The 288,358-nt window shown below is 39.6% G+C and overlaps 1 long non-coding RNA gene and 1 other non-coding gene across 2 annotated transcripts; both read right to left on the bottom strand.

Annotated features, from left to right (window-relative positions):
* Nucleotides 1-96,861: 96,861 nt before the first annotated feature.
* LOC130845827 (uncharacterized) lies at nt 96,862-252,881 on the bottom strand. Its single transcript, XR_009051467.1, has 6 exons — nt 252,716-252,881; nt 129,693-129,887; nt 123,061-123,729; nt 103,154-103,466; nt 98,242-98,313; nt 96,862-96,959 (listed from the first exon to the last, which is right to left on the bottom strand). It is a non-coding gene; the product is annotated as an uncharacterized LOC130845827 (long non-coding RNA).
* TRNAK-UUU (transfer RNA lysine (anticodon UUU)) lies at nt 168,982-169,054 on the bottom strand. The gene has a single exon. It is a non-coding gene; the product is annotated as a tRNA-Lys (tRNA).
* Nucleotides 252,882-288,358: the final 35,477 nt, after the last annotated feature.

Raw genomic sequence — 288,358 nt, 5'->3', positions numbered from 1 at the left:
ATACAGAGTAAAGTAAGGCAGAAAGAGAAAAACAAATACTGTATGCTAACTCATATATACAGAATCTAAAAAAAAAAAAAAAATGGTACTGACGAACCCAGTGACAGGGCAACAATAAGGATGCAGATGCAGAGAATGGACTGGAGGACATGGGGTTGCAGGGCCGAGGGCAAAGGGGAAGCTGGGCCGAAGTGAGAGAGTAGCATAGACATATATACACTACCAACTGTAAAATAGATAGCTAGTGGGAAGTTGCTGAATAACAAAGGGAGTTTAACTCTATGATGGGTGATGCTTTAGAGGGCCAGGACAGGGAGAGTGGGAGAGAATCGCGGGAGGGAGGGGATATGGGGATATATGTATAAATACAGCTGATTCACTTTGGTGTACCTCAAAAGCTGGTACAAGAGTGTAAAGCAATTATAGTCCAATAAAGAGCTTAAAAAAATTCCAGAAAGTTCTGAAAAGCAAAACTTGAATTTGCTGCATGCCAGCAACTATTTACATAGTATTTACATTGTATTTACAACTATTTACATATCATTTACATTGAATTAGCTATTATAAGTAATCTAGAGATTGTTTAAAGGAGGCAGGAGTTTGTGTGTAGGTTATATGCAGGTATTATGCCATTTTATATAATGTTCTTGAGCATCCTCAGATTTTGGTATCTGTGGAAGTCCTGGAACCAATCCCCTGCAAAAACTGAGGGACAATATACAGTTGTCCCTTGAATAACTGGGATTTGAATGGCATAGTTCCACTTACACGCATATTTTTTTCTCTGAATGTGTACCTCAGGACTGCACCATCTGCGGTTGGTTGAATCTGTGGATGTGGAACCACAGATATGGAGGGCTGACTGTAAAGTTATTTATGGACTTTTGCATGGAGGGTGGGTGTCCCTCACCACTACATGGTTCAAGGGTCAGCTGTATAAGGAATCCAGCGTTAGAGGTAAGAGTTTCTCACTAAACTAACTTAGTGTGTCTATAAGTAAATTGCTTTCTGATTAAAAGCACACCCAATTCACACTTCCTGTATTCCTCCCAATCATTCTGTTTCAAAATTTTACAGTAAATTTTGACCCCTCCTTTACTGAGGCAAGGGCTATCTAGTTCTCTCTGAAATGTCTTTACAGCCACCTCTTCTTTTCCAGTTTATTTCAGTGGAAAAAGGGAGACATTGGGATAACACACTTCTTGGTTCAAACTTCAGTTCTAATCTTTTCTGGATTGATTGAACAAGCTATGTAACCTCCATGAGCCTCTGTTGATTCATCTGTAAAATGGGCTAATAGGGTTGTTGTAAGGAATAAATAAAATAATGTATACAATTCACATAGCATAGGGCTAGATGCATAACAGTTACTCAATAAATCTTGGTTCTCTTTCTTCTCCCTTCCCTTCTCTAAGGGTTTCTCTGATTACATTAGTTAGAATGCTAATATCTTTCATCTGGCAATCAATTGCAGATTGTTCTGAAGTATTCCATAGAAGCATTCTACTATTTTTAGCTTCTGATGATTTTATAACTCTTCTCTCCAACTAAACTTTAAGTCCTATTCATTCCATCATTTACTTAATACCCACTTATTTAAAAGTGACTAAGTACCAATCACTGACTGACACTTTATTTTTTTTTTTATTGGAATAAAATTGCTTTACACTGTTGTGCTGGTTTTTGAGGTACACCAAAGTGAAACAGCTGTATTTATACATATGTCCCCATATCCCCTCCCTCTCATGACTCCCTCCCACCCTCCCTATCCCAGCCCTCTAAGTCATCACCCATTATCGAGTTGATCTCCCTATGTTATGCGGGAACTTCCCACTAGCTATTTTACATCTGGTAGTGTATATATGTCAATGCTACTCTCTCACTTCGTCCCAGCTTCCCCTTTGCCCCCCACCCCACCGTGTCCTCAAGTCCGTTCTGTACATCTGCATCTTTATTCTTATCCTGTCACTGGGTTCATCAGTACCACTTTTTTTTTTTTTTTTTAGATTCTGTATATATGAATTAGCATACAGTATTTGTTTTTCTCTTTCTGGCTTACTTCGCTCTGTATGACAGTCTCTAGGTCCATCCACCTCACTAGAAATAACTCAATTTCATTCCTTTTTATGGCTGAGTAATATTCCATTGTATATATGTGCCACATCTTCTTTATCCACTCATCTGTTGATGGGCATTGAGGTTGCTTCCATGTCCTGGCTATTGTAAATAGTACTGGAATGAACATTGTGGTACATGTTTCTTTTTGGATTATGGTTTTCTCTGGGTATATGTCCAGTAGTGGGATTTCTGTGTCATATGGTAGTTCTATTTTTAGTTTTTTAAGGAACCTCCAAACTGTTTTCCTCCTGCCAACAGTGCAGGAGGGTTCCCTTTTCTCCACACCCTCTCCAACATTTATTGTTTATAGATTTTTTGATGATGGCCATTCTGACTGGTGTGAGGTGATACCACATTGTGGCTTTGACTTGCATTTCTCTAATGATTAGTGATGTTGAGGATCTTTTCATGTGTTTGACTGACACTTTAAACGGATATGGGAATTCTATTCTTAAGGATGTTCTTCCTGGTATCTGGCACTGGTGCTTATACATATCAAATGACTGAATGAATACGTCAAGCATCACAACTTAATCCTATGGTTCAAAGTAAAATGGATAGAAAGAGAGAAAGACTGTAAAGAAATGAGATCAATTAGATGATTATCACCATAGGCCGTGTGAGATGAAACCGATATCTGAGATAGGGAAGTGACAATAGAAAGGAAAAACCGGGGAGACAATTTAGGTAGGCATAAAGATTTTGGATAGGAGAGTGATTCTGCAGGTAAACTCATCAGAAATGATTTAGTCACTGGCTATCAAAGGGTTAGAGGGGAAATAAAATCAATATTTTGAGTGTTACTTGCCTTAAGGTCTGTAGGTACCATTAATTGGCATCAGGGATTATAAAGTGGAGGATGTCCAGAAGGAAAGATGAGTGAAGTCCTAAATGTGTCTGGTTTGAGGTGTTTGTGGGATATTCAAGGAGCAATATAGAAGTATTAGAAATTTGGTACAAGATCCCAAGAGGTAGGAACATAGGCAAATATTTTCCTAGAAAGACAATGCAGATAATAGAATTTTAGGTAGAGGTAGCAAGTGTGCAAAAGCCTAGAGGTTAAAAGAGGCAGCACCCTTAAGCCTATTACTATGGTAAGAGAAATGTGGGGTGTATAGGAGGACAGGAGCTGAGACTGGATCTGTAAGGCAGGGTCAGGTTGTAAAGGACCATGTATGAAAGATAAAGGATTCTAGACTATGTCTTGTAGGTGACGGGAAGTCATTCAACATGCACATGGCTGGATTATTAGATCAGGAAATACAGGATGGAAGAAACTGACACGTTGTACTTAAAGTAGATGACACAGTCCCCAAGACTTGAGTTGAAATGGTCTTTCCCCAATGAGCTTGTCTGGATTCTAATCCTTGAAATTCTACCACCAAGACAAGTTCTTCCCTGTTCTTAGGCTCTCTTAAGCTTTCTGCTCTGGATAAAAAGTAGCTTTTCTTCTTCTTCCTCTCCTACTCTTCCTTCATCTGCTAAGAGCGGAAGAGAAAGAAGATGACTTTTCTTACTCTACAACCTCAGCAAACTCCTACTCTGGATTCTGAAGGAGGGGAATCATTTTTGAAAGTCATGTAGGGGAGAGTCTACGGATCGTGTTGCCAGCAGAGTCAGCCCCCGCCACTGTTTTTGAGTATCCCTGGGGAATGTAGTACAGGGTTTCTGCAGGAAGAGACAGTCATGGAGTTCTCTTCAGACAAGAATTCTCTGGCACAAATTCTGGAGTTCCCATTTCCTAAGGCCACCCCCTCCTTGATTGTGGTCACACCTGATCTAATGATTCTGTAATGAGAAGCAGCATGGCATTGCCATCTTACATCTCTGACCCGCATGTGAATGTGTTACCAACAGAAAGGAAACTCAGGAAATCAAAACAGCAAGGATTCTATTATCAGGCTAACGTGCCCACTGTTGCAGGGCTATGAACGCCTTATTGGCATTCCTATTCACGTCCAACCCCAGAGTAATTAATCACTGGTGCATTTGCTATCCCAGGCTACAAAGATATGTCTTGAAGCCTTTTCAAGTTTCTTCCAAGCTTCTTGCCTTGGCATTTTCCCAAGCTGCTTCTTGAAGAACAGCAAGCTGGTATTTGGAGCATATGGCCGTGGTCTGTTTGTGTGTTCATTAAATCAAGATACCAATGAAAAGAAAGCAGAAAGCTTTCTGTCCTTTAGATGAAATTGTCAACCCAGATATCTGCTGCCTTTCCCAAACCCTGGCCTGAAATGCCTGGCAAGTGGGGCTGTGTTATAATGACAAATTAATTCATATCGGACTTTGATCGTGGCCTGAAAACTTTTTTGACATCAGTTTTTAGGAGATGCATTTAGAAAATCAGAATTCACTTTCATGTCTCCAAATCTTAACAGCAGCAGGGACATCTTGCCATATCTGGAGTGTCAACCTCAGAGATGAGGATGGGAGGGGACATTTCAGGGCTGTCACAGCTGTGTGTAACAGGAAGGCAATGGTGGGGGCTCTTCAGCTGCATGGTCAAAACCCACCGGAAGGGGGCTGTCTCGCTGACTCTAGGCCTGTGCACAAACAGTGCTGTAGCTGCCTCTCTCTCCCTCATTTTCCCTTGCTCTCTCCTCCTGCCATGTAACGTGTCAAAAGCAAATGAAAATTGAGAGGATTCGGCTGAAAATAGAATTGAATTCTATTAGTCAGCCTAATAGTGAAGGTGCATTTGGAAATACAGTGCAGTATAGCTAATGTTTACCACTTGACTACTCATGCCCCAGGCTCCAAATGCATAATGATGCAAATTAAAACCCAGCAAATGGAGGAGCTGGAATCTCAAAGATAACCATACCTAACGTGGGGTATGACAGAACATCTGCTCTTTAATTAATCTTACGTAAAGACGGAAGCACTGCATTAAGATGCACAGTGTTTATGACAAGTGTTTTTTTGTGGTTAACATGCTCCTGGACTCCCTCATGTAACTGTTGCTGCTTTGTAACTCACACAAAGCCCAGCTGAACAGCCCCCGTCAGCCAGAAAGGGAAATACGGGCAGGAAGGGGACTGAGAAGAAAATATGATGATTTCAGAATATAAATCAGGCCAGGCACCAGTCACAACTTTCATTCCTTACTTGTGAGGTTGGCCTGGGTGGTAGAAGCTTAACCAGAATATTTCCTTTTTTAATATGAGAAATCAACTGTGTGTGTGTGTGTGTACACACACACATATATACCTAACATATTAATGTGTGTCATTTTATATTTTCTAAAGAGCTTTTACATATAGTACAATGGTTAAAATTACATGCTGTTTGCATTGGTTCACTATGTCCTAATCTGTACTGTCTGTGCCTCAGTTTCCTCATCCGTGTGAAAGGCCTAATATCAATTCCATTTTTAGAAGGTTCTGAGAATTATATTATTATCATTCTAATCACCATTTATAATGCATTATCCATGTACTAGGCATAAATGTATTACTTCATTTACATGAATTAACTCATTTAATCTTCCCAATAACACTATCTCATAGTTAATAAGCTGGTATGTGTAAGACTCTTAAGACACTGACTGATACATTTTAAAGCATGAGATAAATGTTAGCTGTGATAATTACCACGGCTTTTTATGTCATCTACAATATATGCTATTATTTAATCCTCACCACTACCCTGTGAGAATGCGTCTGTTGGTTTCCCCACTTTATAGATGCCAATTGAAGCTCAGAAAGATTCATTCAGGTACCCAAAGCTAGACATTTGGAGAGTGACAGAACAAGGATTCTAGCCCCAAATCATCTGACTTAATTTTGTGCTTTAAGCCCCTTCTTATTCTAAAACGGGGGTGATGGGAGATTGTAAAAAATTAAAGGGGTTAAAAAAGAGGTGAGCATTTTGAAATGCATTGTAATAACGTGTTTGTTCAAATCTGTCCTACCAAATCAAGCATGCTCAGCTCTGAAGGAAAATGGAGGTTATCTCAGATGTCAAAACACTTCCCTGTGAATATTACTATTTTGGACACTGGCCATTTTATAAATTTCAATATTCATTTTTGCTCCACCACTGTGTGGTATTCCTGTGGTATTTATTCACCAAGCATGAGGGTAATATTATGGAAACGAGGAGGCATCAAGATCTTAATTTCGCTCTGACATGGAATCTATTCCTATTTCATACACAGGTTGGCTGTTATTTTCTAGCAGATGCTGTAAGGTTGATCCATATAAAATTCACACACTGTTGAGAATTAGGCAGGGGGTGGGGGGGCGGGGGTAAGGGGAACAACAAGAGAAAAGGACCAAGAGAGAAGTGAGACGCTTATGCTTTTTTGACACCGAAATGGAATCTTTAAGTGTACGTATTTCAGAGCCCTGGCAATGAAGTCTCCTGTTTGCTAGGTGAGCTTCATTTAATGGTGTTATTTTCCCATGGATATTAAGAGTCTTCCTGAGATGAGCACGAGACGCTAATCACAGACACACAAAGAGAAGACGGCAATGCTTATTTCACCTTGTTCCTTCCACTGGAGGGGGCTCTCCCAAGCCCTTCTCTTAGGATGTGAAAACAGACCAGACGGGTGTGCTATCTCCATCTTTTGGCCTTTAGCAGAGTCTCTGGAACAAAGCAGGGCAGCAGGGCTTCTTGAAGACTTGCTTGGAGAGAGAGAGAGAGGGAGAGGCTGGATGGAATCTTGAATAAAAATGATAGGTTATGCTTGAAGCTGAATAAAAAGAAGCTATCTGAAGAATATATAGAAGTGGCGTGCAGGCTGCCTCTGGAAAGATTCATCTTTATTTGTCTATCTATGGATAAAGGAGGAAGATAGATAAATTGAAAGGAAAGTGCCATTTCTATAACGTTCGCCCTGGCAAAGGGTTTGAAACAATATAAAAATAGCGGCTCTTCCAAAACGACGGCTTCACTTGAAGTTCATGCACCTCTCTCCCCATTCCTCACCACCCCCTGAGCCCCCACCACAAAACAATATTCAAAGCTAGCCTAGTCACTGTGGGGAAAAGACAGCGATCTTTTGTACGTTGTTATAATTAACCAGACCCGTTTCATCATCAGATTATGGAATGGGATGCAGTGTTAAAAAAAGAACTAAAGGAAGAAACCAGGAGAAGTGACCATTTTAATTGCATGTTTATTCTCTCTTCGCTTTCCCAAATTGGTTGCGTTTCCTCTGAGTGGGGTAAGTGCCAGGGTATTCATAGGAGCAGGGGGCCAGGGTGGATTCCACCATTTACCAGCGTTTGAATTACCTCCGGACGGTTTGGCGGCCTCTAAATTTATACCCTTGAAGGCACAGCCACAAGCCTTCATCGCCTATGGAAGAGACTTGAAAGCATGCCAGAACAGGACCTCCGTCCTGCCTTCTTAGAGTCCCGGCACGTAGAATCACACAAGAAAACAAAAGGCATTTGTGAGGAGCCGTCCAGGAAGAAAGATTAACAATATAAACGGAGGGGGGAAAGAGAAAGAAAAGAAAAAGCCCTTTAAGATGGTTTTGTGCTTATTTTAATAGAACTTGCACAGTCCCTGAATATCCTCTAATCAAAACCAAATGCTTGTTGCTGTACCGCACTCTTCCTTTGTTCACTGGTAATGCCCACTCTGCTCCAATGGGGGTGGGGCCAGGGCTGCTGGCTTATCTCTGCCCCGGGAATAAACATCATTCTCAAGGTTAGGGCATGTGGTCCGACTTGAAAAACCCCAGGAAAAACACCCATTGGCGGCCGGACCTTGTGGTCCTGTTACCCCCAACGCCTGATGAAAAACTTGAAGTTTTTTGTTTTTTTTTTTTTTTGTGCCTTTTGATCCTGAAATATGTAAGGAAACAGGAATAGGAAAAGGAACTTCTCTTTTTCTCCCTCCATTTCTGTCTCTCATTCACTCTGTCAGTCCATCTGTTCACTCGATGGGGGAGCTTTTCTCCTCCGTTCTTTGCTCTTCCCCCCTCATCCTTCCTCCATCCACCTCTGTCCCTCTGTCAGTCTCTGACTCACTTGCGAAAAAAAAAAAATCGGTCAGCTTTCAACTTGATTGGCTCATATTGTCTGACCTTGACTTTATGTGGGCTGGAAGGATTTCAGTCTTGGTTTTATCAGAATTAGCTTTTATCTGCACAGAAGTACCCGAGGAAGCCACTCATCTCCTCGTCTTTCACCTTAGGCTGGCTGCTTGCTCCTCTAATTTCTATAACAACATGAAGAAAAGAAACAGGATGAGTGTGATGGCTCTGGAGATATGACGTTTCCTACATGGCAGAGGGGATGAAGCCCTAATCGAGTCCTGGGCTTCAATGTCTTTGGGTGACGCTGGGTGAGGTTGTTAAGGGAGTCAGGCAGCCTTTTTTGTCTTACTGCCAGACACTTCTTTTCAAATGCTTATGGGGTGTCCTGCATGAGGGGAATGGGAAGGGAGAAGAGGACCCTAGAAACCCAGACACACAGGATCTGCACCGTTTCATGTCGCCCCAGCACCGTGCAGCACAAATTGACTTTGTAAGATTGGCTCTGAAAATGAATACCCAGGACATCGCTCTGTGTTACTTTCCTGTGAAATTACTTTTCTGAATGAAAATATTGAATTCCTTTGAAAGCAAGTAGTATAATATCTCTGGAAATGAAAATCCTGTGGAAATCACAAAGGAAAGAAGACTGAAGGATATGAAAGCTTTATATCTCTAAATGTTAGTCAGGCCCTGGATTTTTTTTTCCTTGACAACCATCATAACTGCTCTTTCTGATGTTGATACACTGGGCGCTGGAATCTCCTAGATGCTTCTATTACAGATTTAGGTTTTATCTACAATAAACAGCTAATATCATTATCTTAATTTACGACAGCATTTGTATGCACTCGGCGCTTTTTGTAGTCTACTTGCCTAGCGAGTCTGACCTGCGGAATTTTCCATGTCTCAAGGGGAACATATTGACGTACTGCCAGGCTTCTGGCCGTCACAGACAGAGCTTCTGCTGAACTGACAGATGAACAGGGCCGATCCCTCGGAGGAGGTAGAGGCGTGGACGACAGGCCTTCTCACACTGCATCAGCTACCTGGTTGCTCACCATTATTCCCCAAATCATCTTGAGAAGGAAGGCCTCCACCCTTCTTGTTCTATTGACAGGCTCAGCAGCTGTAGAGGGAATTTCTTGCACATAAAACACTCCTTCTAGAAACATGTTCCCCTTTCCATCTTCTCACTCACATCCATTCTTTTAGGCTCGATTAGTTGAAGCACCTTTGTTTTTTAGGTACATTATGTCTGGTGTCATGTATTCTTTTCTTTGTTTGTTTTTAAAGACCAAGGTATCAGTTGTCAACAATAAATTATAAAATGCCTCTCTTAACTTCTCCCCGGATCAGTAGTCAAAAAAGGCAGGAAAGAGGAACAAACATTAAGGGGAGGATCTGGAAGCCCAATCAAGATAAAGTGATTCCAAAGGAGTGTTACCTTTCTGTAAAGGAGATGGAGCCCTCTGTCCAGATGCAATTGCAGGCCTGCCTGATGCTGAGCTGGGCAGAGCTACACAGATGAGGCTGCTGAGATGCTGTCAGCCACGTTTGCAGTATGCGGGGAGCCAAGAGGAACTAGGTGACCAAGCCAACATCTTGATTTCTAAAAGCTTTAGAAAACTTCAAGATGATTCTGATTTTTAAATAGATTAAGTGAAAAATTTTGAGCAATTAGAAAAGGTATAGCAATCCCTGGGACTAAGCAATAATCCCTAAGAATAAATTATGCCCTTGCATCTTCATTTCATTTTGTGGATCAAATCTTGTCCTTTTATAAAATCCTGTAGTCACAAGAGTAGGATATTTGAGCTCGGTGCTTTGTAAAACCTGAAAGTGAAGATGAAATCGGAGCTTGATTGTTTTCAATTTGGTGGATATCTGATTGGTAGAGTGCTGCAGTGGCTGTCAGAAGGGAGATCCCTGGAGAAACAGTGAACCCTCAGGTCCCTGATCTGGCCCGGGCCAACAGCTTTTTATTGATATAGATGAAGACTTATTTGTTAATGTGGCAGATGATATGGAGTTGGAAGGACTCATAAAGAACATGTCATATCAAAAGTAGGTATCAAAAAAATCAACAAACTAGAGGGATGACATTTAACATAGATAATGGAAAGTTCCATACTTCAAGAGAAGTGTGGCTTCATGTGAAAATTAAAACTTTGCAAAAAAGACAGATGATGATTTGGGTAAATACAATTCATGTGAAAGGCTCCTGATTGGCCCCACCCAAAAGTTTCCTGCAAGATGTTGTTCAGCCCAAGTCAATCTCTTCAAAGAGGTGGTCAAGCATTCCTTTGGATCTCCCATCCTTTCTAACTTACACTAAAAGAACTCATAATTATATCCTGTATTTGTATATACTACTGTATGACTTTATACATGCACGTGTTCCAGCATATAACGGGTGCTCAAAAAATATTCATGGGAACTTCCCTGGTGGCGCAGTGGTTAAGAATCTGCCTGCCAATGCAGGGGAGACAGGTTCGAGCCCTGGGCTGGGAAGATCCCACATGCTTCAGAGCAAATAAGCCAGTGTGCCGCAACTACTGAGCCTGTGCTCTAGAGCCTGCAAGCCACAACTACTGAGCCCACGTGCCATAACTATTGAAGTCTGCGCACCTATAGCCTGAGCCTGTGCTCTGCAACAAAAGAAGCCGCCGCACTGAGAAGCCCAAGCACCACAACAAAGAGTAGCCCCTGCTCTCCGCAACTAGAGAAAGCCCGCGTGCAGCAACGAAGACCCAACACAGCCAATTAAATAAGTTAATTAATTAATTAATTAAAAAAATCATGGATTGACATTCTGAATCATTTAAATTCTGTTGCTCCCTTGAGTAGTCCATGCTGCCTTCATCACATGCACTTCTGCCATGGGACATTCCTTGTTTGTATCTCCTTTTGCAGAAATCTTTCAATGTCTTAGTAAAATACTAGTGAGAATTCATATCCTAATTCAAACTTCTGATATTAATTTTTTCACACCAAAATTCTTACAGTCATTTGGCAAGGTAAGGCTCATCACAGATAAATGTTTCTCAAACACACAAATATAATTCCAATGTGCCGTGTATTGGAGATCAAAAACTCAGGTGTACAGACACCTCTTGACGTGACCAGTGGCAGAATTCCTCACAAAGGATGCCAGCCAGAACCAATATGCCCAAAGCAATTTTCAGGTAGAGTAATGGCACAGAAGAGATATAGGATATTTCAGCCACTCTAGGGGGATATCACTCTCTCTATTTAATCTGTAGTTACTTAAGCTGGATTCATTTAATAAGTATGCAGGATGAGAGGTAGTGTGAACAGAAAAGGAGTCGAAGATGATAAATCAGCTTCCTGCCACAGGGTTGATGGTGATGGGTCATACGTGTCTTAGGATTTTTCTTTCTATGATTAAATAAATTAAAAATTAGCACTAGTGAAGCATGTGCCGTGTTGCTCTGTGTAGCTGTGGGATCACAAGCAGTTAATATGAGAAAGAAAACTGCAATGCAGAAAAACACAAACACAGCACAAACGCATCTCACTTGACAGGCAATGGAGAAATGAAGGGGGTGAAGGATAGGTATTAGAACGTTGTCATTCACCGACAATTAGAACCTCAGGTACTGTGGAGCCCACCTACCATGGTATTTGCCACACATTACTTTACATCACTGTATTATTTCGCTCAAAGGCCTAAGTAAAATTATGTATATATCAAATATGTAAAACACAAATGTACCTAGACTAAGAAGTGCCTGTGTAAGCTTTTGTAACAATAGTTGTAGATCCATGAAATGTTTGTTTTCATTTGTCCAGGTTTGAGATGTAGCATGTGCAGAGTAAATGAGCATCATAGATTTTTAGTCTCAAATTAGAACATTCTTTTCTGGTGTCGTCACAAACCAGCAGTGTGCATGGAATCCTAGTATTGACACCCAAGCTATTTCTCTTCAAATTACTCTTAACCAAGTAGCAGCAAAGACATTCTTTGCCAGATCATGTGTCTTGAGTTAGGTTGGAAGACATGTGCATCGAACATTTCCTTCCTTCCTCCCATCTTTGATGCCTTCCTTCTTTCTTCCCCACTGTGATAGATGCTGTAAACCTGGAGGGAAAGAAGAGACGTGTAGAACAGCTATCACAACACAGTACAGTCTTTGCCATCATCTGAAAGGTATGTGTGGAATTTCGAGGGTGCACAGACTTGGGGAGTGGGTTTGCTCACAGAGAGTTTCCTGAGACAGTTAGCAATTAGGTTGAGTCTTGAAACTAGTTTGTTATTTTCAGGATTCAAATGAAACATCAAGCTCTAGAATGAGTTTTCCAAATTTTCTAGTCTTTAAGGTACAAGCAAAGAGCTAAAATTTGTGGCTAAGTTGGCTCATTCTGTCTTGCTCTCTGTCAATTCTGCTTTTCATTAGAAATGAATTTGAAAACTCCAAAAGTGTGTTAATCTGGTTGCTAAGTTCAAATATTGAGAAAGAACAAGTCAAGATCTCTTTGTAAGGAATATTGAGCAAATAAATGAGAACGAAACTTCTTAATAGTGTGGCGGCGGCAAATGTCTCTGGGTAGAGGGAATTCCTTCTTTTTTTTTGTCCCGTGGAGAAGTAAGCAGGGGTGGAAGAGGTCATAATTGAGTATTTGGAAGGCCTTGCCTACAGCTGTACATCTAAGTCACCACTGACAGTGTGAAGGAGTTTTGAGGAGGTAGATTGCACTCAGATGGGGGAGGAATAGCAGATGAGTCATTAATATCATCTGTGTGTTACAATAAGACAGCTCAGGATCTGGATTTGATGCACTCAATATGTGTCACCCCCACCTTACTTTGGTACAGGAATGGAAAAGCCTGGTAGAGCTGAGTAGAGAAATGTGATAGGAAAATAAAAGGACATTAGTCCAATTCTTGATTCATCAGTTATTAATAACATGACCTTTCAATGCATATTAAACCTTTAGGACTCATACCTCTCATCAGTGCAATGTTGGGGGGGGCGCAGTGAAGGATGGGTTTATAATAAATTATCTCTAATAGAGAATGTTATTTAAAATTTTTCACCAAATCTCCAGAGAGTTTAATTTAACACAATTTAATTCCTATCTGTTCATTGCATGTACTTTTCTCCTATGAAATCTTCATATATAGATGTAAACATATATATGGAAATGGTGTAGAAGGCATATTATACTCCAGAGCTAATAAGCATTCACTAATTCTCTTACATCTATGTACCTCAAACATATAATTTCAAACATCTTGTCCAAACGCATTTCCAATTACTCACCTTCAAGCACTTCCCATCTTCATTTCTCACAATTGTCTGAAAATATCAGGTGTGTTTTTACCTCCATCTCTTGACTTGTTTTCTTAGAAAATTCTGTAGCTCAGTGATCTCTGCATTCAAATTCAACCCATCCTTCAAGGTCCATCAGATCGGAACTATTTCCATGAGACAAACCTGCTTGCCTCCTCCCTGAAGCTGAGAGGGATCTCAGCTCTCTCTACAGGCCACCCATCACTCTTAAAAGCACTTACCTGTTTTCTACCTTGTTTTAGATTCATTTATCTAAATATCTGTTTTCTTATTAAAGAAGGACTGGATCTTATTAATGTTTTTTGTTCTAAGAGCTTATCAGAGCGCTTGGAACATGGTAGACAGTTTATTCTGGTGGAATGTGATCAGGGAAAGATTGTATTTTTAAGTGGACACTCATTCCGAGTGAAAGTGTGAGCCCTCTCATGAGCACAGGGCTGCCTGGGACCTTTCCCACTTTCTGCATCAACCATACTGGCTGCCTTGCTTTCTGCTGCTGAGGTTGTTCCAAGCCTTTTCCTGCCTCAGTTGCTTCCCCTGCCTCCAAGCTATTCCCCAGATAACAGCAAATGCCTCTTCTCGCTTCCATCAGCTGTCTGCTCGGCGAGGCCTTCTTTGACCACCCTATATAAAATGTCAGTTCACAGAACTCTCCATTCCTGATCTCTTTCATTTGTTTCCATAGCACTCATGACTATCTGACGTAATATGTATTTATTTGTTTGCTAGCCATTTGTTTCATCAGAATGAAAGGTCAGGAGGGCAGGACTTGTGTTCACTGCATTCCCCCCCGTGCCCAGAACTATGCCTGGTGCATAGTCAACCCTGTGGGTCTTTCCTCCAGAATCTGCTTATTCTCATCAGCGTGTCTGAGGTTTCTCTAGACTCACGCCAGCTTGAAATCAATGCTGATTTCTTGCTTCTGGACCCTTACCTCTACTTCCACAGTCTCTCTTCTTCTTCTTCTTCTTCTTTTTTATAATTTTATTATTTATTTTTATTTATTGGCTGCATTGGGTCTTCATTGCTGCACACGGGCTTCCTATAGTTGTGGAGAGCAGGGACTACTCTTCATTGTGGTGTGCAGGCTTCTTATTGCGATGGCTTCTCTTGTTGAGGAGCACAGGGTCTAGGCATGCAGGCTTCAGTAGTTGCGACACATGGGCTCAGTAGCTGTGGCTCTCCGGCTCTAGAGCACAGGCTCAATAGTTGTGGCACACAGGCTTAGTTGCTCCACAGCATGTGGGATCTTCCCAGACCAGGGCTCAAACATGTGTCCCCTGCAGGCAGATTCTTAATCACTGTGCCACCAGGGAAACCCCTGCAGTCTCTCTTCTATACCATAGACCTCAGGTTAAGAACCTCTGATCTAGTGGAGCAGGAAGGTATGATCTACAGCAGTAGCCATAGGATTTATGATCGATATGAAAAGAATGGGGAGAGATAAATAACTGAAGGGAAGAAGAAAAAGGAAAAGTATTTGGTTTCTATAGAGAAACTCATGATTAGAAACAGAGTATAATGAAGCCTATTTGTTATTGATAATACATTTTAGTTTAAAAGAGGGCTAATGGCTAATGTTTAGTTTGGGTACATGACTCAAGTGAGATTCAAGGATACATGGAAGTTTTAGTAAGTAAATTCCACGTTCAAAGCATGTTAGAGACTTAAAAGGGGCTTTATGGGGAAGTTGTATAACAAAGGGAGTCCAACTCGAGGATGGAAGATGCCTCAGAGGACTGGGATGGGTAGGGTTTGGGGGACTCGAGGGAGGGTGGGGGGGAGGGAGGGAATATGGGGAAATGTGTATAAAAACAGATGATTGAACTTGGTGTACCCCCAAAAAAATAATAAATAAAAATAAAAAAAAATAAAAAAAAAGTCTATGTTAATAATATGGTGCATTCTTATTCTTTGGTAAGAAATCCTTTTCAATGATCCATTAAACTTGATCTTGATCTTATAGAGTAACTTAATATGTAAGGTTAAAATTGTTCATAGATTCAATGACAATTATACCAGGTCTACTTCTTTTAGAATGACGCTCAGACCCATAATTATTTGGAACCACTGGATTCTTAGTTTCTATTTCTGGCTGATTTTATGTGTTTTTGTTTTTTTGTTTTTTTTCCATAAAAATCTTAAACAGGCTGTGCCCTGATCAGGTGGGTCATATTTGGCTGTTGGGTACTTATATTGTAAAACACGAGTGATAAGGGCTTTGAGGAGATAAGATGCCTGGGTGAAGGAGAGGGAAAAGGAGGAGACTTTTAAATCTATCTATCTATTTATTTATTTATTGGCTATGTTAGGTCTTCGTTGCTGCACACGGGTTTTGTCTAGTTGCGGCAAGCAGGGGCTACTCTTTGTTGTGGTGCTTGGGCTCCTCGTTGCCGTGGCTTCTCGTGTTGCGGAGCACAGGCTCTAGGTGCATGGGCTTCAGAAGTTGTGGCATGTGGGCTCAATAGTTGTGGCTCATGGGCTGTAAAGTGCAGGCTCAGTAGTTGTGATGCACAGGCTTAGTTGCTCTGCGGCGTGTGGAATCTTCTGGGAGCAGGGACTGAACCCATGTCCTCTGCATTGGCAGGCGGCTTCTTAACCACTGTGCCACCCAGGAAGTCCCTAAATCCATTTATTGAACAGATATTTATTGAGCATCTTCTGTGTACCAGCACTGCCTGGGTACTAAGCATATAAAGATAATTATGGCATATTTCCTGTCCTTGAGGGAATCAGTGTCTAGATTTTGAGCCTATATCATGGGAGTTGTTGGCAGAAACAAAGAAAGCAAAGGACACTAGGCAGAGAAAAGATCTGAGGTTAAGACTTGAGCTTGTTGAATCTGAGGTGAAAGCAATACATCCAAATGGTCTTTAGCATGCTTTTGAAATGAATTGAAAGTCTAAGTTCTGTGGGGAAAATGCAGTGAATAAAATGATAGACCAGCATGACATGGATGTGAAAAGTCTGTTTTCTATTGGGAAGTATACATTTGATACTTCATGGATGGGAGAAGGTTTTTTTTTTTTTTCTTTTTCCTAATTTAAGTTAGAACTTCTTGCCAAGTTTCTGCTTAGGAATTCTGAACTGAACTTCAAATGTTTAGGGGCTTCTGTTTTAAACACATTTGGAGTTGTGGCTTCTTGTTCAAGGAAGAAAACCCCTTCAAGTACATCAAAGAGCTGTGAAAAAAGATACAGTGTGTTGACAATTTGTGTAAGGGCATCAAAACCAGAAAAATTTCTCTTCTGTACACACATATTTCAAAGTTAGGGGGGAAGGTTTCTGGTGGGAGTCTTCTGTTGCTGTATTAAACCTCAGATACTTGGGAAATAAACACATTCATTGTACCTAAAGTATGACTTGGCTCACCTAGCAATTTTAAGCCAAGGTCTAGAAGATGTTTTCTCTGGTGGGTAACATTTAAATAAATTGTGAGGCTTCTCATTGCTGGGCCCAACTCAGAAGGGTCAGGAAATAGAATCAGGGGGATGAATCTTCCCCAAACATCAGAAGCCATTTGTCCCAAGGCCTTGGGAAAACTGCTTACAGATTCAATTTAAATCATAGTGGCCAGGAGCTTGTGAGGGATGATGGAAGAAGATTGCCTGTGTTGATTCAAGACCCATTTCACTCCTTCATCCTGAGGACCTGGTAAAAGCGGGTACAGAATAACATCCACACCTGTAAGGGATGAACCCACTATTAAATTCTTGGTTTAAATTGAATTTAGGAGCCTGGCCGTCACGTTCACACAGATGGGGTCTGGAGCCCCACATGCATCACTTGCTATCTGAGTGAATTCGGGCAGGTTTCCCTGACCTCCTGAAGCTTCTGTTTTATTTGGAAAATGGAAGCAATAATGCCAGCCTCACCAGGTTGTTGCTTGAATGAATGAATGTTGGATATAAAGTGCCTAGCACATTACTTGATGCTTAGAAAGAGCTCAATAAATGCCACCCCACCCCTACCCCTCTTTGTTCTTTCCCTTGGAGGAATAAAATCATCTTAGGCCTAGTTTAGGTTAAAATGAGGATGTCAAATTAAGAAATCAAGGAGGCAATGATTTGTATGCCTGTTCCAGCTCTGCCGCTACTAGCGATGTGACCTAAGGCAAGTCACTTAACCTCTCTCATTTCCGTTTTCTCACCTACAAATTGAAGTTAACAAATGCTTGTAAATTGAGATAAAAGATCAAGTTAAACTCCTAGGCAAGAAGAAGCAGATTAGCAAATGGTCAAGAAGTTTGGCTCTAGAGTTAGGCTCCCTAAATTCCCACTTGGACTCCAAAACGTGCTTGCTGTATGACTTTGGGCTAGTTACCAAAGATCATTGTGTCTCAGTTTCCTTATCTGCTATATAGGGATGATAATAATAGCTTATGCCACATAGATATGAAGAGTAAATCAGAAAATGCATGTAAAACACTTAGCATATGCCTGGCACATAGTAAGTGCTCAATACATATCTTTATGATCTCAGGAACTCTGTTGAAAAGCTTATGGCTTGTGACCAAAGAATAAAGATTTGAATTAGTAGAGAAAGCTTGATGTGTGATTTCGAATGACTCTGACCTAGAGACCCTGAATACACCTTTCAGATTTCTGTTCTCTAGTGGAACATAGACTACTAGGTTGTGCAAGTGTTTGGGAACCATTTGAGGAACAGCAATGACATACTGTTAACAGAACACCTCATTCCTCTCAGCCTCTCTCTATGGAGCTGACCTTCCTTGAGATAGATGGGCTTCCAATCAGGAACCCTGGGAAGAGTGTTGGGATTGCTCTAGTTTGGGGTAGTTTATCTGTAGCTTCAGAAACCTGCCCTACAATAATCATCAAGACTTTCAAGCCCTGACAGTATAGAGGATCTCAATTTAATACTGCTGTTGAGTAACCAGAATCTGAAATACTCTGGTTCTAGTTCTGTTGCCCAAATAAACTTACATTGGGTTCAAACCTGAATTAAGTAGTAAGAGTTGCTAGTCCCCTTGTGTAGCCTTACTAAGGGCAGAGGTGATGTCCTCCACATTGCTGTGAGTGATGAATCCAGTTCACTGCAGTGCCCCTGCTTGCTGCTGGCTAGAAATGCTCTCCATAAAGGAATTCCAAGGGAGGAAATGGCTATGGCCACCTGCAGTGCAACCAGGGAAAAGAGGGCATAATCAGGGCCAGACTGAGTCCTTTAGAAGACTTATGTGCTAAAAATGTGTGTCCTACCTCCACCCCCACCACTATTCCCCACATTATATGCAATGGAAAACAAAGGCAAATTATAAAGTAAGTATATCCAAATCCAACAAAGTTCTGATTTTTCCATGATGATTTTGAAATATGTCCACACATACTTTAAAAAAAAAATCCCTGCTTTTTTGGAGCTCAGAGCACGTGTTCGTCTGCCATTCATCGTCAAGCTCTAGCTGATTATCCTGGTGATCCTGACCTTGGGATCACCATCCAGAGAGTGTGCGAGTTATCTGGGAAGTGATTGTCTCTGTGATAAAACACTATAATTAACTAAGTGGGTACATCATTTGTTAAGTGTTTGCTTTTCCCAAAGGAAGGGCAGAGATGGTATGAAATCGGGGTGATATCTCCCTGTATGTACAAGTCCTCAGCAGAAATGGCACACACAGGACTTTGGAGCGAGCACATGTTAGTTCAGAACTCTGGACTTAACCTCTCAACTGGTTTCCTTTACTCTAGTCTGCCTTATTTTCAATAGACTATATTGCTGCCGGAGTGATCTCTTTAAAAAAAGTGTGAACACGATAGGCCCCTATTTAAAACACTGTATGTGAAGCCTCACCATTGCCCACAGGGTAAAAGTAAACTCCTTTGTACCTTAAAGTTCTTTACAACCCACTTCTTCCTACCTATGGCGTTCCATCTCTCCCTATGGCCCCAACTGACTCTGTACTCTAGCCAATCACAGACTCTCTTCCTAATCTCTACATTGTTTCCACTGCTTGCTCCTCTGTTCCACTTTCATCTGCCCGGTACACTCCCGGCCATCTTTCAGAATGCAGCCCCCACGCCCCTTCCTGTGGCCTGGGTTCCCCGATTCTCTGTGGTCACACATCTGCTGCTACGACCTTTCAAACATGGCAGTTTACATGTCTGCATTCTCTTTGCAACTGTGAGCTCCTTGAGGGCTGGGACCAGGCTTTCTTCACTTGGGTATCTTCATTAACTTTATAGTACCCAGCCCACAGTAGAAGCAAAATACTGTTTGCTGAATAAATACAATAACCAATCATAAACTGCTGCTAATACAATAATACCTACCTCCATGAAGGCAGAAACCATGTGGCTGGTCCTCAGTTAAATGAATGAATGAGGGAATGAAAAGCTCATAGAGCTGTTGTGAAAATCAAAATGAAAACTGTAAAAGCTTTGTGAACCACAAATGGCTGGGCCTGGGTGAAGGGCTATTGCTGTGATTGCAGTGAGCACAGTCCTCTGGCTTTCATTGCAGCATGGCCATGTGCAAAGGGCCATAGGAGCCAGCTTTCAGCTGTCTGACTGTCACCCCAGGTAAGGAAAAGGCAGCGTTCCATTGACTGGATGTGTAATGGGGTGAAAGTGAACCTGCTGCTATTTCTTTCACAGCTTGTGGAGGCTGTAATGAAAAGATCCGAGAGACTCTTTCACCCTGGTCCTGCAAGAAGAGTGTCATAAATGTCCAATTTGCCACTGATTGCCACATTGGCCCAGGGACTCCACAGCAACAAGTCACGGAAACATAGCTAACCAGGAGCACACATTTTGCAAAAGCAGCTTAGCCTCTCTTATTTCTCTGATTGAGCAGCACATTAGAATGACAAAAACCACCATTAATGAAACAACTTCTCCATCACACACAGAGCAAGAATCTCATTTGACCTCCACCCAAATATAAAAGTGGGTGTATTGTCACCATTTTAGGGAAAATAGGGCTTGGTCAGGTTAAGAGCTTTTCCCAAAATCACTTTGTGTATCAGTCAGCTTTCACTATATTATACTGAGGTAACAAGCACCCCCAATGTCTCAATGTCTTAGAACAACAAACCTTTAATTCTCAGTCATATTACATTCTGAGCGCAGTGTCTGAGGGCAGCTTTGGCTCTGCCCTATGTGTCTTCTTTATTCCAGAACCCAGGCTGAAAAACAGCCCTGATTTGGGGTATGTTATTCTCATGGCAGAGTAAAAAGAGCAATGGCCCACCTCCCAAAGGCTCTTAACGCTCCTCTGGCTTGTGGCATACATTACTTCAACTCACATTCCCTTGGCCAAAGCAAGTCGTACGGCCAAGCTTGAAGTCAAGGGGATAGGGCTGAGGGCTTCTCCCGTAGAGAGATACCCAAGTCCCATGGCAATGGACAGGAAGGACTAATTGGGAAGGAATAATTAGGGTCAATAAGAAAATCACTTAGTGACTGAGCTGGGTTTAAAACTAAAGTTCTCTCTAATCCAGGTTCCAAGTTCTTTCCACCATACCAAGTGATCTCTAATGGGAACCTCACTGCAGATTTATTGACTTTGATGACAGGAGCCCTGAGCACAACTCTAAGACTTGATTCCTGAAACTGCAGGAGAAGGAAGAACTAAGGACCCCATCTTGTCACTTAACAGAACAGGATTGCAAGTGTGTGTCAGGAAAGTCTTGCACTGTTGTCTGTCAGTGTAATTGGCATGAAAAACCTACTCTCTCTCTGCAGCCCTTATTGCTCCAGTAAATCTCCCACTGTACCTCCCATTACCCCTCGCTTAAAGCACCGATTATTCCTTTATTAGAGCTCAGCCACAAGTAGGCCATGAATTTTTATGGCTTTTCCGGATCTCATAAGGCAATGCGACTCATCCATTTAAACGCAGTCACTAAACTCTACCGCAGGTTTATGACCTGATATAGCATTTCACCGCCGTTTAAAAGAAGCCACACCCACTCATCCCTCCTTGGAACATTTTGTTTCCACCTTGAAAGAAAGAAAATTTCAAATTCTCACTTTCAACCCCGCTAGTGGTTCCCTTGAGATGTGGCCAGGGTGAAACGCCACCATCGGCTAAAATCTGAATGCACCCACTTTGGGAATCACTTCTACCTAGGGGGCAAAAATCCCCCAAACTTCTCCCAGCCTCCCCCAGTTCCATTGGAATGTTATTCTGTTTAATTGACATGTGCCTCCCTTCGTCAGCGTATTCACCAAGCATGAATTGCATCACGACTGTATGTCAGACACTGGGGCAGGCATGACTCAGCTTCTGATCGTATTGCTGTGGGCTGCCCCTCTGTGAGGAAACCAGGCAAGAGAGAAGACCGCTGTTTCTGGAGGGTCTTCAAAGCCATTTCATGCACGTTGTCTCGTTTGACTATGTCAGTGACCTTCACCGTTGTCCAGAGTCATCTCACCTTGGACTTGGCACGGCCGAAATGTCCTTGAGTTTTGTTCAGAGCCTCAAGAATATGGTTGAGCCCTGTTGGTCTGTGTGCCTCTGCAGCCAGAGCTTGGTCCATGGAGAAAGAAACATGATCCTCAAAGCAGTTCAATTTCTGAAAATAACCGCTGTATTTGCTATTAGCAAACTTCTTCTAAGAACATCCTGCCATCAAGTAACTACTCTTAGCTTCCACATAATGAGATTCTTTTCCCCTGAGTTTTTTCCTCCATAAATTAGAGACATTCATATCCATAGTTACTGGAATTTTCCTTCTGGATTTTCACAGGTACTTTTCAACTCAACATGTCTCAAAGCACATGCACTACCGCCCACACCTACTTACTCAAATTTGCTCTTCTTTTCTTTCTCTCTTGGTCAATGTGCAAATCATTTACTCATTCACCTGAATTTGTAACCTGGGAGACAGCCTTGATTCCTTATTCTCCTTTATCTGCCCCAACCAATCAGTTACTGAGTCCTGCTTTTCTTGTCGTCTTAGCATCTTTCAAATAAGTAATATCCACTCCATCACTGCTGCCTGTTTCTCCTTACCAGGATTCCTCCGACACCCCCTCCAGCTGTGGTCCTCCTGCCTCCGGTCTCACTCTGCTCCTGCCCATCTCAATCAGTATTTCCGGGGTGACCTTTCTACACCCAAATCTAATCATGTCACTCTCCTTTATAAAGCCTCCATTGGTCCTTCAGTGTGTTCAACAGGAAGGCCCTACTTTTCAGCACAAAACAAGAACAGCCTAATTAGAGGCACCCTACCTCCCACTTCTGTAATTCCTGTATCTCAAAATGCACCTTATGAACCAGTCAAGTCAACTGACGTACCTATTTCCAGAAATAAGCATCCATTTCTTTTTCCCCACATATGAGATGCTGCCTTCCTTTGTCCTCCTAGAAGACTTCTACCCAACCCTAAAGATTCAGTCTGAATCTTCTTTGTGAAGGAAAGTGCCTTACAATCTCTACACCAGCCAAATCCCTTCCACCTTTGAGCTTTCATAGCAACTTGAATTTCACTTAATTTTCCAATTTTTCATCTCCTCTCCTAAGCTGCCAGCTCAGTGGAACATATAACATGTCTTACAATACACCCCTTGTTTTTACTGCTTACTTAGACCTTTCCAGTCCTTTGTGTGATTGATCCTTCAGTGCTGTAAGATGAGCCCCTGTTATCCCATTTTACAGATGACGATCAGGTTTAGCTAATGTTTCAAGGTTGTGCAGTTTAGTAAATGGAAGGCCCAGAGGTCCAAGCCAAGGTCCCCACTGCCACACACTGTTTGCTAATATACTTTCTTACTGTAGCTTTTCCCTTGTAGACAGAAGAGGCTTAGGAGAGGGCACCTGGTTGGAAAGGAAGCCTGATTGACTTGCCTTCAAGCTGCATTTGCTAGGCAAGAGCAGAGGTTGTGTTTGGATTGTGGTCTACATCATTGTAAATATTGTAATGTTTTCTTTTTCTTTTTTAATTAATTAATTAATTAATTTTTATTTATTGGCTGTGTCGGGTCATCTTTGCTGCATACAGGCTTTCTCTAGTTGTGGCAAGCGGGGGCTACTCTTCGCTGTGGTGCGGCAGGCTTCTTATTGCAGTGGCTTCTCTTGTTGCGGAGCACCAGCTCTAGGCACATGGGTCTTCAGTAGTTGCAGGGCATGTGCTCATTAGCTGTGGCTCGCAGGCTCTAGAGCGTAGGCTCAGTAGTTGTGGCACATGGGCTCAGTTTCTCCATGGCATGTGGGATCTTCCCGGACTAGGGATTGAACTCGTGTCCCCTGCATTTGCAGGCAGATTCTTAACCACTGTGCCACCAGGAAAGTCCTGTAATGTTTTCTGAAGCTATTTTTATCTCATACATCATATATGATTGAGAAAATCTGAGTTGCCTATATTGAAAAATTCTATCATCATTGTACTCATTTTCTTGGGGGGGGGGGGTGGGGAAGGAAGGTTTCAGCCACCAGATAAGAATGTGGGGAAGGGCTTTGGCCTCTTTGGTGAGGCTGCTCTTAGCCTCATTGGGTTGCCAGGCATAGATTAGAAGCCCAGCCTGAATCTCATCATTGTAGCCAGGGCTGAAATGCTTTCACCAGGAAAATGCCTAGGGTTCTGGCCTCAGGTTGATGGCAGGTGGGTGTAAGATGTGTCCGCATGAACATTTCTGCATCTGAGGAATAAAATTACTGCTAGTTTTACTTATTCTGTTGATCAGTGACCCCTGGATAAAGACACACATGTGGCAGATTCCTTCTGGTGTTTAGAACGACGAAATTTTTTCTCCTAAAGGCTTGGTAACCTTCCTTGTATCACAATAAGAGTTATGGAAACCAATAGGTCCCAAACCTGAACTATGAATCAGAATTACCTGGGAACAGAATAAATACACCGATTCCTGGATCCCATCCCTGGAAATTCTGATTGAGAGACCTGGAGAGGGGCTGAGGAATCCGTTCGCTGTAGATCAGCATGATTCTTGAGCTCTCTCTACTGATTAAACCACTATTCCCAGCAGTAGCCTCTCACTTTTTTTTTAAGTCTTTGCATAGCATTTTATCTTTTTGAATCTTTTCTCTTTTTTTTAAATTGTATTTTACAGTGGAATTTAGTTGATTAACAATGTTGTGTTAGTTTTAGGTGTAGAGCATAGTGATTCAAGTTATACATATACACATATCTATTCTTTTTCAAATTCTTTTCCCATTTAGGTTATTACAGAGTATTGAGCAGAGGGAGGGATAGATTGGGAGTTTGGGATTGACATGTACACACTGTCATATTTAAAATAGATAACCAACAAGGACCTACTGTATAGCACAGGGACTCTACTCTAGCCTCTCACATTTAACCTCAAGTGTGGCTGCTTCCACGGGTGAGCTGTCAGTGCTGGGCTTAGGGTGCTCCCTCCTGATTTCTGACTGTGAAGGAGCTCAGCTCGGTGCAAAAGACAATATACACCTCTAAGCCTTGGCATCTTTCTCCCTCTGGTCTGAGGATGCTCAGTCCTAATGAAAGGTGAGCCCCAATGCTGAAGGAACTCAGGCCCCCTAACCCTCCACCCGCTTGCATCTGTGTCTGCGAGCTTGGAGAGGTGGGCTCTAGATCCACAGAGAGGAGCAACATCTCAGCTTCCAGGCAGGCGTTTATGGGGCAGCAGAGCATTGAATGTGAACTTGAAGTTCTCAGAAGTGGATTTGCCCGAGGTCACTAAGAGTTAGTGGCAGAGCCCAGATAGGAATCCTGTGGCTGCCTTGGGCTCTGGAAGGCTGTCCCTGCCCCAGCCTGTAGGAAGGGACACAAAACATGGGATTAGAGTGACTGCTGCATATTCAAAAATCAGCCCTTTGTCTGTCTTTGAACAGATCCACTGCTCATACTCCCATTATTAGAACGGAACTTCCCAGGAGACAGACAGGAGGAAAATGAGAAGGGTTAAAGGAAGCTCTACATTGGGGACAATTGCTTTTTTTTTCTTTTTAAATTTCAAGTTAATATGAAACTGCTTATTTCTCCTCTGCATCCTTAGTGACTACCAAACCCAACTGATTTATGTCATTTTCTCGAACTGCCATTCTAATGGGTCCACAAGAGGAAGATAAAATATTTAATAAAATAAAATGTGACAAATGAACTCTTTGAGTGAAACAAGCCATATTAGTGAGAGCTGCAGATACAGCAGAAGGAGGAAGGAGGTTCCGAGAGCTGGAAAGAGGCCCAGGTGAAAATTGTGATGGGTTTTGGAATTTTTAAAAAATTTTTAAATTGGAAGGATTTGACCATATTATACAGAATCTGATGTATACATGTATACATTTCATCTTCACTCACCATTCTTCTGTCGCTTCTCATTTGCTGCAGTCGGAGCAGGGTTCCCTATTATGTAAATAAGGGAATGAGACAGATGGTGCCACAAAGCAATGAATTCATTTGGGGGGAGGGCTTTAATTATGGATGGGGGGACCTGGCTGTGTTTTGGGTTCAGCAAACGTCCCAAACGTTCTGGGATTGGCAAAACCCCAGATGCAGTTTTCCAGGCACATTTTAAAATCCTGTCATATTTGCAGGGGAATTGAAGTTGGGATTTGTTTCTTGTTCTTTATTAAATTCCTCAAGTTGCTGGCCCTGATTTTTAGCCTCTGAAACGATGGAGGAATTTGAGCAGTGTGTTAAGGAGCTGGTCTACCATTCTTTTAAGACCAAGGTACTTCATAGGTACTGCTGGGCTGTCGAATAGTCTTTTTTATGGGTTGTAAAAAAAAAAAAATTGAAGATCCAGGGTACCATAAATGGAAAATTAAAATTATTCACATACTCACATATGATTGCTATTTGTTGGTATATTGAAATTTAGTATTTTTAGTACACTTTTTTTATACCATTGAAATCTCACTGTAATTGTCAGTTTGTATCTTGTTTTGTCACTTAGCACTACATCATAATCATTTCCCTATATCACTATTTATTCATAATTTTCATGAATATGTAACAGTTCATTGAATTTGTGACTCACTTGAAAAAATTCAAAATGTATAGTTTACTGGGCACTTGTTTCACTCAGAATAATATAACCTAGAGCCTTAGACAATCTAGGGTTTTTTTATATCCTCGGTTAGATAAAATCTGTTTGGTAGAAACAGATGAACAGAATAATCAGAAATGGCTATGGGGAATTTTGGGGTGCTATTTAAGGTCAGTGTCAATGATAAATTGACTAAAGTCATGTGACAAGTTCACAGTCAAAGGCAGAAGCTCAAAGAGAGACCCAGAACAGGCTGAGTATACACAAAGGACTTAGGGCTTTGGATATTATTACATAAAAAGCAACATACAAGTTAGGTGAAAACTTACGGGAACAGAGGAGACCATCAGCATTTGTGAATTTGGTATCCATGAATTCAGCTATTCACAAGGGACCTCACAAGGCCAGGATATGGGGTGATTTATCATTTTGCTGCAATAGCACTTTAAATCACATGGGTTTGCAAAGCTCACGTTTCGACCACGCCACTCTGTCTCCAAACCTAGCCAACCCTCCAGCTTTTGTGTTTTAATCAGTTTTGTGGTTTAGCACTCCTTGACGAGAATTTAGCAATTCTCATAATATGATAAATTGTATTTCTTTGTGAAAAAAAACTAAACAAGAGAAGTACATCAATTGCGAGAGCTGGTGCTGAAAGGGAATAGAAAATAAGAAGTCTAAGAAAGTGATAGCCCCTTGCCAGAAAGCTGAACCCTTGGATTCATTAAGGAATGGAATGTCACATTTGGCAGTGCTCGGGTTCCATGACAGAAACGAGTCCCCCATACACTCTGTACAGCATCGAGAAAAAGATATTTCTGATTCCACTTCAGGCAGTACTCTACCCCAGGCAAATACTGCTCATTAAGTAAATCATCAAAGCACAACTTAAATGTTTCAGTGTTTCATTATTTCTTTTTCTGGGAGGAATTATATTAGAGTGATATTTGTGAATGTGTTGATTCATTAAGATCTTGGATGTATCAAGGATTTATCTGAACAAAATCTCTTTCAGTGAGACGTTGCAGTGAATCAATTTCAACTCTGACAAATTCTGAGTTGCCTGTAAATTCCAGAGAAGTGAGGTGGGATGAGAATAACCTGTTGAGGACAGAGCAATGATTTTACTAAGCAAAATGTAACTGGCGTGGACAAGTGATTCACATCTTAGATGAGCCAAAGGAAAGCTGACTGCATTTGAGTGCTGAATGTACCTGTGACTGATGGGGTGACCAGAAGGAGATCACTGTAAGCCAACCATGCAAACCTGCTTTGATCCCAGATTAGAGATTCCACAAAGAGGCTGGACCTAAAGAAAATCATGTCCAGGTCGATTTTTTAAAGTGATAAAAATGGAAACTGTTGCCCACAGAATGATTATACATAGCCCTGACTGGTCACAGGCTAACCCCGGAGGAGACAAAGTTGGCTTCTAAAGTCTCCCCACAGGATACGGTCCAGTAGGCCAGAGTTGAAATCCTGTCTGTTGATTACAACGTAAGCTACCTTGTTCATTTCCCTTCTCTGTGCCTCAGTATCCTCATCTGCAAATTAGGACCAGTACAGTTGACTCTGCAAGATATGTAATAAGCCAGTGCTTCACATTTTCTATCCATGTACCCTCCTGTATCAAGGTATCTGTTCCTCTGGAAGGACCAGAAAAATTAACTACAAAGAAACGCAAAGCAAGTGTTCACCTTCATTGTCTTCTACACCTACCATGCTCACAAGCTTATTCCCTGTCTGGCCCCAGCAGTATCTCCCGCCTGGTCCACCACCCTCCCCCTTACCCTATAAGCTTCAGCCTCACTGGCCTTCTTTCCATTTCTTCAGTGTATCCTAGTCCCTGTACATTTCAAGGCCATCTGTACCCACCTCTCTGGTACCACCACTCCCTGCCTTTCACTATCTTTGCTCTTCTCATTATCCTTCACTTGCCTCTGTTCTTGGATTTTTAAGAACTGTGATGCCTTCCTGTGTGCTCTGCTTAGAATCCCTTGTTTTTTAAAAGTCTTCAGAGGTAATGCTCCAGGCAAACTTGCAATTCAAGTCCAAGTCTGACCATTCTAGAACAAATAATAATAAAAGTAGAATTTTGCGGTGAAAGAGTTGGAAACTCTTATGAACAAGAAAGGTAAAACCCCTTAGCCCAGCTTTTGTGAGTAACTCATCTGCCTCCTTTACTAGGTTTTAAATTTCCTGAGATCAGGGGCCATTTTGCTTTCTGCCCCTTATCGGGGTACCAACACTTACCATGACACTCAGCAAACACTTGTTGAATAAATCAATGAATCTTAAAAGTTCACACTAATTTTTTTATGCTCTACTACAATATACCTATTTTCATTTGTTTAAGATAAAACATACTGTCCTAAAATAATAATCATTGAGTCAAGTGGTCCCTCCTGGAAGTTGTGTCATGCTTAGTCTTCCCTGGCACTGATTCATGGCTGCAGTCACCAGAGTGCAGTGTCCTTTCCCAATCTGATAACAGAGAAAGACACTGAAATCATCTTGGCTAAAATTATCTTTATTATTCTCTTGCTTTTTTCTTCCCCAGGATCAGCTAGTTATTAGCAAACCCCTAAAACTAATATGACAAAGAAAAGGTTTTTCGAGAGAGTTCTCTTATCCCCCCAGTAAAGCCAGTATCATATCTAAATTGCAGGCCTTCCTCAGTCTGTTTCACAGAAAGAGGCTGGATCTTCAGAGACGATTCACTCAACGATAGGCACACACAGATGGTTCCCATGGAGAAGTTCTTCAAGTAGAGTTGACAAACCAGCCACTTCCTCTTACCTTTCAATTTCATACCTTATGGTTTGGATGGCATATGAGTCATGTTTGTAAAGGACTGGCCTCATTGACTTATGCCTTTTTCTTTCTGCATATAAAAATCAGAAGCTTAAATACCTGGAAAATTAGACATATAATTTTTCCAGGGTGAACCTTGTTCCATTTTATGCCCTCCATCTGCCCTAGAAAGAAAAGGGGACAATTTTCACTATCATGGAAGGCAATCTTTGCCTCCCACCAAGTTTCTTAAGATGAGGAATTCACCTGATAAAGACGAGTGCTCAGACTGGGAAGTGAACAAAATAATAGACAAATGTCCACTGAAGCTCTTCTACTTTCTCAATTACTTTTCACACTCATTTTATGACAGCCATTCTTTCAGAGATAAAGTTTTTCAAGCCATTAAAATTCATATGCTTTGTTTTAAAATACAGTATAGGATTGTATAGTCTCTGAATCAGTTCATATCTGGTTCAAATCTGATGTGCTACCTGGTTTTATTCAGCCTTTTAATGCCTCCATTTTATCATCTGTAAAATGGGGGTTATAATAGTATCGACCTTATTGGATTGTGTAAAATTACAGATTTGGACTAAACAAATGGTGTTCTGCTTAGATCCCTTGTTTCTTAAAAGAGTCTTTAGAGGTAATGATCCAGGCAAACTTTAGATTCAAGTCCAAGTCTGACCATTCTAGGACAAATAATAATAAAAGCAGAATTTTGTGGTGCAAGAGTTGGAAAATCCTAGGAGCAAGAAAGGTAAAACCCATTTCTTACCTATTTATCTAACTTTATTCAGTCATTTATACCTTAGTCAGTCCCTTCCTAAGAATTACAGCTGAGAAAGGATGGTGATAATCTTGTTTTTATATAATGCTGTAGGAATTATCTGATGATTGACATTTTTCTTCTTTATACAAATATTTTTTTCCTAATTTATTAAAGGAAAATATTATCTTGTTTTAATGTTTTGAAAAATTTGATATTATCTTGGCTGGATAATATGCATTTGCTAAAATGATCATTATGAAGACATAGCAAAATGAAATTTATATCTCAATGATTCATTCAAAAATCATTTGTTGAGTTCCCATTGTGTGTCAGGTCCTGGGCTAGATTCTGTGTCTATAGACATGAAATGTAGCCCCTGTTGAAAGAAGTTTACATACAGTGGAGGAGACAGGCAATTAGACAGTCAAATAATACTATAAATGCTGTCATAGAAATAAGGGTGGGGGTGAGACTCAGGGAAAATGTTCCTGGGGACAGTGATGGTTGAGACTTTTTGTGGGCAAGATATGGTTTGCCAAGCCAATGGACAGAAGAAAGTTTGCAAGAAGGCATGGGGCATGGATAACGGTATTGTGTTTGAGAAACCCTAAGTGGTTGGGCAACAGGGAGAAAGATGAGGATGGAGAACTGAGCAAAGTCTTAAAGGGAAGGATGTCATGGTAAGGAGTTAGAGTTTTCCAGTGAGGGCCATAAGAAGCCACTGAAGGGTTTTCATTAAGGAAACAATACAGACTGACTTGGAATTTTGATTTGGAGGGAGAAGAGGAAAGGACTGAGAGTGGAGTTCTGGAATCCATAACTGCTGCAATCTTGGTAATTGATGCCATCTTGCCAAGAAGGAGCAAAGGCCTCAGATATCATACACAATACAGTGTTTTCTTCTCTTTCCTAATGCAAAAGAAGTAGCCCATTTTTGATAAATTTATTCTTCCGCTACATTATGGCTCTTCTATCCACTTTGCAAAGGAAAGAGGGGAGGAAATTATTTAAAGAGTATTTCTTAGATATTAATCACCACACCAATTGCTTTCACATATTGAGAGGTTATGCTTTCACATAACATTGAGAGGTAGGCATTATTTCTAACTATTTCCAGGTGAAAAATCTCTGAATTACACTTGTGAATATACTGCTTCCTTCTGTGTAAAGATTTTCTGGAAGTGGAAACTGCACTGACTTCAGAACTCTAAACTGTAATTAGAACAGCAATAATTCTGTCCAATACTATTCTTATTTCCTACCCTCCATCCCTTAAACTATAGATTTGTGCTATTCATCATACGTATGTGTTCTCCCCGGTTTGGGGCACTTGGTGGAATTGCACTTCCTAGCTCCTTTGGCTTTGGTGGGACCATATAGTTAGTTCCAGAATTTCACTTCTTGACTCCTGTGGGTTGGGTGGGACCACGTGACTGGTCCTGGCCAATGAGTTTGAGCAGTAGTGATGCATAGCATTTTCCGAGCTGGATGGTATAATTGCCACTGTGAGACACGCCAAAGCTCTCTCCTCTCTCATGTTATTCTGTTAGCCTGAATCCTGGACTGAGGATGACAATGGTCCCAGAGCAAAGTTCTAAGTTTATCCATGGTAGACATATTGTAGGAGTGAGCAGTGACCCTTTGTTATTTTAATCTGGAATTTCTCTGTCTCGGTGCTAGTGACATTGTGGCTGAGTAATTCTTTCTTGGGGATGAAGAGGAGAGCTCTCAGGTGCATTAAAGGATATTGAGCAGTATCCCTGACCTCCACTTACCAGCTATCAGTAACATCCCTCCCCCAGTTGTAACAACCAGAACTGTGGCCAGACATCATCAGATGTCCTCTATGGAGAAAATTGCTCCTGGTTGAGAACCGCTGTCTTAAGCCACTGAGATTTTTATTCATTACTGCTTTATAAGCTAGCTAGGACTTGTATACCCCAGTCTCTTGTTTTCTTCTGATAATTCCTCTCCTTGTAAGGTTAATTCTTCAGATATACTTTTGATCTGTGAAACATTGTGTTTCATATCCTAACAATTTTTGACCTTTTTTATGTATTTAAAGCCATCATCCAATTCATATGCTATTAAAACTTGTCCTTTCATGGTCCTCTTTCAACCTGGTCAGAGTGATTTCTAATAATATGTGTGTCCCTTGGCAACAGTTGTCATTAAAACAAGTAGGATAGTTTTTTTTTATTGTATTCCAGTTTAGTTTATTTATAATTCCCAGGTTGCTACCATAAACTGGTTCATTTGGTTTAACTGAGGACATTATATAATGTAGGCAAAACACTGAGAAGGAAGGCTCTTGTTCTCAGAGTTTGCATACCAGCTGAGCAAGTAATATGTATTCATAAGAAAATATAAATCATAATACTCTGTGCATTTTTTAACCATGAGTATAAAGTGCGTATAATTGGCACATAGTAAGTACTCAATAAATGTTAGCCATTATTATTATAAACATCATTATATTTATGCCATTTAAAAGATTACCCTACGCCCTGTAGTAGACAGTAAACTCTTCAAAAGCAAGAACCATCTCTTACTCAACTTCGAATTCCCAATGCTTGGCACTTTGGTACAAGGAAAACACTCAAAGCACAATGAATGAATGAACATGAGTTAAAGTCAAAGAGGAAGTGTACAAGGGACTTCCCTGGCAGTCCAGTGGTTAAGACTTCCTCTTCCAATGCAGGGGGACAGGTTCCCACATGCCTTGGGGCCAAAAACCCCAAAATATAAAACAGAAGCAATATTGTAACAAATTCAATAAAGACTAAAAATGGTCCACATCAAAAAAAAAATCTTAAAAAAAAAGGAGGAAGTGTGCAACACATGGGTTTTAGAAGAGAGAGATCTTTAGACCAAAGTATTCCAGGGATATTTCATGGCATTACCTTTTTAAAGCTGAGAGGAAAGAATTTAGCGGAAAACTCTTTGTACTTAGTAATAATTTGCATGGTGAGCTTTGAAATCTGTTTCTTTTGGGGAATGAGTAATACAAGTAACACAGTGTGAGGTAAATAAAGTGAGACTGTGGGTCTGAACACCTGCCTTAAAATCTTAGCCCCGCCACACACAATCTATGCAGGCAAACCATCTTCCAGACCCTTGGTTCCTACATCTGTAGAATGATAATTATTAATAATATCTCTTCTGCATACATCATGAAAATGTTGTAAGGATCTTCATAATATATATAAAATATTTAATAAAAGCTCATTCACATGATGCGTGTTATTGCTACCAGTTTACAAACACTAATGAGAATCCCTTGGAGACTAGGCCAATGTCTTGCTGAACATCTGGAATAGGTCTGCAGAGACTTATGGAAATGACTGATATTTTATTCATTGAATGAGTGATTAAGCAACTAAGAGTGAGATCAAAAAATAAGAGAATACATGTACCAGCTTAAACATAACAGGAAACCATAGTCTACTTACAAGTAGCCATGAGTTTGAAGTACCTGGAGTTAAGCAACAGAATTGTGGCTCACTGCAGAATCTAACCATAGCCTTCCCGTCACCAAGAGGTCTGGAAGTTGAGGGAGTCTACTGTCCTGTTATAATTTTCTTCCTGCCTGAGGCCATCCTGACACTTTGTATGTTCCTGTGTTCCGTGCCATTTTGTCATCCTATTTGAGGAAAGGGTAAAATGGTTTTGGAATCTCTCAAATGGCTTATTAGAAAGGAAGGAAGAAATTATACAGTGAGAAAATGAGGAAGGAGAAGGAATTGGAGATGAATACCAGAAGGTTGACAAAAAGACACTTGAGCCTGAGAGGGGAGAAAATGAGATGGAATCATAATCCCTGTAGCTATTCAATATGTAAGAGGTTTCTTCCCACATAAAGCATGTCTTTTACCAAAGTGCTACTTAATACTCTATAGAAAATGAGAGGGGTTCATAAGCATGACTAAGATCAAGAGAATTTCAAGAGAAGGGGCAGATTTGGGGGGTTTAGTGACATCCTGTGGCTTCTTTGGATCTGATGTACCCAATCAAGGCATAGGCTGTGGTTAGAGAAGGTTTGCCAAACCCTGCCTGAGGTGCTCCTCGAACCCGCTGACCACCCTGCCCTCAAAGGTCCCTTGTGTGATGACAAATGACAGGCTCAAATGATGAAAGGCTCGATCTCTTTCTCTAAATATTTGACAGCCTCACATTGAAGATGGAAGAGGCTGGTTTTGCTGGCTCTAGAGGAGAGAATGTGGGCCAAGGAGAGGTATATTTAATGCAACATAAAGAGCTTTCTAAAAATGAAGGCGCCCTGAAAATCAGATGGCGAGAAAGGCTTGAGCAGAAGCAGATAAATATCCACTTGCTGTGGTAAACTGGAATATAAACCCTTTCCAATTCCACATTCCTATCGCTTTAGTCCTGTCTTCCACCCAACACAGGCATTTCCTCTATAGCATCCTTGGAAAGTGGAGTCTTCTAGCCAATTTTTTTCAAGCACTTACTTGTGAAGTGTGCAAGCTACTAGCTTCAGTTTGATCTTAGAGAGGCGGCCATTCATTGACTGATAGAACACATTTCCTGGAAAGGGTAGAGGGAATGATTTCATGAATGCAGATGGAAGGACCACATTTAACCAAAACATTAATAGGAAGAAAGAGTATGAGAACTCTCTTCAGTATGAGAACTTACTGGGAAAACTTCAAGTTCTAGCACTTCGTGTTTCTTCTTTGTCTTTAATCAAAGATACACAAATTAGCTCTTCTCTACTGAAGATGTTGATCAGCATTCTTGCAGCACTTTAAAATTTGAAGTCTTTTCACATCTAAAAAATTTCATTTAGACTTCAGAAAAACTGCATTATTATCCCATTTCACAGGGGAGGACACTTAGAAGATAATAAATACTGAAGCTTGAACTTGTGTCTGTGTGCTGGGACTGTGCCAAAGCCTTTGCGTGAATTACTGCTGTCACGTAATACCTGTACAAGTGGTTATCCTTCCCATTTTATCTCCAGGGATCAGAGGCTGAGGGTAGTAACATAGCCCAAAAGCTGAAGCAAGAAGTCTTAATAAATTGGGCCACCACCAGCAGAACAAGGGTCAAATATTCAGATCAAAGAGTACAAGAAATGAGAGTTCAGGGTTTGTTCAACTCCCAGGAAACGCTGAGTCTGACACTGTCCCTGGTCTCAAGGAGCCCATGGTCTAGGAGGATCTGGGCCACATGTCTTCTGGGCTGGGAGCCTCAGCTACAGGCCTGGAACTTCATCTAATGTTTTCTAATAAAATTGCCACAGTAACCTCAGCCGAAAGGTATGGAGATATTCAAGACTTGCCAAAACCACACATATACTATGTAGCAAAGCTTGAGTTTGCAGCAATTCTTGTGGAATTCAAAGCTTCATATTCTTCCGAAGTCTCCAAACTTAGTCGAAACTGCAGCTCAATAAATTTTATTCATCTCATTCTTAATTGACTCTCTCTGCCTACAAAGACTTTTTCCACCTGATGTCCCTTGCCACTCAAAACCCCACATTTTCAACAGATAAACTAACCGCCACTTAAAAAATATTTCTGGCCCTTGTCCACATTCCAGATCAGAATTTCTGGACTCCTCTCTCTTTCCCTTCCTTGCAGAGGAAGAAGCCATGTGCGTCTACATCCCAAGGAACTTTCCCACTGGGATCACTGCAGATTAGTATGATGGAGAGAACTCCAGAACTAGGACAAGTAATTTGTCGTCCAGGCCTAACTATTGACTTCTGGGTGATACTGGATATCTCTCCCATGCAGGGCATGCTTCATTTTGTTTTCTACTTTTTTCCTTTTTTAGGAGACTTCACTGTATTGAATTTAACCATAATAACAACCCCTGGGATCGATACTATTATAATGTTCATCAAACAAATAATGAAACTAAAACTTGGTGAGAAATCAAGAAATATAGCCAGTGGCACATGGAAAATAAGTGATGAAGTCAAGATTTAACCCCAAATCTGTCAGAATCTAGAGACCATACTCTGAAGTGTGGTTCCCATTGCTTCCTTGGTTGCAATCCCTTTTCTGTAAAATGGAGCTGAATCCATCAGCTTTGCTTCATTTCTAGCAGTATCTCCTTTCAACAAAGTGATATGAAGAACGCAAATATATAATAAGAGAAAAAGCAATGTTTAGTGTAATTTTTTGTTTCAGTATGTATTCACTTATGTCTATTTACATATACACATATATTTCTTTAATGCATGCTTATGATTTATTGTAAAGGCAACTGAAATATTTCAGAATTATGTTATTAAACATAATTTTGAAATTGGGAGTTATGGATAATAACTGGTATCAGAATCCTGTTATTCCAGTGATTTGTTTTGGTTTTATGGGACAAAAATTCTGATTCACATAGAGAAGTTTTTTGCAGAAGTTAATAGGTTTTCAATGGATAAGCTTATTTTTCCATTAACCATTAGAGAAGATTGAAAGAGAAGCCATAGAATATTTTTATTTCAAGACTGAATCACTAACATCATCACTTAGGTTACTTGGTAAGTGTTTTGTTTGGGGAGTGTTAGTAAACTCGTTCCTTTCTAGCTGGTTGAAATGTCTTTGGCAAGAAATACTTTTCAGATATATCTGATTACAATATAAGATTTCTCAGTGATTTCATTTAAAAAAATCTCACGTGTCTTAGCACACCTCTGTCATTTTCTAGGCTATAAAAGATCCACTTTGTTTTCTGTTCAGTAGAAATTTGAAGTTTCAGTTCCCTTGCTGACACCTCATTTGCAATTATAAGCATGAAAATACTGGAATTCTGAAAAGCTGTTTTTTTTTTTTTGTTAGCTACTTAATAAATGGGACTCCTTTACTGACAAGCACAATTTTTTTCCTCCCTTAAAATCTTTGAAATATTTGTACTAGCATCTTGCCTTCAGTTCATAATATACGTATCCTGTAAAGAAAAGGCAGTTCTGTAACATACTGCCAATATAATTACCAATAATTCTGAAAGACTGCAGTTTTAACACTGTATCTTAATGTAATTGATTATTTATATGGTTTGATCCAACAATATTTAGAAAGATGCTTACATGTTTGTAAGAAGTTAACACCTAATGTTTGACTCTACAGTTCTGTTAGAGTCTTTAGACTGTTTGAACACATTGTGCTGAGCTTTAAGAGAGTCATTACTTCTGTGTTTTTCTTAGATATTACTCTCACATCATCTGTATAGGTGTTACTACACGTTGGCCAGTTTAAGGTAAAATATCTTTTTTTTGTTTTCATCTGCATGAACCCAACATAGAAAACTAAGAAATATGCTGAGATTCACAGTATTATTAGTAAAATTCATGACAGAGTTAGTAAAACTGACCACCTTCACTAATCCATCATGTATTTTGGGTGTTAAAGATTTCATTCCTTTATTCATAAAGATGTGGTACAAATACACAATGGAATATTACTCAGCCATAAACAAGAATGAAATAATACCATTTGCAGCAACATGGATGGACTTAGAGATTGTCATACTGAGTGAAGTGAGTCAGACAGAAAAAGACAAATATATGATATCACTTATATGTGGAATCTAAAAAAATACTATATAGTATATATATGGTATATATACTATATAGTATATAAATACCATATATAAAATAGATAACTAATAAGGACCTACTGAACAGCACAGGGAACTCTACTCAATACTCTGTAATGACATATATGGGAATAGAATCTAAAAAAGAGTGGATATATGTATATGTATAACTGATTTACTTTGCTGTACAGCAGAAACTCACACAACATTGTAAGTCAACTATACTCCAATAAAAATTAATTTTTAAAAATTTCACCCCTCTCTAGACATATCATCATAAAATGGAAACAGGTATATGTCTATGTTTGTAATAGTCTCATTCTCTTACACTTGAGTAGGATTGTTTAAAAGTACTGGGTTTTAAAACTTTCCATCCATAGAATCTGATTCTCTGCCATGGGAGAAGGTGCATGTTCACTAACAGGCAATTTGCATCAAATTTGATAGCATTCAGACTGGTCAATTGATATTGAAAAAAGCAAGTAGAAAGACTTGTTCTTTCTCTTCATTGTCTTCTATTTAGATATGACTAACCTGTCAGGGACCATAATACTATTTTGAAGTAGTTGGTTGCCTAAAACCTGCTGCAGATGTGGACGACTTTATGCTCATAAACCTGCATTCCTCCAGTTTTTCCTTTCATCACTGTAGTTTCTTGATTTTGCGTGAATTTTAAATGCATTTATGTGAGGGTTGTCAGCACGTGCCTTCGTTCCTTCCATTATTCTCAATGGGTTAACGTTAGTGGATACATCCATAGATGCTAACATGCCATGTCTAACTTACCCTTTTAATTCTCTCTCTCTCACCAGATAACTCTTTCTTGCTTCAAGAGTATTTTTTACATCTCCTGAAAAAGAGAGAATGTTTATAAATACAAAAATGAAATAAGAATAACTCAACATTTGCAAAAACTTTATCAATAAAAAGTCAAACCAGAAGCCTCTAAGATTTAAAATTAGCTCTAAAGCTATCTCTATAACATATTATTTTGACTGTATGTATTGACATTTCCTTCTGTTGCGCTGTTGACTGTTCATTGAAGGTGGGAGCATGTGCCAAGCAGATGTAGCAGAGACCTGCCTTGCATGGGTATTGTATACATGAGCTAAGGTAGCATGTTTGCTTTTGTTCAAAGTTATGAGTGTTGACATATTCTGTCCTGAATTGTTAAAAAAAAAAAACTTGCATATAGAGCTATAACCTTCTTACCCAATGACACACTTACCATAAATTTGTCCCCCCTTTCTCTCTCTGTCTCAGACATTCACACACACATGCACACAGATGTGTGCACACACACACCAGAAAATTTTTGAGGTCTGCCCCAAAACTAGTTGAAATGGTGAAACGAGTTAAAATTCCAATGGCCCCACGATGTGTTGAAATTTGAGTCTGTGCATTTTTACTTACGACCCTTAAAATACATTTGAAACATTTATTATATCTTAAGATATATAGATTTGTGCATCTGTACAGAATTCCTGGACTTTACAAAATAGAATTTAAAAGCTGTGGGATCAGATCATCTCCAAGTTTCCTTTCAGTACTAGCTTTCTATGTTTATGGCTATTTTTCTGTAACCATGTTACTTTCTCCATCTTCTCTTCAGTTTCTAGTTATGTCTTTATTCTCTTTTACCTTCAGTCTCTTCTCCACTGTCTCCTTTCTATCAGAGAACATACACATTTGAAATGCGGCTGGTGCAAGTGAGGAATTAAATATTTAACAGTGCATGGTACATACTAAACAGTATTATTTGTAGTAGTATATTACTGCATATTTGTATGTACTTACCTGACTATGCACGTAAATGTAGAGAGAAATGTCCAGAAGAATACATACCAAATTGTTAATATTTCCCTCACCACAGAAAGTTCTACTAGGTAGCACTGTTCTAGATCTTAATCTTTGGTTTTATACTTTGCATATACTTTTCCAAGACTGTTACTTGCCTTTTATGACTATGTTGTTACATAAATATTTAATATTTTATATAACATAACCTGTTAATTTTTTCCTTATTTGTGCTTTACTTAGAAAAGCTGTCTTACTCCATGATCATAAAAATATTATTTTTAGTTTATCTCTTTAAGCCATCTGAAATTTAGCTTTGTGAAAGGTGTAAAGTAGGGATCTCCCAGTATAATTTCTTGTAAATATATATATCTACTTTTCTATAAAAGAGAATTTTTCTTTAGAAACTTGAGGTGAGGTTACACTGGGAGTTTAATTCTTGCACGTTAGCATTTGGCTGTAGCTCAGAGGCAAATGCCCCACTTGATGGGGACCCATGCCCACTAGTTCCTATGGTTCCTTTTGCTCCCTGTCACCTTCAGTGTGCCAGATGGTGATTGAACCTTGAGTGCCCATTTGGTTTTCTTATAGGAGAGAACTGCTTCTTAGTCCAGTGTTTCTACTAAAAGTGAGAATATCAAAATGGACCGAAAAATATGCATGCCTGGTCCTTCTTAAACCAAGGCTACCCTTCTCATTTACATGGCTGCATGGCTCTTGAAAGCCTCTGTTTGTGATCTGTTGATCTGTGTATCTGTGATCTGTGTTCATGTGCCCATATTACACCCTTAAATTAACACAATGATATAGGATATTTTCTATGCTCTGGAATAGCTGATACAACTGCTCTATACACATGATCTATTTAAAATTTTTTTCTCAACCCTCTTAAAATTCATATGCTTGAAGTTCCATTTAAAGAATAACAGTCATGTTCATTGATAGCTTAACCCTCACAATAATCTAGTGAGTAGCTGTAAATTAAGCTGAATCACAGAGAGGTGGAATAATTTGGTACAGCTAGTATGTGGAGTCAGGATTTGAATCTAGTACCGATACCCCAGAGCACAGCCCAAACTCTGGAGTGACTATTTCAGTTTTAAGAAGGGAAAATAGGAAAAGAAAGTAATTTGAGTAAGGATAAATGATTTTCCTAGGTTTAATAATGACCGTTTTCCTAGATTTTCATCAGTTTTCTACATTTTCTGATTTTTTTGGTTGAAAATGTTACGTATATTCCTTTAAGATGTTTCTGAGCTCCTCAGCCTCTATAGTTCTGTCTCCTACATTGTTTATAACATGGTTCATAGGAATCTATTCTTTATTCCCTGTAATCCTACTGGCCCCAGATCTTTCTACTTTATCAATCTTTACAAAGAACACATTTAAAATTCTTATTAATATGATTTACTTTAAAAATATTTTTATTTCATCATTTTAAAAATCTTTAATAATTCCTAATCACATTTTTGTGTTATTTTGCTGTTTTAAGGTTCTTTTTTTTTAAGTTGAAGTATAATTGACATAGTTTCAGGAGTACAACATAATGATTCAATATTGGTATATATTGTGAAATGATCACCACAGTAGTCTAGTTAATAGTTAATATTGGTCCCCACAGATAATCATAATTTTTTTTTCTTTTGATGAGTACTTTAAAGATCTGTTCCTTTAGCAACCTTTCAAATATGCAATACGGTATTGTTAACCATAGTCACCACACTGTACATTGCATCCTCATGACTTGTGTATTTTATAATTGGAAACTTGTGCCTTTTGACCACCTTCACCCATTTTTGCCCACCCCCACCCCCTACCTTTGGCAACCCCCAAGCTGTTCTTTGTATCTATGAGCTTAGGTTTTTTTTTGTTTGTTTTAGATTTGACATATAAATGAGATCATATGATATTTGTCTTTCTCTGTCTGACTTATTTCACTTAATATGCCCTCAAGTTGCATCTGTGTTGTCGTAAATGGCAAGGTTTCATTTTTTATGACTGAATAATATTCCATTGTATGTGTACACTATATCTCCATTCATTCATTCATTAGTCCATTGATGGACACATAGGTTGTTTCCGTATCTTGGCTGTTGTAAATAATGCTGCAGTGAACACAGGGATGCATATATCTTTTCAAAGTGGTGTTTTTGCTTTCTTCAGGTAAATACCCAGGAGTGAAATCACCAGGCGTGAAATCACTGGATGATGTAGTAGTTCTGTTTTTAATTTCTTGAGGAACCCCCATACTGTTTTCCATAGTGGCTGCACTAATTTACATTTCCACCAATGATGCACAAGGGTTCCGTTTTTTTCCACATCCTCACCAACACATGTTATTTCTTGTTTTTAATATACTTGAGTGAAACCCTGGGTCATTTATTTTCAGTCTACCTTTCCTCTTCTAAGGAGCTTTGCATTTCCTTATGAACACCACTTCAGCTTATATGTTTTATAATGAAAGTTTCTCTTTTTATTCACTTCTGAATCCTTTGTACATTTAATTCTGGTTACTTCTTTAGAATAGCATTATATCAAGAGGTGTTCTGAGATTCCAAATGGATAGATTCTTTTTTATTCTTCTTTGGTTTTGGTGTCTGTGGTAGAAAAAATGCCACGGATTCACCCAGGCCTATTTCAGCTCTCCTCTTTCCTGAGCAGGTGGGAGCCTGTGCTCCCCAGGACCACATGACTAATTCTGACCAATGAAGTGTGAGCAGAAGTGACATGTGACACATCCAGGCTGAGGCAATGAGAAGCCCTATTTCATTGCATAGTTCTCTAGTCTTCTTGTCCTCTTGAGTGGTAAAGGTGGAAGCCTTTGATGAGATGGCAGAATCACATGATGAAAAAATCTTTGTAGGTGAGAAAGAGAAACAACTTGAATTTTGTGTGAGTAAGAAATAAACTTTTGTTGTTTAGGGCCACTAAGATTCTAGCGTTTCTACCTCAGCATAGACCTGGCCTAGCCTGATGAATACAAATTATTATTATTGCGTCTGTGAACAGCCTCACAATCATTAGTATTTCCTCCTAATAATTAACTTGCATATGGTAGCAACACAGTCAGACAAAATATTCAGTATTGGGGAAACCCAACAGGAACTTCTCAGGATCATCCATGTGCAAATATGGTGTCCCCCATTCATTCATTCAGTCACATCTCCCAGGCCTCCTATTGGTACAACATTTTATGCTGAGGTCTCTCAATACCCTCCATGAATAAGAATGTACAGTGGAAGAAAATGACAAGTGTTCCTGAAAGTTTTAAATAAGAACCAACAAGGATGGCTCCAAGCAGATGCTCTTTCCAATATCTACGGCCTTTGGTTCCCAAAATTGCTTCATCACTCATCTCCATCCCTTCCCCCATGACCATGGCTCATTATTGAATTTTCCTTATTTTGATTATTTCCCTAATTAGCTCGTGTTTTGTGGGTTTCGTCTTTAGATAACAGCCTGACTGCTGCTTCTGATTTGTGCAGTTTTTGCACATGCTATTGTTTGTAGACACATTTTGGCCAGGACCTCATCTGATGAGCCATTTGTTAGTTCTGATTGAGTAGGTCACTTGTGGGCTCAATTAACCACTTGCCCTTCATCTGATGGTGCAAGTGGCCAATTGCACCTGCAATTAGCTAATTAAGGGTTCGGTCATTTCCATAGGCAATTTTGCCTTTATCTAATTGTGGGGCTGCACCAAATTCCTTTCATCATTTGAGCATAGACCAGCCAGTGTAGGCAGAAGACAATGACTCTTAATGAAGGTAAAGTAGCAAAAAGGAAATTAAAAAATTTTTTGTTTTCTTTTTAATTTTGTCCTATGGTTCTTTTTTTTTAATTTTATTATGGTAAAATGCATATAACATGAAATTTATCATCTGAGCTATTTTTAAGTGTACGCTTCGGTTGTAATAAATATGTTCATAATGTTGTGTAACCATCACTACCGTCTAGCTCCATAAATCTTCATCTTTTAAAACTGAAATTTTCTCCCATTAAACAATAGCTCAATAGTTTCCCATCCACCTTCCCCACCCCCAGCCCCTGGCAACCACCATTATACTTTCTGTCCATATCATTTTAACCCCTCTAAGTATCTCAGGTAAGTGGAATCATACAGTATTTATCTTTTTTTTGACTGGCATAGGCAGTTTTGAAATTTTATGCTTTATGTGATTGTCCAAGGCAGGCAAAATCCACAGATTAAAAACTTAGAATTTTTTTGTTCAGATTAGAAAGATCTTTATGTGAATGTTTTTAGAATATTTTGCTTAATGGGTATTTATCTGTCTGAATCAATGTGTTTAACAACACAAGCTTCACAAATTCCTGGATTGAATGTATGTGCACAGGCACACGGTGAAGGTTTATGTACATGAACTCATTCCCAGAATTTGCAGTCCTGATCTGAAAAAGTGGAAGGTACAATGGAACTTCGATCAGGCTCTCTCCAGAGAAATTGTAGGGGAAAAGAGGGCTCTGAACTCAAGAGGAGAAGGGGGAATTTATCACTTCTATCTTTTTGATAAATGCTTTACAAATGACTTTTAGTGGGTTCAATCGTTCATGCAAGAACCAGGAAGCAGAACTGGGAGGTACTTTTTTTTTCTTTTTTACGTAATAGCAGGACAAAAGAACTGAAAGCATCTCAGAACCCCTCCTCTCTCTGTAATACAAATTGAAAACAGTTGAGTTCTTCCCTTCTAGAAAATGACCAGGACACAGGCAACAATCAGAGAAAGCACTTATTGTCCAGATTTCTCATCATATATAATGTGTTGGACCCATAGCCACCCAGTCAATTTCTATGGCCCATCTGTCAGGACATTGAAACTGCTTTATTATACAGAACGCACTCACAGATTCTGTGGATTCAGTGAGGAATATTTACCGAGTGTCATCTGAGATCTCAGAGGTTCCATAAAACACTTAATTAACATACAAAATCCACTTCAGCTAAGCCTATACCTACTTTCTGAATATCAGTTACTGATTTGATTACTCCTGGGGTTCAGGTTGGCAAGGGGAGGAATTGCAGAAGCTACTAGAGAGCAGGCGAGAGTCAAAGCAAGGTGGGCTGCCTCTGGCAGCTGCTGTTTTCTCCCCGGGGCACGAGAGCTGGTGACAGGTTCCACCAAAGAATCACAGAGAAAAGGTCTGTAGAACTTCTTTTGTTTGTTTCTTCATCTTTTTGTTTTGTTAGTAATAAGCAGGAACACTGCCTTCCCTTGATGAACAGTGGTTCATGTCATCGTATCTGACTTGCCTTGTGTGTCGCGACCGCTTAAAAGCTGTGTTACCTTCGGCAAGTTACTTAACCTCTCTGGGCCCTTCCTTTAAAAAGATGATAAAGTCTTCCTCATGGAGTTACTGTGGTCACTAAATGAGACCACGTATGACTGGATGGAATTTCTTCCAGCATTGTTAGCCCATGGAGGGCTAGAGACTCACTCCTTAAGATCAAGGGTTATTGCTCAGCATGTAACAAAGTTATTGGCACAGAGTAGGTGCTGGAAACATATTTGTTGATTGACTTATATTAATGGGGTTACATCAGCCATAGTAGGGATGGTTCTATAGCTTTGGGCCTTTTTTTGTGCACGTGACCTCATCTCCACGTGATCACTTTTCAAGAGTTTATGGCAATTTCCACACCTATCTCCTCCTGGTGCCATATTTGCTGCCCTGTCTCCAGCAGGGCGTTTGCTCAGTGCCACTGAGCAAAGCCAACAACTCCGAACACTGAATAGGGCCTGGAGCCTGTGAGATATCCTTGGGAAGGGTAGGGAAGAAGGCCCCTCTCCCTGCTCTCTGTCACATTCCATTCCAGGGGTCCCCGTGCAGGGCTGCGTGAGACTTGATGCTTCACAGACTTTTATGAAGGCAATTCATTAGGTGTTTCCTTCAGCCTCTTTGTTCCGTGGGACTCAGATATGAGGAATCCTGTGGGGGCTGTGCTTGGAAATGACCCCAAGAGCCACCGCACTAGCCTCAGAATCATGATGTACATTGGGCGGCTCCTCCTTCCCTGGGTTCTCTCCCTCAGACCCTGCTGGAGAAAGGCATCTTTTTGCCCCATACTCATCAGACATATCTGGACACATCTGAATCCACATTTAGACTCAGGCTGAGGCCCTGTCATCTATCTACGTATCTATCTATCTGCCTGTTTATCTGTCTGTCTAAAGCTCCTGTAGTGTTTGGTACACAGTAGAAACATAAAATGTAGATCTCTCTCCTTGTCCTGGAAACCACATCATATGCTGAGATCATGGGTTGTTTTTCAGATATTCAGATTATTTTTCTTTCTCTCTGTTATAGGGGAATCCTCAAACTAAAGTGTTTTGAAATGTGATGAAGGAGTCAGATTTTCATGCTCAATTACTCTAATTACTAGTTCTGTGAAGGCCTAGAACAGGCTTGAACTTAGAGTGTACTGTTTAAAAACATTTCTTCCTGAAGACACAATTGGTCCTTAATAGTTTCCCTCATGTCATTTTCTGTCTCAAACAAGATGGCTTTGAGAAGCCTCACAGTTTCACCCAGTTTGGGCTAAGTTTGGCTGAAGTAGTACTTGACACTGTGGTGGCTGATAACAGGAAAGGTTTCCTTCTCACTGGCTTGGCATGTCCATCGCGGGTGGGCTGTGACCCCGAGGCCCCGTCATACCAGGATGCACGATGATGGAGCAGCCCCTCTCTGGGGCCCACCGTGTATACAGATCCATCCTGTCATTGATCAAAAGCCATCGAGTTTTTTTAAGGTGGAGAATAACATTGTGAAGTCTGAGCTTGAGGTGATCCCTCTGATGCCAGGATGGAAAGAACGTGAATGGAAGAGGAAGAAACAGCTTACAGTGGAACCAATTACAAGGCATGTGCCAAGGGTTATGGACAGGATACGTAATAATAACATCTACTGAAAGTTGTTTCCAGCATGATGGAGCCACTAGGTTCAGAGAGGAGAGAACTTGCACCCTTACTTCCAGACAGTCTATTAAAGAGGGAGAAAAGGCCGGCCAGATCAGTGACCAGTTGCCTTAGTGACGGGCTGGCTCCTGGAATGCACAGTGAATGCAGGGCACAACACAAAACCCCAACAAAGCCTTCTGGCTTATGGAAAATGACCCGCCACCCCAGAAATACCTTCGGGTTCTTGGAGAGAGAGCATTGTTGCAGCCTGGGGCCTGTAGCAGGGCTTCAGAATCTTAGCGAATTAATTTTTGTCTCCTTGCACCTGTCCGTGGCCCAATAATGTCCTGCTAATCTCCCAGTCTCGTTTGTCCCAGGGCTTGCTCTTCATTGGATGAACAACTGGCAGTTATGGTGCAGAGGCACCCTCTTGGAAATGTGTACAAGCGCTTTATTTTCAGGAAGCTGCTGGGGTCATCTCCTGAGGGGATATTTTTGGCTTTGCCAGCCATCTCCCTGAGGTCACTGTTTGCAGATACATCCATTGAAAATCTAAGAGCAAGGCCATGACTTAGGAGGAGGGAGCTGAGGGGACTTAGGTATTTAAATGGGCTCTTTGTAACCTCTCTCTCTCTCTTTCTCTCTCTCTCTCTGTGGTTCCCTGAGCAAACAAGCCTTGTCGCACTGCCTTGATCGCTCTCCTCACAGCCCCGTGGAGAAGAATGAGTGCGCTGTGAGAGATTCATCTCCAGGCTGGACTCTCCTCCAGCTGTGAGTGACACAGTCAAAGAAAGGCTGTCAGTGCAGCCCCCGATCTGGGGCTGGGGCCGGGAAGATGTACCCTCCATCAGACAGTGCTGGAGGGGAGAGATGTTTCTTGGTTGCCAAAACGTCTCCCCACAAAGGAAAAAGAAGATAGCCTGGAATAGAAGGGGACCTTGGGAGGGGCAGAGCAGAGAGAGAGAGCATCATCTAAATAATTTTCTGTGGTTCTCCCCATTCCGGGAGCCCTGCTGCAGCCACATCTGTGAGCCTTCAGCTCAGCTCAATGTGTCTCTGGTGAGAAGACTTCTCAGATTTCAGGAGCCCTGCAAGGCTTTGGAATGCTTGCCAGTGAGGAATTTGAACATCAAAAGGTTCAAAGGTGGTTGGAAAATCCAATCCTGAAATTGTCGGAAGCAAAACATGTCTTCTCTCTCCTATTTTTACGACTTTAATAGTGACGACCTGTGGTTCTAAGAATCCAGGGAAGTCTCAACATTTACCTAGCAAGTCCTTTCTTCTAAGGAAGCCAGTCCTCTGCAGCATTATATTAATTTTTACGAGCTGGGAAAGGAGGGCAAGTGGTTATTTTATTTGGAGACACAGAGCAGTTTTAAATGATATTCATAATGGAACATTGTAAATCTGGGGAGTCAAGGTTCAAATACGTCTCTCTTTGCATTTGGCATATTTGTATTTTGGGTCCAGATGAAGTATATTTTTAATAGGCAGGACAAGACTTCCTGCCTTCAATCAGAGAGAATACCAGAGATAGCAAGTTACATTTCAACTTTCAGATAAATATGCCGGCAGTAAAATTTCACCCGTTCTGGCTTTAAAACATGTTATGTCCAAGGTCAATTAATTTTCCTTGCAACTTAAAGCCAATCAGGAGGATGAGCTAACATTAAGGTTTTTTCAAAATGAAAATTTATCCTCAATCAGTGTTTTTTTCTATGCTGTTTCTCAAAAAAAATAGTACATGCATTATTCAAAAATTAGAAAGAAAAGAAAGAATGGATTATCTGGGGGATATTTAAAATAAGTTATTCCTAAACGGGTATGTACCAACTGAAGAAGCTTTCCACAGCATCTGTGACCTTGAAATTTCATCTGAGATTCTGCTTCTGAGAAAAATGGCTGAAGGAGCAGTTCTTAGACGAATGCATTTAACTCAATACAGTTATTTTCTGAGGCCCCTTTGGGAAGGTATATAAGAAAAATAAGATACAGATCCTGGCCTCAAGGAGATTATAGCCCAGGGGATCTTTGAGCCCAAAGTGAATGAGTGTGTATAGTTCTCTAAGCTTTCCCAGAGCCTCAGTTTGATTATTTATAAAAATGAAAATGAAAATGTCTTTCTTGTCTTCCTCACTGCCTACTTTGAAAACTGGGGGGGGGGGGGGGGGGGGGGCGGTGGTTGGGAAGAATCTTGAATAATTGTAAATAATCAAAAGTCTCTCTATGGTCACTGGTAGTTGTATCCTACATTTAAAAGGAGTCTTTCTGTGAAGTAGCCAGTGTAGCACCCTTGTGAGAAATGCCCTTATATTATTCTTTTTCTGGGATTGCTTAGAAATGATAATAATCTTATTCTCCTGGCCCTCACTGCTTTCTCTTCTCCTCTGTCTACTGAGGGTCTGATTCAGAACTGCTGTATCTGATGATGTGTCTGTGGTCTGCGCACGTGGCACTTTGGGTGTGACACACTCCCTTGCAGACTTTGAGCTGGATATTATCATATTCAGCATCTTATTTAGTTCTTGCAGATACCCTATGAGGTTCACTGCTCTTCTTTCATGCACAAGGAAACAGTGTCAGAGAAATTAAGGAATGGTCTTGAGATCGCAAAGCTAGTAAAAAGCAGAACTGGGTTTCAAATGGTCTGCTTTGGCTTTGATTTTCTTGGGGGTACGTAGATGTGAAAGCATGTTCCAATCCTCTCGGTTCTTCTGGTGACTCTCTGAGCTTCTCACCCGTTCTTATCCCTTGACTATTTTAGCAAGCTATGTCGGGTGCCCAGACTCTGACCAGGCTCTGTTCACAAATCTGGGATACCTTGGGATGACGCGAAGGCAGGTGGCCTGAGTTTGAGTGACCCTCCATTGCTTACTGAGCTGGGATCCAATTTCCTCTTTTGCAAAATGGTGACAATAAAAGATATCTCTTGTGAGAATTCAGTAAGATAATGTATGTTAGAATGCAGTCAGGACACCTGACACATGGGAGTAGGGGCCCAGAAATCTGAATTTGAATCTGAATTCTGATTCCAGGCTCTTTTGGTATCTGCCCAGAACCACTGTGTCCTGTGAACTGAAGATACTCTAGGGGTGTTTTGTGATATATTTGGCAGCATGGAACCCCAGTTTCCTCAGGGCTTCTGATGTCAACAAGCTCCCAGAAGATAACATAGCTTCAAACCAAAGCCTTCACTGAAAAATACCTTAGAGTCCATCTAGTTCAGTGGGTTTCTAAGTTGTTTTTATTAGTGGATGCCTATTTTTAGAACAAATTTGAGAAAGAACCATGTTATGCAAAGCTGACAAAAGAAAGCCTTTCTGCATGAGGAGATGCTGGGGGCCCAAAGCAGGCCAGCTCAGACTTTGGTCCCAAACCTTTTCCTCCAAAACCCTGAGGTTTTTCAGAGCAGGGTTTGAAAACCACTGATACTTCTAACAATCTTATTTTGTAAATGAAGAAACTGAGGTCCAGGAAGAGTTAGTTACTAGAAAGAATCCACCCATTTTAACATATAAAAGCATCCCTTGCAACAGCTCGGCTTGGTCTTTCTTATATTCAACTGTATAGCAAGAGAAAAATGGGTGTGTTCTATTTCTCTTTAAAAGGGATTAAAAAACTTTTTTCTCTCTTTCTCTGTCTTTCTTGGAGATTATATAATAGTGACTGTTCACCTTGGCTACAGAGGAGGAAAGAGTGGAGTATCTGGAAAAACTTCTGTAATTCTATTTCAAGAAAAAAAACCCAGTTATTCAGTACGTATCATGAACTTGAAAATTTTTCATGCCCTTTGACTTAGAAACTTCTCTTCTGGAAGTTTATATAAACTAATTTTAAATACAAAAAAAACGTGTTCACAAATGTTTATCACCATATTAGTTGTATTAGAATAAACACTGTAAACAACCTATTGAGTAAACAATAGGTAGAATAGCTGAGCTCAGTGGAGTATCACATGGCGATTAAAATGGATTTTATACATGGAATACTTAAGGATAAAATCAACAAAATATGTTCAAGATCTATATACTGAGACCTACCAAACATTTCTGAGATAAATAAGACTTAGATAAAGGAGAGAGAGACTCTCTCAGTATCAGAAGATTCAATATAATTATTGTGTAAGTTCCTCCAAGTTGGTCAGTAAATTCAATGAAATCCCATTCAAAATCCTGGTGGACTTTTTAAAACGTAGATTAGTAAGATGATTTTAAATTTACATGGACATGCAGAAAACAGATTAACCACAGCAATTCTGAACCTTGATCCTTACATTATATCATATGCAAAATTAACTGAAAATGGATCCAAAATCTGTACCTTAAAGTGAAAATTATATAATTTCCAGAAGAAAACATGAGAAAAATCTTTACAGTCTTGAAACAAAGATGCCATAGGACACAAAATGCACTAACATTTTAGACAAAAATGATAAATTGGACTTTATCAAAATGGAAAAGTTCTGCTCTTTGAAACTCACTATAAAGATTATGAAAAGATTATAGTATCAGTGAAAACATTCACAATGTATATATGTGACAATGAACTTGAGATACACGCAGAGCTCCTACAAATCAATAATAGGAAGATAAGCCAATTTAAAAAACAATAAAATATTTGATCACACACACAAAAGACATATAAATGTCCACAAAGCATGTAAAAATATGCTTAACATCACTGGTCATCAAGGAATGTAAGTAAAACCACAATGGCATATCACTACACATCTCCCAGAAAGACTAAAATTAAAGGACTGACAACACCAAATGCCAGCTGGAATATGAAGCAATTTAGCTGTCATACGTTGCTGAAGGGAATGCAAAGTATTCAGTACTATCACTTTAGAAAACAATTTGAGAGTTTCGAAAAAGTTAAACATTCACTTATCTTACCACTCAGCAATTCCACTCCTAGTTATTTACCCAAGAAAAATGAAACATAAGTTCACTAAATAACTTGTACAAGAAGGTTCATAACAGCTTTATTAATGATAGCTACAGACTGGATACAACCCAAATGTTTATCAATAGGTGAATGAATACATAAATGGTTGAATAGTTATACAGTGGAATACTACCTACCGATAAGGAGTAGCAAACTTCTGATACGATGCCAACCATAAATCTTAAAACTCATATACTGAGTGAGAGAGGCCAGACACCAAAGTCAGACGTGTGCATAGTGTATGATTTGATTCCATTCGTGTCAAATTCTAGAAAAGGCAAAAATATATGCTTATAGAAATCATACGGATGGTTATTTGAGGCTGGGAACAGAAAAGATTGCCTATGAAAGGGCAGAGGGTAATTTTGAGGATCAATGAAGTGGTGACTATCTTGACTTGACTGTATACATATTGATGAGTCACTGAGTGTAAGTTATATTAAATAAACACTTGAAAGTAAAATATTTTCTTATTTTAATGTGAGTTTAATCACTCTGAGCAATAGAATCAAGGTATAAAAACTGTGGGCACATTCTGATTATAGCTTTTTAAAATATGCATAGAATAATGAAAATACAGTAAAAATCTATTAAGGGCAGTGACTATATGACCTTTTTTATAGCCAAATATTTTTTCACTGAGCTTTCATTTGAAATTTTAACCATTTCACTGATGTCACACAAAGAAAAAAAAGTATCTGCTGATAACACATCAAAGACATGAATCTGCAAATATTCAGAACCATTTTTGGTGAAAAGGATACCACAACAGTAGCTGCAAAATTGAAGGAAGGAGGAAATAGATTTTTATTCAGCAAAATTGGATTTTGAAAGGCATTTTTAAAAAAAGTATTGCCAAGGAAAATGTCTTAGAGCCCTGTATATAAACCAGATGCTAATGAACCGTCATTACAAATGTGTGCTCTCAATTCAGTTTGAGAGCTTATGGATTCCAGTCTTGTCTTTGGAAACCCAAATAGCCTAGGGACATCCAAATATTAAGGAAAAAGAGCTACCAGTTGTAAAATAAGTCACAGGGATGTCATGTACAGCACAGGGAATATAATCAGTAATACTCTAATAACGTTGAATGGTACATAATCTATGAAAATATCAAATCACTATGCTGTACAGCCCAAACTATTATAATATTGTAAGTCAATATACTTAATTAAAAAAAAAAAGATCCCTCTGTATTGCAAAGATAGGATTAAATGAGGAAATCTGTTTCCCCATGAACTTTATATTTCATATTATATCTCATCTCAGGGCAATTTATTCACATCTTCCCAATTCAAGGACTGTTGCTTAATGTCTCCTAGAAACAAGCACTTCAAAGTTTTAGAAAAGAGCAATATGAAAACATTATCAAGGGATATATATATATATATATATATATTCTTTACCTGGAAGTACATATATTTCCAGTAAGGAATGTAACTTTAAGTAGCCTGTTTTAAGTTTTAAAGTTTTTGCTATGTAAAAATCTCAGCAGCATAGCAAAGGGTATTCTTTGAACTATGTAACTTCATTCAATTCACTCTATCTATATAACTACCTAGGGTTAACATCAAGCATATTTTTTGAAAATGTCTTCTAATTCCAGGTTTGCAATTCAGCTGAAAAAAAAAAATCAAAGAACATTTCATGACTTAAAAATTTTTCTTTTCTTGAAATAAAAACTACTGCTGGAGATCTCTCCTCCCCTATCTTATCAGCTCAACTACCTAGTGTGATTTGTATCACCCAAACCTCAGTTTTTTAAAAAAGAGGGGGAGAGAGAGAGAGAGAGAGAGAAAAGAAAAACCTTTGGTAAAGTAAGTTCCTTTGATCCTTTTCTGCTACTTACGAAAACTCACACTGTATGTTTAACACATTCTCAACAAGGTGGGATAATGAAGCACATGGGACATCAAGACTTAATTCCATGTCTGTTTCTTTCATTAAAAAAAAGAAAAAAAAACACGTGCACTTCGGGCCGAGGGAAGAATAGAGTAAACCAGCTAGGAGCGAGCAGTAAGAAGCAGTTGTGATTGCCGAGTTGGGAAATATCATTAAAAAGCAAACTGGGGAGCGCCAGTTTAGGATCTGAGGAGATTATTGATTCAAATCCGTTAAGGCATTCTTCAAAGGACTTCTTAAAAAGTTGTATTGTCTGAGGAGTTTGGGGTGAGGGTGAGTGTGTGTGTGTGTGTGTGTGTGTGTTGCACAAGGAGGGAGATGAGCGATGGGGAGGGCTGTGTCTATGTGAGGTGTACAAGGTGATGAGTTCTGTGTGTGGACTGTGATTGCCTTGAGAGTCAGTCTGAGTAAATACAGGTAATTGCATCACAGGTTTTCTGGGTACTAATTTAGATAATTCAGCCTCATGGCTGTAACCAAGGCCCTCCATGAGCTGGCCCTTCCTCTCCTTCTCTACGCCTGTGGCTGCAGGGGTGAGCATTTGTCTGGGTTCAATTACAATACATGCTACCTTCTAGCCAAGCGACACTGGGTACTGTTCCACTTGGTGATCTGTCTCACATTCAGCCCAGTTTAAATGTCTTTTCCGTTGAACTCGTCTACACAGCTATTCACAATTCCTTAGATACAATCTGTTATGACAAGTAGTATACTATATCCATCCCCTCTAATACACACACACACACAATATGTGTGTGTGTGTATATCTCCATATATACATATATATGAGAGAGAGAGAGAGAGAGGTGAGTTTTTAATGGTCCCTGTCCCAAGTCAGAATGGAAGCTCCATGGGAACAAAGGGCTATTTTGATCACCACCGCATCCCCAGAGCCTAGAATGGTGCTGCGACATGGTAAGTGCTAACTCTTATTCTTATCAGCTCAAAGGTCTGAAAATTCCCTCCTAATACCAGCTCTTAAGAGCAGGGGATATTGTCTGCTTTCCCTTGCTACTCTCCATAACTTGCTCAATAAATTTGCTGAACAAAATAATGAAGGATTTCACAGGCTGACGTTCAATTTTTTGAAATTGTGCAGACTGTAATTGGAGAAGTAAACATGCTTGTTTTGCTCCAGAAGGAGGAACATACATATATCCTTTTGATTATGAAGACATAATTAAAGAGAAGAAAGGCTTCTAAGTAAAAACTGAACAGAGTTTGGGACCAATTGCTAACAGTGTATTTCTCTCTTTGAGATTTTCTTTTAGCACACAAACTTGGTTTGATGGTTTTGACTGACTTGACCATGGCTGGAGGCAAAGAAATGTGATAACTATGTACCTAGGGGTGGATTAAGACAAAATAAAGGGCCATCACAGAGCTCTATCCAATTCTGACTCTCCGCAACTCCCTCTGGGTAAATCCTATAGCTTACACCTGTCCAAGGCAGCAGAAACCTAGACCGTCACATCTGTCAATGGCTGCCCAAATAATTAAAGCCATCTGTGCCTGGAGTCCCAACACTTCTCTGATTCAGTACACAGCTCCACAATTTTACCAATGAGAAATAACTCCAGAACCATTATGTGTAAATAATTTTTTTTTTTCAATGAAAGAAAAAGAAACTAAAAAGATAAATTCTCTTTGATCCCTCTTGACCCCATCAACAAAAGGTGCCATTAAATAGAGCAGCTGAGATGTTAGGGAAGTCTTCAAGATGAAGATGCTAAATCTCCAAATCGAGTTAGAGGTCAGTGCCTGTGTTGGCCTGAATTGTTGCGTTCAGCACAGGGAATCCAACCTACCTGCTTTCTTTGTGCATCTAGTGATGAATGTGTTGACTGATTGGAATGCAGCCAAATGCTATTTCATGTTGAGTCTTCTCCTCAGGGTATTATGAGGCCGCGCAGGGCAGCATGAGACAGAACAATGCGTGGTTAAGAGCTCAGGCTCCCGAGTCAGACAAAACCGAGTGGGAGTCCAAGCCGTGTCACAGGCTTGACCTTGGGCAAATTACTTGGCCTTACTACATCTGTTTCTTCATCTGTAAAATGGAAATGATAATAACATCAACTTCGTTAGTTATGGGAAAGAGTGCATGAGAAAATGCACGTTAAGCATTTAGCAGACTACTTGGCATGTGGTTGGCGTGCAATAATTGTTCATTACTGCAGTTTTTGTTATTGGATTGTTATGACTGCCGGATCACGCAGCCCCCAGGCTTTCCGTAGATGTACAAAGGACAACCTGAAATGGGCTTGCAATTCTATTTCACATTTGATAGGAATACTATATTGTTCAGTCGGACTTGCTGACTGATAAGGTCTCTGGGATGAGGTGATGGATACAAGTAGTTCAGAACCTCCTCGCCTTTGATTAATCAATTAGGAAACAAACTTTATAAGATACGTTGTATCTGTCTGATGCTGTGTTAGGCCTTTTCTCTCCAGCTATCATTTAATCTCCAAGAAAACCCTATGAGGTCTTCCCTTTCCCATAGGTGAGCCCACTGGCTTCCCAGTGGTCACATATGTAATACTATCAAAAGCTGCGACTGAATTGTGGTCACATGTTCTTTGCCCAGAATCACTTTGGTTAACCTCTGTTGACCCATTTTATAATAATCCAATTCAATGCATTTGGTTTGAGTGGGGTTGAATCCATTTTTCCTGGGCAATAAAGACCCAAGATTGACGAATCCCACTAGCTACAGAGATTATTATGGTATGGAAGATTTACTCCTTGGGGACTCACACTGAGGGGAGGAGAATCTCTTTTCTTCTTGAGGTGTAAGAAAATATATCCATAGAAACTTGGAAAATAAAGTTTCCAACTGAAAAATAAAGACAATACAGAGAAGAGGAGAGAGAGGGAAAGAGCAAGAAAGCAGGAGGAGGAAGAGGGGAGAGAGAGAGAGGAAGAGAGAGGTCTAATATCTTTTGAACCCCTGGATGCAAATATGCCTGAAACTAGTTATGTAAGGCAATAAATTCTCATCGTCTTAGGCTTGTTTGAGTTGGGATCCTGTTAATACGGTTCTAGCTAACAATTGATTCTGTGGAACTCCACGCTGCTGTATCACACTGCATGAGTATTATGTTTGAACAAAGGATTTTTCCTTTCTGTGAAAATGGCTTTTCTACACACCAGCCTAATTTGGGACCAGTAATATTGTTCTCTTAAATAGTCTGGTTTAACTCCTGTATTTAAATGCACATATGTCCATACAAGGTCTGTATATTTTAAAAGCTTGCTTAATTCATCACTTTTTTAGATTTCAAATTTATTTAGCAGTGAAGCAGCTTTATAATTTGTAAAAACAAAACAAAACAAAAAACTGTAGCTTTATAGTTTTTTTTTTTTTTTAAGTAGCATATAACATTGGCATTGAGATTGCTCTAGTATGGTGGGAAAAGTATTATTAATGTTGGTATCCAAAGACTTATACTGGGCTGTCAGCTCTGTGACTCTGCAGTTGTGTGAACTTGGGCAAATTGCCTAGCTTCTTAGAAACTCGATTTCTTTATCTATCAATGGAGATAATAATACCTATTTCGTAGGGTTCATACAAGATTTAAATGAGATCATGCTTGTGAAACTGGGCAAGAACATTTTTTTCTGAACAAGTTTAGCTCGGTATCTTGTGCCATAACCTGAGCTTTTATGAGTATCACTGAATAATGATGATCATTTGTCTCGCTGGAAAACTTTTTTTGTCTAATTATAGGGATGTGTAAAGAAGAAAAAATAATCACCCATACTCCTCCCTCTCACTCCCCCCAAAATAAATCACTGCCAACATTTTTGGAATATTTGCGCCATATCTTTCTTCAATGTTTATACATATTTATTTTTAAATTTACACAAGCAATAAATATACCAGTTATAACTTAAATTACAGATTAAACCATAGTCTCCTGATAGCTCGCATCCCCATGCTGATGTCCTTCCGTCAACACTAAGAGCATAGTATGTGATGAATTTTGTCTGATGAAAGAGTTTCTCTTTGTATTTTTCATACATATCTCTGTGTTGGGAGAAATATGAAATCTTGGGTTCTGGGTTTTGTTTGTGAGTGATCCTTGTTGATATGTGTAATCTACTTTATTCTTTGAGTATTTTATAGGAATTCTTTATGTTTATGGAATTGTATTCATCTTTTCCTCTGTAGTTAAAGATCTAAAGTTTTTTTATATTGTATACAATACTGTATCAGATATTTTGTGTGTGTGTGTATGTGTGTCTTTACCCAGGACAGATATATAGAAAGAAATTGCTAAGGCGTAGGGTGAGTAATTTAATATATACCATCATTTTAGCCTTCAAATTGTACTAATTTCAAGGTCCTGAGAAGCTACGTTTAATTTAACTCTTCACCCCGCCACCCTCATCCCTTGCTTGTCTATGCTTGATACTATCAAACTTTTAAATTTTTGCCAAACTGGTAGCAGAATGGTAATTTATTGTTATTTTAATTTACGTTTTCTTGATTATTAACGAGGCAGAGCCATTTTTCATGGGGCAATTCTGATTTCATCTTCTATGATTACCTGTTCATTCATATCCTTTAAGTCATATTTTCATTGGCTTTTTAACTTTTTTGATAGGTATGTAAGAATTATTTGAAAGCTTCAGATACTTTTCCTTGGTCTGTTCTCTATCTCAGTATTTTACAACTGTGACTGTTTTCTCTCAGATTATCTCTTGTCTTTTTCCTTAGTTCATGTTCAAATTTCTATTGTATTATTTTTTCCTTTCTACTTTTGCTACGTAACTGATTTTAAGAAAGTCTTCACAACTCCAGAGTCTTGTTATTGTCTTTTATTATCCTGGCGCAAAATTAGTTTTATTTTCCCAAATCTGGGTCTTTAACTCAACTTGATTCTCAATCTATACCATTGATCTATGTGCCTATTCTTGAAACAATTCCACACTGTTTTAAGAACTGTGGCTCTGCTGCATGCCTCAATTTCTGGAATGACAGATTGATAAAAGTGACTTGTATTATAATATTTGTAATTTTTTATGAGGCATAAAGAAAAGAGAACTTCTAATTAATGAGCTCAGCTCTGTACTGAGCAGGGGGTGGGGGGAGTTGGTTCATATTTGACCTCATATTATCCTCATGTCAGCCATGTGAAGGAAGTGGTATTGGCTGACTCTTACTGATGGGAAAACAGAAGCTCAGTGGAGATACCTCACTCTTTCAGGGTTACATAGCTTGTAAGCAATGGAGGGAATATTTTCATTCATGTCTGTCTGACTCTAAAGTTCAGTTCTTTCCCTAACATCTCCCACATTCCCAGGTCCAGACCATCCTTGAGGAAAACAGTATAGCTGCTGATTCCTTTCATTTTTTAAAGTTGTATTATTCTGCAGATAAGATCCTTAATATTACAGGAAGCTGAAAGACAAGGCTGTACTTTAATCAGCTATGTTTAAGTTATAAGGAGGACAAGAAAGATAAAGAGAAGCAGAGCCCTTGGTGAAGTTGATCAACTATTTCTTATTTTAAAGAATAATGCAATCCTGATCCCATCTCCACCTCTTAGCCTCAAGTTTCCTTATTCCTGCTAATTAGTTCCAAATGTTCTTCAGTTTTCTACTATCTTCTCCTCCTCTAGAAAGAAACCTAATGCCAGCAATGGACACCAAGCCTTCCTTTTGGCCTTTGCTCTTTATGGCAAGGTTACTGCCTTCAGCAATTTGTAAATCATGGGCAATTTCAGCTGTCACACACTCTTGGATTTGACTGTGACCCCTCTCCGGAATCTGAAGTCTCTTGCACCAATCTGCCATTTTCCACATGGGCTCCCTTCCTGGTGTTGCAGTGGAAAGGAATTCAAAAAAGACTTTGGACTGGTGCTACAGAGGCTCCTGGCTATAGATTGCCCACTTGGGCTTTGAAATAGTTCCAGTTTTTACCTGAGAGGCAGGTAGTTAAATTTATCAGGTTGTTCACTTTGCCATGGAATAGGAGAAGTCTAGACTTCCCCCCGTCTCTTTGAAAGAAGAATGAAGACCTGTCTCTGTTGATTTATGATCTTGGAAAGAGGAGAAGGGCACAAGATAAAAAGAGAGATGAGGAATGCTATGATAAAGTGGGTAACACCAGAGGAATCTCTCCCGCCTGGAGACAAGAGAGATCTTACAGACTATTGAAGACAGGCAGGGTTTTGTTGTGTGTGTTTTTTTTTTTTTCCAACTCTTATAATGTGAAGCTATATCTACTCTGACTTTTCCGTGCTGGGGACTTTAATGTCCCACCAGATTTGCCTGAGCTGGTAGCTAGGTCTTAAGGAGGGATTTCTGAACATGAAGAACCTTTTTCTTCAAACTGAGTGGCTCAGTTCCATGTCCTGTGAGTGTAAGTGAGGAAGGCTGATGAATAAGAATATGTTCTTGTATTGTTAGGTAACAAGTAAGATTATTGCATGTGAAGAACCAAACACTTCACAGGAAAAGAAGTTTATCATTCAGACTTGACCTAACTTTGATCTGTCCAGTTCCTTTTTGCTATTTGACTTATATCTTGCAACTGAATTCTGTGGAACATGCATGGAGGGAGAGTACAGGGCCACAGAGATGGTAACGGGAGGGAGGGAGGTGCAGAAGCGAGCAGAGCATAATTAAAAGAGAGACCACATGCCCTTACTTGTCAACCTGATTTTGGAGAACGACCAACCATTAACTGCAGTGATCACACTGTCATATTGCTGAATTCAAGAGATTGTGATCACATCACTGAGCAGATTATTTTCTTCCACTCAGATCACTTTAGAGTGATCTGACCTTAAGCTAGGTTAGGCACATGCCATATAGCATTGTCTCTGAAACACTGATTGTGTGTCTGAGAGTTGCAAGAATGAGAGTTGGTTCAACTGCATTCTAATTGCAGCTCTGCCCCTTCCTATATTATCTTGGGTGGGTCTTCCCTATTTTAGACTGTGGGTTTCTGATAAGTAAAATGGCTAGTTAAAATAGGTAAGTTCTAGCGTCCTTTTAAGATGAAAAGGAACATAGGGATCTTAACAAATACCTTGTAGCTGCGAAGTATCATATTTCCTTGTGCCAGGGAGTCATAGATGAGCGATTGTTGCTAAGCATGAGGTAGTGCAAACACAAAGGCCATCCAGGGCTCATATTAGATTAGTCCTCCTAGTCATTGATCCTTGTTCAAATTCAGGAAGAAAGTGTGGGACCAGCATCAAATTCTCTGTGGTCAGAGCCTCTGTTTATGGTCTCTTTTAGCCAGTTGAAGAAAATCCCTTCCTTACCTCTACCTTAATTGGTTTCTGGGCACTATAGTCCCCCAGTGCCATTGTTATCTTGTTCAATATGAGCTCAGGTGCAGTTTTCTGTGTATGCTTGGAGCTAACTAGACAGCTCTAGTTACCAGGAGCAACTTTTGTAGGAAACATTCCCCAAATATGTTCAAAGAGAAGGATTGGAATTCTGAGAAACTTATCTTCCTTGAGATGTGCTTGGGAATTACATCTTTTTTAAAAAAAAAAAAGAAAGAAAAACACCTTTGTGGAAGTGCAAATTAATTATCTGTAATCCCCGGGGGTTTTCTTCCCAGTAGTGGCCTGATAAGCTTGTATCAAACTAACTCTTCTGCAGATAACTATCAACTTCAGAATAAAATATAAGAAATAAAAATCTAAAGGCTTAAGAGTGATCAGACACACAGGCACATTTTGAAGAAAAGTGTGTATTTGGAAAAAGGGAATAGTACTTGGTGATTTTCTTCTCTCTGTGTGTGTGTATCTATTTGTATGTGTGATTTTTAACCAGAAGACAGGCCCTCATCTGTAACATTCAGGTTGGCTAAAACACAGATATAAAATCTGGAACTGATCTTTCCTAGAGAAGCAGTAAACAGAGTTCAGGGCAACCACTGGTGCTAGAAAGTGTGGCGTAGGGTAAGTATTGGAAAGGAGATAACTAGAGAGAGAAGCCCTACATTCCGTGTGTAACTCTATCCAGATATTTGGTTGACCCTAGAACCATGTATATGCAAAACAGATTACAAGCAGGATAGTTAATGCTAAATAACTGAACTGAGGTTTTAGTTACTATCCAAGAGACAGAGTTTGCATTTTGAGGCCAAGTTAATTGCCTACTTAAGAAAGTCAATACTCTTTAGAGGAATATAAGAGAATCCAGAGTCTCTGCAATATGACATCAGAGTATCCATGATATACTGCAAAATTGCTCAGTATGTGAAGAAGGAGTAGAGGAAATAGAGATGATGATAAAAATATAAAAATAAGATCATTTCCACTGACATTTTTTTAAAAAAGCCCACATGAATAATTAATTTTAACTCATCAACTTAGCAAAGGTTTTAAAAATATTCTATGCTAGCAAGGTATAGAATATTTGCACCCTCATCTGATGCTGTTTAGAGTATAAATAGAAACAAGTTTCTTGAAAATCAATCAGGCTTGATATATGAGGGTGAGTCAAAAATTATCCACACTCCAGTTATATTAAAACTTCTGTAAGTTCTCTAGCCAAAGTGTGGATAATTTTTGACTCACCCTCATATATGCCTAAAAGAGTTTATACCCTTTGACTCAGTGATTCCACTTGTAAAAAATGTATTCCAAAGAATTTTCAGCTGTGCAAAGAGTTTTATAGAAGGATACTCCTCAAATATTTATAATAGAATGAAAAAAGATTATCTAAAATATCTAAGAATAAAGGGATGGTTAAAACAATTAAATATAATGGCATAATTTACAGACATTAGATGTTTTAAGTGAATATTAAAGACACTGGGAAATTCTCAGAATATAATATTGAGAGAAAATGGGAGAGTATAAAGGGAACATACAGGTAATTTTAATTTTCTTTTTTATGTTTTCCTATATTTCCCAAATTATCTACACAAAGCATGAATGTCTTTTATATTAAAGAAATGAGTTTTTAAAAACCATGTATATCTACTACAGGTATAACAAATAAAATTTTCAGAGTTGCTCATCTGGCTGACCTGTCAGCACTTTGCTTTACCTTCCTCTCCTGTTCCTCTCTCAACCCTACACTCTTAATTTATACTTACTTACCATCACCCTTTTCCCTCACAGAGGCTATCTACTCCTGTTCAAGACCAACCATTCTATCTGGGCTTCGGCTCCTTCCTGGCTCGCGTTCATGGGGACTTCAGTTCCTTCGTTATCTGCTTTGTTTGTTTTTTTGGCCTTGCCACTCAGCATGCAGGATCTTAGTTCCCCAACCAGGGATCTAACCCTAAGCCTAACCCTATGCCTAAGCCATGCCCCCTGCAGTGGAAGTGAGGAGTCTTACCCACTGGACTACCAGGGAAGTCCCAATTCCTTGGTTATCTGCATCTCTTCTGCTATCCTCAGCCTCCTCTCTGTTCATTGCAAAATGGTCAGTGGAATCAAGATGGTCTGAGTCACTGGTCTTGCAAAACAAATTTTTAAAAATACCTATTGTGTTTTCTTTTATTTTGTAAAGTGGAAATAATTTTTTGAGAGGATTCCAAACATGATTTTTTTCATTGTAAAAAGAAAAATTAAGACAATGAGAAGTTGGAAAACAGAAAGCAAATATCTCTGTCTCTACTTAGACATCATCCCACACTCTATCTACTTTTAGTAAATGGACAGCTAGTCTGGGATTGGTTGTGATCGCACATTATAGCTTGGGACCATGGCAGAAATAATTCTGAAGTTATTCTTTTGAACAATCAGAATAGTTAGGAAAAACTTTTAAAAGAACATATAATGGAGGAGCAAGGTGCCTTTCAGAAACTAAAATGAATTATAATAAATTTTAATATTGCGGTATTGCTTACCCACATTTTTCACATAATTTAGTATATTACCAACATCTTTCCATGATAATAAATGTGAATCTACATGTCATTTTAATTGTGCATGGTTTCTATTTTATTTATATTCTACTTAGTTTAAAAAATGTTCTATAAAATGAATATTTAGCTTGTTTCCGGTATTTACTATTATAAACAGTGCTTTAATAAATGTCTTTCTGTATGTATTTTTGAAAAGTTTTCTCATGATTTCCTTAGAAGCAGATTTGCTGGATCAGAGTCATGTTTTAAATTTTGATGTGACTTGCCATTTTCTCTTCAAAAGAAGTGGGCTAAGTTATATCCTTCTACTAGCATTTTGTGAGTCCTCATTTTTCTGCCTCTTTACAAACTCTTGATATTATAAGTTTTGTAAATTGTTGCCAGTTTAATAGGTGAAAATAGTTAAATTTGAATACCTGATTCTTTATTGAAGTTTTGCATCTTTTCAGATGCTTATTATTAATTTCAAATTTATTTTGATTTTTCCAGTTCATATCTTTTGACTCCTTTTTATCAATATTTGTATTGAAGTATAGTTGATTTATAATGTTGTGTTAATTTCTGATGTACAGCAAAGTGATTCAGTTTTAAATATATATATTCTTTTTTAATATTCTTTTCCATTGTGGATTATAATAGGACATTGAATATAGTTCCCTGTGCTGTACAACAGGACCTTGTTGTTTATCCATTCTCTTTATAAAAGCTCACATCTGCTAACCCTAACCTCCCACTCCATCTCTCCCCCAATCCCTTCCCCCTTGGCAACCACCAGTCTGTCCTCTATGTCCGTGAGTCTGTTTCTGTTTTATAGATAGGCTCATGTGTGCCATATTTTAGATTACACATATAAGTGATATCATATGGTATTTGTCTTTCTCTTTATGACTTATTTCACTGAGTATGATCTTCTCTAGGTCCACCCATGTTGCTGCAAATGGCATTATTTCATTCTTCTTATGGCTGAGTAGTATTCCACTGTATATATATACCACATCTTCTTTATCTATTTATCTGTTGATAGACATTTAGGTCGTTTCCATGTCTTGGCTATTGTGAATAGTGCTGCTATGAACTTAGGGGTGCATGTATCTTTTTAAATTATAGTTTTGTCTGGATATATGCCCAGGAGTGGGATGGCTGGATCATATGGTAATTCTATTTTTAGTTTTCTGAGGAACCTACATACTATTTTCCACAGTGGCTCCACAAACTTATATTCCCACCAACAGTGTAGGAGGGTTCCCTTTTCTCCACACCCTCTCCAGCATTTGTTATTTGTAAACATTTTAATGGTGGCCATTCTGATCAGTGTGAGGTGGTAATTCATTGTAGTTTTGATTTCCATTTCTGTAATAATTAGCAATGGTGAGCAACTTTTCATGTGCCTATTGACCATCTGTATTTCTTCATATCTTTTGACAATTTTACTTTTTAGCAAAATAATGCATGTGCATAGATTAAAAGTTCCACTAGGACAGAAGAAATACTAGCCAAAAAATAGCATTTTTCTGTCCCATCTTTCTTTTTTTGTTGTTTTTGTTTGTTTGTTTTTTATTATTAATGACAATTATATTTTTATTTTGTTATTAACTTCCCCCATTTACTGTTTTTTATTAAATAGATATTCAAGAATATGGGTGGAGAGGAAATTAGATGAAGGTGGGCAAAACGTACAAACTTCCAGCTATAAGATAAATAAGTACTATGGATGCAATGTACAACATGACAAATATAATTAACACTGATGTACATTATACGTGAAAGTGGTTAAGGGAGTAAATCCTAAGCGTTCTCATCACAAGAAAAAATATTTTTGTCTTTTTCTTTTGTATCTATATGAGATGATGGGAGTTCACTAAAGTTACTGTAGTAATCATTTCATGATGTATGTAAGTCAAAACATTATGCTGTACATCTTAGCTGCTAATTATATCTCAATAAAACTTGTCCCATCTTTCTTACCCTCCCAATTCTGCTACCCAAATGTAACCATTCTCAACTCTTATAATGGTTTCTTCTGATATTTAATTTATTTAATTTCACATTACTAAAGTCTATGCTTCTGTGTTACTTTTTTGATTTTTAAATTTCAGATATTAATTCTCGATTTCCTACTAGGTAAAAGGAAGATTTAGCTTTCCTTCCCTGTCCTCCCCATCCCACCCTGTCTGTACAGACGTATTCAGTTCTCTCTGACCATCCTTTCACTGCAGATGTATCATAATTTGGGGATAAATTTATAATTCACTATTTACATCATTATCGCATGAATATTATTCACAGCTCAGTAAGTATAGTACATAGTTTAGGTTCTTTTTCTGATTCAGCTTTTTCTTTTGCCTGGAGCTAATAATTACCTCATTTGGGGGCTTGCACTTAATTTTCTATGTACACAAATCACCAAAATTTCTGCAAGACTGATAAAACTCTTTTTTTTTTAATTAATTAATTAATTTTTTTGGGGGGGTACACCAAGTTCAATCATTTGTTTTTTTCGTTTTTTTTTTAAATTTTATTTATTTATTTATTATTTTTTTGGGGGGTACACTGAGTTCAATCATCTGTTTTTATACACATATCCCCATATTCCCTCCCTCCCTCGACTCCCCCCCACCTCGAGTCCCCCCACCCTCCCCGCCGCAGTCCTCTAAGGCATCTTCCATCCTCGAGTTGGACTCCCTTTGTTATACAACAACTTCCCACTGGCTATCTATTTTACAGTTGGTAGTATATATATGTCTGTACTACTCTCTTGCTTCATCTCAGCTTCCCCTTCACCCCCTGCCCCCTCCCAAACCTCGAGTTCTCCAGTCCATTCTCTGCATCTGCGTCCTTGTTTTTGTCACTGAGTTCATCAGTACCATTTTTAGATTCCGTATATGTGAGTTAGCATACAATATTTGTCTTTCTCTTTCTGACTTACTTCACTCTGTATGACAGACTGTAGGTCTTAATAAGTTAAACATTATAAGCGATCTATAATTTCCTTTTAAAAATTATGCATCCCTCATTGTGTTCTAATCTCAGCTAGTTGATATTTGGGCCCGTTGCACAAATATCCTCCTAGGACCTCCTCTCCCCATTATTGAAATTCCATTTGCAGCTGCCCTGTGTTTCAGCTTCTGTTTTCCTGGACTGCATTTCATCCTTTCCCCTAATTTTGTTATTGGACATAACTGCAGTATAATACTGAGAAAGGGTACATGGAAACTTGTATGTCTAAAAGTATGTTTTTCTACCCTCACACTTGATTTGGTAATTTGCTTGTATACATAACTCTAGGTTGGAAACTGTTTTTTTCGCTCAGAATTTTAAAGGTGTTTTTCTCCACTGTTTGCAGCATCCATGGTATTGTTAAGTCCAATGCTGTTCTGATTCTTGATCTCTTTTGTTTTTGTCTTTCTTTCTGGGTGTTTTCAGAATCTTTTCACTATTCTCAAAGCACTGAAATCTCATGATGTACTTTCAAGGTCGTTTCTATTACTTGCGCTGGTTGGTAGGAGAAGATTTTAAGTAAATTTGTGTCTGTTGGTTTAGGAACTTTTTGTATTATTTCTTTGATAATTTCTCTTTGTTTTCTGTCTCTTTCAGACACACACATGTGCTCACTCTTTCTGGAACTCCTAATGGTTAGACAGCTTGAATTAATCCTCTAATCTCTCATATTTTAGTTCCCATTTGCTCTCATTGGCTTATTGTTCTGTTTTCCAGAAAAATTTCTAGACTTTCTAGACTCTGAGACCTTCCAGTTTCTACAGGATATTTTATGTTAGCAATCATATTATCATGTTGTACTGGTTTTTTTCTTATTCCCTGCATGTGCTCTTTTTATAATGTATTGTTCTTTTTTCTTCATGAATTCCATGTTTTCTTTTTGTTATGAAGCTATTATATTTTTAAGCTTTCTTCTCCTTGTATTATAGCTTTTCTTCTCTTTTAGTTTTGGTTTCTGTCTTTCACACTGGAGTCTTTCCACATATATCTTGTGACCCTTGTCAAACTATATTTTGGAATCAGGCATTGGAATGCTAATTGAAAGCTATGCGTAGGGGCATGGGGTTGGTATGATTATGGAACAGAATGCCATTACCAAAGCATCAGAGTCACTCAACTTTCTGTTCTCTATATTAAGATTTTTTTAAAATGTTATTGACATCTCCCATTTGTGTTGTCTTTTCTATTGTACTTTTTGTCTTCAGGTCCATACTTTGTCATTCCTTTATTATCATCATTCTGGATTTTTTGGAGGGAACCAAGATAAATGTATGTGTTCAACCTGTGATGCTTAACTGGAAATCTATACCCAACTTTTTTTCCATTGAGTGTTTGTCTGTGTTCTGTCATTTTAATAATTCTATATATAGTAACAATATTTATTTAAATATGTTTTACTTTGTTTTATTTTTTACTTGCTTCTGATCATTTAATATTCTGTGCAAAAAATTTTAATCCTTATATAGTTAAATTTGTCAAGTATATCACCATGTCTAGAAAAACTTCTGCATTCTAAAATATTGTGCAATATGTTTTTCTATTTATTTTACAATTTTCCTAATTTCCAAATTTTTAACTTTGAATGTAATTTTGTTTATGTTGTGATATAGATATCAATCTATTTTGTAATAAATGGAAACTAAAGCGACATCTGACAGTTCTCACCATTCTCATATTATATCTGTATCATTTTACATTCTCATAAATCTTGGATCCATTTCTAGATTCTCTATTTTGTATCTCTAACAGCCACACCCATTGCTGGATCCATATTACATTTTAAAGATACTCATTTTGTAGTGCATTTTGATATCTTCAATGGTAAATGTCCCCACTCCTTGTTCTTCTCCATTATGCATTCTTTTTGTGACTCCCAACTATATTTTTTGAAATGAAATTTGAGTCAGTTTTCAACTTTGAAAAAAATTCATTACAATTTTTATAGTCTGTATAAAATTTTAGATTAATTTAAGAGAAAATTCACTCTCTTACTTATTTGAGTCTTCTTATCTAGAAACCTGAATGTCTCAGGGATATTCAAGTTTTCTTTCATAGTTTTCTTTATAGAGGTTCTGTACACTACTTCCGTAAGATGTAATTTTATTCCAGCTATTATTTCTGTACATGAATACCATAGATTTCAAAATTTGCTTACCTTTTTGAATTCTACTATTCTATTATTTTTGAACAATTTCAGTTAATTTTTCCATATTTTTATTTATCATTCAATAAATATTTCAATTCTTACTATGTTCCAGAAAGTATTAGACATTCAGGCCATAATGTTAAATAAGAAGAGACATGGTGCTTACTCTTGGATAGATAATTATATCATTTTCAAATTATGATTACATTTTCCTTTCCAATTATTTTTCTTATTTTTATTATTCTATTGATTAAGATCTCCAATCCAATATTGGAAAACAATAAGGATAAGCTTCATCTTCATTTTATTTACAATGTTTTAATAAATATGTCTAATATTTCACATTAGTTGTGATATTTGCTGCTAGAGTCTGATTTTCAAAAACTCTATCATGTTAAAGAATTTTCCTTCTGCATTCTGTTTATAAAAGGTTTGTAGTCACAAATAATGTTGAATTTCATTAAAGCCCATTTAATTGTTAATATAATTAACATGTTAAACCATCCTTGAATTCCTGGAATAAATCCCACTTGGTAGTTTCAGAGCATTCTATTTTTATCCTGCTTGAAAGAATCTAATAACATTTTATTTAGAATTCTTGTATCTATAGGAATAAAAAGATTGATCTATAGTTTTCTTTTACTATGATCTTTTTTGAGGTTTGATATTAAAATTATGCTAACCTCAAAGTGAATGGGAAAGTTTCCTAGAGCTCTTTTTTAAAGACATATTTATTTAAGAAATATTTTTAAAAGCAGAGTAATTTTCTTGACTTTGAAAGTTTGAAAGAATTCACAGACAAAATTAGCCAGATTTATTCTTTAATGATGTCCCTTTGATACCTGTTCAATTTTATCTATGGTTATTGATCTACTCATTACTAGTTTTTTAAGAACCAACTTGGGAACATACTTTTCCCTTGAAAATCATACATCTATTTTAATAAACATGTTGGAATAAAGCATCATTTATTATTCATTTGTGAGTTTTAAAATATCTTCTGGACCTGTGATTTTAATCACCCTCTCAGTCCTCATTTATTTGTGTTTTTGCTCTTTGGAACTTTGTTAAATTTCTCAGAGGGCTATTTATTGGGATTATGCTTTTCAGTGGTATAAATATACATTTTTCAATGTTCATAATTCTTTGATCAGTGATATTTATTGTAGAGAAGAAGAATATACCTGGGTTTAATTTTTCACCTTAAAAGTAAAAGCTAAGATGTAAGTATTTGAAGAGACTACAGAGAAAGCAAGAATGGAATAGGGAACTGTAAAGGAGTATCCAAGGGAGCTGATCAGAAATAACTAATTTTGGAGTCAAATGTAGACCCATTATATCTGTGCAGAGAGGATAGGATTTACCAGAGCCCATGTCTGGTAAATTATGTAGATAGTTTCTACATAAGATCAGACACTCACAGCATGCAGGAATTGGCTTGAAAATTACTCCAAGTTCTTCATTATATAAAGGCAGAAACTAAGCTACAAAGAGATGAAGTGACTTACTCAAAGTTACACAACATGCTAATAAGATGTTTGAGGATTACTTAACCCAATAGAATTATTTGCACTATGCAACAATTTTTTTGTTTTAAAAGAAAATATGTATGTAGGTTAATAGGGAGAAATGCAAGGAAGCACTTCTGTAAATGTTTTATAATATATTGCTTTGATACAATGCCAGACTTTGTCTTCATTTCCTAGGTGAAGAACTGGAGACACAAGAGGATTGAACAAGAGCAAGTCATGATCCAAATCAAGTCTGAAACCTCTTTCAATTGATTGCCTTACCTGTCAGCTACTTAATAAGAAACATTGCCTCTCTCAAAAATCAGTGAACCGAAATGCTATGAGGAAACAAATTGACAGAAATCTTCATTTTTGTAAGTATTCACAGAAAAGACTTTAATTGTTGCTATTCTTTTACTTATTAAAATAGGGAAAATTAAAAGAATGATAATACTCAGTGCTTGCAAGAGTCCAGGGAAATTGAAGCCCATGTATTATTGTAAAATAACAATCTTTGGGAAGACAAACTAGCCAACTAAGGAAAAATGCTATATGAATGAAGGTAGTTGTTGCAGCAGTATCCAATTAGAGGAAGACTTGAAGAAACAGAACTAGTCAGAGGGGAAGTTCTAAGTAATTGTGGTATATGTGAGAATATTGTCTAGCTAACAAAAATATCCTTATCATCAGGAATACAAGCATGAGACAATGCCCATACCTCTGGGTACTCACTTCTCTACACTTGGCTCAGTCAGCTCCACACACAGTGAAATTAAGGTAAAGGCAGCTGGACTCCTTTTTTAATGATTTTTTTAAATTGCAGTATCGTTGATGTACAATATTATATGTTTCAGGTGCACAGCATAGTTGTTCATGATTTTGAAAAGTTTTATTCCATTTATATTTATTATGAAAAATTGGCTATATTCCCTGTGTTGTACAACCAGCTAGACTCTTATCTGGGCACTCTGGGAAGAATCTGCTTCCAGGCTCATTTAAGTCATTGACAGAATTCAGTTTTTTGCATTTGTAGGACTGAGGTTTTCATCTTCTTTCAGGCTGTAGGCTGGAAGGGGTGGAAGTTCGCTATCATCTCTAGAGGTTTCTCCCAGGTCCTTCCATGTGGCCCCTCCATCTCAGCATTAGAGAACCTGCCTTTATGTTGTTCCTCACTTTCTCTTTCGCTACCAACTGGAGAAAACTCTGCTTTTCTGGGGCTCATGCGATTAGTTTCGGCCCATATGCATAATCTCTCTGTCTTAAGGTCAATGTCTGCAAAATCCCTTTTGCCATGTAACATAACATAATCATGGAAATTAAACCAAGGGGCAAATGGTGCCATGGGGTCATCTTAGAATTCTGCTTGTCACACCACATACTGGGCCCACTCTCTTACTTCCTTTAGGTCTTTTCTCAGTTGGTAACTTTTCAGCAAAGTGTTTCCTGGAATCTGTCTAAAATTTCAACTGCTCCTCTTACCCTCACCCAAACTTCCACCTCCTTTGCCTTTTTTTTTAAATTTCTTATTTAGCACTTATCATATAATGTTCAATATATTTTACTTATTTATATTGTTTGTTATCTGCCTCCTCCAGCACATATAATCTCAAAGAAGTCAGCAACTACATACTTGCTGTATGTGATTCTCACTGCTGGAATGGTGCCTGGAAAATAATACTCAGTAAATATACATTTCATGAGTGAATGAATGATACAAAACTATAGAGAGTATGATTACAATTATTTAAAAATATGAATGCATGTAAACAATTAAAATAGTATTGTTAAGATGGTAAGATTTTAATAGCTTTAAAGTCTATTTCCTAAGCGTCGCACTGCTTTTATATTGACATAACAAAGAAAAGGCCCCATAGAAGAGGCTGTTCTCTGGAGTGTGGGAATTAGCCAATTATGACATACCTTGTGAGCAGGTAGTTTTGAGATGATGCTAAGGACTCAGCAGCTCATCATAGGCAGAAGAACATGCCAGAGGCAATGTGGAAGAGAACGAGTGTGGGAGATGGAATTGCAGAGACCTGGATTTGAGTCTCTCTTCAAGTATTTACTAGTTGGGTGACTTGGAAAGTCACTTAACCCCTCTGAGCCTATTTCCTCACTACAGAAATGAGGACACTAACTACTTTTATCATTGGGTTGCTGTAAAGATCATGTACGATGCTCAGTATTACTTCATTTCACGTCATCCGACCTATATACCCTTGCAATTGCCAAGAGAAAGGCTTCTCATGCTGTACCAACTTCTCTTCTTCATCTAACTTGTGTGCAGTTACAGAAAAGGACTTTCTTGATAGGGTAGGATGATTTTCCAGTGAAAGGAATATCACAAATTTTCTAAAAGCAATATTGGTTTCCAATAATTGTAACTAGGTTAAAATAACAGAAACAGAAATTCCTATGTGGATAACAAAATTTCCCCTTGAGCTCCAAAGGATCTCTTGGCACTCTTAAATTATTGTACCTTGAAATTGTTTCAATAACTGTATTCTTTATGACAGGAGTTTGAAAATCAAATATTGGTCACTACAAGAATATTAAATTTTTAATCAGAAATAGGGGAAAAATGACTTTAAGTTCTGATCCTATCAATTTCTCATTTGACCTTGAACAATTCACTTCTCTTAGCCATCTGATACATTTTGAGAATCCTTGCATGCATGAATGAATGACTCTTTATGGAAAGATAATTCTCTCAGCAATAAAAGCGATTATATTTTAAGCATCTAGTATATTCTCGGCGCTGTGGTATATCTTTACATACATTTTCTTAAAAGCTCAAAACAAATCAGCCAGATGATATCATTGTCTCCATTTTATCCACAAGAATAAATAAATTCTTAAGAGTAGCACAATGAAATGCTAGAATTGAACTATTGCTATAATCTGTTAACATCATTTTGCATTTGGATCATTTTTTTCAATGCATTTACTCTCTGGCCCAATTTTGTGTCAAAGAGTATTTGGTTCAACATTCTATACCTTTACCTAAGTCTTCAATTTAAAAAAAAAAATACTGACAAAAGTTTGTTTGTTTCTTGCTATACCCCAGGTACCTAGCACAACACCTATTAGGTGGTAGGTGTTCAATAAATGACTTTTGAATAAATGAATGAATGAATAATGTGGGGCAAAGACAAAGCCCTAAGCCATATTTCCATTGACATATAGTAGTATTGGCCCTTTCAGTTACAAATCCACTGGACTTTGTTAAGATATCCTCATTTCTGTATTTTATCTACAATTATTAAATAGAGACATTGTGAAATGTTTTGGTGTGGTCGGGTACACTATATCTATAGTTTCCCCCCAAATCTCCCATTCTGATAATCTTATTTTACAGAAGGAAAACCTTAAGATGTATCTCATGTTTCACGAACATATTTTTCTCATCTTTCTTCTCTTAGAGTTCACAAATATTCAATTGTATCGTTTGACCCAGAAAACTACTTGGGACAGACATTAAGTGCAACATATATTTTTGCAGCATGTTCCTTTTGGTGAGGCAAGATAATATTTCCTATCTTAATTCTTATAAGATTTCTGGCAGAATTTTGAGGCTACATTTGGAAAGTTCTCTTAACAACAACAACAGCAATAACCATTTGTTCAAAAAGATACATGTGTAAACACTGCATAGACACCTGCCCTACATTATCTAATTTAATTTCCCCCAAATCTATGAAGTAGGCATGAATATCTGAAATTTACAAATCAGGAATCCAAGACCAAAAGAGCTAACTATTTGCCCAAAGTCACCCGTATGGTAAAGTAGTATCAGGATTTAAAGCCAGCTTGCAAATTCCAAAGATTGTGTTTTTAATGAGTATATATGTTACCTTTTATAACTTTTCAAGGCCAGGAAACACATTAAAAAATCCTAATTTTTTCTTATGATCACTTCACCTGTGTTTGGCTTCAATTTTCTTGTTTTATTTGGACTAGCCTAGGTTATACGGCAGTGACAAATAACATCAATTATATTTTAATGTTGCATATACTTTTCAAAACAGGTTTACATGATTGCAATAACTGGAAGATCATGCTGGAAAGTTATGCACAGACAATTAATTAACTATTTTAAACCCAAAATGATACATATCCCTTCTAGTGACATACCATGGCCAAAGCAAATCACATGGCCAGCCAAACTTCAGTTGGTGGGAAATCACAACCCTCCATTGTATCTGGAAGGAGAGAACAAGATATCAGTGGATTCTGGTAGTGTCTCCACAAATCCATGTATTTTCTGCCCTTTTCAGAGTTGAAAATATTCTCTTTTTTAAAAATTTTTCTTGGGGTATAGTTGATTTACAATGTTGTGTTAGTTTCAGGTGTATAGCAAAGTGAATCTGTTATACATATATCAACACATATACCCACTCTTTTTTAGATTCTTTTCCCATATTGGCTGTTACAGAATATTGAGTAGAGTTACCTGTGCTATACAGTAGGTCCTTATTAGTTATCTTTTTATATACATTAGTATATATATATGTCAACCCCAATCTTCCAATTTATCGCTCTCCCAACTTAACCCCTGGTAAACATAAGTTTGCTTTCTACATCCGTAACTCTATTTCTGTTTTGTAGATAAGTTCATTTGTAATCTTTTTTTTTTATTCCACATATAAGTGATATCATATGATATTTGTCTTTCTCTGTCTGACTTACTCATTATGGCAATCTCTAGGTCCATCCATGTTGTGCAAATGGCATTATTTCATCCTTTTTTTATGGCTAATAGACATTTCTCCAAAGAAGACATACAGATGCTTAAAAAGCACATCAAAAGATGCTCAATATCACTAATTATTAGAGAAATGCAAATCAAAACTACACTGGTCAGAATGGCCATCATCAAAAAATCTACAAACAATAAATGCTGGAGAGGCTGTGGAGAAAAGGGAACCCTCCTACACTGTTGATGGGAATGTAAACTGGTACAGCCACTATGCATAACAGTATGGAGGTTCCTTAAAAAACTAAAAATAGTGCTATCATATGATTGAGCAATCCTACTCCTGGACACATATCTGGAGAAAAAAATAATTCGAACAGATACATGCACTCCAGTGTTCATTGCAGCACTGTTTTACAATAGCCAGGACATGGAAGCAAACTGAATGCCTGTCAGTAGAGGAATGGATAAAGGAGATGTGGTACATACATAGAAAATATTCTCTTTTTTAACATAGAAATGAAACATGGGTAATGAAGTTCAGTTTACATTAAAAATTATACCACTATATATTTTCTTATAGTTATACCATTATATAATTTCACATAGAAATTATGCCATTAGTTCCAATACTTCCTTCTTGAATCTCACAAAACTAAGCCCTTTTGGTTGTCCTTCACACTATTGTACCAATAACGTAAATCTAATTATTATTTTCTGACCAGTTGGTCGCCTTCATTGTTTCCCCACTCCGTACATATCCTTTGAAACTCTGCACTCATTAGGGCTCCCTGAACAGTTATACCGACCTCAGAACACTATCCTCACTCTTTTTCAGCATTATGAAAACTTGATGTTGTAAAGTCATAATTTCAATTTTGTGTGCCTGATTCCCCAGAGATTTTTTTTTATTTAAATAAAAATTAAAGATGCTTTGAAAAGGAAGACTCAAAATGTTTATTCCTCCCCACCTTTATTAACAAGCTATTGGAGATGTGCAAAACAAAGGAGTTTGGTGGGTTTTTTTATTTGTTTTCATTTTTTTGTGTGTGTATTATCTGTTGTATTGCTTTACAATGTTGTGCCAGTTTCTGCTGCACAACAAAGTGAATCAGCTGTATTTATACATATATCCCCATATCCTCTCCCTCTTGAGCCTCCCTCCCATCCTCCTTATCCCACGCCTCTAGGTCATCACCAATCATCCAGTTGATCTCCCTGTGTTATGCAGCAGCTTCCCACTAGCTATTTATTTTACTTTTGGTAGTATACGTAAGTCAATGCTACTCTCTCACTTTGTACCAGCTTCTCCTTCCCCTCCCTCACCGATATACTCAAGTCTATTCTCTACATCTGCATCTTTATTCTTGCCCTGCTGCTGGGTTCATCAGTACCATTTTTTTAGATTCCATATATATGCATTAGCATACAGTATTTGTTTTTCTCTTTCTGGCTTATTTAACTGTATATGACAGACTCTAGGTCCATCCACCTCACTATAAATAACTTGATTTCATTCCTTTTTATGGCTGAGTAATATTCCATTGTATATATGTGCCACATCTTCTTTATTCATTCATCTGTTGATGGGCATTTAGGTTGCTTCCATGTTCTGACTATTGTAAATAGTGCTGCAGTGAACATTGTGGTACATGTATCTTTTTGAATTGTGGTTTTCTTAGGGTATATGCCCTGTAGTAGGATTGTTGGGTCATATAGTAATTCTATTTTTAGTTTTTTAAGGAACTTCCACACTGTTTTCCATAGTGGCTGTACCAATTTACATTCCCATCAATAGTTCAGGAGAGTTCCCTTTTCTCTGCACCCTCTCCAACATTTATAGTTGCTAGATTTTTTGATGATGGCCATTCTGACCAGTGTGAGGTGACACCTCATTGTGGCTTTGATTTGCATTTCTCTACTGATTAGTGATCTTGAGCATTTTTTCATGTGTTTGTTAACCATCTGCATGTCTTCTTTGGAGAAATGTCTATTTAGGTCTTCTGCCCATTTTTGGATCGGGTTGTTGGTTTTTTTGATATTGAGCTGTATGAGCTGCTTGTATATTTTGGAGATTAATCCTCTGTCAGTTACTTCATTGGTGAATATTTTCTCCCATTCTGAGGATGGTCTTCTTGTCTTCTTTATGGTTTCTTTTGCTGTGCAAAAGTTTTTCCTTTCATTAGGTCCCATTTGTTTATTTTTGATTTTATTTCCATTATTCTAGGAGGTGGGTCAAAAGGATATTGCTTTAATTTTTGTTATAGAGTGTTCTGCCTATGTTTTCCTCTATGAGTTTTATAGTGTCTGGCCTTACATTTAGATCTTTAATCCATTTTGAGTTTATTTTTGTGTATGGTGTTAGGAAGTGTTCTAATTTCATTCTTTTACATGTAGTTGTCCAGTTTTCCCTGCACCACTTATTGAAGAGGCTGTCTTTTCTCCCTTGTATATTCTTGCCTCCTTTGTCAAAGATAAGGTGACCATATGTGCATGGGTTTATGTCTGGGATCTCTATTCTGTTCCACTGATCTATATTTCTGTTTTTGTGCCAGTACCATATAGTCTTGATCACTGTAGCCTTATAGTATAGTCTGAAGTCAGGGAGCCTAATTCCTCCAGTTCCATTTTTGTTTCTCAAGATTGCTTTGGCTATTCAGAGTCTTTTGCATTTCCACACAAATTGTAAAATTTCTTGTTCTAGTTCTGTGAAGAATGCCATTGGTAATTTGATAGGGATTGTGTTGAATCTGTAGATTTCTTTGAGTAAGATAGTCATTTTCACTATGTTGATTCTTCCAATCCAAGAATATAGTATGTCTCTCCATCTGTTTATGTTGTCTTTATTTCTTTCATCAGTGTCTTATAGTTTTCTGCATACAGGTCTTTTGCCTCATTAGATAGATTTATTCTTAGGTATTTTACTCTTTTTTGTTGTAGTGGTAAATGGGGGTGTTTCCTTAATTTCTGTTTCTGATTGTCATTGTAAGTGTATAGGAATGCAAGAGATTTCTGGGCATTACTTTTGTATCCTGCTGCTTTACTAAATTGATTGATTAGTGCTAGCAGTTTTCTGGTAGAATCTTTAGGGTTTTCTATGTGTAATATCATGTCATCTGCAAAGAGTGACAATTTTACTTCTTCTTTTCCAATTTGGATTCCTTTTATTTGTTTTTCTCCTCTGATTGCTGTGGCTAAAACTTCCAAAACGATGTTGAATAATAATGGTGAGAGTGGGCACCCTTGTCTTGTTCCTGTTCTTAGAGGGGATGCTTTCAGTTTTTCACCATTGAGAATGATATTGGCTGTTAGCTTGTTGTATGTGGCTTTTATTATGTTGAAGTAGTTTCCTTCTATGCCCACTTTCTGGAGAGTTTTCATCATAAATCCATATTGAAGTTTATCAAAAGCTTTTTCTACATCTATTGAGATTATCATATGGTTTTTATTGTTCAATTTGTTAATATGGTGTATCACATTGATTGATTTGCAAATATTAAAGAATTCTTGCATTCCAGGGATAAACCCCACTTGATCATGGCATATGATCTTTTTAATGTGCTATTGGGTTCTGTTTGCTAGTATTTTGTTGAGTAGTTTTGCGTCTGTATTCATCAGTGATATTGGCCTGTAATTTTCTCTTTTTGTGACATCTTATTCTGGTTTTGGTATCAGGGTAATGGTGGCCTTATAGAATGAGTTTGGGAGTGTTCCTCCTTCTGCTATATTTTGGAAGATTTTGAGAAGGATAGATGTTAGCTCTTCTCTAAATGTTTGATAGAATTTTCCTGTGAAGCCATCTGGCCCTGGGCTTTTGCTTATTGGAAGATTTTTAATCACAGTTTCAATTTCAATATTTGTGATTGGTCTGTTCATATTTTCTATTTCTTCCTGGTTCAGTCTTGGAAGGTTGTATTTTTCTAAGAATGTATCCATTTCTTCCAGGTTATCCAATTTATTGGTATATAGTTGCTTGTAGTAGTCTCTCATGATCTTTTGTATTTCTGCAGTGTCAGTTGTTACTTCTCCTTTTTCATTTCTAATTCTGTTGATTTGTGTCTTCTCCCTTTTTTTTCCTGATGAGTCTGGCTAATGGTTTATCAATTTTGTTTATCTTCTTAAAGAACCAGCTTTTAGTTTTATTGATCTCTGCTATTGTTTCCTTCATTTATTTTTTGCTTATTTCTGATGTGATCTTTATGATTTCTTTTCTTCTGCTAACTTTGGGGTTTTTTTATTCTTCTTTCTCTAATTGTTTTAGGTGTAAAGTTAGGTTGTTTATTCAAAATTTTCCTTGTTTCTTGAGGTAGGATTGTATTGCTATGAACTTCCCTCTTAGAACTGCTTTTGCTGCATCCTGTAGGTTTTAGGTTGTTGTGTTTTCACAGTCATTTGTTTCTAGGTATTTTTTAAATTTCCCCATTGATTTCTTCAGTTCATCTTTTGGTTGTTTAATAGTGTATTGTTTAGCTTCCATGTGTTTGTGGTTTTTACAGTTTTTTCTCCTATAATTGATATCTAGTCTCATGGCATTTTGGTTGGAAAAGATGCTTGATACAATTTCAATTTTCTGAAATTTACTAAAGTTTAATTTGTGATCCAAGTTGTGATCTATCCTGGAGAATATTCCATGTGCACTTGAGAAGAAAGTGTATGAATATTTTATAAATATCAATTAAGTCCATCTGGTCGAATGTGTCATTTAAAGCTTATGTTTCCTTATTTATTTTCTGTTTGGATGATCTGTCCATTGGTGTAAGTGGGTGTTAAAGTCTCCTACTATTATTGTGTTACTGTCGATTTCCCCCTTTATGGTTGTTAGCATTTGCCTTATATATTGAGGTGCTCCTATGTTGGGTACATATATATTTACAATTGTTATATGTTCTTCTCAGATTGATCCCTTGATCATTATGTAGTGTCCATCTTTATTTCTTGTAACAGTCTTTATTTTAAAGTCTAATTTGTCTGATATGAGTATTGCTACTCCAACTTTCTTTTGACTTCTATTTACATGGAATACCTTTTTCCATCCCCTCACTTTCAGTCCGTATGTGTCCCTAGGTCTAAGTGGGTCTCTTGTAGACAGCATACATATAGGTCCTATGTTTGTATCCATTCAGCCAGTCTGTGTCTTTTGATTGGAGCATTTAATCCATTTACATTTAAGGTAATTATTGATATGATGTTCCTGTTAACATTTTCTTAATTGTTTTGGGTTTGTTTTTGTAGGTCTTTCCCTTCCCTTGTGTTTCCTGCCTAGAGAAGTTCCTTTAGCAGTTGTTGTAAAGCTGTTTAGTGGTGGCGAATTCTCTTAACTTTTGCTTGTCTGTAAAGCTTTTGATTTCTCCATCGAATCGGAATGAGATTCTTGCTGGATAAAGTATTCTTGGCTGTAGGTTTTTCTCTTTTAGGACTTTCAGTATATCCTGCCATTCCCTTCTGGCCTGCAGAATTTCTGCAGAAAGATAAGCTGTTAACCTTATGGGGGTTCCCTTAGATGTTATTTGTTGCTTTTCTCTTTCTGCTTTTAATATTTTTTCTTTGTGTTTAATTTTTGCTAGTTTGCTTAATGTGTGTCTCTGTGTGTTTCTCCTTGGGTTTATTCTGTATGGGACTCTCTGCACTTCTTGGACTTGATTGACTATTTCCTTTCCCATGTTCGGAAAGTTTTCAACTATAATCTCTTCAAATATTTTCTCAGACCCTTTCTTTTTTCCTTCTTCTGGGACACCTATCATTCAAGTGTTGGAGCTCTTACTGTTGTCCCTAATGTCTCTGAGACTGTCTTCCATTCTTTTTACTCTTTTTTCTTTATTCTGCTCTGTGGCAGTTATTTCCACCATTCTATTTTTCAGGTCACTTATTCTTCTGCCTCAGTTATTCTGCTCTTGATTCCATCTAGAGTATTTTTAACTTCAGTTATTGTGTTGTTCATTACTGTTTGTTTGCTCTTTAGTTCCTCTAGGTCTTTGTTAAATGTTTCTTATATTTTCTCTATTTTGTTTTTGAGATTTTGGATCATCTTTACTATCATTACTCTGAATACTTTTTCAGGCAATTTGCCTATTTCTTCTTCATTTATTTGGTCTTGTGGTTTTTGTTTTGCTCCTTTGCCTGCAAGATATTTCTCTGTTTTGTCATGTTGTCTAATTTGTAGTATTTGAGTTCTCCTTTCCTAGGCTGCCTAGTCATAATTCCTCTTGCTTCTGTTCTCTGCCCCCTGTGGTGGGGTTGACCCATTGTCTTAAGTAGGCTTCCTGATGGGAGGGACTGGTGCCTGTGTTCTGGTGGATGAATATGAGTCTTTTCCCTCTGATGATCAGGGCCATGTCAGGTGGTGTGTTTTGGGAGTATCTGTGAGCTGAGTATGACTTTAGGTAGTCTATGTGCTGATGGGTGGGTTTGTGTTCCTGTCTTGTTTGTAGTTTGGTGTGAGGCATCCAGCACTGGAATTTGCAGGCAGTCAGGCAGAGCCAGGTCTTAGACTGATAGAGGCCTCCGTGAGAGCTCTCTGTGATTAATATTCCTTGTGGGTTTTTTTTTTTTTTTTCAAGAAGGAAGCATTCAGGAAAGAGAAACCCAAAAAAGAGTGAAAGTGGTGACATGAAGTCATAAGATGACAGGTATGCAGCAGATCTAGAAAAAAGCCAGTTCAGACTGCAGGAGGAGGATGGAAGATAGAAACTTCTGGGAAAGAAGCTCTCCTGGCAGTCTGTTACATTTGAAAAGTGAGTACATAATTGATCTGATGGAAAAAAAAACTAAGGATAGGTACACTGAAGATAACTCATGTCACAAGCAAACATAAAAACAAAATAATCATTAACTCTAGGAAGAGTATGTTGTGTAAAATGAAACTATACCTGTGGAATTTGTCTGTGCTTTATAGAATATTTAAGCAACTTAAATACTACTATTGATTAAACAGAGTTAGATATAGCTGTGGTAACTTATTTCCAGATATCCTGCATGCCTTCTGCAATGAGACTGTCACTCTTCCCATGAAAATGTGGAGTTGCTTTCTCCTCCCCCAGAGTTCAGGCTTGCCCTGTCCCTTACATGGACCCATACACTGAGGTAGAAGTGAATGCTGAAGCCTTTTGAGGCTAGACTTTAAGAGATCTAATAGCTTCCATTTTCAAGCTTTCAGAATGCCTCTTCTTGGAATGCTGCCTTGAGACTGCCATGTTCTAAGAAGCCCAAGTGGGGCATGTGGAGGGAGACTTAGGCACTCTGAGTGAAAGTCCATCTCCTGGCCAGTCCACCAGATGAATGCAGTTACATAAATGAAGCAAAAAGAACCACCCCACTGATGCAGAGCATTGTGAAAAATAATAAATCATTATTTCCTTAAGCCACTAATTTTGGGATAATTTGTTATCCCCAAATAGACAACTGAAACAATATCTATATTGGGAGGAAAGGAGAGGTGAGGTGATATAAAAGAGCTAAATCATCAGCTAAAATGCCAGGAAATTAATAAATAATATCTTCAAAAGAGAAATGAAGAAAAGAGCGCTCGGAGTGTATTATGAGAGATGTGGAGATAGATGCCAGAAGAAACAATTCAATGTTTTAAGTTGTTGCCTGGGGCCAGACCGTGGGGTGGGCCAGGGGAATGCAATTTTTCATTATAGACCTCTTAGTTATATTTGATTTTTAAAATGTGAACATGAATTGCTTTGATAAAAGTACAATTTATATATTTTCAAATTGTCCCTGGGATATGCAGTCATGTGAAGCTAGGGCATGAGAAGGCCTCAGGGCCTGGCAGATGAATGAGGAGACAGCTCTAATTTGGTCAATTGCTTTCTGTGGACCATCCTGCCCCTAAAGGCTTGTCTTCCCTCCTAGGCCTCCCTTTTTAGTTTCAGTTCTTAGCAACCGGTTCAAAATGAGGATGTATTTTAATGAACACTTATAAGTAACTTAGAAGAAGGGGGGGGCGGGAAACAAGAGCCAGCAATGAACTGTCCTTTTGTCTTCAGCTAATTTCTATCCCTGCCCCCTGTCTTTTTAGAAGAAAAGGTAGAGAAAAAAAGCCCAGAAGCCCTTCAATTACTAACACCTAAAGTAAAAGAATAATATCTTTAAATCACTGGCTTTGAGAAACTCTAAATAGCCCCAACTCTGTGCAATCTGATTTCTGGAAAAATACTTGTAATTGTTGTGTGCTCTTTGGGTCTCTCCTTGTTTGTGACTATGTGTGTCATCTTTACATAAATCTTAAAGAACTTGGGGTTCCTCCAGTAATATACTATAGGTAGAAATAGTATATATAGTATAGTTTATATATAGTATAGTATATATAGTATAGTATAGCTTTGGAAAATCTACTTATTTGTATCTCCTCCATCTTTCCCTTTAGGATTCTTAATGCCATTCTTTGGCCTATTAAAAATGCCTGCTCAAGCCATCCTTTATTTCTTAGAGCAACATAGTCTGTGGCTTTGGCTACACAATTCTGACAGCTGGACAACTTGGGCAGTTCATGCTTTAAAAAAATCCATCAAAGCAGCTGTTTGGCAAAGTATATTGAATGATTTTCTCATTTTTCAACCAGGCATTGTGGAATTACCCCACTTCAACTCAGCGGTCTCTCATTCTCCCAAATATCTCTGCTCTTTAACTGGCTTTCCTTATTCTGTCCTATCCTTGCCCCAGCCCCCGGCTTAACTTACTTTCAAAGGAAGCACCACAGAATTGTGTTTTCTGGTTGGGTGATTCCAGTAATGAAGGTGGAGCTATTCTTGGGGAATGGATCACAGAATATTTGTGTGGTCAGTTTCTATGCAAAAAATGTTAAGATTGGAGGGCTGAGTAAAGTCCCTGCCTCTGCCTTTTCCTTCCCTGCCAGTGTTAGTGACTGGGTCCAACCTTGGCCAGTCCAGCATCATCCCAGGTTGTGCCAGTGTCACCATCCCTAGGACTTGGAATTGAATCTCATCCTCACAGGCTACTCTCTAACCTGCCATGTCTAACAATAACAAGAACAAGAATAAATGCCAATTTCTGAGCATCTGCTTTGGGTCCAACATTAGACTGGCTACTTATTGCTAATCCTTCCACCAGTCCTGAACGTTAGGTATGCTTATTCCCATTTTGCAGAAAAGCTTACATCCTGGCCCAAGGTCATATAACTAGCCGCATATAGAGGCAGGATTTTATTTATTTATTTATTTATTCATTCATTCATTCATTCATTCATTCATTCATTCATTTATGCCTACATTGGGTCTTTGTTGCTACATGCAGGCTTTCTCTAGTTGCGGTGAGTGGGGGCTACTCTTTGTTGTGGTGCGCGGGCTTCTCATTGTGGTGGCTTCTCTTGTTGAGGAGCGTGGGCTCTAGGTGCATGGGCTTCAGTAGTTGTGGCATGTGGGCTCAATATTTGTGGTTCATGGGCTCTAGTGCAGACTCAGTAGTTGTGGCTCATGAGCTTAGCTACTCTGCAGCATGTGGGATCCTCCTGGACCAGAAATTGAATCTGTGTCCCCTAACTAATATGCCACCAGGGAAGTCCTAGAGGCAGAATTTTGATATGTACTTTTCTGACCACAAAACCTCAGTCTACTCTGTCACATTGCTCTGGATATTACTGGCCTTCTGGGCCCTACAAACACATACTATTGTGTTGACTTGAAATAAATATGTCCAAAATAACTAGCTCTATTTTACATCAAGTCTCTCTTTCTGAAGAAGCAAGTCTCCTACCACTTCTCTCTTTCTAATGAATTAAGCCCCCTCGATGGTGACATTTGTCTGAATTTGGCCAATCCATTTAACTCTGTTCCTTGAATCCCTGGCAGCTTTGGTCAGTTCCTTCAGCCCTAGTCTTGCCTGCATCCCTACCCTGTGGCCCAAGAACTCTACCCTTAAAATATAAACATTTAAAAAAAATAATGAATGTTATAGTCATTACTTATGCATGTGATTGTGTTCTAAGCATTGCTATACTTTGTGGGGGACAAAACAAATCAAGCACAGATCCTGGCCTCAAGGAGCTACTGTCTGTGAGAGGCAGTTGAATAGTATAGATTTAAACCACTAATAGTAGTAGTTGTATGGTAAGCACCTATATAGCTCTTACCAGGGGAAGGGCACTTTAAGAAAGTTATTTCACTTCGTCCTCACAATAGCCCAGTGAAGTAGATTCTATTATCCTATTTTACAAATAATGAAACTGCAACAGATAGGTAAGCTTATGAACCCAGGCAGTCTGGCTCCAGATCTGAGCTCTTAAATACTGCTGGGTGTAGTGAAGATGCTGCATGGGTTGCAGAGGAAGCACAGGTCACAGGAACTGAGAGGAGAGAGAAATATCACCTGGCTGCATAAAGCTAGGAAGTCTTCCTGCAGGAGGTAGCATTTGAGCTAAGCCATGGAGGATGGGTAATATGGGGCCATAAGGGATGAATATGCAGGAAGGGAATTTCAGAGAGAGAATAGCAATCAGCTGGTTGTTCGAAGACTCTTGTTGCTGAGGCCTCAATCTGCCTCCTATATAAGTTGTGAAGTGAGTCATCAGCCCAGCCCTGCCTGCCCACAGTGTGCGAGACTGGGTACTTCTTTTGTTCATCAGTCTAAATATGTCTTTGGAAAAATACCTTTATCTCCTTTTAGCATGACTCCCGGTTTCTCTTCTGGTTTATATCTATCTCTGGGATATAGAGTCCTTCCTTAAAGAATGTCAGTGTAAAAGGACCTTGAGTGAGGATTTGACCCAGGCAGGAGAGCAGCTATCAGCCATGTCAGATGCATGAATTCACTGCCCAGCCTCACAAAATACTTTTGGTGTTGCTCTACTCCAAGGAGGACAGATGGCAGCAGGCTATTTAACCTCTGTGTGTTTCCCAAATGTGACATGTCTGCTCATCTTGTTGTTGGCTGAACTCAAAGGGACACCACACTGAGAAGGTTGGGGAGAAACCTAGGCATGGAACCCCCATCCCCGGCACCCTTCACCCTGCCCCATCTGCACCAAGAAAATGGTCACAGTAATGATGAATTTGTACCCTGTGTCTCCCAGTGAGGGTGCAGCTCAGAGAGAAACTTGGGGCTGGGCCTGATCTCCACCACACACAGGAACGCCTTTGACCGCAGCACAAATTGCTGTGGACGTTCCTAGGTTTTCTTAATCCTCTACCTTTAAATCCTTTCAAATACAAACTCATTGACCATTCATCGTCATCTCGGCTGAATGTTCTATTCATATCATGTGACTTCTCCTCCCCAGATGTGTCATCATGGGTGGCCTCTGCTAATTGTAGCCCTTAAGGTTTTTTGTTGTTTTTGTTTTATGCTGAGTTACTTGCCTGCTCCTGACATTAGAAATGTACCGATCTCCTCTCTTTCCTAAGTCTGTGAACTCTAGCCTTACTGTTTATATTCACTGTGTTCCAAAATAATTAGTCACTTGCTTTGGTGGATGAGTTTTTAATGTGAATTTTATCAAGAGATTTTTCTAGAATCTGCAAAACAAGAAGACTCAAAGTCCATTAATTTCATCAATGGATTTTTATTCTACTTCTGTGGGGGGGGCGGGGAGGAGGGTGGTGGTGCACGCACATGTTTTACTTTCTTTGTCCCATTTCTGTTGTATCTCCCAGTGGTTAAGGCAAGACTTGGTACATGACTAGCCTCCCTCTGAAAGTCTGGGCATCCATCTCAGGTACACAGACAGAAGATGTTCCCAGGGTTCTGAGGGGAACAGTGCCCTCACTTCTGTGGAGTCGTGATGAATGGAGCAGATGTTCTCAATAAGTTCTAATGTGAATAGAAGGAGAAAACTGACTGGATGAAAAAAGAGGGGGTGAGAGATATCCTGTAACACATTATTCCTCTAGGCTGGAGAATACCACATGCAAAACTTCTCTAATAGTTTTGAAGAGTCGACTTACTGAAGAGTTCAATAAGGTGATACGAAATCATCATTATTTACCCTGGACGATTTATGTTCCCATGGCTCATGTTAGTTCAGGTGTGTTTTTCCCTCCTGTAAGATCTTCACCATTCACTTGCTGTTTTATATGTATAGGGTTGCTCTTAGGTATCTTGTTCCTAAATCCTCCTAAACCATTTTCCCCCAAGGTACTGGACTCTAGGCAAAGAGCATCTTTCAATTCCTGGTAGTGTCACCAGATGTTTGTGCGCTAGTTGAATTCTTGTGCAGCTTTGAATTCTCTTTCCAGAGAAATAAGGCTTATGGCTCTTGCAGGTTCACTTCATCTTTTGCAGCACATGAATGATCCCTTCATGCTAAAGGCCACATGGTTGATTTGGTAATTTCTATAGATCTGTCGCTCACAGGTTTGCTCTTGTCTGTTCCTTCCTTTTCTGTTACTTCATTATTTCATGAGATTTTACTCTACCTTATTTACCATCCCCAATTCAGGCTACTCCTTATTCTTCTCCTCAACCTTAGAGCTTTACAGCTCACTCTCCAAGAGCCCTGGGGTTTCATCTCTACCGATTCCACATCATTCTCCCTCTTGTTAGCTGGAGACTAGGAATTCTGTGATTCCATACTCCATTGGCCATTTGTAGTGTTGGCTTTATGGCGATTTTGTCTCTGAAGACCTCATTCCATGAGCTCTGTAGTGTCCTGAAAGATGGACAACAGAGTTGCCAGTCACTGGCTGGAGTGAGAATTTGTCTGCTTTAAGTTCTTCATGTTCATTATTTTGGTTGGAAAAATGTGTCTTTTAGAATTCTGTGCAGGAAGACTTTGTGTGTGTGGGCATGTATGTGTTTTAATTATATGAACTCTATATTTCAATAATAGCATACTGAATGTTTTTAAAATATTTCAGGGTGGTTTTATCTTAAAGGCTATGAGCTTTTAATCACATTTAGAATTTGATATTTTATTTAACCTATATTTTTGTTTATAAACTGCACCTTTTAAATCCACAATTTTGATTCAGATTTAAATATAATCAATCACACTAATACATTTCATCAACCCAGGGCTTATAAAACACTTGGGAAAAAGAGCAAATCAAGTTATCTTTTGAGCCTCTATGTTCAAAACAGTTTGCTAATTCAGTGTTGGAAACTTTAACCAGAATATCAAAAGTTAAGAGAAAAGAAATATCTGTATGAGAAGTTCTGAAAATCTCAAACCTCCATATTTCCAGTCTTTTCACCTCCCAATTTGTCTTTTTTCATTGCTGCTGTAATGCTTTTTCTAAAATATAATCCAAATCAAGTAGCTTCCCTGATCAGACGCCTTCAGTGAGTTCATTTATTTTCATAAATGAAGTTCAAATTTCAAGAACTGACAATGCAAAAATCTCCACAGTGTAGTTTCAACTTCCTTTCTCCTCATATTTTTACGATTTCCTTCCTCTATCTCTTCCTTTCTCCCTCCCGGCCTTCCTATCTCCCACCCTCCCTCCACTCCTTCCAGAATATTAAACATCCACAATATACCAAAGTCATGAGACACAAAGGGGAATGAGTTATCTCTCAAAGACCCCAAAGGCCCCCAGTACCTTCTACGTACTCTGGTCCTATTGTCTTTGCTCCACTGTGTCCCCACCACTCACTCCACCCCACTTTCCATCACCTAAAATGCCATTGCCATTACCATCGCTCCCCATCTAGACTCTCTGAGTCCAAATTCCTCTCCTTCCTGAATGCTCCTCAACCTAGGGTACCCGCCTTCTTCTTCTTCTTCTTTTTTTTTTTAATTACTATATACCTTTTTCTTTTTTTAATAAATTAATTAATTAATTAATTTTGTATGGGCTGTGTTGGGTCTTCATTGTTGCATGTGGGCTTTCTCTAGTTGTGGTGAGTGGGAGCCACCCTTTGTTGTAGTGCATGGCTTCTCATTGTGGTGGCTTCTCTTGTGGCAGAGCTTGGGCTCTAGGCGCATGGGCTTCAGTAGTTGTGGTTCATGGGCTCTAAAGTGGAGGCTCAGTGGTTGTGGCACACAGGCTTAGTTGCTCTGCAGCATGTGGGATCTTCCTAGACCAGCGATTGAACCTGGTTCCCCTGCGTTGGCAAGCAGAGTCTCAACTACTGCACCACCAGGGAGGTCCCAGAGTGCCTGCCTTCTGTATCCTTCCCGTAGTATGTTTGTCCTTCATTGATTTTTTTTTTCTGATCATGAAAGCAATACAAACTCATTCTATAAGACTTTGAGAATGGAGGTAAGTTTAAAAGGAAAATAAGATACATGGTCTAGTGTACAAGGCATTCGCTGAGAATCTGGATGTCCAGATTCTAGTCCTATCTCTGCCGCTTCGGAGGTGAGGGACATTGAGCATAGCGTTTATCCACTTTAGGTCTCATATTTTTCTCCTCTAAAAGGTGGGAACTGAGCTCCCAGTCTGTGAGGACTATTCTAGTTGCAGAGCTCAGTGCCTAATTTGCTTGTCTACAATTGTGTGTTGTGCGTCTTGGCTCCTCTGTTAGGCGGTGATGTGCTCTTCATTGCTACACCTCGTTCTTGGCCCAGAGTGCATCTTCCCACCATCCTGGAAGAACAAAGGCCTGCTCTGAGAGTCTCATAATTTTATCCCCCAAAGACTCAATTTTTAATAATTTTCAGCCATTATATCGTATGTCTAGCTTATTTAATGGTGAAACTGCTGGACTTGAATTTTATTATTAGTTTTAGGGTTTATTATCCTGTGTCTTTCTGTACTCTTTTGCTTTCCTTTCTTCCCCTTCTAACTTCAAATGATAGCACCAAGCAAAACATTGAAATTCTATCCACTTGAACAGCACCATAAACATTATTTAAAATGATTTTGTTCAAAACCATTGCAAACCCATACAATGCACGAGTCTATATTTAATGCTGTCCTCTCTTCTGAAATTTGAAGAGTTGTGTGGTTTTTTTTCAGTCTAGAACTCTGTGATTTGAAGAATTGGGAGAAAAAACTCTGAGAGTAGCAACGTTATCATAAGATTCATGCCAGCAGTAACTGGACAAGGGCATAGATTTATAAATCCCCATAGTTCTTTAGAATTTCTACATATTTTGAGGGGGAATTTTTTCCATAACATTATCTTCTCTTTTCCAAGTGTGATATCCAGGAAGCCCTTCATTTATGTTTGCTGCATAATTACCCTTCCAAGTAGTCCCTGAGTCTTATATAAGCAAGCAATAGATATTTCGTTTCCTCTGTGCTTCCCTGTGTGGAGCGTGGGGTGGGATGAAGGCTAGTGCTGGGACTGCCCCTTGGCTGGGTGAAGGTGGGCGATGGCAACCTCCCTGTGCCTTGGCTCCCATCTCTTTAAAATGAATTGCCTTTCTTTCCAAATTGTGGTGAAGGTCAAATAAAATGGTGTGACCAAACCTTTTGAAAATGACAAAGCCCCATAGAAGGTGGCAGGGGTAATTCTCCTTTAGACCTATCCCCAGGGTTCGTGTGGAAGCTGCCTCATGCCCCATCTCCGGTAAAATCTCTGTTCTTTGCTAGGGATGAAGAGAGTCGAGGGACTGATTTACTTTATACTTTGCTTTAACCTTTTAGCAATATTAACATGTGAACAGAACTTCTGCATTGATATATTAATTGCTTTCCTCTGTTATTTCCTGTTATTGGAAGTATTCCTCTATGCTCCCTAGAAATGTATTAAAACTATTCAAATTCTATAGTCATTGTGATTAGAACTCTCAAGAATGTAAACATGTAAGCACCCCATATCATGAAGTCCCTCTTTAACATGCCAAGATAATATCTGGCTATTCCAGAGGGATGAAACAAAGCAAATGAACAAACAAACAAAAATGTTATCATCAAAATGTGAGAGCACAAAACAAAATACCACAGGAAATCAATTGCATAAGGTGTGAAAAATAACCCACTCTCTTATTTGCTCTTATAGTATAAAAATACATCACACATGATTCCCCCCGCCCATAAAAATAGAGGGAAACCAATCAAAAGGAGAAACTCTGAGTGTTATGTTCTTTTTCTCCCCAGTTTTATTGAGATATAATTGACGTGTAACATTGTATTAGTTTAAGGTGTACAACATAATGGCTTGATATGTGTATCCATTACAAAATGATTGCCACAGTAAGTGTAGTTAACACCCATCACCTCACATAGCTACAAATTTTCTTTTCCTTGTGATGAGAACTTTTAAAATCTAATCTCTTTGCAATTTGCAAGTATGCAATACTGTATTGTTAATGAGGGCTGAGTGTTATCTTCTGAACTGGTCTACCAATATCTTGTTAGATTATGCTACCTGCTTCCTTCCAAGTATTTTTTAACCAGAAACTTCTGAGGCAAAACAACTGTTTTTGCTAATGTAGCAGATCCTTGCTATAAACTCTGTTTTGAAATAGCAGTTTACTTAGGTCAAATAGGCTCAAATGTTTGAGTTGCTGAAGTTTTATCAGATTTTTAAATATATGTATAAGAGCTCACATAAATGTGTTTCCATTGGTATTATCCTATTCATTTTTACAGAATGGGATTCCAAAACCAAGCTGCAGAGAGGTCAAGCAATTTGCTCAAGGTTATGTAACTGTTGGAGAATTGAGTTGTGACTTGTCTCAAGCCCCAAATCCCACACTTTCTCTTCATGACATTCCTGATTATTTTTCCTCATCTCCTAGCAGTAGCAACTTTTCTCTCATCAATACTCCTATAATTCTTCTTCCTGGACCATGTTGATTCTCATTTTGAAGGATGCAATTCTATTGATGATTTGGCAGAATCAGTAAATGTCATACTACCTGGGCATGCAGGGTGCTATTTCACAGAAATAACAGGAGAAAACAGTCTTAAAATGAGACACAGTGGCTGTTTAAACTGTCCCATTGAGGCCATTTTCACCAACTAGGTTTCAAAGTTCCCTGCTTATTTCCTTGCCCAAGGAACTCATCTTTGGGAATGATGCCGTCCTTCTGAGGCTTAACGGGAAACAAACAGACATTTCCAATCTCATTACCTGACAGATCCAGGCCTCCTAAGAAAAAGAACAAAGGCAATTTATGTGGGAGGAAAACGTGAGTCAGTTAGCTCTCTGACTAAAAGATGAGAGGACGCCCAACCATAAATCCCAGGTAGACCTGTTTCTTCTCAGTTCAGAGGCTGCCTCCTGACTCACTCTGTAGTGGGAACAAATATTTTATGGGGGGCAATTGTGACAGACCAATTCTACTGGAGAACGGCAGGCGTTTTTCTTTCAGCTCCTTCTTGATGATGTGGTCCCAAAGTGGGTTAGAGCAGAAGACACACGCAACTTTCTGGACCCTCTCATGACTCTACCATGGATGCAGGCTTGTCCTGCTTTCTACCTTTCCAGACAATCAAATAACTATGATTTTATGGGAATCAACGTGGTATCAACATAGCGTCTAAAAGATAGAACAGAGCAAATATTTGCAGTTCTCTGTGGGTGACAGTATCTGAATGTCAGTGAGATTAAATGAATATGTAGTGAGATTTAGCCATGGGTCAGGCACTGAGCTGTGTACCTTTGTACCCATGGTCTTTCTTTTAATCAGCACAGTCACTCTCCTAAGAGGTTGGTAGAATAAAGACTAATCTAGATCTGGCTTAATTCAAACCAGAACTGAACTGCTTTATTGCCGTCTGTAATTTAGCCTCCTAATCAGCCTGAACCAGTTCCTGTGTGAACCAGTTTTAAAGACAATGGATCCTCATGGAACATTTTTCACTGGCAGGTCCACTAATCTCTCTTGGCTTTACATTGGCTGTCAGCTAAAGGATGGAGGGTTATTTGCTCAATTCTTCTTCAGACTGGAATCCTCTATGTATATGAAAAATAACTAGCCACCTGATACAATGTGGTGGACTAGATGAAAAGAGCAGATCATTTGGAGTCAGACAGACCAGGGTTGGAATCCCAGCCATGCCTCATCATCGCTGTGTTGTGCTGAGCAAGTTACTTTTCTTCTCGGGGGCTCAATTTATTTATCTGTAACATGAAGATGAGAAAACCTATCTCACTGGGTTGTTGTGGGAGTTAAATCAGATAATGTCTGGGGTTTTGTGTGTGTGATTTGCCCTTTGTCTTTGTTCCAAGTGTATGCAGATAATAATGATATTGATGAGTCTAAAAGATATCAGCCAGAATTTCAGGAATATTGGTTTTCATATTGGAGAAATGAATATAATTTTTAAAAAAATTTTTATTCAAGTATAGTTGAGCTATAGTGCTGTGTTAATTACTGCTGTACAGCAAAGTGACTCAGTTATGCATAGATATACAGTCTTTTTCATATTCTTTTCCATTGTGGTTCATCCCCGGATATTGAATATAGTTCCCTGTGCTGTACAGGGGGAACTTGTTGTCTATGCATTCTGTGTATACCAGTTTGCATCTGCTAATCCCAAACTCCCAATCCCACCCTCTCCCACCTCCCTCCCCATTGGCAACCACCAGTCTATTCTCTGTCCCTGATTCTGTTTCTGTTTCATAGAAAGGTTCATTTGTGTCATATTTTAGATTCCACATATAAGGGATAGCCTATGATATTTGTCTTTCTCTTTCTGACTTCACTTAGTATGATCCTCTCTAGTTGCAAGGAGAATGTCTGTTAAGGGCACTGGCGACATCGGATGGTCAGCAAGAGGGAGATGGCAAGAGTTGAGGAGGACAGCTCTGTGAGACACGGCCCATTAACCAAACACGTAATATCAGAGAGCACAGAAGACGAGGGAGAGGGTGAGTGGTCAAGATGTTTCCGTGCATCATGACCCCTGAATGAAGGCTTTGATGAGGGGAAAGCACTAACTACAACTGAAGACAACAGCTTTTCCAAGATGGCCTCATTAAATATTTAATTGGATGAGACTATTTCGTGGGTTTCCACACACAGCCAGGAACCTCATGCCGTATTTTATTCTTTCTCTAAATGCCTTTCTCACTGTGCAGAGACACAGACTCAAGGCTTGCTGGAAAATCTACCTGCCTCCTCTGACAGAGAACACAAACCGATGATTGCGGTTAAAGTATTTTCTTGCTTTGATGTGTCTCTTTTAGGACAACCTCGCCTGCCCTCCCCAAGAGGGTGGTGGGAACAGTGAGTGAAATGATTTACCGGAAAGATAAGTGAAGGAGGCTTCAGGTGATCAACGAGCTCTGCGAAGTTGGAGGTCACTAAAAGGTCAGACTGGAAGGCTGCATTCCAGAAAGCTAATATGGGGTGATTTGGGTTGTTGTTATTTCACCCCAGAGGTAATTGTCCCCCCCGGATGCATTGCCTGCAATATTTCAGGTTGTCTTGATTATATACAAACTCACACATATTGCGCTGTCTCCTCTGAGTGGCCCTGGCCTAGTTAAGTCCTGTGGGGAATGCAGAGGAAGCACAAAATGTGGCCTCTGTTCTCAAGGACCTTACTTAGCTAAAAGGAGAGGATGGAAAGGGAAGAAGTAATATCAGATGTATTCAGTATGCTCTTGATCCTGAATAACAGTGGAATAGGAAACCAGATTCTTGTGTTCTGGCAGGTGCTGGTCACTGATAAAATATTCATCAAACCACTGCAAAATGGAGAGACAATAAGAACAATATTTTAACATCAGTATAGAGGTGTGTGTTATGAAACATACAATCTGATATTATACTGTATTTAATTTCCATGTTATATATATCTATTATATACATATGCATCTACCTTTCCTTTTTTATTATTATTTATTTATTTATTGGCTGTGTAGGGTCTTCATTGTGTGGGCTTTCTCTAGTTGCGTGAGCAGGGGCTACTCTTCTTTGTGGTACGTGGGCTTATCATTGTGGTGGCTTCTCTTGTTGTGGAGCAAGGGCTGTAGGTGTGTGGGCTTCAGTAGTTGTGGCACATGGGCTCAGTAGTTGTGGCTCACGGGCTTAGTCACCCCATGGCATGTGGGATCTTCCTGGAACAGGGCTCGAACCTGTGTCCCCTGCATTGGCAGGCAGATTCTTAATCACTGTGCCACCAGGGAAGTCCCTATCTTTCCTTCTGACAGTTCTTTATTTTGATCAGTGTGTATTACAGAACATATGTAATCTGATCATTATACTATATTTAATTTCCATGTGACATATATCTGTTATATCTTGATACCTATGTGTCTAACCAGCCTTCTGACATTTCTTTATTTTGATCTTATTATCTGTCCCTTGGTCTTTTTCTTTAATTTTTTTCTTTATTTTGAGAAATGATCGTGAGGCCATAAAGCCACTGTTTCTTCCAGTTCAATACTTGGAAAAAATAAGTGTGTGGGTTGCCAACACTTTTGTTTTTTTTTTAATGCTGATGGTCCCTGAGAGTTACTGGTTTAAAGCAGGAAGAGGGAAGCATGTCAGCGGCAGTGAGAAAAGACTTCTTGGGGGAAGGAGGAGCCTGCTGATGAAGAGGGAGTGTGATGGGAACAGGTGGATGATACATTGAGATGGTTAGGTAAAGCCAGGTAAGGAAGTTGGATTTCATATAGGAGGTAATAAGGAGCCATTCATTGTCTTCAACTAGAAAGTGACATAGTGAAAACTGTATTTAGGAAGGTGAGTTTATCATCATGACATGAGATGAATTAGAGGAGTGTGAAATTATCCATTTATTTTTAACAAAAATCACTTAGAGAAATTCCACCCAGAGTTACTAAAAGAAAGTTTCAAATGAAAGATTCAACTAAGAGGAGAAAAATCAAGGAGTGCAGTGCACTTGAGATTAATCCGCGGATCTCCAAGCTTCTGCTGTTCGTAGAGTCAGGATGTGAGAGTTGGGATCTTTCCTTTCTTTGGCTATGACTGCACCACACTGGGCAGCAGAGCAAAATGGGCAAGAGGGCAGGCTCTGGTCTGAGTGTTCATCTTGGCTTCATCTCTTAGCAATTGTGCAACCTTGAGAAATTTAAGCTTCATTTTTCTCCTACGAAATATATGAAACACAGTGTTACCTACGTCATAAGGCCATCACGAAGATTAAAAGAGAATGCAAGTGATGTGCTCATCAGAGTGGATGGCCCAGAGCAGGCTCTGGATAAACAAAGTGACTGTTTTCATCTGTATGTTCTTTGGCAAGATATTTATTCTCTCTCTCTGAGCCCCAGTCTACTCAAATGTAAAAGGGGGTGAATCAGAACTACCTTGAACAGTTATTGTGAGAATTAGCAGCGATGGACGTGAAAGCACTTTGAAAACTCTAATTTGCTGTATGGAAGCTCGATTTTATGATGATGGTTGTTCATAACAACTGGTGTCATGTAAAAGCCATGTGTCTAGAACCTGAGCTAAAATAGGTTCTTCTATATTTAAATAGTCTATTGGATTTACCAGGGATGTGATCATCGATGCAATGTTTTTAAGTTGGAGGCCTGGCCCTGGGTAGTAAATGCTGAGTTGACCAAGGGGAGGTGACAGGTTGATGTCAGGCAGACCTCCAGACCTGGACATGAAGGCTTTTCAGGGTAGCCTGGCGTCCAGATGCCTGAGTTGCTCTGGTGCAACCTGAAGAGGTTGTCCTGAGCTCATTGTAGCGGTTCAGTAATCCCTGTCTTCTGATGAATAATTCAGGTTGTGTTCAATCAGCAACCAATTCTTAAGAATTTACCATGTGCCATGCCCAGTGCTAGGTGCTGTGTGTACAGGGAAGAATCATTCAGAGTTGCTCCTTGGAGGTGCTTATACTTGGGGAAATAACTAAACCACAAGCAGAGCAGCCTTGTGAGGCTTCTAGATGGTTCTAGCTCCCACACTGAGCATCATGTAGTATAATGGACATAGCTCAAGGCACAGTGTCAGGAGACTAGGCTCAGCCAGTTACTGTCTGTGTGTGATATTGGTTGAGGGACTTAACCACTCTGGCCCTTGGTTTCTTCATCTAGACAAAGGTAACTATATACAACTCCTATACTTGTTGAAGATATCGAAAGAAAGATCAGCATCTGGTCAAGAGTAAGCTCTCAAAAGACGGCTACTGTTTTTACTATAGAGGGAGGGTATAACATACACACATGGGGCAAGTCCTCTTCCAGGTGACCATACTTCCCATCAGTTGTTGTCTATAGATGAAGAAAAAGTAGGATCAGAACAAGACTTTGGTTAGTGGAAATTGCTTTTGTTGTTTTCCATCAGTAAACTCTGGGATACATCTTTTCGCATGTGTTATTTCTGTAACCCCTGAAACACCCCAAGAAGGGGACTATCATACTCCCATCCTCTAGAAGAAAAAGCTGAGGCTCTGAGAATCTAAAATTTCCTGCCCAGGGAACACAGCCAATCAGAGAGGTAGGCTGGGGTTTGAACCCACGTATTTTCTTTCTTACCATGTAATATGAAAATTACCCATAAGTTTTCTCCTTTCATTTTCAGTAAAGTCTAGATAATTGAACATTTCATTCAATATTTGTCACTGCTACCACTCATGCAGGCTGGATTATATATAAATTCATCCCGCCTTATTATTTTGACCAAAGAATATATCTAGATGGCCTTTGATTCTATAAATACTGCAATATAAATCACCCATCAGTGATTAAGACAAACTCCTTTGGGAATCTGTTTAGGTTTCCATAGTGATATACCATTCTGAACAATTGCTATGGCAGATATTGTAGTAAATATGAGAGGGGGTGAGGATAGAAATTAATATTTCTTGAACACTTACCATTTGCCATGTATGCTACATACATCATTCCATTCAATCCTCAAAGGGTTCATTTATTCAATAAGTGGTTACTGGGTGCCTCGTCTGTTTCAAGTGTTCTGGGTATTGAGGGTGCAGAATCAAACAAAACATACAGAACTCATGCCTTTGTGGAAATTAGCATTCTCTTGGGAGTTATAAACAATAAATAGAATACATGTGCCAGGTGGGGAGAAGTGCTATGAAAAAAAAAAATAAAAGCATAGAAAGGTGAGTGTTTGTAGGATAATGGACATTTGTCTTCATCCAGTAGGAAGGGTCTCAAAGGCAGAGGCTTTGAGTAAAGACATAAAGGAGGGACTTCCTGGTGGCACAGTGGTTAAGAATCCACCTGCCAATGCAGGGGACACAGGTTCGATCTCTGGTCGGGGAAGATCCCACATGCCCTGGACTAAGCCCGTGCACCACAACTACTGAGCTTGCGCTCTAAAGCCCACAAGCCACAACTACCGAGCCCGCATGCCACAACTACTGAAGCCCACGCACCTAGAGCCTGTGCTCTGCAATAAGAGAAGCCACCACACTGAGAAGCCTGTGCACTGCAAGTGAAGAGTTGCCCCAGCTCGCCACAACTAGAGAAAAGCCCGTGCACACATCAACAGAAGACCCAATGCAGCCAAAAAAAAAAAAAAAAAAAAAGACATAAAGGAGATGAGGGAGTGAGCCTGGCTGACCTTTGGGGAAGAGTATATCTGGCAGAAATAAACAATGAGTGCAAAGGCCCTGAGGTAGGAGTGTGGCTGGTGTGTTTGAAGAACAGCAGGGGGCAGAGTGACTAGAGTGGAATGAATGAGCAAGGGACTAGTAGGAGATGAGATCAAAGGGATTATAGGGGCCTGAACATATAGGGCCATGTCACTGTAAACATGTTGGCTTTTATTCTGAGTGGGATAGAACCCACTGGAGGGTTTTACGAACAGTGACATGATCTGACTTGTGCATGAAAAAGATCACTCTGGCTGCTAAGAGCATAGAGACTGTGTACAAGCCTTTTGCAATAATCCAGGTAAAACAGGATGGTTGAGTGGTGGCTATAAGAGAAAAAATGGTTGGATTTGTGACATATTTGAAAGGTAGAGCTGACAATATTTGTAGATGGATGGGATAAGGCGTATAAGAAAAAGAGAGGAACCAAGGATGACTCCAAGGCTTTTGGAACTGGAACTGGAAGAACAGTTACCTTTAAAGGGGACAGGGATGGCTACTCAAGGAGGTGCTAATTAGCACCTTGCTGACACCCACACATCAAGGCTTCCCCCATTCTTCCCTCCCCCCACCAAGCCATAACCCTGCCTCCTTCCAACTGGGCAAAATCCACAAAATGATGAAATCTTCACTTACGTTCATAAGCAGGCATGGTGTGGATGAAAGGCGCCAAGGGCTCTGAAAAGGACTCTCTTCTTCCCCTTCAGACTAATTAGGAAGCAAATTTTTGTTGTGAAATTAGAGTGCTCTAGTAAACCCAAGCCAAACTCTTGGCTGACTTGTTGATTATGGAAAATGGGGTTTTCCTGGCAACTTTTCCATATCCCACTGCTTTTCCCTGTCCAATAGATGGACCTAGGTGCCAACTTACTTCTTTTTCTCCAAATTATATCTCCTTGGATAACCTCTCTGATGGGTGTGGAACCACCACAGTGGTTATTTATGATTGCTCTTTAGACTAAAAACCATCAACCAGAGGAAAAGGAATAACAAAAAATGTAACCAGTTCATTGGACTCACAAATGGATAAGTTGAATGAAATGATAAGACATGGTGCCCTGGCAGGCATGGATTTCACTCAGTCTTCTGTGAGGAGGATGTTTATGCGGTTGGCCACTTCTGGGCCCCAGGAGCGAGGCAAGGGATAAATCTCCCAAAGCAGCTCTCTCTCTATCCCTCTGCCTGCAAAGGTTTTCTAATTCACAGTTTTACACCAGACAACAAAGGGATTAGTTCAATGTGATTAAATCTCCACCCTGGAATGAGAACTGTATAGCTAATTCACAGTTGACTCAGGTATACTTATATATGATATACCATAAATAACACAGTGAGTGCTGGTGTCAGCTCCTAATTTACTTTCTCCAAGTAACAAGTGAAAATATGAAGCCAGCGTAGCTAGCATAAGTTTATTCATGTTGGTGTATTTATTCACTCATTCATTTAACTAACATTTTAACAACCCTCGTGTGCCAGGCATTGTGCTAGAAGTCACTAGGGTAGCTTCGACAAGCTCAAGATCTATCATGGGAAGGGTCAGAGGGGAAAGCACATATGCCTACAATATTCCAGGCACTGGATTCGGTCCTGTGGATACAGCAGTGCCAAGACAGATAAGATCCTTGCTTACTTAGGTCTTATGAAAATTAAATAGGAAAACATGCAAATGTGGTTAGAAATATGATTATTTCAGAGAATGGTGTTATATAGACCAAAAAATAGGTGATAATTAAAGACAGGGTAAATGGAGTAGAGGGTTGAGGTATTTTAGAAAGAGTAGTTAGGACAGGGATATAGTGATCAGAAGGAAAAATATGCCAGAAAGAATGAACACAAATGTGAAGGCAGTTGATAGGAAGGTATGGGAAGAGAAGGGAAAGGAACAGAGAGAAGGCTAGTGTGGTTAGAGTTTAGCAAATGAGGAAACTGGTAAGGGAAATGAGGTCAAGGACAGAGCACGGGGCCGGACCACTGGGGCTTTACAGGTCATGATTAAGGAGTTTGGCTTTTATTCTAAGTACAATTAGAAGCTATTAGAGGGTTTTATGCAAGGGTTTGATGCAACCTAATGTATGCTTTAACTTTATGCAGGGCAGAGAATGGACAGGAGGGGCCAAGGTGGAAACAAGGAACCAGGTAGGAGGCCACTGCAGATGAGAGAAGATGGCGACCAGGACTGGTGTGTAGCAATGGAGATACTGCGTAGTGGTCAGATTTCAGATATATTTGGAGAGAAAAGAAGTGGAGTCTCCAATGACGGCCCCTAGGTTTAGGGCTGAGCCATTAACTTAGATAGGCAAGACTGGAGGAGGAGATTATGAATTAAGAGTGCTTTCAGGAACCTATTAACTTTGAGATGGTAATTAAATATCCAGGTCTGAAGCTCAGGGGAGAGGCCCATACATAGATGTAAGAGGTAGTAAATATATTTGATATCTAAATGTTGTGAATGATGTTGCTCAGAAATGGATTTAGAAAGAGAAGTGAAGAGGGCTGAAGATTGAGCTTGGAGGCATTCCAACGTACACACCGGAGGCAGTAAGGAGCGACTTACAGGAGAAACGGAGCAGCACCAGTTGCAGGAAAAATAAAAGACTCTTACAGAAGCCAAGAGAAGAAGGTATTTCAAAAAGGGAGAAGTGGTCAATTTTTCCAAAGACTGCAGAGTTTAAGGAAAATGGATAATTGACTGCTGGATTTTGGCAAAATAGAGTTCATTGGTTATCTTGACCATCGCCATTTTATTGGAGGTGTATGTAGGATATATGAAAACCGAGTCATTCTGGAAATTCATTCTGAGGGAAGTAATATAGAATTTGGAATTAAAAGTTTGAAAGTGAGTTAGGCAAAGACAAGTGCTGGGGAAGAGCATTTCAGCAGAGAGCTCAGTATAATTGAAGAATCAAAGTTAGAGAAATATCACCATGCAGGGGCAGCTATAAGCAACTTGGTGTTGTTGAATGATAAAGTACTAAGCTGGAAAAGGAGGGGGGAGTTCTGTTTGAGGGCTAGATCCTGAAGGATATCTGTAGGAAATGAGGAACCACTGAAGAGTTTAATCACAGAAATGGCATTATCGCCATCTGCAATTTTAACAAGGTCACTCTGCAGTAAGGACTGTAGCAGGCAAGATTGGAGACAAGGAAAACACAGATGGGTTGTTGAAGTGTTACAGGTGAAAGATAATAAGGATACAAACTTGAATAGCTATTTGAGGTAGAAAAGAGAGAGCATATCATGGAAATATTGAGGATGGCAAATTGGCAAGTCTCGATTGTGGGTTAGTCAAAATGCCTCCCAGGTTTAAGTCTTTGGTGACTGTGTGAATGGCAGTGATGGCATCTGTGATGGGCAAAGCTACAGGGGGACCTGGCTCAATCAGAGAATTAATACGTTCACTTTTGCACCTGTTGACATTGAGGTGCTTATGGGACATGCTGAAGGACTTTTCTGATACTGGATGTTAATTTGGAGTTTTGTGAAGAGGTGTGTATAGGAGATAAACACACATATTGTGGAATTATTAAGAAATATACAAGGTACTTAACAATTCAAAGATATTGATAACTAGCTCTTGGTAGTTCTAGTAGCAGCGTGGTAGTATTTTGAGGAGTAAGTGGAAAGTGAGGAAGTAGAAGTTGGGTTTTTTTTTAGGAGTTTCAGAACTTTGGATTTAGAAGAGGAGGAGCCAGACTGGACCATCATTAAAAGGATCTATAAGATTGAAGAGATAATCTCACTTTTTTAGGGTGGGAAAAACTTGAAAATGTTTATTGGCTCAGGAGAAGGAATGAAAGAGTAATTCAGGAGGGAAGTGGGATGAGTGAAAAAGTCAAGTGCAAGTGGAACTAGAGGAGGAGGTACTCAGGACTCAGATGAGTGGTCGGCTGTGATCAAGAGGAAGGACAACTCAATCTCTTACACAGCAGGAGAGCAGTTGGTGTGAGTGTAGATAAGGTAGGTAGAGGGATGGAGAAGACAATTTTCTAGAACTCTTGAAAGGCACAAGATCATTACTGAGAATGAAAAAGGTGGGTGTTTTGGTGGGGCACTTGAGATCAGTGGAGGTTTTAAAGAGCATCAGTGAGAAACAGAAAGGGGAGATGACCAGGAGCTAAGGATACTGATAAGCCACTCTTGGTTCAATTTGGAGAGCATGAATTGGTAGAGTTATCAGTCTGCATCTTTGCCTGCTTTTTCTAGAATCACTAAACAAAGTATTGAAGTGGAGAAAAATGAAAAAAATACTAAACCAAATGTAGGTTTATATTAGATAAAGTGAAAGATGGGAGAAAAGAACTGAGAAAGTAGTTGATGGTCCATTCTGGGACCTGGGTTGGGTTGGGTAGAAAAAGATGAGAGGTTAGAACACAACTGATAGAATGGGAAGATATGAATGATATAAGGTACCAAATAGGTTGAAGGACATTTGAGATAAGAATAAGATATTGAGGGACCTGGAAGGTGACTTATGTGAGAAACTGAAGCTTCATATTTCAGAGGAGGAGCATTCTAAGGAGTAGCCACAAAAGTGAATGACTAGGTTGAAGTGAGATTGAGCGGAGTTGAAGCCCACAAGGGCTAATGGTATTAGAAGCTGGATGGCTCATCAACATGGAATTTACAGCCACTCTCATGGCATAGAAATTTATGTGGGACCAGAATCCACAACGAATGAAGGGGAGGGCCCATGAAACCAAAAGAAGTGATGGGTGAGGACAGAGGTTGTAGGGATAGGAGTTTTTACAAGAGGTGGATGAACAAAAATCTGGAAGTAGCATTGAGAATCAGAGAAAACATGAAACCTACCTCCTGACACCAAACAAGGCAAAATGGGGAAGAATGAACAGTCCTCATTTCAGAGGGCCAACAGGAAAACCATATTTTCGGCAGGGGGAGAGGGGGAAGGTGGAGGGATTAATATATAATAAGCTTAATATGAGAGAATTTGTTTCTAATGAAGGGTTCCAGCAGTCTTACTGGGAAGGTTTTAAAGATAGAGGCACAGTAAGATTGGAACTAGGACTGAGAAAATTGGAGCAGTAAGGAGATGCGAATATGAGTAAGCAGAGATGACTATGGGGCTTTATATTTTGGACAGCAACCACTGAAGGGACGCTGACAGATGTGCTGGCTACAAAGATTTACAGAAAACATTGGCGTAAACTAGTAGTCTTTGAGATCGGGCAGTGCTGGCATTTTGGCAGTCTGCTCTAGTGACTGATGCAGGAACAAGCCTTCAAGGTCAGAGGCTGGGCTGTGGACCAGGTGAAGCCTCCCGCTGGCACAGAGACAGAGGCTTTTTCTTTGGGCACTGAGTTCTCTTCCCCTTGCATGTTCAACTTTCTTCTCTTTTTCTTCCATGTGCCCCTAGCTGTTCTTCTCTTTTGTCATTCAACCGTGAAATGTCAATCTCTTTATCAATCTTTGCTAAGCCCTCGTTCAGTGCTCGCTTTTGGTATAGACTTTATCAATTGATTTCTATGCATGCATGTTATCTACGATGTATGTATTCAAATATCTGCTCTTCACTCTTTAGCAGGTTTACCTTGTGTCTCTTTTTGAGGGGTTTTGATGCTTTCAGTAGGAAGAATAATTCCTCCTTGGAACTCAGGATGAAAATTGACACCTTCTTCATTCCCCTCATTGGCAATAATTGAAATCTGGATACTTCCTGTGTAATCCCATTTAATTTCTTCCCATGCTGTCCCACTTCCAAAGTGTCCTTGTTTCATAACTTCACATTCTCATTTGGGGTACGCAGTAATTGTTGATAGAGCACAAAAAGTAAGTGTTGATAGATGCTCTGTATCTTTCTTCTCAGGTATAATTTCCACAGCCTTGGAGTCATCTAGGATACTCTGTGTAAGCATGAATAATATAAGAACCACCGGAAGGCCTGGTAACTCTACACCTTTCTTAATAAAAGGCAAAGTGCAATTTAGAAATTCTGACTGTAGACACATCCCCCAGAACCTCGTTCTCACCATGCAGATCTGGGAGCATACGAGAGGGCAGAGGGCAGAGAGTGAACAACCTTTGCTCTAGGATCAAAGGTTGCTTTTGTATGACTTGCTCTCAAACATCATTATCTTTGATGCCCTGACCTGTCCAAATGCTGGAATTTCCATGCCCAGACCTACCACTGAGACCTACCTGGCTCAAACCGCCTCTGCTTACTATGTAAACTTAACCTGAACAGCATTCATCCAGTCTTGTTGGTTGCTCTGGGCTCAACCTATTGCCCTGCATTTCTCAAAGATGGAGAAACTGGACTTTGGTGGGAAACCAAACTGGTCAAAAGGGCTTGAAACTGAATCTAGAGGGAAAATGAGAACAAAAACAGCATGACTGATATCCCTACCTTTTGTTCTGCCCCTGCCAAACCATTACCCATTTACACAGATCTAGTCATATCATAACCCTATTCCAAAGTCTTCTAGAGTTTCCTAATAACCATGAGAACAAAATTCAAAATGCTTAGCAGGACATTCAAGGTAGTTTATTAGGAAGTTTTAATCTATCATTCCAATCCCATTTCTTGCCACTTTTCATCTTGCTCTTATGTTTCAGCTACAGTATAGTGGCTTTTCCCTGAACAGAGAGGATTTTTCCTCACTCTTTTGTCTCGCATATGTAAGTACCTGTTTGCAAATTGCCCTTCTTCCATCTTTTGCGGGAAGAACATCTCTACAACCTTCAAATCCCTTTAAATCTCAATGTAACCTTTCCTGAACACTTTCCTCAACACCTACAGCCGAAGATAAGGGCTCCCTTCCATATATTCTTTATACACATGTCTATTTAATGTTAATATATTTCTAGGATAGGCTGGCAGGCTAGAAAATTTTGAGCAGGAGATGAATCTGTAGTCCACAGGTGGGATTTCTTTCCTTTAGTGAAACTTCAGTTCTATTCTTAGTGCTTTCATCCAGTTAATGAGTCCCACCAAGATTATTGAAGATAATTTACATTAAAGTCAACTAATTGTAGATGTTAACCATATCTACAAAATATGCTTTACAGCAACACCTAGATTAGTGTTTAACTTCATAACTGAGTATTATAGTCTAGCCAAGTTGACACATAAAACTAGTCATCACAGAAGAATATATTTATTGGTATCCCATTGGAAGCAAGTTTTCAGATATTTGGCTTTTTTGTTTGTTTACAGACATTTATTGAAGAATAGTTGCTGTACAATATTATGTTACAGGTGTATAATATAGTGACTCACAATTTTTAAAGGTTATACTCCATTTGTAGTTATAAAATATTGGCTATATATTACCCATGTTGTACAGTATATCCTTGTAGCTTCTTTTATAGCTAATAGTTTGTACCTCTTACTCCCCTACCCCTATATTGTCCCTCCTCCCTCCCCCCTCCCCACTGGTAACCACTAGTTTCTTCTCTGTATCTATGAGTCTCCTTTTTTGTTATATTCACTATAACTGATATCATACAATCTTTCTCTGTCTGATTTATTGCACTTAGCATAATGTCCTCCAAGTCCATCCATGTTGCTGCAAATGGCAAAATTTTTGTTATTTTTTATGGCTGAGTAGTATTCCAGTGTGTGTGTGTGTGTGTGTGTGTGTGTGTGTGTGTGTGTGTGTTACATCTTCTTTATCCATTCATCTGTTGTTGGACATTTAGGTTGCTTCCATACCTTGGCAATTGTAAATAATGCTGCTATGAATATTGGGACGTGTGTATTTTTTGAAGTGTATTTTTGTTTTTTCTATATATACCCAGGAGTAGAATTGCTGGGTCATATGGTAGTTGTATTTTTAGTTTTTTGAGAAATGCCCATATTATTTTCCAGAGTGGCTGCACCAATTTACATTCCTGCCAACAGTGTATGATGGTTCCCTTTCCTCCACGATCTTGCCAGCATTTGTTGTTTGTGTTCTTTTTGATGATACCCATTCTGACAGGTGTGAGGTGCTATCTCATTGTGGGTTTGATTTGCATTTCCCTGGTAATTAGTGATGTTGAGTGTCTTTTCATATGACTGTTGGCTATCTGCATGTTGTCTTTGGAAAATTTCTATTCAGTTCTTTCCATTTTTTTAATCAAGTTGTTTGTTTTTTTGATGTTGAGTTGTATGAGCTGTTTACATATGTTGGATAGTAATCCCTTGTTGGTAACATCATTTGCAAATATTTTCTCCCATTCAGTTGGCTGTCCTTTCTTTTTTTCAATGGTTTCCTTTGTTGTGCAAAAGCTTTTAAATGTAATTAGGTCTAATTTGCTTATTTTTGCTTTTATTTACTTTACATTAGGAGATGAATAAAAAATATTGCTGTGATTTATGCAAAAGAGTGTTCTGCCTGTGTTTTCTTCTAGGAGTTTTATAGTACCTGGTCTTACATTTAGGTCTTTAATCCATTTTGAGTCTATTTTTTTGTGGTGTTAGAGAATGTTCTAATTTCATTCTTTTACAGATAGCTGTCCACTTTGCCCAGCACCACTTATTGAAGAGGCTGTCTTATCTCCATTGTGTATTCTTGCCTCCATTGTGAGAGTTTGACCATAAGTGTGTCGGTTTGTGTCTGAGCTCTCTATCCTGTTCCATTGATCTATATGTCTGTTTTTGTGCAGCTACCATACTGTTTTGATTACCTTAGCTTTGTAGTATAGTCTGAAGTCAGGTGTGTGATTTCTTAAGCTCTATTCTTCTTTCTCAAGATTGTTTTGGCTATTCAGAGTCTTTCATGTTTCCATACAAATTTTAAAATTATTTGTTCTAGTTCTGTGAAAAATGCCATTGGTATTTTGACAGAGATTGCATTGAATCTGTAAATCGCTTTGAGTAGAATGGTCATTTTAACATATTAATGCTTCCAATCCAAGAACACAGTGAATCTTTCCATCTGTTTGTGTGGTCTTCAGTTTCTTTCATCAGTTTCTTATGGTTTTCCAAGTACACATCTTTCACCTCCTTAGGTAGGTTTATTCCTAGGTATTTTATCCTTTTTGATGTGATGGTAAATGGGGTTGTTTCCTTAATTTCTCTTTCTGATAGTTCATTGTTAGAGTGTAGGAATGCAACAGATTTTTGTATATTAATTTTGTATCCTGCAACTTTACCGAATTCATTGATAAGCTCTAATAGTTTTCTGGTGGTGTCTTTAGGACTTTCTATGTATAGTATCATATCTTTTGGATTCCTTTTATATCTTTTTCCTCTCTGATTGCTGTAGCTAGGACTTCCAAAACTATGTTGGACAAAAGTGGTGAAAGTGGGCATCCTTGTCTTGTTCTTGATCTTAAAAGAAAAGCTTTCAGCTTTTCAGCGTTGAGTATGATATTAGCTGTGGGTGTGTCATATATGGATTTTATTATGTTCCCTCTATGTCCATTTTCTGGAGAGTTTTTATCATAAATGGATGTTGAATTTTATCAAAAGCTTTTTCTGCATTTATTGAGATAATCATATGTTTTTATTCTTCAATTTGTTAATGTGGTACATCACATTGATATGTGGATATTGAAAAATCCTTGGATCCCTGGGATAAACCCCACTTGATCATGATGTAAGAGCCTTTTAATGTAATGTTGGATTTTGTATCCTACTATTTTGTTGAGGATTTTGCATCTGTGTTCTATGTAATTTTCTTTTTTTGTGTGATATCTTTGTCTGATTTTGATATCAGGATGATGGTGGACTCACAGAGTTTCAGAAGGATAGGTGTTAACTTTTCTCTAAATTTTTGATAGAATTCTCCTGTGAAGGCTTCTGGTCCTGGACTTTTGTTTGTTGGGAGTTTTTTTAATCACAGATTCAATTTCAGTGCTTGTGATTGGTCTGTTCATATTTTCTGTTTCTTCCTGGTTCAGTGTTGCAAGATTGTACCTTTCTAAGAATTTGTCCATTTCTTCTAGGTTGTCCATTTTATTGTTGTATAGTGGCTTGTAGTAGTCCCTTATAGCCCTTTTTATTTCTGTCATGTTGGTTGTAACTTCCCCTTTTTCATTTATGATTATATTGTTCAGGCCCTCCCTCTTTTTTCCTTCATGAGTCTGGCCAAAGGTTTATCAATTTTGTTTATCTTTTCAAAGAACCTGTTTTTATTTTCATTGATCTTTTCTATTGCTTTTTTAGTTTATTTCATTTACTTCTGCTCTGATATTTGTGTTTTCTTTCCTACTGCTAACATTGGGTTTTGTTTGTTCTTCTTTTGCTAGTTGCTTTAGGTGTAAGGTTAGTTTATTTGAGATTTTTCTTGTTTCCTGACGTGAGCTTGCATTGCTAAAAAGTTCCCTCTTAGAACTGCTTTTGCTGCATCTCATAGTTTTTGGATCATTGTGTTTTCATTTGTCTGCTGGTATGTTTTTATTTCATCTGTAATCCACTGGTTGTTTAGTAGCATATTGTTTACCCTCCATGAATTTGCATTTTTCACAGTTTTTTTCTTGTAGTTGATTTCTAATCTCATAGTGCTGTGGTCAGTAAAGATGCCTGATATGATTTCAGTTTTCTTAAATTTACTGAGGTGAATTTTATGGCCTAGCTTATCATCTGTCCTGGAGAATGTTCCACATGCACTTGAAAAGAATATGTATTCTGCTGCTTTTGGATGGAATGCTCTATAAATATCAATTAAGGCCATCTGGTCTAATATGTAATTTACGGTCTGTGTTTCCTTACTGATTTTCTGTCTGAATGATCTATTGATGTAGATGGGGTGTTAAAGTCCCCTACTATTATAGTGTTACTGTTCTCCTTTTATGTCCATTAATATTTGCCTTATATAATTAGGGGCTCCTATGTTGTATGCAAATATATTTACAATTGATATATTTTCTTTCTGGATTGATCCCTTAATCACTATGTAGTGTCCTTCTTTGTCTCTTTTTACAATCTTTAAAGTTTATTTGTCTCAGATAAGCATTGGTACTCCAGCTTTCTTTTGATTTCCATTTGCATGGAATAGCTTTTTCCATCCCCTCCTTTTCAGTCTGTGTGCCTCTAGATCTGAGGTAAGTCTCTTGTACGAAATATATATACAGGACTTGTCTTCATATGCATTCAGCCACTCTGTAGCTTTTGATTGGACTATTTAGTCCATTTACATTTGAGGTAATTTTCAATATGTATATTCTTATTGCCATTTTCTTAATTGTTTTGGATTTTTTTTTGGGGGGGGGGGTACACCAGGTTCAATCATCTGTTTTTATACACATATCCCCATATTCCCTCCCTTCCTTGACTCCCCCCCTTCGAGTCCTCCCCACCCTCCCTGCCCCAGTCCTCTAAGGCATCTTCCATCCTCGAGTTGGACTCCCTTTGTTATACAACAACTTCCCACTGACTATTTTACAGTTGGTAGTATATATATGTCTGTGCTACTCTCTCGCTTCATCTCAGTTTCCCCTTCACCCCCCGCCCCCTCCCATACCTCGAGTTCTCCAGTCCATTCTCTGTATCTGCATCCTTATTCTTGTCACTGAGTTCATCAGTACCATTTTTAGATTCCGTATATGTGAGTTAGCATACAATATTTGTCCTTCTCTTTCTGACTTACTTCACTATGTATGACAGATTGTAGTTCTATCCACCTCATTACATATAGCTCCATCTCATCCCTTTTTATAGCTGAGTAATATTCCATTGTATATATATGCCACATCTTCTGTATCCATTCATTTGTTGATGGGCATTTAGGTTGCTTCCATGTCCTGGCTATTGTAAATAGTGCCGCAATAAACATGATGGTACAAGTTTCTTTTGGGATTATGGTTTTCTTTGGGTATATGCCCAGGAGTGGGATTACTGGATCATATGGTAGTTCTATTTGTAGTTTTTTAAGGAACCTCCAAATTGTTTTCCAGAGTGGCTGTACCAACTTACATTCCCACCAACAGTGCAGGAGAGTTCCCTTTTCTCCACACCCTCTCCAACATTTGTGGTTTCCAGACTTTGTGATGATGGCCATTCTGACTGGTGTGAGGTGATACCTCATTGTGGCTTTGACTTGCATTTCTCTGATGATGAGTGATGTTGAGCATCTTTTCATGTGTGTGTTGGCCATCTGTATGTCTTCTTTGGAGAAATGTCTATTTAGGTCTTCTGCCCATTTGTGGATTGGGTTATTTGCTTTTTTGGTATGAAGCTTCATGAGCTGCTTGTATATTTTGGAGGTTAATCCTTTGTCCATTGTTTCATAGGCAATTATTTTTTCCCATTCTGAGGGTTGCCTTTTAGTCTTGTTTATGGTTTCTTTTGCTGTGCAAAAGCTTTTAATTTTCATGAGGTCCCATTTGTTTATTCTTGATTTTATTTCCATGATTCTAGGAGGTGGGTCAAAAAGGATCTTGCTTTGATGGATGTCATAGAGTGTTCTGCCTATGTTTTCCTCTAGGAGTTTGATAGTGTCTGGCCTTACATGTAGGTCTTTAATCCATTTGGAGTTTATTTTTGTGTATGGTGTTAGGAAGTGTTCTAATTTCATTCTTTTACATGTTGCTGTCCAATTTTCCCAGCACCACTTATTGAAGAGGCTGTCTTTTTTCCATTGTATATTCGTGCCTCCTTTGTCAAAGATAAGGTGCCCATATGTGTTTGGGCTTAATTCTGAGTTCTCGATTCTATTCCATTGATCTTCCTTTCTTTTTTTGTGCCAGTACCATACTGTCTTGATCACTATGGCCTTGTAGTATAGTTTGAAGTCAGGAAGGCTGATTCCACCAACTCCATTTTTCCTTCTCAAGATTGCTTTGGCTATTCGGGGTCTTTTGCGTTTCCATACAAATCGTAAGATTTCTTGCTTGAGTTCTGTGAAAAATGCCATTGGTAATTTGATCGGGATTGCATTGAATCTGTAAATTGCTTTGGGTAGTACAGTCATTTTCATGATGTTGATTCTTCCAATCCAGGAACATGGTATATCCTTCCATCTGTTTGTGTCGTCTTTTATTTCTTTCATCAATGTCTTAAAGTTTTCTGCATACAGATCTTTTGCCTCCTTAGGCAGGTTTATTCCTAGGTATTTTATTCTTTTTGTTGCAATAGTGAATGGGAGAGTTTTCTTAATTTCTCTTTCTGCTCTTCCATTGTTAGTGTATAGGAATGCAAGAGATTTCTGTGCATTAATTTTGTATCCTGCTACTTTACTAAACTCATCAATTAGTGCTAGCAGTTTTCTGGTAGAGTCTTTAGGGTTTTCTATATATAATATCATGTCATCTGCAAAGAGTGACAATTTTACTTCTTCTTTTCCAATTTGGATTCCTTTGATTTCTTTTTCTTCTCTGATTGCTGTGGCTAACACTTCCAAAACTATGTTGAATAATAGTGGTGAGAGTGGACACCCTTGTCTTGTTCCTGTTCTTAGAGGGAATTCTTCCAGTTTTTCCCCATTGGGAACAATGTTGGCTTTTGGTTTTTCATATATGGCTTTTATTATGTTGAGGTAATTTCCTTCTATGCCCATTTTCTGGAGAGCTTTTATCATAAATGGATGTTGAATTTTGTCAAAAGCTTTTTCTGCATCTATTGAAATGATCATATGGTTTTTATCCTTCAAGTTGTTGATATGATGTATCACGTTGATTGATTTGCATATATTGAAGAATCCTTGCATCTCAGGGATAAACCCCACTTGATCATGGTGTATGATTTTTTTAATGTGCTGTTGCAGTCTGTTAGCTAGTATTTTGTTGACGATTTTTGCATCTATATTCATCAGTGATATTGGTCTGTAGTTTTCTTTTTTTGTGACATCTTTGCCTGGTTTTGGTATCAGGGTGATGGTAGGCTCGTAGAATGAGTTTGGGAGTGTTCCGCCTCCTGCAATATTTTGGAAGACTTTGAGAAGGATAGGTGTTAACTCTTCTCAAAATGTTTGATAGAATTCACCCGTGAACCCATCTGGTCCTGGGCTTTTGTGTGTTGGGAGATTTTTAATCACTGCTTCAATTTCCATACTTGTGATTGGTCTGTTCATGGTTTCTATTTCTTCCTGGTTCAGTCTTGGAAGATTGTATTTTCCTAAGAATGTATCCATTTCTTCCAGGTTATCCAATTGATTGGCATATAGTTGCTTGTAGTAGTCTCTCATGATCTTTTGTATTTCTGAGGTGTCCATTGTTACTTCTCCTTTTTCATTTCTAATTCTGTTGATTTGCATCTTCTCCCTTTTTTTCTTGATGAGTCTGGCTAATGGTTTATCAATTTTGTTAATCTTCTCAAAGAACCAGCTTTTAGTTTTATTTATTTTTCTTATGGTTTCTTTCCTTTCTTTTTCATTTATTTCTGCTCTGATCTTTATGATTTCTTTCCTTCTGCTCACTTTGGGGTTTCTTTGTTCTTTCTCTAATTGTTTTAGGTGTAAGGTTAGGTTGTTTATTCGATCATTTTCTTGTTTCTTAAGGTAGGACTGTATTGCTATAAACTTCCCTCTTAGAACTGCTTTTGCTGCGTCCCATAGGTTTTGGGTTGTTGTGTTTTCGTTGTCATTTGTTTCTAGATATTTTTTGATTTCCTCTTTGATTTCTGTAGTGATTCCTTGGTTGTTTAAGAGTGAATTGTTTAGCCTCCATGTGTTTGTCTTTTTTGCAGTTTTTTTCCTGTAATTTATATCTAGTCTCATGGCGTTGTGGTCTGAGAAGATGCTTGATATGATTTCAATTTTCTTGAATTTGCTGAGGTTTGATTTGTGACCCAAGATGTGATCTATCCTGGAAAATGTTCCGTGTGCACTTGAGAAGAACGTGTAGTCTGTCGTTTTTGGATGGAATGTCCTATAAATATCAATTAAGTCGAGATGGTCTAATGTGTCATTTAAAGCTTGTGTGTCTTTATTTATTTTCTGTTTGGATGATCTGTCCATTGATGTAAGTGGGGTGTTCAAGTCTCCTACTATTATTGTGTTACTGTTGATGTCCCCTTTTATAGCTGTTAGCATTTGCCTTATGTATTGAGGTGCTCCGATATTGGGGGCATAGATATTTACCATTGTGATATGTTCTTCTTGGATGGATCCCTTGATCATTATGTAGTGTCCTTCCTTGTCTCTTTTAATAGTCTTTACTTTCAAGTCTAATTTGTCTGATATGAGTATTGCTACTCCAGCTTTCCTTTGACTTCCATTTGCATGGAATATCTTTTTCCATCCCTTGACTTTCAGTCTATATGTATCCCTTGGTCTGAAGTGGGTTTCTTGTAGGCAGCATATAGAAGGGTCTTGTTTTTGTATCCATTCAGCCAGTCTGTGTCTTTTGGTTGGAGCATTTAATCCATTTACAGTTAAGGTGATTATTGACATGTGTGTTCCAATTACCATTTTCTTAATTGTTTTGAGTTTGTATTTGTAGGTGTTTTCCTTTTCTTGTGTTTCCTACTTAGAGAAGTTCCTTTAGCACTTGTTGTAAGGCTGGTTTGGTGGTGCTGAATTCTCTTAACTTTTGCTTGTCCGGAAAGCTTTTGATTTCCCCCTCAAATCTGAATGAGATTCTTGCTGGGTAGAGTATTCTTGGCTGTAGGTTTCTCTCTTTCAGGACTTTCAGTATATCCTGCCATTCCCTTCTGGCCTGCAGAGTTCCTGTAGAAAGGTCAGCTGTTATCCTGATGGGTTTTCCCTTATATGTTGTTTGTTGCTTTTCTCTTGCTGCTTTTAATATTTTTTCTTTGTGTTTGATTGTCGTTAGTTTGATTAATATGTGTCTTGGTGTATTTCTCCTTGGGTTTATTCTGTATGGGACTCTGTGTGCTTCTTGGACTTGGTTCATTATTTCCTTTCCCATGTTGGGGAAGTTTTCCACTAGAACCTCTTCAAATATTTTCTCAGACCCTTTCTTGTTTTCTTCTTCTTCTGGGATGCCTATAATTCGAATGTTGGTATGTTTAAGGTTATCACTGAGGTCTCTGAGACTGTCTTCTAATCTTTTTATTCTTTTTTCTTTTTCCTGCTCTGTGGCAGTTATTTCCCCTATTCTATCTTCCAACTCACTTATTTGTTCTTCTGCCTCAGTCATTCTGCTGGTTAGAGCATCTAGAGTATTTTTAATTTCAGTTATTTTGTTATCCATTGCTGTTTGTTTTTCTGAGTTCTTATGAACTGTTTCTTGTACTTTCTCTATTTTGTTATTGAGATTTTGTATCATTTTTACTACCATTACTCTAAATTCTTTTTCAGGCATTTTTCCTATTTCCTCTTCATTTATTTGGTGTTGTGGGTTTTTTTCCTGCTCCTCTGCCTGCATGGTGTTTCTTTGTTTCCTCATGGTTGTCCAAGCTTTTGGGGTTTCTTGTCCTGGTGATAGAGGTGCTTATAGAAGACTGTCCAAGCCTCAGACTAATGTCCAAGTATTGGATTAAACAAATATTTTGTCTAGGAAACACATACATGTATAAGACACACAATTACTGAATCCGTTAGGACATAAGGCTCTAGAAAGACCTGACAGAACCCCAGTGTGCTATCAGATATTCAAAGAGAAACCCAGCAGAAATTGGCAACTGAAACAGAAGAAATCAGAGACAAAAGCAAAAGCAAACAAACAACAAATAACACCCTACACATACAAACATCAATCCAGGGAGATTTTGTAAGCTAGGATCAAATATAGAAAAGAGCTGGAGTACCACCAGAGAGAATGGAGAGTCTCAGAATGTAATTAGACAACTGTACTAAGAACTAAGATAAAGACAAAAGCCTAATATTAACTACCAAGGCAGTGTGTCATCTGGAGAATAGAGCAAGGAGTCTGAGCAGACCGATAGTGTTGCTTATAAGTATGTTAAGATAAAATAAACTTAAAAAGGCTGGAAGAAAGGGGAACAGAAGAGCGTAATGTGGTTGGAAGTATGCAAATAAAAAGAAATTAATAGAAATGTATAAAAGATAGGGATAAAAGGAAAGTATGAGAGATATTTTGTGCGCACTACCAAAAACTTAGCTAGATATAGAAGTATATAAAAAGGCAAAAAAAAAAAAAGAATAAAAAATATCATTAAAAAATTATGTTATAAAACTTGTAGATCCCTTAGGGCTAAGATCATATTTAATAAATCAAAAAAAAAAAAAAGAGAGAGAAAGAAAAAAAAAAAAAATCCAGAACTGATCCCAGAATGGACCAGTTCAATAGGTATTGATACTACTATTTCTGTTTCCTTAGCGTCTCAGCTGTAAGTGTCCTTCTCCTTGCCTTGGGTTTTTTTTGCATCATTCTGTGACCAGCAGAGGTTCCTTTATTGTTCGTCTGTAAGCCTCGGTGTGTGGGGAGGGAGAGGGTACAATAGTGGCTCCTTCTCCTGGGAGTGAGTGAGCAGTGGCACACTGTTGTTTCAGTCAGGCTTGGAGGTACATGTTGCAGAGGGCGCTGGTGGCTCAGGCGTAAACAGAAAATCTTAGAGTTGGGCCTCTCTCGGGATTTTTTTCTTTTTGATGCTGTTTTTTTTTTTTTTTTTTTTTTCTCTCGGCAGCCTCCCTGCTGCTGGCGTTGCAAGGGGTTTTACTTTAGCCCCACCTGAGTGCCTGAGGGTGCTTGTTATCCCTGAGTGCCTTAGGTGGCCCGCAGGGCGTCTCTTCACTGCCTGTTGCAGAGGCGCCGAAAGAGAGGGAGAGGCTATGCGCGCCGCTCCTCCCCCCCCCCCCCCCCCCGCCCGTGAGCCTGCAGCCTCCAGCCGCCATCATGGCCAGGCAGCTCTCAGGGACAGGCACTCCTCTCCGCAGACCTCCTCCCTCCTGTCCTCTCGGTCCATCACCCTACCGGCAACAATGTTTCTCACCCTGAACCAGCTCTCTGGTTCCCACGCTCCCACTCCTGGACCCTCCGTTCAGCCGCGGATCGATGTCTCGGTCCGGGAATGCTGAGCTGCACTGCGGACCCTCCGTATGTTTCTCACTCCCTCCCTTCTGCCACAGCTCCGCCGCTTCACCCTCTTTGAGCCCTCGTAGATGCCTCCCTACCGGCTATGTCGGGCTTCCTGCAGCCCTTTCTGGTGTCCGAGGCCGTCTGCTGGTGTTCAGCTGGTTCTCTGTGGGAATGACTGCGTCCTTCCGTGCATTCCCAATGCATCTGTGGAGAGGGATGCACTCCACGTCTTTCTACTTTGCCACCATCTTTTCTCCCCTGGATTTGTTTTTATAGCTTTTTCTCCCCCCTTCTTTTGTTCTCTTGTGATTTGATGACTATCTTTAGTGTTATGTTTGGATTCCTTTTTCTTTCTTGTCTATATATCTATGATAGATTTTTGGCTTGTGGTTACCATGAGATCTTTGTATAGCAGTCTATGATTATTTTAAGTTGATCTCTTAATTTCAAATGCATTGTAAAAAATCTGCATTTGTACTCTCTTTCCTTCATAATTACTGTTTTTGATATATTTTACACCTAATTGTTTTGTGTATTGCTTAACTGCTTACTGTGGATAGAAATGATTTTACTACTTTTGTCTTTTAACCTCCCTAGTAGCTTTGTGTGTGGATGAATTCCTACCTTCATTGTATGTCTGCCTTTACTGGTGAGCTTTTCATTTTCTAATTTTCTTGTTTCTAGTTGTGGCCTTTTCTTTTTTTGCCTAGAGAATTCCTTTAACATTTGTTGTAAAGCTGGTTTGGTGGTACTGAATTCTTTTAGCTTTTGCTTTTCTGTAAAGCTTTTGATTTCTCCATCAGCTCTGAAGGAAAGCTTTGCTGAGTAGAGTATTCTTGGTTGTATATTTTTGCCTGCAGAGTTTCTGTTGAAAAAACAGCTGACAGCCTTATGGGAGTTCCCCTGATGTTATTTGTTGCTTTTCTCTTTCTTCTTTTTAATATTCTCTTTAGCTTTTATTTTTGTCATTTTAACTACAACGTGTCTTGGTGTGGTCCTCTTTGGGTAATCCTGTATGGAACTCTGCACTTCCTGGACTTGGGTGACTGTTTCTTTCCCTGTGTTAGGGAAGTTTTCAGTTATTATGTTTTCAAATATGTTCTCAGGCCCTTTCTCCCCTCCTTCTAGGACCCCTATAATGCAAATATTAGCACATTTCATGTTGTCCCAGAGATCTCTTAAACTGTCATTTCTTTTTATTCTTTTTCCTGTTCAGTGGCAGTGATTTCCATTTCTCTCTTCCATCTCACTGATCTGTTCCTCTGTATCATTTAGTCTACTGTTGATTCCTTCTAGTGTATTTTTCATTTCAGTTACTATACTCTTCATCTCTGGTTCTTGTTTATATTTTCTAACTCTTTGTTAAAAACTTGTAAGTTCTTCTTGTTCTGTGCATCCATTCTTCTCCTGAGTTCTTTCATCATCTTTATGACCATTACTCTGAACTCTTTCTTGGGTAGATTGCCTATCTGCACTTCACTTACTTCTTCTTCTGGGGTTTTATCTTGTTCCTTTGTATTGTCAGGAACCTATTTTGTTGCTGCCTCATTTTGTCTCAGTTGCTATTTGTATTTTATGTATGTGATAGACTAGTTATGTTTCTTGACCTTGGAGAAGTGACCCTCCATAGGAGATGTCCTGTGCATCCCAGCAGTACACTTCCTTCTTGTCACCCAAGCTATATGCTCTAGGAATTCCCCCTAAGAGGGCTACATGGGTCCTTCTGTTGTGGTGGGCTATGTGAGCAGTCTGGTAGGCTTGGTTTGCCCCTGGCCTGGTTAGTTGCAAGGCCCTGCCTTGTGAGGATGCTGCAGAACTCTAGGGGACCTCAGGGCTTTTGCCCATCCACTGGTAGGTAAAGCCAGGACCTATGGTTAGTACTGGACTACTGACAGGCAGAGCCAGGTCCTAGAGTCTGGCTGCAGGGCCCAGGGATCCCAGAGCTGGTGTCAGATCACTGGTGAGGGGAGCTGATTCCTGACACAGTTGGGTATGGAGCCTGGGGTATCCCAAATCTTGTGTTGGCCTGCAAGTGGGCAGGGCCCAGCTGATCCCGGGGTAGGGTCTGGCCTACTGTGAGATGGTTGGGTCTACATTCTGTGGGATAGAGGTTTTCTTGTGTCTGCCCCCTGTTGGGTGAGGCTGGTCTAGAGGCTAGTGCAGGCTCCCTGGAGAGCAGGGCTGGTGCCTACCCACTGGTGAGTAGGGCTGGATCTTGGTCCGTGGGTGGGCAAGCCTGTGTCTAGAGGCAGCTGTGGGCTCAGGAAGTCTTTAGATAGCCTGTCTGCTGATGCATGGGGCTGTGTCCCCACCCAGTTAGTTGTTTGGCCTGAGGCATCCCCAGCACTAGTGCGTACAGGCTTTTGGGTAGGAACAGGTCTTGATGCTAATGAACTAGAGGGAGGGTCCCACAATATCAGCATCAGTGTCCACAAGGTAGAACACTCTGAAATATGACTGCCACCAGAGTCTATGTCCCCAGGCTGAGCCACAGCTGCTTCTCCCACAGATCAGTAGGTAAGTCTGGCCCAAGTTCCTATCAAATTACTGCTTTTTCCCTGGATCCCAATGCATGTGAGATTTTGTGTGCACTTCACCCTAGTGAAGCCTCTATTTCTTCCAGTTCTACTGGGCTCTCAAAAAGTAAGCCCCACAGGTCTTTAAAGTCACATGCTCTGGGGGCTCATCTTCCCAGTCCAGGACCCCTGGGCTGAGGAGCTTGATTTGGGGTTCAGAATTCTCACTCTTTTGGGAGAACCTCTGCAATATAATTATTTTCCAGTTTGTGGGTTGCCCACTCAGGGGTATAGGATTTGATTATAGTGCAAGCCTGCCCCTCCTACCCATTTCATTGTGGTTCCTTCTTTATGTCTTTAGTTGTAGAAGATCTTTTCTGGTAGGCTCTAGTCCTTTTCATTGACGGTTGTACCACAGATAGTTGTGATTTTGATGTGCTCATGAGGGGAGGTAAGCTCAGGGTCTTTCTACTCTGCCATCTTGGCCAGTCTTCTCAGATATTTGGAAGCAGCTGTAGCAGAAGGATTTAACTGTGGGATATAGAGCCAGCCATTTATTTTGTTTTTACTAGTCACAAATAGTAGCTATTAAATACCTAGAAACAATTTTAGAGATATATTCATTGTTTTTTATATTACAAGCCATATATCTTTAGGCATTTGCTTTCAAAACTAAATGCACTAAATTTGTTTTGCTGGAGAGTGAACAGAAACAGCTGTATTCTTTAATGACTTTAAAGTAGGATTTTATGACTAAAATGAGCTAAAGAAAAGTATGCTTGTAAAAAATGAAAAGATTGGAAATGTCAGTGGAGAGAGATACTATTATGAAGAACCATAAAGGAAATTCTAATGTAATACTAGACATAAAAGTATATATTTATTCACCAAAGAAGATATACAGATGGCAAATAAACATATGAAAATATGCTCCATAGTATATGTCTTCAGGAAAATGCAAATTAAAACAGTGAGATAGTACTACACATCTATTAAAATAGCTAAAATCTAGAACACTGACAACACCAGATGCTGGCAGGGATGTGGAGAACAAGCACTCTCATTCATTGTTGATGGGAATGCAAAATAATATGGAAATTTAGGAGAAAGTTTGGCAAATTCTTACGAATAAACATACTCTTAACCTTATGATCCAGCAGTCATGCTCCTTAAAATATTAACCCAGGTGAACAGAAAACTTATGTCCACCAAGAACATGGATGCTTATAGCAGGTTTATTCAAATTGTCAAAACTTGGAAGCAACGAAAATGTCATTCAGTGGGTGAGCAAATAAACTATCCAGGCCATGGAATATTATTCATTGCTAAAAAGAAATGAGCTATCAAGCCATGAAAAGACATGGAGGAACCTAAATGCATATTACTAAGCAAATGAGGCCATTTGAAAAGTCTACATAATGTATGATTCCAACTATATGATATTTTGGAAAAGGTAAAACTATGGGGAGAGTAAAAAGATCAGTGGTTGCCAGGGTTTAGTGGGGAGAGATGGATAAGCAGAGCATGGATGATTTTTAGGGCAATGAAAATATTCTTATAATACTGAAGGACATTATGCTGAGTAAAGTAAGCCAGACACAGAAAGATACTTATTGCACTATCTCATATGTGGGATCTAAGAAAAAAAAAAAAGGCAAACTCATAGTAACAGAGAGAAGAATGATGGTTACCAAAGGCCTAGGAGTGGGGGAAATGGAGAGATACTTATCAAAGGGTACAAATTTTCAGTTATTAGATAAATAATTTCTAGCAATCTAATGCACAACAGAATGACTAACATTAATAATAATATGTTGTAAACTTGAAATTTATAAAGAAGTAGATCTCAAGTATTCTTACCATATAGAGATACACAAACATGGTAACTATGTGAGATGATAGATGTGTTAATTAGCTTGATTGTGGTAATAATTTCACAATGTATATGAATATCAAACATACACTTTAAACATATAATTTTGTCAATCATAGTTCAATAAATCTGGAAAAAATAGAATTCTGTATCCATAAAAAATATTCAAAATAAAAGTAAATATATTTTTAGAGAAAAAGAAATTGAGTTTATTGGCTTCAGACTTGCACTATAAGGAGTGCAAAAGGAAGTTCTTCGGGCCGATAGAAAATGATACAAGATGATTCTTGGCTCCTCAAAAAGAAGTGAAAATTATTGAGAATGATAACTATGGGGGTAAACATAAAAGTTCTTTTTTTCCTCTTGATTTAAAATATATATTAATATTTAAAGCACAACTTAAAATACTGTTTTGCAGGTTGTATAATGTGTGTAGATGTAATGTTTATGAAAACTATAGGCTTAGGGATCAAAGGGACTAAAGAGTTCTGCAGCTGCAAATTTTCTAAAGTAGACTTTGAAAAATTAAGAATGAATATTGTCATCCATAAAGCGATCACCAAAAAAATGACTTATAGCTAAGACCCAGACCTAGATATTTACCCAAAATAAATCAGAAGAAACATAACAGCACAATCTGGAGATTCCAGATGTCAATCCATGGGAAAATGGATAAGCAAATTGATATTTGTACAATATCATACTACTCAACAATAAAGTGGAAAGACTTACCGCTTGTGCATGCATTGACTTGGATAAATCTCCAGAACACTACGCTGATTGAAGGAGTCTTATACAAAGAATACATACTGCATGATTCTATTTATATGGTATTCTAGAACAAGCAAATCTAATTTTTGTCAGAAAAGAAATCAGAACAAAGTTTATATCCAGAGTAGTAGGGATAGTGATTGACTGGAAAGGGGAAAAAGATAACTATCTGGGGTTATAGTAATATTCTATATTTTAATAGGCACTTAGGTTACAATAGATGTGTGCATTATCAAAACTTAACAAAAGTAAATCTTTGTGTATTTCATTGTATGTAAATTTTACATCAAAAGAAAATAACTATCAAACAATTATTGAACTCTATTAATGATGTGCACAGTGAAGTATTTAGAGGGAAATAGGTGATTGCAATTTGCTTCTTTTTTTTAAGAAATTTTATTGCGATACAATTGACATACAATAAACTGCATATATCAAATTGTACACTTTAAATATTTTTTTCTTATAAGTAATGTATATATGGCAATCCCAATCTCCCAATTCATCCCCTCCCCACCCCAAGCAATTTGCTTTAAAAAGCCTTAAAACTAGATAGGATAAAAAAAAATAGATAGGATGACATATGTAATAGGGATGAATAGATAGATATGTGATGAATGCAAGTCTAGAAAAGGTTAATGATAGAATCTAGGTGATTTGTATACAGGTGTTGATTGTAGGGCTCTTTCAATTTACTGTCTGATTGAAAATTTTTATAATAAATGGTGGGGGGAAATAAATGGGTGAGCAAGCATTCAGGAATTTTTAGGGTTTGATTATTTAGCTATAGTTTCAGAAACATAAATGTTTTATTGTTTATTTTTAAATATGGCACTGGGCCAAAACAATCCTGAGAAAGAAAAACAGCTGGAGGAATTAGACGCCCTGGTTTCTGACTATTCTACAAAGTTATAGTAGTCAAAACAGAATGGTACTGGCACAAAAACAGAAATATAGACCAATGGAAAAGGATAGAAAGCCCAGAAATAACCCATGCACCTATGATCAATGAATTTACAACAAAGGAGGCCAGATTACACAATGGAGAAAAGACAATTTCTTCCATTAAGTGGTGCTGGGAAAACTGGACAGCTATATGTAAAAGAATGAAATTAGAACATTCTCTAACATCATACACAGAAATAAACTCAAAATGGAATAAAGACCTAAATGTAAGGCCAGATACTATAAAACTCTTACAGGAAAACATAAGCAGAACACTCTGACATAAATTGCAGCAAGATTTTTATGGATCCACCTCCTAGAGTAATGAAAATAGAAACATAAACAAATGGGATGTAATTAAAATCTTCTGCAAACCATAAACAAAGACAACCCACAAAACTCGAGAAAAGAATTTGCAAACGAAGCAACCAACAAGAGATTAATCTCCAGAGTATACAAACAGCTCATGCAGCTCTATATCAAAAGAAAACAACCCAATAAAAAAAATGGCAGAAGATCTAAATAGACATTTCTCCAAAGACAACATACAGATGGCCAAAAAGCACATGAAAAGATGCTCAACATCACTAATTATTAGAGAAATGCAAATTAAAACTACAATGAGGCATCACCTCACACCAATCAGAATGGCCATCATCAATAAGTCTACAAATAATAAATGCTGGGGAGAGTGTGGAGAAAAGGAACCCTCCTACACTGTTGATGGGAATGTAAATTGGTGCAGTCACTGTGGAGTACAGTACAGAGGTTCCTTAAAAAACTAAACATAGAACTACCATGTGATCCAAAAATCCTACTCCTGGGCATATATGCAGAGAAAAACAAAATTCTAAAAGAAACATGCAACACCAATGTTCGTTGCAGCACTATTTACAATACCCAAGAGATGAAAGCAACCTAAATGTCCATCAACAGATGAATAGATAAAGAAGATGTGGTACACATATACAATGGAAAATTACTCAGCCATAAAAATGAATGAAATGCCATTTGCAGCAACATGAATGAACCTAGAGATTATCATACTAAGTGAAGTCAGATGGAGAAAGACAAAATCATGTTATCACTTATATGTGAAATCTAAAAGAATTATACAAATGAACTTATTTACAAAACAGAAACAGACTCCCAGACTTTGAAAACAAATGTATGGTTACCAAAGGGGAAACATGTAGGGGAGGGATAAATTAGGAGTTTGGAATTAACATATACACACTACTATATATAAAATAGATCATCAACAAGGATCTACTGCATAGCACAGGGAACTCTACTCAATATTCTGTAATAACTTATGTGAGTAAAGAATCTGGAAAAGAATGGATATATGTATATGTATAACTGAATCACTTAGCTGTACACCTGAAACTAACAATATTGTAGATATAAAATAAAAATTAAATTACAAAAAAATTAAATATGGTACTGGATACCATATTTTTTCTAGCAATAATCAGCCTATGATGAATAGATAAAGGAATCCAGAAGTATTTTCAGACATACCTGAAGAATCAGCTTGTGGTTGGATGAAAGAATTCCTAAAGTCTGGCTTTGAGAACCAAGTGTTTCTTTTAGCATGGAAGTAGATTAGGTTAACTTCTCATTCTCAAAACCCCAGGGCTTGGAGCAGGTGGAGTGTGACTTTCAGTCTGAAACTGAGAAGTGCCTTCTTTATTCACCAGCCGTATCTGGAGGAATCAGCCACTTGATTGACAGAGCCCTTAATGACCTGGTGCTTTACATTGCATAATAGTGCTGCAGGTGGCTTTCAAAAGGATGTTTCAGATAGGACAGTGAGCCCCCTTCCTTGGTAAATCATACTTCATCATACACAAATAAGTTCTTTGTTTGGCCTGGGGAGTGTTTAAAAATCTACCATCTCCACTTGGACTTACAACTGTCTCAGTTCTATTTTTCTTTCTGATGGTAGACACATTTATACCTGTTCTTCACTCAAAATCTTTCTTTTGCCTGAAATAAGGTAGTAGCTCTAAAGTTCAAGAATTTCACTTTTTTTCTATCAAGGTGTATTTTCTAGCTTCTGTCCTGTTGGTTTGAAAATTAAGCGATGATGTCTCACAAGTCCTGGATTTGATTTGGCTTGGAGAAAGGGTGTGGTGTCCTGGAAGTAGTAGTGATTGGCTGGGAGGGATCTGAATTAAGCCCTTCTCTCTGTAAAATAAGAACAGAATATTCATGAACAGAGTCATATGGTGGACAGGAACTAATAGAAGAACATTGATGGGTTGATGTGAATATACTGTACTGAGGGTAATTATTCTTGACCCTTACTTGGGAATGAAAATTGAAAAAAGTTTGAAATGGATATTATAACTCCTAGGATGAAAGTAATTTCCTCCTTCACACCTACATTCTACTCCCCTTTTTACCTCGCTTCTTCCTTCTTCCTTCCCTTTCTCCTATTCTTCTTGTACCAATAAACTGTAGGATATGGATTGCTATATATAAATATGTATTATATATAATATTTATACTACATATTTTTATAAGTAGGCAGATGTCAATCTTGCTGATTTTCAAATAATGAATCATGAACACAGGAGGCTGGAACCATCACTATGAACACTGCTTGGGTGCAGAATTAAAGAGGAATGTTGCAGAAAGATGAATCAGAATCTTCACCCCAGAGGCAGTACAGTTATGGACACAATTCTTTTTTGAAAATTATATTGGCTTGTTTGTTCAGATCCCATCTTTTTCCCCCAAATAATTAGATGTATCTTAAAATATAACATACATATACCATAATATTGTCAAAATAGGAATAAAAATCATAAGTAAATATAGGTATAAAAATACTAGTGAAATATACTTATCTGTAATATTTTATTATAATAATTGTGCATTTCTTATAAGCTAATGCAAAAAAATTATGAGTCATATACTCCTTTTCAACAGGATAAAGCAAGCAAAGCAGTTCTTTAGTAAAGAAAACCTTTGTGTTAAAAGAAATTTAATATACTCATACTATGCACGAATATTTATGGTACTTTTTAGTTTAAAAGCTCTCTTTTTTTCCCAACTAATACAAGTTTATAAGTATTTTTGTCTCATTTTAAAGGATAGATTGAAGCTCAGAGAAATATGGTTTGGTAACCAGTATTACAGAGCAGGAGTTCTAGCCTATAATCTTTTAACTCCAAATCTTGTGCTCTTTTCACATCACCATGTCAGAGACATTGGCCACAATAATGGATGCTGTTTTCAACAGTACATTTATTGAAGATGCAGGAATGGAGGTAGCATATGACCATTTCCTATATTGACCCTTGGTTAAAAGCTAAGGGCATAGAGGTTAAAGCAAAACTCATTGAGTGACTTGCTGTTTTGGATAATTTACTGAAGCCTAGTCTAGTCTATTCTGCTTTTCAATAATTTAAAGTTATGTGAGTTTAGGACTTCAGAATAACAGAAGGAATTGAGGCAAGATGTGCTCCTTAGACTAACAATCTCATTATTATTTTCTTGATTGGAAATTGTATCAGTCAGTGTCCCTGCAGGAAACAGATGGCAACACTCAAACTGGGTAATTGGAGTTGAGTAAAAGGACTTTTTACACAGGAGTGGGCAGAATTTAGGAAAATCAACATGGAGCAAGTGCAGGACTTCCAGAGAGGAACCAGTCAAGGAGTAGCACCCCTACAGGAAGGGAGCTAGAGTAACAATTCACAGATCTCCTGCTGGGACTCCCTCTGAACAAACAACAGAACGCCAGAGGACATGGGAGAGCCCTTTGATACATTCCATAGGGGTCAGTGTTCAGAGGCAAAGAGCAGGGTGGAGAGGAATCTGGAAGTGCACACAAGCACCGACAGGGATGGACATTGGTACAGGAATAAGTTCTCTGGAAGAAGCAAATTCTGATCAGCATTTACCAAATTCTGAAATTTGGTAAATGCTGATCAGAGAAAGACCTATCTGCTCTCTATCACAGCAGGGATGGTTTTCATATATATTAAGTTGAAAAAGGGAAAAAAGAAAAACTTTTCTTGAACATCAGTATATTCCAGACACTATGTAGGTCACTTGCTATATGTCTGCTTATTTAATTCTTGCAGTAATAACATTGGATATAATCATCACCATTATAAATGTGAGAAATTAAGGCTCAGAGAAGCTAAGAACTTTATCTCATGAAACAGTTAGTAAATAACAAATCTGAGATTCGAAACCAGCATTTTCTAACACCATGTCTTGGATTTTTTTCTCTTTTGCAATTTTCCTGCCCACTTGATAGGTCACCAGAGGAAAGCCATAACACTTCTGCACGGAAGTAGAAGCTTAATGTTTCTGAAGAAGCAGTTTGGGATTACTTATATATACAAATCAAGACCAAAAGTTGCCACTCAAGAGAGTATGGTAGAGAGTATTTAAATTTGGAGGCTTCAGAGACAATAACTTAGTCATATGCCTCTCCCATAATGAGAGCTGCCATTTACTGAATATTTAAAATACAGACTATTCACTTTCTGTGCATTAAATCAATTCATCCTCATATCGATCATATAAGGAGAAAATCTGAAAGTGAAGGATAGAAGGAGAATGAACAAAGCAAAAGGAATAGGGACAGAAGCTATACTTCTCTGAATAGACCTTCTTCCCACAATTATGAAACAAAATAAAATAAAATATTGAAAAAAATTTTAACTTGATATAAATTTGTGGGCACATCCCCATAGAGAGGAACATTTTCAAGTGATTTAAAACAGAGTCGTTGGTCTGTACACATTTAGAGGGATGTACTCTAAGGACAAAACCACCCAAAACTATAAAATAAATTCTGAAACTGTTTGCTGTAATAATATTGTGAGTAAAAATATTGATATTGTTATTCTGAAACTATTATACATACAATGTATTTTTTATATATAGTTAATATAATACAGTAAAGCGATATCATTTTAACATGATCACTGTCGTTAGGACCTAAGAGTTTTAGTATAAGAGAAAAAGAAATATAAGTGTAAAATCAAAGAATTTAAATAAAACCTCTATATTATCCTCTATATTTCCATTAGAACTGGAAATATCAGTACATATTTATAACATATAGCATTGTACACTGAAAGGATTTCAAAATAATAACAAACTTAGTAGGAAGAAGCACATCAGCATACAAATTGTGTTAACTGAATCTTTTCCTACTAGAGGAGTCAGATTGGAGAAATGACAGATTACAGGTCTATGACAAAAAATGCACAAGATGAGCTTAAAACACCTTATTATAGATAAAACACCTTATTATAGCAGAAAGAAAGGAAGCTATCAGAAACTATTGGGGCCATGCCAAAATGACTCAGGAGCCAATGAAGAGACTCCCACTGGACCAAGATGAGGCATTTTGTGCATCTAAAGGCATAATAGGACTTCCTAGGTGGTGCAGTGGTTAAGAATCTTCCTGCTAATGCAGGGGACATGGGTTTGAAGATCCCACATGCCCCAGAGCAACAAAGCCCATGTGCCACAACTACTGAAGCCAACACTCCTAGAGCCCATGCTCCACAATAAGAGAAGCCACCGCAGTGAGGAGCGCGCACACCACAATGAAGAGTAGCCCTGCTCTCTGCAACTAGAGAAAACCCGTGTGCAGCATCAAAGACCCAATGCAGTCCAATAAATAAATAATTTATTTAAAAAAAGAAAACTACCATCAGAAATCTAAAAAAAAAAAAAGGCATAATAAAATTTATGGGTTAAAACACATCAAAAATGTGAAAAATCAATAACATGTGACATTTAAAAAAAAAAACACAAATGGGACCTAATTAAACTTAAAAACAAAAGAAATCATGGACAAAGCAAAAAAATCTACAGAATGGGAAAAATATCTGCAAATGATGTGACCAATAAGAGGTTAATATTCAAAATAAATGAACAGGTCCTACAACTCACTATCAAAAACAAAAAAGATTTAATAAATGGGCAGAAGACCTGAATAAACCTTTTTCTAAAGAAGACATACAATGACCAACAGATTCGTGAAAAGATGCTCAACAATGCTAATCATCAGAGAAACGCAAATCAAAATCATGAGATATCACCTCACACCGGTCAGAATGGCAGTCATCAAAAAGACCACAAATAACAAATGTTGGCAAGGATGTGGAGAAAAGGGAAACCTCAGTATCTTGGTGGGTATGTAAATTGGTGCAACCACTATGGAAAGAGTCTGGAGTTTCCTCTAAAAACTAAAAATAGAACTATCATATGATTCAGCAATTCTACTCCTGGGTATATATCCGAAGAAAACGAAAACACTAATTCAAAAAGATACATGCACCCCCAATGTCCACAGCATTATTTATAATAGCCAAGATATGGAAGCAATATAGGTGTCCACCAACAGATAAATAGAGAAGATGTGAGAGATATATATGTGTGTGTGTGTGTATACATGTATATACACACATTTATGCATACACACGTGTGTGTGCATGTGCGCACACACACAGAGAGGAATATTACTCAGCCATAAAAAAGAATGAAGCACTGCCATTTGCAGCAACATGGATGGACCTAGAGGGTATTATGCTTAAGTCAGATGGAGAAAGAAATACTCTGTTATCACTTATATATGGAATCTAAAAAATAAAAACAGATGTATATAACAAAACAGATACAGACTCACAAATATAGGAAGTGGTTGCCAGCAGGAAGAGGAAAGGTGAGTATGGGATTAAGAGGTACAACCTACTGTGTATAGAATAGATAAGCAACCAGCACATATTGTACAGCACAGGGAAATATAGCTATTGTTTTGTAATAACTTTAAAGGGAGTATAATCTATAAAAACATTCAATCAGTGTGTTGTACACCTAAAACAAATATAATATTTTAAAGCAACTATACTTCAATTAAAAAAGGGGAAGTCAGTGGCAAACTTCAAGTATGCTAAAGAACCAATTCTTTTTTTCCCCAAAAACTGGTAAATAGAGAAAGCATCAAGTGTTCCACCTGCTTTTCCTCTTCGACCTCAGGATAATCAAATATCCTGAGGTTTATTTTCATAAAAGTATCCCAGCTTATAAATAACAGAGAAAGAATTAGAAGTTTTGCAAAACCTCGAATAAGACAGTGGGTCTAGGTAACTATAATCGGTGGCTGCTAACATCACACAAAGAGAGAAAAGCGGACACTGTGTGCCTCCTGTTGGAATTGTGAAATACCTTCTATGAAGTATTTGTGGCCAAAGCATCGACATCAGTCAAATCAAGCTTCTGGATATAGCTGTCAGTTTATGGGAAATACGGTGGGAGAGCAACATGTTCAGTATCACCATAGAGGCAGCAATCCCCAACATCCAGAATGTGAGAAATACTACAGAACGGCACTGACGACTCAATTTCTTCACAAATTGTAAGGAAAACAGGGAGGACAAGCTATGGTTTGAAAAAGATCTGAGAAATCCACAAAAAATGTACTATGTGGCTATTGTTTGGATCTTGGAAAAAAAACTATAAAAGCAAATTTATGAGATAGGAATATTTCACACTGGATTTTTTTATGATATTAAGAAATTATGACAAATACTTATGTACCAGATTAATGATATTATAGTTATATTCTTTACAAGAATCCTTATTTTTAGGGATACTTAATGAACTAAAGAAATAACAAGATGTCTGTGGTTTGGGGGTTGGAGTTATGTGGGAGGGTTGACAGAACAGAAGTTACTCAATTGTTATTTGTTGAAGATGGAAAATGGGTATGCGGGGGGAATTTCATTGCATTTCTCTTTACATATATATTTGGACTGTTATACAATAAGGTTTTAAAAATGTGTTTCAATAGATGGGATTACCAAGTTTCACATGTGAAAGGTTCAGGGATTTATATAATTTAAGAAAATTGTTTTAAATTAAAAACAAAGAGTGCATCCAATCATCAGTTTAAAACTGTTCTTCCACAAATCCTTTTACATGTAATGAATATGAATCTTAGTCTATAAACTCCAGTATGTAAGAGAAAGAACCTTTTTCAAAAATTTTCCTGAAACCCAATTTAGGTTCTATTTGAAGATCCAAAGAGTGGAATTATGTGAAAATTTACTTTCAATCAGTTGAGGATTACTCCCTATTTTTCCCTGGAGTGCATCCAAGTTCAGGGGACTTACCATATCACTACAGTCTGGGATTAAGGGGCATCTGGCCCTCAATGTCATTTGTCCGTGCTGACATCTGTGGAAACATCCATCATGCCATCTGATCCTTGATCTTTGGTTCATGTAGATCACCAGGAATCATCCCTTTTCCAATCCTCAAGGCTCCTTCAGGTCTGGCTTTTTCTTGTTGATAATTTGGTCTCCCTCCTAGATGCAAAGGAATCATTGTGTCTACACAAGGCTGTGGTTTAGAGAATTTTTGTGAGGTTCTCCCAGCCCTGTCTGCCTGGATTCACAGCACAGCCACTCCTTCTTTGGGGTCTTGCCTCTCCCAAGGAATCTACCCTGAAAGGAAGCACACATCTCCTGTGCTCTTGCATTCCATGGATTTTCTGAGGTTCGTATCATTCCTTCCACCACTGGCCCTCAGCCCTACACAGGGTCAGTGAAGTCAGGGTCAGGATGTCTTCCAGGCACCTACTAACGTGGATTACACCAACCTTTCCCTTCACTTTCTTTCGCTTTCCCATCTCAAGAACACCACTTTAGTCTCAGAAGCAGGAAGCCCCGTTTGTATTTTTCACTCTGCTCCGAGTCCTATTTCCCTGAGAGCTAGACATTTGAAATTCAAAGACCAAAAGGAGACTCTTACCTCCTTTCTGAAACAACCTCTTCCCAGTGGGAATGAATGAGCTGCCTAAGTGCAGAGCTAGGCAAGGGAAGGGGAGGTAGCGATAATAATGTTAACATATTCTTGCAAATAGTAACAGCAACTAACATTAAGTGGCAAGCGCTGTCCTGAGTGTTTTACATGTATTAATTCATCAGATCCTCATAACAACACTATGAAGTAATTACTGTTACCTCCATGTTGTGGATCACGAAACTGAGGCACAGAGAGGTTAAATTACCTGCCCAAGGTTGCACAGGTAGTAAGTGGTAGCACTGGAATTCCAATCCAGGCAGTCTGGCTCCAGATCTGTGCTCTTTAAACCATTAAGAAAGATAGGCTGGAAAAAAAGACCCAGTGCATTTGAAAATGCTAGTTGAGGTCTTTTTTGCATGTATCTTCCATTTTTGTAAATCATCAGAAATATAAAACCAGCTGCCTCTTTATCAGTTTCTTTTCTTCATCCACATACAGTGTAGATAATGTGGAGAAAGAAGGAAACTTCATATTTACTGACGTCTCACAGATACATCTCACTATAGCCCTGGAATTTACATGATTAAATTTCCATTTTATTGCCGATGATGACACTAACCTTTAGTTTAACTAATGGTGTGATGGACCCACAGTGAGGACATGGGAGTGCTGTGGTGCAAACCCAAGGCCACCTGATTGACCGAGGTCATGCTTATTCTCTGAACGCACCAAAGAGCTGAATAGCATTTTGACCTGAAATTGAAGGTAGACAGTTGTAAGGCCCCTACGAGCACCTGACCCTGCCAGGGGAGAGGAGATTTCAGGCCTTGGGCCTGTCAAGCAGATACCTTTTCACCAGCTGGGACGCTGCTTGCCTTTACGCAGCATTAATGAAAAGGCTAGAGGAGTAACAGATGGAACACACTCGAACCTTCCAATCAGGGTTCTTCGATCCCCTTTGGCTCCTCTCCGCACCCGCGCATCATCTGCATTAAAAAGCCCAGTGGATCTTTTTCAGCTGCTTCCCATCAGCCCACATAATGTCCTTTCTGACACCCCTCTGGGAGAGTCCTGTAATAACAGACTGAGGAGGGTGCAAATAATTAGAACTTAGATTGTCAACTTGGTCTCTCAAGTCAGTCACATAGAAAATGCACCAGCTTGACACACGATGGGCAGGCTCTTTTAATGGAAATAAATGATCTAAACTGCTTAGTTTTGGGTAAAAGCTGATAGCATATTTTATGTGTCCCAATCACTCATTTTTACAGGAGCAGAAGCAACTGCATTGATAAAGGTGAATTCTTAGGAGCCAACATCGGTGAACTCAACTTGGGTTGTTTGTGGAGTACCATTCATTGAACTTTGGCTTTTCTTCTCTTCCCCTCACCCACCATCAGAGAAGATGCATTTAATTTAAAAAGGCATTTGTAGATGTAAATGTATTTAGGAATAAAGATGCTCAGGTATAGAAGTGCAGTGGTCTCTGCAAGAAATTGTTATTGAGACATGTCTGTATATTGCAAACTTGTTATCAGAATCCTAAACTGACACACAGAAAACACACACACCCAGACACACACACCTTGACTGAGGTTAAACTATTCTCCTCCCCTTCTTGTCATAATACTTAACATAATGATAGTGCTGTCATTATAAATATTTGGAGGCTTCTGCATCTTGATAATTGATGGATTCTGAATGTTGGAGAATAATTTTTAAATCAGCACGAGCATCATTCAAAGTGTTCCCTTGGATTTTCAGAATGAAAACCAGAACCATCTTCTATTTCTTAGGAAATGATTGGGAAGCAGGAGAGAGGCAAATACGCCCAGCTCTGTTATTTCCTAGGTCTTCCTCCAGTACATTGAAAACGGTACCTCCCCTCTGTGAATCTGCCACTCTCCACATGCTTGGCCCGGATGCCACACACCTGCTCAGCGTCAGCCGGGACCCACTGGAGCATATGGCAGCTCACATATTGCCTCGTCCCAGGATGGACGGGGGACGCTGGTCACCTGGGCTCTGTTTTCAAGTGGTGTGACAGCAGCTGTGGGAAGCCCAGAGAATGACAGGCTCTCCCTGCTCTTCTTACCAGTGGGAAAGAAGAGCGAGGGGAACAGAAGGGAGATGTTTTCAGATACCCAACAGCTCTGACTTGACGTTTCTGTAAAAGAACACACCACTCACTGGCTTTCCCCACTGTGAGCAGGTGCAATAGAAGGGAAACCCTGATTTTTTTTTTTAAACTGCTAGTCGATTGTAGTAGGCAGAATTATGGCCCCTGAAGAGATCCAGCTTCTAATCCCCAGGACCTGTGACTATGTTATCTTACTTGGCAAAGCAGAATTAGGTAGCAGATGGACATAAGGTTGCTAATCATCCGCCTTTAAAATAGGGAGATTATTCTAGATAACCTGGGTGGGCTCAGTGTAGTCACAGGGGTCCTTAAATTGGGAAAGGGGGACAGGAAATGTCAGAGTAACGCTGTGTGAGGACTTAACCTGTTGTTGCTGGCTTTGAAGATGGAGGAAGAGGGTCGCTAGACAAGGAATGTTGGCAGCCTCTAGAAGCTGCAGGGGGCAAGAAACAGATTCTCCCCTAGAACCTCCAGAAAGGAACACAGCCCAACCCACACCTTGATTTTAGCCCAGTGTGACCCATATTGGATCTCTGAACTATAGAAACTAACAGAATAATGTGTCTTGTTTGGAGCCACTAGTTGTGTTCATTTGTCACAGCAGCAGTAAGAAACTGATACGTGGAATGCTGGCTTGAGTTGTAGTTCTCAACTTTAGAGTGCATTAAATCAGCCAGGGAGCTTGTAAAAGTCTTCAGGCTGGGGCCATGCCCCAGAGCAGTCATGTGAGAATCTCTGGAAGTGGGACCCCAAAATCAGAATTTTATAAGCTCCCTGGTGATTTCAGTGCACGAGCAAAGTTGAGAAGCAATGATTTAGTGGATAGAACCCTAACAGTGTTTGCAGTGAAGAAAACTGGGTTTGAATTCCATGTCTATTATTTCAAGATTGAGCTCAGACAATTTATTTCGCCTACACATTAAGTGCACATATACACATATACTTGTGTCTATAACATATAAATGTATACATGTATGTATCCATATGCACACACAAATAGCCCTTTTGTGAAATGGGGAGTTATTTGTGAGGTTTTACATGTAAAGAGTCTAACAGAGTAAATGCATGTAATGAAAGTTATTTTCATATAAGTAGTTGAGAGCTACTGAAGATATTTTTTAAAATCCTTCTCTGGCAACATCAAAAAATGTGTTTACAATGGAATACTACTCAGCCATAAAAAAAGAATGAAATAATGCCATTTGCAGCAACATGAATGGACCTAGAGAATATCATATTAAGTGAAGTCAGTCAGACAAAGACAAATGTCATATGTTATAGCTTATATATGTGGAATCTAAAAAAATTGATATAAATGAACTTATTTACAAAACAGAAATAGACTCACAGGCTTGGAAAACAAATGTATGGTTACCAAAGGGGAAATGAGGGGTGGGAAAGGGATAAATTAGGAGTTTGGGATTAAAATACACACACTGCTATATTTAAAATACATAACCAACAAGGACCTACCGTATAGCACAGAGAACTATACTCAATATCTTATAATAACCTATAACAAAAGAATGTAAAAAGAATGTAGATGTATGTAATATATATATAATTGAATCACTTTGCTGTGCACCTGAAACACAACATTGTAAATCAACTACATTTCAATTAAATATTTTTAAATGTGTTTATTTTCCTGTTTTGTATTTTTCTGGGCCCATGTGTCTCAAAATATGTTCTAATGTGGGAGCCCCATTTAAATTTATGTCAGATCACTGACATTTTGGAAAAGCAAGAATATTTTATAAAAGTCTTTTTCTTAATATTAAAACAATTAATCAGTCCTCACCCTTATGTGAGGTTTGTCTGCACTTCCCTGTGAGCTCTCAGGCTCACATTGCCTGCCATGAGCTCAGGCCATTTCCTTAACCTTGCCTCCAGCCTCCATTTCCATGTTAGTAAAATAGAGACCCCCAAATCTCCTCTTTCCCATGGTTGTTGTGGAGATTAGAGGGAGGAAATATAAAGCATCTCACACAATGCCTGGCCTGCAATCATGACTTAATAAACGAAAATTTTATAGTACTAGGGGTAAGTCCAAACCCACCGAATGGAATGGAAGAATGAAGTGGAAATGCAGTGGGGGTGAGAATGGAGGAGAGTGAGCAGCTACGCAGGGAGTCAGCAAAGAGACGCAGGGAGTCAGCAAAGAGACTCAGGGCTGTGGCTGGGCCAGATGTCCATCGTTTGGCGCCTGCCCAGTAGGCGTGGCAGAAGTGGGCACAGCTGAGTGCAGGGGCTGAACGCCCGCTGAACGTCAGACTCTAAGCCAAGCCTCAGGAGACATGGAGACCTAGGAAACCTGGTCGGCTTCACGGACACTTAAGAGTGCATTGGGCCAGCCCATGCCCAAATAACACAGGTGTTTTCAGCCACACCTCCCAGCTCTGACGTTAATCCTGTTGTTAATCCCTTGAGGGCAGTGGCTGTGCGGCTCACCATTCTCTGTCATCTGACTCCCCGGATCAGTCCTGGGCACACAAGCACATGCCCAGAACTGAGCATTTGCTATTTCATTAGTCCATAAGAGTCACATAAAAATGATTCAGAGAAATGCAACACATTCTGTCCTCCTTTCCATTGCAGTAAGTGGAAAATGGAAAGTGATTCTTGAAACCAGGGCCCTTAGGCCAGAGTTGGGGCCAGAGAACTCGTGCCTGGTGAGCTTGGGCTCATGGTGTGACCTTAGCTGGTTCACCGGTCTTTCTTAGTGTCAGTTCATCTGTTTGGCGGCAATGGAGTGGGGACAGTATCTGCTGTGTCAGTCTCCCAGAATGAGTGCCCCAGTCAAGGACAATGAGTGAAAGTTTTCCATGCATTTGAAACCAAGTAATAATTTGGGTTCAATGGAGGGAAAACTCATGTCTGGCTGGGGAGAAAAAAACTTTTTGAAGAAGCTATCTGAGAGCAGTAGCTAAAGACATTTTGTTTTTTAAGTTGTTCAGGATTCAGACTCTTGCAACTGGTAGAAACGTGTTAATGGTGAACAAGGATTGGAAAGGGCGTGGGCTGTGAGGTTACTGACACCTGGGCTCAAATCCCCAACACATTCACACACTGTATGTGGAACCTCAGCCAAGACACAACTTCCCTGACCTTCAGTGTCCTTTTCTGCAGACAGGAGTGATGATCTGGGTAACGTGGGACTGACCGTTAGGAACTTTCACTGTGTGCCTCTGTGCCTGCAAAGTGGAAGGTGAAAACTGAGCACTCTCCCCTGTTTCCTGGGGCTCTCTCAAGAAGCCCAGGTGTCTAGAGGACAGATTATTCTTGGAAAGCTTCTCCTCCTAAAAGGCAATAATTATTTATTTTGGTTATAATTTTTAAAGACATAATTATATGTAATTTTTATATATGTTGTATGTATATACATGTGTTTGTATATGTGTGCATATATATACATACATATATACGTTCTTACACAAAACAAAACCAATGAAGCAAAAGCTCTATTAATCGCCTTTTTAGAGAATAGGTTTCCTTTTGAAAAAACTCAGTTTTCACCAGTGAAACATGAAGCCAAACTATTGTCCTATCTGACTTCAAGGATCAGACAGCTGGAATTTGTTCCCTTGAGGCAAAGTCAAATCTAAAACCATCCTCAATAGGCTCTAGAGAGATGCACTTAGCAGCTCTAGTGATTTGTGTGTTGGCAGTCTCTTCTTGGGTTCTAATTGGGGCCAGATCAGCTGCCTCCAGCCACTCCTAACATGCCCTTTTTACACCACTCTTCTGTGATGTGCAGTCTAAGAAAGAACATGGGGCCAGGAATCAAAAGATGGCAATGCTCACAGCCTAGTGCTTCCAGCTACTAGTTGGTAGCACAACGCAGGTTATGGAAACTCTGCTTCTCAACTTCCTCGTCTGTGAGATGGGAATGATATTAGTTATAATGATGTCACAGGATTGCTATGAGCTTTGAATGACATCATGCTTTAAAATCTTGAAGTATTTCTAAAATAGGAAACATTGTTAAGACGTACATATAATGAAGAATGGAAGAGCATTTGGAAGATACAAGAATGGAAAGTAAAAGAATTAATTGTGTATTACTCCCTTCTAACCACGTTCCTAAAACTAATTTCATAAAATCCCCTAGGTTTCATCCCTTGCTGCTGTACAGTATCTACTCAGACTGCAATTTATAGCTCTAAATTGTCTGTAATGAAGGCTTTTCATTCAATAAATGTTTATCAAGCACCTACTAAGTGCCAGCCCTGATCACACTAGTGAACAAAACAGGCAGAAAGATCTGCCCTCCCTGACTTTTGGAAATCCCGGGATGGTGACTCGTGAGAGTCCTCTGACACAGGGAGGTCCCAGGCTCTTGTCTGCCTCATCTTCTGCCCAATATAATCCTGGGGCCCAGATCTCTCAAAAATCTACTACTTGGCTTTAGTCCAGGGACAGGCATTTGGTATTTAAGCCAAATGGTATTTAGGCCAATGTTTGGTGCTCAGAAGTTGGACAGGAACCGTACGCTGAGTGCCAGCAATGCTGTTTGAGCACTGGTATCTGGGTTTAATTTCCACTGTCTGTCAGAAGGAAGCTTTGATCAGAGCCTGCATTTTTTCACTTCTCCTAAGTGACTAGAGGCTACTACCGGCCCATTACCACTGCCTCCGTGTGAGCTCTGGGTTGGCCATGACATCAGAGATTTATTTACATGAATTTCCCCCAAATCGCCCTGCACATGCTTCTCTCTCCCCGCTCCAGTCATGGTATAGTGAGTGCTGAGGACTCGAGATGGGAATGAATGTGTGTCCAGGAAGGTAAGGGATGGGAAATGGGGCAGGCGACCCACACAATTGCAGAAGGAAGTGCAGCACGAGTAAGTGACTGCAGCTGGGTCTTAATGGCTTTTCTTCTCTGCCGTCATTTTCCTTTAAGCCCAAAAGAAACTCTTTGTAATACGTGTTAAAATTATGGTTCAGATTTCTGATGATCAAGTTACATAGATTAAAGTAATGGATACCAGACTTCGCATCAATTCAGGTATAAATATGGATGAAATGAATGTACATTATCCACTGTTATAAATCTGTGTGTTCAAGGAAAGACATAAATCTCCCAAACCTTTCCTACCTCAGGGTATGAAGGGTTTTTTTTTTTTTTTTTTTTCAGTGTTTTCGATGAAATTATGATTTGGAGTAATTTGCTGGTTTTGCAGAAACCTCTGGCATTTTTTTTTACAAGAAAGGGTAGAGTATATTATTTATAATGGCAAGTCATTAAAATGCTCCAGGAAGTCATCATTGCGGAGGGGGTTGGAGAGGGAAGGGGTTATACGGCATTCCAGATGTGCATGTGTGGGGAAGGGCCATGCATTTGGAGAAATTTATAGCACCTGGCTCCATTGTAAAGGATTCTTGGCCTGGGGGAGTTTCTGTGCGTGCCCCCTCCCCCTTGGCCCTATCAACACTGTACCTGGAGGGGCTCAGAGGCGTCAGTGCGTGATGGACACATGGCCACAGGATGTTGTGGTCTGGACAGGAAGACGGAGTTCTCACTCCTGCTAAGCCACAGGGCTGATGAAAGTGTCTGAGCTCCTGGTAGCCTGGGGCCCTCACAGGAGCAAGAAGAAGCCTCATGGTGAGATGGAAAGAGCAGAGCCAAACACTGCAGACATGCGTACCCCAGCGTCTGGCTCAAGAGCTGCCTGTTTGCTCTGAGGTTTACAGTCTATAGCATGAAGATGATAATATACATTCCATTAGGCTGGGGTGAGGGCTGAATGAGATTGCGTGTATGAAGGCGCTTAGCTCTTCCCTCTGAAACTCCCAGCTTGCAGCTTCGTGGACTCATCAGCATTGTCCCAAATGGGACTGCATCATGGAGGGCGCCATCCTCAAGCTCCCCTCCTCTAAGGCCCCTGCTGACCCCACATGGAGGTTCAGCTGTTGCTAAAGTCCTGGGTAGTGAATGAAGAGCTTAACAAGGAGGCCAGGCTCTTTCTGTGATATTACTCTACCCTCCCTCCTGCGCGGCATCCAAATTAGCCAACAACCACTTTGTCCTCATTCTAGCCAGCAGAAGGGAAAATGAGAAAAATAGGGCACGCCCCTTCACTTTAAGGACCAACCTGGAAATGACACATCCTTTCCTTCACATTCCCCTGGTCAGAACGTCATCAGGGAGCCCTACCTACTCATGAAGCAGACAGGGAAAAGTAAAAAGTACCCCTTAGCTGAGTAGCCACGGACCTAGTTAAATTCACTTACCATGGAGGAAAGGGATGTGGACATTGGGGAAGAATTAGCCGTCCCTTCTAAAGGGGGGATGGGGTGGTGGGGAATCACAGGGAGTTGTGCCAGAAACTCAAATAGAACCATATGCTTAAAGAGAGATTTAGGTTCTATAGGGGTGGAGAAAGGAAAATTGTTACCCCATGGATCATGAAATGTGTTTATGTCCAATAATCAGGTTAATTAGGGTGTAGCTCTCTGGCTCACTTTGTTAATGCGCAAATTGCAGGGGCCAAGGTATCTGGGCCTGTCCTATTAGAGGTCAGGTGAAGTTGACTTTCCTCTACAGCCACAGGCAATCATCCTATGTCGACCCAATGTCCAGCATGGTTTTTACCTTGGTACTTCCAGCTCATTTCTCATAGCCTGCCATGTAGCTATTCATTCACTCTTGTTGAATGAATGGATGAGTGAATGAATAAATGAGTTAGAGAGTGAAGTAAAGGATGAGTAGAAACTGGGCAGTGGGATGGCAGAGATGGCAGTGAGCACTTTCAAAAACAAAGCCAAATCAGAAGATCTAAATAGACATTTCTCCAAAGACAACATACAAATGGCCAACAGGCATATGAAAAAGTGCTCAACATTGCTAATTACTAGAAAAATGCAAATCTCAACTATGATGAGGTATCACTCACACCAGTCAGAATGGCCATCATCAAAAAGTCTACAAACGATAAAGGCTGGAGAGGGTGTGGAGAAAAGGGAACCCTCTTACACTGTTGGTGCGAATGTAAATTGGTGCAGCCACTGTGAAGAACACTATGGAGGTTTCTTAAAAAAAACTAAAAATAGAGCTACCGTATGATCCAGCAATCCCATTCTTGGCATATATCCAGAGAAAACTCTAATTCTAAAAGATACATGCACCCTGATGTTCATTGCAGCACTATTTACAATAGCCAAGACATGGAAGCAACCTAAATGTCCATCAACAGAGGAATGGATAAAGAAGATATCGTACATATATACCATGAACCATTACTCAGCCATAAAAAGGAATGACATAATGCCATTTGCACCAACATGGATGGACCTAGAGATTATCATACTAAGTCAGAGAAAGACAAACAAGTCTCATGTAATATTGCTTATATGTGGAATCTAAAAAATGAAAAAAAATGAACTTATTTACAAAACAGAAATAGACCCACAAACAGAAGACTTATGGCTACCAAAGGGGAAAGGGGAGGAAGGATAAATAAGAAGTTTGGGATTAACAGATACACAGGACTATATATAAAATAGACAACCATCAAGGACCTACTGTATAGCACAAGGAACTCCACTCAGTATTTTATAATAACCTATAAGAGAAAAGAATCTGTAAAAGAATATATATGTGTTTGTGTATAACTGAATCACTGTGTTGTACACCTGAAACACACTGTAAATCAACTATACTTCAATTAAAATAAATAAATAAAATTTATTGAAGCTTAAAAAAAAAAAAAAAAAAAAAAAACCAAAGCCAAATCATCTCTACTTGCCTGAGCTACCACGTCCCTTACTCTTAAGGGATGTCCTTGCTTCTCATTTACACAGAAAGAAAAAAGCAAAAATTCTCTAGTACCCACAGCAGCCCAGCAGATTTAGCAGCCTGCATGTCCACCCTTTCTTCCTTTCTGTTAAATTGAGATATTCCACCAGGAACTACAGTTCTTCCCTTCTGCTCCTCAGGGTCTTGTTCCACCATTATGCCCTCTCCCAGGCATCTTCACATGCCTCCTTCAGACTTTAAATGAGCTCATACCTCCCCCATCTTTACAAAATTTAATATTCATTCAACCCCCATCTATAGTTGTATTGTCTCCTCCTCCCCTTTGGCGGCCATACTTCTTAAAGGAGTTGGCTGAATGCACTGTTCCTCCTTCTCGCACCCTCTCCCTTTCCATCCATCCCACCGATGTTTGGCTTTCCCACCTCTCCTGCTACCCTGACACTGCTGGTCAAAGTCACTGATGATCTTCCTGCTGCAACTGCGAAGGGCATCCTTCAGTTCTTATCTCACTTGGCCTCTTGAAACATTTGACCCTGTTGATCACTCCATTTTTGAGAAGCTCCTTCCCATGGTTTCTGTAAACCACCACTCATCCTGGTACCTCTTGGATGCTTCTTCTATGTCTTCTGTGGACTCTGTTCCCCTGCTCATCATTAAGTGTTAGCGTTTCTCAGGCATCATTTCTCCGGCACCATTTTCTGGGCTATTGTCTCTTCTTATTCTGCACACAGATCCCTGGGCATCTCATCCACTGCCATTTTTTCTATGCATAATCTATACGCGTGTGATGTCCAAAAATGAAATGCTTCCTCTCTCTAAACTGCAGATTTAACCACTTCCTGGATGTCTCCATTTAGTTATTCTAGAGGCACCTAGAACACTTCATGTCTAAAATTAGATTCAGGCTCTGTCACTTCCTGTCCTTGTACATTACTTATGTCTCATTTGTAAAGAGAGGGTAATAATAATTCAGGATTATTGTGGGGTCAAATGAATTGATATATAAGAATGTTATATATATACTGTGAAGTTCCATATGCATGTAAAAGATGACAGTTTACTTTACATAAACCAATAAGGCTTCACTGAGTACCAACAGTGTGTCCAGCCCGATTCTGGATGTTCTGATGATTATAGAATAGAACAACCCATGGATCCTGTCCTGAGGACTGGAAATGGGGAAGTGAAATAATGAAGCATTCAACTGTGATTTAGGCAACAGAGCTTCCAAGAACAGAGAGGTCAGTGGCATCACCAGCAGAGTTGCAGAAGAGCCCTCTATCTCCTTCCAGCCCCACTCATCCTCTTCTTAAAGATGCTACCCTTTCCATTGCCTGCAAGATACAGCTCTGGTGATCACATGACCTCTCACCCACAGCCACAGTCATTGGAACTGGTATACTTCTGACCTGGGCTGAGCAGATCAGAATGTCCCTCACAGGGAGATGTTGCTCAGGCAGTGTTGAGAAATGGTGGTGTAGAAATGACTCCAGATTTCATGCCATAGGGACATGTGAGTACAGGTTATGGGTATCAACACTCAAAAACCTGACAGTGAAATCCTGCCCACTGAAGGGAGAATGGAGTCGATAAGCAGGGAGAAGAGGACATGGGAGACAACTTGATCCCCGGGAGGGCAACGGAGAACAGAAGACACAAGTGGCTTTCCAGTTCTCTTGAGACCTGTCTGGGTTACCTGCAATTGTGTTAAGTTGCAACTCTAAGTTCTGTGCTCTTTCTAGTATCACATGGTGTCATATCATGTGCATGCTTGTTTTTAAGATTATGAGAAGATATTTCAATATTATGCTCCTTAGTCATTTACCAATGTATATTTAAATTACAGTTTGATTCAAGTTGACAAGAATATGTGGCAGGGCTTCCCTGGTAGCACAGTGGTTAAGAATCCGCCTGCCAATGCAGGGGACGTGGGTTTGAGCCCTGGGCTGGGAAGATCCCACATGCCACGGAGCAACTAAGCCCATGTGCCATAACTACTGAGCCTGCAAGCCACAACTACTGAGCCCAAGAGTCACAACTATTGAAGCCTGTGTGCCTAGAGTCCATGCTTCATAAGAGGGGAAGCCACTGCAGTGAGAAGCCCGCCCATCGCATCAAAGAGTAGCCCTTGCTAGCTGCAACTAGAGAAAGCTTGCAAGTAGCATCGAAGACCCAATGCAACCAATAAAAAATAAATACCAAAAAAAAAAAAAAAAAAAGAATATGTGGGAACTTGATGTCTTTCTAACTCTAGCTTCTAATGAAAATTCCTTCATGGATATGTTGCACATTAATTACTTTAATAATAGCAGTCCTAGTGTTTTGCTTTTACAATACTTTACCATTTACAAAGGGATTTCACATACATGATCCCATTAGAGTCTAACAATAACTCTGTGTGGCTCAGAGTGGGTAAGTGAATTATTTAGAGTTACACAGCAGTGTTGGGACATAAATCGAGGTCCCCTGACTCAGTCCAGTTCCAAGGCAGATTAAAAGTACAAAAGTTCAATCAGTACATACTCCAACCTAGGCCTGAAATAGATGTGTGTGTGCAGATACCTCTTGGAATATTGCAAAGACTCTTAAGTCATTCTTGTTTGCCTTTTGTATTCAAATTCCCAAAGTCCCAACAGAAGAGAGAGCCCAAATTCAGCTCAGTTCTCCAGTATTTTCTGATTTCTTATTATGTGTTAGCTTTGAGTGAGGCCCTGATTTTTTGTGAATGGACTCACTGAGTCTGAAACATCTGGATTAGAGCAGGTAGACAATCAAGGCTGACCTGTTAAAACATCAAGTGTAACTTTCAAGAAGTCTTCTTTTTGGTGATAGGGATTGTGTTACCCAGGGACAGTAGTCAATTGTTTCATGGAAACTTTCCGTCTATTCAGTTCCAACATCTGGCTCCCAGGACACCTGATATAGAGGATGCTGAAAGCAAAGTAGCCTGGTAACTCAAGGCTTCTGCTACTCAGAGCAAGAACTTTCATGTAATCTCATAAAACTTGCAAAAGCTGCTAGTTCATTCCCGAGACAGCCATCCTCTCTCCCATCTGTTTGGAGAGGAGGAGGAAATCCAGTGTTGATCACCCCTTCCAAAGAGGAAGCCGAGGAAATGCTCCCAAATATCCCCCCTCCTGGGAGGGAGAACTGGGGAGCACTTCACAGCATACTCTGAGGTCAGGCTTGGGCTAATGGGATGCCTGCCAGTGGATCCCCACTCTCCAAGTGCTCTCCTCTCACAGTGGTCCTCCTGCCTCTCTTCCCTTGCAAATGCAGAGATTGAGGGCAGGTTACATAAGAGAAAAGCGGTTCACAGTGATGGTTAGACTAGAAAGTGAGCCTAATAGACAAAAAGACACTATACTATCAATCACACCCCTACCAGCGCATTTCCATCTTCCCCCAGGTCCCCCAGGTACAAAGAGAAACCTGTAGACGCCAATCCCCTAACTGATCACTGGCTGCCTTTTCAAGAAATAAGTTGGTCTTCAGTACAATAGCTGAGACCTCTCAACCTTAAAGAAACAGAAACTATCAAGCATGGAATCACCCTTCAAGCCTCCTTCGTGTGAGAGAAGCTCAGAGCAGACCTCCAGATCTTGGAGAGGCCCAGCACGTGGGCCTGTCTCCTCTCAGCAGAAGCTCTGAGCTCCCTCTTCCCGGGCCCTCCAGCCAAGGCTGAGCTGCTCAGAAGTACCTACTCATGTGAGTTCTGGGGCTCAAGAGGGGCAGCACCTTAGGGGGCAGGGTACCTGAAATCAGTGACCAAGAAAGCCATGGCCTTGCCTCACTACAGACTTTATAGGGGGAAATTGGTAGTGCTCACTAACCACACTTAGTGAACAGATAGTTTATTTCAGAAGATAGCTTTAAAAGTCTGCTTAAATGCTTCTTAAAATATGTACCTTGCTGTTGCGTGATTTTTTTGCTTTGAGGGGCCTAACTTTGATGTATCTTGTGTAAGAAAACTTTGAACCATAAAGGCATAACTACAATATGTTTTTGGCAGTAATTAGTTTTATTCCTGCAAATTCTGTAGGAATAAAAGCATATTTTAGATGGGACCAGTATGATGAGAAAAATCAAGCAAACAAAATATGCTTAATGTTTCTTTTGAATTCAATATCAAAATTCATCTTGAAAGGGGAAAAAAGATGCAGCCAAATGAAGTTAAGGTCAAAAAGAGGCAGCCATGCAGAAAAAGAGTGTCACTATTGAATGATACTATCACACACTGCTTTTTAATGTGCTCAGAAATATATTCTTGAACAACTGGTTGAAAAACTGAAATTGATTCTTTAATGTCTAACTATATAAAACACTGATGCTGGTTTTGTGGTCATTTTATTTGCTTTTCCTATATTATTTTTATATTGAAAATATTTGGATTAAAATGTTTGTTTGCAAACAGTGACATGATATAAACATTTTCAAAATAATATATAAATTTAAAAATAAGTTTATATACATGTAAAATAATATACACACACATATACACATATAATTTGTGTGCTCAGATGGGAATATGGCTCAGATCAAAACCACTGTGGACCCTCAAATACGTTAGTCACCTTTGTATTATTCCCTGAGATTGCATCACCCAAAAAATACATCTCTTGAATTTCACAGTATTCAGTGGAGCAGAAAACTGATAAATCTTATTTAATAGCGTGGTGTGAATATTCATCTCTTAAGATAAAGCCAAACTGAAATGAGATGTGGCTTTGAAAACCTACTCTACTCTGCAAAATGTATATTTGTTTAACCCGAGAAATAATTGAGGTGTGATTTTCTAATGAAGCATTAAACGGCTCTTTTTGTCATGGAAGCGGGAGAAACATAGCACAGAGTGGGAACCTGTATAAAGTGAAGGATTTCATTGTTTACCTCCATGAATAAACAGTGGTCCACAAATTTTGGTTCTCTGGATGTATTTCAAACATTCTATGAACAAATGAAAAACAAAATTGAATATTTACTGACATCTGGCAATTAAACGATGAGGATTAATTTGGGAATTTTGTGTTTGGGAATCTTATCCCATTTACATGTCATGAAAGTTACAGAAGTAATAGGAAGATGAAGAACACTCCCAGTCATGCTTCTCTAGAGGGAGCATATATTTTATCATCCAAATAAGTAATGGAAGTCAGTCCTCTTACTCAAGAATGAAAATTGGCCCTATTTAGTGATAGGCCAAGACAATGTTATAAACCAGGACTGTCAAAGTACCAGTAAATTGTGTCACTATATGTTTTGCCCTATACCCCCAGACATTTCACCTCCCTCTTTAAAAAAAAGAATAAAAAAGAGAAGCAAAAGAAAATATAAAGCAGCATCATTTCCCTGTGTGATGGTTAATTTTCTGTCAACTTGACCAGGACATGGATGCCCACATATTTGGCTAAACATTATTTATGGGTATCTGTGAGGGTGTTTCTGGATGGAGATTAGCATTTGAATCGGTAGACTGAGCAAAGCAAGTTGCACTTCCCAATGTGATGGACCTCATCCAAGTCGTGGAGGGTCTGAATAGAACAAAAAGGTGGAGGAAGGAAGAACTGGCTCTCTGCCTGACTGTTTGAGCTGGGACATCAGTCTTCTCCTGTGCTTGGACTAGGAATTATATCTTTGGCTCCCCTGGTTCTCAGGCCTAGGGGCTCAGACTGAAACTATATCACTGGTTTTCCTGGGCCTCCAAATTACAGCTGGCAGATTGTGGGACTTCTTAGCCTCTATAATCCCATTACCCATTTTCTTATAATCAATCAATCAATATCTTTCTCTCTCTCTCTCTCTCTCCCTCCCACCCCACATATATGTATTCTGTTTCTCTAGAGAATCTTAATATACCCTGAGACAGTGAAAAAATTGACAAGTGGACCATTCAGATGGGCCCTTCTATCTCTGATCTTGTACCACATGGTTGTATTTACCTGCTTCAATCCTTGTGAGTATTTCTCTGGAAGAGTTTGAAAAGAATGCCATAGGCTCACCCCAATGTTCATTGCAGCACTATTTACAATAGCCAGAACATGGAAGCAACCTAAGTGCCCATTGACAGATGAATGGATAAAGATGTGGTACATATATACAATGGGGTATTACTCAGCCATAAAAAAGGATGAAATAATGCCATTTACAGAGACATGGATGCACCTAGAGATTGTCACACTGAGTGAGATAAGTCAGACAGAGAAAGATAAGTATCATGTGATATTGCTTATATGTGGAATCTAAAAAAATGATACAAATGAACTTATTTACAAAACAGAAATAGAGTCACAGATATAGAAAACAAACTTATGATTACCAAGGGGGAAAGGGGCAGGGAAGATAAATTGGGAGATTGGGATTGACATATACACACTACTATATATAAAATAGGTAACTAGTAAGGACCTACTGTATAACACAGGGAACTCTACTCAACACTCTGCAATGACCTATATGGGAAAAAAATCTAAAAAACAGTGGTTGCATGTATATGTATAACTGATTCACTTTGCTGTACAGCAGAAACTAACATAATGTTGTAAATCAACTATACTCCAATAAAAATTAATATTAAAAAAGAAAGAATGCCATAGGAAAATGGGAATCACTTAAGGAGTATAGACCAGAGAGAGGCCTCACAAGATTTGATTCTAGAACAATCACTCACTCTTGCTGCAGAGAAGCTGATGGAGAGAGGCGGGGTAAAAATTGAGAAATGGATTCAACTGATGTGGTCAGATGTCCAGGTGCGAAATCATGAGAGCCAGAGCTCAGAACCTGAATATGAGTGGAAAATATATTAAAGGGATGAAGAAGCTTTAACATTTCAGGTCAAAAGTGGCTTTGGTCTACCATGGAAACTCTTTCTAACCTGGCTGTGTATAATTTGATGTCTAAGCTACTCCTAGTCAATTGACTTACTGTTTCAAGGCTCTAGTTCCAAATTTCTATTGGCGAGGAACTGAAATGGCAAAGAATACCCTACCCACTTCATTTAATTGAGGCCAGAAGATGGGTTCACCAGATATGAATGTGGCAACCCAGACCCATTTCCAGGTAATGGGGTATCCGGAAAATGGAAGCAGAGTGTGTTTTCTTTAGTAAACATCTGCATATGAAATAGGAATTGGGTTCTAAGCCTAGCAGAGGAGGAAGAAGGAAATTAACATTTGTTAAAAGTTGGCAATGTGGTGGTCATTGTGCAAGGCACTTTACACATCTACTGCTTGTGATCTTTCCCCTGAGGTAGGAACAAGTTTTCCTGCTTTATAGATGGAGTAAGATAAATTTCCCACAGTTACATGGCTATTAACATAGGATTCAAGATTCCGAACAGATATAACTGCCTCCAAAACACAAGCTTCTCCTGGCCTCTGCGAGATGCTGTTTGACCTAGTATGCAGGGATGACTAGCTCTGGGACCACCCCTCTTGGAATAACATTTTGCTTCCTGGCAAGAAAACAGGAAGCCCCCAATATAGTCTTTAACTAGCCTCTTTCTGGAACAAGTAGGTCTTCCTCAAGTTCTTTTCATGATTAAATTTTGTCCCTAAAGGCCCCAAATTAGGTCACTTGTATCTGTGAGTTCCAGTTCTACTTCACCTATTTAATTAACAAACTTTAATCCAGTGCCTTCCATATGCCAAGCCCTAGGCCAGGCTACAGGCTGTATCAAGGCTGACCCTGCCCTCAAGGAGCCCTCAGCATAGAAGAGGGGAGACATGGGTATAAATAATCACAATGCAAGGCAAACATAATATATCATGTTAAAGATACATTTGGAGGGATACGGACATTTTAGAAGAGATCATCCAAGGAAAACTTCATAGATAAAAAGACATATGGGCTGGGCTGGAAGGATACACTGAAATTCAATGAGCGGCATTAGCGTAAGGTGTCCCAGATGGGAAAAAGTATAAACTGAGGCCCAGAGGCTGGTAACTGGGAACATAGGTGGGTGGGGAAGAGCAAGCAGCAGTGTAGTGAGGATGACGCCCCATCCAAAGGTGGTGAGGAGCCGGTGCTGGATGATTTTTCCCCATTCTGACACTGACATTTGAGAGTTTGATTGGGTTCCCGGCTATCCTCAGGAACAGCTGTGGCAATCTTCAAGGCTGGTGCAAGGCTGAGTCTTTATCTCTGTGCAGACATTTTCCTTTTGATGAGTCCCTGGCCATGTGAAATCCACCTCATCTCCTGGTACTGTTATCAAACCTCATACTTGCATTCAAAATGGGGTCAAAAAAGAAGAGAAGAAAAGGGCAATTGATTTGTATGTTTCAGTCATTTCCTCAGGAACACGCTGAGCTTTCACTCTGGGGTGACTGCGAAAGAGACCCTGTCTGTGATTAGATCTGTCAGGCAGTGGCTGTGTTACGCTGGGTACCTGGGGAAATGAAACCACGGGCAATTGCCAGTGTCTGCATGCCTGGGGAGCTGTCTGCCTGCAGCACAATAATGCGCCAGTTTGTGTGCGTGTGTACAGGAGCCATGGGGCAGGGGGATTCTACATTTGAATCAGGCTTGGACAGATGCTCTTTAAGTCCACTTCTTAAATCTCAGAGTATAGGACTGTATATATGGACAGACGCACACCATGAAATGATGCCCAAGGGGATGTAGAATCAAACGGAAGGTCCTCATTTTACCCCTTGTCTTGATCATATGCATTCCAAATACCACACAGCTACCAGAATGGCATTTCCAAAACATCAATCTGACCACATCACCCTCCCTTTCTTGCTTGGAAACCCTCCATGCCCCCCAGTTATCTAGAGGATGAAGCCCAGGCTGCCCAAAACTTGCCATGACCTGACTTCAGCTCACTTCTCCAGCTTCAGTCTCCTCATTCCCCACATCATCCTTTATGGTCCAACCACAACAGGTTGTTTGCAGTTCCTGCACACATCCTCCTTCATGTTGCTTCCCTCCATCTTTCGCTGCCCCCTTGCCCGCACTCCTCCTTCTGCACCTCCTTCTCTCTCTCTCTCCCTCTTTCTTACACACACACACACACAGGTCTATAACATCTTTCTCAATCTTCTTGCCCAGGTAACAAACCCCCTCCCCATTTTTTTTAAGAATCAGATCAGTTCTTATTTACTTCAGAACCACCCCCCCTCGACTGCACTAGTCTCAGAGTGGTGCCCATATGTCTACCTCATCCTTAGACATTGAATTCTGAACTACCTGCTTATATGAATCCTCCTGTAAAATGTAACCTCCTCAAGGTCAGGTACTTGATTGTATACATCTGTGACTCTCTCAGGTCGAATGCAGTGCCTGGCACAGTGCTGCACACAGTGACTGTTAGTTGCAAAAATATCAGGTGAAAGGGATGGATGGATAGGAGATGGGAATGTGTCTGCAAAGTAGATACAGTCCAGGATCCTATTTACAACTTTGATGGGATGATTAACTTTGTGTGTCAACTTGACTGGACCAGCAGCTGCCCGGAGAGCTGACCAAACATGTTTTCCAGGTGTGTCTGTGAGAGTGTTTCTGGAAGCGATGAGCATTTGAATTGGTGGCCTGAGTAAAGCAGATGACCCAATGCAGGCAGGCATCATCCGATCTACTGAGAGGCTCAATAGAACAAAGGGGTGGAGGAAGGTTGAATTCTTTCTCTGCCTGGCTACATGCACTGAGTCAAAGGTCTTCTCTTGCCTTCAGCATTTCTGCCTCTCAGGCCTTCAGATTCAGACTGGAACCTCACCATTGTCTCTCCAGCTCTCAGCTTTTGAACTGCATCACCACCTCTCCTGAGTCTTCAGTTTGCAGACAACAGACTGTGAGAGTCTTTGCCTCCATAATCACATGGAACCGATACCTTATAATAACTCTAGAATAAATAAATAGGACATATGTATCCTATTGGTTCTGTTTCTCTGGAGAACCCTGACGAATGCAGTTGGCGAGGTGTTATTTTCTTTAATTTTACAGAAGGAGCTACTGCGACACAGAAAGGCAAATGTCATACAGCTAACACTAACCTTTAAAACTGCAGTTGGAATCCCTTATTTCTACCCTAGTGCTCATTCCTTCCTTTGGCACCTCTCATTGACTTAGTACCCATTGCCTCTCAAATCCTGAATTGCCTAGACTTAGAATTCTACTGCTCAAGCGAACCTAAAAGAAGATCCATCCTACCCAATCCTCCTATTTTCTCTTCTTAGTAGATAATTAAGAGCTAGATGTGGTCAAGTGACTTGACACCTCATTCCCCTCATTCATCCTTCAACATGCTGCTCAGTCATAACCACGATTGTCATCCTAAGTAAATGTAGAATTACAGCCATGATCGATGCTGCATAGAAGAAGGCAGGCACGACAAGAGCCTAGACTGCAATAAAGGAAACTAACCAAATCAGCACTCTGATGATTAGCTAATTAATCATTAAATAAATATTCATTGACTAAATCCTATGTGCCAGTGACTCTCCTAGGTGCTAAGTACATAACAGTAAGTAAACAGTCTAAGTCCCTGCTGCGCGGACCTTACATGTTAGTGTGAGGGAAGAGACAATAAACACACGAGGAACAAGATGCTGTCTTGGAGAGGGATGGTAGACTGGCAGAGAGAAGGGAGTAGTCCAAGAAGTACTAAGAGCATAGACAAGAGCAAAGCAGGAGCATAAAATGTTTAAGGACCTAAAAGATTTCCATGACTGGAACATGGAGATGAGAGTGTCCCCAGAGAGGCCAGAGCTAGTTAGTCAGGTCTCAAATCATTCTGGGCCTGGAAGGTCATGCTGAATTTGGATTAGATCCTCAGGGCAAGAAAAATCACTGATGAGTTTTACATAGGAAGTGGCATGATTAGAGGGTGTGTGTGTGTGTATGTGTGTTTTGAATATCTGGTTGCTGTGTAGAACATGGTTTGGAAGGGATTAACAGTAACTCTGGAAAGACAAATTAGGAAGCTATCCCAGTAGCTTCACGTGAGAGACAATGGTGGCCTAGACTCAGGGAAAATGAAGAAGAGAAGAAGGCGATGTCAGGGTTGACACCTACATTTCTGTCTTGCAACTGGGTAGTTGATGATGGCATTCAGTGAGATCAATGACACCAGAAGAGGAACATTTGGGACGGGAAGAGTCAGCAGCCCAAGAATGAAGTTTTGGACATGTCATGGTTGAGATGCTCATGACGCATCGGAGTGGAGCTATTAGGTAATCAGTTAGGTTACATGAGTCTGCAGTTCACAAGAGATTGGGGCTGGAAATATAAGTCTAGGAATCTTGAAATATGGAGAGAATACATAAAGCTATGCGAATGCATGAGTTCACCTAGAGAAAGAGAGGGGAAGATGAGAAAAGTCCCAAAGAATTCCAACATGAAGAGGAGTCAGCAAAGGAGACAGAAGCTGAAGCAAAGTGGTAAAAAAGGAGATTATAATGTTCCATAGGCTAAGGAAAGAGAAAGTTTCAGGGAGGAAGGAGTGTTGAATGCCACAGAGATTTCAAATGAGGTGCTGGCTGAAGATTGTCCATTGGATTTGCAACAAGGTGGTTATTGATCACCTTACCAAAGGCAATTCTAAAGCAGCAGCACTGACAGAATGGGTTGAAGAGTGGATGGGAGGTCAGTATATCTAGATACCACATGTTGCAATTGTTTTGAAGAGTTGGCTGTGAAAGAAAGTAGTTTCTATCACAAATGTGCTTAAATGATGAGTTTTGTTTTTTTATTCAGTATCTATCCATATTGCTGGGCTGTAAACTTCTTAAGATCAGGCAATAACAACTTTCTCATTTACTTCTCCATATTCAAGACCTAACACACCTTAGTTCATGGTGAATCTTAGTAATATTTGAGAAGTAAGTGAATAAAGATGAGTAAATAAGGATTTAGAGAATATCTTGAACAACTATTTTTGGGAAAATGATAAGGTTGCATTTAGAATATATTCATGACATTGAAAGTAAATTTGTTGGAAGCAATGATATTGCCATGCTCTGTCACTGTCAGGGAGAGACTCTGGGCTGAAAAAACCATAGTCCCTGCTCTGCCATTTTTGGGAAAAGAATTCCACTCTGACGGTTGTTTCCTTGAAACTTGCCCCTTTTGTCTCTCATGCTGTTGCCTTAGTTCCAGCCTTTATTATTCCTCACCTATTCTAATGCAATTTTTAAGGGCTCTATGCACTATAATCCCTTCGCTGCTATCTGTAAATCAAAAACAAAACACCACCAAACCATACAACCAAAGCTTATGCATATGCTGATGTTGAAAAGAATTTGTCTCTGTATTTCACTGCTTGCAAAATTCTGGATAAATCATGTAGCAGACACAGGCTCATTCACTCCTGCATTGTTAGCACCCTAAGCATGAGCTTAACCCACCTATTGAGGAATTTATTATTCCTCCAGGCTTGCCTCTCTCCAGTTCACCCTCTTCCAAAGTGACACTAACACAGAGATACCATCTTTTCAAGTGAAATCTTCCATTGGCTCCTCATGACCTGCAGGACAAAATGCATTCTCCTTAGCCTGGCTTACAAGGTCTTCTGTTTCATGATCCCTGGAAACTCCCTGATCTCATCCTTTGCCCAATACGGTGTACTCCAGTCATTCTGGATTGTTCATACATCCCTGAACACCTCCTGGGACCTCACAGTTTCCTACATTCACCTGGCCTGATCTCTCTGCCTGAATGCTCTCTCTCCAACTTCACCCACCTTCCTCCATCTCTCCAGCTAAAAATCACCTGCTTTTCTAGGCCTTCACAGAGTCTTGGTTAAGTGCCTGCTCTGTGCCATTGCGGCACATTCTGGTTTTGCCTAATCTACCTGCCATCTTGAAACTCTCCGCACCTCTTTCCCTCATGACTCCTCCAAATAGTGACAGCCAACATTCATTGACCCTTGAATGAGCTCTACGTGAGTCATCTCATGTAATTCTCACAACAACCCTATGAAAAATGTACTATCAGTATTGTATTTCACACGTGACAAAGTTAAGACCTAGTGACTTGTCCAAGGTCACATAAATATCAAGAGATAGACCAGGAATTTGAACCAAACTATCTGACACTGAAATCCCTACTCTTAACCACTGCTCCAGACTGTGAGCTTCTTGAGGGTAAGGAGTGAACCTCATTCATGCATATGTTCCCAGATCTTTGTACTAGATTTGGAACAATGAGAAGTTGGTGGGTGTTTGTTGTACGAACAGAACAAACAAATAAATTTACTTCATTATGGTTTATTTCTCTCATCTCCTAGACATTGTTAAGAAAAGTAGATTATGTGCATTTTTCTAATGAGAAAGTTCAAAATAGAAAGGAGTCTAGCATCAATCAGAAGGGTGAAAGTATTGGAAGGCTTTCCACATGGATGCGGAATTAGATTTGTTTGGTCTCGTGTCAAGAGCTTGAATTAGGGCCAAGGGAAGAAAGTATCAGGAAAACAGCTTTTACTCACTGGGAATTAAAACATTTTCACTTCCAGAGCTATAAAAGATGGAAAGGGCTGCCTAGTAAGGGGATGAGGTCCCCATTCCTGGGGGGTGTGCAAGCAGAGGCTGAAGGGCCATTGGATGAGATGTTGCAGAGGAATTTTAATTATCTAATGAGGCATTTTATTGGATGACCTTGGAGCTCTTTTCCATCCAGAAATCATATGAATCTATGAAACAGAAAAGAAAGGGGAAAGGGAAAGAAGTAAAATTGGAACAGATGAGGCAATATTTTTTAATATTCCTGTTGGTGTAACTGAAAGTCTAAATTTATGGAAGAGCAACGTTTGTGAGGATGTATCTATCAAATCAAAGAGAATAGGCAAATGGAAATAAGCTAATTGAAAGAACTTACTATGAGGACCATTGTCTTTAAGGGATTGATTCTGCCCCAGTTTTCTTACACCCTTAAGGCCCCTCATTTCCACCACCTATGTTGGAGGAGGCTTTCCTGGGAGTGATGGGCTTCTGTAAAATGTGAACAGGGAGAAACAGAAATGGGCACCCCTACAGTGGGCCTGTTTTGAGGGGAGAAGAGACAGGCAGAGGAGAGATGGAAGAAATGAAGAGGAATCCCATGCTGGCTGGTGGGATAAAACTTTGTGAAAAATTCTGCATTTCTGTAGAGGTGTCAGAGTTAAGGATGATGGCTCTAATCCCAGAGGCAAGGGAGAGCACTTCCACCTATTTTTAGGATCTCAGGTTTTCCTGGGCTTGTGGGAGAAGAAGAAAAGTACAAAGAGTGAGAAACAATGCCTGGTGGGGCCATGACAACAAGTCTTGGTTTGTTGGAGAGGCAAAGCCCTGAAGTGTGGGCTAGGCAGTGGCTATGGGAAGGGAAGGCAGTGTCAGAGGATGTGGGGGTGCCCTGCAGCAGTGCCCCAGCCTTAGCATCAGAAAGGGTGAGTCTGACCTGAATGTGCTCATCAAGGCTGAGTTTGAGAGGCCTTCTAATACCAGAGAGCAGCAGGGGCTAGCGGATGGAAGCTGACATTCTAGTAACTTGACTGGTATGCCAGAAAAGTCCCCTTTGTTCCCACCTCTTTCCTGAAACTATAACTTTTTAGCAACAGCTTTAGATTTTACTTCAGCAGCTTGAGGAGAAAAATCCTACCTTGCTTATATCTGTTTCCTCAGAGTGTAGCACAGTGCCTGGAACACCATTCGGTAACTGTTTCTTAAATAATTGAATGAATGAATAAATGAATGAGGAGTAATCACTAATTTTGTATTAGACACTGGATGGAGTAGGAGATGGAATCTACAAATGAGGAAGGCAGCACCCATGTTCCTAAAAAGACTGATGTCAAGTGGAGAAGCTGAATATGCTTACGGTTAATACAATGGGATAAAGGCTGATAAAGGAGGAGGCAGTGCTGAGTTTAAGCTGCGTCTAGAAGTTATTTGCCTCAAATTCTGTATGAGCATATTGGTATGTTGATACCAAAGAGTCTTCTCTCTTTTCCTTTTCTTTTCTTTTTTTTTTTCACTTTTGACTGTTGACATAGTAGACCGGCATTTTGAATGATTTAGAAAATGTTAAAAGGCAGGACAAATATAAATCACAAGCTCACCGCTCAGCAGCAACCTATTATTACTATTTAGGCACGTTGCTTTCCAGACTTTTTGTTTGCATGTTTTTTTTTTTCATAATGGTAATCCCATTGCACCTAAGATGTGATGTTATTCCTCCCTCCAGCCTATTTACCATATCGTTAAAATATTCTTGCTAAGCATGATGTATGACTTTCTGGTAGTTTGTTGCATGTCTGTACCACAACTCATTTAATAATTCTCTTTCTCTTGGACACAAGTTCTTCAAATTTTCAATATTATAAAACTTAAATTAGATTCCTAGAAAACTAATTCTCAATCAAAGGGCTGAAATTATTTTTATAGTTCTTGATGTACCTTTCTAAATTGCCCTCGTCTTAGTCCACTTGGATTGCTATAACAAATTACCACAGCTTATAAACAACAGAAATTTATATCTCACAGTTCTGGAGTCTGGGAAGTTCAAGATCAAGGCACCAGCAGATTCGGTGTCTGATAAGGGCCCACTTCCTGGCTCATAGGTGGCTATCTTTCCTTACTTGGCAGAAAGGAATGAGGAAACGTTTGGGGGCTTCTTTTATAAGGATACACATGCCTTTCATGAGGGCTCTACCCTCATGCCCTAATTGCCTCACACCCCTCCTCCAACGTTCCTACCTTCAAATACCATCGCACTGGGAATTAGATTTCAACATATGAATTTTGGAGGGACACAAACATTGTCTATAGCAGCCCCCTAGGACAAATGAACCAACTTATACTCTCACTCTTTGTGAGTGCCTGCCTCATCACATGTAGGGGCATTTTAAAATTCTGTCCGGGCACTGGGTTGATGTCAGAGTCCTTCCCAGTTTTCTGGCCAGGAGAGAAAACCAGGTTAAGCAGCTGTATTTAAATTTATACCATACCACTTTTTCAAATTACCAAAACACTAATGTGATTAAGTGGCACTGGCAAGGACTGAAATGATGACTCTTAGATTGTTGATGCCAAGATAAAATTATGTAACACTTTCAGAAAGGTAAGTTGGGAATACTTTTTTTAACAAATACCAAGGGCCATGTCTTTTCACATCTGAAAATGCTTCCCAAGGAACCAAACCAAAGAAAAAACAGCAACTTTCATTAAGGGGATTAAATGCAAAAAAAAGAAAAAAAAAAAACCATTAAGCTTCTTTTAAATATTTGACATATAGAGGAATGTTTAATTAAATTATGGCATATATGCTCAATGAACTTTTGATCCATACATTTTAAAATATAATGAAATCTTTGTGGAAATATGAGAAAACAATAAGATGTTATCTAGGTTTAATTATAATTATATAGATATGATGTCAGTATATGGGCAGGATGGAAAAGGTCAAAAATAGAGAAGTTGCTTTTGCTGTGTAAAGAGGTAGACACTGCCTTTATAATTTTTCTTTTTTTAGTCACAATTAACATTTATTGAACACATCATATTTCAGATATATCTCTGCCATGCACAAAGCACTTTTCATGTACTATTTAGAATATTTTTCATGACATCTCTATTATATTCTTACTATCACTGTGCCTATTTAAGAGAGGATGGAATTGAGGCTCAGCAAGTTTAGGTAACTTGTCTAAGGTCACTTGGAGAGTAAAAGACAAAACATGTACTCAAATTCAATTCTCTCTAATATAAGAGCTAGTGTTCTTAACCACCATACCATGTTGCTTGAATTCCTTTTATTTTTTAAAGCTGATAATTATTATTTATTTTGTATTGTGGTAAGAACATTTAACTTGAGATCTACCTTCTTAATAAATTCTAAATGTACAATACAGTGTTGTGAATGTAATTTTTCTTGATTTTATCTTAATTTGTTTCCTTTTAATTTTCAGCCCTGTAAGACAGCTATTTCCACCTTCATCCCCAAGCAGAACGGTGAATAAATGATTCCCTAACTAAAAGGCATACAGTAGATGTCTTCAGGGTGAGATCAAGGTCACAAGTAATATGAGATCTTTACATATGACCTCAACCTGGGGGAGCTAAGCAAACCAGACAGTTTGGTTTTCAAGTTTCAAGAAAAAGGGAAAAAAAACAAAAAAATTTCTAGTCAGTTGAAGGTAGAGGAGATTCACAAAGATTGGAAAGAATGTATTTGGCCAGACAGTCCCTGGCCTGAGTAGCTGATTTTTAGGGAAAGGAAAGGAAATCCCAGATAAAACTGCAAAAGCAGATGTCACAGAGGGCAATAGATATGAGAAAAAGAAACGCAGTGTGAAGAATCACAGGAACACTCAGATAAAAATATGTTCAGAAATACGTCTTACAGCTACCTTGTGGACATGCCAGCACATTCAGGACAAAGATTGATCAAGGGAAGGAATAAAGCACAAAATTGTCAAACAAATTTCAGAGGTATCAGTGCAATTTGATGGAGTGGGAATCAAGGATGAAAAATGACAATTGAAACTTAGGAAGAGAAAGATGGCGGCAAAGTAGAGGAATGTGGAATGCATCTCTCTCCACAGATGCATTGGGAATGCACCAAAAGATGTGATAATTCCCAAAGAGAACCAACTGAACACCAGCAGACGACCTCAGACACCAGAAAGGACCACAAGGATCCCGACATAACCGGTAGGGAGGAATCTACGACGGTTCAAAGAGGGTGAAGCTGCAGAGCTGTGGCAGACAGGAGGGAGTGAGAAACACACGGAGGGTCCGCACCACAGCGCAGCATTCCCGGACTGAGACGTCAATTCGCAGCTGAACAGAGGGTCCAGGAGTGGGAGCGTGGCAACTGGAGAGATGGTTCAGGGTGAGAAACATTGTTGCCAGTAAGATGACGGACCGAGAGGACAGGAGGGACGAGGTCCACGGCGAGGAGTGCTTGCCCCGATTGCTGCCCGGCCATGATGGCAGCTGGATGCTGCAGGCTCACGGGTGGCAGGGAGGAGCCATGGGCATAGCCTCTCTTTTTTGGTGCCTGCAGCAGGCAGTGGAGAGACGCCCTGTGGGCCACCTAAGGCACTCAGGGATAACAAGTACCCTCAGGCCCTTGGGCGGGGCTAGATTAAAACCCCTTGGAACGCAGGCAGCAGGGAGGCTGATGAGAAAAAAAAAACCCCGAGAGAGGCCCAACTCTGAGACTTTCTGTTTACACCTGAGCCACCGGCGTCCCTCTGCAACAGGCACCTCCAGCCCGACTGAAACAACAGTGTGCCACTGCTCACTCACTCCCAGGAGAAGGAGCCACTATTGTACCCTCTCCCTCCCCACACACCAACGCTTACAGACAAACAATAAAGGAAGCTCTGCTGGTCACAGAATAATACAAAAAACCCAAGGCGAGTAGAAGGACACTTACAGCTGAGACTCTAAGGAAACAGAAATATTAGTATCAATTCTACAGAACTGGTCCATTCTGGGATCAGTTCTGGATTTTTTTTTTCTCTTTTTTTTTCCCTTTATTAATTGCTATCTTAGTCCTAAGGGATCTACAAGTTTTATAACATATTTTTTTATTCTATTTTTATTTTTTTGCCTTTTCATATACTTCTATTTCTAGCTAAGTTTTTGGTAGTACAGACAATATAGCTCTCATACCTTCCTTTCATCTCTTTTATACATTTCTATTCCTTTCTTTTTATTTGCATATTTCCAGTCACACTACACTCTTCTGTTCCCCTTTATTCCAGCCATTTTTAGTTTATTTTATCTTAACATACTTATAAGCAACACTATCAATCTGCCTCAGACTCCTTGCTCTATTCTCCAGATGACTCACCACCTTGGTATTTAATATTAGGTTTTTGTCTTTATCTTAGGTCTTAGTACAATTGTCTAATTTCATTCTGAGAATCTCCATTCTGTCTGGTAGTACTCTAGCTTTTTTTTATATTTGATCTTAGCTTACAAAATCTCCCTGGATTAGTGTTTGTATGTGTAAGGTGTTGTTTGTTTGTTTGTTTTTGCTTTAGTTTCTGTTTTGTTCTGTTTTGGTTTTCAATTTCTGTTGGGCTTCTCTTTGAATATCTGATAGCATACTGGGGTTTTTCTGTCAGGTCTTTCCAGAGCCTTATGTCCTAATGGATTCAGTAACTGTGTGTCTTATACATGTATGTGTTTCCTAGACTTAGTATTTGTTTAACCCAACACTCAGACATTAGTTTGGGGCTTGGACAGTCTTCTATAAACCCCTCTATTTCCTGGACAAGCAACCCCAAAAGTTTGGACTACCATGAGGAAACAAAGAAACACTATGCAGGCAAAGGAGCAGGAAAAAAACCCACAAGACCAAATAAATGAAGAGGAAATAGGAAAAGTGCCTGGAAAAGAATTCAGAGTAATGATAGTAAAAATGACACAAAATCTCAATAACAAAATAAAGTACAAGAAACAGTTCATAAGAACTCAGAAAAACAAACAAAATAACTGAAATTAAAAATACTCTAGATGCTATAACCAGCAGAATGACTGAGGCAGAAGAACAAACAAGTGAGTTGGAAGACAGAATGGGGGAAATAACTGCCACAGAGCAGGAAAAAGAAAAAAGAATAAAAAGAATAGAAGACAGTCTCAGAGACCTCAGTGATAACATTAAGCATACCAACATTTGAATTATAGGCATCCCAGAAGAAGAAGGAAAAAAGAAAGGGTCTGAGAAAATATTTGAAGAAGTTATAGTGGAAAACTTCCCCAACATGGGAAAGGAAATAATTAACCAAGTCCAAGAAGCACAGAGAGTCCCATCTAGAATAAACCCAAGGAGAAATACACCAAGGCACATATTAATCAAACTAATGACAATTAAACACAAAGGAAAAATATTAAAAGCAGCAAGAGAAAAGCAACAAATAACATATAAAGGAAAACCCGTAAGAATAACAGCTGACCTTTCTACAGAAACTCTGCAGGCCAGAAGGGAATGGCAGGATATAATGAAAGTCCTGAAAGAGAAAAACCTACAGCCAAGAATACTCTACCCAGCAAGAATCTCATTCAGATTTGAGGGGGAAATCAAAAGCTTTACAGACAAGCAAAAGTTAAGAGAATTCAGCACCACCAAACCAGCCTTACAACAAGTGCTAAAGGAACTTCTTTAAGTAGGAAACACAAGAAAAGGAAAACACCTACAAATACAAACCCAAAACAATTAAGAAAATGGTAATTGGAACACACATGTCAATAATCACCTTAACTGTAAATGGATTAAATGCTCCAACCAAAAGACACAGACTGGCTGAATGGATACAAAAACAAGACCCTTACATATGCTGCCTACAAGAAACCCACTTCAGACCAAGGGATACATATAGACTGAAAGTAAAGGGATGGAAAAAGATATTCCATGCAAATGGAAGTCAAAAGAAAGCTGGAGTAGCAATACTCATATCAGACAAATTAGACTTGAAAGTAAAGACTATGACAAGAGACAAGGAAGGACACTACATAATGATCAAGGGATCCATTCAAGAAGAACATATCACAATGGTAAATATCTATGCCCCCAACATAGGAGCACCTCAATATATAAGGCAAATGCTAACAGCCATAAAAGGGGACATCGACAGGAACACAATAATAGTGGGAGACTTGAACACCCCACTTACATCAATGGACAGATCATCCAAACAGAAAATAAATAAAGACACACAAGTTTTAAATGACATATTAGGCCATCTCGACTTAATTGATATTTATAGGACATTCCATCCAAAAACGACAAAATACACTTTCTTCTCAAGTGCACACCAAACATTTTCCAGGATAGATCACATCTTGGGTCACAAAACAATTGAAAGTTAAGTGTATTTAAAAGAAATAGAAATATAGGAAAAAGTAGAAGAGGAAACAAAGTAGCAGAGTATGTCTGGAGCATATTGAGTAGTAAGGTTATTGAGAACCTAAAGTGGATAAAATGAAAGAGCAAAGGAGAGAGGAACTGATGTGATATTGCCATAGAACTAGCACCAACCACCTGGTGAGAGGGATGAAATTGATGATGCTCTCCTGCAAAGCTGGCTTGGGAGCCTGGGGGACTCCAGTATTTCTCATCTCTTCTAGGAATATCCACCTTTGAAAAGCAGAACATTATACTTAACTTGTTTTGGACATCATCTCCCAAAATGTCAAGGAAGTAACAAAGGAGATAATGACATCAGACTCAGTTGGGAGCAAGAAGTGAAACATTAATATCAAAGTGGATAACAAATTGGGAAAAGTGACTTTTTAGGGACACTTGATATAGTCATATCCTTTAGGCTTGAAATTGGCTTTTTGAAAAAGTTTAAAAAGTGGAACTTGTTATCTGAAAAATGAAAGAGGCAAAAATGAAATTCTGTTCTATAAATTAATATGGAAACTGGCTAAAAGTCTTATCCCAGCCTGTCCCAAATTTCTACCAAAATCCCCATGAAAATACTTAAATATAAAAACTCACAACAAACAAAACAAAAATGGCAAGAAAATATATTTCTAGAATGTGGTAGAAATTTCACTTGTACAACAGCTCTTGGATCTGGATTAGGAGAAGAAAAATCATGGGCTGCCTATGTGTGACCTCACAGAAAGGCAGAATAAAGGTAGGAAGACACATGTGTATATTGCAGCTGCCTCCTGGCCAGAGATGTGGACATCAGAAGTTAAAAGCTTGTAGTGAGGGACAAATGGCTATGAATTTAACCCCATCCTGCTGACTCAGTATTTGGTCAAGTCAATAACTTTCCTGAGCCTTGTTTTCATCATCTGCAAAATGGGATTCATATAGTACTTTCCTTAAAGAGTAGCCATGATGATGAAATTAATAGAATTAATTCATGCAAAGCACTAAGCACAGTGTCTGGAATGTAGTAAACATTCAACAAATACTTCTTATTTTTACTCCATCCTTTTGGAAGTTTGAAAGGAAGTTTCCCAAGGTGGTGAAAAGGAAGTGGAAGGAGGAAGGGCAATCACACATAAGACCCTAGGATATGGAGTCCCCTCTGACACTGCAGAGAGGGGAGGAAAGAGGAATAGCAGGGCTTCTGGAGTAGTGTAGTATTTGCAGAGAATCAGTGGGCAGAATAGGAAAAGAACTCCCCTCAGATCTTCATCAGATAAAAACCTGCTGCACAGAGGAAACTGGGCTGCATTTGAATGCTTATCAGCCAAGTTGACATTGTCAGATAAAACAGAGAGCCAAACTGAATTTGAATATTGGATGATTTTAAAATTATTTTATCATAAGTATATCCCATACAATATTTTGGAATGTATTGCTAATGAAAAATTTTCATTATTTATCTAAAATTCAAATTTAACAGGGCATCCTGTATTTTTATTTGTTAAATCTAGGAACTCTAATTTACCCTCTGCTGCAGTTATTAGGAAGAGGCTTGACTTACAACAAAACAGAGAGTGAATGAAGCCACAGGAAATGCAAACATTCTGACACTTGGTAAATGCTGAATGATTCTGTATCTCTCCTCCTCTTAAAATGAATAAATAGAAAATACAACAACAGCAACAATAGAGGGGTAATCAATAGAGGAGAAGGGAAGAAAGTAATTCTGAAGATTCATGCAATGGAACTTTGAAAATAGTAACTACAAAAGGCAGTAGAAAGGTTTAGAAATTGTTTAGTATCACCCAGAAGGCTTGCATTTTTTATGAGAAACAGAAAATTTTAAAGGCAAGAAGTTTACAAATAATATTAATAAAGTGAAATGCAATAGATAATAGAAAAGGTAGTCAGGGCAGAATTCCAAAGTAAAATATGAAGAACAAAATGTAAACAATCGGTTTTGAGGGCAGTAAGAAGTAGAATTGATATTGCAGTAAAACAAATTGGGAAATGGGGTTGAGGCTAGAGAAGCATCTCCATCCTCAGAGGAAGAGCAAAGAGGCAAAATTAGGAAAAGAAAAAGATAGTTATGAGACACAGAGAATGGAGATCAGATCTCAAACCATCTGAAATCAAAACAATTACAGTAGAAGCAAAAGAAAATACTCAAAGGAAACAGTCTCGACTCCAGACCAAGACTGTAACATATGAGACTCCTGAATTTCCCTCCTCCCATGGATGAGGCAAATATACAGACACACAAGAAATAATTCCCTTTGAGAGATATCCAGAAACTGGAGGAATAACTCCATGCATCAGACAACTGAGAAAATATGCTAATAAAAACAGTTAGGAAAGGCTGAGACACACTCTCACCATAACCCTCCACCACTACAGTGCCATACAATTGGGAGGGAACCCCCAATGCCCAACTTCTCCTTGAGAAGTGATGACCTTAAGCCATACATTTAATGCACCAAATTTTAAGACTACCACACAGGGGAGAGGCCCCCAAATCAACTAGCTCCTAAAGCCAATGGGAGTTGCATTCACAATCCCATAGGATTATAGCAAACAAAGAATCAGTTGTTATTGAGCACACAAACACTCACTGAGGCTATCCCCCCCAGAGGTCAGTGCAAAGGAAGTAGGCAAAATTGCCTATCTCCCAGTCTTTCCCAGAAGTGGTTTGATTGCATACTTTACAAGCTGCTTCTTGAAGGTCTGGCTTCTAATTAGCAGACATCTAGATGCTTTCTATAATTCTCCTTGGAGCCCAAAAGAGCTGGTGGGCACTTTCCCTGCCTTCTCCTCTGGTTCATTCTAATAATAAAACCAAATTATCAGTATAGCCTTGGAAGAAGCTGTCCAAATAGCTAGTGCCCAAAATTTTATGGCTGCCACCTAAGGGACAGGCCCCAAATCAAATGGTAGCTAATGAGGCTTTCATTCCAGGATCCCACAATACTATAGCAAACAAAGAAGCAGTTTTTAAACAGGTGCAGGAATACTTCCCACCTCCATAGGTATACATGTGGGCTCAGCACAGAGGAAGCAAGAAAAATGCCCATCTCCCAGTTTCTTCCTGGAACAGTTTTGACTGCATACTTTCCTAGCTGCTGCCTGAGGGCCCAGCTTCTAATCATCCTACAACTAGGTGCTGACTGCAATCATCATATTTGGGACACTGATGAGTTTTGACACATCCTCAACCACTGGGAGCCATTAAGAACAAATACAGCAGCTTGCACAATCACAAAGGTTTGAGAGAATACCAAGAACTGGGCCAGGCTGATTAATAAGGTTGACCTCCTGCACAAGACAAGTATCAAAACTTGGAGAAGTGGCTGTTTTATCTAGTGCATAGAAACCAACACAGGAGTCAAGGAAAATGAGGAAACAGGGGACTATGTTCAAAACAAAAGAACAAAATAAATCTCTAGAAACTGATCTTAATGAAATGGAAATAAGTAATTTATCCAATAGAGAGTTCAAAGTAGCAGTCATAAAGATGCTCACCTAAGCCAGGAGAGCAATGCATGAACAAAGAGAGAATTTCAAAAGAGAAATAGAAAATATAAAATAGCACCAAACATAAATCATAGAACTGAAGAATATAGTAACTGAAAATTTAATAGAGGAGTACAACAGCAGACTAGATCAAGTGGAAAAAAGAATTGGCAAACTTGAAGACAGGGCAGTGGAATTCACCCAATTAGAAGAGCAAAAAAGATAAAAGAATGAAAAAGAATGAAGATAGCTTAAGGGATTTGTGGAGCATCATCTAATGGACCAACATGTGCATTATAAGAGCCCCAGAAGAAAAAGAGAGAAAGGTCCAGAAAGCTTATTCAAAAACTAAGGGGCTAAAAACTTCCCTAACTTGGGGGAAAAAATAGACATCCATATTCAGGAAGCCCAAAAAGTACTAAATAATATAAATCAGAGACCCACAATGAGACACATTAATGGGTACACAATATGCAAAGATGTAAATTTTGACACAAAAAACAAAATTTTGTGGAGGTATAAAATATAGAGCTTTTGTATGCATTTGCAATTATGAGCTTAAAATAGACTTACAATTATAATGTATTTTATGTAAGCTTCATGGTAACCACAAAGCAAATCCTATATAGATACACAAAAGATAAAAAGAAAGAAATTAAAGCATCCTGCTGTATGAAATTGGGAAATCACAAAGGAAGAGGGAAAAAGAGGAAGAAAGGAACAAAAGAACTGCAGAACAGAAAACAATTAAGGAAATGGCAATAGGAAGTCCACACCTATCAATAATTACTTTAAAAAACAAATGGACTACCTTCTCCAATCAAAAGACAGAGTGTCTGAATGGATTTTTTTTTTTTTTTGAGAGATATGCTGCCTACAGGAGTCTCACTTCAGCTTTAAGGAGACATACAGATTGAAAGTGAAGGGATGGAGAAATATATTCCATGAAAATGGAGACTGAAAGAAAGCAGAGGTAACTATGTTTATAGCAGACAAAATAGACTTAATACCAAAAACTGTAATAAGAATTACAGAAGGTTATTATATCACAATAAAGGGGTCAATTCATCAAGAGAATGATTGTATTTATGCACACAACATTGGAGCACATAAATATATAAAGCAAATACTAACAGATCTGAAGGAAGAAATAGACAACAATGCAATAACAGTAGGGGACTTTAATCCCCCACTTTCATCAATGGACAGATCATCAATAAGAAAACATGGGACTTAAATGACATGTTAGACCAGATGGACTTGACAGACATATCCAGAAAATTTCATGCAACAGCAGCAGAACATACATTCTTCTCAAGCCCATATGGAACATTCTCCAAGATAGATCATGTATTAGGCCACAAAGCAAATTTTAACAAACTTAAGATTAAAATCATATCAAGCTTCTTTTCTGAATACAATGGTATGAAAGTAGATATAAATTACAAACAAAAACTTCAAAATTCACAAATATATTGAGACCAAACAACACACATTGGCATAATCAATGACTAAAAAAAAAATCAAAAGGGAAACCAAAAAATATCTTGAAACAAATGAAAATGGAAACAGCCTACCACAATTTATGAAATGCAGCAAAAGCAGTCCTAAAAGAAAAGTATGTAGCAATAAATGCCTACATGAAGAAAAAAGATCTCAAAAACAAAACAAAACAAAAAGTTTAAACCTCAAGGACCTAGAAAAAGAAGAACAAACTAAGCCCAGAGTTAGTAGAGGGAAGGAAATAACAAAGATCATGTTGGAAATAAAATAGAGACTATAAAAGCAACACATAAAATTAACAAAACTAAAATCTAGTTTTTTAAAAAAGATGAACAAAATTGAAATATTTTACCTATATCAACTAAGGAAAAAAAAAGACTCAAATATAATCAGAAATGAAATGAGACATTACAACTGAATACAGAAAAACTAAGGATCATAGGAAACTACTATGAGCAACGATATGCCAACAAATTAGATAACCTAGAATGGATAAATTCCTAGAAACATATAACCTACCAAGACTGAGTCATAAAAAACAAAAAATCTGAACAGACCAATTACTAGTAAGGAGACTGAATCAGTGATCAAAACTCTCCCAAGAAAGAAAAGTCCAGGATTACACATCTTCACAGCTGAAGTCTACCAAATATTTAAAGCATAATTAATACCAATCCTTCTCAAACTCTTCCAAAAAACAGAAGAGGAGTAAACGCTTCCAAACTAATTTTATGAGGCCAACATTACCCTGATACCAAAGCCATAAAAGGACACTACAAGATAACTACAGGTAATTGTCCCTGATGAATATAGATGCAAATTTCCCCAACAAAATATTAGCAAACCATTCAACAGTACATTAAAAAGGATTATACACCATGATCGAGTGGGATTTACTCCTGGGATGCAAGGATGGCTCAATGTATGTAAATCAATAATTGTGATACACCACATTAACAAAATGAAGAATAAAAATCATATTATTATCCCAAAAGATGCAGAAAAAAACATTTGACAAAAATTCAACACTCTTTCATGATAAAAACTCTCAACAAATTAGGCATAGATAGAATGTACCTGAAGACAATAAATTCCATAATAAATGCCTCAGCTAACCTCATACTCCATGGTGAAAACCTCATACTCAATGGTGAAAGTTTGAAAGCTTTTCCTTTAAATTCAGGAACAAGACAGCAATGCCCACTCTCACCACTTGTATTCAACATAGTTCACGGAGTCTTAGCCAGAACAATTAGGCAAGAAAAAGAGATAGGAGGCATACAGATTGGAGGGGAAGAAATAAAATTTTCTGTTTGTAGCTGACATGATATTACATGTTGAAAACCGTAAAGACTCCACCAAAAACTATTAGAATAAACAAATTCATTAAAGTTGCAAAATATAAAATCAACATACAGAAGTCAGTTGTGTTTCTATATACTAATGAACTGTCAGAAAGACAAATTAAGAAATAATGCCAGGGACTTTCCTGATGGTACAGTGGTTAAGAACCTGCCTGCCAATGCAGGGGACATGGGTTCGATCGCTGGTCCAGGAAGATCCCACATGCCACAGAGCAACTAAGCCCATGCACCACAACTACTGAAGCCCCCATGCCCTAGAGCCTATGCTCTGCAACAAGAGAAGCCACCGCAATGAGAAGCCTGCTCACCGCAACAAAGAGTAGCTCTAGCCCCAATCACCACAACTAGAGAAAGCCTACATACAGCAATGAAGACCTAACACAGCCATAAATAAATAAATAAATAAATAAATAAATAAATAAATAAATAAATAATCCCAATTATAATACATTAAAAAAGAATGCAATCCTTAGGAATAAATTTATACAAAGAGGTAGAAGATCAGTACACTGAAAACTGATGAAATAAATTAAGGAAGACACAAATAAATGGAAAGATATTCCATGTTCATGGGGAAGAATTAACATTGTTAAAATGTCCATACTACCCAAAGCAATCTACATATTCAATGCAATACTTAATCAATATTGCAATGGCATTTTTCACAAAAAGAGAAAATAACAACCCTAAACTTTATTGAAACAAAGAAGTCCCAAATAGCCAAAGCAATCTTTAGAAAGAACACAGCTAGAAGCATAACACTTCCTGATCTTAAATGGTATATTACAAAGTTAGAGAAATCAAAACACTTATCTTCATGATATAAAAATAGACACATACATCAATGGAACAGAACAGAGACCCTAGAAATAAGCCCATGTATACATGGTCAATCAATTTTTGACAACAGAGCCAGTAACATACAGCAGGGAAAGAAGAGTCTCTTCAACAAATGGTGTTGGGAAAACTGGATATCCACATGTAAAAAAAGAATGAAACTGGACCCTATATCTTACATCATATACAAAAATGAACTCAAAATGAATTAAAGACTTGAACATAAAATCTGAAACTATAAAACTCTTAAGGAGGGCCTCCTAGGTGGCGCAGTGGTTAAGGATTTGCCTGCCAATGCAGGGGACACGGGTTCGATCCCTGCTCCAGGAAGATTCCACGTGCCATGGAGCAACTAAGCCCATGCACCACAACTATTTAGCCTGTGCTTTAGAGCCCATGAGCCACAACTATTGAGCCCATGTGCTGCAACTACTGAAGCCCATGTGTCTAGAGCCCGAGCTCTGCAACAAGAGAAGCGACAGCAATGAGGAGCCCGCACACCACAACGAAGAGTAGCCCCCACTCACCGCAACTAAAGAAAGCCTGCACACAGCAAAAAAGACCCAACACAGCCAATAAAATAAATAAATTAATTAATTAAAAAAAACTCTTAAGGAAAAAACATAGGGAAAAAAATCTCCTTGACATTACATTGATCTTGGTAATAATTTGGGTTCTTTTTTTGCTTTTTTGTTTTTTGGCCACACCACATGGCTTGTGGGATCTTAGTTTCCTGACCAGGAATTGAACCCAGGCCCATGGCAGTAAAAGCACCAAGTCCTAACCACTGGACCACCAGGAAATTCCTTTGGTAATAATTTTTTGGATTTGACACCTAAAACAAAAGCAACAAAAGCAAAAATAAACAAATGGGTCTACATCAAACAAAAAGCTATTGCACACAAAGGGAATCATCAACAAAATGAAAAGGCAATCTATGGAATGGAAGATAATTACAAACCACATATCTGATATAGGGTTAATATCTAAAATATATAAGGAACTGAAATAACTCAATAGCAAAGCCCCAAAAATCCAATTAAAAATATGCAAAGGACCTGATACTTTTTTCAAAGAAAATATTCAAATGACTAACAAGTACATGACAAGTTTTTCAACATCACAAATCATCAGGCAAATGCAAAACAAACCCACAATGAGATATCACCTAACACCTGTTAAGATGTCTATTATCAGAAAGACAAGAAATAACAAATGGTGGTGAGGATGCAGAGAAAAGGGAACTTTGTGCACTGTTGGTGGGAGTGTAAATTGGTACAACCATTGTGGAAAACAGTATGGAAATTTCTCAAGAAATTAAAAATAGAAATAACATGATATTCAGTAATCCTACTTCTGAATAGATATTCAAAGAAATGAAACTATTATTTCAAATAAATATCTGTACTTCCATGTTAACTGCATCAATAATCACAATAGCCAAGTTATTGAAACAACCTAAGTGTCTGTCAACCAAGAATGGATAAAGAAATGTGTATGTATATACCATGGAATATTATTTAGCCTTAAAAAATTCTGCCATTTGTGACAACATAGATGATCCTGAAGGATATTATGACAAATGAAATAAGCCAGAACAGAGAAAGACAAATACTGCATGGTATCACTTATATGTGGAGTCTGAAAAAAGAAAAGTCAAACTCTTATAGAATAGAATGGTGGCTGTCAGGGGGAAGTAGGGAGAGGATGGTAAAAGTGTACACACTTTCAGTTATAAGATGAATAAAATTTGAAGATTTAATGTATAATGTGATTATAATTGATAATGTTGTATTATATAATAAAATTTAGCTAAAAGAATAGAACTTAAATGTTCTCACTAAAAAAGATAAATATGTGAGATGATAGTTGTGTTAACTTGATGATGGGAATCCTTTTGTAATCTATACATATATCAAATAATCCCATTGAATACTTTAAATATATTACAATTTTATTTGTCAATTATACCCCAATAAATCTTAAAAAACTAATTCACAGGCACAAAATAGATATCAATGATGATAGAAAAAATAATTCATACCTGTGCTGGAATATTGGAAATTTTGAATTTTTATATATTATATATTACCTAATTTAATTCTCATTTAATTCTCACAGACACCTTGTCAATTTATATAACCATGTTAAGCTAAACCTTTGGTATTATTAATTATGGCAATGGAATTAGTTAAAATTTTTATTGTTATACTTTTCAGTTCAACAGCTTAAAATACATAATAAAAAGTAGACATCTGAAAAGAAGAAAAAAAAGTTTCTGATGCTTAAAAACAGAGAAAAAAAAAAAAAGATAGTGGCCTAGGAGTTACCTGCACAACACTCAGGATGGGCTAAAAGTCCTTCTAGATGCTTTACCAATGTTAGCTTTTTATTTTACTTGAAACAACAAAAATTTATTGTCTCACAGTTATAGAAGCTAGAAGTTCACAGTCAAGATGCTGGCAGGCCCTGGTCCCTCTGAAGGCTCTAGGGGAGGTGCTTTCCTTGCTCCTTCGTAGCTCTGGTGGTTGCTGACAGTCCTTGCTACTTCCTTGCTTATAGCTGCATCACTCCAGCCTCTGCCCCTTCTCTGTCTCCATATGGCCTTCTCCTCTGTCTGCCTCTGTGTCTGGGCCTCTTGCCCTTTCCTTACAGGGACACCATTCTGGGCTTGGGGGCCAGGCTACTCTCACAATCACCCCCTGAGGTAGGCACTATATCAGTCCCATTTTACAAATACGGTGACGGAAACAGAAGTTTTTAATTTGGGGCTTTTTTTTAATTTTGTTCAAAATTAAAGGCCTAGTGAAGCACAAAGCTGGCACTTGAACTCCGCCATCCTGCCTCTATAGTGAATGCTGTTAATTCCAAAGCCACATGGTATTTATCTAGAGAAAGAACCCCTCAAAATTTGTAGATGCAAATTTTTAGACTTTACTTGATTACATCAAGGCCACATCAATGAAAACACAGCCACACCCAAAAAATTTCCTGAAAATATTTGACTCGACAAATATTTGAGTAGACGAAAAATGATTTTACAAATATGTAACCTGAAAACAAAACAAAACAGAATAAATTACTTCTGGAGGAACAATAATCAAGCTAACCTGAGCCCTCTCCTCTAGGATGAGAATGCTAAATGCCAAACAACAATGAAATCATCTTACAGGGGTTGGAGGAAAGCTGGTTATGGGCCAAGAATTTTATAACCAGCCAGGTTGTTGCTCATATGTGAAGTCAAAGACAGTCCATGAAAGAGCAGGTTCAGAAAATATATGCCACCACACACCCTTCTTGAAAGAATTAGTGGAAGACACACCCCTATTCTAAATGACCAGAAGATTAATCAAAGGGAAAAGCTTTAGCATGGGGAATTTGCGGCAAAAGGAAGGCTAATGATGAGTAAGAAAGCAGGTAAACGTAGAGTCTTGGAGTTTAACCTAAAATGACTGTTGAAAATATTGTTTCAAAACTGAATGCGAATGTCAATTAAAATTCTTGACATGGAAGATATATGATACACAAAGAATAATTTAATAAACACAGTCTGGTGTGCCAAATCCAAAATTATATTTTAAGACTGAAAAGTGTTAAGTGGGAAGAAAAACTCTCACTTGATTCCTCATCTAAACTGCTTGGTTGTGGAGGAATCAGAATGTCTAGTTTCATTTCTAACTTTGAGATTTAAAGAGACAGAAATCAACGAATGCTGATCAAATTCCTATAAACCTCATCTCATACCAAGATCTTGAGAGCTCTCTAAGCACCAGCTACAGTGTAATTTTTTTTAAGTGTTGCTATTGGGTTGTTTTTAGGATTTTTAAAAGCATCCTCCTTTTCATCTGGCCCTTTTCATCTACTATTCCCTCTGGATGGAATGTTTCCACCTTGATCACCACCCTCTCTTTAACAAGTTACCGCCTACTTAGTCTTCATGTTTTAGATCATATTTAATTTCTCAAGGAATTTTCCAAGACCTTCATGCCTAGTCAACTCTCTTTGTCATGGTCTCTCACAGAACTGCATTCCTTTTTTTTTTTTGGTGGATTTATTAGTGTATAATCATGATTTGTATTGCAATTATTTGCATCTATTAATTAATGCAGTTCTTTCATTTATATCTATGTCCCCACTGCTATCTCACCCCATCAGGGACTGGAGTTGTGTTTTTATTTTCTCTTTATTTTTGTGCCTAAAGCCTAGTAAAGTGCCTGCCACATAGGAGGAAGTTCATGTTTGTTGAGTAAATTAATAGGAAATACAAAACAAATAAAACACAGTCCAAACAACAGAAGACATAAACCTCAAAGAAGCATAAAAACAGAAAGCACAAATGCAGATGACTGAAGAATGAGTATATATTTCAGTCATGACATTCTGCATATGTAGGTTAAGCTGCCTTATTTAAGTCAAACATTCCTAAAGTAAACCTATACAATGTCAAGGGACAACTCAGAAGTTATGAAAATAAGAATAAAATCATTGGATAGTGAAGATATAGCAAGAAAATGTAAAAAAAAAAAGCAGAGCTAGTGATAATTTCAGACAATATAGAATTCAAGTTTTTAGAGCATCTTATGTAAGTAAGAAAGAAGATAAATGGAATTATTTGATTGTTTTAGGATGCTTTAACTCATCTCTCTCAGTCATAGATCTATTATGGAGGAAAAAGGTAGTGATGATTTAAATAGGATAAGTATTAAGATTAATTATATATATGTGTGTATATATAATCTGGTATACACTTCATAAATATATCAATGTTGTGCCTACCAAGAGAAAATACACTTGCTTTGAATGCCAAATGGGACAGTTTGAAAATATGATTATTAACTAGCCTATGAACATGTGTATATAAGTGAATATTCCAATAACCAGACATTGCAGAGGCCATATATTCTGTCCATGATGCCAAATAACTAGCAATGCTTTTATAAATATGAATTTTAAATATTCCTCAAGATTGAAAATTTAAGTAACATTGCTCTAAATTACTATTAGGACAAAGGTAAATTTGACAAACTATAAACTATTTTTTAAAGTTTTTAAAATGAGATTATCCAAACAAAAAAACTTAAGAAGTACAGCCAAAGCTATTCTCAGAAAGAAATGTAAAGTACTAAATGCTTTTTTTCATAAATGTTAAAGAATTAAAGAATACTAAGGTGAACTGAAGGAAATAAATAATAAAAGTAGAAAACATTTATTTTATGAAATATTTAAAGTTATCTATAAAACAAAGCTCTATTCTTTTGAAAAACATTTAACTGGAGAAAGCTTTGAAAAATCTAACTAGTAAATAGAGAAAAACAAAATAAGTAAAATTAGAAATAAGAAAAATCCTATTAAAATCCCCACAGTAAAAATTTTGGTTTTAAAAAAAGAATATATGAATACATTCTACTCATAAAATTCGAGGTTATCAGTGAAATGGAAGGATTTGGAGGAAAATGCCAAACTGGTTAAAGAAGAACAAATGTGGATTAAGCAATAAATAACCAAGGTAGAGACTGAAAATTTTACTAAAGAACAAAATTATCTCCACAACTAAAAGAAGGTTGATGACTTCCCCAATTCTTTCAAAGATGACATTTCTCATTTTATGTAACTTGTTCTAGAACAAAGAATAAATTTAAGAATAAAGAGAATAATTTGCCTTCTCCAAGTACAGTTGGTCTAAATTTTGGAATACTCATGAATATAATAGCTAGCTTAAGAGTTGACTCTTTTACATGAAAAAGTGAGATGAACAAAGCCTAGATCCCAATCCATCTTCTTCTTTGGACTCATAAACCAGGATGGACATTAGCAATGAACATAAAGAGAAAAAAAAGAAGAGGAAGAAGTGGAAGGGCATGATTGTTTAAATTCGTCTAAGCGAACTTTGGAAGCTGGCCACAGCAAGAAGGAGGTAACATTTTCGTGTCCACTCCAGGACAGGAATCAAGCCACAAGATTTATACATACTGTCTTTAAAGTCTTCCCAAACCACCATGAATTAGATCTTTTCATCTTCATTTGGGCAGATGACAAGTTAGACTCACACTTCAGGTAACTTGCTCAAAGATCACAACAGTAATTGATGGTGGAGCTGATTTTGAAGACACAATTGCCTACCATCAAACTTTTTCAAAAGGTCACCGAGGCATAAAAGTTGGGCAAAGGACAGATTGGGCAAAGAGGTCACTAATGCAGAAACACCACTCTGTGAGGACAAAGACAGAATGACCACTCTGGAGAGACATATTCACGGGAATATCATTCTTTGCATGTGGACATCTTTTGAATTTTCACACTCTCTCCCCCAAAGCTAAGTCAGCTTCCTGTAAGTCTGTCAGGTCATTTTGTTTAAATAGCTAGTGCCTGAGACTGAACTGTCTCCCTGTGACAGTACCAAGTCAGTGTCAATAATGAAAGATAAAGGTTTAAATTCTGGATCCCTATAAAAGCTGTGCATGGCATACTTTCTCCAGATCTCCATGCCAAGAATCAGTCTCCACTGTGCATTTTCTGAGTCTCAGTGAGATGACAAAGCTTTTCAAGTGGTACCCAAGCTTGAAAAAGCTAACAATCCTACATTCAAAGTCCCTGACTACAGACTCCACAGGGAAGGATAGTAGGAACCTCAAGGGCTCATCCACGATGTTGGAAATGGCTAGAAAAATGTCATGCCATTACACAAAATACATATTTATAAGTATTAGAGCTATGATTTATTGAAGATGTTCAATAATTTAAGATTGTTCTAAACACCTCATGTTCTTTATCCCACTCAATTCTCGTAGCAACCCTATGTGGTGGGCATGTTAGTCATTAGGACTTTGTAAATAATCCAGTTCTTTCCTTCCAGCCATGTGGTAGGATTGCCCTTCCTTACCCTCTTTGAGGTTGAGGCTCAGCCTTGTAACTTTTTTGCCAATATAACGTGAGATGAATTGACAAGTGTCACTTTGGGATAGAGGCTTTATGAGACAAACTACATTCTTTTTTCCTGTCTCACCAATTACCGTACCATATATCAAGATGAAATCTTCATCAGACTGGATCTCCAAGTGACGAAGGTGACTAGGGTTCCCAGGCTGACTTTCAGTGGCCATATAGTGAGGGTAAAAATTCAACTTTTGTTGTTTCAAAACTGAGGCAGATTGTTCTGAAGATGGCAATATCAAGTATTCCATTACCCATGCTCTTCTTACGTTATGACATTAACACTCTTCCACTGAGAAGTAGGGTCTGTGTTCCCCTCAACCTGGGTCAGCCTGCAAACATGGCAGAAGTGACACTATATAACTTGTGAGTCTAAGTCATAAATTGCAGTACAGCTTTTGTCTGTTCTTCTTGAGATACTTGTCCATGGAATACAGGCCCATGCTGTGAGGAAACTAAGCAGACACATGAAAAGGCCACATTCCCAGCTGAGGTCCCAACCAACAGCCAACCTGAACCACCAGACACATGAGTGCGTGAGTCTTGATATGATCCAGTCCCCAGTTTTCCAGCCACTCTCTTGCTAATGCTGTCTGCAGCAGAGATAGGTTGTTTCCACCAAGCTCTGCCCAAAGTACCAATTTGTGAGCAAAACAAATGTAGTTGTTTTAAGCCACTAAGTTTTTGGGTTTTTTTTGTTTTTGGTGAGGGTGGGCAGGTCCATCACAAAGCAATAGATAATTGGAACAACTCTTTTTAAGTTTTGAAGTTGTTTCTGACAGCCTAAGTTATACATTCTAATGGATGCAGTAAGTCTTATTGTTTTCCCCATTTTGTAAGGGGAGAAACAAAAGTGCAGTGAGGTGCAGTAATAACCAGTTCAAAGCACACAGTCAAGGAAAGATCGGCAGTATAGAAGAGATGGGAAAAGGGAAATAACACTGACACATCATATGGACAAACTGCACTATACTCATTTAAATAGTATCACATTCCCCCCCCCAAAAATAATAAATAAATAAAATTTAAAAAATTACAAAAAAAAGTGCACATGAAACATGTACCAAGACTGACCACATGCTAGACCATAAAGCAAATCTCAATAAATTTCAAGTGGTAGAAATGATTCAAAGTATATTCTTGGACTGTAGTGAACTAAATCAAAAAATCAATTAAAAAAAAAACTGGAATAAATAAATAAATAAATAAATAAATAAATAAATAAAGAGTATCACATTAATTCTCAAAACAAAAAAATAACTGTGATAAGTGTGTGGTATTTCCATAAGCACCTTGAGGACTGAGACTATTTTTTCATACTTTTTGTCTCCAGGATTAAGTGCAATTTTTCTTAATGCACTCAAGATCCTCAGTTAATGTTTGATGGATTAAATTAAGTTGAACTGAATGGACAGAAGGTCAAGAGGGGCTTGGAGAAAGCCCATGCTTGCATAGCTGCTGAGTGGTCAATCTCATAGTTAAATGCAGATAGGACTCACTCCAAAGCCTGTGCCTTTTCTGTATATCACTGTTGATAGTAAGGTGATAGACATCTCATCCCAAGGGTATTGGTAAAGTCCTAGCAGTATGCTCTGTGGGTGAGACAGACCTTTTTAAAAGTCAGGGTAGCATGGGCAAATTACTCTCAGATAAATGCAGATATCTGGCTGCTTCTGAGTGGCAGGTTCTTGACAGAGCCCTGGTGCAATATCCAGCCTATCTCAACAGCATTAACTTTGAGGAATAAAGCTCTATTTCACTAATACTCTGTTTTCAAGTAAAATCACATTCACATGTTCCAGGGTTTAAGACTTGAACATATCTTTTTAAGGGACACAATTCGATTCGTAAAACTAATTATGTCAAATGATTTATGCTAATAATATTGACCATTTGGATATCTCCTTTTGTGGAGTACCCATTTCAAACTTTGTCATTTAAAAAATTGGACTGTCTTTTTCTTATTGATTTGTGAGATTTCTTGATATTTATGGATACAAATCCATTGCTTACCATGAAATTGCATTGAATTTTATCAAATGCTTCTTATACGTCAATTATGTTGAATAATTTCCTTATTTATGCACTAATGAGTTTCATTACTCTGATTTTTTTAAATGTTAAACCAATCTTTAATTCCTGAAATGAACACAGTTTGGTCATGATGTATTACTTTTTTCATACATCATTGAATTTGATTTACGAGTATTTTAAAGTTTTTGCAATTATGTTCATGGGAGACAGTGGCCAATAATTTTATTTTATTGTAATATACTTGTCAGGTTTTGGTATCAAGGCTATACTGAATTAATAAGTTTTTCTTTTTCTGTTCTCTGGAAGACTTTATAATTTTGTGTTATTTTTACTTAATGGATTAGAAAAATTCTTGTGGAAAGTCATGTGGACCTAGAGATTTTTTTTTCCTTCTCTGATTTTTCTCTTTTTTTTCCTATCAGTAACTAAGAAATATGTTAGATATCACTTTATATCCTTTGACCTAATGTTATCAGATGCATATAAATTTAACATTATTACATTTTCCATTTGAATCAAAATTTTTCAGTGAAATATCCCACTTTATCTCTAGTAATACTTCTTGCTTTCAAAAGTACTTTATTTGCTGTTAGTATAGGTATATTAAATTTCTATCTTTATATTTAATGCTTATCTCATAATGTGCATATAGTTGACTTATTTTCTCTATGTAGTATGACAAATTTTGGTGTTTAATTATAATATTTAGTACACTTATACATAACTATAGATATATTTGAGTTTAAATATACTATCTTCTATTTGTCCCCTTTAGTTTGTTTTCCTTTAGTTTCCTTTTAAAAACTTTCCTATGTGCTATTTTAAAAATTATTTTATTTCTCTTCTCTTTGCATGTATATGCTTTCTTTTATTCACTTTTACTGGTTATCTTGCAGATTTCAATATGCATCATTGATTTACTTTTATAACTTCCTGAACAGTGGAAAGATTGTACAAAATTTTAGCTCCATTTATTCCCTTCTGATCCTTGTACTATACTCATATATTTATTTTCATTTTTCCTGAGTTACCTGCTTCTATCTGGAATAACATTTCATCTTCCTGAGGAACTCTTTTTAGTATTTCTTTTAGTACAGTTTGGCTGGTGATGAATTCTTCCAATCTTTTTGTCTGAAACTGTCTTTATTTCACCTTAATTTTTGAGAGATATTTTAATTGGACATAAAATTTTAGGAAATTATTTTTTAGTCTATTAAAAATTTTGTTCCATTGCCTTCTGCCTTCCATCATTTCTACTGCAAAGTCAGCTATAAATCTAATCTATGGCTAGATTACCTGTAGGTTTCTTACCATTGTCTTTTTTTTAAATTTTTTGACTCATTTGGTCCTGTTTCCTGGCCCACCTCAGAATTTTGGATTGAATGTTGAACATTTTGTTTGAAATGTTAAGGAGGCATTGGATGATTTTATTTTCCTCCAGAAATTATTTTTCTTCTTTGACCATTGACAGATTTTCTCAGTCCAATCACAGAGTATGATGATTTGAGGATGTGGATGGTCTACCAAGACCCCTTCTCCTTGAAGTTAACTTCTATTTCACCAGCCTCATGAGACTAATAAAATCTCCACTTAGCTCTAGCTCCCTAGAAGCTGTTTTAAATATGTATACACTACTTTGGCATTGGCAGATTCCTCTAGAAAAAATTGTGCTCAGAATGTTGTGTTCAGTTTTCTCTTTCCACTAGAATCTTGTCCCATCAACTGCTGGCTGCATTGATAGGTTCGAACTTCAGTTTTATTTCTCTAACTCATTAATACTGTCATAATACTTACTCTTCTGGTTTCTTTTTTAATGCTATGTCCTCATTGCAAATTGGCAAATGGTCTAAGGGAGAAAAGTAGTGACAGTGTACATACAGTTTACCTCAGTTCTTTTTCTTTCTCTTTGGAATCTTGGTCTCTCAATCCCTGGGTACTTTCATTGGTCTCCTTCAAACAGCTGCTTTATGTATGTTATATAGCTCTTAGAGTTGTTCATCATGGGAGGGTTAGTCTGATACAAGGTACTCCTTCATAGCCAGAAATACAAATCTTGTATTTAATCATATAATATACGCTTACCAACAAATTGTGTGTCAGGAACATTTTTCTACATTATTGAAAATTTTTAAAATATAACTTTCAGGGGTTACATAATATGCCACTATAATGAATATATCACTGTTGACTGCACCAATTCTCTGGTATTACGCACCTTCTGGCAACTTCCAATTTCTCATTATTTCAGGTTATTACTAGGGAGACTTTTGATATGTTTCCCTAGACATGATGTTTATGTTTTCTGTGTATAAGATTGCTTCCGGTATATGATATAATGTGTATACATGAGCAACTGCTAAAAAATGTGTGACAAGCAAATAAATAGGAAGGCTATGTGAGATAAACAAATTTTACATGATCTTATTTGAAAGCTTAATCTCTTATTCAGAAAAAAATTAGTGAATTCACTATGAGTGAAACAGTTATGGGTTTAAATCTGAGTTTTATCACGTTACTAGCTGGATAACCCAGGGCAAATTTATTTAGCTTTGCTGAGTCTGTTTCCTCACTTTTTGAAGACAGATAATAATATCCACCAGACACAGTTGTAATTTTTTAAGAGAAATAATTATCTATGTATGTGTATATATACACCACAAGCTCCCTCAAGAACAAGGTTCAGACATTCATTTATTCGCTTATTCAAAAAATATTTATTGAGAATTTATGGCATGAAGCATTGGGGATAAAATTGTGGACAAGTCAAATAAATCTATGCTCACATGAATTTTACATTATATAGGGATTGAGATTGACAATAGTAAGTAACTTAACTTTATGTAGTTACTAGTGCTGTGAAGAAACGCAAAGAAGGATACAAGTTAGAAAGATACAGTTGTGATGCTGTTAACTTGAAATGCTTGCAAGAAAATTCTCTATAAGCAGATAATGTTGAACTCAGATGTATGAAATGAGAAAGCAAGCCATTTGGAAATGTGGGGAAAAGATTTCCAAATAGAGAAAACAGTAGTGCAGATGTCTATATTGGGGGAGCTCAATGGGTTTATGAAGCATGTAGAATGTCAGTGTGATGGGAATGGAATAAATGAGAATGCCAGAAGTGAGGACACAGAGGTAGGCAGAAGCCAATTCAAGTAGGGCCATTCTGACCATGATTAATGGGAAACCATTCCAGAGTTTGATCATAGGGACATGTGATTACATTTTTTCATTCAAACATTTGTTTTGGCTTCTGTATGGAGAGTAGTTAATAGGGACCAGTGTGGAAACAAGGGCTATTGCAGTCTTCTTTATCTTAAGTCCCCTATACTCAACACACTGTCTGGTGCATAATTGTGAACAATTCATTGTCATTTTTTTAAAAAATGAACTTTTAGTCCAGAGAATGTGCAACAGTCTCAAAATGTCTGCTTTTGAATTATGAATTCACCAGTAAGTATAACACAAAGCAAACTACTTTTACAGTTAATCGAAGTTCATTCAAAAGCATTTTGAGTTCACAGGTAGACAGTGCAGTGTCAGGATTTTCAAATGATTTTGAAAAAGAGCATCAATCAATATCCATCCATTATGGCCTTAAAATTGACTGCCTGGGGAACCAACTGCAGTACACAGCCACAGTTTCTTCACCCTTGTGTCTAAGCAAGAAGACTGGAGTTAGTAGTAAAACCCTTATCCAATTTCTAGCTGAGAAGATGTATTAGAACATTTTTTTGTTCTTTCAAATTTTCAAACTCTCATGACATTAAGTGCTTTTGTAAACTAAAACAAGGAAGCTTTTTTGTTTTAAATCTGGAAAACATGGGAGATAGCAAACTTGACATCTCATAAGTTTCGGCACGTCTGCAACACTAAACATTGAGTATCTTTGATCTCCAGAGGGATCAGGTTAGATACTATGTGTGGCTGTTCTTCAGTGGCCTCTGTAAAACATCAGAAGGTTGAGAAATAGGTATTCAGGTGTTTGAAGTAATAAATAATCTATACTCAGAGGTATTAGAAATTATCCTCCTAGTAGACTTGATAATTCTTATCAACAGAATGGTTGCTGGCTTCTTTAGTATCTGCCACAGCATTAGTCAGTGCAAAATAAATATTGACTGAATAAAATTCTGATTCAATAATAGAGTGGAAGGTCACTAGGACTGCAGAATACTTATTTGCTCACAAAAAAAATTGTCAAACAATTTATATAATATATAAATATATTAGACCCTGTGTTAGATAGTAGGGAAATAAACATGAGAACAATCTAGTGAGGAAATCAGCCATTTAAAAAAATAATTGTGAAAACAATGGGAAAGGTGCTAGAAGGAAACATTACATTATAATAGAGTGTGGTGGTACAATGAAATGGAAGTTCTGGAATTGGCTTTGTGTACTTATCAGGATGGGTGGACAGTATTGAGCACCTACAGAGTAGTTACCTGTGTTGTGCAAAGAGAGCTTATCTTATCCTAACCCCTCTGAGTTCACCTTGGGCCACAGACTCTGCTCCTACCCTCTCATCCTTCCTTACCCACTTGTCATTCTCACATATATCTTTTTAATTGACGTATAGTTGCTATACAATATTATATGTTACAGGTGTATAATATAGTAATTCACAGTTTTTAAAGGATATACTCCATTTATAGTTATTATAAAATATTGGCTATTCCCTGTGTTGTACAATACATCCTTATAGCTTATTTTATACATAATAGTTTGTACCTCTTACTCCACTACCCTTATCTTGCCCCTCCCCCTTTCCTCTCCTCACTGGCAACCACTAGTTTGTTCTCTATATCTGTGAGTCTGTTTCTTTTTTGTTATATTCAATAGTTTGTTGTATTTTTTAGAGCACATATATCATACAATATCTGTCTTTCTCTGTCTGACTTATTTCACTTAGCATATACCCTCCAAGTCCATCCATATTGTTGCAAACGGCAAATTTTCATTCTTTTTTATGCTGAGTAGTATTCCATTGTATATATATACCATATCTTCTTTATCCATTCATCTGTTGATGGACACTCATGTTACTTCCATATCTTGGTAACTGTAAATAATGCTGCTAGGAACACTGGGATGCATGAATCTTTTTGAATTAGTGTTTTTTTCAGATATATACCCAGGAGTGGAATTTCTGGGTCATATGGTTGCTCTACTTTTAGTTTTTTGAGAAACTGTGTTTTCCATAGTGGCTGCACCAATTCACATTTCCACCAACAGTGTACGAGGGTTCCTTTCCTCCACATTCTCGCAAACATTTGTTATTTGTGTTCTTTTTGATGTTAGCCATTCTGACAGGTGTGAGGTAGTACCTCATTGCAGTTTTGATTTGCATTTCCCTCACGCTTAGCAATGTTGAGCATCTTTTCATGTGCCTGTGGCCATCTGCATATCCTCTTTGGAAAAATGTCTACTCGGGTCTTCTGTCCATTTTTTAATGAGGTTGTTTTTTTGTTGTTGAGTTGTATGAACTGCTTATATATTTTGGATATTAACCCTTTATTGGTCATATAATTAGCAAATATTTTCTCCCATTCAGGAGGTTGTTTTTTCATTTTCCTTGATGGTTTCCTTTGCTGTGCTCACAAATATGTTCTTCCAAATAAACTTTTGAATGATTTCATCAGGTTCCAAAAGAGAATTCCATTGTAATTTTGATTGACATCTTAGTCCTATGCACTAATTTGGAAGAATTTATAGTCTTAAAATACTTAACTTTCTCAGAGAGGAACACAATCTGCCTCCCCATTTATTCAAATCTTAATTTATATTTCTCATTATAGTTTTATAGTTTTTCTTTATTTTTATCTGAAACATTTCTGAGTCAGATAATTCTTTTTTTGTTTTGGCTTATGATATATTGAGTACTTTTTGTATTTATATTTCTAATTGATGCTTTTGGGGTATGTAAGAAAGCAATTGCTTTTTAAAAAATCTTATATTCAGCAACTTCGTTATACTTTCTAATAGATCTTAATTTTTTTCAGTTAATGCTCAGATTGTAGCAGAAATAAAAAGTAATTTCCCTCCCTCATTGTTCTGTTTCAAGTCATATTTTATCAGCCAGAATTTCCACAACATATTGTGTTCAAGGAGGAGATGCACTTTTGCCTTGGTATTCCTCAGACCTGGCCCCAGAGCTGGATAAGCTCTTTTTCTTTTCTACTGTTGACCTTGACCTGCCTTACTGGTCTTTCTTAACTGAGAATGACTGGACCACCAGCCATGGAAGGTCTAGTGTGTGCTGGAACTATGGCTGCTGCCCTGACCGACAAATTCTAGTCAAGTGCTCTTCCCTTTATTCCCTTTACCCTAAATTTCTAGATGCAAAATACATTTACTAAGACCCTATCTCTATAATGAGGTAAATCCCAAGGCTTCATAGATGGTGGATCCTTCCTTGAAGATACTAACATCTAAGGACAACCAATGATATTTCTCCTGCGAACTCTATACAGGATATCCCCCCAACCGCCTGATCAACATCTTCTCTTGGATTTCTCACTGAAATATCAAATTTTATGTCCCTAAAATAGATATCTTGATTCTCTCATCCAACTCACTACCCCTCTTAACCAATGCCACCAACTTTCACTATGTTGCTCAAGCAAGAAACCTGGAAATTATTGATTTTTTCCACCCCATTCACAAATCTCTCTTATCCCATCCATCTGCAAGTACCACTGAGTTTATATCCAACATATTTACCTTTAAAATCTGTTTACCTCTCTTTATCTATATGGTTACCACATTAGTTCATGCCACCATCAGCTTTTGCTTGTATTACTGTGACAGCCTCCTAACTACCTACTTCACTTCCATGACTGCCCAGCATGATTCCAGCATCCAAAAACAGCTAAAGCCATCTTCTTAAAACTCATACCATACTTCATCATTCCACAGCTCTAAACACTTACAGGTCATGGTAATTTCACTAGAATAAAATGTAAACTCTTTACCATGGTCCCCAGGGTCCTCCATGACCTTGACCTTGCCTCTTTCTCACATTGCTTTTTCTTTTCCACTGTTTACACTCCAGCTACACCGGCCTTTCCTCAGTTCTCCAAACAGTCCTTTGCAGATACTACTCCAACTGCCTGAATTGTTTATTTCCCTACTTGTCACGTGGCTAATTACTTCTTATCCCTCATATCCATGGTCTCTAAATGTTTCTGTTACTCTATCATGGGGGAAAAACATTGACCCTAAACTCCCAAAATAGGTATATGTATAGGTATATTTATGTATTTATAAATCATGTACAAGTAGTACTTATATATACTTGTATATAATTTATACTACATTATGTACATTATGAAATATATACAAATATAGATCTATAAGGGAAATGTTAAAGATAAAAGATATTTTAAATAAACAATCATCTCACTTTATGAATATGGCATTTTCTCCCCGCTTCCCCCAGCTTTACTGAGATATAATTGACATATAACATTATGTAAGTTTAAGGTGTAAAACATATTGATTTGATACACTTATATATTGCAAAATGATTATGACTATAGCATTAGCTAACACCTCCATCCCATCACATAATTACCATTTCTTTTTTGTGGTGAGAACATTTACCCTCTTAGCAACATTCAACTATACAACACAGTATTATTAGCTATAATCACCATGTTGCACAATAGATCCTTAGAACTAGTTAATCTTACAACTGGAAGTTTATACACTATGACCAATATCTCCCCGTTTCCCCCTACCTCCTAATGACCGAATAGTGCATTTTTAAAGATAATTGATATAAATCTATATTTCAAGCCATCTCAATAATTTCTATTTGAGGGAATTTTTGTTATGTTTGTTTCTTCATTATGATTATATTTAACTTCATAATGAAGCAAACAAAGGCTTTGCACAAGGAATAGATGGATCGGTTGCTGTTTTCTTAATGTTGCCTGCATTTCCTTTATTACTATAATTTTCTATCCATGGTTTCTTTGGAGAAAGCTTCTAAAGCCACTTGTCAATTGTGTCAGTGTTCATTTATTTAAAACTAGATAACCTGAAAATCCACTTAAGCCAGCACTCATGGACTATAATGCATGACTATCCATGGGAAAGGAAAGAGCAAGTGAGGTGCCACTATCTGCCCCTCAACATTGCAGAATTCCACTTTCCCTCTCAAGAAATCCAACCTACTGTGTGTGACGTGGTCATCTGACAAATGGTGGGGGGGGGGGGGGGAGCAGAGAGAGCAGGAGGGATAGAGAGGGTGAGGGAACCAGTAGATATAAATAGAATATAACTTCTTGTTTTTAGATTTTAAAATTATCAATAGAGGTTAATAATTTTCTGTATCTGAGTAGATCTCTGGCACAGCATTTTGGCTGTGGTCCCCACCCTTTATTTACCACCTCCCCTAAGTGCCTTCCATGACCACCTACCTAAAGCAGGTCCCATTACCCCTGTCCCATGTGCTTCCTTTATAATTACTATGAAATTTATACATAGATATTTTTGTATAAATATTATATATTTATAATTATTTATGCATTTGCAATTATTAATATGTTAACTTGGTTTCTGTTTGCACCTCCACAATTGTGGGAAGACATTCGGGAACCTTTTTGAAACCTTGAAAATGTTGAAGTATGTGGGCCGAGTGATGGGATTCAGAATGTCCTGCTTGAGCAGTGGAGGAGCTGAGGGTGTGGGGCATGGAGACTAATATCACCCTGTTTGGTCCTGAAGGATGGCTGGTTAACCAAAGACGGGTAAGATTCCTCAGAGGAGGAACAACCTAAGACAGGCACAGCCGCAGAGAGGCCAACAGGGGTGGTGCATAGAGCCTTCCTTATATCACCGTGTTTGGCCCTGGAGGATGACTGATTAGCCAGAGACTGGTAAGATTCCTCAAGGGAGGAACAACCTAAGACAGGCACAGTCGCAGAGGGGCCAACACGGGTGGGGCACAGACCCCTAATATCTGAGAGAGGTCTCCTGCCCCCAGGGCTGTTTTGCTCTCCACACCCAGCTCAAATCCACACCTGCTCAGCTTGGACCCAGGAGGCAAACAAGGATCATTGCCCCAGTCATGTGAGGCCTTTGATTGTTTATGAGTGTAACCTGAGAATGTTAGCCCACAAACTCAATAAAAGCAACCTGGGATGAGTCAGCAGGGCTCTTGATCCTAGAGGTCTTGAGTCCCCCGGTCCCATCTTTCTCTTCAGTCTGTGTCTGTGTCTTCTTCAAGCTTGCGGCACCCGTCACTCACCTCGAGTCGCCGAGCTGGTCTCTGCACACAATGAGAGAAACTATTGTCCATTCTTGTTTCAACACTTGTACCCAGCCATCTATACAGCTCTGGGCTCTGCAAATACGTATGAAAGTTCAGCAATTCTCAACTTCAATTCGATGCTACATTGATGTAATTATAAGGTGAACGGCAAATCATTTGTTTTTAATTAAAATGAATATTTTATTTATATGGCTTTTAATTTAAATTAAAAGGAACTAAATGTATCCTTATAACAATATTATTGAGTTGTATTTATTTATAATTTTTGTTTTATTTTATTTGGCTGTGCCACACAGCTTGAGGGATCTTAGTTCCCAGACCAGGGATTGAATATGGGCCCTTGGCAGTGAAAGCACAGAGTCCTAACCACTGGACTGCCAGGGAATTCCCTTATAATTTTTAAAATGGAGTAAAATTGGTGAAATTTCACCTGGTGCCAGGAGAGTTGTGCAGAATCTACAGCTTAGCTTGTGTATGTCCCATCTCACCCTCACTCATCAACGTGAACTTCACCTTTCCTGCACATCATGGGACACTGCAGGTTAGGAACTGATGGCCTACTGCGGGGAGAAACATGAAGATGTACAGCATGGTGCATGACCTGATAGAGGAATGGACCAAGCGCTATGGAAAAGGCAATAGTGTGCCCTGATTGCTATTCGGGTCAATAAATCTCAGCGGAGGAAAACACCTTAGAAATAGATAGACCTTAATTCTAGTCCTGCCAGTGCAATTTACTAGTGGTGTGACCATGCACACAGCTTTTACACCAGGAACCTCAGTCCCTTCAACTCCAAAAATGACAAAAAATACCCCACACCTTCCTGGTCTCAGAGGCTTGTTGTGAGAACAAAATGAAGCAGTTGATGAAGAAGCTTTTGTTCAGCTGAAAATTAAACAAAAATTTGTTCTGTGAATGTTTTCATCAAAACCATTCTCTTCTCAGTTGGTCTACTGAGCTAAATTCACTTCAATTTAGTAAATATTCCATGAGTACTTCCTACGTTTCAGACAATATGCAAAGAATGTGGGATACAGAATAGATACAGACCCCGCCCGCAGGCACCTCACCATCCAGCAGGAGAAAAAGACACAAGCACAGGTAAGTACACAGAGTGTGGTTCATGCAGTAATAGACATACGTTGTCATTGTCCAGAAGAGAGATCACGCAAGAGGACTGGTGAACTCTGTTGTGTGTCGGGGGAGGGTATTGTTTGCCTCAAAGAAAACTCATGGGGAGGAAGTTTGAGAGGTGTTTCAGTGTTTCAAAAGCATTCTGGAATAGGAGAGGGCTTGATAGGCAGAGGAACTAGTATACGTGACAGCACAGAACCCCTGCAGCCTTGGACCAGCGTTGTGTGTGTGTGTGTCCCTGTATATGTTGACCAGAAAATGGGGCAGGAAACCCTGAGCAGTTCTCTGTGGTTCAAGAAGAAAGTAAGGGCAAGAGAGGTAGATGGGGCAGGAGGGGTAAGGAGAGTTTAGTGAGAGGTTGGGAAAAATATTACTAGTTTATACATAATGAGTATTTACTACATAACAGGCTTTTCCCTGCATTGCCTCACAAAACATGGTCCCTTTTATTATTAGCTCCTTTTAAAGATGAAGAAACAGGTCAAGTGAGGTTAAATGACTAGCCCAAGATCACAGCACTAATAAAGTGAGGAGCCTGGGGTTCATACCTGGCTCTAGAATTACAGATGCTGATGCTCCAGAAAGGACTGGGTTAAACTAGGGCTGTGCTTTGGTATGTCGTGAAAGTCATGTGACCCTCAGATAATTGTAAACAAAGTGGCAGAGTTCATTTTCACCTCCACCAGGCCAGCTTCCGGAAGTATTTTTCTACCTTGATCCCTGATTGTGAGCCTCTTAACCCTGCATTACAAGGTCGTGTTTCTTTGTGCCCTTCCATGTGGAGCTGGAGCTTTGCAGCCAAAGAGGAGACACCAGGTTTCTTTTCTGCAGCAAGCCCCCAAGCCAACTTGCTAAGAGATCCTTTCTCCTTCTCATTGCTAAATCTGACTGACCAGACATTCTACAGAGACGAAGTTTATAAACCTCACTTCCTGTGACATTCCCCACCCCGCTCCCATTCTCTTGCAGGCATCAGCTTGGAGTTTTGAGCTCCCTCCCCTTGGAATCCAGGCCCTCGGAGCTTCGGAAGCCTATAGGGAGCCTTCTGAATCTGGTCTTTGCATAATAGCAACCTCATTGGGTTGCAGTCCAGCCTGCAAAGGTCACCGTGTGATGAACCCATGATTAACCTTGTTCTCCAATCAGAATTTTGATCTAATCTCTGGGACTGCAGGGTTTTAACACACATGGTCCTTTTGTTTCTGTAGAATCAGAGACCTGAAATGTGACAGCCTCAGCTATGCCAAGAGCCAGAGGAAACCACAGAGTTCATATTACATATATTAGGCTTTTTTTCTTCCTGAGCTTCAATTCTCAACAGGCTCAAGCAGACCTTGGGTGATGGAATAGCTTCCTCCAAAGGAGGCTCTCCCCTTCTGTGGCCTTGCCATGCAAAGGACACTGACACCAGCAGTGTGTATTTTGCTTGGCTGTGATGTAGCACAATTGCATTTTATCGGCAGGCTGGACGCAGCCACCCCGGAGCTGCGAGCTATGGAGAACATTCATTTCTGCCCCCACAGACAGCTCAGCTACAGACATGGGTGATGAAAGGGAAATTGGCACTGACCTTGTTGCTTTGCAAGGAGCAGATGGGACCTGGAGTCTGGTTAGCAAAGAAAAATGAACCAAGCCTCCTCAGTAGCGTTTGAAGAGCAAGAGCCGGACCCAACAGAATTCTTCAGTCTCCTTCCTCACTGCTCTGTGTGCGTGTGTGTGCGTGCGTGCATGCATGCTTTTGCATGTGCTTATACACGCACACATGCTGTGTCTAACATGCACAGGAGAGACCCAGTGCCCTTGTTTGTGCTGGAATTCCCTGCCGCATATTTGGCATTTGACTGACATGTAAAACTCTCAGACATCAATAGGACAGTAGCTCAGAAAGCATAAGAGATTTTGGCTATTGATAAGAAGACAGTTGGAGAGGAAAATGTTATTGAGACTACTTTCCAATCCCTCCAGGCGTCCTTCGGAGAAAGGAATTCCCTCTTAAGAAAGTCACGCAAGAGGTGAGGAAAAAAGCTAATGCAGCCAAGCGTACAACATGCACCCACCCCAAATCATCTGCGTGTGCCCCTGTCCTTTTGGTAATGTCCTTACCCTCCCATGTCCCACCTGGTGAAATCCTTTTCCTCTCCCCCATCCCAACTGAATGTTCACTTCCTTCAAAAATCCTTCTCAGACTTTTTTGCACTCAGCACAGGCCATTCCTTCCTCTGACCTGTAAACTTTCTGAGAGAAGGGAGGCCATGCCCGACACACACATACCAGCTGCTCAATGGTGATGCAGTAGAAGGAGCACCAACTGGGAAGCAGTGGGGCCTGAGTTCAAATCAGGCTCTCCCATCCTGGAGCTGTGAGATTTCGGAGATAACCTTCCCAAGCCTCAGTTTTCTCATCTGTAAACATGTAATAACCCCTTCACGAGATGAGTGGAGTATTTAATGAGATAATGTATATAAAGAGCCTCGCACAGAGTAGGTAATTCAGTACACTGGGCTTCCTTGGCCCAGAACCTGAGTCTGATTCCTCTTTGTATTGTATTTTGTACAATCGCCAACCCATTTTAGGCATGAGATGAATCTTAGTTAACTAAAGTAAATAGAAACTATTTTCTACTCAGGCATTCTAAAGCAATGATATCAAAAAAATAAAATTAATAATGCTGAGGGAAATTGTAGCAAGCACTAGTATACGCAGGCTTTATCTTATCACAAAGGCATGTATTATTTTATCTTCATTAAAAACTCTGAAGCTAGATATAATTATCCCCTTCTACAGAGGAAGTTGAGGTATGCAGCTGGTGGTGAGCCAAATAAGAGCTGAGACATGATCCCAGTGTTTAGCCATCACTGAGACAGTGGTTCTCAGCCAGGACGGCACAAGAATATCACCTGCGGAGCTTTCAAAAATGCCAGTGCCTGGGCCCCACCCTCAGATTTAGAGCCAGTCTGAAGTGGGGCCCAGTGATCATTTTTAAAAGCCCCAAATGATGCCATGTGCAACCAGGGATGAGAACACCTGACTTCAGGCAATGTTGTAGTGCAGGCAGAATTTTATATCTTAACATAGCTCATATGTTCCAATTTTCTCTTGCCCAGATTAGGTAGCCATCTACTATCCAATGTGGGGAACAGAATATCCCAACTTCATGAAATTGCTCTGATGAGATAATTCTGCCAATCGTCTCCAGCAGGTCTGGGTTGGGTATGTCTGATATATCATTTATTTCCACGGATAACTCTTGAATGTCTCATTCATTCACTCATTCATTCATTTAGCTGGCCATTCTTTCAATCAGAAAGCCCTCTAAGCTCCTATCAAGAGTAAAGGGGAATTAGAAGCAGGTAATTCAGAAGAGCAGTGCTGACCTTCAAGGTGCTCAAAGTCTAATGTAAGAGGGAGGCACAAAAGCAAAGGACTAGGATTCAATATAGTTAGTATTGGGGAGAGAGAGATGGTAGTTGTAGAAATCTGTAAGGCACTGCTAAGTGCTCTCTCACCATCCTCAACTCCTCTCTTACCCAGGCCCCTTAAATCCTGCCCACAAAGAGTTTGTAGCCCGCCGTTAGAACCTTAGAGGGGTAGGTATCCCAGCTATTCCACAGAAGAAGCAGAGCTGGTTGTGGGCCTGAGTCCCCTTCTAGGGCCCCACCATTAAGGAGGCCCCAGGGATACAGGTCCTCTCCCCACTTGGGGATTGGGATGGGAGGAAGGGAAATAAACTTCTGGAGTGCTGGAGGCCTATGGGTAATCCCTTTAGGACCGTCACTCTCTCCTGGCCCTGGGGGACTTCAGCCAAGTGGACAGGTCCTGGGTTGAGTTCTGTAGCCCAGGGCTGGAATGCCTTTCATTACCTTGAAAAGGCAAATATAAATGAATGGACAGAGAATGAGGGGAATCCATGGCACAAAAAGAGAGCATAGAGGTCAAAACCAGAGATGCTGCATTCCTCCTGGCTGCAAATATGGCCTGGGGTAGAGATGAAGCCAAGATTAGGAGCAAGGACCAAGGAGAAATAGAGCCAGGTGCCAGGAGCAAAGCAGAAGCAAGGAACTTGTGCCAAAAGGCAGACTGCAATGTCCTAAGCTCATTTGCGGGGGTCATTGTCTCTGTCCTATTTGAGTGGAGCAATCCAAGCAGAAGAAACAGCATGAACTCAGTCTAGGATTTACTATCAAGGTGTCAATAGGGTGTCAAGGATCTGGGCTTCATCAGCTTTATTTCTGTCCTAGAACATAAGGCTCAAAACTGGTAATCACACCCAGGCGTGTTTCAGTCAAGCACAGATAAGCAGGACTGTCCCTTCCTTTCACATTCTAGCCTTAGCACCCAGACAATGCCCTTTTGTCAATTACTGTTCAGCTGCATTCACAAGATTAGACTATCCTATGGCCAGATGAGTCCTGAGCCCCAGAGAATTTTCTTATTGTTATATTTCACAACAATACCATTGTGTCTCTGGACTTCTTTACATGCAGTTTCTTCTGGATCCACGCAATATTCCTGTGTAATTTATAGGACAGGTACATGTCCCCAGAGAGACTCAGAGAGGTCATGACTTGTCCAAAGCCACAAAGCCAGACCTAGGTCTCAGATCTCTGACCTTATGTTCTGGTGCCCTTTTCATTACTATATTTAATCTTGTTCTAGAGAGATGGCCTGTTAGCTTTAGAATCCACTCTTTGATTTCTCGAATGGCTTTGATTTCTGGAGTCGCTGGTCCAGGTGGGTGGGGTGTGGAGTTTCCCATGAGGGCAAACAGGGTGCAGTTGGAGCCCACAGGATGCACTATGTGACTTTGGGTCTGTAGGGGTAGTAAGCATAAGTCCTGGTGGGGGAGCAGGGAGACAATGGGCTGTGATGCACTGAGTACCAGCAGAGGCTCAGAGAATGGTGGAATCTGGCCCGAGATGCTGCAGCTGGAACTACACTTCCCTGAGGAGGCCCAATCTGGAAGGATCTCGGGAGATCTATGGGGCAACAGGAGAGTCCTGGGATGAGAAACACCTGGGTGCCCTAGTGGCAAAGGCAGAGTTTGGCTCACATCACCTATCATGCAATCCCCAGCATCTAAGAACTCCTCCATCCCACGGCAATCAGAGTCACAGTGCAGGTGCCTCACCCCAGAGGCCTGGCCAGGTGTAGGGGATGCACTCTGCCCCAAATGCTGTGCGTGGGATGGACCACCAGAAGCCAGAAAGAGAAAGTCAACTCTGGTATCTGGAGCCAACAGGGTCCAGAGCAGCTACTTGGGTTCTGACCTGGAGTGATGTATGGATAGTTACTTTTGACAGCTCCGAGCTTTCTCACACATTTTCTGGTCATGGGTGGCTTGAATGAGGTAGAATGGTTTTCATGCAGCCTGCCTGCATAGCCATGTTGGCGTAAGTGAGAAAGCAAGACTGTGTTATGGCATGAGTTTGGTGACTATCCTGGTAATCTCAGGGCAGCAATGAGGGCACTAGGATTAGAACTGGCATACTTACCCTTGAGTCCTAATTCTGCCGTATTTGGGATAGGCCCTTGGGCAAGTGAGGTAAGTTCCCTCAATTGCACTTGTCTTGACTATAAAACAGTATAAGATCTCTTAAGCGTAACTCAGAAAGTTAGTGTGCTGGAAAGGACTGTAAAGCTTTCGAGAACTATACAAATGTGAAGAGTTTTAATGCAGACTCTAAAGCTAGTCCATCCGGGTTAGAATCCTGACCTAGGTTGGGCAAGTTCCTTAAGGCCTTTATCATTCAGTTTGTTTCATCTGTAACATGAGGATCATTATGTACACTCAAAATCATAGACTTAAAGTTTTTGGATGGAAGTATGATTTGGAATGTTGAATTTTTCATATTTTATATAGTAATAAAACATATATACTGTCTAATTCAGAAGGTTTTGGAACAACACTGTCATCAAACACAATCATGTTTTTCCCGTGAAATTTGACTGTTCTTAAGTGGGATAAACAAAGCCTCGTGTTAGATCAGATAAGGTTTTGCTACCAAAGGAGTTTGATACAAACTTGCCTCAAATTCCCATTTTCTGTGCTTTTTGGACTGTGTAATTGAAGGTAAGGGATTATGGACCTGTAGTACCTGCCATTTAGGGTATTCATGAAGATAAAATAAGTTAATGTGTATAAAGGGCTTAGACCAATGCCTGGCATATAGTAAGCACTGAATAAATATTATCTTATTACTTTTATTACCTTAAAGAGTAAAACCAAGAGAGAATGAGGCTTCACAGGCCCTCACTGACATTTCTCAGATTTCTATTAATTAATGAACTAATACATTTGCTGGGGGAACTAATCTCATGTCCCTTTGCCTGCTGAGAAAATATATTTCCAGGTCTGAGCTGTAGTCAGCACTTAAAGGGAGAGTATTGTACTTTGAGGACATGTGAGTGTAAGTGCAAGTCAGAGCGAAAGGCTTCGGGCCCAGCAAAATGCTAACAGGTTGCAAATACGAAGTATTTTAATTTTTCTTCTTGCTACTTTCATGCATTTTCTACATTTTATCTTTTGAGCTTATGTGACTTTTATAATGAATAAAGCAAGGACATTCTCTTCTAAGCCCTCTCCCATTTCCTCTTCCTTAGAGAACTGGTTCCCATACTCAGGATCTCATTTATAAGGCAACCATCAAGCCACAAACTTTTACTAACTACCAACTATATGCCAGACACTGCAGAAGTGATAGGAAACTAAAGGAGAACCCAGACACGTTATCTGAAAATTTCAGCAAAATCACTTCCTATTTGTATAGCAACTAATAGTTCACACTGTGCTTTGATATACATTCTCTCAAATGGTCCTTCTCCCTAGATGAGGGAAAGTGTGTATTTCGGTCAACATTTTAAGAAGAAACTTGTTCAAGTTCACTTAGCCTGTTAGGAAAGAGGTTGGACTCAAACTTCAGAATCATATGAGTGGTTTAACAGGATGAAAGCAGTATTCCTAAGAACTTGGAAATCAGTGACACTTTCAGAAAGTAAATATTAGGACATCAAGCTGTAAATAACTGTGACCAACTATACGTACAATCTTTACCTTGGCAACAAATGGCAATGGAGGCTAAAGAGATTTGGGGACACCAAATGAGATCCTTCAAGAGCACCTTTCTAAAGCTGGGCATCATTGAATCTAAGGAAAAAGCTTCAACCAAAGACAGATGTTTGGAAGAGAGTACTGGAAAGAGAAAGAAGGAAAGAGTATATGGTCTTTCTATATTCACACAGTCAAAGGGGGAAAGCTGCAGAAAATGCAACTTCTCAGATTGGGGACCTCAATAAGAACAAAATCCCTTTGTTCTGAATCTACTCACAGGTAACCTTTGGATTATCTTTTGACTTGCCAAAGAATCAGCGTATGGGCTGATATGCTGCTAGTGACAATGTTAATTTGAAAAGTTTTGAGTTTATTTCCTTTGATTTTTGTTAGAAGGCATCAGTCCCTAAGTGGCTGACTGATGTTACCCACACTGCCCAAGACAAATTTCGGAACCCTGAAAGCAAACATCAGACCCTATCCAAACAAGGTCCTGTGAGCTTAGACCCTGTCCAGACATCCTGCCCACCTTCTTGGTGACATCACAATTCCTCCACGTTCTCAACACCCAGAATCCAAGTCAATGCTCCATCTGTTTCTTCAGACAAGGTCTTCTAATCTCATACAGATTTTTTTTCTGGGCAAAAGGGGGTGGGCCTGCCTGCCCTTGCTAAGAGGAAGGGAATCATTCAACATTTTGTTCTGCATTCTTCTACCCCAGATAACCCTCTCTAATTCGAGGTTGGCTGGAAATCTGGAAATCCTTGTTCTTATCGGGAGAATTTCCATTGCTAAAGGGGAGGGTGCACTAGGCCACATCCTGTGTTCTGGGAGAGCCTCACAAGAGTCAACTGCAATGCTCTGGACTCAAACAAAGTCAGGGACTTTCTTAAGTGGATTCAAAAAACAAGCCAGGAAAACAAGCTCACTGTAACTTTTCTAGTTCCTTCCTCCTTTGCTTGCAGAAACCCCATTGCCCCAGGCACCAGAGTGGACAAATTTTCCATTTGCAAAGTTCTTCCTGTGGACTAGCAGGACTCCCTGCCTGGCTCCTGGCTTGAAAATGTTTGGAGCCTCAGGTGATCAAACTAATACTTTATAGACCCGGAGTCCTCAGTGTCTACAGAGCACAGACACGGGGGCCTGGAAGATACTTGCTTGTGTTTTGGAATTATGTAGAGGTAGACTGCACTCAGGGGATTTGTTCATTTTAGCAAACTTGGCAGAACTTCCCTGCGTGACCTAAATAGAATATCTTCCTCTACATAAAGCATGCATCGGGGTATTTCCTGATTTATTCATGAAAGGTTTGCTTTACAAAGGCCTCAGGAACTGTGCAATCTCAAAATACATGATACATGGAGCTAGATACTAGAGTGGCATTTGCACAAATTGCAGTGATAGATGGGCTGTGCAGTACGGCAGTAGAGGTGGGTTCATTTAAATACTCGTTGTTGGGGGTTGCTCTTTTAGAGGAGGAAGTGAGATCCAACCTAGAGATTGTTAGCAATAACACGGGGACATGTTATTTCTCTCAACGGAGAGTAATTGATCAAGGAATAGAAATAGAGGTGAATAAAATTCACGTGCACTAAATGGGGATATAGAAGCTTTGTCTGCCAATCACTCATTGGTTCATTCATTCATTCTCAGTTAGAGAGTCAACCTATCAGCAGCTGATAGGCTGAGCTCCGTTTAGGGTTCATAGTGACAGCCGTACACGGGTTCCTAAGGACAACAGCATGCCATATTTGAAATCTGATCAGTCTTGGGATTTGGGGTTCTTTTGCTACCGTGAGAGTGGGGAGCAATAACGAATCTCCCACCTCAAGGAGAAAGGAAGACTGATTTCTCCCAATTAAAGACAGGCAGTTTCAGGTGGATCCACTGTAATATCTCTGATCATGGAATTATCTAATGCTTGAGTATTTTCATGCTAGGGTATTTTTAACAGTGCAGCAGATGGACCTCGGTTGTTTGCAAAGTTTTATTTTGGAACTTGTGAAGAGATTGGGGTTAATGTACAATAAAGTGAAAGTGACGTTTGTAAAGATGGTGCGAGCAGAATGCCAGGATCCATTACCCTGATAACCCCACAAGCAGGCCGGCAGCCTCCGTTGGTGAACTGCTGCTCAGATCCCATCAGCATTACTCGCAGGTCACATCGCCACGCTGTGGCAAATTTCCAGGCTTTTTCACCTGCCAAGCAACTCATCCTAACTAGGACAAGGAGACACTGTTTCACAAACTTTGCTTTGGGGCCTAGAACTTTGCGGAGGGCTGGACCTGGCCCTTGTTTTGCAATCATGGACATTGCCCAGTGAATGTGAGAAGGAAAACTCAGGTGCAGGCTCTTGAATCTGATGGCCTGGAGCTAAAGCATCAGAACAAGGTCTGATGACAGTGTGGTGAGTGTGGGCTGAGCTACAGGGGTTGATGCTTCTCTTTTAAGGGTGATGGGTATTAGTTACCCAGAACGGTTTGTATCTCTGGCAAGAAAGTAAAAAAAGACTTCCTGGAAATGATCTTCCAGGAAGGGAAACCAACCGGAGGATGGTATTTAAATGAATTAACCTTCAGTGATTTCCCATGACCCACCAGATCAAGTCCAAATCCCGAGGACAGCTTCCAGTTCCTCCAGCATCTGGTCTCAGACTAACCTTGGGTCTTTCCATTGTCCCCAAACAACATGTGTTCCCACCATTCCAAACTGTCCTCTGTTCCCTGATGTTAAGGATAGTCAACATGTGTCCAGGCTTCTAAAAGGCCAGGAACTGGGCTAAGTGCTAGAAGCATTTCATTATTTACTCTAGAGAGCAGTTTCTGAGGTAGACACTATTATGGTCTCCAGTTTACAGACGAGGAAACAAGAGCAGAGGTTATAAAACTGGGTCACAAGCTGTCAAGAAGGTTGGGATTGGAAGGCAGTATGACTCCAGGGCCAGCCTTTAACCACTTCAGCCCCCCTGCCTCCTTTTGTGCATGAGGAAAGACCTCTAGACCCTACACACATTGCTTTCTTGGCATCAGAGGCATAGAATTGGCCTCTCTCCTTATTTGCCTGATTTTGCAAACATCTCTTTTGGTCAACAAGACCTCCAAGATCAAATATCCCCTTCTCTGGATGCTGTTCCTGGCACCCCAGGCCGAGTGAAAGGCTCTCTCCTTGGAAAGAGAAACACTGCACCCTTTGCACAAACGCACAGCACACGCCGTATTGCAACACAGAGCCCTCCTCCCACGCATTTGTTCTGTGCCTGGTGTGTGCAGACTCCTTAGACCTTTCTCCTAGATGAATCAAAGCTCCAAGAGAGTGAGCAGCAAGGGGGGAGCAGCCAGTTGCATGAATCCGGAGGGAGCCTAGGCTTCCAGCGATGAGCACGCCACACGCGCTGTGGAATTTCACCAGCAGCTCTGCAGACAGGTCCAGACGAGTGCCTGCCTGCCACATTCCTGCCTTTATCATTAACTGCACTCCATGGTGACTTCCTTCAACATGTGAGGCAGCGCCTGCCTGTCTGATAACCCGGCTTCCTTCTAGAAAGGATTTCCTTTGGCCTGGGTGCGTACCTGGCCCTGCAAGAGTTAATCACAAGGCGGGCCAGAGCAGGAGAACATGAGGTTTTCATTAGCCGGCGGTATGCGAACAAGTGGCACAAGCATGGATTATGCGGTAATAAAAACACACTGTGCAGTATTTATGTCAGACGCCTCACTTCTCTCCTTCCCTGCCTTTCACCCCAGGACAGAGGCACCCGGCCCTTGCTGCCCGGGTGCTAGCTTGTGGCCAAAGGGGGTATCAGACTCTCCTCCCAACTTGCTTCAATCTTGCTGGGTGTGCTTATCGTGTTCCCAAAAGACACAGATGGAAAGAAAGAGGGCCAGAGGCATTCACTCCTTTTCCCAGGATGAATCCTGAGTGAACCACTTGGGAGAAGAGTAAGAAAGCAAGAAGGAGACAGAAAAAAGGAAAAGGGTCAGGGGAGAGACAAAGAGGGAGGGAAAGAGAGAGGGACGATGGGAGGGATGGTGAGAAAGATAGAGACTGAACTCATGAGGGGATGGTAGGATGGAGCGTATCTGAAACTGTATCTTCTAGAAGGAAAGGAATTCACATATATGGAGAATGTACTATATGACAATTGCGGTGGTTAATTTTATGTGTCAACTGGACTGCGCCACAAGGTGCCTAGACATTCGATCAAACAATTCTGTGTGTGTCTGTGAGGGTGTTTTGAATGAAATTAATGTTTGAGTCAAAGACTGAGTAAAGCAGATTGTCCTCTCTAATGTGGGTGGGCATCATCTAGTCAACTGGAGACCTGAACAGAACAAAAAGGCTTAGCACAGGGAACACTACTCAATACTCTGTAATGGCCTATGTGGTAAAAGAATCTAAAAAAGAGTGGATAGATGTATATGTATAAGTGATTAACTTTGGTGTACATCTGAAGCTAACACAACATTGTACGTCAACCATACTCCAATAAAAAGTTTTTAAAAAGAAAAAAAAAAGAACAAAAAGACTGAGTAAGTGGGATCTCCTCCACCTCACTGTGTGAGCTAGGACATAATTCTTTTCCTACCTGTGGACTAAAACTGAAACATCAATGTTTCTTGAGTCTCAAGCCTGCTTGCTTTTAGACTAGAACTGACACCATTGGATTTCCTGGGTGTCCAGCTTGCCAACTGCAGATCTTGTTACTTCTCAGCCTCTATAATCACATAAGCCAATTTCTTATAATAAATCTATCTGTATCTATCAATCTCTCTCTCTCTTACTCTCTATCTTCAGTTTCTCTAGAGAGCCCTAAAATATCAGGCAATGTACTGAGCTCTTTACATATTATTTCATACAGGCTTAGACATTTTCTGTAACTTGTCATACAGTTAGTAAGGGGAATACATTTCCAACTAAGGTCTCTCTGTCTCTAAATAATCTCATCTCCCTTTTATTTTTATTTTTTTTTAAGTTTTAGGGTCGCCCAGCCACACAAAGGTGAGATAACTCTTCTGTTTTCAGTAGCAAGTGAGTGGAAGTTCTTGGGTTATTTCCCTTCCTTGGAGACAGAAGATGTAAAAGACCAATTGCTGGGACACAACACCCTGGGGATCTTCAGAAGCTCTGCCCCATAAGACTCAACACCCTAGGAATGTTGGTGGCTTTCTGAGCAGAGGTCATTCTGGGGTTCAGAAACTCTTATTGAGGCCACGATTGTTTACTAAGCACCTACTATATGTCAGGTGCTGTAATTCTGACAATGAAGAAACAGATAAATAGAACAACATCTCCCTTGTGGAGTCCACAGTATCCTTAGGGTGCACAAAAGACACAAAAGGAATATAAATGCTATGGTGGAGATGTGCAAAGTGTGTACAAAGGTCCATAGCAAAAGGAGAGATCTATCTTGGCGCTTTGGTGGGAGAACTGGGTGAAGAAGTGGGGACAAGGCAGAGTAAGGAGTCTTTGCCTGAAGCCTCAGAGATGGCAAGGCAGATTTGGACAACAGAAAGTAGTCAGCTTGGGTGAACAGTGGTTCTCCACTCCGGTTGCTCATGGGTTGACTGAAACCATACCGATGGTTTCAATCTGTGGGCCCACTCCACAAATTTCTGGAGGTATGATGTGAACCACAGTATTTTTTTAAAAAGCTCCCCAGGTGATTGTAAAATGTTGCCAGGGTTGAAGACCACTGGTGTGCCGCCCACAGTGCCCCTGGGCTACAGGGAGAGGTGAGGCTGGAGAGTAAGGAAGGACACAAAGACGAAAGGCCTCGGATACCACTCTAAACAGTTGGAACTTTGCCTGTGGGCACACAAGGTTTTTAAACAGAGAAGTGACCCTACTTATAGGAAATGAGTCAGCATCATGGTGAAGTCTTGGTAGGCTGTCTCCAGGGAAATTCTGGCTACATGGTCTCTGAAAGACTTACCACCTGTGCTTAGGAAGATACAATTGATTTAACTCTTCCCTTGGTGCACTCAGCCAGAGATCCTGTGTCACTCTGGGGAAACCAGTTGCCTGGCAGCCAGGAGGCCCAGATTCTAATCCTGCTGCAGGTACAATACTAACTTGCCGAGGAACCTCAGCCAGATCCTCCCCTCTCTCTGGTCCTCAGCGCCCCACACAAAACACCTAGGAGATTAAACAAGTCAGTGCTTCTCTAGGAGGTTAGTAGTATTTGATTGCTTGGATTTGCCTTTAGGCAAAATGTTACCTGAATTTTTATATTGAACATGGCAATGAAAGAGATATCACTGTTCCTGTTAATCAACCAGGGCTAGGTCAGGAGTGGTTGGGGAAGGGTGAGTCAGGGAATTTCAAATGGTTAGTGCTTTCTTGTTTCCTTTGGTCTCTGATCAGATGTCAGTTGAGTTCCTGCTATTGATGTATTCAACCTGTAGGGATATTGCTTAGGTCAAGTTGTCCCCCAAATAATCTACTTCTCCTCTTCAGGGTCTCCATAAGTCAATGACTCAACCTAGTCTGTTAAGATGGAGAAGAATCCAGATTTGGAAATGCCCTGTTTGTTTCTGTGGGCTTTGAGCCAAGAGTAGCACCAGCTTGGAAAACGCCCCCTTACCAGCCTCCCTACCTGGGGCATTTTCTGCCTCAATTCACCCACAGCAAGCCCAGAAAAATCTTTCAGAAGTTACCATGCACCTTTAATGGTTCCTCATTGTCACAGACCAAGCTCAAGTTCTCCAACATGGTACTGAAGGCTGTCCACAATGCTCCTTCTCCAGCCATTTCTCCTAACAGGTCTTTACAGTGCACTGCAGGCCAGGCAGGTAGAACTGCTTGTTTATTTCCAAGGACGGCCAATCTCTTTCATGCATTCAGGTCTCAACTCATGTTTCCCTCTGTTTCAAATGCTCTCCCCTTACCTTCTCTACCTGGGAAATGTTTACTCATCCTATAGGCTCAACTAACATGCCACTTCATTCATTTATTGAGGACCTAATCTGTATTTCAGGAAAAATGCCAGATACTTGAAGGATGAACAAAACAGAATTCTTTGGTAATAACTCTGGTCTTTGTAACCCTCTTCCCTTTTCTCCTGACTTTGTCACTTTATGGTGATTATCTGCTTATATTTCTGGATCTCTCTCTAGATTATAATCTCCTTAAGAGTCAAAACATCTCTTACTTATCTCTGTATCCATAGCTCTGAGCTAAGGGTCTGGCACAGAGTAGGGGGCTTAGTGGTATTTGCTGAATGAATGATTTATTTGATAAATGAATGAGAGAGAGAGGAGAGAGATAGGATGTTCCAAGTAGAGTGAGGACTGCTTTAGCTCTTGGGACTGCCACAGGTTACAACAATGAAGAGAACCTTTTCATCCCTTAGTCTGAATTAGAAGACCCTGTAAGAGACCTTCCGTGATCACTGACCCCTTACAGATGAGAAATAGACCAGACCAAGGAAGGCGCTTGTCCAGATTGCCAAGTGACCAGCAGCTGGTCCTCTGCTTTTCCCACACCAGCTGAACAGGCAGTCCCAACTGGCTGTAACTCTATCATCTCTGCTCCGTGGGACCCCTTCGTTCTGTCTAGCTCCGCTCTCATAAACGGCATGCAGCCCTGGAATCATCGCCTTGCAATCTGATCACCAGTTCAGTTGCTTTCTTCCTCTGTCTATTTGATCTGGCCGGCCGGGAAGACAGTGCTGACCAGGCAGTCTTAAGCCCTACACTGACAGAAATCAGGTGTCCTCACTACATAAAAGAAACATTAACTGATCCGATGGGAGCTGGAAGCAGAAGTGCTGACAAAGATGTAACTCCCAAGGATTATATGGGGCAAGGAGAAAGCATCGTTCTCTCCTGATTTAGAGGCATTCTGGGGTTTGCAGACAAGACAGAGAAGAATGAGAGACACCAGCGATGAAGGCCACCAGGGATGAAGTCTCAGCTGCTCAGCTGAGGGGAGCAAGAGAGAAGGAATGATTAGGAAGGCCACCGTCCCCTCCTCTCTATCCCCACGGCACCATCCAAGTCCTTACCAGCTCTCTCCGTGACCTACACCTCTCCGCTGGCTCCTTACTGCCTTTGCTGTCTTCAGCCTCAGTCTGTCCCCAGCCTGGTCCCCACATGGCCATTTGGTGGTCTTTCTAAATTACCCAACCATAAGTTAGATACCCTTGATTAAAATCCTTAAGTGGCCCCCTGTTCCTCAGATGGCACACAAGACCTCCCTAAACCCATTCCTGATGCCCAAAGGCAGCCATTTCCCGCAGAAGATGGGTTCTGTTTTCACTCACCCTGTGGGTCAGAGAACCTCTGGCAAAGAAAAGATTCAGGAGACAAAGATGGATGGTTTGCTAGTAGGAGTGAGCCCTCTTTCTAGAAGGACTACCTTCCTTCCTAACCTACACATACACCTCCCATTCGTCTCAAGGGGAAGTCAATGCCAGGGAGCACTCTGTGACTGAGGTACTCTGCTCTCTGCCCAGACTCCTCTGAGGCTCTGGAACTTAGGGATGACTGGACAGAGTTCCTACCCTCAAGGAACTCAGTCTGGTGGAGGAAAAAGTAATAGAAACAGATAATTATGACAAGGAATTAAATGCTATTCTAGAAGTCTGTTCAAAGTGCTCTGGAGGGGAGGGGGAAGGAGGCCGGAGGAGGAATTAGGAATATTCGGGCTTTGAGGAGGACTAGATATTTCCCGGGAACAAAAGAAGAGAAGGAACTGAAAAAGCTTTCCCCATGTTACAAACCACATGATGCAAAGACTCACAGAAGGCAGACGTGGAATGTTTGGGAAACAAGGGATAATTAAATAGAGGGCGGGTGGGAGGGCAAGATAAGAGATTTGAGTGGTTGTAGAACCTCACACAGTGTCATCAGACCTCTCTCCCCCCTCCCTCTCCCCCTCCATCTTCATCCCTATCTATCGCCCCTCTCTCATCTCCTCTTCCCTGACTCTGGCCTCATTTTTTTTTTTTACTGTGGAGGAGCACCTTTCACATCAAGCGGCAGGAAGGAAGGTGGTGCGCATTGAGGCCACTTCAGGCACCATCATCCCAGCTGCAGGAACTCAGAAAGCAGAGCTTCCTTCTCACTGCTTCACTGTATGTTACTCCTCAGGAAGAACTCAGACTGACCAGTTTGAGTCATGTGATCCCCTCCAGGACTAACCTCTGGTCCCCACTATGGAGGATATATTTGACCAAGCCTGGGTAGCATAACTATGGCAAAACTTCAGATTGCTGGTCTCTCCAAAATCACACAGAGTAAGGGAGGAGCAGTTCCCCACAGGGAGCAGGGTTGCTGTAACCAGAAGATGGGGAGAGGGTTTTCAACAGATAACACTGAAGTTTCCACTTCATTTGTGGATTCTCCTCCTCCAGGGATACCGTGGTGACTCTCTGGGAATGCCAGGGATTTCCTGAACTCTTTATCCCGGGGGACTTGTACATAACATCTCCTCAATGAATGTTTACTGGTGGCTATTTTGGCATATCAAAGAAAGAAAAATAAAAAAAATCAAGATAGAGATTAAAGGAAAAGAATGATATTGTGGCAAGCTGGAAGTTCCGACGCTGTGTCAGCTTTGAAACAACTCATTTGGAAGAAATGTCTTGCTGCCCTTGGTGAGTCTGAAGAAAGAATAAGAAGACACTCAAAGAACATGTGGAGTGTGTGCAGCTGCATGTGCACCAGGAAGCAGAGCTCAGCTGAAGAGCTGCAGTCGGCATCTGAGATAGGAGGAGCCTGTCCTGGCTTTGATGCTGGGTGGATAATGGAGCCACAGTGCAATCACAGGGCCTTTTATTGACAGGGTAAAAAGAAGCCAGCTGGGGTTTGTCTATAGCTGAGCTTCTGATTCTATCCCATCCTTCTGAAGAATACCCTCTTTGTTCCTTTGCTGCAGGTGGCACCTGTCATTACAGGACGTGGAAATAGGATAAACAGCCCTGAGCTCCTTAAGAGATGCCCCTTCCTCAAATAAGCTGCAAACAGCTCTCCAAGTTATCTTTGTTGCTCTCTCTCTCCCTCTCTCTCTTTCTATCAATCGGAGAATTCAGCTGGACCAGGAAGATGGTGATGGTCACAGAAGTCTGTGTTCTAATAACGTGCCTCTCATTTTGGTTACAAGATGACAGTCTCAACTTTGCTACTGCCTCCCCTCCCATAATGGATCTCTAAAAATTATAGAAAAAAATAGAAAAGAAAAAAATAAATTCAAAATGAGACCCCAAACCAAGAAGTGAAGCCCTCAGTGAGTCCAGAAGCAGTGAAGGATCCTTTGAAAGCGGAAAGTAGGTGGGGTTGGTGTAAAAATGGAAACTGTAACTCTAAAGGCACAGATGAAAATTTTCTACTTGCCCAGAAGGTGTAGAAACAGAGGAGAGAAGACCTGGGTGACGGACCTGATGTGTACGGTGCATCAGTCTGACTCCCGTTCCCTCTCCTAAGGGCAGCTGGCCACTGCAGGGGTGTGTTCCTCCAGGGAGGAGCAATGTTGTGGGTATTTGGATTGGAAAATTAGGCAGGACCATAGGTGGCTAACAGCACCCGGGAGGAAGGAGAGTGCCCACGCCCAGAAGACAATCACACAAAGCAATCCAGAGATGGGTCTCAGCACTCCCCAAACCTCACTGCAAAGGGCAAGATCAATCCAGGAAGCATGTCCTACTCCTCCTCTCAGACAGGCTGTGTGAACACACAGAGCAGAGCCAAACAGAGAAACTCAGTTGCAAAGAGGGATGCATGATCCACTCTCACCAATAATTGAGGGACGTCATCACCGTGATAGTAAAACAGCAAACTTATGGTACAGCCACTATGGAAAACAGTATGGATGTTCCTCAGAAACTAAAAAGAGAATTACCATATAATCTAGCAACCCCACTCCTGGGGATATACCTGGACAAAACAGTAATTCAAAAATGTACATGCACCCCTACGTTCATAGCAGCACTACTCACAATAGCTAAAACATGGAAACAACCTAAATGTCCACTGATGGAGGGATAGATAAAGAAGATGTGGTACATATATACAATGGAATACTACTCAGCCATTAAAAAAGAACAAAATAATGCCATTTCCAGCAACATGGATGCAACTAGAGATTATCATACTAAGTGAAGTAAGTCAAAGAAAAATCAAATGCCATATGATATCACTTATATGTGGAATGTAAAATATGGTACAAATGAGGCTCTCTACAAAACAGAAACAGATTCTTAGATATCACATACTTGTGGTTGCCAAGGGGAAGTGGGGGAGGGAGCGGAATGGACTGGATTTGGGGGTTAGTAGGTGCAAACTATTACATTTAGGATGGATAAACAAGGTCCTGCTGTACAGCACAGGGAACTATGTTCATTCCCCTGTGATAAACCATAGTGGAAAAGAGTATTTCAGAAGAACGTATATATGTATATAACTGAGTCACCTTGCTGCACAGCAGAAATCAAGACAAAATTGTAAATCAGCTATACTTCAATAAAAAAAAAAAAACCCAGAAAACTTAAATCCAGAGCCTATACCCAGCAACTTGGAGAGATGGGAGTAAGCAAAACAGGACTGTAGAATAAGGAAAATTAAAGTCACACAGTCAGAGGTAAAAGGACTTATATCCATAAAACACCAGCTAGACATCATGAAAATTAGAAATTTAGACAGTGAACAAAAAGAAAAAGAAAAAAAAAAAGATCAGTTGAATAGTAGAATGGACACAATTGAAAAGGGAATTAGTAAGCTGGAAGATTGAGCCCAGGAATTCTCTTAGAATGCAGCAAAAAAGAATAAGGAAGTGAAATAAGTGAGACAGAGAAAGGCAAAGCTGTATGATGTCATTGATGTGTGGAATTAGAAACAGAGATCAGATTGGTGATTGCCAGAGCAGGGGGTAAAAGTGAGGGAAATGGGTAAAGGTGATCAAAATGTACTTAATTCTGGTTATAAGATTAATAAATTCTGGGGATGTAACTTACAACATGGTGACTAGTCAACAATAGGATACTGTATATTTGAAAGTTGCTTAGAGAGTAGATCTTAAAAGTTTTCATCATAAGAAAAAAATTGTGTCACTGTGAGATGATGGATTTTTTTTTAATTTATTGAAATATAGTGTACAAAGTGATTCAGTTATATATATATATATATATACTCTTTTTTTATATTCTCTTCCATTATAGGTTATTACAAGATATTAAATATAGTTCCTTGTGCTATACAGTAGGTCCTTGTTGGCTAGAGATGATGGATGTTAATGATATTTACTGTAGTGATCACTTTGGCATATATACATATATCAAATCATTATGTTGTCTGCCTTAAACTAATAGAATCTTATATGTCAATTATATCTTAATGAAACTGGAAAAAATGTGAAAAAAGAAAGGAATAGAGAGTTTAGGATAGTTAGAGAAAGATTAAGAATCATGAAAAATAATTGTAAAAATTTCTAACATCCATTTAAAAGGTGTTCCAAAAGAAATGAATATTTAAAGAAATTATAGAAGACCCCAGAACTAAAGATAAGGCTCCACAGGTTAAACTGCTCAGTAAGAACCAAATAACAACAACAAAAAAAAAAAACCAAATAACATCATCCACACAAATTACAGAGCATCAAGGGAGAAAGAAAAGCAGAAAAAAATCCCAAAAAAGGACAGGAAATTTGCCTATAAAGGAAAAGAAGTCAAATTGCCATTAGCTATTGCTTTAGCTACAAAAAGTAAAAAATCAGAAATTCTAGTTGAAAATTACTTCAAGTCTAGAATTCTATGGCCAGCCAAAATTTCACTCTAGAGTCAAGGCAAAATGATATTTTCATTGATACATGGCCTCAGAAACTTATGGTCCACCTTCTCAAAAAAAAAAAAAAAGAAAAGAAAGTTGCTAGAGGCTGTCTTACATGAAGAAGAAGGACTAATTCAGGAGGGAGAGGTGAAGCTCTCGCACTGCATGAAGCAATGACAAAGGAAAGAAATAAAACTTCCTGCTAAACTTAATGTGTTGATTGCTTCAATGTAGACTGTAGAATGGCACATGGGTTAAGAGAGAGCGCAGGAAGAAAAATCACGTTCATACTTTTGTTTTCAAAAGGGCAGGATATAAATGTTCATATAGTAGTTTTTAGAAAAACATATTGAAACGTGTAAAAATATCTTAAAATATGTTAATGCCTAAGACCAAAACCAGCTAGAGACATCACCAAAAATCTACAGACCAATATCCCTCATGAATATAGATGCAAAAATATTCTCTCTCTCTACATACGCACACACATACACACATTAGCACTCTTAATAACTTAATACAGCACCATTTAAAAAGTATTATACATCTTGACCAAGTGAGAATTATCCCAACAATGTAAGACTGGTTTAACATCCCAAGTCAATCAATGGGATACACTATATTAATAAAATAAAGGACACACATTTTGTAATAAGATCCAAAAATTCAGGAAAAAGCATTTTAAAAAAATCTAACACCCTTTCATGATTTAAAAAAAAAAACAAACACTCAGAAAACTAAGAATAGAAAAGAACCTCCTCAATCTATTAAGAGTAACTGTGAAAAGCCAGCAGCTAACATCATACTTAATGGTAAGAGACTCCATCCTTTATCCCTAAGATCAGGAATGAGACAGGATGGCTGCTCTTGCCATTTCTATTCAACATTATACTGGATATTTATTATATATTCAGAATAGGAAAATCTACAGAGAAGGAAGGTAGATTAATGGATGCCTAGGGCTGGGAAAGGGGAGAGACTGATTGCTATTGGGAATAAGTTTTCTTTCTGTGGTGGTAAAAATATTCTACAATTAGATTATGGGGTGATGGTTGCATAACTATAAATAGAGTAAAAACCATTGAATTGTACACATTAAATGGATAAAACTTAGGGTATGTAAATTATATATCAATAACGCTATTAAGAATCTAATATTAACAACTAGAAGATAAGTAGATGAACATATGCAAATAGAACACATTTCTTAAAAAATAAGAGTAAAGAAAACTTGATAAAGACAAAGGAAGGCAAGAATTGGAGACCAGGAAAAGCAATTAGAAATAATGGTGAATTTAAAGCATAAAGTATGAAACAAACAAATTCAAACTTAATAAGCACCACAGATATGAACAACTTGAACTCTATGAGACAGACTCTTACATTGCATTTGAAAAAATATAGCCACTTGTCATTTTCAAGTAACAGACAAAACAAAATTTTCCTTGAAAATAAAGTGGTGGAAAATACTTGTTTAGATATGGCTACCAAACATAAAGCAGATATAATTGCATTCATATCACATAAAATAAAACTCAAGGTAAAAATCATTGAAAGAAACAAAGATGTTCACTTCATATTGATAAATTCAGCCAAGAAAAAGTAACTGTTATGCACCTCAATTATAGCTACAAGATAGTTGAGGCCAAAATTGGCAGCATTATAAGAGGAAACCGAAAGATACAAAATTGCTATTGAAAACTTGAACCCCTTCAGAAACTAAATCAAGCAGACAAAAAACTACAAATGTGATGAATTTTAGTAGTGATACTTCAATAGGCTTGATATAATATTTAGAAAACGTTGTACCTTGTAAAGAGATACACTGCATCACTTTGAAACACATGTGCTATGGTCATAGATTTGTCCATCAACAAGGCCATAAATGGAACTTCAGTGAATTCCAAAAAGTTAACCTTATCAGCAAAATTAACTATTATGCAATAAAATTAGAAGTTAACAATTGAGAGATAGATGTCCAAAAACAGAAACAATAAGTATCTAAATATAAATATACAAGTGCACACATTCATATTCCCATATAATTTTTGTTTAAAGAGAAACCAAAATGGAAACTTTTTTATGTAAGTAGTGTGGAAAGACCAATAAAACAAATTCAAAGAAAAACTTTTCAAAAATGTGTAATGAACAAATTAAAAAGGATAAAAGCAGAAACTAACAAAACAGAAAACTCATCTAATGCCACTGGTAGTTGCTCTGGCTGGTTTTCCCAAGTGGAATCTGGGACTCAAATGAATCTGGGTACCTTTGTGGTTTCGTGTTGGAAAAATGGCATCTTTTACATGAACACTGCCCTTGATCAGCTCAACCAGAGGCCTCAGACTTCCAAGGGCATCTCAAACAGGTCAGACTTTGGCCATAATCCCTAAAGCACAGAAAGTGTTGTATCTCATTTTTGGCAATTCCGTAGATTGTCTTCTGACCTTGAGATGACCTTCTCCTCAAAATAGACATCAGAGTCTCTCTCATTCACAATGTACTACTTGGCTTTTCTTTCGTTTAAATTGCCTTTGTGAAATATTTCATGACCTTCTCTACCACTACTGGTAGATAAAAATGATTTGAACGTGTTAGAAATGGGATATGTGCAAAGAAGTACCCCCTCCCTTTTTTGAAGCATACTGGGAATTTAAATGGGTTTTCAGAATAGAGTTATGTGCGATGTATTAGAATGTGTAGATTGTTTAATTACATTTTGCTTATATTAGTTATAAAAGGAGGACAAGTCAGTTCTTCCTGGGAGGCCATGTTAAAATCATTGGGAGTTCGAGAAATCATATGACAAATATTGAGGGCCCACTACTCGTCTGGCATTCTGCTAGGTCTATAAGACATACGCAGCCTCTGATCTTCTGGAATTTCCAGTCCTGCTTTCTGGAGCACACCTACCACAGAAAAGTATCATCTCATTGTGCATTGGAGAACTTAGAGATTCCACTAGGATTAAAGAGTGGCCTATTCAAGTGTAAATGCAATGAAGGGGCATAGCACATGATGAAGCAGAAGCAATGGTCCCAAGGCAAGGCTGACAATGAACCCCCAGAGGAGCATCATTTTCACAAATTCACCATGGGCTAGGGTCTTAGAAGTCCAGAAAATGATCTTATCAGAGCACCTAGAGGGGAGAGATTTTTCAATGGCTTGCTGATACTAATTTCACACAAGATTGATTTTAAAATGCCAATTTACTACTTTCCTGTGGCCAGAGTCCTCCTGTTCTCCATCATGCCACTCTCCCAGTACTAAGGTACCTGGAAAGTTGAATTAGTCCTCAGAAGATGGCTTGGAGGGTACAGAAATGCAGTGAAGGGAGATGGCTAATTTTGACATTTTCTTCTTTGGAGAAACTGCCACATAGCAATGAATGCTCTTAGGCAGAATAAACTTTAGTTTGTATCTGATATGAGCCATAGAAATTTTTCTGTATTATCAGTGTGCAAATATGTCTTATTTTCACTCCTACATCTTCTATTACTAGCACTACTCTGCTACTATAGCTAGCAGATATGAGTTACTACCATTCAAGTAATTTACTAATAACTTTCCAAGTATGAACTCACCAATCCTCAAAACCTCCTTATGAGGAAGATACTTTGATTATCTACTTCAGTTTTCAGTTGAGGAAAACAATGCAGGAAAAGTTTACATAAATTGCTCACAGTCACTTAGCTGTTAAGTGGCAGAATCAGAATTCAAACCCAGGTTTCCTGGCTCCAGAATTTGATGCTTCTGTCTTAGGTCATAGTCTCTCTCACAGTCATCGCTCAGGACCAATTCAATCAATAATTATTTATATATGAGCTGTTAGATTTGTCAGAGAAGAACCAATTAGGAATAGTCGGTTGATGAAAAAAGTCCAACATTCTTTATGTGGCTATTCTTTTCTCTTTAATCCCTAGAACCTCAAATGGGAGAGGGGAAAAGTAAAACAATTCTTGAACCAAAATCAAAAGAGGAACTGAAATAACTTTCTGAAGGTCAGTGTCTAATAAAAAGGTGATTCATGGTATGCAGTTTTAGTATAAAGGGAAAGTTTAGGGTTCAAAAAAGACCTGAAGAACTTTCCGAAATCTTGGCCACTTGTGAATGAGGGAAGTCAGGAACCTAAGCATCTACTAGTGCCAGGAGAAGGCATTGCAGGTACAAAGCCCCTGAAGAACTGCCAGTGGCAGGGATTCTACCGAAGATTTGATAAATGCTTGTTGAATGAATGACACTAAGTCATCAAGTCCCTTGGGTACCCTTATGTTCAGTGACCTTCTCTAGGTGATAGTTCAAAAGCTCAGAGGGCTTCTGCTTCAGACAACTGCGCATGTTTTCTATGTTTGCCGATTTAGGAAGTAAAAAAAAATATTGAAGACGTGAAGATGATAGAGTAAGTGTGTGTCGGTGGCACTCAGGATGTCTCAACTCTGCAAAAAGTCAGACTGACTCATCACCATGCATTTACTCTATTCAAAATTAACTACTGAGCCTCCAATGCCATTTGAACTCAAAGTTCTAAACTGAAATATAAAGAGAGGTGGGAGTCCTAATACCTGATAGAGAAGGAGAGTAGATAAGAAGATAGAGGAGAAGGAAACGACGTGCAGAACCACCTATGAAAGGGCAAGGCCCCTGGGAGGCTCATGTGGGTGCCTATTGATGGAGTGAGGGGAGGAGCCACGGTGAAAAGTTAGCTCCATTCAGATGGGAAGGCAGTGAGTTCCTGCTATGCGGCAGGTCAATGACAGGTGCTGAGGATGCAAATAGAACCCATGTTTCACTCACCTGTAGTTGCCAAAGATTCTGCCATGATTCCTTCTGGACAACTCAGATAGGGTCTCACAGCAGCTCATGAATGTGTCTCATTTGGCCCATATCAGTGAAATGCCTTGACAAGACCTCTTCCCTCTGCTACCTTGTGACAGAGTATCTTTTCTTCTGCTGCCACCCACTGAGTGAACCCACAAGACTTGGACATAACCACTTCTGGACAGCACCATCTCCTGTGTGATGTCTCTTGAATTACCTGAGGGGCTAGTGTTCTCTGCAGCCCTCAGCATGTCCAATCCACTGCTTTCCATGTAAAAGTGAGGACAAGGCCCCCACGTCACAGTCATCTTTGGCCATACCTTGTAACCTAGGTCCCACAGAAGTCCCATGAAGTTCTAACTGAAAATAGCGCCTTCACCTTCTGCTTGTGGTGGGCTCTGGCAATTGTCCACGGGGAAGTTTTGGAGGGCCAACCTCTAGGATAAAACTTATGCTCTCCAAACTGCCCTTCTCACCCACACTTATTTTTCTCTGTCCTTCCTTTGAAGTGCTTGTGCAAATTGTTACCTGTTTATTACAAATGCCTTGATCCACCCAAATTCTACTGGTAGAGACCTCTGGGGTCCCACTAGAATTCCACAATACAAAGATAAATAAGACCTGGTCCCATCTCTCAAGGCATGAACTTCTGGATGAATTTCTGTTGTGTCACAGTCTAAAAGTTGGGGCTACTGACGAAAAAGAGGTAGTTTTCAGTGCCCTCACACCAGGCATCCAAAGAGTCCTTTTACATTCCTTGAATCTGCTGCTCACCAGCCTCATGGATTTCAGGAAGTTTACTTTTCATGTGCAAGGAAACTTAAGAGAGGAAACTAACAAAACCTATTCTCTACCCGATCAAGAGATGATGCATGTGAAAGGGTTTTGTAAATAGTGGACTCCATCTGCTTCTCACCCAGCCAGTCAGTGCCTCCTCCTCCCCTCCCAAAGCACTTGGAGATTCCTTCTAATATAATTTTTATCACACTGCAGGGTATTTGTTCACATAACCGATTCCCACATTATACTGTCAGCCTCTGTAAGGTAAGGGTCTTCTCCTATTTGTTTTTGGATTGTCTGCCCCTGGCATGGTGCCAGTCATATAACAGACACTCCCAAAATACATGTTGACGGACCGCATGAACGAATGAATTGCATGCAAAATTTTAAATTAACCTCCCCCCAGCATTCTGAATAATTTTGGAACAATCACATCACTTTCAGAACTCTAGTTTTCCCAATCACTAGTAGGAATAACACATTAGACTAGTAAACGTACAGTGAGGGTTAGATATATGACTTTACACGTGATGTGATTTCAACCCAGAGAGTCCCTAGAGTGTTTGAGTCCAAATTCTTCCACTGTACAGATGAGATTAAGTCTAAGAAAATGTGTGTGATGTATCTGCGGGGATTTGGGGGGCCATCTGAACCAGAATCCAGATCTTTTGACCTCCAGTTCAGTGTTCTTTATGTCACATTTTCAGATCCTCAAATGAAATTGACACAGTTAACACAGGATGATTTTATCATCTAGAGCACAGGTGTGGTGTTCCAGATACCAGGTCTGCTCCTGGCAGAAAATAGACACTCTGGTCAATGGGGAGATAATCCTTGGTGAGAAGGAGCCATGAATCGAGAACAAAACTGCACAGTATTGGTCAAGATGGTGATTAGTTACTCTGAATCAAACGCGAATAGCAGCAAATGGATTCCCATGTGACCCAGCCCCACACTGAAATTAAATGGTTTTGTTCAGCAAGACAAACACTTAGGAAACCTAGAAAAGCTGGGTGGCCTATAAAGCACGGCATTGCAAAGGAAAGGGGTTGAGTGAGTTAAAGAAACTCGCTGACGTAGGTGTCGATTCCAGAACCAGTCATCCACTTAACAGTTGCACTCCTACTGTGAGCCCTGCCTGGTGCTAGACTGCCCAGGGGGTCAGGTACAGTTCCTGTCCCCTGCCCTCCCCAACCCAGGCTGTACCATCTGGTTGAGAAGAGGTGAGATGCTTGAATAGAAGAGTACACCAAAGGGATGGACTGGCTGATAGACTTGTGGGCAGAAGGCTGTGAAGGACACAGAGGAAGGTGTGGCCAGTCATACCTATGGAGTGGGTGGGGAGAGAGTAAGAAGTTGGTCAGGAAAAGAACATACTTTTAAGAGGAGTCTGCAAGAATGAAAAGCTGTTTGCCTGTCAGGCCATGAGAGCAGAGGGGAAGAATTATTCTAGCAGATGAACAACGTGGAGGCCAAAATCAGCATGGCATGTTTGGGCAACTAAAAGGAGTTTGATTTGGCAGAGGAGATGACAGGTGTTAAGAAGGATATGATGAAGAGGTAGGCAAAGGATGAAGAGGTAGGCAAAGGATGAAGAGGTAGACAAAGTCCTTATCATTTCAGATGAAGGAATTTATATTTACCTTTGTGACCAAAATGTCTTACACTAGAGTCCATGGATGAGCTTCAGGGCATCCACAAATCTGTTAATGACATGTAAGTTTTGTTTATCTATGCATATATAAGTGTTACTGAGGCAGGTATCTTCATATTTACACATTCTTCAGTGCATCCCTGATACCATGCCCACTCTAAATACAGATAATGTTAAAAACCAGCAGTCTAGAAGATGATAAATTAGTGAAGTATTTTAAGAAAGTTGTGGTGAGATTAGAAACATGTTCAAGGCTGAGCTTTCTGGTACTGGTGTGGACAGTGCACACGGGAGTAAGGCTGGAGGCAGGAGAGGGGTTTTGAGGGGGTAGTGCTCTAATAGGCCAGGTGAGAGAGAGTGAAGCCTCAACTATGACAATGCCAGTGGGTTGGAGAACAGATCCCTAGAGGAACTGACTTTTAAAATAGCTGATGCAATTGCGACTTCCAGACCTGAAGATGGTACATGAGTTTTCTATTACGGCTGTAACAAATTATCACAAACTTAACGGTTTAAAGCAACATAAATCTATCCAGAAGTCCAACATGAGTGTCAAAGGGCTAAGATAAAGATGTTGGCAGGGCTGTGTTCCTTTCCAGAGGCTCTAGAGAAGTCTTTACTTGTGTTTTCCAGCCCCTGAAGGCCATTCACCTTCCTTGGCTTGGGGCCCCCTTCCTCCTTCAAAGCCAGCAATACTGAGTCTCTTTGACCATTCTTCCATAGTCACAGATCCCTCTGACTACAGCCAGGAAGGTTCTCTGGTTTTTGTGTTGGCTTATTTCTGTTTTTTTAAATTGAAGTGTAGTTGATTTCCAATACTGTGTTAGTTTCAGGTGTATAACAGTGATTCAGTTATATACATATGCTTTTTCAGATTATTTTCCATTATTGGTTAATGCAAGATAGTGAATATAATTCCCTGTGCTACACAGTAAATCCTTGTTGTTTATCTATTTTATGTATAGTAGTTTTTGTATCTGTTAATCACATACTCTTAATTTATGCCTTTCTCTCTTTCCCCTTCGGTAGCCATAAGTTTGTTTTCTATTTTTGTGGGTCTATTTCTGTTTTGTATATATATTCATTTGTACCATTTTTTAGATTCCACATATAAGTGATATATATTTGTCTTTCTGACTTCACTTAGTATGATAATCTCTAGTTCCATCCATGTTGCTGCAAACGGCATTATTTCATTCACTTTTATGGCTGAGTAATATTCCATTGTATATATACCACATTTTCTTAAGTGAACTATCTGTTAATAGGCACTTGGGTTGTTGCCATGTCTTGGCTATTGTAAATAGTGCTGCTGTGAACATTGGAGTGCATGTGTCTTTTCAAATTAGATTAATGCTTGTATCTTTTCATCTTTTCCGTATATATGCCCAGGAGTGGGATTGCTGGTATGTCTATTTTTAGTTTAAGAAAACTCCATGCTGTTTTCCATAGTGGCTGAACCAATTTACATTCCCACCAACAGTGTATGAGGGTTCCCTTTCCTCCACACCCTCTCCAACATTTATTATTTGTAAACTTTTTGATGATAGTCATTCTGAATGTTCTCTGTTTTCAAGGGCCCATGTGTTTATATTGGGTCCAGGTGTATATCTCCAATCTCTTAATCTCATCTGCAAAATCCCATTTATTTGGTAAGATAACTATTCACAGATTCTGGTGATTAGGCGGTGGACGCCTTCAAGGGGTTCCACGTTGGGGGCGGGGGCAACATTATTCTGCCTACCTCAGGTGGAGACTCTGAGAAGCCAAAAAGAGAAGTGTATTGCCTGAGGCCTCAAAGCATGTAAGTAGCAGAGTTAAGACGAGGACCCAGGACTATTGAGCCTCAGTCCTGGGCAGATTCCAACTCTCGGTGCAACTGGACCATGGATAGATTAGTTATTATCACACTCTGTCAAGTATGTGACTGAATGGATGGCATTTGTCTAGATTCTCTGCACTGTATGGTGCCTAAGGGATGTGTTGATTCCCATTAGTTGGCCAGCATGGCTGTGATATGGCCCATACAAGTGGCGTAGGTACCAGAGCTGTGCTGGCTGATCTTAGTTAGCACTGACCAGATCTGCCAACCTCCATCCTGCGGCAGCTTAGCTTTGTCATACATGCATCACATTTCAGTGATAAGATCTCATCAGGGTGAGGCTATTAGGTACACGTCATGATGCAAGGGAAGAGTTTCAGAGGTGGAGTTTGAAGCCCAGGGTGCTGTCACCCTTCCATTGTCTTATCAGGTGACCTGAAATATGTTTCCCCTCATTTGAGACTCATTGCCCTCCTTTGTGAAATGAGATGGTTGGGTTAGGTATAGATGTTCTTCTTACATCTCATAGATGTAGAATATGGAGATAATTTCCACATTGATTGGCAAGTAAAGTGGAATGCCTGTATGGCGATCCTAGTAGAAGATCCTTCCCTATTTGATTCTCAGTCCATGATGCAGCCTTGGAGCTTGATATTCAACAGTCCAACTGCACTGCACTGTAGCAGCCCGAAATACCAGATTTCCGTAGAGAAGAGGGTCTGTGCAAGCTTTGAAGAAGCACTGCACCCACAGGCTCTGACAGATTCTACATGCCATGCATATCACCTCACTAAAGTATCTGAGAGCTTTCTAGAACATCTCTATTACTAGCATAGATCCATGCATGTCTCTGTGTCTATATATGTGTGGCAAACATAATCACAATTTCAAAAATCTAAAAATAGCAGTAGCTCATCAGTCTCAAGAACTAACCAAAAGGGAAGTAGAAGGACTACGAAGGGACTGGAATAAACTCTTTGGGCTTACTTTGGCCTTGAACTAGCAGGCAGGACAATCAAGAAGCTGAAAAAGTACAGATAAGCAAAAGGGAGAAAGGGATTAAAGAGATAGTGCTTTAAAAGTCTGTCAAAAACCTATAGTTCCAAGAAAATGAGTGAGCCCCAAACAAGATAAAACCCAAGAACTGCATCCCAACATTCATCATCATCATCAAACTTCTGAAAATGAAAGTCAAAGAAAAAAAATCTTTCAAGCAACAAGAGAAAAATAGCACCTTACCTCTGAGTAAAAAAAAAGAAAAAAAAATTGCATGAGGGCAGATTTATGATCAGAAATCATGGTGGGACTTCCCCGGTGGTGCAGCAGTTAAAAATCCACCTAACAACGCAGGGGACATGGGTTCAAGTCCTGGTCCGGCAAGATCCCACATGCTGTGGAGCAGCTGAGCCCAAGAACCACAGCTACTGAGCCCACATGCCACAAGTACTGAAGCACTTGTGCCCTAGAGCCCATGTCCCACAACAAGAGAAGCCACCACACTGAGAAGCCTGCACACCTCAATAAAGAATAGCCCCCACTCGCCACAACTACAGAAAGCCTGCATGCAGCAATGAAGACTCAATGCAGCCAATAAATAAATAAATAAATATCATGGTAGCCACATCCATACATTTTCCGAGTATGGAGAGACAGGGACTTTTAATCCAGGATCCTATATCCAAAGAAAGTATGTTCCAGGAATGAAAAGAAATCAAGACATTCTCAGATAAAGGAAAAATAAGGGAATTTGAACATAATTGTCTTTTAATAAGAAGAAACTGAAGTTCAGAGAGTTATTTTGTATGAAGGACACACAGCTAGAAAGCAGTGAAGGTGAAATTTGAACTCCAATTTTTTGATACCAGAATTCACATTCTTTTCAAGATACTGTTTTTTCTACAGTCCATACGCAAAAATAGTCTTTGTTAAATCTGAAGGTTAGCCTCTCCTTTTAACACTGACCATATATGAGTTTACTTTCACTATTTGTTTCATGCCAAAATGTAGGAGATTCATTCATTCATTCATTCTTAGGGACGTGTCTCTGTGCTTTTCATTTGCTAAAGGTGAATCAGACAAAGCATAGAGCCATGATGGTACCTGTCCTATCGCCTTCCCAATACACACCAGTGGCAGACATCACTAATCAATCCAACACTCATCCTTCTCAACCTTGACCCCTAAACAGAAAATGACAACCAGTCAGAGTTGCTGTGTCAGGTGATACTATTTGCCATTCCTGACATAATCCTGCCTTCTAGGAGCCTATGGCCCAGGAAAAGGGACAAATACACAATTGTCCTACCTTTCAATTCCAAGATTCTCTACAATAGAACACAAGCAAAAGGTATGAAGGTAAATGGCGGATAATAGAGAAATAATAAAAGTTTATTGTATATTCACTCTCTGTCAATACTATGTTAGTACTTTACATTCATTACGTTATTTAATTGTCAAAACTACCCTATAATGTAAACCATTTTTAACAGCTAAGGACACTGAGAAGTTCAGAGATGTTAAGTGCCATAAAGACAGTCCGTGTCAGAAAAGCAATTTGAATCTGCGTAAATTTAAAATATGCTTTTTTATATGCTACTTCCCTTTGAAAGCATCAAATTAATAAACTAGTTACATTTAAACTATTTCCATACTATCAAGGATGTATCTAATTATAAAGCTAGAAACCTCAAGAACATATCCTGAAATACTTTAAGTAAGTGAAAAAGAGAGTTTAGAATCAACAGTTCAAAATCAACAGCTTTTTTTCCTGACAACCAGTGAAAAGTTATAATGGATAAAAAGACGATATGCATAAGAACAGCATAAAATATAAAATGCTTAGAAGTTATCTTAATGAGAAATTTGTAGGGTCTTTATAAGGAAAATGACAAAATATTACCAAGAGGTAATATCTATGTCAATATCATCTATCACCTACTTATCTATCTATCCATCCATCCATCAGAGGAGGGTACATTACCAAACACTGTTAAGATTTTAATTCTTCCACGTTAAATTATAAGGTTAATACCATCCTTATCAAAAACCCAAAGATGCTGTGTGTATATGTATATGTTATGTATCAAGACTGACAAGAAAATACTAAATTTAGGAAAATATTTGACAGAGAGAAAGTTATAAGGTGGCATTTTGATCATTAAACAACCAGAGAAACCATAAAGGAAGAGAAGTAATACAAAAAAACTTAAATTATTTTTTTTCTGTATATAAAACCTCAAGTTCAAACTCACAAAGTAGAAAAATGACTCCCATCTATTTAGCAACTAATATCCTTAATGTATAAAGAGTATAAATGGAAACAAGTTTTCTACACTTCAAAGTGATAAAATGATACCAGCAGCTTTTGATAACTTGTGTATGTACATTCCAATTCTAATACCTAGATCAGAAAACTTTACAAAATGATATACTCAAAATTATATGGATAAATCAAGAAGGAATCATAAAAAATATTTAACTCACATCAATAAGGGAACCAGAAAGAGAACAAACAGAAAATAAACAATAAAATGGCATATTTAAGCCCTAATATACCAAGTTACCTTAAATACAAAAGGTCTAAATACACAAATTAGAATGCAGAGATTGGTGCAGTGAATTAAAACAAAAATCAAAAACCATGATCCAGTGATGTGTTTTCAAAAAAGAAACTCACTTCAAATACAATGACATAAGTAGACTGAAAATAGAAGGATAGAAAACATTATATCATGCAAACATTAAACACATGAATTGCCATATTAACAGCAGATAAAATATACTTCAAAACAAAAACATTACTAGAGACAAATAGGGACATTATATAATGACAAAAGGATCAGTTCACTAGGAAGAAAATCCTAAATGTGTATACACCAAGCAACTGAGCGTCAAATATATGAAGCAAAAACTGAGAGCCAAAGAATAAAGCCACAATTAAAGTTGGAGACTTCAACCCCAGCAACTGATAGAACTAATAGTAAATCAGCAAGGATATAGAAATGAACAACACAACCAACAGGTTCTAACTGACATACATAAAACATTCAACTGACAACAGCACAGAACATATATTCATCATGCACATGTGAAATAGTCACCAAGATAGACCATGTCCTAGGGCATAAAACAAACCGCAACAAATTTTAAAGAATTGAAATTATACAGAGTGTATTCTCTGAATACACTGGAATCAAAGCAAGAATTCAATAGAAAGTTAAGAGAAAAATCTCCAAGTACTTGAAAACTAAACAACATACTTCTAAATAACCCATGGGTCAAAGAGGAAGTCTCAAGGAAAATAAAAGAAATACACTGAACTGCATGGAAATGAAGCTATGACATATTAAAATTTAAGTAAAACAGATAAAGCAGTCCTGAGAGGAAAATGTATAGCACTGAACACAATTAGAAAAGAGAAAATGTCTTAAATCAATTATTTAAACTTTCAAGGAAAAGAGCAAAATAAACACAGAGCAAGCAGAAGGAAGGGAATAATAAAAGCAAGAGCAGATATGAATGAAAATGAAAACTGAAAAATAGAAAAAACAGTGAAACAAAGGGCTGATTTTTTTGAAAAGATCAATAAAATCAACAAACCTCTAACAAGACTAAACAAAGGAAAAAAGAAGACACAAATTACTAATATAGGAAATGAAATGGTGTACATCACTAGAGGCCCTGCACCTATCCAAAGAATAAAGGACTACCAGGAACAATTCTGCATTTTAGATGAAATGGATCAATTTCTAAAAATACATAAACTACCACAACTCACTCAATGTGAAATAAATAATTTGAATAGCTCTGTAACTATCAAAAAATTTGAATTTGGAATTTAGAAACTCTCCCCCCAAAACCTCTAAGTCCAGTTGGTTTCACTGGGGGATTCTACCAAAGTTTTATAGAAGAATTACTATGAGTTCTACACAACCTCTTCCAGAAAATAGAAGGAATACTTCCCCATCATTTTATGAAGCTAGTATTACCCTGACACAAAAACCAGACAACAATCATACCAAAAAAGAAACCTACAGATCAATATCATTCCTGAATGTAGATGTAAAAATCTTTAGAAAATATTAGTAATTAGAATTCAGCAATATAAATGTTTTCTTGAGATCTAATTGCTATATTATTTTTATATTTATTTCTAGTGGATCAGAATTAGATTTTTTATATTGATCTTTTATCCATATACATTTGTTAAATCTTTTATTAGTTCTAAAAATTTGCATATAGATTCCTTTGTCAAAAGATGAGAATATTTTCAAGCAATGACAGTTTTATCCCTCTCTTCTTGTTTTATGTTATTCATAGCTCAACCTAATCCTGACATAGCAGTCTTCAATCCATAAATCTGAAAGGAAAGACAGATTTGTGTTGTATGTTCTGTCCTGAACAGCGTTAGGGATCATTACAGACAGAATAGACAGAGAAAAGCACCTAGACTTTGATCCAGGGACCTGGGTTTGAATTCCCACCACTTACTAACCGGGTGTATTCATTTCCTAGGGCTGCCGTAACAAAAGACCACAGCCTAGGTATCAAACAACAGAAATTTATTTTCCCACAGTTCTGGAGGCTAGAGTCCAAAGTCAAGGTGTCAACAGGTTGGGCTTTTCCTGAAGCCTCTCTTCTAGTGATGTCCTCACATGGTCTTTCCTCCATAAGGACCACCAGTCAGATTGGATTAGGGCCCATCCTCAAGACTGCATTTTAACTTAATTACCTCTTGAAAGATCTTATCACCAAATATAACCATATTCTGGCCGTATCTGGGGATAAGGTGTTGCTGTTAGTCTGTGAACACATGAATTATGGGAGGACACAATTCAGCCTATAACACCAGGAGATCATTAATATTCTGCCCAGTTCCCTGGGTCCCTCCATGCTCTCAGTTAAAATGAGTGGGTAGGTTATATGATCTCTATGCTTCCTTTCAACGTACAGCTTTCCAAGTTTTCAGCATTTTCAGCTGGTTTATAATACCCTCTCTGCACAAACCTCTTTGTTTTCCCATGGATTAACATGTATAATACAACGTGGTATGGGTAAGTGAACAGCTACAATTTCATGACTCAAAAGTATAAGTCAGTTTATAGACACAAGCTACTTTTCTGGAAGTTCTGGGACTAGAAGTGGTTAATCTTACTAAAACTCCTTATTGAGAGACAACAAATAATAGATGTTTCAGAGAAAGTAAAACAGAAGGGATGGAAGAATTCATTGGAGAGGGGCTTGAAGACAGAAAGGGAGACAGGCATAGAAGCACCTAGAAGGTAAAAAAGAAGAAAAACCTGCTCCAAGGTGCCCACAAACAGTGCCCTGTAAGTGATGTCAGTCAGTTCTCCTCTTTCACACTTTTTTTTTTATGCTAAAGATATGTTCTTGGTGTTTGGGGACAACGCTGATTCCATGTAACCTGATTCCTTTCAATAAAGAAGGTGATTCATTAAATGTGTAACTGTGATTCCTTTTCTATAACCTTGCTAGGCTTCTCATGTAAAAATAGCCACAGCTCAGAAAAAAAAAAAAAAATTTTAATCAGCTCGATTTTGGTTCCTAAACCATAATCAGCTATAGAAAGGCCTATGGAAAGACATTTGAGGGCAGCAGAAAGAGTGGAGAATTTGCTTTTAGGAGCCTAGGTTTTGTGTCTCTGCTCTGATATTTCCTAGCAAGCATCTAAACCTCTATAAACATCACCTGAAATGAGTTTAAAATGACCCCAATGTGACCAGTGGGGCATCCTTCCTTATGAAACTGCACTAAAAGGGAGTTTCAAAACCAAAAACTCAGCTCATTCTTCTAGAAATCTGGATAGCTGGGAAGGTGAACAGTGCCCAGAGCATAGAGTAATAGACACCAATGTGTGGTGTGGAAGTGACCACTCCCCCTCCCTCATGACCAATGTTCACATCAGACATCATTCATCAAGCCAGGCACGCTCTACCTCTCAGTGTGAATGTGCCTCACAGTCCTTCTGCCCTCGTGCTCCAGGCAGCCACTATCAATTGATTGAAGACAACATCAGAAGTGAAAACAGTTTGCTATCCTTGGCCTAGAGCTTAGTCTGAATGATGGAACCAGATGAACTGAGTTTTATTGAAATAAATGTCAGAAAAATTAACAGGATGGACTCAGTAAAGATAACGGTCTACTAAAAAGCAGGGAAAGGTCAGGGTGGATGTAAAAGATTGCTGGCAACATAACCCCATAGTATGAGAAAACAACTGATGAAGTGGGATGAGGTAAAGCTACAGGTACCAAGAAATGTTATAAAGACCCCGGACCAAGAGTCGGAGAGTGGGGGAGCTTGGAATTATGACCCAGTCCCAGGAACTTACATTTGACTCTTATGGCCTAAAAGATGAAGCTCTTGGACCTGCCACTTGACCACATGCAATGCTCATGAGACCCAGGTGCCGCTACACGGTCAATAAGGCAGTACTGCCCATGGTATACAAAAGGCCAGCTAGAAACTGACAAAAGATTGCTGGTATAATGAACACACACAGGCTTTGCAGCCACAAATGATTCACATCTGATTTCTATCATTTACTGGTTCTGTGACCTTGGGCAAGTTAGTTAACTCTGAGACTTGGCTTCCTTAATAGGTAATTGGGAGTATAATGTTTTCTCTTTCACAGTGTTCTAGTAAGAGTGATACGTAGCAAATGCTTAATAAAAATCACTGTGGTTATTTTTCTCACCACACCTCTGCCTCTGGAGAAAGCAGAGCTGCAGGATCCAGGAAAAGGAATAAGAAGCGTCTAAACTAATATTAGGTAGGCTACTGGGAATGCACTTTATTGCAATCAGATATTAAGCTGATTCGATGCTGGTTTCAGTCATTGAGAGGTGGATTTATTTCTGGTTTACTCTTACGCCTCTAGCCCTTCAGCAGTCCCAGCTGAAAATCCACATTGTTTGCAAGGCCCCAAACTTGGACTGTCTGTCTCCTCAGCCTGAAAGACCGCAGAAAGTTCTCATCAACTTCTCACTCTCACACCTGCCACTGATGAATCATAAGTCCCTCAAGGGGAAAATCATCACAGAATGTCTCAGCGTTCCTCTTTTCTTTAAGATCCTGGACCCTCAAGGGCTGATGTTGAAATAGTTTTATCCAGGCTATTAGTTACTTTCAACTGGAGAATTAGTTCATAAAAGCTAGTTTGTCATAATCTAAAGTGGAGACAATCTCTTCCTTATTTAATGTGTATTTGAAAAAAATAATTAGCACATAAAAATTATAATGGACAACTCCTTTTATTTGAAAAGGAAGCTATTTAAAGAAAACAGTATTGAGTAAAAATGCGACAGACGATCTAAGAATAACTGATGTTTTCAGGTCACTCGTTTAGTACATAGTAGGTTTTCAATATGTGGGTTCAGCAATTTGTTACTTTCACTCTGATTATTACAAGCTTCCTTACTGGTCTCCCTGTCTTCTGTCTCTCACTCTCACATTCAAAACACACATTATACCTTAGCCTGGTCATATCCACCTTTTGACTGAAACCCTTGAATGGATTTTATATCAGTAAAGCTTCTTTCCGAATAAAAATGGCTTAAGGAATAAATATATTTTCACACAAGCAATAGATCCAAGGTGTAGAGCTCAGTGATTTTCATAAAGTGAACAGCAGTAAAAAGATCAGGAACCGGAATAGCAGAAGCATCCCAGAAGCCCCTCTCAAATTCCCTTCCACTCACTAACTACTCCCCTGGTTCCTACAGCACGGATTTCTTTTTCCTACTTTTTGACCTTTGAAATCATACAAGATGTACTCTTCCTTATGTAGCTTCTGTTGCTCAACCTTATGGTCATAAGATGTGTCCTCATTGTTGCCTATAGTTGTAGTTTCTTCATTCCCATTGCTCTCTACTATTCCATTGTGTTAACATTTCACAATGCATTGATCATGGTGACAGTAGTTTCCAGTTTAGGGCTATTATTACAGTGCTATTTTGCACATTCTTCAACATATAGAACTTTTGGTGGGAATCTGTAGTCATCTGGTTTGTGTGTGCACTCAAGAGTTGAAATGCTGGGTCAAAGGATGCATGTGTTTTCCAAATAGTTTATACAATTTACATTCCCACCAGCCATCTATGAGAATTTCAATTTCACCCCATCTTTAATATTTTTTGTAGAATTTTTATTTTTTTAAGTCCTTTATTGGAATATAATTGCTTTACCCTGTTGTGCCAGTTTTTGCTGTACAACAAAGTGAATCAGCTGCATCTATACATATAGCCCCACATCCTCTCCCTCCCGAGACTCCTTCCCGCCTTCCCTATCCCAGCCCTCTAAGACATCACCCATCATCGAGCTGATCTCCCTGTGTTATGCAGCAGCTTCCCACTAGCTACCTATTTTACATTTGGTAGTGTATATATGTCAATGCTACTCTCTCACTTCATCCCAGCTTCCCCATTTTTCTATTTTTCATTTTCATCTTAGCCCCTCTGGTGGCTATACAGTCAGCCCAGTGATTTTTAACAAATAGACTTTGATATCTTCAGAACAGGCCCTCTTCAGGGTTCATAGTTCCCATTAATTCTGATAATCTTACATGAGGCTACCTCACATATTTATGCCACTTGCCATGTTCCTAAAGCCGTGTGAGTTTGAAAGCCCTGACATGCGCTCTCTCTCCAAATTCTAAAAGGACATACATTATTGTTCCCATTTGACTGAAGCAGAAATTTGAATAACGGGCCCAAGGTCACACAGCAAGAAAGTGACAAGACCATGTGCCGTCAAAGACTGGACTTGTACTCCTGCGTGCCTCTCCAAGCATGATTATTAGCTGGAGGTAAGGCAAGATGGGAGAAAAGCAGCACACTTTATTAGAAAAACTGGACCCTACTTCATACCAGGTTCATTTCTAACTAGCTGTACAAACTTAAATTAATATCCTCTTCTGAACCTCAGTTTACTTGCCTGAAAAATGAGGAGATGATGATAAAGCACCTTAAGCCACCTATTTGCTGGATCAAATAAGACCAAGTAAGTGAGAAAGTGCCTGGCACAATGCCCCCCACCAAAAACCAAATATTAAAGACGTCAGTGGAAGATGGTCACTTGAGCACAGGTCTCTGAAAGGCCGTCTCCAAATCCCATCAATATGACCAAAGGAATATAAAAATACCAACAATTCTGCACTGGCAATGAGAACTCAGGAGAGGTGTTGGTTATATTCCTCAAGCTTCAAGGCATTTCTCATAGGAAGAGTAGAGCTGGGCCAGAGCAAGTCACCAAGCACAGTGGGAAACCCTGGCAGACGCTCTCGTGATTAGAGAGAAGGGGACTGAGGGTACAGTCAGGAGACAGTGTAGAGAGGAAACACTGCACTGGGACCCTCTTACATAGCTGCAGATTGACTGCATTCTAAAGTGGGTTTGCAGAGGTGCTACCAAGGAGATCAGTCAGACAGTGAGGCTCCCCACGGTCATGGGCAATGGCAAGAGGCAGGGAGGCAGGATGAGCACATATGCCTTCCAGCAGCCAAGAGAGGGAAAGAGGGAGACACACACTGAACTGTGGCAGGAGCATCAAACACAGAGACAAGTCGCCTAAGCGGTGGCCCAGGCCAACGTCCCCACCTCCCTCATTCGGGGAGCCATAGGAAAAACTAGAAAAATAGCCAGCCCTCTAGTCTCTCAAGGATCTGAGACAGAGCTTCTAAAAGTCAAGCGATGAAGGGAAAAATAGATGAGGGAAGATGAACAAGGACCCACCCATCCTGTTCACGAGAAAACATCAGTCTTAGGTACAATGTGTCCTCGTTCTACTTGACTGAACAGAGAGAGAACCAAAATGGAAGTGGTGAAAAGATGCTGCAAAATAAAAGGAGGAAAACATATCACTCAAGTTTCAGAAGAAGAGCTTATTTTTGGAAAAATGTTACTTAAGCAAACAGAGAAAAAAAAAATTAGGGAGAACCTGCTTGGAATTTAGAATGTTGACTAACATAGCTTCTGCCAATATACTCATAAAGACAAAAAACGAAAACAAAACTCCAGGCAGCTTTAAAAGCTGAAACTGAGGACTAATGTCTCAAAATACAAAAGATATTGAATGTGTAAGATGCAAAAAGATGGATTAAGGAAAACATAAACAGGTTTAAGTGCATGGCAGACCAGATTGCTTCTGGCAAAAAAAAAAAAAGTCTAAAAATAGGAGGATACTTTGCGTTTCCTCCATAGTCTTATTTGGAATGAGAGAGTCAGAATCTCCAGCAAACAGGAAATGGCCTCTCTCCTCTACACTGTATTAAGAGTCAACATTATATTCCTTCCTCCGTGTTCCTTCAACCTCCCATCTTGGCCATCTCTGTCCATCTAGGGAAGCAGGAATGTGTCAGGAACAGGGCAGGAATGAAAAGGTGGGTAGGCATGACAGCAGCGCTGCATGCTGGGAAATGCAATCCCTACAAGTAAAGCACTAATGTCAGGGGTGGGAACTGGGGTCTAGGGATGAGGCAGGTAGAGAGGGAACTCAGTGTGGTGCTTAGAAGGGTGGACTCAATCTAGACTGCCCGTGTCCTAATTCTGAACCTGCCACAGACTGACCGGGTGAACTTGAGAGTCCCTCCCTCTGTGCCTTAATTCTTCCATCTATAAAATGGGAATAATAATAGTACCTACCTACTTAGCAGAGTTATTGCAAAATTAAAGGAGTTCATATACATCAAGTGTTTAGATAGATATAATAATAATTATTATAACTATATGCCAGGACCTATCTAACCATCTGTCTTTCCTTTTCAAGAATAAAGATGACTGGGGAAGAAAAAGATATAACTGCTAGAACAGAGTGGACTGTGTCTGGACTTCTAGATTTCATACGTTAATAAAATTTCAATTAAAATTTTGAGAATCATATTGGGTTAAAATTTGCTTTATTTTACAAATGAAAACATTAAAAAAATAAGAACAAAAGGATTTTCATTCCAAAAACATGGAAAAATAATCTCATATTAAAATTTGTCTCTTAAAAGGGAACCCTCCTGCACTGTTGGTGGGAATGTAAATTGGTACAGCCACTATGGAAAACAGTGTGGAGGTTCCTTAAAAAACTAAAGATAGAACTACCATATGACCCAGGAATCCCACTACTGGGCATATATCCAGAGAAAACCATTATCCAAAAAGAAACATGTACCACAATGTTCACTGCAGCACTATTTACAATAGCCAGGACATGGAAGCAACCTTAACACCCATCAACAGATGAATGGATAAAGAAGATGTGGCACATATATACAATGGAATATTACTCAGCCATAAAAAGGAATGAAATTGAGTTATTTATAGTGAGGTGGATGGATCTAGAGTCTGCCATACAGAGTGAAGCCAGAAAGAGAAAAATAAATACTGTATGCTAACACATATGTATGAAATCTAAAAAAAATGGTACTGATGAACCCAGTGGCAGGGCGACAATAAAGATGCAGATGTGGAGAACAGACTTGAGGACAAGGTGGGGGTGGGGGGGGGCAAGGGGAAGCTGGGATGAAGTGAGAGAGTAACATTGACATAGATACACTACCAAATGTAAAATAGACAGCTAGTGGGAAGCTGCTGCGTAACACAGGGAAATCAACTCAATGACTGGTGATGACTTAGAGGGCTGGGATAGGGAAGGTGGGAGGAAGTCTCCAGAGGGAGGGAATATATGAATAAATATAGCTGATTCACTTTGTTGTACAGAAGAAACTAGCACAACAGTGTAAAGCTATTATACTCCAATAAAGAGTTAAAAAAATTTTTTTAATTGTCTCAAATAAATTTATTCTAAATATAATGCTGGCATTTTTCTCCACTTATGGTAGGCCAGTGAACACTTCATCTCAGGTGTGTATTGGTCTAAAGGCTATAGTTGGGAACCATTGAAATAGGTGAAAAACTTCTAATAACTGAGAAGTAGACTGGGAATCATGCCCATCAACTTGCCTACTAGTGATAGAAATGGGAAGGACTGTACCCATCACAAAAAGGCAGAAAGGGAATCAAAGGCAAGCCATTATCCCTGTTCTCTAGACCCATCCATGGCAAAGACTCCTGAGAAAAGTAAATGTACACCCTAGGGAAGAGATGGACACAAACCAAAGTGAGATGATTAGTCTGAGTGTCTATGTAAAGTGAAAGAACAGAAACATTCACACACACACAAAAAAAAAAACAGCACTGAGGAATACAAAAACTTGAGATAAATCAGAGGAGAATGCTTCTGAAAATAAAATAGCTAAGAATTATTTTAATGTGACAAGAGAAGACCAGCCTACCAATAGTTTATACATATAGTATATATATTATATATACACACACACACACACAGTCAACCCACATTATTTTCAAACCCTCTATTTACAAACTCTGCTAACTAAAATTATTAGCAATCCCCAAATTAAAACTCAGAGTGCTTTTCACAGTCACTCATAGAGGGCAGCAAAAATTTTGAGTTGTCCAACTTGCATGCTCCCAGCTGAGGTCAAACAAGGCAATGCTCTGCCTTCTTTTCTCAGTTCTCATACCATAAACAAGTGTCCTTTTTGCAGTACATGAGTGCCACATTTTCACTTTTTTGTGTGCTTTTTGTTGGTGATTTCATTCTTTAAAATGGCCCCCCAAATATTGTGTTGAGGTGCTGTCTGGTGTTCCTAAGCACGAGGTGAGTTCAGTGTTAATGAATCCTGTGTGTGTGTGTGTGTGTGTGTGTGTGAGAGAGAGTGAAAAGTGTGTATGTCTTTAAAAAGAAATACACATATAACCAGGTTATGTATTGATCAGCTGATGAAAATGTTGTGACCAGAGGCTCACAGGAACCTAATCCTTTATTTCTCCTAGGAGCAATGGTTCAGTATTTGCTAATTCAGTGTTTGCAGTGACTTCATAGAACATAACTGCCATGAATAATGAAAATCAACTGTTTGCATATGTATGTATATATATACCCAGATCCAGATATATATACGCATATATAGACACATATCACAGTGATATTGAAACAGTAACTGAAGGACAAGTCAAGCAAATGAAATATTCAATAGAAAATCCAGAAAAAAAACCCTTAGCATAGTGTAGTGTAGTATTATTTAATACAGTATTGCTTAGTTTACTATTATTTTAGTTTTAGTATGATTTAGTGTTATTTAGTTAACTTTATTGTGATATAGTGCAATATGGTATTTAGACAAAGGAAAGCACATATAAAATATATACAATAAAAGGTGGTGACTCAAATTGATCAATGTTATATAAACTAAATAAATGGGAAACATTTAAATTTGATTCCTATCTCATACCAGTATGAGAAAATTATGACCCCCTCTTTATATTTTTAGGTAATAGAAGGCTGAAGATGTTTATCTGTAGTATCCAACTTTAACCATAAAGGTACCATAAATATAAAAGTGTTTTGCCATATATACATTACTAATAAAAAAAAATATCGAATTATACACTTTGGATATATTCAGTTTATTGTATGTGAATTGTATGTCAATAAAAGCTCTTAAAGAAAAAAATAAAAGTTTGTATAATAAATAAGAATTAGAAACTTTGAATAATTGTTAAAAATCAGATCTGAATTGGAATAATAATCTGGGTCCAAAATTCTAGGTTATATCAATTAAACTGAAAAAAAAATGGTGGGGGGAGGGAGAAGTTACAGTGTGCTAATTTCCTTATTTGAGAGAGTGGAAATTTAGGAAATATTTTATTTTTGATTCTGAAAATTAGATAATATAGGTTCAGGCATCAAAAGTAATTTTTAAAAATGAACACAGATGTTCAAGTGTTTCTACATAAATACCCCTAACATTAGAGAAAAGTGAACTTACATCCTCAGGAATCTGTGAACATAACCCAGAATGGCCCAAACCTAGACAGAAATTTCACAAGTGCCATGTGAATTTTGCTCTAAAACTTCTAAATTATTAGATAAAAATAAAAGATATTCTACATATATACATAATACAGAAAAATTATTAGAATATAAAAAAGTCAAGATAACAGAAGACAAAACAGGACAGTTATGACTATAACTATAAATTGGATAATTTCCTTAGCAAGAAAAAACACTTCAACATGGACAAGAAAACCAATTCCAACTAAAACCATTGGATATGCATAAAGAAAAGTGTTCTTTAATCGGGGTGAGGAGAGGGATAAACTGGGAGATTGAGATTAACATATACACACTACTACATACAAAATGGATAACTAATAAGGACCTACTACATAGTACAGGGAACTCGACTCAGTAGTCTGTAATGACCTGTATAGGAAGAGAATCTGAAAAAGAGTGGATATATGTATATGTATAACTAGTTGACTTTACTATACACCTGAAACTAACACAACATTGTAAATCAACTATACTCAAATAAAATTTTTTTAGAAAAATAAGTGTTTTTCATTGGTTAAAATTTAAAGGAATGTCAGTTCAATATCAGACAAATGCAAATCCTCTCCCCAGATGAAAGAATGGTAAAGTAGAAATCAAACCCCAAATCATTAAAAAGATGAAAATTTTATATTGACAAAGTGCATAAGAAAAGGTAAAGGTATAGAAACTATGAGTCTTATGAGTTTGATAATAAAAAGTAACATAAAGCACTAAAAGAAATCTAAGAAAAATTAATAGAAAAATTTAAATGGGATATAGATTCTAATACACGGGATTAAAGTTTGCCTTATAGCCACATTTTGAAATCTAGGTGTACAAAGAGAAAATGTCACTTTTCATGGATTTATGAGATATTTCCAAATGTTAGTTAAAACCCTCCAAGAAGAGCTTAATAAATTGGAGATATTTTACAGGTCAATTCTACCTAAAGAGTGCAGTAAAACTGGAAATCAGTAACAAGGAAATATCATTAAAGCTCAATTATCTGGTAAGGCCAGACACTATAAACTCCTAGAGGAAGACATAGGAAGAACACTCTTCGACATAAATCACAGTGAGATCTTTTTTGATCCACCCCCTAGAATAATGGAAATAAAAACAAAAATAAATAAGTGGGACCTGATGAAACTTCAAAGCTTCTGCACAGCAAAGGAAACTATAAGCAAGACAAAAAGACAACCCTGAGAATGGGAGAAAATATTCGCAAATGAATCAACAAAGGATTAATCTCCAAAATATATAAACAGTTCATCCAGCTCAATATCAAAAAAAACAAACAACCCAATTAATAAATGGGCAGAAGACCCAAATAGGCATTTCTCCAAAGAAGACATACGGATGTCCAAGAGGCACATGAAAAGCTGCTCAACATCACTAATTATTAGAGAAATGCAAATCAAAACTACAATGAGGTATCACCTCACACAGGTTAGAATGGGCATCATCAGAAAATCTACAAACAGTAAATGCTGGAGAGGGTGTGGAGAAAAGGGAACGCTCTTGCACTGCTGGTGGGAATGTAAATTGATACAGCCACTATGGAGAACAGTATGGAGGCTCCTTGCAAAACTAGAAATAGAACTACCATATGATCCAGTAATCCCACTGCTGGGCATATACCCAGAGAAAACCATAATCCAAAAAGAAACATGTACCATAATGTTCACTGCAGCATTATTTACAATAGCCAGGACATGGAAGAAACCTAAATGCCCATTAACAGATGAATGGATAAAGAAGACATGGCATATATATACAATGGAATATTTTCAGCCATAAAAAGGAATGATATGGAACTATATGCAATAAGGTGGATAGACGTAGAGACTGTCATACAGAGTGAAGTAAGCCAGAAAGAGAAAAACAAATATTGTATGCTAACTCATATAAACGAAATCTAAAAAATCTAAAGGTACTGATGAACCCAGTGACAGGGCAAGAATAAGGACGCAGATGCAGAGAATGGACTGGAGGACACGGGGTTGGGGTGGTGGGGGGCGAAGGCGAAGCTGGGCCGAAGTGAGAGAGTAGCATAGACATATATACACTACCACCTGTAAAATAGATAGCTAGTGGGAAGTTTCTGTATAACAAAGGGAGGTCAAGTCGATGATGGGTGATGCCTTAGAGGGCCAGGACAGGGAGGATGGGAGGGAGTCATGGGAGGGAGGGGATATGGGGATATATGTATAAATACAGCTGATTCACTTTTGTGTACCTCAAAAGCTGGTACAAAAGTACAAAGCAATTATATTCCAATACAGAGCTTAAAAAAAACTGAATAGCCTGTATGTCTATTAAAAAAATATGTATGTAAAAAAAAATCCTTCCTTATAGGGAATTCTCCAGACCTGTGACTTCATTTGTGTATTTTTACAAATATTTAAGGAATAACAGTCTTTTTTTTTTTTAATTCGGAGACTAGGAAAAGAGGAAATATTTCCAAGTCATTATAAGTCTAGCATAATTCTCACACAAAATCTGATTTAAAAAACATTATAATAAAATTATAGGTCATTTTTTCTTATGAGCATATATGCAAAAATACCGAACAAAAGATTAGCAAACTTGTATAAAAAAATAGTGTATCATGATTAAATTGAGTTTGTTTCAGGACTGGAAGGTGGGTATAATTTTCAAACACCAATATGTAACAGTTCACTACCAGGAGAATAACCGTATCATTATCTCAAAATAATGCAGAAGAAACACTTGCTAAAATTCAAAACCTGCTCATGGCTTTTAAACCGGAAACAAAAACAAACTAGTTTTTAGCAAAGTCGCAGCAAGTCGAGGAAATTGACAAAAATCAATCTAAAGTTTTGTTAGAAATGCAAATAGCTTTTCTATTTGCAGCAAAAATAATCTTGAAGAAAAACTTTAAAGGATTTATTCTGCTAGATATGAAGACTTCTTTAAAGAGCTATAATAAGACAATCTACTATTAGTAGTAAGGATAGAAAGAGATGAAGGGAACAGAGTAATAAGTTGAGAAACCATGCTGCACATACACAGTCTCTTGATTTATGACAAAAGTGCCATAGCCAAGGAATAGTATGGTCTGCTCAACAAATAAAGGGTGCAGGCTCAACTGGACGTTCATAAGGATGAAGAAACTTGATTTCTACCTTTAACCATAAAGGTTAATTCTAGATAGATTATAGGCTTAATATGAAAGTTGCAGCAATACAAGTTTTAGACAATAATGTAGATTATTTTCATGGGGTAAGTAAATATTTTTAAAACTGGACACATAAAGGAAAAAATTGATAAATTGGACTACAGCACAACTTGTAACTTCTGCTCATGAAAAGACAAGTTTCAGAATGGGAAAGATATTTACAATCAGTATTTGTAGATATAAAAGATACATACTATATATGATATGTAAATCATGTTATATATCTATGATAAAGGACTCATATCTAGAATATATAAAGAATTTTTTACCAAATAATAAGGAAGGAAACTTAAAAAACAACAACAACAACAAAAACTAGGCAAGAGACAATCAGGAACTTCCCAAAAGAAGATTTCAAATGGCGAATAGACATGTGAAAAAACTCACCATCATAATTCATAAGGGAAATGGAAACTAAAAGCCCAATTTTGTAGTACAAATCAGCCAGCATGGTGAAGTTAACTGACATTACCAAGTATTGGTGAGGATGTGGAAAAACCTGAACCCTCGTACACTGTCAGTAAGAGTGTAATGGAGTACAACAGCTGTGGAAAACTCCTTGACTGGGACTTCCCATCCCTGAACATACGTACTTTATGACCAGCAATGCCACTCCCAGGTGTGTACTCAACACAAGGAGAAAAACTTAGGTGGACTTAATCCTACCAGATACAGATGTGTCAGAACATGGTGTCCACATGAGCACAAAAGACAAGAACAGGAATGTTCATGGCAACATTGTTGTAATATCCCAAATGCCCATCAATCATAAGGATCAGTTAATGACTTGTGGTGTATTCACAGAATAGACTAGGAAGAAAATGAGCGTAGAGATTTCACGTAACTACAGAGATCAATTTCACAGAATGAAAGGGAAAAATGCCCAAAAGGAAAAATAACATAATGGGATTCTCTTTATAGAAAGCTCAAAAAATAAGCCACACCCAGTAATTATTACCTTTGGTAAGAGAGGCACAGGAGAGGGTTCTACAGTCCTGGCAATATTACAAATCATGATCCAGATGGTGGATACATGGCTATGTTAACTTTCTAAAATTACATCACTTGTGAACTTTTCTTTGTATGTGTTGTTCTTTAATAAAAACGTAGGTATGTCAAAATGTTTACAGTATTTACCACTGAGTTATAACATCACAAGTGATATTTAGTTGTCTCTATACTTTCATATACTTTCAAATATGTAATACTTAAGCTTCAGGGAATGATTTGCATTTCTGATCACTTTGATAAATCTTCTCTTCGTTCGCACAGTCCTTTCCCTAGTCCATGCCTTAAAACTTTCTTCTTATTTATTTACTTATTTATTGGCTGTGTTGGGTCTTTGTTGCTGCACACAGGCTTTCTCTAGTTGTGGCGAGGGGGAGCTACTCTTCATTGTGGTGCATGGACTCCTCATTGCCGTGGCTTCTCTTATTGTGGAGCTCGGGCCCTAGGCGTGTGGGCTTCAATAGTTGTGGCACATGGGCTCAGTAGTTGTGGCTCACGGGCTCTAGAGCACAGGCTCAATAGTTGTGGCACACGGGCTTAGCTGTTCCGCGGCATGTGGGATCTTCCTGGAGCAGGGATCGAACCTGTGTCCCTGCACTGGCAGGCAGATTCTTAACCACTGTGCCACCCAGGAAGTCCCAAAACTTTCTTGCCTTAACTATTTAAGTGATCTCTTGACCAGTCTTCTTGCCTCTAGTTTCAGAAATAGGAGGCAATATTATCTGCCAGATATTGGTCAGTTTTGTGGACCCCAAGAGAATCCCTGAACTTTGGAGCAGTTTTTCTTGGTAGCTTTTTAGACCGCTGGTTCTCATTTTTTTTAAAACCACAACACATATGAATAATGAAATTGCTGTGAGCCACACACTCCCATGGAAATGAGAACATTACACAGAGTGAAAGAAGCCAGACACAGAAGATCACATATTGTATGATTTCATTTATGTGAAATAGCCAGAATAGGTTAAATTTGAGAGACAGAACGTAGATTATTGGTTGCCAGGGTTTGGGGTGGGAGTGGTACAGAGAGAAACAGCTTATTGGGCATAGTTATGGGCTGAATTGTGACCCCGTCAAACTCATATATTGAGGTCTGAACCTCCAGTACTGCAGGATGTAACCGTATTTGGAGAGAGGGTCTATAAGAGGCAATTAAGTTAAAATGGGGTTATCAAGGTGGACCCTAATCCAATATGTCTGGTGTCCCTATGCGAAGAGGAAATTTGGACACAGATACATACAGAGGGAAAGACCATGAGAAGACACAGGAAGAAGACAGCCGTCTACACACTGAGTGAGGCCTGGAGCAGACCCTTCCCTCATAGCCCTCAGCAGAAACCAATCCTGCTGACACCTTGATCTCAGACTTCTAACCTCCAGAACCTTGAGAAAGTAAATTTGTCCTATTTAAGCCATCCAGACTCTTGATACTTTGTGATGGCAGCCCTAGGAAACAAATATGAGGGTTTTATTTTGGTGTGATTGAAATGTTTTGGAACTAAACAGAGGTGGTGGTTGCACAACCTTGTGAATGTACTAAATACCACTGAACTGTTCACTTTAAAATGGCTCATTTTGTGTTACATGAATTTTACCTGAAGAAACTAAAAAAAAAAATCAGATCCCCAGATCCCCTACAATACACCAATCAGCTGAGTAATTTTTCTTCTCAAATGAAAGCATGAGACTGGAGAGTTATTCTCCAGAGAAGATAAAACAGCGAAGCTGTAAAAAAAAAAAAAGAAAAAAGAAAAAAAAAAATCAGGAATTTTGTGAGCCAGTTGTTAAACTGAGCCATTATTAAAAATTAAATTATATAAAAGTGTAAGGAAATAAATTATATTAAGGACACAGATAAGTAGTCAAAATCCCTCACTTCCTGATTATTTTATTATCTTTTACTATTTATCTCTGCTTTTGAGGTTATTTGTATCTCATATATCGATGATGAAAATACCACTTAATGATGAGCTACTGAACATCTTTCTTCAACTTTACCTTCAGGGAGATCCTGTTGGTACCTTAACATTATCTGTGGTGGGAGGCTTTATACCTTGGAAAAGAGTTTTCCTTTTCTTTCTTGTTCCCTCTTTCTCCCCCTCCCTCCTTCCCTCTCTCTCACTTCCTCCCCCTTTCCTCCCTTCCTCCCTCCCTCTCTCCTTTCTATCTCTAGGGAGCTATTGTTGTACCTCCACTAGCACCCAACTGCTAACAAATGCTAATGATCACAGAGGTAAGTCTCAGTCCTGGACACTCAAGAACCCCCAGCACAATCTGCCTTTGGAAATATTCTGCCATGTTTCCTCACTCCGTCCCAGCTTCCCCCGGTTCACAGTGGCACTGTCACCCCTGGAAGCCACCTGACATCAGCCAGTGCCTGAGAGATAGTCCTGCTCCTTCAAGACTTCGGTTGAGCTCCTGGGAGAAGCTGCAGTCACAGCTGTGAGGCTGACAGCAGAGGAGATTCCCCACAGCTAGAAGCAACCCTCACTCCTGCCCGGGGCCTCTGCAGCTCCTGCCTGCCACGCTGGCAGCATCCTCTTGGCTACCACTCGCTGGCCCAGCTCTCAGCTTCCTGTGTGTCAGAGCAGGAGCGACAGGCATGGAGCCACTGTAAATGTTTGCTGGAGATGGAGTGACCTGGCCCAGTCGCAGCTGCAGCCCCGTTTACTGCCAGAGCCTCACAGAGGCTCCGAGTCAGTGGGTTCATTGGTGACATGGGAAGAGCAGCCTGTGAAAGGGCCTCCCAAGCTGAGCCTGGCTCTGCAGGCCAAGCAAGGAATAGCTGTGCTCCTTACTTGGAAGGAGAACATGGAGGTCCAAGGGTGGGCTGAGTCAAAGCCACATCATTATTCCTTACCGGGAGCCACCAAAGCTGCCTCTACTCCTGGGATAACATATCCACTTCTTCCTGAGCAGGACTGGTGCTCCAAAGATTACCACAGATATCATCACTGCCAGCCCCTGATGCCAGCCAGTGCCAAGTGCTCACTACATCGTCTTTAATCTTCTCATCCATCCTCAAAGGTAGATGTCATTATCTTATTTTACAGATGAAGAGAATAAGCCTGAGAAATTCTCAATGATAGTTTACAACACAGCCTGGATTCAATTCCAAGTTCCTCGGGCTCCAAACACGGAGCTCTTCTTACTATGCTGCACGGTCCTCCCGTTCATGCCTTCCCATCTGGACTAGCGCAGGGCCTTCACAGGTGTCCGATGCTTACTCTCCACCCCCTTCTCACCTCCTCTGCTTCAAACCATCCGACACACCAGCATCGGGCTCATCTCTCCATAGCCATAGATCTGGATGCAGAGGCAGGCTGAGATGGATGGAGACGTGGATGGGGATAGAATCACGGGTGTAAGAGCAGGTGTAGATATGCACGAATATAGTTTAATGGGAGATTCAGGAAACATGCCTGATTCATGCTGTGTCCTTAGATCCTATCAAAGTACCTGGTTCAGAGCAGTAGCTCAGAAAGTACTGGTGGAGTTAAACTGAATGAACTTTCATTTCCCCAAATCAAAGTTGTGGTGACTTCTACCATATAATAGGATTAGGCCCCCAGCCCTCTCATCAACATTGGGTGCCCTCCATCATCCAACTGCACCCGACCTTTCCAGTCCTAACTACACCAGCCTACATGCTAAGCATGCTTGAGCCCTCCACGTTCCCTCAACATCCCCTTGAACTTTCCCACCTCCAAACCATTGTCCACACTATTCCCTCCATCTGAAATGCTCTCAGTAGCCCCCTCCATGCCTTCTGAAATGTCATGACCCATTTTAAATACTGCTTCCTCCTTGAAGTGTCTCTTTTATCCCCTTTATGAAATGTTAAGTTGCCCATCTCTGAACCCCTTAGAGCTGTATACCTTTCTAAGGCCTGGCCTTTCTCTGAAGTCATAATTCCTCTGCCTGGAATGCCCTTCCTCTCTTTTCTTTCTCGTGTCTGTGGTTCAGTCTGACATCACCTCCTCTGTGAGGCCTTCCCAGCTCTCCCCGGCTGAGTTGGCCATTCCCTCCCCAGTGCTTCTGGAGCAACTGAACACCTTCATTAAAACATTGCCCACTGGCGTTATTAACCACCCTCCCCACAACTGTCAAGTCCCTTGAAGGTACAGATGATATCTCTCTGAGATTTCCTTTGGCTCCTGCACCTCACCAGCCACCTAGCAGGTGCTTGGTAATTGTTAAATGAGTAAGTGAAAAATGATTGTTGAATGAATAACTGGGAGAAAGACACTGTCCTCTCTTTCTCTGTTCCTTACAAGAAGTCGCGACCATTCTACCTGCTTTGACTTCTGTTATCAGTATGCCATTTGTAGGATCACAGAGGAAGTCATGAGAGACAAGAGAGGAAAAGGTAACCAGCACCCCAAAATGTTGGAAACACGGTAATAGACTGCCTGATCTGAGAACCCAGATCTCACCAATTAGGTTGAGAAAAAATTGTTTCCACCAAAAGAGTCAATGATGATAAGATTACCAATTTAGTTGAAGGAATAGTTTCAATGTTGCTCTTCAAAAAAAAAAACCTCAAGAAATTAGAATGCTATATATTGGTTTATAATATCACAATAAAAACAATGAGCATATTTCAAACCTATCTTCTAGATCAGAAATGTGTTCTTCATGAGCAACAACCTAGCTGACTTAGGACATATGGTCAAACAACTGTTTATCTTTACCAGGATTCATCCCTGGGCAGCAACTGGTAAGAAACAGTCAGATGAATAAAAAACATCAGTCAGAAGAGAAACAAAAAGGCCTTCCTTGCAGACAAACATTTCTGCATCTTCCCTCCACCACTGGGGGCAGCATGATTTTTGACCCATTTTAGAGATAGCCAGTGAAAAATCCAAACAATTAAGTCACAAATTCAAATTCACTAAACAGACAGATGGTGAATTTGTGGCTACTGCCTCTTGTTTTCTATAGACGAGCCCCCAAGTTTCAGGCAAACTGGCCTTACCACCAGTCTTCAAATGTGTCTTTCTTCCTCTGCTTCTGTGCCTTCTTTGTCCTAGACCGTCTCTTCTGCTAGGATTCCCTGCTTCATATAACTTAATGAGCACTTTGACAAACTTAAGCTAAACCCTTTCCAGAATCTTTGAGGTTGGTATCACCATCCCCATTTTACAGATGAGGCTAATCATTTAGACCTCAGTCATAACTGTTAAGCCAAGGTCAAAAGCTTTGGAGCATCCCAGTTCCAAAGCTATCTTCACCACCTTCTTTGTAAAACCCATTTCCATGACAACTCAAGAACCTCCTGAAAGCATCTTGATCATCCCTGAAAGAGATCCCTCTCTCTTCAAAATGTCCATGGTAACAGTGCTCTAAATCACAAGGATTAATGATTGGCTTATTCTTCTTTGTCCTGCATGGCTAGGAGATGCCAGCTTCTTGTGGGCAGGGCTAGTGTATCTTTCTATCCTTTACCCATGAATTCAATGATATTTCCCCCTGAGAACCTTGTTTTCAGTATTCAAGGAAGTCAGAGAAACCTAGGGTCATCATCAGCATTTAAATCCCTGATTATAATTTGATCACTTAAAACAACATGAAAGCAAAAGAAGACACTGAAAGTACTTTATCTATGCAATACACTAATAATTGCCCCCCCCACGAAAAAAATCTAGCTTTCATACAAATTAACAGTGGGTATTAAACTCGTGGAGGAAATTTAAGGATCCCAAACTAAGTAAATGTGTGGCCCACATTAGGCTGGAGGCCCAAGTCAAAAAGTTTTCCTACTCCTATAATTTAACTTTGCTCAGCTCCTGACACACAGTCATGCTTAATAAACATGCATTTAATGGGCAGATGAGTTGATAAATGGAGATATTCACACATGAAGAATAGATAAATGAGTACATGAACAAGTAAAACAATAATGCTTTTTAGTAATGACTTTTGAGGAATATTAAAAATAAATTGTTAAACCAAATAATCCAAACAATGTCATCCCTGGTAAATTGTCTACAAATAAAGCACAACTCTCATGATCTCTATAATTCTGTTTTGACAGTATGGCTGCTGTGTCTGGCATATCTACAATCCTTTTATTTGTAATAGCACCTGAACTGGATGACTTAAATGAGAGAAGATTGCTTGAAAATTTTTCTTACAATTATTTAAATGCACATTTCAATTTTCCTGAATTGTGCAAAAGTAATTTGGAAGATTAATTTCTGAGAATACCTGGTGGAATTTGCATACACCAAGCATAATTATTATTTATATTTGCATAGTTCTCCCTGCCCACATGCATGCACTATTACCCACTGCTACACTACCCATGAAATTATTGAAGAAGTTGCTGTCGGTACAATATGGATTCATCAATAAATGTGCAGCCTCACAAAAGAAAAACAGACTTCTGTGTTCAGTTGCAGAAGTGTGGTGTTCCATTTTATTTTTTTATTTGGGGCAAAATCCACAAAGATAAATCCGTACCAAAAGAATGTGGCAGTCTTCTGCAATAAAGATTGTTATTGCAAAGAATCCCAGAGATTCAAGAGAGATGGAAAGCACCTTTGAAAAAGCTAGAAAAGTGAGAGGGATTGGAGAATGTTGGTGGGGAAAAGAAAGTAAATACACCTATGCTAGAGAGGGATGGGGTATTAGAATGTACTCAGAGGGCTCCACCATACATGGTTAGGAAGAAAATCAGCAGAAATTTGGACAGCAGGGATCACAAATGCTTGATGAATGTGTGAAGTTGACTAAGTGCTTAGAGGAGGTTTTATGAAGTAATGTGAAGACATGTTTCTTTCCTTTGATCTACTTACATGACAAAACCAATTGGAAAGAAGTATTGAAAGAAATTACACAGGAGAAAAATAGTAGCAAATACTTACATAACACCAATTATGGGCTGGGCACTTTTTAAGGGCTTTATACATATTAACTTATGTAACTTTGACAGTAATTTATTTAGCTCACCAACACCTGTTGAAGCCTTTCGTGTATCTGGTGTATTATAAGAGGCAGTGAGAGACTACAGAGACATACTAATCCAATCCTTACGCTTAAGGAGCTCACAGTCGATGGCATGAAACAGACACATCATATGTTTTTTTTTAATTTTTATTGAAGTATAGTTGATTTACAATGTTGTATTAGTTTCAGGTGTACAACAAAGTGAATCAGTTCTACACATATATCCATTTTTTTAAGTCTTTGCCCATATAGGCCATTACAGAGTATTGAGGATAGTTTCCTGTGCTATATATACAGTAGGTCCTTATTAGATATCTATTTTATATATAGTAGTGTGTATGTGTCTATCCCAATTTATCCCCCTCCCTTATCCCCTGGTAACTAAGTTTATTACAATGTTAAACAGGTATATATTTGGTATATTGTAGACACAGCAGAAATAACACCTCTGCTGGGGTCTGGAGGGGAGTTCTTAGAGGAGACAAGAGCAAGGTTTGGATGGATAAATAGGTGGTTTCTAGATCAGTAAGAAAGAATATTGGTATTTTGGGTGTGAAACACATCGCGCTGGAAAGTGGCAGGGCTTGTTTAGGTCTCCATGAGTATCTCACTGTAGCCGACAGAGAAAAGGAAAAGACACACGTGACCAAGCCTTTGAGCAATATGGAGGCACTGAAAGATTTTAAACAATGAAATGACATGGAGGGATTCCATTTTTAAAAGATCTCTCCAGAGACTCTGTAGAGAATAGACTTGCAGGGTTAATTCTAAAACAAGGTAAGTTAAAATTAATAAAATGTGACCAGGGATTGAAATAGCACATTAGGAGTGAGGACCAAGAGGATGGGATAGATTCACCAGTGTTGAATATATGTAATTAATAAATTTACTAACAAGTAACAGAACACAGACTGTGTATAAGTGGGGCCAAGTGGTGAAGACCACCATACATCATATTGTCTGTGTGTTTTAGGCAATGCTTTGGCATTGAATATATTTTTAATCTTGATTTCTATGCATCTATTATAAAATTAGTAGTTTCCAAAGTTTTTTAGTTTCTTTTTCAAATTTTAATTGAAGTATTGTTGATTTACAATATTTTGTTAGTTTCAGGTGTACAGCAAAGTGATTTGGTTATACATATATGCATATATCTATATTCATTTTTTATTGTTTTCCATTGTAGTTTATTACAAGATATTGAATATAGTTTCCTGTGCTATATGCTAAAACCTTGTTGTTTATCTCTTTTATGTATGGTAATGTGCATCTGTTAATGCATACTCCCAATTTCCAAACTTTTTCGATCATTCATCTATATCAGTAAAAAAAATTTGAATGCACCTCCGATAACTATATACTTACTAATTTATCTGTATGTTACATATGTTTGCAACTGTCACTGGCATCTCAAGGAAAGATTCATCACTAATGATTATGATATAAACTCATATTTCAAAAGATATCTTTGATCAACATTTGATTTCTATGGGCTTTACAACCTGTCCAGAACAGAGAGCACCATCTTTTTCCTCCACCCTCCTATGCTTCTCCTCTCAGTAGAAATCATGGCAAACACACAGCGCTCCAAACTAGACACCAGACAATCTTCACTGACATCTTATTCTCCTTCCTTCCCTAAATCTAGTCCATATCATGTTCAGTTATTTCCACTTTCTAAATAACCTGGGTATAAATCAGCTTTTTCTTCCTAAATGGCAGTCCTAATTTCAGCTGCCGTTTCTTCCTTGGGCTGTGGACTAAGACAGCCCTGATTAATATGTTAGTCACACCCTTACCACAATGTGACCTTATACAAGTTATTTAACCTCAGTTTCCCCACCTACAAAATGGGATGATACATTTTTCATAGCGTCATTACGGAAATTGAATGAGTAATGCATGTACTGTTTTAGTTCAGTGCAGTCACATAGCAAGCAGTTAACTTATGTAAGCTATTATTATGTTTTAGTCTCCCTACTGCTAGCCTCAGATCTCACTTTCCACCTCACTGCAGTATTAATCCATCCACCATAGGTTGTGTAGAAGTGATTTTCTAAAACACAAATTTGACCAAGTCACTGTCATGCTTAAAACAGATTTTCCATGCCTCTCCGTCAACTACAAGACCAATAGAAACATTTTGTTAGAAAAGGCTCTTCATGAGATAGCCTATATTTATATTTCTGATGCTTTTTCTCCCACTTCTTAACACACCCCCTTTATACTACTGAAATATTTGCAGCACGTCACATAGACCACATTCTCTCCATCCCGAGCCTTTGTTCTTATGCACAAAATACCTTTCCCCTTCTGTTGTCACCATTCTTCCAACTACCATGTTGTAGCGCAGTATTCCGCATTCAGTTCAGGTGATGATTCTGACATGAATCCTTTCCTGGTCCTCATGCTCAAGGATGGAGTTGATTATTTGCATCATCTGTGCTCCTAAGATGCTTTCTCTGTTCCCCAGTCACAACACCCTGCACACTGTTCTGTATGTAGTTACCTTCCCTGCCCCAGGCCACAGTGCCCTGTACCATGATTACCCTAGGAGGTATTTCCCCAACTAGACGGTGTGCTCCCTGAAGGAAGGGCCTTACGATTTAGAACAGCAATGTTGCACCTCGTAAGGGTTCAAGGCAGGCTTGGAATGTTTCCTGGGTGACTATATTGTCAGTGTGTGCGAGGGGGGAGACATTTTCTCAGGAAACCTGCCAACATCCCAGTTCCTCACATTTATGGAAAGTCTTTGGCTTTACATTTTGAAGCCTTGTGTAATTAGCTGTCCACTGGCAGTGGGGGAAATCCTAAGTTTTCATCTAAGCACAACTATGTGGTTACAAGACAAGCTGTCTAGCGGGAAGAGCATGGACGTGGGACTCTGACCCCCGCGTTGGACTCGCTGCTCTGCTCATTTTCAGTTTTTTGATTGAGCAAATTGCATAACTCTTCTGAGTTTTCCTCTGCCCTTCTGTAAAACAGAAATAACAACAAACCACATAGGATCGTCTGCAAGATTCAGTGAGATAATTTGCGTTAAATATGTAGTATGAATGTAATTAATGATTAGCACGGCAGTTCTCATTTTTATCACTGTCAAAGTTCAATGAACATACACCACACACCCAGTAGGATGGCTACTGTAAAAAACAAAACCGGACAGAAAGTAATGGCACAGCCACCATGGAAAACCACGTGGCAACTCCTTGAAAAATTAAATATAAAATTACCATAGGCTCCGCCCACTTCTAGGTGTATACCCAAGGGAATTGAAAGTAGTTGCCCTGAATAGATATTTGTACACAAATGGTCTCAGCAACATTATTCACAACAGTCAAAAGGTGAAAACCACCCAAATGTCTATTAATGGGTGAACGGATAAACAATGTGGATACCTATACAGTGGAAGAGTAGTCAACAAATACTATATGAACCCATTTATATGAGATAACTCAAGTAAGCAAATTCATAGGACAGAAGGTAGAATGGTGATTTTTTAGGGCCAGGAGAGGGGGGAATTTGGAGTTAGTGTTTAATGGGTACAGAGTTTCAGTTTGGGAAGATGAAAAAGTTCTGGAGAAAGCTGCCAGTGATGGCCGCACAGCAATGTGAAGGTACTTAATGACACTGAACTGTCCCCTTAAAAATGACTAAAATGGTATATTTTATGCTATGTATATTTTACCCCAATAAAAATTCCATCAACAAGACTTAATCGGATCTGCAAGAATAATTAACAAAGCTCTAGCAAAGCTGTTAAAGTGAAGCCAAGAAGACACCATGTTCCTTCAACTCTAATCTGATTCCTTTATCCCAGAACAATCCTGAGATCTGAAAGTCCTTATTTTCCATGGCCAAGTGAGTGTGTGTGTGCACACACACGTACGTACACACACACATACACACACACAGTCTCTGGGGCCCATGGAGACACAATCTGGAAGTGAGGCTTGCCAGGGTTAGGGAGCCAGGGCCAGCCCGTGTATCACTCACCCAGAAGACAGCCCTCCATGGAGAGAAAGAACCTCATAGTTCCCTCACAAAGAGGATAATAAATTCCGATTAGCCAAGGAAGCTTGGAGTCTAAATACCAGCAAAGCTCAGCCCGTGCAAGTGGGGACGAATTATCTGAAAGGTCATCCCAGAGACACTGAACAAAGGGCCTCGAGCAGCTGGGTCTCTTAATTTGAGGAAACACTGAAGCCTTTAAAGACACTAGAGGCAGAGCTGGAGAGATGGGAAAGTGGAACGGCCTTCTGAGCACAGGGAGGATTTAATAGGAAGGGAAACACAGGCCCCACAGGAGGCTCCAGGGCTCTGCAGCCACCACTTCTCTAGGCCAGGCCGAGGGCCTCTGGAAGGAGCCGCCATCACCTGCACCAGGCTGGGATGGCCCTTTTTGGCTCTGCATTAAAACAGAGTGGCTCTGAACTCAGCAATTAAAGCTTTAAAACCGCAAGCCTCAGGAAGGGAGAAGGCTCAAAGGAACAGCCTGCCATACACCCCTGTTCACTCTGTCCCAGGCTGTGGGCTGCTGACACAGCCCAGTCTGTCTCCAGAAAATTCCAGAGGCCTCTCAGGGATCTAAGGCCAGGCCTCGGCCAGCGGCCTCTCGCCTGGGTCCTGCTGTCACACCCCGGAGGCTGTAAGATGGAAAGCTCTGTGGGAGGGCCAGGTGGTCGGCAGGAAGTGGCCTGCAGCCATTCCCAGCTTCCAATTACCCTCTGTGCAGAAAAAAAAAAAAAAAAATCACAGGAAGGAGAATGAAAGGGACACCTTAACTTGAGCAAAAAACTGAGCAAATGCCCTCCTCCTGCACAGAGGGCACACAAAGGGTAGAACTGAGTCATATCACTGAGTCCCTCAAGGAGCAAGGAACCAGAACTGGTATGTGCTGAGCCAAGGATGGTCTAACCAGAGAAAGAAAGGAACTCACATCGTGGACCAACCGCTTAACAGAGATTTTCTCACTGACTTTAATCCTTACAACAACTTTGTGCGGAGGTATCGCTGTCCCCATTTTAGACAAAAGAGAATGGCAGAGCCCAAATCTGAATCTACCCCTGGATGGTTCTAAGATCTTCTCCACAATACCTTGCTGCCCCTAAATTGGGCCTTTCACAAATATTAGCTTCCTGTGCCTTGCAAATTGATTCTAATTCATGTATTTGAGGCTTAGTAGCTTGCCAAGTATCACACCGTTCATGAGTTACAGAACTGGGACTGGAATTCATTTCTGACTGATTCCAAAGTTGATGTGCTCTCCTCCATGCCTCATATATCCTTAGTTAATATAAAATAATCCTGTGGCTTCTTGCCAATCAGCAAACATTTTGCTCCTTCACTCTTGAAGCCTAAGCCCTTTAAAGAGTAGCTCAGTAATTGCACTGCCCCTGTGCCCCAGAAGTCACCATTTACTGCAGAATGAGGTGATATGAAACAAAACAGACACATCTCCCAGGCCAAAGAGAGGCTGCCTGGATTGTACAGACCTGATGACTTTTATTGAGAAGATCTGAGGCTCATTTCGGTAGAAAAAGTGGTGGAGGAAGGTGGTAGTGTGTACTTGAACTGATATGTGTTTAGTTCCCACTCTGGCAAATTATTCTAGATGTTTGGGTGTGGTGAGCTAAGATCTAGTGGGCTTGAGCTATGAAGACGACCAGTCATTTCTTGAAGGGAAATTAGTTGTCATTACCCAAAGCAATAGGAGTGGGTCTCCCTTCCACGGTTCACGTAGCCTAGAAAATGCAGGTCTCCGCTCTTCAGACTTCAATGCTATAAAGTTTTCATAAGAAATACATGCATATATAATCAGATACTTCTCTTATTCTCTTGGGGGAAATGTTGCCAAGAGCTGGAACATACAAGTTAAAAGGAATGGAAATCATCTACGATATTGCTTAATACCCTATAGTTTCAGTCAAAATGACAAACAGCACTCTAAAGATAGCTCATGCCTAATGGGCAGGAAATAGTTAACCCACAAAGGCTTGAAAGAGACCCCTCGAATTGTTCAAAAACAATCCCAGGGCCAGGCAGCTCCCATTAGCACCAGCTTTGTGGTAGAGATATTCACAGTAAAGAAAGCATTAAGAATGGGATGTCTCAAGCAATGGGAGCAAGTCCTCCTTGCAAGACTTGTGATTCCAACATTATACACAGTAGATATTCTGAAACATCTTCTTCCACAAATGTTTGTAAATGCTAGATACAATGCAACAAACATTCATTTAGATGCATGGCTTGAGATCATAAGAAAGAGAAATCCTCAGAGGTCAGAAATGAAGAAGAAACTCAAAAGCGAGGTTGTAGGCATGTGTGCTGTTACTGGAGCTGCTCTGCGGTGACCAGGGGCAGGCATGGCCACGCTCAGTAATCTCGGGGCTTTAGTTTTAATGCCCATGCTGTAATAAGACACGAGGTCATGTGCTTATGCAAGGTGGGGAGAGTCAGAACCTAGTCACTTGCAAAACAACAGGATCTATGAAGAATAACACATACAATAAAAGGATAAACTAGAAATAATCTGCCTATCCCCAAAGAGAGATGACAAGAAACCTTGTTGCCTGCAAACAGTTTGCAGTTAGGAAAAGTTTGTAACCACCAACTCGTACCGCACGTATATCTGAAGCTCTAATTGATTTCACTCGTGATCCTGAAACCTCCCAGCTGGAATATGACACAAAATAGATTCTAGACTTCCAATACCCCTGAAGCACCTATAAGATGAAAATATCACCACTCTTATAGGCAAATATCCACAATCAAAAAATGAACATGATTTCCACAGATAAAGACCCTCTCAAGATAACTCTCAATCCAAACTAAAAACATATCCAAAAACTGATCTATCATGAGTGTCAGCACAAACAAAACTGGTAGAATTAAGCCCTAAAGAACTCAGATAATCCATTTCATAGATACTATAAGACAAGTATATTAAATAGTTTAAAGTATACCAAAGAGTTCCCCGCAAAATGAGACACCCAGAAAAAATAGCTACTTTTAAAAGAATGAACTAGAACGTCTAGTCACTGAAATAAAAAATCCAGGAGGCAGTCTATAACTGCAGAGAGATCTTGTGAACCAACTGATAGATCTGAGGGCATAGACTGAAGCCGCTTGACACAGTAGAAACCTTGGGGTTAGGTGGGCTGGGCTGAATTTTGCAGAAGGGGTGCTGCATAAAATCACAAAACAGAAACTAGTCCTTACGAAGCACTTATTATGCACAAGGCACTATGATAAACACATTACACATTATTTCATGCAATATAATTATCCTATGAGATAGGCATTATTGTCTCCGTTTTACAGGTAATAAAACTGAGACCTAGGAAGACCATATCTTGCCCCCACAATATGCCAATAACTGAAAGAGCTAAGATTCAAACCCAGGTCTGTCTCACTCCAAAGTCCACTGTCCTAACCACTAAGTTTTATTGCCTGCCCCATTCGCTTCCAATTCAACTTAAATCAGCTGTGTAGGCTTCTGTTGTCTGAGCATAGGAAAAATATTTTATTATGAACTGTCCTCCTCTTGAAGACCTAATAGAGCCTTTCAAGAATATAGTTCACAGCTCTCTCCTCACGGGTAACAGCAGAATTTGATTTACAGTTCAAACTGTAGGCCAGGGGATTGTGGAAGACTTGAGGGTTAGGCAGGCATCCGGTGTCAGCACAGGCAAAGGGCAAGTTCAGAAGTCCTCTAAGTCTGCAAGGCTCAGGCAGATAAAAGTGATCAGAGCCTGTCATGGAAGGGTCTGAGCAGGCAGTAAAATGCTGGAGGACTGGGATGACTTTGAAAGTCAAGGCTAGCAAAAGGCTTCAAAATGTGGTAGTTTCGATGATTACAGAGATCAGTATTATCAAGGTGCAATTCTAATCTGGATCAGGAATGAAAGTTATTTTTTCTGTTGTCTTATTCTCTCATATTTCCAACCAAGGGCTGGCAGCTGAGCCCCAAGAAGAAGCTTGAAAAGTAGAAATCACCCTCGCCTCTGACTATGTCCTATAAAACAGAGGCCTTATAAAATCAGATTCTTTGCCTGGTGTGCCCCAGCCCAGGTTCTGTCTCCAGAAGGTGATGACCCCCCATTAACACTTTGCACAGGTGGCCATATTACTGAAGCTTTATGCAAAGACTAAAGCTCACTGGAAGCATTTCCAGGAATAGGTATTTTAGATTCCACACCTAGTTTCTCAGCAAAAAAATTACTAAACATTTCTAAGATAAAATAAAAGCAAATTGCTGGAGAACTTGCAGAAAATGGTTACATCAGCAACAAATTTCACATATATGAACAGAAGTCAAAGCTAAGAAAATATACATTATAATTTGTTTCTGCACTTTTAGATAGGCTCTTGGATAGTTAGCAAGGCTTGAAATGAGAGAGCTTGGGGCCTGGGACCTCCTACTCAAGCAACAAAACACAAAGACTATAAGGGACTAAAAATAACTACACGCATGTGTAGCTGGGGCAATCATGAACAATAAGGTACAAAAAGAATGCAAACCAACTGCCATTTCGGAGGTTCCAAGTGTGAAAAGTAGGGTACTGCGCATGCGTGATCCCTACGCACAGCACCACCGAGGGGGTAGTCAGACCACCCAAACCTTCCCTCCAGCCCGACCCATCAAGCCACTGATCCGCCCCTACCTCCACTCCATTTAAGGAACCAGCCCCACCCTCCCTGAGGAGTGAGCAAGGGCACCTGTTTCTTGTCCTCCATCCCTCGAGCTGCAGCAGGTGTCCCAAAAAGGCCTTGCCCGAATTTCTCATCCGGCCTCATCAATTTCTATTGATTAAAGAGTCCAAGGATCCGGATTGGTAACATACTTTGCCTAGTTAAGAGGCGAGATATCTGGTGTAATTATACCTCAGGAAAGGGGGGGTTGGGGATCTTGGGGCATGTGAAGTAAGTGCTATTTGTGCAGTTTAATTTAGCGTACCCCCTGCCTGGGGTCCAGCTGAGTGGGGAAGTCAGGTTCAAGCATTGGAAAAGCCCCCTGGAAGTACCACTAGCAGAGGTTGAGGGGGTGGCAAGTGGCCCTGACCTAGGTTATTAATCAACACAGGAATGACCCCAGATTACAAATGTCTCCTGAAATGCCCATCTGAAATTTAAAGGAGTACCCTCTTTCTTCAATGTGGTATAAAACATGTGTCTTAATAAACCCAAACCCAAACATCTTTAGTTTCTCATAAGAAGACAAAAGTAGGTCAACTTAAACCTGTTTGGCAATTAATGTTCCAGTATTTTATCTTATTTGAAATGACCTGGATATTCAATAAATTCCTATCATTTCATTTCATTTAGCAAAACTAAAAGTTTCAAGTAACCAAAATCTGGAGAGACTACTTTGATAGACACTCCCCAAACATAATTATTCCCATAAAGTTTACCTGAAAGCTCTTATCTCAATTATATTTACTTAAAAGTTTCATCGTGTCGTTTTACTTGTTGATAAATAACAGAAACAATATGCACTTACTGACTTTCAGTAACCCTAGGTACAATAAAAGTTTGATATCTAATACTGGTGACTCTAAAGGCATATCTATTAATCAAGCCCACAAGTTTAAGCTAGCTTTAATACCAGATAATAGTTTAATAAATTCATTCTTGCCAATTTCTTCTATATTTCTGAGAATTTATATAAGTGCTTAATTTCCTTTAAGCCAGTTAGAGCTCATTTACAAATTAATTTTTACATAAAGACAAACAGAGCCGGAGATGTCATAGTTTCCCTGCTGGAGTTTTAAAAGGCCGCCTCTTTTTTCCCTCAGCTGCAGGGACTACAGATGATCAGATAAGTTCCGGAGAGCCCAGGCAGAACAGTTACATTTTAAAGGCATGGGAAGAGAAATGCAAGCTCCTCTTTTCTTCTCTCTTCTTTAAAGCCCTAGTAAGTTACCCAAGGCTGGAGTCTTAGGCAATGTGGGCTGTGTTTGCATTTCAAGGCTTAAGTGCTCGACCCATGCCCACAATTGCAGCAGAGACTCACAGAAGTTGGATAGACAAAACCACATAAAACATAGATCCTTGTTAAATTCACTGACTGAGACTCAACATGTACCAACTACAGAAACTTAAAGTCACAAATGAGAAACAAAGAGATGGTCTTACCGTGAGGTGGTCTCTGAAGGACTTGGTCCAGCCCAACTCCTCTCTCAGCTGGCCCTTCTGCCAGCTGGATTTGGGAACACAAAACAGAAGACTACTGGGGGGTCATAAAAGGTGACCCAACGGGGAGTCTCCAGGATGAAAGGGGACAGGAGCCAAAGCAGGGTACCGCATGAGTCCTGCACACGGCACCACCACGGGGGTGGGCAGATCACCTAAGCTACACCTCCGTCTGACCCACCAATCAGCCCCTACACTCACCCTATTTAAGGAACCAGCCCCACCCTCCTTGGAGAGCAAGTAAGGGCATCTGTTTCTTGTTCTTGCTTCCCTCAAGCTACAACACATGTCCCAATAAATTTCATTTGAATTTCTCATCTGGCCTCTTATCAATTTCTATAGATTAAAGAGTCCAAGGACCTGGATCAGTAACAGAAATATTTATGAATATAATGATAACAGGAATATAGTTTTAAAAGTCCTTCTCTCAGGACTTTTAAATCTGGTTAAGAAACCACCTGCCAATGCAGGGGATACGGGTTCGATCCCTGGGCTGGGAAGATCCCACATGCCACGAGCAACTAAGCCCGTGCACCGCAACTACTGAACCTGCACTCTAGAGCCCAAGAGCCACAACTACTGAAGCCCGCATGCCTAGAGCCCATGCTCCGCAAAATGAGAAGCCACCGCAATGAGAAGCCCGTGCACCACAATAAAGAGTAGTCCCTACTCGCTGCAACTAGAGAAAGCCCACGAGCAGCAACAAAGACCCAATGCAACCAATAAATAAATAAATTTATTTTTTTTAAAAAAGTCCTTCTCTCAATGAGTTCCCCAGTCCTCGAGAGTCAATACCATTAGCTCTAATGTACAGATGGGAAAACTGAGGTAAGAGTAGTAAATGGGAATCACCCAAGGTCAAATAAGTCATAAGTGACAAGCTAGACTTTGATTTCAAGGTTCTTTGATGCTAAAGCCTATACCCTTGCAATATCTCTTGGTGCCAAACTGGTAGCTAACTTGAAGAAAGCACTTGCAAAAATGGTTTAAATGAATCTTAAAGGGTGAAATTTATCAAGGATAAATTTAAGGAACTTCCTGAACTTATGCCCAAATTACCCATCAAAGCAGCACAGGAGAGTGTGCCAGCAGCTCATTGCAAAAAAGCTTCAGGAGGTATTTAGTAGGAAGAAGAGCATAAATAGCATAAATTAATATATGTGACACGGCCACAAAAACTGACCCATTAGGGAATTATGCTACATCAGATGACTCCTAGGATACCGGACTCTGTCTGGGGTTTTTTGGTGTAAGAGGAAGACGGATGAAGTGGAGGATGTTCCTCAAAGAGCAAATAAGATGGTAAACTGTCAAAAATGATGGTAGCATGTCAAATAATGAAAAATCTCAACATGTTTAATTTAGAGAATCTATGATAAGAATTCAAGATATTCTCACCCCCAGGAAAATGTGGGAAACTCCAGGTCTTTTAGAAAGAAGAAAATTACCTAGGGATAGAATACTAGATTCTGCAATGATGCCTGTCTGAATTTAAATTCTAACTCTACTAATTCCCAGCTTCATGACCTTAAGTTCCCTGATCTCTCTGTGTCTCAGTGTTCTTACCAACAGAACTGGATGAATAATAGTACCTTCCATATAGGGTTATTTTGAAGATAAATTTAACACAAGTTATTAACACAGCAGAGTATAAATCTCACTATTTGTTAACTATTTGCTGCTACGTCTCCAATTATGAGACTCATGAACTTCCTAAGAAGTTCATCCAGCATCAATCTCTCCAGCCAGGAGGGCAGCTTGGAGATTGTGCCCTACTTCCTGAGTTTTTGGGGAGCCCACATTTACCTCAGATGAGTCTTCCATTTGTATGAAGCGCTCTCAATACCTACATTTGGACCACAGTCCAAACCAGCCCAAGGAACAGAAATGCCTTTGAAACACAGCCCCTAGAGTTGCCATCTCCTACGTACTAGCTGTGTGATCTAGTCTCTAAGAGCCCGAATCGTGTCATCCGCAAAAAGGCCTGTTTGGAGTAAAGATGACTGAGGAAATGCATGTGGCCATTTCCAGCATCATGCCTGGTACAAGACAAAATGCTCAGGACGTGTTATTTCTTTCCATAACTCAAGAAGGAACTGTGATCGTTCTGGAATAAGCTCCTTGAGTCACACAGGCCCTGAGCACCATGACACTATGAACACAGAGGTGAATAAAGTATGGCCCTTCCCCCCCAGTTCTGAAGGTGCTCATGGTCTGGAAGAAGAGACAGTAAAGAGACTTTTAAACAAGACCTTAATAGCAATGGCAGGTGTCAGTGACCTCAGCCAGGATGGGATCACGGATGGGCATGAAAGGCAACACTCACACTGCATGACTTGAGGAGTAACTGGGAGGTGGAGTTGGGGAGAGAGCAAGCAGAGAGTAATCTAAAGAAACTTAGGAGGAGAGGGAAGGAGATGGAGAGGGAGATCCAGAGTTATCCAGAGGAGTGTGTGTGAGTGTGTGTATGTGTGTGAGTGTGTGTGTCTGTGTGTGTGTGTATGTGTGTGAGTGTGTGTGTGTGTGTGTGTGTCTGTATGTGTGTGAGTGTGTGCGTGTCTGTGTGTGTGTATGTGTGTCTCTGTGTGTGTCTGTGTGTGTCTGTGTGTGTGTATGTGTGTGTCTGTGTGTGTGTGTGTGTGTGTCTGTGTGTATGTGTGTCTGTGTGTGTCTGTGTGTGTATGTGTGTCTGTGTGTGTGTCTGTGTGTATGTGCGTGAGTGTGTGTGTATGTGTGTGTGTCTGTGTGTGTATGTGTGTGAGTGTGTGTGTGTCTGTGTGTGTCTGTGTGTATGTGTCTGTGTGTGTGTGTCTGTGTGTGTGTATGTGTGTGTGTCTGTGTGTGTGTGTATGTGTGTGTGTGTGTATGTGTGTGTGTGTTTGGCTGAGGCAATATTTATAACCTGAAACAAACAAACAAAAACAGTAAAGAGACAGTAGGTAAATAGCAACGTAAAAACACAGCCATCACATGAGCCCAGCTGCACCTCCCAGGGTGCGTCATCAGCACTGACTGGTGGGAGTACAGACAGAAAATCTGGCCCTGTCTCCGCACTTGGGTGGAAATTCACGGTGGGTACAGGAACAAAGGGACAGTTCCAGAAGTTCCTATTCTAGAGATGCAGCCAGACCCTCAGCACCCCCACAGGGAGGAATCTTATACTGAGCGTTCAGAGCCCTTCAGTCACCCATGAAGACAGCAGGAATTTCCCAAACGCTTCCCCTTTGGGGTAGAGGGTCTGGGTGGAAAACTGACAAATCACCACATGTGTTCCTCACTTTGTTTTTTTTGTTTTTCCTTGGGAATTGGCACATTTTGCATTGAGGTTTGCACAAAGCAAAACAGCTCCAGTGTCAAATGGAAATCCAGCAGGCTCTTCCCAAGATGTGCCATTTCCTTTGTACGGGCTGCCGACTTGGAAGAGGGGGCCTGGGACATAATGCCTGCGCCTCTTGGGAAGCACATCCAGACAATGGTCTGTGTGTGAAAAGGGGAACAGATTAACCAGGACTAGGGTATCTCCCAATTGCTTTTCTTAAAGAAAGACTCTATTGCCAGGAAGCAAAGCACACACAAAAACAATACCTAAGCTAACAGCGTACTGGCTTTAATATACTCAGAAATAACAGAACACGGGCAGGCTACAACTTTCCAAATCCCCTCGAAAATCCTTTGCGAGAGTATAGATGGTTTGTCAAATCTATACTCTTTGTTTAATACATTTGTTCTTTTGTTTGATCAAGGGGGGATGGAGGGATCCGTCTAACTCATTATATTGGGGGAGCTGCATTCATTCCTTTGTGCTTCTTTTTCTTCTTCTAATCTTTATTAAAATCAAAAGAAGAACCACTCTAATCCTTCAAATGATAATTTATTTCTCAACCCACAAAGTCTGAGTCTTCACTGTTATTTTAAAAACAAATCAATGCAACGATTTTAATTAAAAATGAAACAGGGTGAACCGAAAAAATAAATAGGCATTTGTTAGATCAGCGCACAAACTTGTTTACAATTAATGGGCAACAGAGCTCCTGGTGGTAAAGAATGTTTCACTGTAGTTGGTAAATTCTCTGGACTTTCACTGAAGTCTTTAGAGGGAAAAACACATCCAGAAGTCTCCTAATGAAATGCTCTAATCCTGGGAAATTTTATGCTTCAAAATGTGCTCACCTCCCCAACTCTGCCAGCCAGCCGCCTCCTTGGCTGGAAGACTCAGTGGGTTCTATTTTAGCAGGGGTTATTCATCTCAGATAGCAGAGGAGGTTTGGTTTTCTCACAAGGAGAAAAAAAAAGGCTCTGTGTTACACAGGAGACATGCTTTGGCCTGCCTGCTGGTGGGTGGGGCTAGTAAAGTCGACTGTGATCTTCAGGAAGGCTCAGGTTTCTCAGGCAGGAGAGAAAACCACACAGAATAGGAGGTGGACATCCCTACAAAGACCACTGGAAAAAAAATAGTGATTTCCTGAAGGGAAACCTAGTAGAAATGGAACAGGAATATTTAAATGTCTTCAGCATGTGTTTATTTATTGAGAAGCTACTGAGTTCCAGCAATGGGGTTTAGGGATTGCATTCTGTAAGGTGATCTTTCAATGAGTTTATCATGGCTCGGTGGTCACCCAGCACCTCCTGAGTCAGGCCCTGAGCTCAACAAGGCAACACTGAGAGGAGTCACACAGAGTCCAAGTTCACGGTTCTGCAGAGGAGCGAAAAATGTGATGAAAGTCATGGCTGTCGTATATGCTAAGTGTTGCGGGAGGTTACACGGAGCAAGAGGAAGCCTCCTTTGGGGTTACCTCCACCTCCAGACTGCGACAGGGAAGCTAGAGAGAAGTCAATTTCACCTGGGCTTTGAAGAGTAAGTAAGACTTGAGCAAGGGGATAGGGATGAGGAGCTTCCAAGGCAGGGAACAGTCTGAGCAAACTCCAGGCATGCAAGTGTGAGCAGCTCAGGGTGACTCAAGTATTGGGAGAAGGTGCAGAGGTGGAGGGAGCAGGGGAGATGGGGATAATGACAGAGGGGATGACCTTTTCCTTCCTGTTGACCTGATACACTCTTACTCATCCTTCCAATGTCAGCCTAAGCTTTATCTCTGAGAAGCCATCCCTGAGCTCCTCACCTGGGTCCTGGGACCCCCCCTGCCCCATACTGTGTGTCCCTTTTTGGTCTGCCCCATTATCTGTGTACCCCTACCCTGCTCATCCTTTCTTCCCTCAGTGCCCAGCACAGTGCTTAGAGAGTGGACTGGGAGCAGGACACCAGGGTAAGATGATCAGATGTGCAGGACCAGGGTGGAATGAGAAGTTAAGACTCCGCAGAGCGTCCAGTGTTGATCCGCACAGTCACGCTCAGTATACCCAACTTAGGTTTAGATGTAAAAACAGGTCATTTTCAGAGGAAACACAAAGAGTTAATAAGCCTTGTTCTCATGGCTATATGCACAAATCATCAGGCAAAGAATTAGCAAATTAAAAATAAATAACATCCAAGCCTGGCAGTTCTGTATGTTCTAAGGGCAATAAAATTAGTACATACATACCTTGTATGCATTACAGGTCTTTGGTAATACATATTAAGAATTATGATGACATTTTTTTAGATGGGCAGTCTAAAATATAAAACAAACTAGTGAATATAACAACAACAAAAAAGAAACAGACTCACAGATCTAGAGAATGAACTAGTGGTTACCAGTGGGAAGAGGAAAGGGGGGAGGGGCAAGATAGGGGCAGGGAATTAAGAGATATAAATGTCTATGTATAAAACAAATAAGCTGTAAGGATATATTGTACAACACAGAGAATATAGCCAACATGTTATAATAACTATAAATGGACTATAACCTTTAAAAATTGTGAAGCACTGTGTTGTACATGTGAAACATAATATTGCACGCCAACTATACCTCAATTAAAAAATTAATAAAGAAAAAAACTATGAATCACTCTAAACTAGGTAGGAATTTATCCCCAAAAAATCATTTAAAAGAATAAAATGACTTACTTCACTCTGTATGACAGACTGTAGTTCTATCCACCTCATTACATATAGCTCCACCTCATCCCTTTTTATAGCTGAGTAATATTCCATTGTATAAATATGTCACATCTTCTTTATCCAATCATTTGTTGATGGGCATTTGTTGAAGTAAGTCAGAAAGAGAAAGACAAATATTGTATGCTAACTCACATATATGGAATCTAAAAATGGTACTGATGAACTCAGTGACAAGAACAAGGATGCAGATACAGAGAATGGACTGGAGAACTCGAGGTTTGGGAGGGGGCGGGGGGTGAAGGGGAAGTTGAGACGAAGCAAGAGAGTAGCACAGACATATATATACTACCAACTGTAAAATAGATAGTCAGTGGGAAGTTGTTGTATAACAAAGGGAGTCCAACTCGAGGATGGAAGATGCCTTAGAGGACTGGGGCGGGGAGGGTGGGGGGGACTAGAGGAGGGGGGATTCAAGGAAGGGAGGGAATACGGGGATATGTGTATAAAAACAGACGATTGAACATGGTGTACCCCCCAAAAAAAATAATAAATAAATACATAAATTAAAAAAAAAAATAATAAAATGCATGGATAAAGGATACTACTCTTTACAGCTCTGGCCTGAATGAGAAACAAAAAGAGAAACAACCTAATTGTCCAACAAGAGGGGACAGGAATCCTCTGGAACAGTCTACGGTGATAGCTATGAAGGCTATGAGAAGATACAAAAGACATGATAAAATTGTAGGTGAAAGAAGCAAACGTTTTAAAAGTCCATTATGATCATGACTCATTCTCTTTTTCCAAATCTTATTTAGTATCATATTTTTCCCTGTTAAAAAAAAAAAAAAAGTAAGTAACAGGTAATTTGCATGACTTGGTCCCCTTGCAGGAACAAAAGAGGGAATTATTATGAAAAAGCAGAAAAGCAGACCTCAATAACATTGGCCTAGAACGTGATGTGACCTTTCCCTGCCTACAACCTGCTGAGATAGATCAGTGTTTTCAAGCGGATGGCTATCATTTGATAGCTGCTCTTTGAGCCCTACTTCAAGAAAAGAATGAGGTCATAAGGCTCAAGGGGCATCGTGGTTTATGAAAAGAAGCTCTTGTTCCCAATCTCTTAGACCTAAAGCAAACCACCCTCTCATACACCATCTCCTGAAAGCAAGACCCAGTCCATTTCCTTTGTGGCTGAAGAGGCATCACCCAGCCTTCTTAAGAGGATCCTGTTGGGAATCCCTTCATGCTATGCCTCCTGGGATCCTGACTACCCCTTGTTTCATGGTACCAGGCCTGCATGATTGAATGTTTCTTGAGCTTTCCCTTGGCTTTGATGCCTTACTTAACAGTACGCAACATCATCATAGCTTCCAGTTACTGGGTGTTTCTCTGTGCCAGACCCCACGCTAAGCTTCTTATCCACATTTTCTCATTTCATCCTTATAACAACCATAGGACTAGGTATTATTATTCACACTTGAAAGATGAGGAAGCTGAGGCTCAGAGAAGTTTAAAAATCAGCTCAAGTTCAGAAGACAAGGAAAGTGCAAGACCAAGATTCAAACCAGGTTAGAACCTATACAAACCATGTTCTTACCACCACTCCTCCAGCCTGTGCTGATTCAGGGAAACGTTGACATTCTGCGCTTTCCAGTGAAGAGCATTTTGGGAAATTCCCGTCTCTCATTTGCCTAAAAAACTCCGTAATTCTCGAGAGACATAAATACTGCTTTGCAAAGCATTCATGTTAAATATGCATTACACTCCTTAGCTGGTCCTGGAGATGAGCGATTCAGCTTTCTTTCCTTCCCCACTCTGCATCTTTTTATACAAGGAAATCAGTGACCCTGGCATGTGTATGACAGAGGGCAGGGGAGAGGACGAGCTCAGAAAAGAAAGAAATATGTGGGGTTGAACTTAGCTCATGTCCAGGGACCCAAAGGGGAAAGCCCTGTGGAAATGAACTGTGAAAGCTGAGCCAACAGGGTTGTCTGTCTAGTCCCTTCTGCCCACCGTGTAGCTTCAGAAGATAATTATCATAGGTTAATCGGGTCAACAAACTTGCTGGCCACTCTGACAAGCTGGGCAGCCTCAGGTTTACTCCCAGTGGGTGAAACCAAAAGGGCCCTCTGGCTGCTCAGAAAAGATAATCAACTGGGAAAACTGGTCTGCTGAGAAATCTAACAGCCACCCCACACGGGGATCCAAGTCAATGGCATTGCTGGGTGAAGGCTGCTGGCTGTTCCAACGGTCTAACCACTGTGATCAGTCTGTTCTAGCCCCTGCATTGCAAGACTGTTATCACACATCTGGAACTGGCTTCTATTCTAAAGCCCTGGCAATTATAACATGTTTGATGATCTTTGTTTTAACAGAAGACACAGTACAGGACAGTTAACAAAGTAAGTGTTATAATTACAAAACTTCCAGTGCCCTTTGGAATGCTTCCATAGGGGTCTTTTTCCAGGATAAGGGGTGTGTGTGTGTGTGTGTGTGTGTGTGTGTGTGTGTGTGTGTGTCACTTTCATCTACTGTATGTAATGTAGAGGAAAGAGCCCAGGACTTGAAGTGAGGACAGGAATTTAACCCCCTGGTGGCCACCGAGCTGCTGTGTAATGACGGGCAAGGACCTTACCCCCCGTGAGGCTCATCTGTGCAATGGGAATAATTATCGCCAACTCTGGGGGTCGTGAGAATAAATTAAAATAAAGCATGTGAAAGCACCCAGCGCGGGTGCCCTCGGTCAGTATTCATTCCTCTTTCCTTTCGTTCTTATCGTGGTCAGCACGGTCACGCCCTCCCCTTTTTTCCATCATCGTCAGTAACAACAGCATCCGTCAGTGCCCCTGACTTTCAAGGCAACCATGAAAACACCCCAACTGCTGCTAAATTACTGGCAACAAGGAGCTGGTGAGTAAGTTATTTTGGGAAGTCAGGTCTTGTCAGCGTGCGCTGAGCTTCTTGCAGACCTCTCTGTCAGTCATTCTCAAGCCCCTCAGATACCCAGAACCTCTCTGTCTACTGAAAAGAACTGAACTATTAATGTCCCTCATAGAAGAAGAAGAAAGGGGAACCAGCTCCTCTGAATGTGGGTCAGGAATCACCAGGGTGGTAATGACTCGGTCTGTTCTGTGTTCTCCGGCCCTCCTTGGTCCTTCCATAAAAGCTCTCTGTCAGGAGCCCTGCTTGGCCATGGCGTGATCGCCTTTTTGTTCTACAGATTCCTGGATATGACTCACAGAAGTGTTTAAGCACGTCTCTCTTCATGTTCCTAGGAATTTTCCTGACAAGAGCAGTCCCTATCCTGAGGCAATCATATTTCTCCTCGACTTCTTTCCAGTATCAGCTTGTTGCCTGACACCTCTGCATAGCCAATTTCATCATGTCAGTGGGTCTGGATGCATCTTCCTTAGATGCGAGCCTGGCTTCCCAGGGCTGAGGCAGCACCACGGCCACAGTGAAATGTTTATCCTCAATGTCTTCATCTTCAGCCCTCAGTGACACGGAGTCCTTGGAAATATCACCTCCATCCAGTGGGAATCAGTGCAACAATTTTGGGGCTGTTATATGCAGAATGAGAACAAGAGGCACCCTTACCTGTGTCTCTGTAATTCTACTTCTGGGAATATATTCTGGGGAAATAATCTGGAAGACTTTGGTCATAAGAGGCTGGTAGTTATCAAGCACTTACTATGTGCTGACTCTATTCTAATTGTTGCACCCATATTGACTTATTTAACCGCCATCACAATGCCACGAGCATGGATTAATATTATCTTCATTTTGCAGATAAGGAAACCAAGCAACAGAGAGGTAACTGTGTTTATGTTCATGCTCCTTGGCTGTGTAAGAGCTGAACTGTGAGCCCAGGCAATTTGATTCCACAGGCCCTACTCTTGAATTCTATACTGATGCTACCGCAGTGTGCAAAGCTTGCTAATAAAAGGAAGAGGAAGAAGAAAGAGGAGGTGGGGAAACCCATGGAAAAGTAAGAAAAGGAGACAGAGGAAGCTTTAGGGAAAAAATGCTAACTGTGTTGTATTTATGATAGTGAACATCGGGCCCAGGGTCATTCTGGCAGAGACTCTGGCATCCCAGGTGCCCAGAGGATGACCCAGGAGAGGGCTGTGGGCCCCATGGCCAGCAGAGTTCTCAGCCTCTAGGGCAGGGCACAACACTATAGGGGGACAAAAGTTTACAAAATTGGTATGGAAATTAATAGGCCCCTATATTCTCCGAGGTCAATAAATAGAGAGCATGAGGGTTATTTGTTTGATTATTGGAATAGGGAAGGAAAAAATTCCAGTCTTAATAACTTGAATTTTAAATGTCTCTAATCCTCTCTTCCTCCTAGACCCTCTTATTTATCTATATTACTATGTGAATCTTCTGGTCCTCTCAAATGAGTTTTACTTGCCGTGTGGATTTTTTAAAACTTGTGTTATATATCAAATTTTTTTTTTTAATAAAAAGATGTCATTTTACGTTCTTGTCACCTAGACTCAACCTTCTAGAAAGCAATCGGGGATATTTATCCTGTACAAAAAATTCTTCAGAATAGTTGAACAAGGAATTCTCTTCCTGAAAATTTCCTCCAGTGAATTAATTGAAGAGAAGCAAACAGTTTTACCCAGGATGATTAATCCAGTGTTACTTATAATGACAAATATTAGAAACAACTCTGATGTCCAATAGAGAAATAGTTAAGTATCTTAAGGTATATCCCCTGCATGGAATAATAAGCACCAATAAAAGTGATAATTTCAAAGATAATGTAGCAAGCTGGGAAAATACTTACCATTTAATGAAGTGCTGAAAATAAAATACAAACATCGTATATAAATTATCATTACCCTCAAGTGAAATGCATTTTTGCACATGGACGGAGGCTAGAAGAGCATACAAAAATTAAGTCAGGTTTTATGATGATGGGATAAAGGATAGTTTTATTTCCACATGCTCCTTTCCACACTAAATATTAAACATTCAGTGATAAAAAGGGCAAAGCTTTTTAACAGGTGCAGTGCAAAAGGAAGTCTGGAGACAAGCAAGAAGATACAGGCTTTTCCCACTATCCGAAAATAAGGCACCCCTATGAAACCATTCGTAAGCTGAAATGGCATAAAACAAAGAAACAATTACCTTGGGACATACCTTGCTCATGGATGTACAAAATAAATCCAGATAAAACACAGATGCTCACACAATTCAAAGCTATGGCAGCTGGATGCTTAGATGCTGGTGCAGTTCCTGGGGAAGGTGCTTGGCGGCGCCACCCCCACTGCTTGGGCAGGCGCTGCCTCTACAAAGGCTCACTGCAAAGCAAATACTGAACGCGATTTCCAATTTTCGCCCTTTTTCATAAAAGCAAAAATCCTCTTTGAATTTCTTTTAGTTAGCGAAAACAGGTACTAATGTAGGTCTTTAGTAAAAGTGAAGTGGTATAAAGTAAACTTTTGGAAAGCAAGGAATACGTGTAGGTAGAAGGTTTTTGCCAATCAGATGTGAGATCCTAGTAGTGAACCTTGGTCAGTGGCAGTTTGGGGGAATTCTAGAGATAAGATAACATACAATGAGTGAGGGCAAGGGGGTAATCACTGATGATTCTAAAATTGAGGGCTTGAACATAAAATAGGGAACAGTAGAGGAGAATTTCAGTGATGTTATATGGGAGGTGTCAGTGGTACACCCTTTTGGCAATAACCAGTAGAAAGCAGGAATACAAGTTTGGAGCTAGGCTAAGGTGTGACCCTGGTCCCCAAGTGCCTGTATGTGCAGGGGATGTTTTTGTGCCCATCTTGAGATCTGAGTCCACAGTGGTTCTTAGCGTATAGAATGTGGAACTTGAACCTGCATGCTACTCGTCAAAGCTGACCTTCGTAATTGTCAGACTTAGAGTTCTGTATGTGTTATCTATTGCAACATAACATATTGCCCTAAAACTTTGCAGCTTAAATCAACAGTTATTATTTCACAGTTTCTGTGGGGCAAGAATCCAGGTTCAGCTTATCCAGGGGTCTTTGCCTTAGGATCTCCCAAAATGCTACTATCAAAGTGTCTGCTGAAGCTGAAGTCATCTCAAGACTCATCATAAGCAGGATCCATTTCCAAGCTCACTCATATGGCAGTTGGCAGAGTCAGGCCCTCCTTGGTTGTTTGCTGGAGACATTAGTTCCCTGCCATGGGAACCTCTTCTTTGAGTGGCTCACAACATGGCAGCTGGTTTCAGACAGAGAGAGAGAGAGAGAGAGAAAGAATGACCCGAGGGAGAAGCACAGGCTTTTCATAACTTAATCTCAGAAATGGCATCATACCACTTCTACTCGATTTGTTAGAAGCAAAACAAGTCTAACCCACACTCAAGGGGAGGCCATGCCCCACCAGGGGGTGGGATTGCTGGGTGCCATCTTGGAGGCCGCCTACCACAAGTTCCACAGAGAGAAACTGAAGCAGTTCCACACCATCACCAGAGTCACCACCATCACCTGCATCTTTGCCGCGCTCACTCACTTCCTACTCCTAGGAAAAATATGGAGTTGGCTTTTGCAAAACCTTAGAACGTCAGACCTTGAAGTTCTCTTCAAAGTAATCCAGCTTAAAACCTCTCCGTGCTGTGTGACCAGCTGTTTCCATTCTCCCCTCTCACACCCATGTCAACACAACTAATCACCCGATTCCCCTCCCATTTCCATTTTAGAAATCACTCATCATTCAAGGACACATTCCCACTCAGGCAGGATCTGCCCTCAGAAGCCTTCTCACCAAAGCCCTCCAGTAAGGTATGTTCAATCAGGGAAATGTACTTTCTGTCACCAGTCCAGTTCTTTCCTCTCATTTTACAGAGGAAACCCGAAGCTCAGAGAGGAGAAGTTTTAATTCTGATCTGATGCCAATGTCTCTTCTCTTCCCATCGCTCACTGTCCAGTTTTACAGCTCCACTCCTGGCCAATAATTTTCGCATGCGGTACAGCTTTCCAGGTCTAGCATTTGAGGGGTTGTGTGTGGGTGAGTGTGTGTGTGCGTGCACAGGCCCCAGACATATTCTACTGATTAGAAACAAAACAATAAGTCCAGCCCACACTCACATGCACACACACATATGTATATTTACAGGTGTATGTGTGTATACTCTTCTTTTTTCACTTCCACCCAATCCAGTCACCCCACTTCACTGTGGATGTTAACAAATTGTTCTCAGCATCCCAGAATGTGCAGAGTGCTCAGGAAGTGTCTAAACTTTAAAGGACACAGGGACCAACACTGACGGTACTCACTATCTATATACCCCTTACACAGGACTCGGCCTGGCATGTGATATTGCCAGGAACATCTGATGTCTAAATACATGGAGAAATGCTTAAATGAATAAAATACGTTAGTCATTCAGGCATCACCTCACTATTTTTGCCATATATCTGTGTTATATACATTGACTATTTCTCTTTAAATCGATTCACTTTTAAAACCTAAGTAAATTATTTTTTAAACAGAAACAGTGGAGTTTGCTATAAATAAATGTAAAAGGAGTTTCTCCTAAATCATATATAAATAAACCCACAACATCCACAGACAACCTAGAAATCATCTTGCAGACCACTAGCAGTGAGTGCCCTGCAATCAGCAATCGAATGTGAAATCCCATAGCATGTGTTCACGTTTGGGACCTCATAGATGGCTCAAGAGGCCCTTTAGAGAGCCAGGGGCAGTGCCTGCCAGAAGGAGCCTTGCAAGAGTAATTGGTCTCTCTAACCCTGGGGAGAGATTATTGTAAAGTCTGTGAAATAGAAGTGGGATTGAAAGAGGCGTGGTCAAGGAGGCGGCAGATGAGAGTCCATTAAAATATTCTTTGGGGAGGCTGTTCCCACTCCCTGCCAGCATGCTAGTCACTTTCACTCGTTCACTCATTCATCCAACACGTTCGCAGTTACTATCCTGTGCCTGGTCCTGTACTAGATGCTGTGGAGACCAAAAAAAGAAAGACTCAGTTCTTTCCTGCCAAGAGCTCACGATCTAGCAGGATAATGAGAAATGCAAAACACCAGTGAAACCCCGCTACACGCTGATAAATTCTAGGGTCAGCATACAATGCTCAAGCTCCCAGAGGAGGAAACGACACTGCCTAAGAAAGGCCTCACAGGATGCTCAGAAGAGGCAACGCCTGCTTCCTTTTTACAAAGAGCAGGTATGTAAGGATGCTCGGAGCAGGAATGTCCTGGGCAAAGGCCCAGAGAGGTGAACACAGTAAGCATGACACATGTGGTGGAAGCATGCAGAGCCGCTGGGTGGTGACAGCAGTGGGTCTACAAAAGGGAGTGGAAGGGGATGAGGTCCACGATGAAAGCATGGGCTGTGAAGGACTGGGGAGCCCAGTTACTGAGACTGGAATTTATCCCAAGGGCGAAGGGGGCCATTGCAAGGATTTTTAGCAGATGGATGAAATAGCCAGGTTTTTACTTTAGTAAAGTCACTCTGATGTGAGTATTATACACAGGAGATACACACACAATTTTCTCATCTGTGTACTGGTTTCCATAAGTTACTTCAGAAGACTAGCAGGAGAATTGAATTAACACCTGGGTGAGGCACTTCAACCTCACAGAGAAAAGCCAGCTACTTCTATGTAATTAAAATATCATCACTCCTGCATTCCCATCCTCTTTTCTCTACCCCAGCTCACCCACTGGAGCCAACTCCCCCGGGAAAGAATATGTCCAAAGAATTCAGAAGTGTGTAGCTCTGGTGGACAAATTGCATTGTGGTTTAAAACTAATCACAGTTGATTTGGAGCCAAAAAAAAGAGAATGCCATACACACAATAATTGGCTCATCTAACACAATTTAAAGGAAATAATTGGTCAAGAGAGGTGGTCTCAGCTTGGTCACTTACTGTGTGGATTCCAGCAGCTCTCAATCTTTCTAGGCTTCACTTTTCTCAGCTAGAAAATGCAGGGATGGGTTCTGAAGATCACAAAGACTCTCCTAAATCTGATGTTCTGTACTTTTAAGATGCTCTATACTTTTCAATGGCAGGAGTTCTACACATATCTGGACTGAGAGCATTCTGAGTTCAGGAATTGAGAAGTGCAAAGGCCCTGGGGCAGTAATGAGTTTAGTGTGTTGAAGGAAAGCCAGAAAGCCAGTGTAGATATAGTACAGTTGATCAATGGGAAAAGAGGTGGAAAATAAGTTCAGAAAGGTAAGCAGTGGCTAGATCAAGTAACGCCTGGTAGGCCATTAAGTAGTCTGAATTTTATTCTCAGTAAAATGAACAGTAATTGAAGTAGTTTTAGGAGGACAGAACACAATTAATTTTTAAAAAAGAACACCAACTGCTGGGGAGAGAAGAGGCAATGAGATCAATTTGTAGGCTTCTGCAGTCCAAGCAATAGATAATAGTGGCTTAGATTAGAAGTGTTGGTGGCATTGGAGGGAAGTGATAATATTAAGGTAAAGTCAGCAAAATTTGCTGATGTTTTGGATGTAGGAAATGAGGGGATAGGAGAAATCAAAAATGATTTCTAAATTTTGGTAAAGACTTACAAGGATCAGAGTATTTCAAGGGGAAAAGAAAGAATCAAGAGTTTTGTTTTGGTCACGTTAAGTATAATGTCCGTCTTAGACACTCTAGATATTCAATGGGTAGTATGATATCTCCGATCTTATGAAAGAAGTCAGGACAATATATCGAAGTTTGGGAGTTCTCAGATTATAAGAGATCGTTCAGAAGTAAATGCAGGTGGAGAAGAAGAAACAACAGAGCACCACACCAAATCTTTGGATTAGAGATTAGAGCGGGGATGGAGAAGCCAGAAAAATACTAAGAAGGGGTGACTAGTGAAGGAAAAGAAATTCTGGAACACGCTACCCCATAAGCCAAGAGAACAGAGTGTTTGAAGAAGGAAGAAGTAAACGACTTTGTCAGAGCTCCTAAGAGTTTAAAAGTAGTGCTGAGAATTCATCATTGAATTTGACAACATGTCGTTTTTTGGTGACATTGACAAGAGTAGTTTTTCAAAATTGCTTTTGAAGGACTGGGAGCCAAAGCCTGATTAGCAAAGGTTAAAAAGGGAATTAGAGGTGAGGAAATGGAGAGAGCAAGTATGGATGGACAGTTCCTTACAGGAGTCTTGATTTAAAAGAGAGAGGAAAACACATGGTGAGAGCTGGGAAGGAATGTGGGTAGGTGAGTTTTGTTTCCATAAGATGGGTGATAGTGGAGCATGTTTGCCTGCTGATGGCAATGATCAGTAGTGATGGGGAGAATGGTCATGAGGAGAGAGGGAAGACCACTGCAGGAACAAGGTCCTAGAGGAGGAAAGGGATGAGGTTTGGTGCACAGGTGGAGGTGTTGGTCTTAGTAGGAGCATGAACAATTCTTATCAGCAAACATATAAACGGGAGGCAAGCAGAGCCTATAAGTTAAGATGCAGATAGTTTGGTAAATTTGGTCACAAGAATGGGTATATTTATCTTCAGATTGTGACTACTTCTTCAGTCGAATGAGAAGCAAAGTCTTCATCAGAAAGTAGGGAGAAGGGGGCGAGGGTAGGAAGTCTGAGAAATGGTTGTCTTGAATAAATAAAAGAGCGATTGATTCGACAAATGTGGCAAGGTTGCTGGGCAAGGTCACAGATTGGAGGTGAGAGCAGTCAGTGTGGTTGAGTGTTTTTCTCCAGCCCACCGCCAGTAACTGGTGTAAGAACAAAGTGGGCAGCGTGGGATTTCAGGGCTGCGTTTTGCTGGCTGAGGATGATGGAAGGCATGGGGGGCGATGAAGGTGAGAGTTTGCAAGAATATGATTAGAGCTGCAGATTCTGGAAACTAAGCTGAGTGCAGAGTGAAAGGAAGGCATAAAGGGGATGGAGACACTGGGGAAAAATGGGATCACTGGATCCAGATGTGGTCAGATAACATTTGCCGTGGGGATTAGGAGGGTTCTCCCACTTTCTACTTCAACAAACTTGGGAAAGTTTCTTTGTTTCTCACTCTCCTTTTCCTCATTTGTGAAACAAGGGTAATAATATCTACCTATAGCGTTGATACCATAATAACATGTTGTTAAATAGTTAATATTTACAAGGAGAGATAGTCCTGGCCATACGATATTTGCTCAAAATCTTCTTCTAAGATTTCACCCTTTCTATAGCCAAGGCATTCATATGACTTCAAGTGTATGTACACAGTGCCAAATATCTTCACAAAAAGCGGAAGTTCAGGCAGTAACTAGAGTGTTCCTATACCCAGTTCGGAAGAGATCTGGATTATGCCAATACTTACAAATTTATTGAAACATCTGGCATTGTGTAAACATACCCTAGATCATTATGATTTCCTGTCTTTGTCTCTGAGACTATGGAGGGCTGGGAGGGCTGGAAATAGGAGATGAGGTCACGGCCCTCAATTTTAGGTATATATCCAAGCTTTATTGAAAACAATCCTTTTTGTGTTTGAAGTACAAATCTCAAATCAGCGTGTTCTCCCCGACTTGCCTGGTATGTCAATGAGTTAAATTACACACTTCCTGATTCAAGTTCTACGCTTCATAGAGAAAATAGCAATACAATAATTGCAATTCAAAGAGCAATCAATACCAGTGCTAAGTGTATTACTCTCCCCCAAGCTTATAGCCCCACTTATATTTCCTCTCCTGGTGAATTAACCCATCACTGAGGGTAGAAAATCAAGAGACATTGAAGTGTCATCTTTGCTCTCTCTCACCTTCCATCGGATTGACTGTCAATTCCAGTTACCATTCCTAGCTCCTGAACAGCCATTATTCCTGCCAACTCCATCTCCATGGCCACTACCCCAGCTCATCCTCACCTCTTGACTTTATTCTTCACCAGCCCTCACACATTTTCCTCTAATTTTTCTTCCTTCTGAGACAACTCAAATGGTATTTGATCTTAATCATTTTGTGTCACTGACCGTTTGAGAATAAAGCTACAGACACTCTCCTCAGGAAACAAACTCATATGCATGAGACACAACTTTTCAGCTGCAAGCTTAGGGTATTCGTCTCATCACATCTATGAACCTCTTGGTGTCACCAAGTAACAAACTTTAGCATCATCACTGGTCCAAAGTGAGTTTTAGAAATTGCAGCGCCTACAGCATTCCCCTCCTAAATAACTCCATGTGAAAGGATGTTGCCCAAGTCAAGACTTCTCAGTGTAGGTTCAAAGCTCATCCAAATAAATCTTGCCCCAGATTTCCTTGCCACATCCAACATGTTGCATCTATAATTCAAACATATCAAATATAAAATCTTGCCCCATTTCACCCAATGCTGAAAAGACTTAATAAGAAGGAAAGAAGAATGGGGTTTTTTGTGATCTAGTTTTCCAGAAATATATTCAAAATGCAACATTCCCAAGAAGAATATGGGAGATGGCAAACATCTTTGGCAAATACTAATAACAACTTTACAAATCCTACTAATCTCCTTCTCCTCAGCCTGGTTCACTGGATCGATACTGGAATCTATTATTTTAGTGCATTTCCACCTCTACTCTCCAGTCCCTATTCCCCTAGGGACTCTACAGTTCACTGGGTGTTTTCGTTTTGTTTTTTGTTTTTTTTTCTTTTTTGGCTTATTAAAGTCATACCACTGATTTCTCATTCTAAAATGCCCTTACAACAAAGTGATTGAGAGAATGGGTTCTGGACTGAGAAAGTCCAAGATGTGAATCTTGGTTTTATTAGTGATTAGCTGTACAATGTAAGGAAAGCTATTTAATCCCTCTGAGCCTGACTTTCCTTGTCTGAAAAACAAGTATAAAACTTGTGTCTAGATAAATAAAATGTTACTTTCAAATTGCTTGTCACATTACTGGACACATAGTTGGTGGTTAATAAATGTTAGCTATTTTTCCTAAAAGTCAAACTACATTCCAGTGACCAGATATCTTATGGACCCTTAGGGGAAAAACACATGTTTATTGAGCATTTACTATGTGCTAAGCTATTTACAACCTACTGTCTCGTTTAATCTTCAAAGCAACTCCAAACTAATTTATTAGCAATCCCTTTGAAACACAAGTCTCCTGCGGCCCACAAAATTTATGTCTTGTACCTAAGTTACAGAGAGAGTGGCTGGCAGAGTCGGAACAAGCAACATCCCTGTGCTAGAATCTGAGCTCCACAGAAGCCTTGGGCTGTCATTACTCAGTCTCTGCACTGATTATGAGTAAACTCTAGCATTATGTCTTTTGTTAGAGGTACCACTTCTCTGTTACTTCTCCCACTGCCAACATGGTATTTCACGTGGCTGCTCAAACCAGGATTAGAGACTAAATGTCCGTACAGAGCCCACAAAAGCCTAAACAAAAGTATATTCTGAAGGCCCATCTCTCCTTGGTACTCGGTCATTTTTCAGTTTCTAATAATCAATACAGAAATGTTTCTAGAAAAATGTAAGTATTCCACCGAGTCCTGGACTAATGATTTGGTTTTTGTTATCTAAGCTTATGGAGTTAGAAGGGACCTCAGCATCCTACCCAGAATCTCCTGAAATGATTAAAGGCCAAACACTTGGAAAGGCTTGATTCTGTAGATTTCTTTTCTTAGAAGATAGAGGACTAACATGAGGAGCTGATGTTTTGGAATCATTTCTCACCAGAAAGCAAGAATTTGTTGATAAAGTTGAAATAATCAGAACCCTCAAAAGAAGATTTCGACTCTTATAATCATTGGGAAGACAAGGCTGGCCTAGATGTCTGGGAGACAGACTCCAAACATTCAGAACACAGGCCTAGAAAGAAAGAGGGTAGAGAAAAGCTAGGGCGACTTCAATCATGTTGTGAGTTTTTTAATGATTAATGATTCCAAGGTGGATCACGGAGGGGAGAAAGCTACGGAGAACACTGAGGATGCAGGGGAAGCTGTCTGGCATGCTCAGCTTTAAAGACCATGAAGGTGAGATGGAAGGACGTAACCACAGGATCAAGTGGGAGAAAGCTGCTGAGAGACTCAGTGGAGCTAAGACCTAAGGGGATCACTTTTGCCTGGTTTACTTCCTCATCCCATTGTTAAGCAACATTGACTGAGCATCTGGCCTTGCCAGTCACTGAACAAAGACTCTCCATCATGTCTGAACTTGAGCATTAGGTACTTCAGTCCTTTCTGATTCCTTCGGATCCAGCCCATGCCTATCGTCTTCATTTTTGAGTCATGCATCTATGGTCTCCTTTCCTCTCTGATAGCAAGGCCATGTGAGTCGTGCTTTCCTGAATGAAGTCAATGTCTGTGCCAGTCAATGCACAATTGTCGTTTGTGACCTTCCTGAGGTTTCCTGTTTCCTCCTAATGCATTAGAAGAACAAATCAATAAACTCTGTGTCCCAGCACCTTGGGTAACTGCCATGCTCATGGTTACATCATTACCCAGGGAAACTGTGGAACACGGTGAGGTGCTTAACCCCAGGAGGAGAGGGCGGACTGGATTGGACTCATCACAGCCTTACACAGAGACAGTGAACTGCTCCGGGCTCGCATGGAGGCACAAAGCCTCCCCACCACGTGGTGATTTGTATTCAGTGGCCGCCCCCTCCCTTGGCACCGGGTGGAGGGGGCCCCAGGAGAGAACTAAGGAAGAAGGAAGGGGCTGTTGTCCTTGACAAGGAAACGATTGATGTCTCTGCTTTCTCACCCTCTATAAATTGAGATGGGGACAAGATTAAAAGTTCAGGCAGGAAGCCAACTGGTGACTTACAGCACTGATCAACCAGCCTAGTGCATGAAGAAATCTGTGGCCCATCTCTCAATAAATGATCTGCCTGAATATTTAAAATTTTCTCCTTTCTTGCCATAATTTAGGCATTAGGACCTTATCATGGCAATAATGGTAATAATAATAATATGATTATTAAACCCTACTTATTAAACACCATAAGTAACATTCTGTATTTTATGTATACTACTTCTTTTATTTCTCACAATGACAGTATAAAGTAGGTATTCCCATTCTATAGATGAAAAAACTGAGGCTTGGAGAAGTTAAGAAGCTTACTTGAGATGACACAGTTGGCAAAGAGTAGAATCAGGATTCAAACCCAAGTCTACCTTATTCCAAAGCACTTGATATTCTATCGTATCACAGTGGGTGATGCACAATGACATAATTGGTTTTTCTCAAGACACAGACACATTGAGGTACAGTCTGAAATGGGTGCAACTACCTCTTCAGTTAAGAGTTCTCTGGATAAATGAAACTGCACTACTCCTCTTGTAGCTTGGGTGCCAAGGATAATGGAGTATGTTCTCTCAGGCTTACAACATTTCAGACTTCATCTGTGGGAGACTTTTTGGCCCCCTGTCCTGCCTTTGACTTTCTACCATGGAGTGAGACCTCTGGGAATTACAAATGTTTTCACAAAAAGAGCAAAGCCAAAAATGGGGCAGGGGATGGAATCAGAAATAGATACTGACAAGTGTGTCTGATGCCAACACCCACCTCTAGTACAAGTAGGGAAAGTGGAGTCAGGGTAAGTCCAGGTCAGATATCAAATCAACAAGACTAGGCGTCATGTCCAGGAAGAAAGAGTGAATGTAATGAAAATAAATGGAAGGTAGATTTGAGATCAGAGTTGTCAAGATGAGACAGGTGGTAGTGAGACGACAAGGGAAGGGAACTAGAAAGTAGCTAGTCCTAGAAACATGATAACGTACATGAATAGTTTATGACCATGCAGGGCTTCTCTTTAGAAGGTCCCACACCCAGCTTTGAAAGTAAACCTCCATTCATCTTAAAGGTGCAGTGCCTGAAACCTGATATCTGAGAATGCCATCTTCCCCTTTATGGAATGGCTGAGACTTATTTGTAGGGGAGGCACACCCAGTTAACTCAAATGCTTAGAACACTGTAGTGAAAGGTCAGGCATGCGATCAATCCCCAGGCGAGCCAGTTAGGTTAGCTCTGTCTCAATGTCATATCTCTTGCCTTCAGCCTCAGGCAGCTCTCTGGGGGAATAAATGCCATTAATCAGCAGGGGCACCAGGCAAGTTCATGTGGACTGTGCAACAAAAACCCATTCTTTCTCTTGGAAAAGATCTCAAAGCTCATGGGGAATCCGCAGCTTGCTTCTTTTATGAGGACAGCACAGACTCTGGGGGTGTATCAAAGAGCAGAACCATCTCTTTCCTCTACAAAGAGATAGCAGACTTAAGATACAACATGATTACTTAATTCACATATACTCAATTCATAATATAGTTTAATGATGTTGGGTTGGTCTTTGCACTCCCCTAATTAAATAACTTTGAGTTGCTTTTCTTACACTCAAGTACACATAACTAGACATAAACACAGGCAATTTATTCTGCATTGCTCAATCAATCTCACTCAGAAGGAAGGAAGGAAGGGAGGGAGGGAGGGAGGAAGGAAGGGAGGGAGGGAGGGAGGGAGGGAGGGAGGGAGGAAGGAAGGAAGGAAGGAAGGAAGGAAGGAAGGAAGGAAGGAAGGAAGGAAGGAGGAAAGGAAAAGAAAGAAGGAAAGGAAAAGAAAGAAGGAAAGAAAGAAAAAGAAAGAAAGAAAGAAAGAAAGAAAGAAAGAAAGAAAGAAAGAAAGAAAGAAAGAAAGAAAGAAAGAAAGAAGAAAGAAAGAAAGAAAGAAAGAAAAAGAAAGAGAAAGAAAGAAAAAAGAAAGAAAGAAAACAAGCAAGAAAGAAAACAAGCAAGAAAGAGAAAGAAAGAAAAAAGGAAGGAAGGAAAGAAAGGAAAAAGAAAGGAAGGAAAGAAAGGAGCTCTCTTTTCTGGGCTAACACAAAGCATGCTTTGGCAAAAGTATGACGTCTGGGATCCCAGATGAACTTGCCTTCATTTAACCTGGAGAGATTACATCTTGGGAATTTTCAGTGTCACCATGTCTTTCTTCTTTCCATTTGCTCACCCCTGTTTAGTGAAGTGAGCTTCATCTGGTATTTTATGATTTGAGTGGGTAACTCTTCTGATTCTGAACAAAGGACCATACTTCATTCTGACAATTTGTCCCCTGCAGGCTTTCCTCATGAGTGGTTCCTTCCCAACCTCTTTGGAGAATGATGGCGAAAGTCTATTTATTCAGTACTCCTCATGGGTGAAGGCTCTTCCAACCTATAAATAAAACAAATTTAACTTTTACAGGGTTACTAATGCCATGGAGAGATAAACAAGTGGGCTGGCTGCCTGCTGGCTGCAGGGATCAGCCCAAGGATTTTCACAAAATAGCCCAGGGCTCTTTAATGTATGAAGAGTCTTTTACTGTGACGTGTGATAAGAACTTAACCAAATAAAAATAATAATTCCCTCTTTGTTTTAGACATCCTTACTAAAAATAAAGAAAGCTGAAATTGACCATACCCTGAGAATATGGTGGTTGAAGGATTTATGGTCATTTACTACATTTGAAATTGCAGGAAAATATCCCAAGAATAAGAACTCTAGTGAACGTTCTATTTGTGCATTGAAGGTTATTTAATTGAACATTTATCACATCCTTAATGGTATGTTTAAATTATTACAACAGAATATTTAAGGTGATATAAAAAATAAAATAAAATACTATTCTTATCCTTTAGTAAAATTCATTAATGGAAAAAATCATGGTTTTTATTTTTTTAATGTTTCATAAGTGTTGGAATGTAATCATCACTATTATCATGTAGAAGATGGAAGGCAAGGTAGAGTGAAATGAAAAGGATATTTGGAATCAGACATGGGTTTGAATTTTTGCTCTGGTCCTCAGTAGCTGAGCAAACTTGGGAAAGTTCTGCTGAAAAATGAAGGTAATAACTACTTTACAATGTTGTAAAAAATATATGACACAGGTATCAACACTCAATAGAGAGTGCTCAAAAATGCAGTTCCCTGGGACTTCCTGGCGGTCCAGTGGTTAAAAATCCACCTTCCAATGCAGGGGATGCGGGTTGGATCCCTGGTCGGGGAACTAAGATCCCACACACCACGGGGCGACTAAGTCCTCGCTCCACAGCTACTGAGCACACGAGCCTCACCTAGAGAGAAGCCCACGTGCTACAACTCAGACTCAATGCAGCCAAAAATAAAATAAATAAACATTTTAAAAAATGCAGTTCCCTTTACCCTTCCCAGCAAACAAAGTCTTATAATAATGCAGGGGAAGTAAAGGTTTAAATTTGAGGGATTCTGGAAGGGTTATTAGAAGAAGTAGCATTTTATCTGGGGAATGGGTAGATCTAAAAAATCAGATAAATTTCTTACAAAGAAAGAAGTAAGACTACGGATAATTTGGGGAGAAGAAGGATATAATTTTAGAAAGAAGGATGGCTTCAGCAGTGGCCGGGATGTTAGGTGATGATTGCTTACATTTATGAAGATATCTGAAAAAATATAGAAAGTAACACTTACTGAATACCTTTTATGTGCCAGGTATTGTATCCCCTGCTAAATACACCTTATGTCAATTATAACTCACAACAACCCTGAAATACGAATACTAACAGACAGATATTTCAATTAGGTGCTTAAAGTTGTACAGTTAGTAAAGAACAGAGACAGATTCAAATCTAAGCCTATGTTGCTCTACATCCTATTCATTCACTCAGCCTTTCAGAAAAAATAAATATACTGGATCTTGGAATCATGTAAGCAAAAGATGATAGGAGACTGAACTGGGTTGTAGCCAAAAAAGAAAAGAAGGTGAATGGATGCACAAATAAATGCAGAGGTGGGTGGAAGGATGAACATATGGGTAGAGAATGGGTGAATGGATGGTCGCCAGAAATACTGTGGAGGTAATGTCAATACAGTGAAAGAACTGGAAAGAATAAGGCATTAAATATAACTTTTGGTTCCAGAATATCTAGTAAAATCTGACAGCATTAATGAAGACAAAACACAGGAAGAAAGAACAAGTTACTAGAAAAGGGGGAAACATTCAGTGCTGTGACTTGAAATAAAGCTTTATGGGAATTCTCTGCTGAAACATTGCTAAATGTGAATATTCTCATTAGATGCCCAGAGCTGCATGGACAGATCAGCCACTTTGTCCCAGGGGTGGGTTTGCCTGCTAGGGATGGACAGGCAAACTGATCCTCCTTGTGCAAGGGATGCAGGAGGGTGGTGGGGACTTGAGTCAACTCTGTGAGCACTTACCTCACTGCTCACATCTGGATTCTGATGGAAATGGTTAATTCATGAAAAATTAGGAAAATAAAAATTTCAAATGTTTAGCAGGTAAAGGAACAGGTTGTTTCTTTTTCCTTTTGAACTCTGTATTGGAGTCACTTGAAAACATCACTCACAAAGCACACTGTCTGAGGATGCCCTCCAACTGGAAAATCCTCACCCATGCTTAAGGTCCGGTTTCAATGTTAACTCTTCTGAAACATTCTTACCTGTGTGGACTTGATGGAATCACTTAGCTAGACAAGAATGGTGTCTCAGAATTTCCTTCCCTACATTGCTCCAAGTTAGAGTGGGTCATAAGAGTCATTTTGTATGAGTTTTGGATGGTTGAATTGAAGAGGAAGTCATATACATTTTACACTCAGAAAGTCAACCAAATTAAGGGCACCAGGCACTGTTGTCGTTTATCTGCGCACTTACCTGGTTGTCATGGGGCAGCAGGCAAACCAGCAGCAACTCCAGTACCCAATGAATCTTCTATCAGTTTTTCCAATTTCTGGGTCACAAGTAGGTTTAACTCCAGGATGAAAGGCACCACTTCTCCTGCAGGACTCATACATCATTGAAGTTGAGGCCTTGAAGGCAATGAGAGACTAACACAAGTCCTAGATCATGGGCTCCAGTTTGTCCCTGCTCTCCTCTCCTTCACATCTATCTTCCTTCCCCAACATCCATCTTACTGCCTCTGGGCTCCACACCCAGTGGCAAAGACCAGGGATTGGCAAACAAAGGCCCACAGGACAAGTCCAGCCCCTCTCTTATGTTTGTATGTAAAGTTTTATTGGAATATAGCCATGCCCATTTGTTTATGAATTGTTAAGGGCTGCTTCTGTGTCATAGCAGCAAAGCTGAGCAGCTAGAGACCATACATCTTGCAGAGCCTAAGATATTTACTATCCAGCAGAAAGTTTCCCAAACCCTGGTTAAGACAGTAGCCACGCATAGCAGGTTAAACCACCCCCACGATCACATAAGGCCAAATCTCCAAATATATATGCACATATATATAATGCATATGTGTGGATGTCGGTACAAATGTGTGTATACACATTTATTTATCAGTTGTTTTATTTCTGTGATCCAACCCTGATTATTACACAGTCTCTACTCCGTCTAGTACTTGTAAACCAGGAAAATCGAATGCCTCCCTCTCCTGTGCTGTCTCAGTATTTTGCTGTTATAGCACTTGCCATATTGTGTTGCAATTGAGTTTGTATCTCTATCCGTGTAGTCTCTGTTACTAAATAATGAAATCGTAGAAGCCCTGTTTCAATGAAGAATGATTAAATGAATGAATAAGAAAATGAGTAAGCAAGTGAGGGAATGAAGAGAGGTAGAACAGAACAAATGGATGCTTCTCTTTCCCTGGTTTGGCCTCTCTAGCTTCTGGAGGTGCCCATGGTCACATACCAGCACACAGAGCCAGAGCCTGGAGACCAGTGTTTGACTCTCGGTCTTGGTCGCGGCCCACCCTGCTCAGCGTGCTGGGCCACAGAGCTCCTTCCCAAGGCTGTGCTGTCTTCCATGGCCCATAACTTGACAGGGAAAAATCCAGTTCTGGGCAGGCGATGCTCTGTTGGACAGTGGTGCCGCTGGTGGCAGACAGCCCCGCAGTCGGCACAGTGACGATGGCCCTCTGCCAGGGCTGTGGTAGGAAAGCTGGCAGGTGCTGGGGGAGGGGACGCTGGCAGGTGGAAAGGACCTCGTCTCTGCCAAGCACTTTCATGCTCATGGCCTCCACTGACTCTTATGGTACTAAAGAACGTAGGGGAGGATTCCATGAGAACCGGGGCCCCTCCCTGACCTTGGCCAAGTCACGTAACTTCTTTGTGTTTCAGTTTCTCACCTGCCAAGCTCTGAAGTGCTACGATTTTGTGATTAAGAGCTCAGCATCGTATTGATGGCTTTTCACTCCTGCTTATACAGATTTTCTCTGCCCCAAGTTGCTTCTTGAAAGAGGCCTTTTCAGAGAGGGGAATGGGGAAGGGGACCTGATACCTTGGGAACTCACACTAAAAGCTATTGTTGTAAATAAAAATAAATGTAATTAGCACTTAATGAGCACTTATATGCCAAAATCTCTAATAAGCATTTGAAATAAGTATTGGTTGCTACTGCCTTTAGAAATTGAATTTCCTCTGTGTGTATTCACTGTGCACAAATGTGGTGTGTTGAGTGTATACACATATATGTGTCAAGATTCTCCATACGGAGCAAGAAAAATCAATTCAAATAAAGTGTTAATTTTTTGACTACCTTAAATCATACATGCCATTTCTGCATATATGCATGCAAGTCTCCATTATTAACTTCAATAACAATAATTAAAATAACACTAATATTTACTGAGTACCTACCATGTACCAGGCAAATATATTTCAGTTAATCTCGTAACAACCTTTCATAGTGAGTATCATGCCAGTGTTACTGTGGAAGAAACTCAGGATCAGAGAAGCTAAGTCACTCGCCTGCAATTACACAGCCAGGAAGTGACAGAGCTGAAATTCAAACTCAAGTCTAGCTGACTCCAAAGCCAATGTTATTTCTTCTGTGTTGAGCTGCCCCCCTGAAGTGTGTCTGGAAGGAATCACGCTGTCTCACTGCTGCATGACAGAGCCCACAAGCCTTGATGCTACTATATGAGTATCATAGGTCTTTGTTAGCATCTTAGTAGGTAGATCTGGGGCTACAACCACAACCAGACATTTGCAGATGATATCTATTGCCTATAACGCATGAGAAAGATTATTTACTGAGTCAGCATCAAAGCTGTGAGGGATGTAGGGATTGGCACCCACATTTGTCCAGGTGTGGACGCTGAGCCCATAGGAGAGAACCGCTGGTCCAAGTTCACACAGAGGTGGAGCTTAAACTAGTTCTCCTTTTCTATCAGGTCATCTTTTTATTTCACTGTCACTGCCTCCCCTGCACATCTGTCACAATTTTAATTGAATGTGAGTTAAGCGTGTATCCATGTGAGTGTGTGTGTGAGTGTGTGTGTGTGTGACATTGAAAGAAAGAGATCACAGGAGAGCATTGGCAGGGAGAAGACCAAGTTGGGGAAGCATGGCAGGAACACTAGTGTCTTTTTAAGCCAGAGAAAGCATTTTAAATGGCAGAACCGGAGTGGCAACGTCTTCTTGGTGCCTTTCCATCCTTGATTGGAGCAGAAGCAGGCCTTTGAGGGCTCTTCTGAGGCCTTCTGCCACTGCTTTGCAAACCCTAGAATTGAGAAAAACCCTGAATGAAAGCCCTGGTGCTTTGGAGGTTGCAAAGACAAAGCAATTGTGTCACGGGGAGCTGGACCTGGGGCCACCACTTCCTTTCCTTTCCCATGGGAAATGGGAGCGTCACCAGCTTTGAGCAGCCTCTGTGATCCTCCGTGTCTCTCTGCCCCTCTCTTCCAAATGCCTTTAGACTCTAATGATTCTTCTCCTGCCATGAATTGAAGTCATCCCTCCGCACACCCCCACTCCAATCAGCAAGGATTTGCCAGTGTGAACCCTGCAAAGGGTAGGCAGAAAAAGCATCTGAAACAGGAAGATCCCAGGGTGCTCCAGAATCTCACCCTCCAATATAATAAATAACATGTGCGATGGGGCTGGGGGTGGGCAGGGAAAAGATGCATCATTCACTTTCATGGAGGTCACACTGCCCTTCTCTGCTCTTTTCAGAGAAAAGCTTTTTTTTTTTTTATACATGCATGCCACACTCACTCAGGCATGCACGCTCCCTGCAAGAAGCCGACAAAGCATTTTGGTCATCTATAGGCCACTCAGCTTCTTCAAAGTTGAGTAAGATTAAAAAAGCCTGACATCTCCAATATTCCTCAGCAACGGTTTATGTACCTGCACAGACAGATGAAAAAGAGGCTTGGGATGTATTTAAAAACATGTATGTATATGATGGATAGGAGAGAGACAGACAGAGAGAATATGATACAGATTAATGTCTCTCTGTCTTTTCCGAGTCTTTTTGTTTCAGGCCAGAGTGGTGATGCATTGGAAGGGTTCTGGAATTTCAGAACACAAAGTAGCAGTTTTAAATAATGAGAGAAGATTCCACATGGAACGCTCATCTGGCTGTGGCAGCCTGTGACTGAATGAGAGAAAAGTGCCCTAGAAGCTATTCATTACGAATTCACTGGAAGCTCTCAAACGAGGCTGGCAGAAGCTGAAATTGAAGTGGTCTCTGACCTAATTTTCTTCTGCATGAAACATCTGCATCAAGGCTCTCTTTGATGTATTCCACTTGGCTCTGTCTACGGGATTGTATCACATGGCCTCCGTGTTGCCTCCTTATTGAAAGACATTTCCAGCCTGTGCAAGGTAATGTGATGTTACTGTTACCCAAGCTAATCACTCAATGTGCTCCTAAAATAGAAACAATAGCAGTTCAGAGACAATGTTGTCTGCTGGCTGTTCCGCAGCCTGGGCTCCTGGTTTTCCAACTCAGATCTGTGGCGTTAGCCTCCTGTGATTCCAAAACAAAGGAAAGGGAGAAGACAGGCAAAGCCATGCAAGATAATGTTGAAGGACCAGCAGCTTTATGTGTGAGAAGCTCCATCTTGTTTGGTCCTTTGAACCACTGGCTAGGATTCTGGCACCATTTAAAACCGGGCAGAGCAGTACTGAGAGACGTCTGTCTGAGAAAGGAAGGGTCTCTTGATGTGGGTGTTGGATTTTTTTCTAAAAGCAGATTGACATCCTCAACTCTGAGAGAGAGAAGGAGAGAGAGAGAGAGAGAGAGAGGGAGATGTGTACTGAATCTTGAGCGTTTTGTGATTCCTTGGTGATCTATGAACTACTTTTAAAAATTGGCTTTCTCCTCTTAAGCTCTCCCAACCTAGGTAGGATGCAGGAGTGCATTTTAAAAAGCAATAATGATAACAATCTTTTTTTTCTTAAAGCAACTGTAATGAGGCATCTTCTTTATCCTGGCAGAATAGCTCTTGCCTTTCTCCATAAAGGTTTGCTGCACAGACTTTGTTAATGGTGTGCGGCTGTTCCCCACCATCCCAGCATTATGTGAATAACGGTGGTGTCTTTTGTGGCCCACCCCCTGAAGAAGAAACCTTTGAAATTCTAAATGACTGTGCTGCAGGTTTTAATGTCTGCTTCGGAGAAAGAACTGAGAAACGCGCACTCACCAAGCAAGATGCAGCACGCCTTGGAAAAGCCTTTCTGCCTGACTCGGCTGTACCACGAATTCAGATGAATATACATGCTTGTAGATGCCCCCTAGTTCTCTTGATCCCAGGAAAGAATGACAGATATGATCAACAGCCTTTTTTTGCCCAAATATTGATACCCCTGTGGACAAATATGTAGTCACTCCCTCCCCTTCTCAGGCTTCCTAATCAAACAAAGCAATCTGAATGGAGCATCTGGGAGCCGGTGACATCTCTGAGGTCAGGTGGTGATCTGGTCCTCTGATGGGGAAGGCACAATGGGAAAGAGTTGGCCACATGGGTGCACATCAGTCTACTTGTTAATGAAATCTCTGCAGAGAGCCCAGGGAAGGCACTGGAGTTGGGGCGGCAAGGTAGGCATCTTTAGTTAACTTCGGGAATTAAAGCCAAACATATCTAGACAAAACTATAATTCAAAAATATACATGCACCCAATGTTCATAGCAGCACTATTCACAATAGCCAAGACATGGAAGCAACCTAAATGCCCAACAACAGAATGGATAAAGACGATGTGGTACATACATACAATGGAATATTACTCAGCCATAAAAAAGAACAGAATAATGCCATTTGCAGCAACATGGATGCAACTAGAGATTATCATACTAAGTGAAATAAGTCAGAAATAGAAAGACAAATAACATGTGATATCACTTGTATGTAGAAACTAAAATATGGCACAGATGAACCTATCTACACAACAGAAACAGACACATGGACATAGAGAAAAGACTGGTGGTTGCCAAGGGGGAGGGCATTGGGGGAGGGATGGTGTGGGAGGTTGGGGTTAACAGATGTAAACTATTATATATAGAATGGATAAACAACTAGGTCCTACTATATAGCACAGGAAACTGTATTCAATATCCTATGATAAACCATAATGGAAAAGAATATAAAGAAAGAACATATATATATGTTTTATATATATATATATAACTGAATCACTTTGCTGTACAGCAGAAATTAACATAGCATTGTAAATCAATTATACTTCAATTTTTAAAAAGAGAGGGAAAAGAAGAATTAAAGCCAATGTCCTTCTCTGCCAGGAAGTCTTCCCTCATTGCCCTCACTGCACTGAGGCCTTGCAAGTGTGCAACTTGCCAGAGTACCTGTGTTCACTTTTATCAAAGCACTCAGAGCTCTGTATTATCTGTTTTCTCTCCCAGGCTGTGACATCTCGAAGGCAGGAACTGTGTCTTTGTAGCCACAATGTCCACTACAAGTGGACCACAATTGACCTGGGATTTTGCTGGTTTTAGCATGAAAAGTCCGGTGTCCTGGGAATTCCCTCAGCCCTGGGCTAACCACTGGGTACACAGTACATGCTTAATAAAGGAGTTAGGTGCATTAAGATGAGAAATGTTGTAGCACCTTGATTTGATGAATAGTAAACTCTAGGATTCCTGTGGTTTTCCCTGATGATGAGTGTTTATTACCCATTTTATCTCTGCACCAGAAGCTGAAAATGGCAACCAAGCCTGACTCTCTCTGTTGTCACTCTTGCAAAGGTGTGTGTTGTTATAAGGCACAGGGGTAGGGTATGCAGGGAGAATGAAAAGGAAAGAAAGTTCGAGAGGAAAAGAGGAAAAAGAAGGTAAAGACAAACCTCCAAATCTCTGGTACTTAGCCCTCGAGGAGATCCAAGGTCTATCATGACCCTCAAGGCCCTGCGTGATCTGGTCCAGCCTTCCTTTCTGATTTCATCCCCAATGACTCCTCATGCACTCATTCTAGCCAGAGGAGCCTCCCTGCTACTCCTCAAACACACAAGCATCCTACCTCTTGGGCCATGTATTAAAGCATTTCCCTTCTTGGAATGTTCTTCCCCCAGCTGCCCACAGGGTCTCATTCATCTCCATTCAGGACCTTGTTCAGAGATCTTCTCTTCCCACCCAGTATAAATGAGACCTCCCTGCCATCTCTGTCCATCCTCTGTCCCTGCTTTAATAGTCTCCACAGTCCTCACCACCACCAGACACATTATGTGTTTGTCTATTATCTGTTATATAGTAACACTATCTAATAGAACTTTCTGCAGCATTCTATATCTGTGCCCTCCCATACGTGAGCCCCTAGTCGTATGTAGCAACTAAAGAACTTGAAACTCAAGTATTTGAGAACTTGCAATTTGCTACTGAAAATGATGAACCGAATTTTTAATTTTTTACACATATATTAATTTTATTCCAATTCAAATAGCCACATATGGCTAGTGGCTACCATTTTGGACAGTGAGATTCCAGAAAAGTCTTTGAGAGCAGGGATTTTTTTTTTTTTCTATTTTGTTTCCTTTCAGATTTCCCAGTTCCCAGAGCAATAACAGGCACATAAAAGGCCTTCCACAAATTTTTTTAATAAACTAATAAATCTGGATATGAAACAGGCATCTCTGATCAGGAAACATGCTAACAAGTGAGGCTAATTCTAAATTTTAATTACCGCAGGTCAAGATTCAAAATGACAACATGCCTGAGACGACCCTTTAGATGAAGTTATCAAAGGGACTTTCACCTCCCTGAACCTCAGTTTCCTTATTTGTTGAATGAGAGTATTGTATTTGCTTCTTAGTATTTAAAGAAATTGTCACTGAAGAGGTACCAAATACACTGAGTTCTCTGGTGATGCTAAAAGCCTATGTGCAAATATATGTGGATATATGTAGCAAACCACTTTGAAGAATGCTAATTTATGATATTCTTGCCAGTGATTACTATTTTGGAGGAGGGGGATGATTTATTTTCATTATAAAATGAGTCTTTGCATAACAAAAGAATCCATAACAGAGTTCTCTTAAAATAACTAACCTTGATGCTTTTTATTTTTTATTTTATTTTTTTAATTTTATTTATTTATTATTTTTGGGGGGGTACACCAAGTTCAATCATCTGTTTTTATACACATATCCCTGTATTCCCTCCCTCCCTTGACTCCCCCCCCACCCTCCCTCGAGTCCCCCCCACCCTCCCCGTCCCAGTCCTCTAAGGCATCTTCCATCCTCAAGTTGGACTCCCTTTGTTATACAACAACTTCCCACTGGCTATCGACTTTACAGTTGGTAGTATATATATGTCTGTGCTACTCTCTCGCTTCGTCTCAGCTTCCCCTTCACCCCCCGCCCCCTCCCAAACCTCGAGTTCTCCAGTCCATTCTCTGTATCTGCGTCCTTGTTCTTGTCACTGAGTTCATCAGTACCATTTTTAGATTCCGTATATGTGAGTTAGCATACAATATTTGTCTTTCTCTCTCTGACTTACTTCACTCTGTATGACAGACTGTAGGTCTAGCCACCTCATTACATATAGCTCCATCTCATCCCTTTTTATAGCTGAGTAATATTCCATTGTATATATATGCCACATCTTCTTTATCCATTCATTTGTTGATGGGCATTTCAGTTGCTTCCATGTCCTGGCTATTGTAAATAGTGCTGCAATAAACATTATGGTACATGTTTCTTTTGGGATTATGGTTTTCTTTGGGTATATGCCCAGGAGTGGGATTACTGGATTTTAAATAAGATAACATCCTGAAAAATCCAGGGCCATGCAATATATCACACAAAGCAAGGTTTACCTGTACTTTCAAGGATGCATTAGGATGTTCCTTTGACCTGGTCATATCCTTATAACATTTTCTTTTTCTAGGACTTTGCTTTAATTGCCAGTTGCAATCACAGAAGGATCTAGCATTCATTCCTTCTATTGGCTCGAGAAGTATTTATTAAATTACCAATGTGCCAACCACTCTTCTTGACACTGGGAATACAGTTTCACAAAATGAAAAGTTGCATAAGATAATACATGGGGAGCTTTTAAAGTACTGACATACACTAAACACACCATAAATATTAGTGGTTGTCATTGCTGTTTTTATATTAGAACTTAGAGTCAATGGGAGAAAGAGATAGGAAACAAACATATGTATGATTAGAATTATTTTCAATGCAAAGCACAATGGCAAGGGACTTCCCTGGTGGTCCAGTGGCTAAGACTCCATGCTCCCAATGCAGGGGTCCTAGGTTCTATCCCTGGTCAGGGAACTAGATCCTGCATGCCACAACAAAGACCCAGCACAACAAAATAAATAAAGATAAATAAATATTTTAAAAAATCTTCAAAAGTTTCAAAGTGCAATGGCAAATATAAAACAGGGGCTAGCCTGTGACTTTGGGGACAGCACCTGAGGCTCGACCCCAAAGCAGTCCAGTGTCCAGCCATTATGTTGTAGGATTTCTGACTATAGAGGTAATAAGATGCTGTTTCTGGAATATTGTTGAGTCTGCCTCAAGTGGATTAGGAAAAGTGTGGTCAGACCACTTAAAAGGACAGAGAACTATGATTTCATCTTGTTAAATGAACTTCTTTTTGCCTGCTGGCCAATAAGTTTTGTTTAGTAAATGTGTACAGACATGCCCCCCTGCCCAAATTAAAAACTCCAGCAGGATGAAGTGATTAAGAGTTTCTAGGGCAGAAGCCTCTTCACATTAGTTAGTCAATGAAGCTGCTGCTGGGAGGAGATATCCTGTGAATGACAAGGATGAACCCAATCCAAAGATCTAGGGGCACAGACTTCATTCCATTCAGTAGACATTCACCGGGAACTGGCTTGGAGCCAATATAAGAGTGAAGGCAATGGAAAGGCAAGAAGGAGGGTAAAACAAGTGTATCCCTTCAAGGACTTTACAGTTTGTAGGGAAGCTGCAGTGTTTCCACTCAAGCTGAGGATGGTGAAGGCTGATGGAGCAAACCTAAAAGAACTCAGCTGGGATGGAGACAGAAACTCACTTCACCTCCCTGGGCTGCCTCCTCTTTTCCATCCTACGGCTCCTCCTCCCTCCCCCCTCCAACATTCACCAGAGCCTCCCCAAGGACAATAGGGAAGCAGCCCTTGATGAGGCTAGGGGGATTCTCCTGTCTGCCTCCCAGCCCACATTTGCCTGGCTTTGACTTTGCTCGATGGAAAATAAATCACAGCCACTCCGCTCCCAGTCACTGTCCCCAGGGAGCTGAGACCTCACCTCCTCCCTTGGAGCCTGCCTGCAACATGGGATTGTCAGGTACAAAGAGAAAAACCTTCAGAGATCCACTCCCCATTTGGAGAGCGAGGAGGGTCAACGGGAATAATTGCTAGCAGTTGAATGTGAGCGGCTGGAGAGGGATTGGAAGGAAAAGGTTTCAGGAGGGGAAGAAAGAAAAGAAGGGAAAAAAGCCCTCAGCCCCCAGCCCCCCCTCCAACCTCCATAGTCT

Source organism: Hippopotamus amphibius, chromosome 2, assembly GCF_030028045.1.
Source record: "Hippopotamus amphibius kiboko isolate mHipAmp2 chromosome 2, mHipAmp2.hap2, whole genome shotgun sequence".
Classification (NCBI taxonomy): domain Eukaryota; kingdom Metazoa; phylum Chordata; class Mammalia; order Artiodactyla; family Hippopotamidae; genus Hippopotamus; species Hippopotamus amphibius.
The sequence above is the reverse complement of the archived record's forward strand: the minus strand, read 5'-3'. Positions and strand labels throughout refer to the sequence as shown.